Raw genomic sequence first — 288,358 nt, forward strand, 5'->3', positions numbered from 1 at the left:
AGGCAGGAGTTGCTAGTTCCATGAGAAAATGGAAACACCTGGAGGGTGACGTAAGGCACTGAAATGATCTTTGCTCTGACTGGAACAGTGAACTATAATTGTAACACTATACTATCATCGAGGTAACTGAGGTCAGAATAAGCAAAGGATAGGGAGTGAAGAGAAGAAGGAAAGTGATGTTACAGTCTATTTGGTTTGACTCCACTCCGATTGAAGCAGATTCTCCAATAGTACATGTAATGCAAGACACTGAAGAGATCTACCAATGTCCTCTACAGTACAAAGAGAACAAGAGCCTTTCTTCATGTTCCAGATTTGTTCTGAGCCAAGAGACCCTGCTCTTTTTTAGAGACAATGGCTGTAATAGCAAGTAATTTCACAGACTGTTCTTGAAAAAATTATTTTGCTGTTGGTCCCATTTTAGGTTATTTAAGGGGGCTGGGGGGATTATAGTTTGTAGTTTGAACTAGTTAGAGTTTTAGGTTTGAAGCCTCAGGTAAAGAGTTCCTTCTTTCCAGATTTTCTCCAGTCTCCTGGAGACTGTACGCCATGGGGCTTCCTTTTATTTAAAAAGTTTTTTCATGTGGTTTGTTAAGTTTCCTTTTTCACAGTGGGTTAGTTGATAACTACTCTGTCTATCAGACGGTCAAGAGGGCGTGGGTCAGTCTATTATTATTTATAAAGGTTGTTTTATTCTGCTCCTTTTCAATTCATTATTCAGTAATATGTTTGCTTTGCATATGTTTGGTGTTTTAATATGTTTGGTGTTGGCATATTGTTTTTGCAATATTTTTACCCGTTGGTCATCTCAGCTGTTATGGTTGCTTATTCATTAGATTAACCAAATTTTATCTAAAGGTAGTTATTTTACTGTCTTCCGTCTACTACTTATTCCTAATACAAAGGGTAAATGTATCAATTCTGACCATTGACAGAATTAGGAAATATTCTATTTTAACAAACAATTTAATTTTTTCCTTCTTGGTTTTATTTAATTCACTACTAACCAGATATGAGTTCATTAATATACTTTTACTTATTGTCAATCCTATTTGTAAATTAATTTCTTGAAACAGTGTTCTTGCTATCAGTATCCCCGAAGGAATTCACAACCTCCTTCAATGAATGTAGCTGGAGTGGTGCATTCAAATGGTCCTCCCTTACAAATTATGAGTAATTTTAGTGATTTTCCCAAAGATTCCAACAGCCAATTGATTTATCAATATGGATCATTACTAACAAGGTTAAAATTTTTGATTCCTCTTCTCATTAATGAATTTGCCAATGGCTAATAAAGTTAAACTTTTATCTATGAATTGTAGAGGCCTAAACAATAAAATTAAACTTAAAAGAATTCAAAGCAATATCACTAAATTAAGACCAGACATTGTATTCCTCCAAAAATCACATCTTAAGCCTGGTTCTAGCCAGATTTTTAAGATTTCATGGTTTGCCCAGCAATTTTATGCAGCGGGGTCCACTAAATTGCATGGGGTGGCAATCCTTCTTTCCAAAAATTGTAGATTCTCTCTTAAAGAAACTGAATTAAACCCACATGGTCATTATGTCTTTCTTATGGGTTCTTTGGAGGAAAGACAAATTACTCTTGCATTTATTTATGCCCCAAACTGTAATCAAATTTCCTTTTTGAATGAGACCTTCTCTAAATTGATCTCTTTTGGTACAGCTAATTTCTTAATAGGTGGTGACTTTAATCTCACAGCTGATAACACAATAGCTAGGTCCAGGCCAAGAACATACTTAACAAATACTGCTAAAGGCCCTTCTGAAATAAAATCTTTGTTTGACAACATTGGATTGGAAGACATATGGCAAATTCAACATCCTAAGGAACAGGACCACACCTACTATTCTGCACGCTATGATATTCATACCAGAATAGATTACATCTTAATTTCAAGAAATCTGGTTGTTCTGGTTCATTCTACATCCATCAGCCAAAGAATATGGTCTGACCATTCCTGGTTAACTTGTGTACTAAAAATGGGCGAGGATGATATTAATACTTCAGGATCTTATGTAACAACACTATAAGTTCAGAAATTGCCTCCTATGCAAACATATTTTAAAGATGTTTGTGGAGTCAGTTCTACAATAATATGAGAGGCAATGAAGGCTCTTGACTATGGGGGAAATCATAGCTTTGGTCTCTTCCTATAAAAGGGAGAAGGAAAGGGCGACAGAAATCATCTCCAAAATAACCTATTTGGAACAAAAGCATAAATTGATGGGAAATAAAAAAAATCTATACAAAGCTGCAAGCTGAGAGGAAAATTTTGGAAACATTGAAAACTTCTAACATCCAAAAAGACCTTTTATTCCTAAAACAGTATTGGCATTTTCATCCCAAGTTTTTGTGTCTTTTAGCCTGGAAAAACAAGCAAAAAAAATCCTCAAGTTTCATCAACCACATTATTGGCTCTAATAAAAAAAACCTGTAATAAAATCTTCTCAAATTTTGAACGTATTTATTTATTACTATAAAGATCTATATGTATCTTTCAATCCAAACTCACATCAGATTGAGGCATATTTGATCACCAAATCCAGAAGGGCCTTTAGCAGCCATTCCAAAACTTATGAAAGAACACAGAGGCCTAATGGGAGCTGCCATCAAGAACTACGCAACTACTCAACTACTATCAAATCCTTGAAAAACAATAAATCCCTGGGCAGAGATGGACTCCCAAGTGAGTTTTACAAGAAATATGCAGATATAGATCCCCTAGCCAAGGTTTGCAATTATGTCTTATTCTCTGGCAGGGTTCCTCAATCTTGACTGCTTTCCAGAATAGTAGTATACCAAAACCATATAAGAACCTAACTAGCCCAAGTTTTTACAGACCAATTTCATTAATAAATCAAGAAGCAAAAATATTTACAGCCACCATTGCTAATAGGTTAAACTCATCCATCACACATTATGCTCAACAAGACCAAACAGGGTTCATGCCAAAACGAAATAGAGCAGATTATATCCATAAATCACTTGACATCATAAATTATATCAGAAAAAAGAAAATTGAATCCCTTATACTATCAATTGATACAGAAAAGGCATTTGACAAACTAGAGCCTAAATACCTAATCTCACTCCTGAATCACATGGAATTTGGAGAATGTTTTTAGCACACCATCCAAGCCCTCTGTTTGTCTCCAGTAGCCCAAATCCGAATAAACAACCTATCTTCAAAAGACTTCAGTGCTGTCATGGGGTACCAGACAAAGCTGTCCACTCTTGCAATTGCTTTTTGCCCTTTCTATTGAACCTCTAGACATAGTTATCCACAAGAACTCCTAAATCCTTGGTATCAAAGTAAAAGATGAGATGAAACTCAGCCTGTTTGCAGACAATGTACTATTATACTTGTCTAACCTATTACAAACCATTTTGGCTGTTAACACAGAACTTTCCCAGTTCTCAGCAATTTTGGGTCTTCAAGTTAACCAAACTAAAATAGAAATATTTCCTAAACGTCTTTCCCAAGCAACTACCTTCCAAATCAGGAAGGCCTACGATTACAAATGGGTCTCTATATTCTGGCGTCAAGATCCCCCTTGATTTAAATGATTTGTTTAAACATAATTTCCTGGACTTGTACCATTTGACATTGTCCCTTTTTAAGCACTGGAACAATCTACAATTTTCCTGGCTAGAGGAAATAAATTTAGTTAAATCATTTATTCTACCTAAATTTATTTTTTTCTTAAAACATTACCAATTCCTCTCCCAAACTCTTTTCTTAAGAAAGTTCAACAATCTTTTAATGGCTTTGTATGGAACAACAAAAAAACCTAGAATTAGTTTTAACATGCTGAGTAAGTCTAAGGGAGGACTAGGTTACCCAGATATAAAATTGTATCGGGATGCATCACTCCTAGCAGGTCTATTAAAAACCTGACTTTAGATTGGATACACAAAGCGCAGAGTTTTGTTTATCCAAAAACCTAGACTGTAATATTTTGGAATAATCCAAAGGAAACACCAAACTCTGTTGTTGATAACACTTTCCTTTTAAATTCACTTCAGATATGGGATAGTTGGTGTACCAAGCTCGCACCCCCAATTTCACCACTTTCTACTTTTGTGGGATTAGCAAATTTGTATTAGTAAAGACTATGGATTAATCATATAGCCATAATATTAAGCTAGCAAGAAGCATAAAATGGATTCTTTATGTTTTAAAGTAACTGGTCTCTGCTCTTTGGCCACCCCCCCCCTTATCTCCCTAGCTGTACATGGAAAGAGAGAATGTCTAGCCTTGGATAGATAACTGGACATTCCTGAGGGCATCTAAAAAGGCAAAGCCAGAGACAAAGGGAGAATTATAAGTTCCAACCCCCTCCCCCTTTGGAGAAGAGAGTTTGTGTAGAATGAAGGAAGAGGCTACTATGGAGACTAGGATAGGATGGCAAATGATGTTGTCGCGGGACTGAAAGGTGGGCAATAGTCCAATCTAAAGGTGTAAAAGAGATCAGGTGCCTTATTTTGAATGTGACTTTCGTTTCTCCAAAATGATGTCACAAGCCCTTAAAAGTAACATGTGCTCCTTTGTTCTGGGGGTACATTCTGAGCTCATCTTGAAGCCTGTGCCCTATATTTGCAAATATACTTTTTTTTACATCAGCCCTTGTCTGTCTCGTCTCTTTTGCTCAGCGAATTGGAGGGGCAAAGGGGAGGCGCTTTTGTGCAACACTTTCATAGGTTAGTCATGGTATGAACCAGGGTTGCAGCAGGCACAAACTTACAGGTTTTGGAGGAAAACTCACTGTACAAGGTTAATAGATTTAAGCAAGAACACTAAGGTTTTAGATAAGTCTGTTTTAGAGGCAAAATTAGATTCCCAGATCCATTGGTATCAATACTTTCAAATAAGAAACTTAGTTAACATGTTTAAAGATTGTTTGTTAAAACCCTTGACTGACTTTGAAAAATTGTTAAAAGTACCTCCAGCAAGTGACAAAGGAATTATCTCAAGCATCTACATCTTATTAACAGCCTCCAATAATAAACCACCATCATATGTGCAGCTTGGCACAGAGTCCATGGTTTTACACTCTCTAAAGCTCAATGGCAAGAGATCTGGAAATCTACATTGGCTACTTCCAGATCAATCAATATTAAAACCCAGATGTTTAAATTATTAATAAGATGGTATCTTATGCCTGTTAAAATTCATCATATGAACTGCAACTAGGAATCAACCTACTGGAAAAAATGTGGAGAGTGAGGTTCCTATTTTCATACTTGGTGGTCTTGTAAACATGTCCAATCATTCTGGTGTCTAATTCGAACTCAAATATTTACTATTACAACATGTCTAATTCCTTTTAAGCTGGAAGTAATGTTGTTGAATTTCTTTCAGAATACAGGTATAACTTGGTTAAGACTTAACATAGTATCATTTTTATGTGCCACAGCCCGCTTAGTCATTGTGGCAGCTTGGGAGTATAGTGGGGTTCAAATCCTGTACTGACTCAGGCCTTTCCTGACATTTCCTCAGCAGGGCAAAGGCCTTGGGCTGCCAAGCATGCACTCATAAAATCATAGGGTTGTTAGGAACTTCTACGGTTATCTAGTCCAACTCCCTGCACAGTGCAGGAAATTCTCAACTATCTCCCCTCCCCACACCACCACTGACCCTGCTCCATGCCCAGAAGATGGCAAAACACCACAGGATCCCTAGCCAAACTGGCGTGGGGGAAATTACTATCTGACCCCAAGGTGGCGATTGGCCTTATCCTGGGCATGTAAGAAGGAGCCACAAGAACTAAGCACTGATGTAACCTTTCCTGCCCTCCCTCTCATGACCTGCCTAGGTTCACAGAATCAGCATTGCTGTCAGATGGCCATCTAGCCTCTGCTTAAAAACCTCCAAAGAAGGAGAGCCCACCATCTCCTGAGGAAGCCTGTTCCACTGAGAGACCATTCTGTCAAGAAGATTTTTCCTAATGTTTAACCAAAAATGCTTTTAATTTCAACCCATAGGTTCCGGTCCGACTTTCTGGTGCAACGGAAAACAACTCCATGCCATCCTCTATATGACAGCCCTTCAAGTACTTGAAGATGGTTGTCATATCACCTCTCAACTGTCTCCTCTCCAGGCTAAACATACCGAGCTCCTTCAAGCTTTCCTCACCATCTTCGTTGCCCTCCTCTGGACGTGTTCCAGCTTGTCTATATCCTTCTGAAATTGTGATGCCCCAAACTGAACAAAATACTCTAGGTGGGGTGTAACTAGATCAGAGTGCTATCATCACTTTGTGTGATCTGGACACTGTTTCAGTTGACACAGCCCAAAATTGCATTTGCCTTTTTAGCTACCACATCACACTGCTGACTCACGTTCAGTGTATGGTCTACTAAGACCCCTAGATCCTTTTTGCACATACTACTGCCAAGACAAGTCTCCCCCATCCTATAATTATGCCTTTGGTTTTTCTTACCTAAATGCAGAACTTTGCATTTATCTCTGTTGAAATTAATTTTATTTCAGTCCAATTTTCCAGCCTGTCAAGATCATCCTGTATCCTGATTCTGTCTTCTGCCACATTTCCTACCCCTCCCAATTTAGTATAATCTGCAAATTTAATAAGCAGTCCCTTTATTCCTTCATCTAAATCCATGCTTGGTCGAGGCCTCTGCCCTTACCCTCAGTGTTCTCTGGGAGACAGTGGCAGCTTTGGCAGCAGACAGGTCCATGCTAAGGCCTCCTGGCATGATGACACTACTGTGGTTGCCAACTCTCCTGGAGATCTCCACAAATTACAACTGATCTCCAAATGACAGATTTTAACATTCTCAGAGACATGGAGGCTTCTTAGGCTGGCTTATGTGGAATTATACCCCACTTAGGTACCACCTAACAATTGATTCCAACCCACCTAGAGATTTCCCAGAAAGCGGGTTACTATGCCAATGGGTGCCCTGCAAAAAGGGGAACTCCAGCCAACCATGTTTATGGGCAAACATGGTTTCCATTATTCCCTATGGGCAAATGTGGCCTCCATTATTCCCTATAGGCAAGCGTGGACTCCATAATTTCATATGGGCAAGCATGGTCTCCATTATTCCTTATGAGCAATTATGCATTGTCTTTGAGCAATTGGTGTCCTTAGTTTTATTACGTCCCTTGAACTCCTGTCTGTAATGCTTCCCATTGTTTTTTGTGGTATGAACATTTCTTTAGTGCCCGTACCAGCCTGTTCCATAGTGTTCTGGGAGCATTTTGCCAGGGGAAGGGTTAATAAAAGCATATTTCCATGTTTTCATTTCTAAAATATTATTCTCCAAATGTCTTAAACACATCCCACTGTTCTTCTGGTACCCCTATTTGTTTCATGCCCATTCCGGTTTTTACCCTACCCCGCCAAAAAAGAAAACCACGTATACACTCAGAAATCCATGAGAGCCCATACTTTGGTTTTTTAAAAAAGAGATATGCAGGCATGGATGGGGTGGGGAGGGGTGGTAAGGTTAACTCTGTACGGCAATGGAAGGGGATGACTAAGCCCTACCTGAAGAACTGTTGCACCTCCAGATGTGTTCCCATCTATTAGAGGGAAAACAGTTTCCAACAGATAAGAAAACTGCTGGAGGGAGACTGGTTGACCAAACAGAGAGAATAGCATCACACCTGAAATAATTTTTGCAGCCCTCTTGCCCAAGAGTTCATTCACCAGATCTCCCAGCATTATGAGTAGGAGCCTTATTCTTGAATAAAAGGGAGACTACGAAGTCCTAGATATTGGACTAAACTAGTTTCTCTGTTTTCATACCTTCCCTGTTTCAATACAGTAGTTGGACTAAGAGTAGACTATGCTGCAAGGCTGCTCCATTCTCCCCAATCTGCAATGTAGGGTTCATTTATTTATTCTATTTTTATCCACTCTTCCTCTCCTCTGTATTTTGTCCTCCGAACCACCTTGTGTAGCAGGTGAATAAAAGTGACTGACCAAAAGTCAACCCAGAGGGTTTTATGGGTCGCGAGACAATTTGAACTCAGCTCTCTCTAGTTCCAGTCAAGATACGAACCACTGCACTACATTAAAGAGCTGTTGTAAACTATGCGTCCGCTTTGGTCCTTGCACTTCAAAGAGAAGGAATAACAATACTGGACTACATTATAGGATGGTTGTAATTATTGTCAGGCGCGTTCTCAGGCTCATTTGCAACCTGCTCTATCAAAAGTAATTACAATTACCGCAGGCCACAGTCGGCCCGATCCTGCAGTGCGGGAGAGCAGATGTGACATTTCCGACCGGCGCTGTCCGCACACCGCGTCCACCTGCCCTGGCCCTCTTTCCCTACCGAGAATAACCACAGGCCAGACTTGTATTTGCACCGGGAGCGTCCAGCTTCCGGGGAAGGGCCACGCTCCTACCCCTTTCTAGCTACGCTAAAGTCCAGGATCGGTGCGAGCTTTCTCCCGAGCAGCCGACTTTTCTGCCCCGCCACAATGGCCCTGCCCTTCCGCCTCCTCCCGTGGAAGTCTATGGCGGAGACAGCTGGGCTGCCCAGAACGCGCGCGCCTCGCGCCAGCCGGCTCTCCACTTAGCCGCGCGCTCCCCGAGACAGGCGCAGGCATCAGGGCACCAGGCGCGTCCCCGTTGCTTCGCCGCCACCGCCGCCGAGGGAGCGTTCGGAACTGGGGCCTTATTCGTGCGGGGCAACATGGCGCTGGTGCCCTGCCAGGTGCTGCGGGCGGCGATCCTCCTCTCCTATTTCTCCATCCTGTGCAATTACAAGGCAATTGATATGCCCGCGCATCAGACCTATGGAGGCAGCTGGAAATTTCTGACGTTCATTAATCTGGTAAGTGCGCCACTTCCCCGCCGCGCCGCCCGCCCCTTCTGTGCTTGTGCCCCATCCTTCACGCTGCCGCTTCCTGTGGCGGGTGCACCTGGGAAACTGGCCGAGCGCCGCCGCCCGCTGCTTGCTGCTGAGGGGCGGCTGTTTCCGCAGCGCTAAGCCCCGCTGGTCTCCCGCGCGCTGCTCTGCGCTGCTCCTTTCTCCGGCAGCATCACAATGAGACGACCTTGGGAAGCGCGGGGGGGGGGCGGGGGCGTCCTTTTTGCTTTAAGGGACTGCTCGGCAAGGGAGCGTAAAGAAGCAGCGGAGGAGGCGGGACGGAGAAGGAAGACGCTTTTAGGAACCGAAGCGGGGCGCAACGAACAGAGACGTTCCCTTGCCTTTGGCAAGATTGTCCTATACATGTTTACTCAGAAGTAAGCAGTGCTGTGTTCAGCGAGGTTCGATGCCCAGTATTGCAGCCACGGTTATTTAACCGAATCTGCAGTATAAACCATTATAAGGCGTGAAAAGCTGCCTAGGTCACTTGCAATGTTTTTTCAAGATTTTGTAGTATGTAAACATCAGTCCAAGCACATTTACAAAAAAAGAAAGGTAGATAGTAGACACTGAGAATGTTTCAAGTAGTCCCACATGTAATTTAAAATCCAGTGATTGGGTGATTTCTTGTGACAGCATTATTGGTTTTTACAGGTAAATGTGCATCTTACTGGAAACTGGTTAATAAATTTATAACATGTATATATTTACAATTTATAACATATCTGAAACGTTTGGATTTTGTTTTTTTATACAGAGTGCTACAAAAGCAGCATTGTTTGGAATGGTCTTATTTTATTTAGATTTGTTTCCCATACGATTGCAGTAGTTCAGAGTGTGTTACCATAATCACATACACAAGTATACATGTTTGCTCTCATTGCTCAGAAATAATTTGGCCAATCGCTTCCACTAACAAGACATCATTTAAAGCCCCTTGTATCTAGGCAATATTTAATGGTGTCTGCAGGAGGAGAGTTTTACAGATACCATGGACGACCAAAAAAACAAGTGGGTTCTACATCAAATCAAGCCTAAATCAAATCAAACTCTAGAAGATAAAATGAGGAAACAGAGGCTCTTGTACTTTGGTCACATCATGAGAAGTCAAGACTCATTTGAAAAGACAATAATGCTAGGAAAAGTTGAAGACAGTAGGAAAAGAGCAAGACCCAACATGAGATGGATTGATTCAATAAAGGAAGCCACAGCCTTCAGTTTGCAAGATCTGAGCAAAGTTCTTAATGATAGGACATTCTGGAGGTCATTAATTCATAGGGTTGCCATAAGTTGGACATAACACACACAGTTAAACAGAAAAGGGTGGTTTACAGGGGACGAATCCTCTGCTGCCAGGCACAAGTTAATGCATGGAGCTGTATTTGGAAGGTTGGCTGCTTTGATCTGGAAGTAGGATGGGATTCCACCCACTTCCCTTCTTTTGCAAGCTGAGGCTGTGTATTTAAAAGGGCGGCTTGTGCAAGAGGTGCTAAGGGGCAAGAGAACAAAGAGTCTTGGCCTGTGGTGCTTAGCCTGGGGCACTCAGCCAAGGTGCAGAATGTACCCCACTATAGGGGTGGGAGAGTTACACCAGTGGAGAACACAAGCAGCTGCTGTAGAAACTAAACATGTTGGACAAAGAAAATATCAATACAACCATGCATGTAGCCATAGACTGCTGTATGACTTCTCTATAGCTATTGAATGTGGCTAGCCTATTGAATGTGGGGCATTTGTGGGTTGTCTTAGTGGTTCTGGGGGCAATCTTTACCTGGAGCAGGATGTACAATGAATCTTTCAGTTCAAATGGGAGTAGGATTTATCAAAGATGGCCAGTATCTAGCTGGGACATTTACTGCCTGTCTAATCTCCATAGCATCCTGAGAGTTGACAGTGCATGGCGTCCTATTCCTCCCATCCCCCTTTCCCTAATACTATGCAGTACCAGATCAGTGCAGCCCAAAATTGCAACCAGGATGTTACAGAAAGAGACTTACAGTGAACATCCTAAGCAGAGTTACTCCAGTCTATTCAAATCAATGGGCTTAGACTGGAGTAACTCTGCATAGGATTTCACTGTTAATCTGTCTTGCATAACAGAGACATGGTCAGAAGAAAATGATATGGAGTGTCTTTCACAACTAACTCCACCTGGTTATGCAGTCTCCCACCACCTCCACATAAATGGCCACAGAGGAGGAGTTGCTTTCTACTATCCTCTTCAAATCCTTCCATTTCTGCAGACTCCCAGTACAAACTATCACTGGAATTGACTGTCTGCTCCTTACGTTGGGAACTAAGGATAGATTAGGTATTCTGCTTGTTTACCATCTGTCTAGTTCTGCAGTAAGCACCCTTTTTGAGGTGGCACCAGTGCTGGAGACATCTTAACTGATTGTAATGGGTGACTTCAGCATCCATGCTGAGTACTCCTCATCAGGGCCAGCACAGAACTTTATAGCTTCATTGGCTGCCCTGAGTCTCTCTCAAATTGTGATGCTCAACACATAGAAGAGGCCACCGCTTGGACTAAATCTTTTGCACTGAGGCTTTGAAGGATGGTCTTCTTTCAGGACTGGAGATTCAGCCTGAACCATGGTCTGATCATTGTCTCCTGAAGGCAAGGGTGAATATAGCTGTACACCCTGCGAAAAGGAGGGGGCCATTAAAATGGTCCACCCTCAGAGGTTCATGGATCCTTTTTGGATTCCAAAATGCTCTGGAGGATTTTAGAATTCCAAACTATGCTCTGTTGAAATTGCGGTGACTGCTTGAAGCCATTGACAAAATTGCTTCTCGTCAACCTCTCCCACCCTCGAAGGCAGCCCCATGGTTTACCATGGAGCTAGGTGACCTATAGGGGCCTGGAGGACATTGAGAAAGATGCTGGTGGAAAACTCATGCTGAATCTGATAGAGCGCGCTAGAAAGCCCATTGGAAGACCTATAAAGCAGCGGAGATAGTGGCAAAGAAACATTATTTATCTGTAACCATTGCATCAGCTAGCTGACAGCCATCCCAATTATTTAAGTTATCTTGACATCTTTTGACTCCTATATTTGAACCTTTACTGTCTCTGGTACAGTCAATTAGCTATTACACATTTTACAAAGGGTTTTTTTTGCTGATAAAATAGCACAAATACGCTCTGATGTGGATGCCAGCTGTAATATAGGCGAGGCGGAAGAATTGCTTAATATACTGTCTGGTCCCCTTATGGGCCCAGTGTAACCCAGTTACACTGATGAACGTTGACAGGATCCTGGCATTTGTGAAGGCCACAACTTGTACACTGGATCCTTGCCCATCTTGGCTGCTAAAATTATATAAAGACCACATAAATGAACTCTTGATGTTTATCATAAACCAGTCACTAACTCAAGGTTTCCTCAACCACTCTAACTAAAAAACAACCTAGACAAAATGATGTGGCCAATTATTACCCAGCCTCTAATCTGCATTTTCAAGGCAAAGTGATTGAGAGAGCAGTAGCAGACCACCTCCCAATGTTCTTGGATAACTTTGGTGTTCTGAATTGTTTTTAGTCAGGTTTCAGGCCAGGCTATGAAACAGAAAGGGCTCTGGTAGCTTTAGTTGATTACCTCTGTCTGAATGTAGTAAAAGGCCATGCATCTTTGTTACTTCTTTTGGGTCTATCTGCAGCTTTGTTACAGTAGACCCTGTTGAGGCTTTTGGAGGCAGAAGTAGGTATCAGGGATGTGCCTTGGACTGGTTTAAATCATTCTTCATGGAAAGAACTCAGAAGGTTGCTGTTGGAGACCAGCTATCTTCATTATGGAAATTATTGTGCAGGGTTCCACAGAGCAGTCATTTTCCCCATGTTATTAAACCTCAATGCAAAACCCTTAGAAGAAATCATCTGTAGCTATGGAATTGGATCCCATCAATTTGCAGATGACACCCAGCACTATATTTCACTATCCAGATCCCCTAGTGAGAGGTCTTGAATTGCTGCCTGACGGCTGTGGTCAAATGGCTGGAAGCAAACAAATTACAACTGAACCTAGATAAGATGGAACAGATGCTGGTTAGGAAGGCAGAGATCCTAAATGGTATTGTGTTCCCCGCTTATGATGGGGTTCAGTTGACCCTTGCAGACTTGGGTATAAGCCTAGGGAGTAATATTAGATCCAGCATTGCTGCTAGAGAAGCCAGTTAATACAAGCCTACAAAAAATGCCCATAAGATGTCCCCCTACCTTGACATGGCCATATTGATCCACTCCATGGTAACACTGAGACTAGACTACTAGTCTAATGTGTTCTACATAGATCTCCCCTTGACATCAACTCAAGATGATGCAGAATGCCGCAGCTTGTTTTTTATTAGGAGCTAAGCAGAGCATGTACATTATTCCCATTCTCTAGTCTCTCCATTGGCTACCTATTAATCATTGGCCTCAATTTAAGGTTTTGGCTATCACATTCCAAGCCCTTCATGGCCTCGATCCCTCATATCTACAGGACAGCTTTTCTCCCCATGCTCCACCATGGTAGTTTTGCTCATCTGAACATAGCCTTCTTCAGGTGCAACCCTACAGATGGGCAAAATCAACAATGGCCCGTGCATGAGCATTCTCTGTGGTGGCCCCCACCTTACAAAATGGCCACCAGATGAGATTAGGGTCCTTTCCATTTGCACATTTACACTGATTTTTCTGGGTATTCAGCCTGCAAGGATCAGATCCACTTTGGGCCTCCACATTTGAGGGAGTCGAACTAAAGTGGTGTCTATTTAGTTTTTTCTGCACTAGAAAAATGCCCAGTTTCTGAGGAAAGAGGACATGTCAGTTTTATTAGTTGATCAGCTGAGGACAGCTGAGGACACATCAGTTTCCTTGACTGGCTGAGGAAACTTTTGTTTGTTTGTTTTTAAAGTACCAAGGTTACAGCCTTGTTGTTTAACAAAAATAATTAAAAAGGCAAAAAAGAATGGATTAAAAAGTACAGGCCACAAAGAGACTCCTGTACAAAATGTCATCCTACATACCTTATGTTGATCAGAAGATGATTTACATCTTACTGCCGTGGTTAGGGTGCATATACAACAAATAACAGATAATGACAGTATTTTTGTGTGTCAGCTAGCTGAGGTGTTCTGAAGGGAAAATGTAAACTATTAGAGATTCAGGGCTCTCTGCAGAGTTTTTTTATTAGCCATATTGCAGCATTTCCCCCCCATCCGTTGCAAGGGGATTTTCCCCCTCCATCAATTGCAAGGATTTTTTTTTAACAACATTATCAAAGCTGTGGTTTGACTTTACTGAAAAAAAAAATCAGGGCATGTGAGCAGGGAGAAAAACTTCAGAAAACTCAGGAGGGAATCAGTTTTGCAGCTGATACAGCCTTTCACCATGCAGAACACAACGAAGTCTGGGAAGTAGTTCTGAAACTGAATTGGGGTATTTTGACAGTACATGCAGAGCTCTGGAGAGTAATTGATGCAGTGTGGGACCAGAACCAACAAAAAAGTCAGTGTGGAAAAGACCTAAGGGGGGTCCCACTTTCCTAGCTTTCCACTAAGCAAAACTGAATTATCCAGAAGGGCTTTTTTACACAGATAGGAAGGCTATACTGTAAGGAAATGGTTCAGAGAGATGCATTGGTAAAGGGACAGGGACTGTGGACTATACTATTCTGGACTGTCTGTTGCTGTAAGTATGATCCTACTGGGTAGTTTCTGCATTGTTTAATATGTCAGGTTTAATTGCTTATGCTCTGTTTTGGCATTCTTTCAGTTCTGTATTGGATTTTTGCTCTTTTTCAAATCTCGGCAAATTTGAACTTGCGTACACTATTGCTTTGTTTATTGAATGTCCCAACTATTGATCATATTGACTTACACTATATAAACTACCTTAAGTCTCAGTGAGAAAGGCAGATTATAAATAATGTAAATAAATAAATAATAAATAACAAAACAGGAGTCTTGTGGTACTTTAAAGACTAACTGGGTTTTATTCTAGTTACGATTTGTGGATTACAGCCCACTTTGTCAGAAGCTTGTTGAGTTATCCTCTCTAGGCAGACATGCTCACACATATATCCCTGTCGTGCAGCCTGGGAAACCAACTGGCAGTTTTGGATGGCTGCTCTTTACAGTCTAATGTAAAAACATTCTTAACTCTTGGATTTAGTGACATCTTTTTATTGGATACGGCAGGGCTCATTTCGAGGGGGAACGCACAGGAACGCAGTCCCAGCAGTTCCCCAAAGAGGTCACATGTCAGGTGGCCCCGCCCACCTGACTCTCGGCCATTTTGGGCCCGTTTCATCCTGGATTAGGGCCAAAACGGCCCGGATTGGGCCTTTGACGGGTGGTAGATCACTCTCCCACTCAGCAGTGGCCTGATACTGACCATTTTGGGTCCCTTTTTGGCCATTTTCAGCCCCTTTTTGCCATTTTGGGCCCAATTTCGGCCCTGAATGGCCAGGATTGGGCCCAAAACAGCCAGGATAGGTGATGTCAGGGGGTGTGGCATATGCAAATCAGTTATGCAAATGCCACAGTTCCAGTGATGTCAAGGGGCATGGCATATGCTAATGAGTTATGCTAAAAAGTTATGCTAATGAGTTCTTCCATCTCTTTTTCTACAAAATGACCCCTGGATACAGGGAATTGCCAGGCTTTTGGCATCCAGAACCTTAAGCACAGATTGGGTAATCTACTTTGGGACTTTCGAAAGGTACTGTTCCTTAGTTTGTATGTGTGTGCATACATGCACGTGTCTGTTGACTGATCGGTGGTTATGATGCACTCACTCATCAGTGTACACATTTAAACAGATATGAAGAAGCTGTAAGTTCCTCCTAGCTAGTAACTATTATTTGTTCTTTATTTTATTTTGCCTGTGTCCTTAGTCTTGTAACTGTATTTCCAAAGAGTTGTGCTTTTCTAATAATAAAGTTTAGTTAAGGATCATTGCCTCTGTTTCTCTTGTACGTTCTAACTGCTGGCCAGTGCTACTGCATCCCTTTGGGGAACTGCTCAGACAAAAGAAGAAATCTCTAGGTATGGAGGACAAATATCCAGGGGTGCTGGAAAGGGACAAAGAGAGACTTCAGCACCCTACCTTGCAAGGGTGTTTGAAGGAACAGAGCAGCTGCATAGATATCCAGAGAGAAGTGAAGAAACCTCTCTGGAGAGCAGTACAGAGCAGAGTCCTGGGATGACCACCGAGTGTCTTGTCCTCTCAGAGGACCCAAAGCAGAACGGTGCTCTTGGGACAGTTCCATTGCAATGATAAGAACCTTTCCTGTTGGCTTCTCCAATTACGATGTCAGATTTTTTTAGATGTTTATTACATACTTTTCTCATAGCTGAAGTTGTGTTGTAATGATATTGTTTGCTGATTAGTTTGAGCAGGACAATAAAAGAATTTTATTCTGTGCATTGTGGTCATCAAGAGGGTTGATGTTCTTTTTTCTGTAGCATTGGGAGGATGGAGGTTGATTGGTGTACTGTTCACTGGTATGGTGAGAAGATGGTAACTGCCCATCAGTGAACTGTTCAGTAGTTTGTTTGGTGAAGTATTCTTTCAGTCATAGATGGCAGATAGTCCTCCAGGCCACTGGAGAGTGGAATAATTTGTGTGTATTTGATGGGACAGAATGACTGTCCCTGTAAATGAGCAGATTCTTCTACCTGGCTTAATGTGTAACAAGAGAGATTCATAATGTTGCTGGATTACTTTTGTCCTATACCGCAAGGATACTTACTTAGTCCAGGCACACATTTGTTGCAGAAACTCAAAAGTTAGTGGCCAACTTACTTTGCCCTAATTAGGAAATTATTACAAGTGGATGATATTCCCAAAGGAAAAATAATTATCATTTTCTTCAAGAAAAAGCCTACCACAGAGACAGCTGGATTTTCCCATTGGGGTAACTTTGCACCCTGACCCATGTTATCCTAGCTACATTTTGTTATTTTAGTCCTGCTTATTTCTATTTTTTTACCACAGCTTTTTTTGTGTTCAAAGAACACAATTCCTCTCTGGATTTCTGCCCCTAGTCCCAGAATCACAAGTTTGCCGGATACTGCCACTCAGAAGTAAGCACTGCTGTGTTCAGTGGGGTTCCATCACTGAAGTGTGGCTTTCTTGCTTCTTCCCTCCCATTGCAACTTAAAATATCCACCACATGCTGCTCTTGGAGGGGCATAGTATCCCCAGGAACAGCATAGAGGGGGTTCAGAGATCTGCAGCAGGTAGGGCTGCCATTTGCCTAGTGACAATGGTCAAACCCTTGCCCCAATTCCTCACTCTCGATGATTTGAGGAGCAGGAAAAAAAATAAGGAGGATAGTGTAGATGGTGACATTAGCAATTTTCCCCAAACTTTAGGTAAATACCTTAGAGACATGTAGGGATTTCTAGCGCTTAAAACAAGTGATGTCACATCCCCCCATAACACTCTAAGAATTTCCTCAGTCTCTAAGGTCATTACCATCGAGTTTGAGTATATTTCTAGAGCGTCACCGAGGATGTAATAAATCCCCTAAAACTCCACCATCTCCAAGCACTGCCCCCCCCCCCAAATCTTCAAGGAATTGCTAGTTCAGATTTGCTACCCTAGCAGCGGATTTGCAGATGAGTAGAAGTCCTTCATGAAATCCAACCCAATGTCTTAAAAGGGAAAAGTTATAGAGCTACTTCTGGCATTTTGGCATTCTGCCAAAATTACAACAAGGAGAAATGTCATCCCAGAAAATTGGTAAGTGCGTTTAAAAAAAAATTACATTTTTGAACTTAGACATTTCTTAGTTCTTAAGTACAAAAAATGTTTAAATTTCATAGATACAAAAGGTGTCAAATAATCCTGTCATCAATAATTTTTTGTGAGTTACTTTACAAGAAGACATTTATTCTGAAAGCCAGAAAAAGAACTCTAGGTTCAGTGTATACTTCTTGTAATCTTTGAATTATTCTAGCAACATACTTGAACAGGATTTTCCCCACACTTGCAATTAACATAATACAAAATTAAACATAGTACAAAGCAGCATACGATATTTGTCTATTAGATACACCTGGGTACATTGTCAAAAGTAAATCCTATAGCAAATAAATTCCTCCACCTCATATGAGTTTGCTATTACAATTTTGCTAACTCTCAGTTCTCATGATCAGTGAACTTGTCAGGCAGCTTGAAATTTCATCTAATGCTGATCATTCTTTCTGATGACTTTATTATTGCATTGCTGAGAATGCTTTTGCTTCATCTGCGTAGAACCAGATGTGTTCTTTTCTGTTAGTCATCATTTGTTGAACATTTGTTAAAAATATTGCTCACTTCTCTGTAAATTGTAAACTCAGTCAATGCCTCCTAAATTGAACTATGTTTTCCCTCTTATAAGTCATTATGGCACTTGTTTTGTCAAAATCAAATTCAGGTTCAGGCCTGACTCTTCTGAAGGACAAAAATGCCTTAATTGTAACCATGACCTTCCAGTATACTTTATTCACTCAGGGTCAACATCAAAATTTGGGATGGCACCTTCTGAAACTCATGGCTTGGAGAGTGTTCATTGGCCACACCTGCCCTTTGTTCAAACGGTAAAGAAATAGATCAGCGTTCTTTTGCCTTCTCCAGGTAGTTCCTCCATGTGGAAATGGCAACTAGCTCCAGAGATCTCTCTGATACCTCCCATTTCCTATTGAGAGAAGTGCTGCTAGGAGCCGCCTGTAGTCCTCTTATTTTTTTTTAACACCCTTGAAGTACAAAAGAACTCTCAAGCTTTGTTCCCTCCAGAGTTCCTCTCACTAGGAAATGGGAGATTACCCTCAGAAGCCCCTGTGATGTTACAAGTCCCTTAACTCACACTTCTCTTAGCTCTGCCATATTGAAATATATCCATGCCATACAGCCCTTAAAGACACAACAGCCACAACAGAAAAAGAACTGGCAACTCTACTAAATATAGTCTCTAATCTGGAAATAGGTATGTTTTGAGTTGTTGGTTATTATACAAGAAACAGTTTCTTTAAAAAAAATGGTATTCAGTAATATACAGATGGTAATTACAGTCTTATTGCCATCCTGTTATTACTTCCTGAAGGTAAAGCATTAGATAAGCAAAAATTATTTTAATTTGTATAAAGAAGCTGGAAGATGTAATTGGCATGCTTCAGGTAGACTTATAACCCATGGGGCAGAGGCAGACGTGGCAGGTCAAAGTCCTGGCCTTTTCCACCCCTTTAAATCCTACTTGGATTTAAACTCACTGGGTCAGTGAGTTAGTAACAGCCAGTCAGGACCCTTGAAACCTTGATAGCACAGATGAGTGGGGGAAGTTGGAGCAAAAAGTAGTTAGCTGCCTTCCCTTCAGACGGGAATTAGCCACCAGAAACACAGGTTGTTGGTTTCAGGAGACAGTGTTGTCTCTCAGTCGGTCTTCCATGAAACAAGGTGATAATGTGGTATCCAGGAGCAGTTCCCGCTAAACGATTAGTAGTCTCTTTCTTTAGTCTTCCAAGGAAGCTTTCAATGTTTTCTGGTAGCTCTTATTTGGGATTCAGTAACTCTGAGTCCAGTGACTAATTATTTTCTCTATTTTCTCACTGTCCTCAGAATACAGAGTTTTATTCATAAACGTTTCTATGTTCTTACCCTCCCTGTGAGCCCAGAAGTGACAATAGCATGTCACTGGGGCCGTTCTGGCATTTCTCGGAAACTTGACACCAACATGGCAACTTGGAGGGAGAACTCTATAGTATCACATCCCTCCTGAGCTCCTTCCCCTCCTTGAACCCTGCCTTCCCCAGGCTCTGCCCTCCATATCTCCACGAATTTCCCAACCCACAGCTGGCAAACTTTGCAGTGGCTGTTAGTAAAATCTATAACACACTACCTGGGCCGATTCCAGATGGGCACTAATAAAGCGAGTGCTTTCGCTTTTTCTCCGATCCAACCCAAAAACACCCGTCATTTCCCATCCCATCTTACCTGCGCTTCATGGCGCTCTGTTGCGCGCTGTAGGCTGCCGGTGTGAACATCCGAGTACGGGTTTGCACTGTTCTCGATGCCCCATCGCCGCTCAGAGGCCTGCCCCTTTCCTCTCCGCCGGTCGACGATGGGGCGCCTTTTTAAAAAAAAAAAAGCGGGCACAATTTGCGCAAGAACGGAAATGCGTAGGTCAAAGTGCGGAAATGCGCAGAGATGGCATGAAAACTCTCAAGGGAACAGGTCAGGAATCGCCATTCTAGCGTTTCTGCGTGGGGGTGGGAGTTGATTTTTTTTTCTTTCCCCGAAAACATTTTTTGAAGTTGCGAAATTTCTTCGGGTGCGAGTTCTTGAAAGGCGCACTTGCGCTTCTTTGCCTCTGCTCGCACGGCCCATACGCCTTTTTCGTTCTGCCGCCATTTTGTCCCTCTCAAAGAATCCCGCCACGCCAGGTATCGATGACCTTTGACCTGAATACCTGTGCGCTGATTTGAGAAACTTTGAGTGGGGTCATCCTAGGGACGAGAGAAATCCCAACTCGCAGGCACAGCCGCACACGCGAGTGTTTGTTGCATACGCGGGTATTCGGAGTAGCATGGCCAGCGGGGGGGCAGTTGCTGGGAAGCGGGGGGTATCCTGGCGACATAGAGAGATAATGGATCTCCTACACTTCTGGGGTGAGGAGAAGATCCAGGAAGCTCTGCGAAACACCCACAGGAACTTGGACTACTTTGAGAAAATCTCGAGGCAGATGGCTGAGCGGGGCCACAGGTGGTCGGCTACAGAGTGCCGCTCGAAGACCAAAAGCATGTGCCTGGAATACAAGAAGGTGATGGCACACAACGGCCAATCTGGGAACGCGCCAACAACCTGCCCCTACTTCAGGGAGCTGTACAGCATTCTGAGGGGGGATGCGAGCGTTAACCCAAAGCGGCTTGCAAGAAGTATTGTGCTGGAGGTGGAGGGCAGGACGAGGCCAGACCTGCTGGACCTTCTGGAGGGCTCGGAGGAGCTTTTCAGCCATGACCTGGTCACCATCAACGCGGACCATCTGAGGACATCCACCCCTTTCCCAAGCGGTAGGTGGGGGGTGGGGTGGAGGCACGGTTGGTGTTGGGGGGGGATTCGGCCTAGGGGACATAAGATCCATTCTGACAAATGCTGGCCTCTTTCCATTAACAGGGCACATTGGCTTCGAGGAAGAAGACCTCCTGGAGCACGGGGGAGATCCTGACGCGACCTTAAGTGGACTGGCCGGAACAGGTAAGGGGCAGGGTGGGGCTTGGGCCAAGGGACTAACCAATTCCTCACATCTTGCATGCCACGGCTGACCATGATACTCTGGTGCTGCATGGGTCTCTTCCTGGTAGCCATGAATGCAACACCCCCCTGCCCTGGGCACAGCCCAGCCTCCCCCCCCTGGGCAACCCGTGATTCTCAGGCTCACTGCTGCTGGGAGAATCCCCTGCAAGCACTAGCCAGGCGGGCCTGGGCAGAGGGTTGTGGGGGCTACTGGACACAGGCACTCTGAGGGGAAGTCCAGACTCCCCCCCCCACCGGGCACACTGTGATTCTCTGGTGCTGCGTGGGTCTCTTCCTGGCAGCCATGAATGCAACACACACACCCCGCCCTGGGCACAGCCCAGGCTCCCCCCCCCCCGGGCACACCATGATTCTCTGGCCCACTGCTGCTGGGAGAATCCCCTGCAAGCACTAGCCAGGCAGGCCTGGGCAGAGGGTGGTGGGGGCTACTGGACACAGGCACTCTAAGGGGCAGCCCAGCTTCCAACCCCCAAGGCCCATCGGGCACTCTGTGGGGCAGCCCTTTTAGTGTTTCTCTAGACCTCTGAGAATGTCGCCTTCTGTGCAGATGAGACCGAGGCGGGCTCTGCAAGCGGCGCAGAGGACACTTCTGGAAAAGAGAACAGCCCACCCTCCCCGAGCAGCGGCTCACCAGGTACCCCACTGACCCCCATTGTGTGGCTGGGCCTTGGAGGCCACAGCCCCTACGGCTGGCCCAACAACGTCCGTATCTCCCCCAGGCTGGGAAATGGGGAGGCCTTGACTTGAGTGATGCCTTGATCTTGCTGCTGTTCTCTCCCCTTCAGGAAGCCCTCCCACAGCTGCTGCCCAGCTGTCCCCTGGCACACGTCTTTCAGCAATCAGGCACCGTAAGCGGAGGACCCAGGGAAGCGCCGAGGTGGCTGAGAAAATGATGAGCCAGGCAGCCGATCAGCATCGCGAGGAGATTGCTGAGCGGAGGAGGGAGCAGTCCGAGGCTCAGATGTGGCGGGCTGAGTTCATGGAGGCCACCCGACAGGAGCAGGCAGTGTTTCAGAGCGCTTGGAACCAGAACCTGGAAGTGATGCGTGCCGCCGTCAGCACGCTGCAAACACTTGGAGACGCCATGCTCCGGCGACAGCAACCGGTGGCACCTGCTCCAGAAAGGCCACCCCTTGCGCCAGTAGTGACCAACACCCAGCCTCCGACGCCAGATCAGGGAGAATCGGACGAGGGAACAATCAGCCAGCCTCCCGCCCCTCCTCCTCAGCCAAGGCAAGGTGTGCCAAGACGCTCCTGTGTTGGCAGGTCCAGGGATCGCCTCACCTTGTAGGCGCCCTTCTCAAATGCATGCACTCCCACTCCCAGCTCCCACTGAAGCACCAAAACAGGGACAATGAGGCGTTCACTCGAACCATAAACTTTACTTAGTAACGAAGAACTTGTGAAACAAACATTGAAAGGACCCCCCCCACCCCCCGTCATCTCAGTGCTCCCTTGCAGTGGACTGCTGTGCTGACGACTGCTGCTCCAGTGCCCGAACACGCCTCTCAAGCGCCCTGTGCTTCCTCCCCTGGTAGAGCAGCAGGCGCTCCACGGTGTCCAGTCTGCTCTGCACTCTGTTCACTGGAAAAAACCAAGCAGATGATGAACACCTCAGTGTCACCACACTCCCGCCCAAACCCGAAGCACGACTCACTCACAGGTGATCATAATCCGCCCCTCGAGTGCCTCAATGGTGTGCAGGACGTTGTCCATCCCCTGTTGGCTGCTTGCCGGTGGGCCTGACATCCCGCTGGTGGAGGGGGCTTCATGGGGCATGCTGGTGGGTGGGCCCTCGCCTACGCTAGACACTGGACAAAGAGGGGCTGATCATAACTGTGCACTCAAAGCATGGGATAACCTGTCAGTTGAGAATTCATGCTATTTTGTTCTGTTTAGAGTTATGCTGTTTTGTTTAAAGTTATGTTTGGTTTAAAGTTATGCTATTTGACTGTTCAGTGGTGCTCGGGTGGCCCCTGCCCGTGGGCTGCAACTCTGGAAGTAGTCTTTCAAATGTTGGGTGTTCAACCAATACAGTTTTAGAAATAGGTGAGCCAAATCATGCCTGTTCATTGAGTGGTGGATGTGCTGCGGTCCCCAGGGGTATCCTGGAGCTGCCACAAGTGGACAGTGGTGTGTCCACGCCCACACATACCTTGGGGCTGCTCGGCCGGTTGCTCTGGTGGTGCCTCCACCACGGGTCGGCGTTGCCGGCTCTGTTGGGGCCCACGCCTGGCGCCAGGGTCCTCCCCCAGAGCTGCCTCCTGAATGCCCCGGTCTCTCCTCATCCCAGCATCTGCAATCCAGTTGGGCACACCACAGGACTTAATCTTTCATATGTTGGCAGTTCAACCAACACCGCTTACTTAACAGGTGTGCCAAATCATGCCTGTTCATGGAGTGGCGGATGTGCTGCGGTCCCCAGGGGTTTCCTGGAGCTGCCACAAGTGGATGGTGGTGTGCCCACGCCCGCACATACCTTGGGGCTGCTCAGCCGGTTGCTCTGGTGGTGCCTCCACCACGGGTCGGCGTTGCCAGCTCTGTTGGGGCCCACGCCTGGTGCCAGGGTCCTCCCCCAAAGCTGCCTCCTGAATGGCCAGGTCTCTCCCCATCCCAGCATCTGCAATCCAGTTGGGCACACTGCAGGAGTTAATCTTTCATATGTTGGCAGTTCAACCAACACCGCTTACTTAACAGGTGCGCCAAATCATGCCTGTTCATGGAGTGGCGGATGTGCTGCGGTCCCCAGGGGTTTTCTGGAGCTGCCACAAGTGGATGGTGGTGTGCCCATGCCCGCACATAACTTGGGGCTGCTCGGCCGGTTGCTCTGGTGGTGCCTCCACCACGGGTCGGCGTTGCTGGCTCTGTTGGGGCCCATGCCTGGTGCCAGGGTCCTCCCCCAGAGCTGCCTCCTGAATGCCCCGGTCTCTCCTCATCCCAGCATCTGCAATCCAGTTGGGCACACCACAGGAGTTAATCTTTCATATGTTGGCAGTTCAACCAACACCGCTTACTTAACAGGTGCGCCAAATCATGCCTGTTCATGGAGTGGCGGATGTGCTGCGGTCCCCAGAGGTTTCCTGGAGCTGCCACAAGTGGATGGTGGTGTGCCCACGCCTGCACATACCTTAGGGCTGCTCGGCCAGTTGCTCTGGTGGTGCCTCCACCACGGGTCGGCGTTGCTGGTTCTGTTGGGGCCCACGCCTGGCGCCAGGGTCCTCCCCCAGAGCTGCCTCCTGAATGCCCCAGTCTCTCCTCATCCCAGCATCTGCAATCCAGTTGGGAACACCGCAGGTGTGAAGTGGAGACGTCTTTTCCCCCCTAAGAATCACCACCCCACCCCTGCCGCTTCAGACTCCCGTGCCCGTCCCAACACGTGATTGCTGCCCACCACCCCAACTTGTTCTTTTCCCCCCCCCACCCCCACAGGCCTTCCGAATGTCCCCACACTGTCTCTCACGCCTGCGGCCGTGAGCTCCTTGCCATGGACATCCCCGGTGCTCGTTAGGCTCACCTTCCAGTCCCTCTGGCACACCCTCCTGTTGCTCCTCCGTGTCATGGGGTGGATGTTCCTCCCTCTCAGGCCTTGCTGCCTCTTCATCCTCCTCCTCCTCCTCGGACACCTCTGGCCTTGCGCGCGCTCTCCCCCTCAGGACTGCTGCAAGTGTTATGGGCGGTGAGGTGGTTACTCTTGCCAGCCATCTCAGTGGGCGGGGGAGATCGGGGGGGTGTGCCCACCAATGTGTCGCCCATGGACTGTGCACAATTGCCCTTGGAATGAGAGATCCATCACTTGGAACAAAGCGGGATCAGCTTTGGCCTTGGTGGAGGGTGGGAGGACAGGTTGGAGATGGGCCTCCGAAGGTTGGGGGCAGTTCTCATGCAAAATGCCACCCCTGGCCAGACAGCCCTGTCTTATTTGACTCCCCGGGAATAGTGGAGAGATGATAGGGTGAGAGCAGCATCTTGAGGAGGCCATAAAATGGCCCCTCAAACAGGGAACAGTTTGGGCCGTGGCATGGGGTGGGAGGACAGGTGTGACATTATCCCCTGAAGTTTGGGGGCAGTTTGCATCCAAAGTGCTACTCCCAGCCACACAAGCCTGTCTTTTTTCACCCATAGGAAACTATGCTAAAATGGCCCCCCGAAGTGAAATCTGCTTGAGCCTTGGTGGAGGGCGGGAGGACAGCTCGGAGGCAGTCCTCTGATGGTTGGGGACATCTTGCAAGTGAAATGAAACCCCCGGCCACACAAGCCTCTCTTGTTCCCAGGCCTTGCACACCCCCACACCTCGCTTACCGGCATGTCTCCGTTCCTCCCAACTCGGCCGGCCCGCCTGCTCCCAAAGGCGCCGCATCTGCGCAAAGTAGGGTGGCCGCACATTCATACGCAGGATCCCATGCCACTGCTCCAGGGCCCCGAAAAAGTCACCCTTGATCCGCTTGAATTTGGACCGGCATTGGTCCGCTGATCGAGGGTAACCCCTCACGCCCAGCTGCCTGGTGACCCTGGAGAAGAGGCTTTTTGTTGGCAGGTGGCTGCTGCACATTACGCGAGCCACCTTGCCGCTCTGGAGAAGGAGGTCAAGGAGCACCTCGACCTCCCGGTCTTTCCAGAAGCGCCCCTTGCTCGCCGCCATTTTCGCTCTCGCCTTTGCAGGGCTGTGAAAATGCGCGGGAATGATACTGAGCATGCCCGAAATTCAAACTTTTTTTGCTCGGAGCCCTGTGATTGGACAATGTTGAGCGCGGCCATGTTAGGGATTGAAAACGAGCCGCCGACATTTTGCACCTTTTCGCACCGGCGAAAATATGGTAGCACACCCATATCTGCACAATTGAGACACATTATTTTTATCTTAACGGCTTGTTGTCCGATAACGCCATACAGCAAATAAAGATATCGTGCATGCATTGGATTACCTTCCACGCCACAGGGGGAGGGGGCGATTTTTCTAATGCGGCGATTGTGCGCGGCCATTTTACGGGGGTGCAAAGGATCCATCGCCATTTTGTCCCTTTTCGCAGTTGCGAAAATATGGTGGCGCACTGCCATCTGTGCACAATCTATACACACTCTTTTAATATTAACGGTTGGTTGTCTCATACTGCCGTTCAGCCAACAAAGATATCGTGCTTGCATTGGATCGCCCTCCACGCCAGTGGGCACAGGGGGCAATTGACACCCTCCGTCTGGAGATCAGGGGGAAGAACTACTTTCGCTAATGCGGAGATTGTGCACTGACATGTTCGGGGGTGAAAACGAGCCACTGGCATTTACTACATTTTCGCATCTGCGCAAATATGGCAGCACAGCACCGGAAAGATATACGACCGCCCACCGTGTTTTTGAACTTACACATTGCAGGAGGCGCAAATATTCTCCCACCCGCTTAAGCACACCATCCTGAGGATGCCCCCCCCGCACCGCAAACGAATCCACCTCCCCCCTAGTCTGGGCGAATAATGTAATTGCGTGAAATGGATAAAACATTCCCCCGGTTCCCGCATGAGAATCGAGCCCCGCACAGGGCCCCCCGGCCACACACACCCCAGAAAGCTGCTGCCTACACACGCTCAGTTGGTCACTGGAAAGAACTGCGAGGCCACCTTCATCTCATAAATAAACTCTTTATTGTCACCAAAGAATCTGCATCGCAAAAGAAACCGTGGCTGGTCATGCATTCCCGGGCCCCCCAAGGAAAACCAGAGCATCACTGCCTGTCCCTTGCATACATGAAGGACGCCATCGCATCACGAACCTCCTTCCCCTCCTCCAACATTCCCCGGTCGTTCTCCCCGTACTCCAGACCATCGCCAGGCATTGTCAAAGGCGTGGGATCCCGCAGTGAACCCAGCACGCCATGGCCTTTGGCCTCACACAAATTGTGCAGGATCACACAAGCAGTCACAATGGTCACTATGTTCTCCTCTCTGGCCTTCAGTCAATGCAGGAGACACTGCCAGCGTCCCTTCAGACGACCGAAACTACATTCCACCTTATTTCTCGCCCGTGCCAGGCAGCGGTCAAAGAACTTCTGCTGTTGCGTGATAGCAAATTTTCCATAAGGCTTCATAAGCCATCGCCGCATCGGATAAGCACCATCAGTGATCATCAGTTTTGGCACAGATACACCGTTTACAGTCAGGGTAGGATTTCCCGGGACAAAAACCCCAGTGTCCATTGCCGCACAGATGGCCGAGTTGCGGAAGACAAAGGCGTCGTGGTTCTTGCCACTCCAGCCCACCTCCACGTCCACAAAACGCCCGGTGTGGTCGACTGTCCCCTGCAGCAAGATGGAAGAGAAGTTCTTGCGATTTACATATTGGTCCGGCCTCCCCCGGGGCTGACCGATGCGGATGTGAGTTCCATCTATTGCCCCGACACAATGGGGGAACCCCAGTGCGGAAAACCCATCCATGATCTGAAATGCAGAGAAAAGAGGATCAGTCTTGACCCCGAGTCAGCCACACGCGACATTGCCAACCCCCCCCCCAAATTACCACTGTGGGCGTCGACCGGCCTAGCATAGTTGCGTTTGCTCAAAATTCTAAATCTCGCTACTGCACAAATACAGAAACCCACAAAAATGTTTTTATCGGCAACAGCCTAATTGGCAATGGCACCCAGTCTGCACCCAGCACTCACCTTTCCGACCTGCTCCCCGAGGCACACCATCTTGGAAAGCAGTTCCTTCTCAATGGCGAAGCAGACAGCATCGGATACTGTTGATAACCCCATGCCGAAGTTGTCCGCCGCAATGCGGTAACATGCACCAGTGGCAAGGTACCACACTGCCACAGCCACCCTCTTCTCAATGGAGACGGGCTCACGCATGTTGGTAGTCTGCTGTTCCAAGGTCGGGCAAAGCACACCCACCAGCTCCATGAAGGTCCCCCTGCTCATTCTGAAGCACTGGATCCAATGTTGGTCGTCCCAAACACGTAACACTATGCGCTCCCACCAGTCCCAGCTGTGGGGATAGACCCAGCAGTCCCGCTGTTCTCTAATGTCCGCAGTGCGTACCATCGCTGCCGAAGCCGATATCTTCGCAAAGCGGCCCTTCAAGTGGTTCTGACCGGATTGTCACAGTGGAAAAGTAGTGTGGCAGCCTTTCTTCTCCGCATAATGTGCCACAGATGCGCTTGGCACAGCGCCATCGAGCTCTGCAGCAGGAGAATCACCAGCTGAGCCATCATGAGAAAAAGTTCTCTCTTGGGCGCCATGTCAGCTTCCACTGCTCACGACGCACTAAGATAACAATAGAGAATCCAGAAGAGAATCGGCAACCAATACTCTTTCGGAGAACTTTGCAGGTCGACTTTGCCGACCAATTGCCAGCCGCCTAGTCGGAGTTGTGTAGTGGCAAAGCTGCGCAATTGCGCAGCTGCGCAAAATACGTAAAAAAAAATTTTTTTAAATCCAGACACGGGCCAACGAGGGCCCCCGACGTCAACTGTGATGGAAAAAAACCAACCAATGCCCAGCGATTACAGTTGCCCGTGCAAACAGCCGGGAGCCGGACGGCACGGGACACTACGGGACACTACGGGACCACACACTGAAACGCGAAACAAAACGCATGGCCGGTAAGCGAATATAATCGCGAAAAAAACGCGATTTCTGCCCATCTGGAATCGGCCCTGAAATGTTATTAGCTTTTATATAGATCCCACCCATTTCCTCACAGGATGAAATTATGAATTTTCCTTTCTAGCCATTTTCAGTCTGGTAGATGTCTACTCAATAGCAGTTTACTCCCAGGTGCTCATCAGCAAGGATAAATTCAGTCTTTGGCACCTCACAGGGACACAGTTTTGCATTGCAAGGCTACTAGCAATTTGTTATCAGTGTGGCATTTAGGAATATAGACTAACATAGTTGTCAAGATTTCACCACTGGTCTACAGTAGAACAATTTAGAAAACTGTTTGTAGCTAACCAGAGGGCCTTGTAGTCACTTCACATCAGTTGTTTGTATTTGAACTTAATATGTTTTCTCCTCAGGTGATAAAGATGAGTTTGATATTTTAGAAAAAATGAGTGGGAGGCAGAGAACTTTTGATTATTTATATACAGGTTAAATGTTTGGGACAGAAGACAGACGCTCCTAACTGGGATTCCTCTAGCTAGTTTGACATCTAGTAAATTGTGTTTTTATGATAAAAGAATAGATTCCCAACAAGACAGAGCACTATTATATTTTTAGTAGTGGTCATACAAACTGTGTCTTGCAGACTGCAGTTAATCAAGACAAAGCTATGTCCTTGCTGAAAAATCCTTACCTTGTTCTGTCACAACCTAATCCTAATTATTATTTTCAATTACGTTTCAATCCTACCTTAATCTATGTCCAAGGTAAAGTGCAAAGTGAATTCAACCTCAGTTACTAAAAACAGTAAGCTATAAACAGTAAAACCATTATAAACAGTAAATAAAGTTGACCCACATTTGGCTTGAGCTGGTTGATCTCAAAGGCCCACAGGATGACATGCAAAAACACTGGTGGACTAGGGTTGCCAAGCTCCAGGTGGGACCTGGAGATTGCCTGGAATTACAACTGATCTCTAGAATACAGAGCTCAGTTCCTCTGGAGAAAAAGGCTAGTTTGGAGGATGGACTTTATGAAATTATACCTTGCTGAAGTCCCTCCCCTCCCTGAACCCCACCATCCCCAGGCTCCACCCCCAAACCTCCATGAATTTCCCAACTGGCATCCCTATGGTGGACACTCACTCTGTCCCACTTTAATAAGGTTGCATAAGTGTCATGAGTTCAGGGAACAACTATCAATGCAAAGTCACTAGTTGTGCTTCAGTCTGGCATCCAGGATGCAAAAGCCAGTCCTGTTTTGGCAGCATGGAACCATGGCAGACCCCTAGCACATACAGTTTGTAGTGCTGTGGGTCACATTAATGCAGCTATTTTGGTTCAAAATTCTTGGCTTTGCATTTCTTATCATGAAACAGCCCTAGATTATTTGGCCCCCAAAGCAATACAATTTTAAACATTTAAGCATGGTATTTTGGTTTCATCTGCAAAAGGGATTTGCTAATTTTAACAACTCTTTTGGAAATTGTCTTTGAAAAGGACTTGGTTGGTTTTGGCCAGCTTCCTCATCCAGCGTGGCAGTGGCATGCTGTGAGTCTGCCTGACTTTAGCAAACCTGGAACCGCTTTGTTCCACAACATTATTTCCCTCAAATTACCAGTGGTATCTGCTTCCTAAGAAAAACTAGACTGCCCAGATTCTGCTTGAAAATATGTTACTGTTGAAGAGGCTGGAAATTGGCATACTCTGAGTTTTCTAAGACCCAATTTAAATAAATCACCAGAATGCAGAATTTACTTCAAGAGTTCTCAAATAATGGTGTTAAATGGAAGGAATTCTAGGGAAGTTATATTGTAGAACTGGAAGAAGAGCTATCTTTCCAAACAAACTGTTTATTACCTTCTGAAATTCTAGCAAAATCAAACGGAAATATATTTAGTCTCCCATAACCATTGATGAGCTGCTGTGTTATAAATATTCTGCTCAAGGTTGATGTTGTCAACAATAGAAACCCAATAAACTGCGGTTTCTGTAAGCAAAGCAGAGTTGCCAGGTGTGACTCGGGAAAATATCTGGAGATTTGGGGGAGAATGCTTAGCAAAGATGTAAAGTGACTTCCAGGCCAAAGTTCAAATGACAGCACATGATGATGTTACTCCCAGGGCAGTCCCTACAACCCAACCCTTCCTGTGATGTCACAACCCTGTGATGTCATTTTTTGGCCATTCCTCCAAACCACCTTCTTCCCGTGACAGCACTTCCGTAGTATTCCAAATAATCTGGCCCTCCCTGCAATGTCACATCCATGTTAGGTTCCCAGACCGTGCCCCTCTTCGTGAGGTCATTTCCTTCTTTCAAAATTATCTGCCTTACACAGTAATCTATTCAGGCTCACAGAATTGGGGGAAGATCATCTCAGGGTGCCAAGACTCCTAAAGTCATATATCATACCCCACACATCAGAGTTTTGCAGGAACTCAAGAAGAGAATGAAGTAGACCAAAGATCATAAACACCAGAGTCAAATAGCAGCAAGAAAAGTGCATGCTTGAGTAGAAGTGCCAAGGGTGGAAAGAGCAGGAAACGTCACCAAAAAAAGTTCTCATGGCAGAAAGAGCCCAATAACATTGGAAAGCAGGGAAAACAGCAAGGACACAAAAGGAGGAGAGTGGATGAATTCTACTTATTGACTTGAACTACCAAACTAGGCTTGCCAACTCCAGCCTGGGAAATTCCTGGAGAATTGGGGGGTGGAGCCTGTGGAAAGGAGAATTTGGGGAGGGATTACATGTAGAATTCGTGGTATACCGTAGAGTTTGCCCTCTGATGCTGCTATTTTCTCCTGTGGAACTAATCTCTCTAGTCTGGAAACAATCACAGGCCCCACCTCAAAACTGGCAACCCTACTCTGAAGCTTCAGAAAGATTCAGGGTTTTGGTTTGGTTTGGGGGATTTTTTAGGTAAATGCCTGCACTTTGGGAAATTTTGTTTCTTTGACTTATTTTCAAACTTGTATAAATGAATGAGCAAATTATTTTTTATCAGTGTCATTTAAATATTTTGTAAAAATGTATTTAAATAAATACAAGGTCTTTTTTTAGTATGTCTTACTGATAAAGTTGTGTAGTGTGCCATTCACATCAGAATGTAGAAAATTAGATTCAGTTTCGTTTTCCCGGCCATGTCGGGCGCTCCTCTCCGCAGGTCCGGGAGGAACCGTCTGAGCAGCCTGACCGGGCGGTTGACCTGCGAGGGTTAACTCCCAGGACTCCCAGTGAGGGAGCCAGGGTCCGGGGCGCCACGGGAAGAACCCCCTGGAAGCAATGCAGGGGGTAAATTGCCCGTTTGCTCCAACGGAGGCCAGCAGACTTGCGCAGCACTCCGTGTGCTGCCGGGCCATGGAGAACGGCAATAAGCAGATTTAAGGTGAAAACCTGTGAGTAAGCGAATCCCTTCTGATTTTCAAGCGTATGCGAAGGATTGGTGGGAGTTGAAGCTAAAAAGGCGCGGATTTCTTCCCCTGCACCGAGTTTCGGAATTTAGTTGGCGCCCCCCCCCCCCTAAGATGATGACGAGAATGCAGAGCCCAGCAATGAGTAAATCGGTGATGGCGACGTTACAGGGGAAGGGGGAAACTTTGGAAGAGATGGTGAGACAAGCAGTTTTTGATGCTGTGCAGCCCTTTGTTGCGAAACTGAATGAAATGGGGCAAAAGGTTGATTCAGTGGAGAGCGAAGTGAAAGCCATTAAAGAAACAGCGACCGGAGCAGAGCAGTCTGCACACGAGAACGCAGTACTCATGAAAGCAACAAGTAAGGAAGTGAAGCTTTTGGAGAATCAAATAATAGGATTACAAGTGGACCGTGCCCAAACGGTACTGCGTCTTCAAAATGTAAAAGAAGAGCAAAGTGAAAATTTAAAAGATTTGGTGTCTGGACTTTTGGCGCCATTCGCAAAGCCAACTAAAGAAGAGCTAAAAAGCGATATTTTGGAAGTCCGGCGGACATCTTCAAAGTATGTAATGAAGCGTCAGCTGCCTCGCGAGATTATAATTGACTTTTCATCTAAGAAGATTCGGGACACCATTTTATATAATTCATACAATGTGGACTTGGATTATTTGGGCAATAAGGTTAAAATATTAAAGGATGTTCCATTTTTGGCTCGTAAAAGAAGATTCAAGTATAAAGGACTTGCGGCTTTCTTGAGGAAATGTGATGTAAAATATAAATGGCTGTTTCCAGAAGGTGTCTGGTTCAGGTATAAGGATCAAACTTACAAGATTACATCGGACGTGCAGCTGATAGACTTTTTGTTCAACCATCAGGGCCGATTCCAGATGGCCAGAAATTGCGGTTTTTCTGCGGAAATAATCGCTTACCGGCCACACGTTCACTTTCGTCTCCATCCGCTTTGTCTCGCAGCGTGCCGTGCCATCCCGCTTCCGGATGTTCGCACGGCCAACTGAGGTACCCGGGATTGGTTGTTTCCTCCCCGTCACAGTTGACGTCGGGGGCCTTCATTGGTTCGCATTTCAGTTTTTTTAAAAAAAATTTTTACGTGTTTTGCGCAAATGCGCAAATGCGCAAATGTGCAGGTATGCGAATACACAGCGTCAACTTTTGTGCATTTGTGCATTTGTGCAAACGTGTGACTGCGCAAATGGCGCCCGGTTTTAAAAAAAAAATTAAGGGAATATTGTTGCCGGCCGGCCGACAAAGGAAGGAGGAAAAGGGGAGGGCCTCTCCACGGCGACAAAGTGTCCAGAAGTGTGCAAACCCGCAATACGGCGTTCACACCATCCACTTCTGGAGCGCAACACAGCGCCATGAACCGGAGGTAAGCAGGCATGGGACATTACGGGTTTTTACGAGTGAGGTCGCTGGAAAAGCGAAAGCACTCGCTTTACTTGTGCCCGTCTGGAATCGGCCCTGGAGTTTCAGCAAGAAGAAAGTTCGAAGTCTGAAGGGGAAAGTGGGGGGGAGGAAAGAACGGGCGCAGCTGCTGCAGCTGCGCAGAGAGAACTGAGACCGAGACGCAAGGGGGGGGGGAAGAAGTCCTGACCCTGAATATAGTCTGTATTGTACAAGATCTACCAACCTGATAGCATATTAGAAAGTTAACTTTTAAGAAAAAATGCAGCATGAAGGGAATACAAGACTTGTAGTGTAGCGTTTGTTGTTTGTATGTTGCTTTTCCCTTTTCCCAGTCCTCCCCTCCCTTTTTTCCCCCTCCCCCTTATATTTCTGTAGTTTTTTGTAGTTTTTTATGTTAGACATTAAAAATAATTTAAAAAATTTCAAAAAAAAAGAATGTAGAAAATTAAATTTAAAAGGTAACAAAGTGAGGTTTTGTAACAATGTTTAAATTTTTCAGTGATGTTCAATGCATCTGAGGGAAAGATAATGCATACATACTTTTGCTTTTAAATACATCAAAATGTCTAATTCTTAACGTGGCCTCGTTTATGGAGCCATAAACAGAGGAGACAGATTTTTCTACACATCTCAGAAAAGCCTGAGGTGCAGAAAAATCTGAAATCTTAAAAAAATACATTGGGGTTTAAAACACCCAAAGTAATAGAAGCAGAGCCTGTGCTTTCAAGAAATGGATGCACTCTGAGATTTTACTGGCCATTGTTGTGGTTGCAAGGGAACCACAACAATATTGTCAGCTTTCAGACCTTGGTTAGTAAAAAGCAGTGGGGAAGGGGCAGGACCTTTTCCCGGGTTATTTTGGACTACCAATGCACCCTTGCTCCCCCTGCCCTGGAGAGAGGACTCATCCAGGCCAGGCCCAACAGCAACCACTAGACAACTTGTTACTGTGCAATTTGTGCAACTGTCATGAATCAGCTAGAGCTCAGCAACAGTGAAGGCTTGTCGGGAGAAGAGGAACCCCTGACCTTGGACTGAATGACACTGCCTTGCTTGATGCTCGGAGTCTACAAGCCGGTACAGTTTACATTCACCCAACAGGTAGCAGCGGTATGGATGATGTCATTTCAACCCTGGGCAAGTTGGCTGCCCAGAACCACGCACTCCAAGTTCAGGTACAGCAGCTGACCAGTGCTTTGGCTATGCTCCAACAACAGCAAGCAGCTGCTGCTGTGATTCCAACTGCCCCCCCAGGAAAATGCCCGCTGAGCCCTCCCGAGACGTTTGGGGGGAGGAACAAAGAATTCCCTGACTTTTTGACACAATGCCAGCTATACATCAAGCAAGGGATTTCCCCAATGATAATACCAAAGTCAGCTTCCTCCTGAGCCTCTTAAAGGGGAAAGCTGCCAAGTGGGCAACTCCCTGCTTCTAACAAATTTCTCGGACTTTGTTACTCACATGAGTACTGTGTTCACTGATCCCCAGAAAGCCAAGTGAGCCAACTACCATATTTGACACTTACATCAAGAAAGGGGTTCAATGGCAGACTACACCACAGAGTTCCAGCTGATGGCCCAAGACCTGGGTTGGAATGAGGCTGCTGGAAGAATTATTGGAAGAAGTGCTGGCCAAAGTAGCTTGGGTGGGGCCACCCTGGTCCAACTCTGTATGTGCATTGATGGACGTCTGGAGGACCGAATGCAGGCCTGCAGTGGGACTTGCCATAGAGTTTTGGGCCCATAACCTTCCTCAGCCTCCCTGGAGGTCCCTGCTCCGAGGACATCCACATAAGGAGCAGGGGAGCCCATGTAACAGGGCTGCCCATCCGCAGCTATCAAAAGATGAAAAAGAAAGACACAGCTCCCTGGACCTAAGTTCGCATTGTAAGAGATCAGGTCATTATGCAAGTCCCTTTCCAGAGGAAAAGAAGCGCCAAGCGCAAGTTTTAAACTTCACACCCCAAGTCAGTGCAGGCCTGACTACTTGGGGAGAGCTGCAGAGTTCAGATGCCCCTCCAGCTCAAGATCCCAATAACTCCTGGTCCCACTGAAGCTCCAACTCCCCAGTGGGCATTGGATGTTGTCTCACACCCTGGTTGACTCTCGGGCATCCCGTTCGTATATGGACACCAGCTTTGCTAGCCAGCACCAGATCCCATTGTGCTGCAAGGAAACCCCCATGCAAATGGAAGCCACTGACAGATGCCCCTTGCAATCAGGTCCTGTCACACAAGAAACCCTGCGTTTGGTGATGGTTGTACAGCACCACTGGGAATGAATTTGCTTCGACGTTGTCTGCATGCCTCGATTCCCTTTAGTTGATAATGCTGCAGGCTTGTCAGGATTTACAACCACAGCTGGTGCAGAGCCACCAAGACCTTCCAGTCCTGATTCAGTAGGTGAAACTCAGTTGGCCATTCCTAGCCCTCCAATATCATATACACCATTAGAGCACAGCAGGCAGAGGCTGAGAAAAGAGCTACAGGCGAGACAGCAGAGTGCACGCCTCCTGTCCAGACTCCAGCTGCTTGCTGATGATGGAGATAAATAGTTGCCGGATTCCTCCTGAGCAGCTGGCTGCAAGCATGTCCCGTAGACATGCGGCGATAAAACCAGCTAGGAGAGGCTGTTAGGCGTGGATGTAACATGTATGATAGCCGCTTGTACTCTTGTTATCCGCATTAGCGTCTCAATTTCCATAATCCCTCCCCCTTCCCTCTTATAATTGAAAGCCACAAATCATCAATTCATTTTTTTCAGTTTCACACACAAAGTTCAGGAGGGGTTTCCAATTTGCTATAAATGTAGAGTGTCTTCTCTCTAATCAAAGCTGTAAGTTTAGCTATCTAACATAAAGTCTAATACAATCATCTTCACAATCCGCTCCTGTATTGAAGGCAATATTGGTCTCTTCCACTTTTGAGCATATAGTAACCTTACCACCATTGTCATATATAAAAATAAAAGTAAGATGTTTATTTTCTAACTGTCTGTCCGTTAGTCCCAACAAAAAAGCTTCTGGTTTAAATTGTATATTAATCTTCAAGAAGTGATGTTGCACCATTGTCACCCCCTATGTGCCCCATCTCCCACAAGGTGCCAGCCATTGGCTGGCAACCCTACATAAGGAAGTCATTTTGAGAGATAGTGACTGACCCAACAGCACAGTAAATGCATTTAGGCTGAGGGTTGATAATGCTGCGTTGCTGGATCAACTTATCTCCTAGGTGCAAGCCCTGTGCTCCAGCTCCTTGCCTTCAGCTCCAAGCTCCTTGTCTCTAGCTCCTTGTCTTCAGCTCCAGTCAATGCCCTCAAGCCTAGCCAGCCAACCTGAGCTCTGTTCCTGGGGAGACATGGCCAGGCCTGCCTGCAGAGTGCAGGACAGCAAGCGTGTTCAGCATAAAGCTCGATGACAATTTCAGATGGGTAGCCATGTTAGTCTGTTGCAACAAAATAAACCAGGAATCCAATGGCATCGCAAAGTCTAAACTGTGTTAGGCTTGAAGGTACCACTGGATTCCTATTTTATAAAGATCAGTAGAACAGATTTTCTTAACATCCAGGAGGGATCCTGATAAAAGAGAAGTGAGTTTACAGAAGACTTACACTTGTCTCCCTCTATGAATAACAGCTGGGAGCTGAAGGACAGCCATGTACGGGAAAGAAGGAAGAAGGCTCCATGCCAGTCTCGTGCACAGTTAGGGTGGAGTGCAACTCTTAAGTTTTTGTTTTCTAGTCTTACTTTAAAATAAAGGTTAGCCAAATGTTTCAGAACATTTCTTAAACATTGTAAACTGCATCTTTAAAAATCTCTTAAAATGCTATGCTATTTATCTCAAAACAATGTTTTGATATATTTAAAAAGAGCCAAATACAAGCTGACAGTGATATTTAGCACAACACTAAGGAAGATGGGCAGCAATGGCTGTGTGTGTAGGAAAAGAGGACGAGAAGATAGCTGTATAACTGCTCACCAGCAACAGTAAATCAGTCAACTGGTTCCAACCATCAAAGCAACCCTTGCAATATTTAGCAACCCTTGCAATATTTAGCATCCTTTGCTACAGTGAAGGAGATCTGTATAAATTTTCCCTTAGATAAATGAGAAAGCATATGTAGTGTCAGATGTACAGGGCATTATTTGATGTTCATTTGAGTAATAAAAACAAATGAAAACGCAGTGTGTGAAAATATTCTTGACCTTAATTTACTGCTTTAACTATGATCACTACTGCTGGAAATTTGTGTATTCGAAGTACACAATAATTTATATATGTCTCTGGAAGTAAGCTTAAAGGTGCAAATAAAGGCGGAAACTTATGCAGAAGTCTGGTGTCAAGGCTCAGCTGCAGCCAGTAATAGTAAACAGGCAGAAGGCATTCAAACACAGTCCTTGGGACCCAATCCTTTCTCACAGACTCACAGCTCAGAAATTCCAGGGTCCTAAGAAGCAGTTTGAAAAAGTGGAATCTGGCACTCTATCTATCTAAAGTCTCTATCTTTGAATCTGTTTTTTTTTTTCAAATACTGTGGGGGGGTTATGGGGGGAGGGTTACCTGGAAACTATGAGCAGAACCACAAGTGACAAAAGGCACAGATTGGACACTTGTCAGCTTCCCTCAAGTTTTGATGGGAAATGTAGGCATTCTGGTCTCGCAGCTTCGCTCTCTGACTGCTGTCCAATGGACTTTTCAACTGTCATTTGTCCAACATTCCGCCAAGCTGCCTACATTTCCCATCAAAACTTGAGGGAAGCAGACAAGTGTCCAATCTGTGCCTTTTGTCACTTGTGGTTCTGCTCTATGTGTTTATCCTCATCATTGTTCAAGCAGCAATTTCAAGCAACATTTCAGAAGTGCCCAGGAGGGCTCACACTCTTATGTCTCTTGTGAGTCCCACTCTCGTGGTTTTCCACAAACTATGCAAAACTGAATTATTCTGGAGGGCTTTTTACACAGATAATAGGGCTGTACTGTAAGGAAATGACTCGGAGAGATGCTTTGATACAGGCATGAGGCTGTAGATTGTACAAGTCTTATTGTAAGAATGTTCCTAGTGAGTAGTGTCCATGTCATTTAATATATCAGGTCAAGTTGTTTATGTTTTGTTTCAACATTGTTTCAGATCTGTATTTATATTTATGTTTGTTTTAAAATTTCTGGAATCCATAGCCTATTGTATTGTTTATCAAATCTTCCAGATGTTAATCATATTGATTTACACTGTGTAATCTGAGTTGAGAAAGGCAAGCTATTATGCATGCTGTAAATGGCTTGGGGTCATGGTACCTGAAGGACCATCTCTTCCTGTACCATCCAGACTGCCTGTTAAGATCTGCCTCTCAAGCCCTGCTTTTTGCCCCCAGCTTCAGAGGTGAGGCTAGGAGACAGACATTTGTTCTGGTGTCACGTCACCTTTGGGACACTCTCTCCCCTGAGGCCTGCATGGTGCCTACTTTATTTTCTTTTAGGCACCAAGCCAAAACACAAGCTTTTAATTAGAAGTTTATTTTACCAGCTTTTAAATGGTCTGCTTTTTTATGGATAGTTTTATGCTAATTATGACCAATGGCTTGTATTTAATTGTTTGTTTTTATATTGTTATGTTGTAGTCATTGTCAGCTGCCTTGAACAGGCCTCTGAAAAGGGGGTGTAATGGAATGGACTTCTAAATGAAAAGTATACTAAGTGTAGCACCCAGAGAGTAGAGTGAATGGAGAATGATTGACAGGCTGGTTCCCCCTCTGTGATTGGCTAGTGAGAAGGTAACAATTGGTGCTGACAGAATTGTTAGAGGAGTTAAAGTTTGGAGTCTGACAAGGAGGGTCAGAATAGTAACTCTTTGTGTGAGGAAAAAGGAAAATTTTGACCTAACTGGGACAGCTTTAGGTTTAAATAAGACTTTAGTCAAAATACTTTAGTGTAAAAGCCAGCACTGATTTACACGGACAAGTTAGAACTGGAGCTGTGTTGTTGGCAGAGGAAGGGGGCAGTAAAAGGAGACTCCTGTTCAGCCAAGTGATCAGGGATATGTCTTTTGGAGAAGAATAATTCTTACCTAGTGTCTAAAAAGGGGGTTTTGGCTCTGAGGAGGACCCTAGGTCTGATGTAAAGGGGAAAGAGTGCTGTATTTAAGTCAGATCACCTAATCTGTAAAGTGAAATCTATGAAGAAACTTTGTAACCTGAGTCTGAAACTACCAACCTCTTACTTTTAAGATTCTTTAACTACTGAAACTAAGCTTTAAGAAGATTATTGTGCCTAATGCTTGTGAAGTATTTTGCTCTACAATCAAAAGTTACTTCAGCTTTTCTTTTCCTGCCTACCTTTATACCAACCCCTACGAAATATTTGGGCTGGGATATAAGCTTTTAAGTGTGGAACAAAAATACTTCAAATTATACCCAGAGACATGCTACCAAAGGCTGCCCATCCCCAGCAAGCAATCTTGTCTGTTTTGGCGGGAAAATCTTCTTTACGGTGGAGTGAATGGGGCATATGTCATAGGTGGCATACAAATATTCTAAATAAACATATAAATAAAACAAATGCAGAAATGATCCCACTGATATCAGTGAGGCTACTTACAAATTAGTGAATGTAGGACTGTAGTGTTGCCAGGTCCCCCAAAGCTAAACCCGGAGGATGGAGAGGGTTGCTGAGGGGGGGGATGTTACCGGGAGAACTTACCTCTTTTCCCCCATGCAATGCACATGCACTCTGGATCATTTCCATGTCTCACTGGGAATGCCATAATTCCCGGTGCAACGAAGAAGCGATCCAGAGTGCATGGAAGTGTCTCTGGGGTGTGTGTGTATGGTTTTCAACCCATTCCCATACCTTTCTCCCTGCTAACCAGATGAATTGTGGCGGAGGCAGAGGCTGGGAATGGGGGTACCCCACCCCCGCTAGGGGAATGGCATCCCCATAGGACTGCCATCAGTGATTGAAAGTGGTTATCTCTGCATATGTGACAGGGTTGCATTTATTCCCACACAGTGGGATTGATGCAGACATGCTCAAATGAGGAAGACAAAGGTGATTTTCCTTGATTCCTCATCATTGCTGCAACCCTTCCATCCTGTGATGAATTTTGTATGTGAGGCTCTTGCAATCCTCAGAGGACAATTTCAGGACAACCAACAGGATGCTGGGGGAAGGTAGGGGAAAAATCTGTTCCACCAACTCCTTCCATGAACTTCTTCAGCAGGATCCAACCCCATACATGAACTTACCTGTCCACTCCAGTCATCTTCAAAAACCTTGCTTCAGGTATCCCCACCATCTGATACTATACAGATGGCAAGCAAACAAAGAAAAGGCCTTCTTGTTCACAGCACTTCATCCTCAGGGAGATCCATCTGTCTCCCACAACTGTTGTCTTCTGCAAGCAGGTGAAAATGTTTTTGTTTCATTTGGCAACCCCCTAGTGGCTGTCACTTGCTCTCCTCCCTGATTTTGGGGTTGTGTGTTTGTGTTTATATGTTTTTACTGAATTATTTTATATATTTTAAATGTTGCTTTAATTGTTCAGATGTTTTAATGTTTTCATGTTCACCACCCTAGGGAAACTATTTGGGTAGAAAAGCAGCATTAAAATATTTTTAAAATAAATAAATATGGTAGATAATGACAAAGTCATTTATACAGGATGATTCACTCTGTGTAATATTAATTAGTTCTATTGAAGCTTGGGATGGATAATGATGACATTAATGGCAGTTGCTTTTTTGGCAGTTGCTTTTTTTTACTTGCTATTTTAAAAATGGTTGCTTTTTTGGCAGTTGCTTTTTTTTACTTACTATTTTAAAAACGGGTGGGAAAGTGGTTGTTTGCAAGAAGTCAGAGTAAAATCATTGAAGAAGAATATGATAATATCTGTCGGTAAGCATGACAGAATAGACTTGATTTGTTCGTAGGATGATACTAATGGGATTCTATTTAGAAAACAGACATTCTGCAATGCCTTTTCACAGCATAGTTCCCCCAGGATCTAAATACATTGTTACCATTATATAATTAAGGCTTCCTGTGTCATTTTCTAGGCAAATTTGGTTTAAATCATTCCTCTGTCCGCTGGCTGAAATTTATTAGTAACAGAATCTCCACTTATAATCATTTTATATTTACTGTGTTCCCACAGTCTTCCAAGTAAGTAAGCAACCAAGTAAAGAAATCTGGACAATCTATGAATATGGTTAGTGTTCCACCATTGTCCTGTTAAGTAAAGAGGATGGATCACAGACATCTTCCACTATACCATGGGTTGTAAAACCAAAGTGGGGATGTAGCGATTTTTTTAAAAAAATCTGATGCAAGTGCAAACCAAGATCACCATTGCTTTGTAAAGAATAAATAATCCACAACAAAACCCTACATAGATCAATTGTTAGGATTCAGTATGATACAGTAGCAGTTCAGGAGTAATATAATACTTGCTTAATTCTTGCTTATCCTTTCATTCCTCAAAGAAGCTTTGGGCCACATCCATAGTTCTTTCCCCCCCGCATATACTCACAACCCTGTGAGGTATGTTAGCTGACGAACCTATGATTACTCAGTTCTATGGCTGAGCAGAGATTTTAATCCAGATCTCACTGGTCTTGGTTCATCTGGGGCTCTGATGAGATTTGTATTTTATTATTAATATTATTTATTATTTAATTTGATTTCTGTTTCATTCTGCCCGCAAGCGGGCTCAGAGCGGATCACAACATTTTAAAATATACAATAAATAGAATAAAATTCGCTGCAATATAAACATTAAAAACCATTTGTAGCAAATGGTTGAAATGTTTATGGAAATGAGACCATCAAATGAAACTGTACATGTTCTTCTGCTGGGTAAGTGCCAGCCCCAACTCTCTACCTCTCCTGTTTTCTCATCCCCCTGCCCCGCCCATTTCCTCTCTTTCTTGGTCCTGTCATGCTCAGCATCCTTTACTGTCTCTGTTTCTTCCCCAGTTCTTTTCAGTTCTGTTAATGATGTATTAGCCACAAGTCCACAACTCTGCGAGTTCCTGTACAATATACGTGCCCAATTTTTTGCTTGTCCCAAACATTGAAAAATAAGGTTTTAAGGTAAAAAGTAATCACTGTATCAGTTTCACCTTTTCTCCTAAGGAAAATGGGTGTCAAAGGGCAGCCAGATGCTCAGCTAGATCTGACTGTGTCTATGAGCAGAACCACAAGTGACAAAAGGCACAGATTGGACACTTGTCAGCTTCCCTCAAGTTTTGATGGGAAATGTAGGCATCCTGGTCTTGCAGCTTCGCTCTCTAACTGCTGTCCAATCGCCTTTTCAACTGTCACTTGTCCAACATTCCGCCAAGCTGCCTACATTTCCCATCAAAACTTGAGGGAAGCTGACAAGTGTCCAGTCTGTGCCTTTTGTCACTTGTGGTTCTGCTCTATGTTTTTAAATCCAGCCTAGGATATAATCGCCCCCCTAAAACACAGATACTGCAAGCTCCAGAGTGGAGTTGTACACAGTGCTTTTGAGTAATAATCACCACCAAGACCTCTAATGGATGATGTCTAGATCTGGAAAAAAATCACCCCTGCCTTCAGGTTCAGGAAACTGTAAGCTGGCCACTGGGGCGGGGGCAGGGGTTAGTTAAGATTAGAGGGCAAGTACTTTCTCCTTTGCTAATTAATCACAAAGTCAGATACACTTTTTAATCTGTGGAAGTGGCAGATCTCATAGCAGTTTTGACAGAGGGGGAAATTCAGGAATGGGGAATGCATGCCTTGAGGAATCCTGTTTGCCTCCTGCCATCAGTCCAGGATACTGTGAGGCTTTAAAGGATAATAGCAATTTGAAGTTAAAGAGGCTGGGGGAGGAGAATTCAATAGGATATAATCCTAATGGATTTCCCTTTTAAGGACTCTTTAAGGTGTGAAGGGGTGCTTTGTTGACCCCTAAGTATGGTGCATCACTCACAGTGCACATCCTCAATTCAAGTCCCACATCCAGATCTCTCCCATATAGTTCAGGGAGGGAGGAGAAGTAAATATTGCCCCAAAGAGTTGATCACTGAGGTCTGGATCTAAGTGAGCAGGAAATTCTTCATCTAACTGAATAAATGATAAAACACAGGACTGTATCACTTGTTCAGTGAAAAGCTACAGGACAACTTCTAGTGCTCAGAGCTGGATTAAAAGGAAGCTGCTTACCATATTCTGCTGTCACTTATCAAACCTGAAGCTAAGCCATCTCATGGTATTGTACCATTGGGAGGGATAGATTTCCCAATCACTCCCCCATCCTCTAATAGCTTGTATGCCTACAACGTGTAATTTTAATGCACGTACTATTTTTGTTGGTTTATTTGTTGATTTATTGTTGGTATTGTTGAGAGAAACGAGAGACACCCTCCTTTGTGAAACTGTATGAAGCCACAGTGTCCAGGCATGTTTGAGTAGGATGTGTCTTTCAGTCGACTGGAAGGAAGTCAGGTAGCTGACGTGCCCAGATGGAATCTTTGAAATATGCATGATAGTAGCAGCTGTGTGTGGGAAGAATGGCCTGAAGTGTGCTGAAATGCAGGAGGAAGAGTACAGGCTCTTTCTTTGACTTGCAGCCCATTCCCTCATGATAGCAGAAAGCTAAGAAAAGTGGTACAAAAGCGCTTTCCCAAAAATTGTACATGATTTTAAAATAGTTGCTACATGACACGAATGGGAGTCCATAATGTGATGTACAGAAAGCCACATGCAAGCAATATTCCCACAGTATAATGGAGCAGATATTATTATCTTATGGGTTTGAAGTACTGTCATTTGTTAACTTAATTCTTTAGGGACACAAATAAGAGCATAGTGGTGCTGGTAGTTACCCTGCTTTGCTTAAATGAATGTTTAAATCATTTTTATAGCATCTTATCCTTAGTGCACAAATGAGTAATGTCAAGGGAATCCAAGTGAATTGTTACCTTGTGTTTCTTTAAGACAGGGTAATTAAATAAATATATCAATAGTTTACTTCCTGGAGCTATATAAAGAATGAATCAAAGACTTAGAGTTATCAAAAGCAGTATTTAAAAGTGCATGTTTCTCTGTTTGACATAGTAGTTCAAAGAGTATATGTTGCTGGAATTGGTGTTAAAAATTACTGGCTTAATTAGTGGTAAACATTCACAGTAGATTATTGTTTTCTAAGTTTAATTGTGTTGATTCATCATAGCTCCAAGTGCTTTGGGGAATTTCAGATATTTTATTGTCCTCCAAGCCCTTCATAACAATAAGAGTTAGAAAATTTTGCTTCCTCCATATTTTTCCCAGCTTCTAAAATTGCTTTGATCCTGAATTTCAGACATCAAAGTGCTCTCCAACTACGTGTCTGGTTTCTTTGTTTTTCACTTGGTAGAGTTTCCGTAATTTTTTTTGTTTGTTTACTCTGGTAGTGCCTATATGGTCACATGATTACATTTTTATGCAGATTTTATATTCACTTTAGATGAGCCAGTGTGTGAAAATCTAGTAGGCAAGAAGCACAGAAAGTAATTGAATCAGAAATTGCAGGGTGAATGAGGACATTTTTAAATGGGACATTTGGGGACAGACACCCAAATATGATTGTTCTTTTGAAGCCAATAAATGGCTACCATCCCTGAAATCCAAAGTGGAATGGTGGGAGTGCCAGTAGTACTTTGTATGAGCTCATGACATTACTGATGTATTCATGCAAGATGCTAATGACCATTCATCAGCACCTCATCGACATGGTAATAAATACCCTTATGATAAAATATCATACTGCAACAAAGATGTTTGCAACAGCTATTCTTCAACAAAATAGGGAGATAGAAACAAATGATAGACTACTATATTTTACAAATCAAAGGAAATTGAAAGTGGGGGCTATGTCTGATTCTTAAAATAACAATTCCTGTATTTTCGGTGCCTCAAAAATCTAAAATCATTTGGAAGTCCAAGCAGCTGGCATGCTGCTTCATCTCAAGGGTCTGGGATCTCTGGAAATGCTTATTTATACTGAATGTAGCAGAGTATGGAATCCCCATGCCTTGGAGGAGTAGAAGTGTTCAAGGAAATGCTGGGTATTAAAACACACAAAAGGGCAAGTGCAAGAGAGGACAGTGCTGTGGGAGAGAAGGCCACACCTTCAAAAATGAGGATGGGGAGCTGCAAAGTCCTGGAAAGCAACAATCTTTTCCCTACCTCCAGGTAGCCAGATTAATCATGTCAAAATGGATAAAAGCTGCGGTTGTTTTTTTTAAAAAAAATCACTTCAATGACATATCTCTCTGCTGTTTTTTAAAGCAAGTATGACAGCCATTCCAGATGGACTGAGTCACCATTTAGTATTCAAAATTGTTGCCGCATCTTTCTCTCTCTCTCTTCTATACGTAAGCTTAACTATATGTATATTACCCCTAAATATGTATATTATCCGTAATCTCTACAACTAAAGCCCCTATGCAGATAGGCAAATCATACAACAGGGTTGACTACAGTTATGATATAAGATTCTACAAACCCTAAGGACGCCCCCCCAAGCCCAAGTTTTCAGAAAAACATGTCGTTTCTTGGAACTAGAGTTGCCAGTCCCCTGCCTCTTGTTTCCTGTTGCCATTTCATATTGCAGTAATCATGAGGAATCAAGATTTTTCCATAGAATTTCCCTTTGATTTCTAGAGATGCTGATGGATCACACACACACACACCCCATTGTTAGCAGTCAGACCCCTTCTCATACTGAGAGGGCAGTTTATAAATGGAATATCATAAACCCTCTTCCTCATATTCTGTAAGCACAGGATGCTGCTTTACTGAAGGCAGAACAGATGCCAACCAGACAGGAGCCTGGAAAATTACCAAGAGGTGAGTCAGAGGCAATTGACTGACTGACAGCCACTCCGTGCCCTGGAGAGATACAGAGATAACAAGATTTCCTTAAAAACCCTTGTCTAATCCCATCAATACCCTGCTATACTTCCCTCACATCTACCTATCCTAATCAACATTATTCAGCAAACCTGTTAGCTTTTCCATCCGGTGCTTACCAGGTCATCAAGCAATATTTTCACCTATAGTCTATCCCAAATAGGAACCATCAAATCTCTCCCAACATCGAGACTGGGGGAAAAAAAGATATATCAGGATATTAAAATTCTGCAGGAACAATTGACAGCAATGGACAATAAAGAATTAGAGTGGAATTTAAAGAGAATGAATCAGAGGTCCTTTGAAGGTGCAAATAAACCTGGGAAATATTTGACGTGGCAACTAAAAAAAAGGAAGGAGAAGAAAGTCATAAGTAAAATCCTAGAAGACAATAAGGTGCTTATGGACCAAGCGGCTATTAGTAGAGCCTTTTTCAAGTTTTATGCAAAACTGTACCAAAAAAAAGAAGTGAGTAAAGATTTAATAGCGGAATACCTGGATAAGATGAAAATCCCGACAATTCCTGAAAAATGGAAAGAGAAACTAAATAGGGAAGTGACGGAAGAAGAAATAAAGGAAGCTATACAATCAACGAAGATAGGAAAGGCGCCAGGACCAGATGGACTAACGGCAAAGTTCTATAAAGTGATGGCTAACGAACTGGCGCCATTCCTGAAAGAGGCAATGAATGGAGCGATGCAAGACCAAAGGATTCCAAGGTCTTGGCAGAGAGACTGAAAGGATGGATGTCGGAATTCATTGCTGAAGAACAGGCGGGATTTTTACCTAACAGACAAATTAAAGACAATTTGAGGACAGTAATAAACGCTATTGAATACTATGACAAGCACTGTGACAAAGAGGTTGGTTTTTTCTTCGTAGACGCGGAAAAAGCATTTGACAATCTGAACTGGGATTTTATGTTTGCCACTATGGAAAAGCTGCAGATGGGAGAAAAGTTCTTCCAAGCGGTTAAGGAAATTTATAGAGACCAGAGCGCAGCAATCATTGTGAATGAGGACTTGACAAAAAAATTGAAAATTTGTAAAAGAACTAGACAGGGATGCCCGTTGTCTCCATTGTTGTTTATCTTGATTTTGGAAATATTGATGACTCAAATACGTGAAGACGATACAATCCGAGGTATGAAAATAAAAGAGTTTTCCTACAAGGTCAGAGCTTTTGCGGATGACATAATGCTAATAGTAGAGGATCCAATTGAAAATATGCCAAAGGTAATAGAGAAAATAAAAGAGTTTGGAGATTTGGCTGGATTCTACGTGAATAAAAAGAAGTCAAAGATCCTATGTAAGAACATGACCAAACAGAAGCAGCAAGAGCTAATGGAGATAATAGACTGTGAGGTGACTAATAAAGTAAAATATCTTGGCATTGAACTGACTGTGAAAAACATAGATTTGTTCAAAAATAACTACGAGAAATTGTGGATACAAATAGAGAGAGATTTAATAAAATGGAACAAATTGAATCTATCATGGCTGGGAAGAATTGCAGCAGTAAAAATGAACGTTCTACCACGTGTGATGTTCTTGTTGCAAACCATACCAATTATTCGAGACTCCAAACAATTTGACAAATGGCAAAGGAAAATCTCAGACTTTGTGTGGGCAGGCAAGAAACCACGAGTGAAAATGAAGGTCTTACAAGATGCGAAGGAAAGAGGTGGCTTGCAACTGCCCAACATAAGACTGTACCATGAGGCAGTATGTCTTGTATGGCTGAAAGACTGGATAACTTTAAAAAACCGTAAGTTACTGGCCCTGGAGGGACACAAAAAAATATTTGGATGGCATGCATACATGTGGTATGATAAAGTAAAAGCGGACTCTTTGTTTTTGCACCATTCTATTCGGAGAAGCCTCTTCACGGTCTGGAAAAAATACAAGCTGTATATGGAAGAGGGAATTCCTTCATGGGTGGTTCCGTATGAAGTAATAGATCCGAGAACTGTCGACAATGAACAGCAATGTCTAACTTACAAGGAGATTACGCAAATACAACATTCAAAATTGAGAATAAAGACAGAAGAAGAATTGTCTCCTTGTTATGGATGGTTCCAGTATAGACAGATCAGAGACCTTTATAATGCGGACTGCCAGAGAGGAGGAATAAGATTGGAAAATTTGGAGTTAGAGGAAGTGTTACTACAGGAAGGCAAGAAAGAAATATCCAAGATTTACAAATTACTTTTAAAATGGTTTACAGTGGATGAAACAGTAAAAGTTCAGATGGTGAAGTGGGCAATAAATTTTCATAAAGAAATAACAATGGAAGCATGGGAATACCTATGGAAAAATATAGTGAAGATCTCAACCTGTACGAACATTAAATGATATACAGATGGTATTTAATGCCAAAGAAAATTGCGCTAGGAAATACCAATATGTCAGACAAGTGCTGGAAATGTAAAAAACATGAAGGATCATTATATCACATGTGGTGGACATGTGAAGTAGCTAAACAGTACTGGGGAGAAATAATTGAAGTAATAAATGAGATTTTACAAATACAAATAAATAAGAACCCAGAACTGTTGCTACTGAACTTGGGAATGGAGACAGTTCCAATGCAGCACAGAACATTGTTATTTTACATGACAGCAGCGGCAAGACTTTTATATGCGCAGAAATGGAAGACACAAGAAATACCAACTGTAGAAGACTGGATTTACAAATTGTTGTACATGGCAGAAATGGACAAAATGACAAGGAAACTTAAAGATCTTGACCTAGGGCAATATATTGTTGATTGGGGGAAACTGAAACAATTTCTGGAAAAAAAATGGTATGTAAAAGGAGAACTGTGGCAGTTTGAAAATTTTTAAAGAATAGTGTTGTAATGACAAGAGAGAAGAGATTTTACCATTTAGGGGGAATGTAATTATAATCTAAGTTTATATAATGTTTAAGGGGATTTTACATTGAATATATGGGATAATGAGAAGGGGTAAACAGATATCTCGATGAGGTATACTATACATGATATATGACATAAAACAACGGGTTAGTAGATCAGACTCTATATATAATATGATCTGTGGCTGTGCTGTGTGGTGATGTGTGCTGTGCTACATTGGTGGCATAGCATACAACATACATATAATATATTACTGTGATATATACTATATTGATAGTGTATTTGATGGAGTATATGTTGAAAAGAAAAGAAATAGAATAAGTTTAAAGTAAGAGATAGGGTGATCTTTGTTATATATTATATTATATTAGTATGTTATATTGAGTTGAGATATACTATATTGATAGTAGGTTTGATAGAGGTTATGTAAAAATAAGAATGTGCTTAGAATAAGAAATATTGAATTAGAGTTGGTAGGGAAATATAAATGAAATAGATCTAAGTAATAAGAAGGGTTAGGGGTTGGAAAGCTGTTGGAAGTCAATAGGGAGGGGGGAGGGAAAGGGTGGGGGTTAGAGCAGGGGGCAAAATGGGATTGTGTCAAATTTGCAAAATTTTCTTTGTTTTACCACTCACTAATAAAAATTTTATTAAAAAAAAATTCTCCCAACATCTTTGTCCACCTCTGGAGTCAGCCATTAGGCCATTATTTTGGGGCAAAAGCATAAGTTTTGCCTGAAGGTATGTTTTGCCTTATAATTGGGCTCCCCAGCCGTGTGCTCTGTGTGTGTGTGTGTCTTGGGACCCACTATATACCAACAGATCCATTTGTACTTCTTCTCCTTGTGAAATACTGGTCATTTTGTTGCTACCTCTGTCTTCAAGACTGGTAACTATTGACCTCCCAAAACTGCTTTCCCCACTTTCCTCTCTTATTTTCTTAGTTAGCCTTGTATGTGTGCTGAGTGTGGTTCTCTGTACATTTGCCTTTTTATTTCTCTTTAATTTAAAAAAAAAACCTTTCCAGTTGAACATCTGCCTGACTTATTTGAGAGTTCTCTAAGGGAATAATCGCCATAAATATTGGTGGTGATTCCTAGTTACCCCCTCTCGCTTGTCTCCATGCTAATTACCCCAGCCAATTAAGGAGACCTCCTATTTGGGTAACAAATTAATGGTGGATCATGTAGGCAACACCCTGTATGTCTGAGCCATGACACGAGCCTTAGAGTGCAGACATAGGGAGATGTCTCCAGAGAAACTCGTGTAGGAGTGTTTGAGTACATATTTGTAGCTCTGTGTGCGTGACGCTATAAGAGCGACTATCGAGGTGAGAATCTTTCCCTCTTTTCATCTCTTTGGCCCGAGTCATTCAGCTGCACCTATTGGACCATGCATCTGTGTGGAAGCGGTGAACCAAAGTGAGGAGAGGGCAGAGAGAAGAAAGCCCAGGTTGATGAGTGGGAGGGGAGGCAAACCAGAATCAGAGTGGCAAGAGGGTGGTGGGGTGGGCAAGGCAGAGGCAGAGGCAGAGAAGCTAGAAACAGAGATTGGTAGGGGAAGCCAAAGGCAGTGATGAGGAGGGGAGAAATGGGTATCCTCTCCTGTGAGTTACCATGCACCCCCCCTTTTGTAGTCTATTCTTCACTTTAAAAAAAGTTTGAATTGGGTTTTTTTGCCTAAGTGTATGATGTGTTCTGAATGAAATACACAATTCGCACATATAATTTCTTGATTACTTATTAGGGAAGGATTCCATCAGATCATTCACTTAAATCAAACTATTTTTTCTGTTGGATAAGTAATTTATTTAGAGAATGTTAGGGGCTTCCCACCTGCTGGAAACTTTATCCTTAAGCCCAGTTTAGTACAGACAGCTGCTATGCATGGCTTTCCCCCTACTTAACTAACTGTCCCAACTGTTATCTAGTCTGTTGCCTGGCCTTTTGCACTCTTTGCTGTTTTCTGGAATGCTGCCCAGGATATGTCAGTAATCACATTTATAATATTGTGTGTAATATAAATATAAGGACAAAATAATGGTTTAGCCTGCAATAAGGAACATGATCCAAACAAAATTAAACCCCAGAAAAGAAAACATAAAAGATGTAATCTGGTTAAAACCTGTTCCATAGAAGCACACATTTACTGAATGGGTGGTATAAATTTAATGAAATTATTCTGCTCAGATATGGATATGGAAAGCAATAAAGACAGATTTTGCATGTTCTGCTCAACAGAAGGATGACAGGGAGTAAGTTCCTATGAAAGTGTACTCTGGAGATCTGTTTCAGGAGCAGGAAGGATTTCCAAAACTACCAGCTTATCAAATGACTAGAAATTGAATTCTGGTGACTTGCAATGAAAACCTCCACTATACTACAGCACAAGAATAAAGAACAAAATGCTGTGGCCTGGTAGTAGAGCACTGGCTAGACATGCAGAAGGTCCCAGATTCTATCCATGACAGGATCCACCCCAACATTTCTAAGAATTTGGGGGCCTCTAAAAATCCAAAATCTATCTCACAAATCTAAATTCTAATAGATTCCCTCTGTCAGCGTAGAAAAAAAATCAAAATTCTTTCTCAAAATTCCACAGAGTCGGAAATTCCTAATCTAATGAATATTGAATTTTCAAATTTTCAGGGAGGGTTTTGGTTTACTGGAGCAAATCAAAATTAGATACTCAACTTTAGCTGCATTAGATCTATACTTAATTTAAAATGGCTTTTTTTGTTGTTGCTTGCCAACTCTGCCTTACCAGTGGCTAAGCTGTTGTGACATTGTGAAATGCTCATAAATATTCCAATGTCCCAGATAAACAATATTCATAAAACTTCCTTAACACCCATATGTCCACTGCAATTTCAGTGATGTTAATCATCTGAGGGTGGGGGGAACCATTTGAGTTACAGCTATTAAGACATATAAACACTTATATGCTGATGAATATATCGAGGAAAGCCTTCTGTGACTTGGACACAGCTATCCATTCCTAGCATAAAACCGGAATAACCATAACTGATATTTTAACTAATACAAATAACCATAACTAATATATTTAACTAACACAGAACCAATTTGCATTCAAAAGCTGTGGGAACCATGACAATATCAACTTCAGTCAACAAAAGAATGAAAACAACACGCACACACACATAAATCCACAGCCACACCAACCCCCTGAAAAGAAAGCAGAATGAACTCAAAGCAACACACACACAGCCCCCACACCCCCATGAAAAGAAAGCAGAATGAACTCAAAGCAGCATACATACACAGCCCCACCCACCCCCAAATAAAAATAAAACATAATGAACTCAAAGTAGCACACACATACACAGAAACCCCTGAATGAAATGAAAGCAGAATGAACTCAAAGCAACTTGGCCTCCTCTGGAGAGCCGGACCCAGCAGCTCTATTTGCACTCACTTTCTCTGTCTCTCTGTCTCTCTCTCTCTCTTATAGAGGAGTGAAAAGAAAGCAGAATGAACTCAAAGCAGCACACATACACACACAGCCCCACCCACTCCCCCAATGAAAATAAAACAGAATGAACTCAAAGCAGCACACACATACACAGAAACCCCTGAATGAAAGCAGAATGAACTCAAAGCAGCTTAACCCTCCTCTGCAGAGCCTGCACCGGGCCCCATCTCTCTCTCTCTCACACTCACTCACTTATTACCCTTGGATTCGATAGAAAATTTTAAATAGAGCCATAAATGTCTTTGAAGGCAAGTTTTTTGTCCTTCATCAAACAAATTTGTAGTTCTCCCCCCTCCCTCATTTCTGTAAGTGATTGAACAGCCAGAACAGAATCTTCTATATGTTTTCTGGCAGATTGATATAGCTCTTAATTCTTCATCAAATCATGTGGACTTTGCATCAATGACAATTTACATGAAACAACAAAAATTTGTTAAATTTTAAAAATTAATGTTTAGAATAATTTTAAGCTAGAGAATGGAAATCTAAAATGTGAGGAAACTCAGAATATAGATGTACAGCTGGATCATGAACTCATATATACTCCACTATCAAGTTGAATAACAAGCCAAAGCCATTTTTAAACATTATTTATTTATAAAATTTATACCCTGCTTTCTGCACGATCAGAGCTACCAAGGCAGCTAACAAATATAATAAAAGCACAAATATAATAAAAACATCTTAAATACCATTAAAAATCAAACAAATCACATCTGAGATTATCTAAGAAAATCACATTATGGTTGCTTTGAAAATTGAAAACAAGCTTGTAGATCTGGCAGGCTTGAAAGGTGAAGGTTATGTGATCTGGCAGGTTTTCAGGCAATTTATGTTCAACACTGATAGAGCTAAATACTTTTTGCTATCATTTCCAGCTGCTGCCTGTTATAGAATAACCACTCCATTCAAGTCTGCCATAATGAACTAATGGATACCATTGCTGGATACTTGTGATATCTAGGATGACTGAGGAGCTGGGGTAGGTCACTAGGTATTATTGCAATTAATTGTAGTCACATATTCATATTCATGAAAGTAAAAGTGTACACTTCTATTGTAACTTTTCACCTCAGAGCCTAGAATATCACTGATATATTGTTTAATTACCTCTTTGTTTATTTCAAGAAGATTTCAGGAGACATAAGCACAATTATACAAATAGGTTACTTATTTAGCTATCCATGGCAGCACCTCCTCACAGATATGTGCAGTCATGTCTAGCAAAGATTCCTATCAATTAAGAGGCAGAGATGTGAGTCTGAGACGTTATCTCATTGTTAAAGTGCTATAAAGTTATACATCTGCCATTTTCCACTCAATTTCCTTCATGCATTAAAAATATAATAAAAGAATAGTAAACCCTAGTATTCGACATGTAGGGTGGGTGGCTACAATTATTATCCCTGTCCTCTTTTTAACCTTACCATATCAGAATGGATGCTTGTTCAGTTTATGATTGACTAGCTTGATACCCATGCTTCGCTATGGTATTTAACTACTTTAAACTACTTTATAATACTTATGGGTATGTAACATTTTTTGCTTTGCATTTTTTTGTTTTGTTTTTTGAGTTGACTTTGTAGTATAATAGCATAGTACCAGTGGTCTCTGGGGAGGGGATGAGGTGTGGAATGTTGCAAGCCCCAATCAGCCCATATATGCAAATGATTTTGAAAAGCTGGCCCAATCAGGGTATAGTGGCCAAGCTGGCAGTGGGTGGGGGTGCCAGCCACACAGAGAAATGATATTCCTTTGTGAAAACACATTTTACTCTTTTTTACCCCCTTAGGGGGTGAATTTCTTAAAATCTCTTCTTAATGGATGTTTACATCATGAAAGGAAAGTTCTCCCCAAATCTCATGTTTCTAGGTCAAGGGGTTTGGGCTAGGCATTGATCAGTCAGTCAGGACACTTGTCTTTATATATATACACTAGCTTGATGCCCGTGCTTTGCTACGGTATTTAACTATTTTAAATCCAATTATAATATTTATGGGTATGTAACATTTTTGGTTGGGGGGGTGGGGTGAGTTGGTTTTGTAGTATAATAGCATAGTACTCGAGCTTCACAAAAGTGTTTGAATAAAGCAAAGTGTGTTGATACTGTAAACTGATGAAGTGAATTTCAAAATGTAACATTTATTGAAGAGATTTTTAAAAGGAAAAGATTGTAGTGCAAGTAATAAAGTGAAAAATACGTACAACCATTTTTTTTCTACTGAAGGACCTCTTTGTAGACCACATTGGTGGTTTCCCTCTCAGGTGCTAGAACCACCAGGCTGCTGGGTGAGCTCACTCTGAAGCAAGCCAAGTAGAACTGCCTAAAAGAGAAGCAGTCCTCCATTAAGTCAATTCCTGCCACCTTCAGTGTCTGCCCCTGGGACTTGATCATCATAGCAAAACTAACAATGTGAGGGCTCCTTTGGTGCAAAACCAGTAACAATTAAGGGAAAACTTTGAGGACACCTTTTTCACCTATTGGACTTGTGGACTATATATTTCATTGTAGTGTTAACTTATTGTAATATTGTAACATTGATTGTATGTGATGACAGGAAGGATTGTTACATAGTCTTCTTATATAAGGTTACATTATATTTGTAAGTATTCCTGTTCATTGATTACATTGCACATTTCAGCACTTTGCACTTTTCATAACAAGAAATATTTTAAAAATATATACAAAAATACTTAATAATGAACTATTGAAGAATCTCTATATATTTTTCCCACTTCAGAGGAGGGTCTTTTCCCTTAATCGTTACTGATTGTCATAGCAAAGCAGACCTTGAGAGGGAACTGCAGTCTCTTGAATTCAAAGGGGTTCTCTGATGGTATGAGTGGTATGTGTGGTATGAACACTGACCCCCCCCCCGAGCATTGCCAGTGAACAGCGTGGCCTCAACAACGTTCCTGTGGAGGGCTTTCACTCGCAGTCTGGTGCCATTGCAGAGTTTGGGTGGGTTCAGGTTCTGGAGCAGCATCACTGGAGCCCCCACTTTGAGGAGAAGCTTGTGGGCTGGGAAGCCAGGAGGGTTCAGCGTGTTGAGGAACTCAATGGGGTAGTAGACCGTGTCATCCATTTGCGCCACTGAGTCCACAGATCTGTACTCCATTTCTGCCCATTCAAGGGAGTTGTGTTTCATTAATGATGGCAGCCTTGTTATTCTTGGGGGTCAGAATGGCATGCTTGCACAGCCAGTCCATGGACTTCTCTCTGATAGTGGCAATATCAGGGTATATCTTGGCTGTTAGGTCTGCTAGGGTCGTCACTACTGTGCCCAAGCCTGCAGGGATGTTCACCTTTCCCTTGGACTCGGGACTTGCTGGTACTTGGCCACTGCTGCTCAGTGCACCACAGGAGTATGATGTACATAATTCTTTGCCGCATCTCTAAGTTGCTTCCTCCTTTTAGCATCAGTATATCTTGCACAATGTCTGCCAGGAGGCTTCTTGGGGGCAGTAAGAGGTGATGGCTGCAAGAGGTGTGAGGTGGAGTTGGACTGAAGGAGGGGTGGTATTGTGGGCAGGTTCATGTGAGAGGTTCGTGTTGAAATGGCCCCTAGAAAGGTCCTGCACCATCTTCCTACGAACATTTAAAAACTCAGTTGCCATACTGACTTGTATATAAAATCCCTATTCAGGAGTCTTGTACTCTCTTTCTTCAACTGTCTGCTGTTTCCTTAACCTGATTTTTACCTCAGAACACAGTTCCACAGCTGACCCATCAGGGAGGGGGTGGGTGCGAGCAAACAGGAGCCTGCCAGCCACAAAAGGAACGCCAGGCCCCACAGAGAGATTGGCAACTCTAGAGGAGAAGTCTGAGAGGACACATTCAGGACACATTCAATGACTCCCAACAGCAACTGTATACTGTTTAGAATGTTGGGGTGATGACCAATCAGGTCTCATATGCAAATGACCTCAGGGAAGAGTGGCTGAGTTGGCAGTTGGCGGGGGCGAGGGGAGAAGAAGCCTGGCAGCTATACAGGAAAACTGTATCCCTATGGAAAAACACATTTTACCCCTTTTTACCCACTTAGGGGGGCATTTCTTAAAATCCCTTCTTAGTGAGCCTCTACATCATGAAAGGAACATTCTCCCCAAATTTCACATTTCTAGGTCCAGGGGTTTGGGCTGGGCGTTGATGAGTCAGTCAGGACACGTGTCTTTATATATATAGATTAGGAAATGTACATCTTTATTCCCTTAGATTGGATGTGTAGTATTTTTTTGAGCTTGTATCAATAGGGATAATTTGGGTGGGGGGGATTGACAAAAGTCTTGGTGCTCAATTTATAAAAGCCTCTGAGATTATATGTCAAAATATTGCCAATGCAGCATTGTCCCTGGGCACACATCTTAGAGTATTTTGTCTAGTTTCTTCCACGGGATGTCATGGTGTTTTTTATCACAGCTTTTGGGATACTATTCCCTGTTGTCATAGATTTCACAGTTAAGATATATTTTTTGTTATATGCCTAAATGTTCTTATTATGAAATTCATAAGATTGTTTCTAGTATGACCTCTTTATATAAAAATGTCTGGCTTAAGTGTCTGGCCTGTGAGGCTTATGGAATTTAAATCACACCAATTTTCTATAGCTCTCTCTCTATAAAAAAAAAGTGATAAGGTATTAGAAGTATACTGAGGATTTCATTTCACAATCCCATTAGATTTAATCCCATCCACAGCTGGGGGGAGTTAGGAGTCCGTTTTGTGTAGGCTTAAGTATTTCCTCAATCTTTGAATTATTCTTTAAACTTACTTTCCTCTTGTATGTTCACATCTGATATCCTCAGTATTTGTACTTGGAGCAAGGTTTTATTTGTGTTCCACACAGCAATAACATAACTTTGGAAGCCCAGTTGGTTGGGCTCTCCTGGACAAGAATTTGAATTTAAACAGATAATACTGGAGAGAATTTTAATTTGATTGAATTAAATTTACTTTCAATTTTAATCTGGCAATCACAGTGCACTTTGTTTTATTATCACAGATGAGGTGCGAATAACTTAGGAGGGCAATTCTCAAGTAGCTGCATTTGTTCTTAACATTGAAGCTCCAGAGACTAGCAGCTGGAGACCAGCTGCCACTCCATCCTTTTTCATTCAAGATTCACTCTCCTTTGTTTTCTATAGAAGCCATTCCCTGCAGCTGTTGTGTAGCTGCAAAGAGCATGAGTTGGATCCTGGGTTTTCTAGAGCAAACATCCTTGTCGCATCATGTTCCTCTCTTGTGGTTTCCTTCTTGCACAGCATCCCACAAGGTTAAAAATATGAATGTGTGGTTTGGCCCTTACTCTCTGTACTAAAGTGGTAGTTTGCTGAAGACATGAGTTGCCCATCTGGTAGTAACTTCACTACTCCATTCATTTAGCCAGAGAATGAACTGCAGCTTCCAGTCTTGCCAGGATAAGGTGAGACCATCCAGCCCTATGAAGCTGTTGATTCTGGCCTGGCTCCTCATTCAGTCTCAGTGCAAGCTGCTTGTGAACTATCCGCCTGTTTTGCCACCTTCTTGCTTCTAGTCCTGTCACTATTAGGTTCCTTTTACAATACAGATTTTGAAATGGGCAAAGTAGTTGTCCTGATTCTATTCCAGTCCCTGTTTACTTCTTTCCCAAAACTCCACCTGCACCAAACTCCAAAATGTCTGTTGCAGTTTCTTTCCGCTGTTTTAGTTCTACTCTAGAGGGTTTTCTAGAGCAAACATCTTTGTAACATGTTCTTCCCTTATGGCTTCCTTCTTGCACAACATCCCACATGGTGCAATTCTCCACTCCACACAAAGATAACCTTTGCCATTTCTGTGCCTGTTTTAGAAAGTGGCTTAATATAAAAAATGTCTAATCATTGAAACAAGCATATTTGGTATTTTTACATGAAAGATAGCATGCATAGATACAACTTGTGGGCTGCTGTTTTGGTGGTGGTGTTTTTAATTTACAGTCCAAATGGAAACTTCGGAAGTCTGACGTTCTCCAAAATGCAGCTGTTTGGATTTGAATTACATACTATAGTGCTCAAGATATATATTTATATATATTTCAATGCAGGTTATTCAAGCCGTCTTTTTTGGGATCTGCGTATTGACTGACCTTTCCAGCCTTCTAACCAAAGGAAATGACAGCCAAGAACAAGAAAGACAACTAAAAAAACTCATTTCCCTCCGTGACTGGATGATGGCTGTCTTAGCTTTTCCTATTGGAGTTGTAAGTAACATACAAAGTAATTAATGTCCTTCCAGTTTGGCTTGGATAACCACTGTATTGTTCTCAGTCTCTAAAAATATTTATTGCACTTAACAAAATGCTCTGAATGATCATTTTATAAAGGAACACTCCTACTCATTTCACACGTCCTGGAAGGATGTGTCATTTACTTATTATATTTGTAAGCAATTTATATCTGCAAAGATCTCACAACAAAAAGTTATTTTAAAAAAATTGTTTCTGCTACGTTTCTTCTCCTGTGGTAGGACAATCTCAACTCAATGGAAATTTCCAAACAGCAAACTGACTCTTTGATTGACAAATAATCCTTAGGCTGAGTGTGACTAAAGAAGATGCTTCTTTAAGGCAGAAAATACTTCAAAAATTTCCGAGCTTGTGTTCAGCCCATGAATCTTTTAAAAGTAGAGTCAGTTCCTTGCCTGCCCACTGGAGCCTGGGACATACATTTACACTTTTGAAGCAGGGCAGGTTCAGGAGAATCTCTCAGCTGTATTCAGTTCAAAGAGAGTTGTCAAGAAGCTAGGGAGGTTATTTTTTATTTATTTTTTTAATTTTTGTATTATAAGCTTCCATCAGGCTTTCCGCCTAGTTTGGGCGAAGTGCAGGGGATCTTAAGTAGGTGCTTGTGCTATTCCTTCATCCTGCTAGGGCTCCATGACAACAGGAGGGAATCCTGCATGCTCTCTTCCTCATCCTCCCATACTTTCACGCTGTGCTCTGTTTCTGATTTTCCTTCTCTTTGCCCATCCCTATACTTAGCGCTAAACCGCATGAGATGAATTACATGAGGATGCTCAAGTGAAGGGAGAGGCAATGTTAGCTGGGAAGAGTAGTTTGAATTTCACCTCTGTCTACAAAGTCGGCTAGATCACTCCTCAGAGAGTTTGTTAATGCCACCTCTCTACAGAGCCAGCAAAGATCCCTCTTCAGAAGGTTTTTTAATTTCCTCTTGGCCTCCTGGAAGGCTCTGTCAATTATAAACCCTCTGAAGAGTGACCTTGACTCTGTGCCCTCTCTTTAATTCTGCATTTCCTTTTTGGAATTCCAACTGCTAGTCACTGCCTGCCCACTCTGTTGTACTGCTCTTTGTCTTGCCTTCTTGGGTTACCAAAGGTAAGCCACTGGGTCATTATGTGTGATATTGCCTGCCAGGCACCCCAATTTATATGCTCTGCAACTCTACTAGGCTGTCTGACTATGCAACATGCAAATTGCTTCCTGCTGCATAACTCCGCCTGCTTTTTTGGGATGCCAGCCGGGCTTTGCCCTGCCTCTGTAATTCTTATTGCCTTATGAGGATGCCAGAGAATGATCTCAGCTTGCTGTGCTACATGAGAATCCACTTGGGTGCAAATGTTTTAAGTTCACAAGCCAAAGCAGTTTCAGGACCAAGACTGAAGCCATACAGATATGGGTCAATATAATCAGAAAAATCCCTAGAATACATCATACTGAGAGCCTTTGCCCAGCTTGCTGTTAATTTAGTAGTGTTGCCAACCTCCAGGCGGCCTTGAGATATTCCAGAATTGCAGCTAATCTCCATATTACAGAGACAAGCTCTCTTGGAGAAAATGGCTGTTTTGGAGGGTGGACTTTATTGCATTATGCCCTGCTAAGGGTCCCACCCCTTCCCAAATCCTGCCCTCCCTCAGATTCTGTCACCAAATATACTGTAATTTCCTAACACAGAGCTGGCAACCTTAGGGGTCTAAAGATATACTTTTTCTAACGGCAGCTTTATAACTACCTTTTTTCAAACTGACAGAAAATACTATCTGTAATGAAGGGAAACATTTATCATTTATCAATATCTGGACTAAACTGGCCAGCTTCTCCTGGTTTACAAGAACCAGTCAAAGGTCAGATTCACATGTGGGCAGTTGTACTTTTCCGAGAACATCCTCTAGTGCCTTCAGTTGAAACTCATTCAAGTAAATGCAACAAGCAGACTTCCGGTTTGGCTAATGGAGACCTGACGTGGATCCAGGGAGCTGGTCCATCAAGAGTGACTGTTTTGGGCAGGCCAGGTGCTTAGATCACCTTCTGCCACTCCTCTACAGGTAGAAGGGGAGCAAGAACGCTACAAGTCCTGGAGAGAGAGTGATCTCGGCAGTGGGGAAGGTCCTGGACTTAGGATTTCCCTTATCGTCTTGAGGTCCCCTCGGAGAAGGGCAAGCTAAAATCTCTGCAGTACTCTTTGAGTCATTTGTTTGGCATAAGGTCTCCAGAAACCAAGCTTCAGAACCAGTTTTGGCCAATTGGAAATGAAGGAAGCAGCATGAAAAACCCAAAAGGAACAAATTGAGGTAAAAGATCTTTATCTTGCTTTCGGACTTAAAATGAGAAGAGGAAGTTAATCCAAAGTTTAAACTGTGGACTGAGCTGATAGAACAAGAAAGGAGCAAGGCATCTTGAAGGAAAAATTGAAATTTGATAGACTATAAAGCGTAAAAGAAGTGAAAATAATTTTTGTTTATGCATACCTGCGGTTTGGAGAGAGATAGTCGGCAATGAGAAAAAGGGAGGAGGTGGAGAAGCTGCGGAGTAAGCATCGTGAGAGGATAGAATGCAAGGAGAACAGCGAGTGACACTGCCTAGAGAGGCTTAATCTGGAAAGCAAGAAGAAGGAAGTGGAAACAGCAAAGAAAACCTCGGAAGGTAAACAAAAGAAACAACACAAGATATAGCAACAAGAGAACAAGAGGAAGTGGATACCCACCATTCCGGAAGAGAAAAAGACAAAGCAAGCTACTATAGAGACTCTCCGTCCAATATCTGGTGAGATTAAAATAGTTTGAACTTTCAAAATAAAAAATAAAAAAGATATCCGGGACGGGAAGAAATCTAGTGTAGAAGTATGAAAAAAGTGGAGAAGGAATGGCAGGCTGCCATAGGATCGGCTATAGAATCGCTGGGGGAAAAATTACAGAGGGCTATGAAGGATTGAGCCCATCTTTGCAGAAAATGCAAGAGAGCTTAATTAAAAATATAAAGGATTTACTAAAGTCAGAAAAGGAGCTGAAGAATGAGCTACAAGTAACAAAGCAGATAACTCAAGAAAGGGAGCAAAAAACCACCGATTTGACATCGAGTTTTAAAGTGGAAGAACAAGTGTTTCAAGATTGTGTGGCAGAAATTGAGTATAGAGCTACAGATATCAAGCAGGGAAAATGCAATATGCTGGGAGAAACGAAGCAGGATGTACAGGAACAAATGATTAAAGTTTTGTCAGGACTTTCAAAGAAGCAATTACAAGAGTTAACAACAAACATGAAATTCAGAACCAACTCCAGTTATGTCCAACAGAAGAAATTGCCAAGTGATAAGATTGTACAAGTGAAAGAGAAAGCTTGGAAAAGAGATATAAACATAAGAGTCAAGCTACAAGAAGGAATTACTTAAAGGACTAAGCTTTTAGCTTTAAGCTACAAGAGTTTCTTAGGGGATGGAATTTATGGTTAAAATGTAAAGTTAAAGGAAATTAATAACCCAAGATAAATGAACAAATTGGAAAATATAAAATGTAGAGTAAAATAAGTGAAGTGACAAGAAAATAAGGAGAATAAAATTTTATTTATTTCTTTTATTTTTTTATGCGAGGGTGTCAAAGTTAAATTTATGTGTAGAAGATATGGAAATTACAGAAAGGATTATTTGAAGGAATAAGTTGCTAATTTTAAGTTAAAGTGTTATTTTAGGGATCAAAACTAAAGTAAAGTGTTTGGATTGGGAAAATGTTAAAGTTAAATTTATTTGTAAAAGAGATCGAAACTATAGACGGAATGATTTGAAGAAATAAGCTTTTAGTTTCAAGTTAAAGTGCTGATTAAGGGACTGAAGTTAAGTATATGTAACTGGTTAAAGAAACAAATTGTAATAGGTGGAAGATTGTATTTAAACTGTTGTATTAGGGGGAAATGAAAAGACTGATAAAGAAGAATCAATTTATGTGCAAGTAGGGGGGTTCTGACAGAATAAGCGTAGTCTATTGATAATTATAGAAATGTATTAAGAAATAATAAGTTAGGATTTTACCTTTAGTTATAGGGACAAATGAAAGTAACATAGTGTTAACGATAAGAAATAAAGGAGTCTTAGTGCTGTTGGGAGTCTACATAGAAAAGGGGGGGAGGGGTGGGCTGCATATATGAATGTATGGGGAAATATGTTGTAAAAATATTGGTAAAATGTATGTCAACCCATCCAATAAAATTTATTAATAATAATAAAAAAGTAAATGCAACAAGCAGGCTGTGGGCAGCTTCTCCATAGGAGCTGTAGAATAGTCTCTAAGTCAGAATAGACGTAAACCGTTGGGAGCTGAACTGTATCACAATCATGGCCCAGTCACAACAGGCCTTTTATCCTCAGTCATCTGTATACCACTTCATAGTCACAGAGATAACAGAGAAGTAGGATTTCTTTATCACCATATCAGACACAGAGAAGGCTTTCAAATGAACCATATTGGATGGGATTGTATTTGCTCTCTGTTTTCCAATGTATGTGTGGGAAGAAATTTTGGAATGAACAAGATTTTTTAGGACCCTTAATAATGGAGGTGAGGGGAAACCTCACAGCATTAAAAAAAGTTAGGAAAGGAAAAGCAAAGTGTGTATGTGTGTGTGTGAGAGAGAGAGTGAGTGAGAGCAAGTTATATAGATCCTACAAAGCAAATCAAAGATCCTAGATATATACTCCGTCTGTAGAAATCTACTAAGAGATTTTGGCACATAGTCTACCTGACGCTTCTGGGTTTTCTTCTTTTGCTAAGGAAATACATTTCATTCATCTCAGGGCTTGTAGAAAATGTGTTATCCATGAGTGTGTCTGCACACAAAGTAAACAACTCTCTCCTTTCCTTTGGTTTAAACAACATCCTCCTTGTAGAAACAAGTATTCATATTTTAATTTAGAATAGCTAGAGTGCTCACAGTGGACCTTTTCAGAGGGATTTCTTTGCTGCCTACAATGAAATCAAGAGGGAATCCCAAAATAGAAAAATAAACAGATATAAATAAAGTGTTTATTATATTTCTGTTTAAAATTAAAGTAGTAATGCTTCAAAAAAAGCCAGTTGCCCAAAGCATACAAATTAATGTTATCCAAGCCTATGAATTTTTCCAAGTCATTTAACCAAAGAAAAACCCAAAACATTCACAATAATAACCATGTGAGTTCTAAGAATTATTCTTAATTTTCTGCTCTCTAGGTTAAGCATACAAACTTTTCTTTTTAAAAAAATGCTTTTATTCCAAACAGCAGGGAGAAAAAAAATCAATGCTTCCTTAAGTCACATTTGTACATGCAACTGTGTCTATCATATTAATTTTAAGATGAAACACAGAAACTCTCAGTAATCAACATCTCTTATAGCTGTCTAGTTGAGTAACCGGTGAAGTATTTCTTGGAAGGGGGAGTCTCCTTTCCTCATTCTTTCTCTCTGTCTTGCCTTTCTTCTTTGCCTCCCTCTGGTAGTGCCTGAAACCTCTCCCTTTTCTTTCTGTCCTTCTCAGCCACCCACCCACCTACTTAAGTTTTTTATGTTTTTTCCTTCTTGCAGCCTCTGCTCACCCGTCATCCACTCAGTAACCTTGTTTTCTCTTCACGTTGCTTCAGCTAGAGTTGCCAGGTCCCATTACTGTCCTGACAGAAGGGGGGAAGACCTGACTCTTACCCCCTTCTTCCCCTCTTCATGTTTCACTTGCGTGCACACAGCACACACAGTCCCACAGCTGCATGATGATGTTATTTCCACCACGCAGGTGCAGGAGTGTGGGTGTGCTTCACAGTAGGCCGATTTGGGCCTCAAATGGGCCCAAATCAGCCTGTGGCAAAGTACAGGAGTGCTCTTGAGGCAGTGCGGCAACATCAGTGACATCGACATGCTGGCTTGGGAGGCCCATTCCCATGCCTTCGTCCTCCACTGGCCAGGTAAGTGGAGGCAGGGGGTGGAGGGTGAAAGCGGGGGAACCTCAACCGCCACTGGGGGAATGGGATCCCTAGCCTCAGCATGCCTTTTTCTTATTTTCCCATTTTTTGCTCCTCCCCCTCCAGCTATATTTTCCCTCCACTCCCATTTACCATTTTAATCTCTCTTGGAACTCTCAGCAATGCTATTTGGGTGTTGCCTCCAAGCTGACTCCAAACTCTCACAACATAGTCTCAGGAGATCTTGGTGGCACTCTTTTCCTAAAGAAGCAAAGATTGCTTCTATAATTTAAGATTTTTTTAACACTGCAATGTATTTTTAATGTTACATATTTTTATGCAAACCTGACACTTCCTAAAGGCCTGAAATACCCCCTATCTATAGATGGCTCCATTTCATGGATTTTTTGATCTATGCTATGAGGTCATTATTGAGAATTATATATAAGATTTTTTTAATTAAAAATTCTTTAACACCTGGTTTTCATTGTTACACCAGATGAGTAGTTGTGTTAGACAGTAGCAGCAAAATAAAAAAGAAGTCCAGTGGCACCTTAGAAGTTAATAAAATGTATTCCTGTGTAAACTTTCATGAGTCATATCTTACTTCAGCTGTTTCCATATGGGGATGTGAAAAGACACCTGCATCAGTAGTGCTGAGTGAAAAGCAGCCAAATCGACATAACTTCTACTGGGAAAGACAACAATATCTTTCCTGAAAACCTGAGGCAGTATTGAGAAAGGCCGGAGAGTGGAAGAAAGAAAAAGGGGACCTGCTGTTAGACTTGAAAGTGACAGAACTCTGAGCTTCTCTGCAAACGCACTTCGCTCTTTTCCTCTTTCCTCTAACATTTTGTTCAATAAACCAAAGTTTTTGCTCTGAAAATGGAGATCAATATGTTATTCCAGTAGTAAAAGCAAGCGCCAGACACATCACTACTCCCAGTTCTGATAGAATATGTCATGACCACCCTGCAAGACACATAACAAAATAAGGAAGAGAATTTTGGCCACTGTTGCAAAACATATTTTGTTGTTCATTCAAAGAATTTATGTTAATGTTTAGGTTCATGCAAAAGAGAATGGGAAAGTTAATAATAAAGTAAATATACAGGCTTGATAACAGCCTTAATTATATTAATTGGACATTTGCTCATAAGGTTGTGGTTAGGAGCATGCAAATGGCAGATTATGGTTGTTCTTTTCACTGGTTTGTCACACTCATTCATCTTTCTTCAGTTTGTGGTATTGTTACCAAAACTCTTTCTTCTTTCTCCTCTTGAATCACTAGTCATTTCCTGATGTTAAACTCTTAAAGAGATGACAGTTTATCATACTGCTTTGTGGACCATTACAGTAGAAAGGGGAAATGGAAAGACTTCTTTATCATAGCAGGGGGAAAAATTGTATTGTCAGTCTTATTCATAATGTTGACCATGCTGCTATGAAGCTGGGCTACACATGACAAGACAGCTGGTTCTGCCCATACAAATAACTCCACAGGAACCATTTGTGGAACGCAGGGTACAAGTAATCAAGGAAGGCTCAGTTGTGGAACTGAGTATACCAATTTTCTTTCTTCTCATTATTTGGGCATATTCACAGGAGAGGCTGAAATTCATATTTTAATTTTTAACGATCATTGGGCAAATCCACATTACTCATTCTAAGTCGCATGTTCCCCACATTCCCCAAGCAATCCCGAGTGCCGGGCACATTACCTCATTAAACAGACGCATTTCATTCGCATTTCTCCCGAATATGTGGTCACAGGTTTTCAACGGGAGTTTCACGGTGGCCATGAACGGCCCAATCCGCAGTTTACGCGGTTTTTTTAAAAACCACCCCCCTTCCTGTCTCTCCGGCTGTTCCGAGAGTTCCTATTGGCTGATTCAACTTGCAAGTGCTTCGTAGTCTGCAAAAGACTGTTTTTGACTTCATAGCATTGGATTTATAGATTATGCTGTTTCTGAATCAAATCTGGTAGTTTGAAAAATCATTTTGGGGCGAATCCATCCTCAGAACGGACTCGCGAAACTTCCTTTCTAACTGTTTTTTATTTTTTTTTATTTTATATTACTGTAATATCGAAATTACAAAATATCGAAATAATGACACTCCAAGGAAGTGAAACTTCAGTAAAATTCAGGCACTGAATTGTCCTGCATAGGAAATGCCCACGAAAGCTTCTCACATGCTTCCAAATTTCCAAAAAAGAAACGGGAGAGAGCCATCAGTGCTGTCAGTGGGGGAAAGAGAGGCATCATTATCTTCAATGATGTTTCTTTATAAGGCAAGATCGAAATAACGGAAAAGTGTGCTCAAAAAAATTTTAAAAAATGGGTGGGAAAAAAGGTCCCACCCAAAAAAGCGGTTTTCGAGTGGCCGTGTGACCGGAGGGATGCGCGAGAAAGACGGATTGGAAGCAGGAATGTGAACGAAGAGGAAAAATCGCGGATTGGAGGCAAATGGAAGATATCCAATAAACATGCGGGTAATGGGTGAATGTGGATTTGACCACTGTAATCTCACAACCATATATATTATGCCTACTCACAAGGCAACTTTTTCATACATTTCCATAAGCAGTTAAGTATGATTTTGCATTTCTTTATCACATGAAGAAGCCTTTTGTTGCATGAAGAGTCCCTTCCCAAAGCCAAAAATTCTCATTGATACCTCCGGTAAAACAGTTTCATAAAACACATATTCTGGTTTTTCCTGGTTTTTTTTCCCTCTGGGTTCAGAAACTGAGTGATTAGCAGTACAATCCTAAACAAAATTACATTTTCTTAAGGCTACTGACTTCAGTGGACTTAGAAGATATAACTCTATTTAGGATTGCACTGTTGCACTGTCAAGGAGTGTTTTATGACTTCCTAATTTGTCACGGTATCTTCCTCAGTTAGAGGTTACAGGATTATGTATAAATGTTTTGGGACACAGGTCAATAGGGCATTTTTTAGATGGACAGCTTTTTTTCTCCGTTAAGGTCGCCTTTTTACTAACGTGCTAACGTCTTGCAAAATTAGAAACTGTAGAATCTAATCTGATTTCTCTGAAGTAAGAAAGATAGAACCAAGTAAGCATAAATACGAGTTTCATTGTACTTGAAAAGAAACGTCATTGTAAATCTCATCATGATTTGTGTGGCAGCAATCACAAGTATGATGCCTGGACTTTCTGGAGTGGTTGGCTAAAATTAGAATAGCCTTTTTGTATCCTATTTTCACCTGTGTTTGGACTTTTGTTAAACAGCTTTCACCACCTGGAGTACCAGATGGTTGCAGCCAATTTTGCTGAACCAGTTCCATCCATTGGATGACTTTGGTTAGGAAACAGATGGGATGTCCTCTCTCTTTTTTTTTACCTCATTGGCAAAGTTTACAAGTTTTCTTTGCTTCACAAGATACATCATGTACTTGCCAACTCTGTTATAGTCACTCTGTTATGGTCCAGCTCAGTTGTTAATACCATGCATTAATATAGGCCCTGCTTTTTGCAAACTACCAGTGCAACTAACTTTCCCATTGCATATGTTTCAGGTACAATCCATGTTCAACAGGTTCACATTGACCTCTTTCACTAAAGCACATATTTCTAAGAAGCAAGGAAAACAGAAGATTGTTAACAAACTCACTATGGTCCAGTTGCAGCATGTCATCAGCATTCAAAAAGGGAGGAAAAAATAAGGAAAATGGTGCCATGAATTCTGGCATGATGGGGGTTGTTCCTGAAGAATATTTTATACTTAAAATGTTTTGCTCTGGTCTTTCATTACCTATATTTCCTGTCACAAATGTAGACTTGTCATTTGCAGGCACTAGTAGGTGGACAAATATATTGGAAGTGAAGGAGATATGGACAGAATATTCATTAAGAGAATTTTCTATCAGTACAGAGCATCCAAATTTTTCTCTGTGGCTGAAGAAGGTCAAGATTTTGTATTTCTTATGAGGTATGAATGAAAAAATAACTGTGTGCAGAATTCTTAGGAATCAGTTCCATGCAATGCAGTGGCACTTGTGTCCCAGTAAACCTGAATAGGTTTTTGAATCCTGCTCTATTTATGATTCTTTGTGACCTAACTTTTAACTTGCCATATTCTGAAAGTAGATATTTGCTCCTCCCGGTTAGTCACTGATGACCGTCAGGATTCCCTGGCTGTCCCTTTCTTCTGCTCATGTAGCCAGCCTCCCTCTTCTTAGTTTCCAGCTAGCTCTTTCCTCTTCTTGATATTACTTCTGTCCTCTTCAGTTCATTTTTTTGCTCAACAAAATCAGTTGGCAAGCAGCTGACTTTAGCATAATGGAACATATTCCCAATTACTTCCTTGGTAGCAGATCCCGCTGTGTCTATAATTATGAGCAGAGTATTAGGAATGTGCTTGTTTGGGATCAGTGCAATAACATTAAAACCCTTAAAGTGTGAAACATTTTCCTTTGCAAGGTGGTGAATTCCACCATTAAACATTATGCACATAAACAACGGATGTAGCTTCTAGCGCCAATATTCAGTACAGATATGCCAGTTTTCATTTAAAAGTTTACACTTTTACCTTCCTTAACTTCTGCAACAGGTATCTAGCCATATTTTCATATTTCTGTACTTCAGTTTGCCATTCTTCAGTTCTGACAGTATCAGGTTCCCTCCAGTGTTTGTCTCAGAGAATTCTAAATGAAATTGTTATGTAGTAAAACCCTTCTCGGCATGTATTATTTATTGTTTTTGTATATTTCAGTAAAAATATTAAGGAGGCAAGGAGATTTCTTTTCCAGAAATCTTTTGACTGGACACCCAAGAATTCCAATTATTAGAGGTGGGAACATTTTGGAAATCCTACATACACTCCCCCAGGATTCTGTCTAATATTAAGGGCCTGAGCAGGCTAAATTCCCCTTCCTGGTTTTTTTTCTTTTAACTAACACTGCAACCCCAAGGGGAGGACCAGAAGTGCTCAGGGAACTGACTGGCTGCCATGCTGGTGTATCTTTGAGGGACACTGACATAACCCAGAGATATGCAAGTGCAATGGCCCAGTGTAGCTGTGCTGTGCTAAGCACTGGTATGGCTCTGCCTTGCTGGACTGTTGCCCATGGTTTGGCATGAGTTACTTGGCTCACTAATCTGTTGCAGCCCAGGAACACCCCCTGAAACTGGAAGAAATATATGCTAGCAAAACTTGTGGCATAGCCTATAGACATCCATAGGGTCCTCAGGGCCCTTGCTGCCCTGAGAACACCAGGAGGCCAATGATCACTATGCCCAGCACCCATTGACCCCTGGCTAAAACTCCACCCCCTTGCACAGCATCTGTGCATGGGCAGGTCAGATTCAAAGTTGTGCAGCACTATGCTACATAAATTGGCTCCACCAACATAGGACCTAGCATATCACACCACTGGTGGTCTGAGCCAAAGATGAGCGTATGAGAATGGCGGACTCCACCCTTGGTGCATGCCCACTGGGCTTCATTAGTTTGGGTGATCCATGTCTCTCATTAACCCCTTGGAGTCCAGAACAACTTTGGCTCCTTTCTGTCTGAGTACAGCTCTTTCCTATGGGGAGGCCTGAGCAGCAGGCCATGCACCAGCTAAGATGGATGATTCGCCTTCGTGATCCATTGTTGCTGTGGGGCATGGATGTTGGTGAGAGGGGTTATGAAGGGCAGGGGGAAGGAGCCCGGGGGCATGTTGTGATGCTTACACCCTATGCAAGAGGACACCCCTATCTACTTGCCCCCTAAATGCAGCACAGGCCACCCCTATCTACTTGCCCCCTTGGGCCAGCAGCACAGGCCATGGATTCCACTGTCAAAGACCTGTCCTGTGCCACTAGCTGCATTTCCCAGGACCCTCTTCTACTTGGCAAAGCCCTGGATGTTCTGGGCCACTGTTGTCGATTTTGGTGGTAGCCCCCACCCCCCCACCCCTGAGCTGGGACACTAGCAGCTGCTGCAAGATGGCCATGTTGTAAAGGATGGCGCAGATGGCAGAGATGGGAATGGCCAGGGGTTGTACTGCCCTGCAGCAACCAGTATAGTACACGCAACAGAATTGCATCTTCAGGTAGCCAAATTCTTACTTGATGACCACATGGGTCCAGTGGTGGGCCTTGGTTGTAGGTGACACAGTCTGCTGGCTCATTCCTGGCATATGGTATGAGCAAGTATGGGAACAGGAGCCCCAGTGACCTGTAGGGGAAAGAAGGACAGTTGTCAGAGCCCCATCCTGCCCAGCAGCATCCCCAGCACAACAACTGATTCAGCAGCCCACAGCTCCGCTACTGTTTGCCACTGCTTACCACTTGGCACATGGCAGCAGAGTAGGTCTTTGCCACCACACTATCCAGATGGACATGTCAGCTTGGAGATGGACATGTCAGCTTGGAGACTGCAGACCCAGGTGAAGATGACATTGGTACCATTGCAGGCCCATTGACCACCCCAGATGACCCCTCTTTCACACAGACATACCCACAACCCATACCTCAGCTATGAGCAAGGAAATGGAGTTCAGTGGTGGGCTTGGCCACCTTCACTGCAGCAGTTGTGAGGTGGATGGAGATGAAGGAGTGACTGTGGGTGCAGAGCATGTGTGATAGAGGTGAGCCCCACCAACTGCAGTGTTAGAGCCAAGCTACAAGTGACGCCTTACACAGGTTGGACACTTGTCAGCTTACCTCAAGTTTTGATGGGAAATGTAGGCGTCCTGGTTTTACATCTTGGCTCTCCATTACAGCTGCAAGACCAGGATGCCTACATTTCCCATCAAAACTTGAGGGAAACTGACAAGTATCCAACCGGTGTCACTTGTAGCTTGGCTCTTAGTCTCCTTCCCCACCCCCCAGGCTCCTTCACCTTGATCTTAGAATCATAGAGTTGGAAGGGGCCATATAGACCATCTAGTCCAACCCCCTGCCCAGTGCAGGATCAATCTAAAGCATCTTTGACAAATATTCATCCAGCCTCTTCTTGAAAACTGTCAGTGAAGGGGAGCTCACCACCAGCTGATTCCACTTTTGAACTACTCTGACCGTGAAAAAGTTCTTCCTAATATCCAGCCGGTACCTTTGTGCATGTAATTTAAGCCCATTGTTTCGGGTCCTACCCTCTGCTGCTAACTGGAACAGCTCCTTGCCCTCCTCCAAATGACAGCCTTTCAAATATTTAAAGAGAGCAATCATGTCCCCCCTCAATCTCCTCTTCTCCAAACTAAACATTCCCAAGGCCCTCAGCCTTTCCTCGTAGGTCTCAGACTCCAGACCCCTGATCATCCTCATCGCTCTCCTCTGCACCCTCTCGATTTTGTCCACATCCTTTTTGAAGTGAGGCCTCCAGAACTGCACACAATACTCCAGGTGCGGCCTGACCAAGGCAGTATAGAGAGGGGCTATGACCTCCTGCGATCTCGACACTATGGCCCCTTTGATACAACCCAAGATTGAATTAGCCTTTTTTGCCACCGCATCACACTGACTGCTCATAGTCAGTTTACAGTCCACTCTTACCCCAAGATCCCTTTCACATTATAATACTGCCCAGAAATGTATCCCCCATCCAGTATTTGTGCTTCCCATTTTTGTGGCCCAGATGTAATACTGTGCACTTGTCTTTGTTGAATTGCATCCTATTCACAGCTGCCCACTTCTCCAGAGTATTCAGGTCTTGTTGAATTTTAATTCTATCTTCTTGGGTGTTTGCTACTCCTCCCAATTTGGTATCATCAGCAAATTTAATGAGCAGCCCTTCCACTCCTTCATCCAGATCATTGATAAAAATATTGAAAAGTACCGGGCCCAAAACCGAGCTCTGCGGCACCCCACTGGACACCTCCCTCCAATCTGATGAAACGCCGTTGACCACCACTCTTTGGGTGCGGTCCTCTAACCAGTTCCCTATCCACCGAACTGTCCTATAGTCCAGTCCACAGTCTTCCAGTTTGCCCATCAGAATGTCATGGGGGACCTTATCAAAAGCTTTACTGAAATCCAGATAAATCATATCAACAGAGTTCCCCTGATCCAGTAAGCTGGTCACTCGATCAAAGAAGGAAACCAGGTTGGTCTGGCAAGATCTGTTAGGGACAAAACCGTGCTGACTTCCCCGGATCACTGAGCGGTCCTTCAGATGTTTACAGGTTGATCCCTTTAAAATCTGCTCGAATATCTTCCCAGCAACAGAAGTCAGACTGACCGGCCTGTAGTTTCCCGGGTCATCCTTCTTCCCTTTCTTAAAGAACATTCTCTCTTCTCCAATCTTTTGGCACATCCCCAGTCCTCCAGGAGGCCTTGAAGATGATGGACAGAGACTCTACAAGTTCTCTAGAAAGTTCTTTCAGCACTCTTGGGTGCATCCCATCTGGCCCAAGGGATTTATATTCATCCAGTGCAGCCAGATGCCTCTCCACAACCTCTCTGTCAATGTCAGTTAGCCACTCAGGTGTCAATTAGCCACCTTCTCCATCATTGTCATGGAGCATCTTCATGCTTTCCCTCTTTCAAGATGGGCCACGGAGGCCTGGTCTGTCATCTTCCAGACCTTGGGCATTAGGGACTCTTTGAGGCAAAAGGTTGTGGATGAGATGGACCCCACATCCTTGGACGGGGGTTAGGTGGGGGCTGCAGAGGATGGGGGAAGCTGCCAGTGTCGCCATGTAGTCTAGCTGGTGCTGCTTCCAGTTGGGATGGGAGGGAGGAGCTAGAGATGCAGCACAAGTGAAGGGCTGCCATGGCCCAGGTCAGCAGTGCTTGGACCGCCTCTAAGCAGCTCAGGGGGTAGAAACTGTGAATCTTGAGCTACCAGTGGCTGTCGCTACAGATATGGATGGGTGGATGGTTGTGCATTGAGGGGCAGCTCACAGACCCATTAGTGGTGATATGTGGCCTTGCATCCACATCCCACTGTGGTCCCTCTCCTGCTCCACTAGTATGGTCACCCTAGGCATAAAACAGCGGCAGCATTCAGAGAATCACAGAGTTGGAAGGGGCCATACAGACCTTCTAGTCCATCCTGCCCAATGCAGGATGAACATTCGATTTATATACCTTGGGTCCAAGCTTGGCACTGTGGCTGTTGTGCCAGGAGGTGCTCCTGCCAGTGACTGCCAGGCATCTATAGGCAGCCCCATGTTCCTTTTGCTCTCTATCATTTTCCTAGGAATTGCCCCTATTAGTTCACATGGGGCTTATCCCTGTTTGGGGTGGTGGGGTCTGTTATGCTGCCTCTGGTCTGTTTGGTTGGGAGCTGTGCCTCTTAGGGGTGGTGTGTGTGTTATGTGCAAGGCCTGGTGGTGCGTGACTACTGTTCCCTCTGCACTTGTGCTGGCAGAGCCAGGTCCCCGTAGCTACCCCCCAGTGACAGGTTGTTTCCTGTTGTTCTTGGCTGCACTGTCATGACCTCATGATATGTAGCCATGATGATATGGGGCACTCTGGGGCATTTGCCTAGTCCCTGGCCTATGCAGATTTCTTTTAGGGAATGGACAAGTGGTGCCACTGTTGCTCCAGCAGCCAGCTGCCTACACATCAGCAGTCTTCAGGATTGCACTGCCCTTCTCAATTGCAATCAGTCTGTGCTCCTGGAACATAATCAATCTTCATTGAGCTACCCCTACCCCCAGGTATCTACAAAGACATATTTTATGTGTAGAGCTTTGGAAATGTAGGCTGTTGGGTGGAGCAAAGGAACTATTTAATTTGCAGGCTGGTAGGAATGTATGTAGCTGCTTTGTTCACTGTAACCTTGGGAGGTTATGAAATATGAGGGCTGTTTGTTTTGAAGTGGGAAAAGAGAGTGGAAGGACACCTTTTGGAAGCTCTTGTGCTTGCTCCAAGCAACTGTTATATTGCTGGAAAGGCCTCAGTTGAAGAAACAGCAGGCAGGAGCTATGATAAGAGCAAGTTCTACTGAACTTTCCTTCAGGACTTTGCTGCTGAGCTCATATATTCTGGTTCAGCCTTTCCTGCAGGCCGCTTTTCACAGGATTCTCCTTCAGGACTTTGCTGCAGAGCTCATTTACTCTGTTGCAGGCTTTTCTTTTAGGCTTGTGTTTGCTGAACTCACTTCCTAGATAGGAGCTTAGCCCCAAAAATTGTCTTTTTGGATTGGAGCTAATTTAGGGTTGCCAGGTCCCCTGACTCCCTCAGCAGGAGATCAGGGGCCCCTGCACTTACCTTTGCTGCATTTCTGCATCCCTGTTCGCATGCACGTGCTCCTGGCTTGTGTGATGACATCACTTCTGGGAAGTGATGTCATCATGCGGGTCAAGGAGCAGCCTGGGTGCACTCCCATGCTCACCAGGGTGATGAATCGGCCCGCTACAGGCTGCGATTTGGCCTGAATTGGTCCTGCTGCAGGGTGCAAATAGACATGAATCAGGCCTCTGTGGGTGCGGGAGCTTGCTGCGCCGCCCATGTACTTTTTTGTCTATGGTGACCTGTTGCTTTCCGTGGCCACCCACTTTATCACTAGATATAGTGATAGTTAACAGCCATTGGATGACATTTGCAAATATTAGCTGTGGATGCTAAATCACCATTTCATTTCTCATTCTGTAGTACAACTGCAATTCTTTGCATTTTCTTACTCCACGTAAATTGACAGATTTTTAAATGAAACGATTTTATTTGTATTGGCAAAGTCTTTAACCCTCCCAAAGAAACGGGGGTTATTTTGACCCTGGAAGTCATTGAAAAAAATTGGCTTGGCCGTTTAAAAGTTTTTACAGACACCCAGTTCCTGTTATGCTTTCTCTCCAATGAACTGTAGTGCCCTGAAGTCCCTCTTTTCCTTCCCCGTTGCCTTTCTTTTTTTAAATTTGAGGTTCATCTAACTTGTGAAAAGGGTCATTCTGGCCCCCAGTAGACTTGGCTTGAAAGTGAAAGTACTTTGCATGATTGTATTTACGGGTTCTAGTGACCCCAACAAATATTGAAAAATTATTTTAGTACTGCTTCCATGTATAAATAGATGGACCAACACATATTATCTCCATTTTATAGGAGGGTGGAGCAAAGAGTTAATTATGGAGATAAATTTTAAACAATAAATATTTATTGTTCAAAAATATCACACTTTTGGATCTGGTATCTTACACAAGTTTTGGAACTGGGGGTTCAAATGACCCCCAAGGAAACAACTGTTTGCAACTGGAATTGTTGTGTATATAGAAAAAGCAAGTAAAAGCTCTGGGTTTGTGCTCTCTCAAAGCTTCCCTTATGGCCATAGCCACATGGAAAAACTCAAATCGACCTGTATTGCAGTTTTGGAAAATGTGGTCATTCTGGTCTGCTGCAAGACAGGCCTGGGCATGTTTGCAGGCACTCTGAACCTCTTCACATTTGCCAGACTTGAAGGAGCCATTGAGCCTGGAACTTTAGATGACCCTCTAGCCATCTGTCCACTGAGCTGATTGTTTCCCTTTATTGTGCTCTATTAAAGCTTCCCTTCTGCCCCATGTCCAAATAGAAAAGCCCAAATTGAATTGTTTCACAGTGTTGGAAAATGGGGTCAATCTAGCCCCCTACAAGACAAGGCTGGACACTGAGCTGATTGTTTCCCTTTGTTATTCAGGAAGAGCTCTTAATCATAAGACTCCAACAGGTGCAGCCTGAGGGCAGGTTACAAGAAGGCTAGTAGAAAGAATGCAGATATTTTCTTTTTGCTAACCCTTTAACTAGCAGGAATGGAATGCCATTTTGTCATTTTACAAGCTGCTAGGCAGCCATGAAGATAAACAATTTATTCCAGTCTTCCACTTACAGCACAATACTAAGCAGAGTTAGTCCAGTCTAAGTCCATTGAAATCATTGGGTTTAGACTGGAGTAACTCTGCTTAGGATTGCTCTGTTAGAAATGTGTTGTCTTTAATAACTTCCCACAAGATTACTTTAAAAAAATTTGCTCACATTTTGTCTAGATATTGGACTAATTTGTAATTTGATAGCCCAGAGTTTGTTTTTTATATTGTTTTATGTTGCTCAGCAAATGTATAGCTACTATTTCATTAATTTTATGAGCTGAAAGGAGATAGTGAAGGGGTGGATCTTCTCCATTTTCGATGGAAATATAGGCTCTATCATAATTCATAATATATAGCTTGTTTGTTTTTGCGTGCTTTTGATTTCTGCATATTAAAATATAAATTCCAGTGGTGTTTTATATTATTGTTTCAAACATGGTGACTGGTGGCAATATATTTCCTTTATTTAAATACAGATCTTTAAATCATTCGCTATCCATTTGGAGTACTATAAATAATTTTAATTCCAATTTTTTTCCAAAACATGCTGTGAAAACCTTTTTCAGCATCTGAAAACATTGACAGTGATTGAATAACCAGGAATGCTGTTGGACTCTGGTCTTTTGCTGGATAAACAGGTGGCAGCAGTGGCAAGGCCAGCAGCAGACCTTCTAGGGCAGGAAAGATCTTACCACTGTAATGCATGTCCTGGTATCCAGATTCGACTACCACAATATCATCTGCATGTGGTTCCTCTTGAAGACTGTTGGAAGCTTCAGTTGGTACAGAATGCTGTGGCCAGAATGTTAACTGGAGTGGTCACAGGGACCATATATCACTCTAGTCTTATTCCATCAACACTGGTTTCTAATTTGCTTCTAAAATCCAATCCAAGGTGCTGGTATGTAAAGCCCTGTAGGCTTGGAGGCAGCATAACCCAAGGACCAACTTCTCCTATATGAATCTACCTGTCCGCTTCAGTCATTCTAAGAGGCTCTGTTTCAAGTATCCCTGCCATCTGAGGTTAGATGAGTAGCAAGAAAGGGCCTTCTCAGCTAGGGCACCAAAACTTTGGAACTCCCTTCCCAGGGAGATTCATCTGTCACCCACTATTGTTGTCTTCTGCCAGTTGATGAAGACTTTGGGGGGTTGTTTGACACACTCCCAGTAACTGTTTTTAGCCCTCCTTTTTGGTTGTGCTGTTATGTATGTTTGTGTTTATAACTTTTATTTAATTGTTTAAATATTTTATAGGGACTTTATTTTAAATGCTGTTGTCTCAGATATTTTAATATTGAAATGTTTTAATGCTTTGATGTTTGCTGCCTTGGGGGACCCTGTTTGGGTGGAAAGGCGACATAGAAATGTTTTTCTTTCAAATATTTACCAACAAAATTCTATAATTGCAGTTTATTCATTTTACATTAACAAACATTTTTTATAATATACATCTTTTTATTTCAACAATAAAATAACTGAATGTAGGAGGAAAAGATATTCTAATAAATGATACCAATTAAGTTTGACATTCCAGTAATACCACTAATTTGAAAAAAATTAAACTATTTTAATTTTTTCATAACATTGTTCCAATTTAGGTCAACAAAATATAATTAGATCCCTTCATTCATTCGTCACAGTTTGGAGTGTTACAATGTAACAAGACAAGTAGAATTTCAGCAGGTCAATCAAATGTAGCGCCTACTAGCTAAAATATGTGTTTTTATATCAATATGAAAGCTCTGTTTGTGTGTGTGTATGCGTGTGTGTGTGTCTGTCTGTCTTTGAATCTTTCAGGGCATGTACCCTGAAATCTGAGTCAACAAATAATTTAAAAAAGAATCAACTTTTACATATAATTATTTATTGAAGAGAAATTGTGTGGAGTTCCAATTTATGCAATCATGTTGTTAGCTATTCATTTTTCATATTATTTCATACCACTCAGGTATAGATTTCCTTTTTCTAAATGTAGCAGTGTGAATTTTTGCAGCTAAAGCAGAAAGTTTGTTTATTCGTTGTGAATCTCTAGGATATAGAGGTTTTCTATATGCTGCAAGATAATTGCAGTTCAGGAATTAGATATTTTGTAAGTTGTCATTTTTTCACTGTACCAAATTAATCCTACCCCAGAACGTCTGCACTTTTAAAAATAAATCAACAGTGTAGTGACAGATTGCACTTTTTAAAAGCTTAGAAATGCTGTACAAAAGCTGAAGAACTGTGAAGGATTAACACTTCACCGAAACAGAAAGCTTTGAGTGACAGGCTACTCTAAGGAATCTGATTTGGTAGTATGAGCTGAACAGAGAAAGACTTCTGAACTGGATGTTGGGAAGAGGAAAGTCTGATTTCAGCCCTAGCTGAGAGGAGTTGAGTACTAACAGTTTGGAGATTCAGCCCTCACTGAGAGCAGTTTAACATAGACAGGAGAACTGGGGGAAAGTTGGCAAGCAATTTTAGGAAATAGGCACAGACTCCCAAACGAGCCAAAGAAAGGGGATAGATCTTCTAGTGAGAGGAGAATTTCCCAACCCAGTCAAATAGGGAGCTAGCTCTGAAGAGTGAAGTGATCCCCAGCCTGGTGTAGTTAGAAAGTGCCGTTGGAGACCTTAAGGGTCAGTTAAAAACTCAATACGAGTACTGGTGTTTCAAGAGAAGGGGTTTGGGTAGTAGAAAGAGGGTACAAGCCTTCTAGAAACCAGAAAGAGTAAGAGAATACTCAAAGAAAGTGTACTAGAGTGTTTGGGGGAAAACTGAAATAAAAACCTTTCAACATAAAGATTTAAGTAACTGTGAAGAGCTTAAGAAACTCTCATCAGTCTGATACATTAGACCTTAAGTCTGTGCATGTACTGATTTTACCTCAGTTATCTACATTGAATTACATCAGAAATTTTCAATCCCCATTTCACCTGACCTTTCCCATCTATGTTAAATAAATATTTTGTTATTTTTGAATTTAAAAATTCCTCTAGCTCAATTTAAATTGTTTAAGAAAAATGGGGAGGGGGTCCATAAATGTAGATAAGTATTGGTTTTCCTACATTTTCTCCGACAGATTTTAGTATATTATGGGTGCGTATCTGATGTTAAATACTTGCTAGTATATATTTTATATATTGCTTCCCTTATGTTTATGGATGCAATTTTGAACGTTGGTGTGACAATAACTTAGCCAATAATTCAGTCTTTAATTCCTTTCCTAGATCTTGTGCCATGATTTTATATAGAATGAATTTTTTGGACCAGGATTTCCCTCCAAGGATTTTATACAGTCCAGAGATCATTCCTTTTGTTTGTACCTGTCTTTGAGATTATTCCAAGTTTTTAAAAGTAGGAAGTTTACTTATGTATAAGAAATAGGAGAAGGTTGGAAAGGATGGGTTTCAAATAAGTAAAAAATTAGTTGAAAGAACTATCAAGTTCAAATTAAATCAAACAGAAATAAAAAGAAACACATTTGACTGGAATCTGTTAGTCATTCTGTTTGTATTCCATCTTTTATTCTAAAATATATGTTTGGTGACGGGCATGGGGGCAGCCCTGACTAGTCCTTTACTTCTACCCAGAGCTCTCATGAGCAGAACAAACCTGGTTTTCCTCCTTTACAGGATTTTGGGGAGTTAGGGCTCAGTTATTTCATTGGTTTAATTCCATCAGGAAAACTGGGTTTAATCAGATGGGGGTTTATATCCCAAACTCCAGGTATGGAGAGAAATTTTTACATGTGGCACTGCTGGTGATTGGAATAACCAGTCTGTGAGGTATCTTTGTAGGAAGTGATCTCCCCCCTTCCCCCACCACTCCAAAGAATGAGAAATCTTCCTATCAGTGGGGCTCCTGGCCTGGTTACTCAGAGAAACCTTCCTATTTTAATTTTAATAGAAAAGGAGGATTGAAGGACGGAGGTCAGCATAGTCTTGTTCTATGCATGGCTATTTGTTTTCGTTATTCTTCATTATGTGTAAAAGAGTGGCTGCATCACAGTATAAAGAAAAGTCTGGTAGCCCTGATCCTCTTTTAGTTAATAGATACATTACATTAAAGAGGAAAAGCACTTTCTCTTTCCAGCCAATGTAAATGTATGTTTGGTCCTGCCATTTGTGTCAGTCCTAGGGTGGCAGTCCCTGGCAGTTAGATCCCCAAGCCCCTCACAGCAAGCACACAGGTGCATTGGTTGAAGAAACTTTATTCAGAGATCTATTCAGTTCAGGTGTACACTCGTAGGTAGAAGTTGGAAGAAGTGATTATTCAAACAATAGGACTACTGACTATAGGGGATGTTCTCCTGCCCTTTGCATTCAGGTGCGAAAACCCAAAAGTTACATGGGAACAAATTAGTTTAGTCTAGACAAAGTACAAAGTGGAATCATTCCCTCCTGTGGAAAAGATACATTTCAGTACACAGCTGCAGCTCTGTCCCAAGGACACTCTGAAGTGAAAGTGCATATTTCTTAGAGATAATAAAGGGGCTACTGGCTCCTTTGGAAATTAGTATTAGCAGTCTACACCCTCAGGTGATATATATAAAATACATACAATACAGTATTTAACTTTGGCATCATATCAGTATAAGAATAAGATGTAATGTAAGATGCAAAACACAATAATGGCACTGATATAAGCACTGATGCTTACATCACTCTCAGTATAAACTGCATAACATAACAATGGCATGGATGCTTGCATACATGACAATTTATGACGTATTGCTTTGAAAGGGATGGAGTCAGCATTATATTTTTGAGAATCTTCTACGATGTGCCCATTGTTTATTTTTATACCATTAGAATGCAAGGTGAATTTTGTTTTAATTCTTTGTCTTTTTATTAATATTTTCTTCTTCTCTTTTCACTCCAGTTTGTTGTGACAATGTTTTGGAGCATCTATATCTATGACAGAGAACTAGTTTACCCCAAACTCCTTGATAATTTTATACCACCTTGGCTGAATCATGGAATGGTGAGTAGTGACTTTCCTTGTTCTCCTTGTTTTTTTTAAGCAACTTTGTGACTATTCAGATTCCACTTCTGTGAGTAGAAGGATTCTTCTGTGTGAAAAGCATCTCTGGATCCAACATATAATCATCTGGCATTTATTTATTTATTTAACCAATTTCCCCCATGAGAAAGTGCAGAACAGATTATATGGGTCTTATACTGCATTGCTTTCAGGCTCTAATCTGTTCGCATTAGTGCTTAGTGTCAAGCATGATGTGCACTGAGATCACTCACTGAGCCCCAAGCCTTTTTCCTCCAGAACCAGTAGCCTATCTCTTGTTCCCAAGGACTTTAAGAACCTACCGGAACAAGCATTCTGTGAGGTGCAAGAGGGATATCCTTGGAAGGAGAAACTAGAACACACACAGATGCCATATACACACCTCTTTGATTTGGCCATAATTAATATGGAGCCATCGGTATACGATCATGGTAAGCTACAGAGTAAATTTTCACAATAAAAAAATTTAAAGCTTCTGGAGCTTTATGTAAACATATTAATAGTTTTTATCCCAAAACTTTAACTATGTAGAAGGTCTCAGGTCTTGTCAGTTTGTGTTTATTTGTTGGGTGTTTTCACCACTTCATTATCTAAGGCCTTCTAACACTTACGTCATCACACAGTCTTCATTGCAGATCTTCATTCTAATTCATTCTGCTGCTTTTTCAATCATACTATGACATCTGTGACTTTTTTTTTCTTTGCTGGAAAGAAATCCTCCCTTTCTTTTTATACCAGCAGTGTATTAACAGTTTACTGTGGAAAAGGACATAACACACATTATGGCACAGCATAGTTCCAGAGCTAACAGAGAATTTTGACATGAAAAAGATAGATGGGTTTGGATCCTAAAGGCTGTTTGTGCAAGTAAAATGTTCTGAGTAAACAGAATGTTCTAAATAAATACACTTCTGCTCAGGGAAGGTGAGTCAGCAGTAGAGGTGGGCACAAACAGCAATACGAACACACACAAAAAGCCACGAACAGCCCAATCCACTGTTCACGAGCAAGCTGTTCATGAGGCCCTGTTTCCTGGCAAACATGTTCCAAGCCCTCTTTGTGGCGTTTGTCAGTTGTTCATAAAGCCAGACAGTCTGGCGCCTTTCAATCAATTCCCCTGGCAACATAGGCATGGACTGTCTGAACTCTGTCTGAACTCCTTCTGGCTGTCCTTCTGGCTTGTAACCCTCAAAGTAGCTTCCAGCAGACAGTCCAGTTTTTGCCACCGTGAAAAGAAAATGACAGGAAAGGGAGGGACCCATGGATCATGGCTTTCCCAGGGTCCAATCTCTCTGAAACTTGGGGGGGGGGTGTTCAGAGGACAGTGAAGACTATGTCCCCTGCAAATTTGGTGGGTATTGGACATTGGGAAGGTCAGTTTGTAACCCCTCAAAGTAGCTTCCAGCAGACAGTCCGGTTTTTGCCACTGAGAAGAGAAAATGACATGAAAGGGGGAGACCCATAGATCATGCCTTTCCTGTAGTGCAATCTCTCTGAAACTTGGGGGACTTCAGAGGACAGTGAGGACTATGTCCCCTGTGAATTTGGTGGGTATTGGACATTGGGAAGGTCAGTAGCTTCCAGCAGACAGTCAAGTTTTTGCTACTGTGAAGAGAAAATGACATGAAAGGGGGAGACCCATGGACTCTCCTTTCCCTGGCTCAAGTTCAGCTAAGTCCCAAGGGGGCCATTCTGGCTCCCACGAACCTCCAACTATGAACATGTTCGTGAACATGTCATGTCTGTGAATCCCTGTTCATGGATGGCAACAAACAACGAACTTTGTGTTTGGGTTTTTTCCCCCTGTTTGTATCCATCTCTAGTCAGCAGTATCTGTTGATTTTCTGCTGCAGCTGAAGCCCACCACACACTTACTGTCTCTCTTACACGTATACACACTCCACATTTTACACAGTTCCTAAGGGTTCCTCAACTTGCTTTGAAGGAGCAGATAAGATTGCAGTGGGAGATAGAAAGTGAAAAAAAAAACTCCATTCTGCAAGCAGAATTCTTCTCATTCTCCTCACTGACTTCCCTAACAGCATTATTTACATGCATTCAAATTACCAGGTTTGCATTTTACAATAACAGCCAGGGAAAGTTTTGAACTCAATAGGTACTAGCTTTAATAAATCCAATTATTACAGGAACTTCCTTATTCTAGAGTTAAGCCATTCAGAACCTTTACTACAGAGAAAGTAGCATGAGGATGTTATTATCATTGCTGACAGATGTCACAACAACAACAATGTATGTTTAGCATTTGTGTAGAATTTTCTGAGTGTTCAAGGCTTTCCACAGACATTATCTCATAATTAGAAACCTTTGTTAAGAAGGTCAGCATTATTATCCCTCGATCGCAGAGAGAGACTTTCCTATGGCCACTTAGTGATTTTCTGACTGAGAGAAACCCAAAATTTCCTGGTCCACAGCCTAGTCCCATTGCCCTTATGTTGGATGAGGTCTGCTGATTAAATATCATTTATGTTGTGGTTGCCACTGGGGATCTTATTCTCTCTGCCTCCAAGGAAACCTGTGGGCCTAAGGCCATGAACCCAGCAGTTGCCCTTCACTGTTAATGCACATGTGACTAAACTGTCAACAGATTGCCCACTCAACTATTAACTTTGAAAAAAACCCTAGCTGGCAATTTAAATAATATTTTCAAACATTAGGCATAATGTGATCTTTCCATCTCCAGGGTTATTTGCTGTCAGGTTTTTTTTTTGCTATCAAAGCTTTAATCACAGATCAGAAAGTAAAGAAAGTAAGGCAAAAGTCAAGTGGGGGTGATACTACTAAATATTTGCTTATTTGAAATATGTGAATGTTTTTAGAAGTGACCTTGCTTTCATGGACATCCAGAGTCCTGCATTGTGGGCCAAAATGAGACACATGTTAACACAAGCAAAGCTACTGCAATAATATCATATTTCACACAGAGAGTCTGCACTGTTGGTTTGTTTCACATTGTAAACATCAGAGTTCCTTATATGTATTTAATTTATAATCTGTTTTTGCCAGTACTATATTGAAGGTACTTCTTACTGAAGTGGTTAAAAAGGGAAGAACTGGCTTTATGTTGAGAGAAAATAAAATTTTCTATGGAAGAGTTGGGTTGCTTTTGTGGAACTGAAAACTTGATAATTATAGGGATGATGTGCCAACATGTTATAGCTTGATACTCCTTTGTAATTTATATGACTGTTCCTTTCGTGGTTTTTTTATTGTATTTTTTTAAGTAGAACAATAACTTAGAAGGAATCTGAACTCTTTGATTGACATTAAACAAATGTGAATAAAGGCATTTAGTCAGAGAGTGGATAGGCATCCTTTCTCACATATTGTTTTTCTGTATACCTTTGTGGCTGTTTGTCTTTAAGACTAAGATTGCAGAGAGTAGGATGTGTCCAGCTAGCACATGCAGTTAGGATCTGTTGCAATTTTCTTTTTAATTGATAGAAAATTTTACATATTTAATACATCAGTATAAATCTTGATGTAATGTCAAATAAACTGCTAAGCAACCAGTTTGATTTGCATTTAATGGGGTAGAGCAGAACAAAACTATGTGAATGATGTTCTTGATAAACACTTCTAAAATAAAATCTGTTCCCCAGTGAAGCCAAAGTTACACTAGGATGCAGCCCTAAGAGTAAAACCGTTGAATAAAATGGAGCCTGTAGACCTGCAAGTAGACCTGCTAGGATTGCTCCCTTAGACTTCTGCAGCCCAAGTGACTCAACCATATATTGTGGCACTTTATATCCTTACAGACATTGTGAGAAAAGCTTTCATGCTCCAGATCTTACACCAGGCTTTTTATTGATTTCAGTGTACTCAGAACCTAGCCCTTAGCAATAATTCATTGGCCTATTTATTTTAGGTCTTGTGCCTGGATTGCTAATAGTTATTAGCAAGATAGCAGCATTGTAAAGAGGAAATGGAAATCAAATAATTTACATTGTAGCAGTCAGCATTTTCCAACTGGGCCGATTCTAGACGATTAACCTGAAGGCGCTGCATGCCGCCATGTTCCGGATCGCGACAGGGAAAACGTGAAATATCGTGTTTTCTCGCGCGAGTTTGGCGCGACATCACGCCAAACTCGCACGAGAAAACGCGATATTTTGCGTTTTCCCTGTCGCGATCCGGAACATGGCGGCATGCAGCGCCTTCAGGTTAGTCGTCTGGAATCGGCCCTGATCTTCCTGGTACACCTATACACATAAGAAGGTCCCAGGTGCAACCCTGGCATCTCAAGTTAAAAAGGACCAGGTAACAGATCATGTGAAAGGCCGCTACCTGATACCCTGGAGACCCGCTGGCAGTTTGAGTAGACAATACTAACCTCGATGGACCAAGGGTCTGATTCATTGTAATGCAGCTTCATGTGTGCCATGTACTGCAGATAGGATTTCCTAGTCATGATTCTTAGGACAGTAAAAGTGGTAGTTGCCCATAGGAGACAGTAGGAAAATCCAAAACTTTATAATTGCAGTGATTTGACAGCATTGTGCTCCATGCATGCACACATGTACATAGAGTATAAACAAAGTTAAAAGTCTGTGATCTTTCAGATTCAGGATGTCCTGCTTTGCAAATGCTTCCTTTACTTAAAGGAGGAAAATTAACTGACTAATATTATTGTTCCTATATTCAGAGAAGAGTGGGGGTGGAGGCTGAGAGAGCTGGGGCCGACGCACCCATTGTGGCCAGGTAGGTGGTGGCCTCAGGGCGCGGGGTGCCGGAGGGGGCGCCGGAGGAGGCACGGGGGGCAGGAGCGTGCACCACGGAGCTGCAGCCCCCTAGCCCTCCCACCCCGCGCTGCCACCGCCGCTGCCAGCACACGCCCCCGGCTGGGTGCAGCAGCCACAGGCAGGCGTCTGCAGCAGCGCAGGGCAACCAAGCAGGAAAGCTCAGAGGCCACCCGCATGTTGTCCCAGCCGCCTGCCGCAGCGATCCAGCCAGCGGTGCGTGCGTGCCCATGATGACATCACACATGACATCATCACGCAGGCTGGTGCGTGTGCATGCACAGGCGTCTCGCCCACCAACCAGCCGCAGGTGCTGAAAACCCTGGCGCCGCTGCCGGAGAGAGCAGCTGGGTTACAGTATTATATTTTAGTTTGGTGTTATTATTCACACATTTCAAGTAGTGGGGATGGAACTGAGGATTTCTTAGGACTACAGTATAATTATGATAATCCCCAGTGAGGTGCCCATAGGTGCCATGGTGCCCATGCATGGGTTTCCTGCTTTACTCCTTTGGTAAAATCCAACAAGTCTTGAATGAAACAGGAAAAAAACAGGGAATGTCGGGTGAATACCTACCAGTTGACTGACTAGCAAAAAACTAAGTTTACCCCAGGCGAGCACTTAACAGCTGTAGGTCTTTGGCTTGGTTATACATCCAGAATTTCTTGTATCTCTTGGTAATGCAACCACTTGCTGTAACTCTGCAAGAAGCAACCGCTCTCAGTTAAACTAAAAACTGAAACCAAGCTGTGACACTTTTCCAGTGTGTTTTCGCCAAAGCGGATAGCTGATTCTGTCTACAGGGCAACTATTTCATGATTCCTCCTCCCAGCAGATGTACTGTTCGTTGGTCTTGATCCACTGGTCATCCATGTTGTGGTGGTGCCTGCTACCCTTTATTAGAAGTCTTTATTGCAATACAATGCAAACATGTTACCAAGATGCAGACAAAATAATTATATGAGGTCGAATCCACATTAGCTTTTGTTTGAGGTGGAAACTAGACAAGATGAGCATTAGATAGGGTTGCCAGCTATCCCTAGGAGCTAGCAGGGGTCAGAGATTGGAGTGCTGGTGTCACATCAGTTTTGGTAAAAACTGGAAATGACATCACAAGAATGCAAGGAAACCTCCCACTATAGCAGGTTGCTGGCATGCTGGCATCTCTAGCATTGGGGAATATTATTTGCCCACATGCTCCCATGTGCCATTTTGAGTTGGAAAAACAGAGCAGGAAAGCTTTCCCTCTGCTGTGGTACTCCCATCCCAACCAGAATTGGACCCCTGCAATGCCGTTCCCATGTGGAAACTCATTCTCTAAAATGGTGATGAATCCTCAAGGTGAACTCAGGACCACTTCATCTAGTTTGGCCCTGAATAAAAGACACTTGGACTTAGATAAGGGGGGACTAAAATTTTGCAGATTTCCTTCTTGAACTACAGCGCAGAGTTCTTATTATCAAAATGACAGGAAATATTGGTGATCCAAGCAAACTCATTTTGCTGAATGATTGGTTGGATTTTACTCTCTTCAGCTAAATTTTAGATAATTGCATTTAGATAAGTAGACTGTGGGATCCAACCCCACTCTCACTAGTCTAAATTATTACACATTTATGATGAAAACTGTAGTACAGGGGGGGAAGACCACCCAGAAAGAATATCATGGGTTGTAATAAAGAAAAATCAAGGGCCCATGATGGCTGGTCATAAAGACTGGTTATTTATTATGTACCAAGCCATAAGTCCTGCCAAACAACATTTTCCGTTCATTTCAGTAGCATTAACGAACAATGCTTGTAGATGTAGCAGTTTGTATAGCAGCAGGGATTAAAGAGTTATAGTTTTTTCTACTAGTCAGAAATGTTACACAGTTAAGCGGTATTATGGAAAGTGGTACCTTTTGAAGAGCTGCTTAATCCTTTCCAAGGTGAAAAAAAGGCATAATAGTTTTATTTTTGTACTTGTAGCCAGCATCATTGTTATCTTCAGATTCCTTCATGGACACACAAATAAATTTGCAAAGGTTTTTTTTAAAAAAACAAAACAAAACAGAGAAGTAGTGTTCTCCTTTACACTCATTAAAGCTTGCTTAGTAAGCCAAACCTTGCAAATTTAATATTCATACAAGTGGCAAATATGACTTAATCAGACCACAGCTATTTTTCAAAAGTCCATGGTATCTCATTTATTTGTTTGATTTGCTACTATAGCAACTGGATTCTACCACTTTCTGAGTTTGGGAGGTAGGTTATTCCTCCCCCACCAAAAAAACCCTGATCTATTTGGTTTAAGCTTGGACGACAACTTTTCTTGGCCCTAATGCTGATCTACTAGTTTGTGCAGCTTGAGAAAGAAAATGTTTTTTTTCTCCAGAACTCAATCAAGATGAATTGATGGCGCTGACTCTTCTCCCTCAAGAGGCTCTACCTTAATGTTTCCATGTCTCCATGAGCAGCATGTTAAGTCACCACTTGATAAATGGTTGCCTATGTGTTTGGACCGGGCCAGAAGATACCTAGAACATATAGCCTTTGCTGATTATCCTTGTAGGGTAGCTTGCTGCTTTTTCACAAGCATTTCTTTTCCACCAGTTTCTCAAGCTTTTTTAGTTTCACAACTTCTTTTTCCATTAAAGGATGCTTCCATTAAAGGATGCATGCTTTCATTAAAGCATGATGCATCTTGCTTCCTCTTTCTTTGATCTGCTTGCTTGCCTGTGGGCCGAGGGTTACAGTGAGTTCTGCTAGGTAAAATATCTTTATTTCATTTACATCTTGGGAGCGATGCTGCCATAATACTGAAAAACTCCTGCCTTTGTAGGTTGCTGAGAGATGGAATATCACAATAAAAGAACACGAGCTGTGGAGATCTGTATTTGTCATTAAATAATCAAAATACTGCTTCAAAAAGGCTAATCTTTACAATTATACATTACAGTTTGGGGTGAATCCTAGAGCATCCCTCAATGTGGCGACATCTCTTCTGATTATGCAGCCAGAAGTGATATTGCAGCATCAAAATACTGGGATTTGAGAAACCTGCGTTTCCCAAAGGGAGGGACTGGGATTCTGTCTCACATGCAAAAAAACTTGGCTTTTTCCTGCCTCCTGTTACGTTGCCCCCCATCCTGAGCTTCTGAAGAATTTTTGAAAAAGAGAGAGATAGAGAGCATCCCTCCAGTTGCAATTCTGCCCAGCTGAGAATTGCATCGAGCAGCTGGGTGTTTTTTTTAAAAAACTACTTCCCACAAAACCTTGCAATATCCGACACGTGCTCCCGCGTCTCATGTAGTTCCACTTTTAGTCTCTCAGTCTAATTAACTCATAAGGCTGTTGTGAGTGGAGGACTGGAGATGCATGTATGTTGGCCTGAGCTCCTCAGAGGAAGAACAGGATAAAAATGTGGCAGACAGACAGACGGACAGACAGATAGATAGACATGTAACAGAAATATTAATTCAGTTACCTTTCTGAGGTTATACTAGGTGTTGCCCATACACTTTCAAGCCTTTCATCCCTAAGAAACAGGAGGAGTCATTGTTATGACCTCTCCAGTGTCAAAGCCAAAACCATGGGCAGCAATCCAAGAGACCTAGGTATAGGGGGGAAAGCCAAACATTAAGAGGTATTCCTTGTGAGGAGCAAGTCAAGGGTTAGACTCATGGCGAACTCCTCCTTAACAATGAGTGGTCTCACTTCACTGTCCTGCTGTTCCTGTGCAAAAATAGGATCAGTGTATATATACACTAGCAGCAGTTTCCTCCAAAAAGCAACATAACATGCATAGTTTTATAAGAGCTCATGACTGAACAAGGTAGGGCATCACCACCCATTGGAAAGTTCCCAACTCATCAGTCAGGACTAGTCAGAAGAAGTTGTGTATCATATTGGCTGGTTCTTGAAATAGCGATACCAGTTCCTCTTAGTGCAAATATGAGATATTGCATCTTACATTATTCTGATGGAATGGTAAATATAAAGAAATGACAACAACCTAAAGTTTTAGGCCTCCCTTATCTCATGAAGGCAAAAAGGTCAATTATGTAATCCCCTCACTGTCTTCCAAGAAGTAATGTAATTTGTTGGTCTGGATCTTCTCAATTTTATGCCTTCTTGAACCTATATGTTTACCATAACTCCAGGTCTAGGAAATCATACCCAAACATATTTGTGTTGCTACTTCTAAAACACACTATATTGAATAGGGAAATGTTATAAGCTATTTAGCCCTGACCTGGATAGTCCAGGCAAGCTAGATCTTGTCAGATCTTGGAAGCTAAGCAGCATCAGTCTTGATTAGTAATTAGATGGGAGACCTCCAAAGAAAACCAGGGTTGCTATGCAGAGGCAGGCAATGGCAAACAATCTCAGTCAGTCTCGTGCTTTGAAAGCCCCAGCAGGGGTCACCATAAGTCATCCTCGACAGGGTGGCAGTCTCGTCTGTCACCATAAGATATTTATGAGACAGATGATATATGTATAGTCATAATACTTTTGAGAAAAATACAGAATATAGGGTTTACTGTTTTAGTCATATTGTATGTTATCCCTGGAAGATGAGTTTTCTAAATCACCATATTGCTGTGTTCTATGGGGATATTCAGAAATATAAACCAAGTAAGGTCATTTCTTTTGCCAGAGGAGAGGGAAAAGCTGGAAGAACCACAAGTATGTGGACTTAGGCTTTCTTAAAAGTAAGTCCAAGAGTACCTCTTTTACTCCTGTAAAGATTAACAAGCTATACAATGTCGTCATAACCTATTTACTTGCAGAAAGGCCTTACAGCTTTTGCATCTAAATGAAACAGGAATCAAGGTGTAAAGACTTGCAGTGCATTCTTAAACAGAGTTACTCCAGTCTAAGCCAATTGAAATCAATGGGACCGGAGTAACTCTGTTTAGGATTGCACTATAAATCTATCCCAGCATAGCATTTGTGTCTTCTCTTCTTCAGATGCATATGAAATGGATAATTATTTTATAAAGATTTTAATAATCAAAATCACAAAAAGAAGGAGGAAGGAGTTGGAGCAGAGAGAGAGAGAGACCTATTATAAATCCTGCTGTAAATCATTGAGGGGTGAGTCCATGCAAAAGAATCTGGATGTGGTCAAAGGTTCCAGACCCCCAGGGGGAACAGTTACAGAGAGATAAAGTCTAATCTAGAAAGGTGCACTATGAAGAATAATAAAAGGATTGCAGTGTAATATAGTATGATAATATAAGAACCATCTGGCATCTGCAAAGGTGTGCTCTGCTAAGCTATTAGCTACTATAGTGAGTGAGGAAATCCAAGTCTCTGTTTTAGCCAGGGGGAGATATGGTAGTTAATGTCTTGATGAATTCTAATCCAGCACTTCCACGTTGAATTTTTCCATTGAAGGGCTTTGGGAGGGGGGGCGGGGCGGGGAGAAGAGTGACTCTTAGTTCTCTAACAATATGTCCAAGAAGATTAAAAAAACCCATCGGAATGCTGTGATTTTTGATGTTCGTAGGGACTGATCTGTTTGTCCAGTATAGATAGCATTGTTGGCACATGATAGCATATATTAAATTGAAGGATTAGCCCAAGATGGTATAGCTGATGTTATTAGGCCCCATGATAGCATGGTATGACAAAATTGCCATGTAGGAGGGTGGACTAGCAGGAAGCAGCTTCTGAGCTTGTTAGCCAGAGTGAAGTCACCTGCTGCTCGTCGACTATCACTGCTGAGCCATTGTGCCTCTTTCCTGTAAGTTTGCTGTTTAGACCACGGCTGGTGCCTGGGGCATGAGCTGAAGGGCTCGGCTTGTGGATCAGCTGTCTGGAAACCCAGTACCCTTTATGTAAAGCAAAGAATTGATAAGTGGCATTGCCTGCCCACCATATGCTGTACTGAGCCAGGGAGAGCTATCCAGAGAGAAGAGTGGGATTCTTGGCTTGTTGTTCTGGGAGGAAGGATGGTGAGGGCGCACCACTTCGCTTTTTACCAGGCAAGAGCAGGTTGAGTCCGAGTGTGTGTGTTTTAATTTAGATCCAGGTGAGAGGTCAGTCTGGACTTTTTAAATAGTGAGTGTTAACTGTGGTGTATGTCTTTATTTTGCTGTCTATTGGTTCCTTTATCTGCTGGTGGGGTGAGAGATGGATCCCAGAGGGTGTGTGGGGTAGATATGGCAGATATAGTGGTGAGAGAAGAGCAGGCCAGGAAAGGGAAAGGTGCAGCACACATTTAAATTCTATTGCTCTTTCTGGATCTTCATGCAGCCAAAATGATGTTGGCAACGATATCAACAACCTGCCAGGCTACAAAAGTCCTGCTGTTAAATGTGAGGTCAGTCACAGGAAAAACAACAGCCACCCTGGATTTAATCCCGGGTGAGAGGGCTGACCTGACATGTACCACTAAGATATGGCTGGGTAGGGGTCAACCTCACCCAACTGTGTCCTAGGGATACTCAGTGATACATCAGCATAGGTCTGGCAGGCAAGGAGGTGGTGATGCTGTAGCCTGTAAAGACTCTGTCCCCCTATTGCAGTGCCCCATCCAGGACACTACCAGTTCTGAGGATGTGTACCTAATATTCGGATTGAAAGACAGAATTAGACTGCCTGACAGTCTCCCTTCCTGAGGCAACAGAGGATATCTGGTGATGCTCAAGCTGTAGTAACTAACTAATCAGCATATTGGAAGGAAGGCTGGCTGGCTGTTACCTACTTTGAGAAGTATCTTCTGTCAGATATGAAATCAGGTCAGTTTCAGGAAAAGAACAAACAAGGGCAAACCACATATTGAAATGAAATGAAGAGGTGATAATAGCAGTCAGCTGGAGAAAGTCAAAGAATACTAAGGTGCTAATTATATGTGCTGTACATTGCTGGGAAGAAAGCTTAGAAGAGAGGAGACAAATATTTTGAAGTACACAATGTGAATATTGAAAATCTAACCTTGTATTTAGTCTAGCCAGGCATATCAGCTGCCAGTTTATTTTGATTTCCCATTAAAGTTGTTGCAAAGGGCAATCAGTGTACAAATACAATTCTCTCCTTCTTCTGAATATAAAGAGATCATAACATTTTACCTGTTTATAAAATGAGATTCATATTATTTATTATTCTGGTTTTAGTATATTTCTGTTCTCTGAGTGAATTTAATTTGTCCCGTTAGCTGATTGCTGGAGAGCTATGTTAGCCGGTGCCAGAGATATTTGTTCATGCTACCTAAGTTGTTTAATGTCTGCACTCCCCTGAACTATGTGACTAATTCCATGAGTCCAAGGGAATTTTGGACTTATGAGGACAACTGACAAACACATGTCATGTAGAATGCAGATTTGAAAACTGAAGGGATTTCATTAACATGGAGCAGGGAGAGGGAGCTCTGATGTTCCAAGAACAAAAGTCTAAAATCACAGAGGGTACGTCCAAGCCTTTAGGCATGCCTAAAGTAGTTCTCTGGATGCCAACGACAGGCTAGATAGACATTGTGTTTAACAGTGTTTCTTTATATAGCATGATAATGTGGATATGTCCTGATACTTAGCACAAACAAAAATAGGTTAAAAAGAGAGAAAAGAGACACCATTCCCATGAAATAGATGAGGCAACTGAGGCCTGGAGACTTTGGGTTTGATCCAATGGGCCTCTTCCACTGTGATGAATCTTCTGTTCTCATTTAGAGGAAGACAACCATTGTATCTCATCTGTTGTATAATTTTTCTGAAGTCACATTTTATATGTCATAGTTCATAATGGATCTACAGAGTATCACTTCTTGTCTTCTAAACTAAAACTCGTTATTGACCTTAATCGTCCCACTATGATCTCATGCAGACAAAATCCTTGTTTTCTACAAACTATGATTTACAAAATAGAGTCACCTTCAAGAATATGCGCTCCTTCTCTAGAATTAATTCTCTTACTAGGTTTAGCATTGCTAGGCTTTGAAAGCAGAGTTAAAGCTACAAAATGTTTGATAGGTCAAAAATATTGAAAGGCAGCTAAAAATGAAAAAATATGTATTAAGAAATGTGAATCTTGAAGAAAGATAAATGAAATTGTTTTTCTTAACTGTGCAAATTATCATTACTAGATATGTCTAATTGTCATCTGTTTGTAAGCAATGCCTAGGAATGCAAACTTGCAATTGCTTCACAATATTCATCTGATTTTGGAGAAAAATAAAATGATTTTTTAAAGGTTTCAAACGTTTTCATTTTCAGTCATAGAATCTTGCATCTGCTTTGGAAAATACCCCCTTTCAGATAAGGCACTACTACTTACTAGTCATTTCCCTAATGACATGACTATGGCTTAATTGGCAATATTACAAATATTTGCAGCTGTACAAATGATGTTATTGAGATCACAACAGTAGCCATGGATACCTGCATACTTTCATTACCATTGCAATGTGTAATTCATTTTTTCCCCTGGAAATAACATTACTCTATAAGAAAATGCAGTACAGCTCCACTAGAGAGTATTGTGGCAGGACATCCTTCATTGAACCTGAGAGCTGTTTGTATAAAATTGGCTTTCATGGAATCCTTGAACTATTTGCCAGTATTTAGGAAGAGCCCTGAACCCAGTAAAATGGAAGGGGAAGATCTTGAAAGTCTGAATTTCTTTGTTTGATAAAATTTTACTAATACAAAAATAGATTGCATTTTTGGCACTAAAGCAACTTATGATTGACATGTTTGGTTCTCTGTATCCTTTAATGCCCTTGGGGGCAGGGGGACTAGGTTATCCTTTCCCTCTGTTTCTTTCCTAGTTGGTCCATCACTTTGAAACACGGTTTTGAAGAAATGCCCTAGCAAGAAAGCTAATTAAAAACACTAGCCTCATCCAGTTGTACAATTTCAAGTTCTTGCACAAAAATGATGGAATAGTAGCTGAGAAGCTCTACAATGTAGAAAAATTATGACCCCTTTGACCCCAGTATAGGAGAAAAAATATTAATACTTTGCCTGAGCAGATAATGATGACTATCATCATCATTATCTGCCAATCAGACTTGTCAACGGGTAGCTAAAATGAACAGAGCAATCCTAAACTGGGTTACACCCTTCTAAGACCATTGACTTCAAAGGACTTAGAAGGGTGTACCTCTGCTTAGGAATGATTTGTAAAAATACCCAGGGATGTTTTAATTTGTGCTGAAAGATAAATCACCCAGGCAAGATGCAAAGCCAGTACAATGTACCTATATTGAAACTGTTCCATATTATGTACACCTAAACAGAGATCCAGATTTTTCATCAAACTTTCACAAAAGAGATTATTTCATTTTTAGCCTAGTTTCATATATTACCTTACTAATAATTTCAATAGTGAGCATTTTAACATAGCTAACTTTCACTGTGAAATAAATTCCATGTGGAGAAATGCCCTCCACCCAATAATTCACCCCAGAATTCCAATTATTGTGACTACACTCTGTGTGTGCTCATAAACTCAGCTGCAAACTCATAGCTGGCAGAAAGGAAGGGGTTGAAAGGAAGAACTATCAAGCTCCAAGCACAGAGAGCTCGAGCTCTTGGTTATGGTAATGACTTTGGCTGGACAATCATTTACCAGCCCACATCCTGCTGGAAAGTGCCATCCTGGAACAGAGAAAGAAACAGAATGTATTCTGCCACTCATTGGACAGGAAGACCATAATGAATCCAGGAGAGGATGGACTCTCCCCAGAGCAGATTATAAATTCTTTGGAGACAAAGAAGACGTTCTCTTACTTTTGCATCTTGCTGTTGAATTGGGAGCACAGGCCATGAAGGAATAATTCTTTATCCAGGGATTCTATCTTGTCCACATGGTCAGGGACAACGGGGAGAAGACCCAACCCAATGAACTAAGGTAATGCTTAAACTATTACAATTTCAAGTAAAGCTAGCCTGTCCTGATTACATGTTATTTAGGATAAGTTCAAGCTGTAGGAAAAGGAGGCTGTGTGTTTTCACCTTTTCTTTGTTTCTTTGCTCAACTCAGTGCTTGAACAGAGCATGTGTATTCCTTTTATTCATTTATTAAGACGTCTTATAATTTGAATATTGTAAGCCTGATCTCTGGAAACAAACCACGCCTACTTGATTTTGCTATCTGAAGTGTGGTAAAGAGGAGGGGCAATAGGTAAGCTCACTGTCCCTGTAGCATGACTGTTTGAAATTGCAAAGTTGCAATAGCTTGCCCCACACTAGCTTGGAGGAGCAAAATGGGAGGCACAGCAACTAGGTGGAGCCTCAAACAGCAATGTAGGTACAGAGTGCTAGACATGCAACTCCGTTTAGCAGGAGATACTCTCACAGTTGCTAGTTGTTGCAGAAGTTACTCAGTTTGTTTTTGGCACTTCTGGGGAGTGAGATGAAGGGGTGGGTGGCACCAAGCCAAGACTTGGGACAGCCATAGATTTATTCCAACCTCCCAAGGATCAACCAGAAGGAACAGGAGGAGCTTGTGAGTCCATTCCTTCAGACCTCAAATAAATATTTTCAGACTGCAACATTCCAACAATTTGATGTGCCTAATAATATTTAGTATAATACTTACATTCACTGTAGTCTACCTCTTATGATTGATATTTCTGTTTTCCAGCAATACATGTTACATGTTTGCCTTAGAAGGTCAGCATAGAAATGTCTGTCTTTAACTGTCTAGATTTGACCAAAATGGAAGCTAAGACTGGAATCTCATCTTGTCAGTCAGAGAAGTTTCCTACATACATAGAGTTCAGCTGAAGAATATAGCAACGCTGTTTAACATTTGGTTACACACTCCCATCCTGCAGTTACTCCACTGGCTATCTATCAGTTACCATGCTTAGTTCAAGGTATTGGTTATCACATACAAAGCTCTTCATGGCCTTGGTCCAGCATATCTATGGGGCCACCTCTTCTCCTATATTCCTGCATGGCAGCTTCACTCATCTGAACAGGGTCTCCTGCAGGTGCCACCCTGCACATGGGTGAAATCAACAACTGCCTGTACATGTGCTTTCTCTGTGGTGTCCCCTACCCTGTGGGCAACCTTCCTGAGGAGGTCAGGAAAGCCCCCACTCTCCTGGCTTTCTGCAAACAATGCAAAACTAGGGCTTTTTTCTCAGATAGGAGGGCTGTATAGTAGGGAGGGGGGATCTCAGATGCTTCACTAATGAGTTAAGGACCATAGACTTCACCACTATGTTGCCTTATGTCCTATTGGTTGCTTTAAGTATGTGTTGCTATGCGACCTGTGCTTCAAGTGTCACCCTGCTAGGTAGTTATATGTTGTCCAGTGTCAGTTCTAGAATTGCTTGTACTCTGTTTCAACGTTTCTTCAACTTGGTATTGGATTCTTGCTAATGCTATGTCTTTGTAAACTTATACGTATTTACTTTCTGGCATTGTTTATGGAAATGTCCTTGATATTGATTGTACTGATCTCATGCTATGTAATCCGCCTTGAATCTCAGTGAGAAAGGTGGATTCTAAATAAATAAATAAAATACTTTTGCTGATAAACAAAATGGGACAACAAAACAGTATAAGGGTGCTTTGAAAAACTTTAACGTTAATCTTCTGAAGCAACGTCCTGCAATTGACTATGATCATAGCTATGGTAAATTCTTTAGCTACTGTCCATATTTCAAAAAGGAGGGAAGGACAGCACAGCCAATCAAAACAACCAGTCAAACATAGGAAAGCAGCTAACCAATCAAAGTGCAGATACATATGTAAGGAACACTTTGTTGGTGGGGTTTGGGGATGATAACTGCATAAGCCAATGGGGTCGGTAACTGTATATACCATGGGATTATGTTAGCTGGATCTCTTCATTGCTCCAGCACAACAGCATAAGCACAAAGTCCCCCCCTCCCACACACACAGTGCAAACTGAACAGTCTGAAAAGGAAGATAAAATATACACATGCTTAAGTTCCACATAAAAACCAGCAGTGTGGTACAATAGCCCCTAATGTGCTGCAATCAGAGGTGCCCTGAAGGTGAGAAAAACAGATCAAGGCTGCTGTGTGGGAGATGCCAGTGGGAAGGATCCATTCTGCCAAGATACCTCTAGACATGGGCACGAAGGGGAAAAAAAGAACAAGCTGTTCATTGTTCATTGCCATTCACGAACAATGAATAGTAACGAACATGACCCTGTTCACAAACATGTCCGCTGTTCGTGGCCCCTTAGAGATCCTTTTAAACTATCAGCTGGCAGGTGTCAGGGGGAATTTGCCCCTGCCACCTGCCAGCTGATAGCTTAAAGGGCCCTTTCCTGCCACGTGCAAGGGGCAGGGCCCTTTAAACACCCCACAAAGTGGGGTGTTTAAAGTGGTGGAAGCTACTTTGAGGGGTTACAAACTGGTGGAAGCTACTTTGAGGGGTTACAGACTGACCTTCCCAATGTCCAATACCCATCAAATTTGCAGGGGACATAGTCCTCACTGTTCTCCGAAGACCCCCCAAGTTTCAGAGAGATTGCACCCCGGGAAAGGCATGATCCATGGGTCCTTCCCTTTGTTGTCATTTTCTCTTCACAGTGGCAAAAATCAGACTGTCTGCTGGAAGCTACTTTGAGGGGTTACAAACTGACCTTCCGAATGTCCAATACCCACCGAATTTGCAGGGGACATAGTCCTCACTGTCCTCTGAAGACCCCCACATTTTCAGAGAGATTGCACCCCGGGAAAGGCATGATCCATGTGTCCCCCCTTTTGCTGTCATTTACTCTTCACAGTGGCAAAAACGGGACTCTCTGCTGGAAGTACTTTGAAGGGTTAAAGCCAGAAGGAAAGCCAGAAGGCGTTCAGACAAAGTTCAGTCCCTGCTGTTGCCAGGGGAATTGATTGAAAGGCCCCAGACTCTCTGGCTTGACCAACGGCTGACGAAGGCAACGAACGAGGCTTGCTACGACCACTTGTTAGTTTAGAATGGAGCCTCACGAACGGCTTGTTCACGAACAGACGAACGAGCTCTTCGTGGGTTTTTTCCTTTCATATTGCTGTTCTTGCCCATGTCTAGACACCACCACTAATGGATCTTTGGCTCCAAATGGATCTGAATTCCTAAAGCAAATTTTAAGCCCTTCAAACATACTGTTTACTACAGTACAAGCTGAGTCATGGGGGCCACCATGTCATGAGAGTTGTCATGTTTCACTGGCAAGAGTGGCTGATGATTAAAATATCAAAGCAAAACAAGTGCTCTAAATGGGGAACATAACTTGCTTGGAGAGGAAACTGATTTTTGGAAAAAACAAGAAAAATCACCTGGGTCAAGTGTTCTTGGAATTAATCCTGTTTCAATGAGGAGGAACACTGCTGAGTTTGATGATTCTATGAAACATTTTTCATACTGCTGCTTTTCAGCCCCAATGACAATTTAAAGCTACTGTTTGAAGCCTTGCAGAAAAGCTGGTCTTTGTTTGCCTTTCACATGCAAGCAAAAAGTCACATGTGAGTCAGTAATTGTGGTGATTGTCTGCTTTTAAGAGTGGAATGCCATCAAAACTAATAGTAATAAATAATGTGATGTAATATTTATCAGAACAATCTACCCCCCCAGTCAAAGAAAGCAGATATATCAGCATTTGCATTCACACTTCAAAATTAGAGCTTCACAGTACAATATGAAATATGTGACCACCTGTCCATACTTCCCAGACATCTTGTGCAGCTGCTGGCAGTCAGAAGAGTAGGGGGAGGAAGGGAATTTCCTCTGAGATAGTTGCCACTGAGGTGGGTGGGTGGCGGTGTCATTTTTTTTCAGTCTGTCTCTTGAGGCTTGTTTCATAATTCTGATACAGTACTGCTGAATCTTGGTTTATAACCCATATCTTCACCTTTTCTCATATTTATACATTAACCTTCAATTTTTTGTAGCAGAACATTCCTACCTATGAAAAGAAAGGGGTTTTATACCTGCTTGCCTGTTACACAGTTTTTATTTTTGTCTCTGTAGGGGTCCTTATTGAGTGAAGTACCTTTTTGCTGAAAAGACTGAGCTTCACTAGAGATAACTGTATGAAATTATCATGTACTGCTGTAGTTTGCATTAGATGATTTTTGACATAGGATCATAACGATCACACAGTAAAGCCATTTGAAGTGATTAGAGAATTCTGATTTATAGAAGTATATTGGAAAATACAGCAAGAATTGAGTAAAAAAGGAGAACAGTAGTGGACAAGGTCAGGAATAACAATCTGCAGCTTAATCCAGTCACTATGGACATGTTAGTTGTTGATGGTCAATTTGATTCTTGAATAGGTGTTTTGCTTCATTCTTTCATACATTCACTACATTGATAACCAACCCTTTTTTTCAAAGAGCTCAGCATGGTTTACACCACTGAAATGCCCATTATTTTCTTCTTGATTTCAGTGTAGTCCCTGTTGGAAGAGGAGGACTCAGTGCTGTCCCTTGCCTCAGGTTTTAGAGGGGGACAAGCCAAAGAGATAGAAAGATAGAGAGGTCAGGACACTCTGTTTACTGCTCTTACTATCCTTTGCTATGTAGATTGCTGTTCTCAGGACTTCCTCCTCCTCACTTCCTCCTTCTCACTCTTCTCTTCCTGACTTTGTTCCAGACATCTTGTCTCTCCTTCTCCTCCCTCCATCTTGCAACCGTGGATGTAGGACTTGTCCTAGCATCCATGTGCATCCTTAGACTAGATAGGTAGATAGGATCTATCTCGAGTTCCTACAATAAAGAACTGTCATCTCCTTTCTAAATATAAGCAAGTGTATGCTTTGTTATTTTCTTTCCTGCACACACACCAGCCATCAGAACAAGCTCACAACCAACTATAATCACACTTCCACTGCTAAACTATAAACTCTGGTAATGGCCCAAACATGGAATCCTTTAATTAGGTTTCTGGGGCCAAAATACAATTTATTTATCAGTTATTTTAGGATCAGATTTGCTGCTTGGTCCTAGAAATTCCGAAGTTATCTGTGGAGAATTGTCTTTCCTCAACTTGAGCTGGTACGCTATCTGTACCCCATGTTTCGAGGGCAGACTGGCTATTTAACTTACAGGGAATTTTCTCAGTGGGCCACTGGTGGTCAGGAGGAAGTAGAACCAAGCCCCAACAATTCTGCCAACATCTCAGGAACCACTAGGCTCAGACCCTTAATCAGCTCACTCATTGTTTCCTCCTGCACATCTTCCGGTTTGGGGAGAATGTAGTGAGTGTGTGTTGTTTGCTGTTTTATATTCTGAGTTTTTACATTATACTTGTGTGATTTTATACGTTTGTATTGTTTGAAACTGGTCTTTTTTTCTCCTTTGATACTAGGATACAAATATTTTAATAAATAATAAATATATTTGATGACACTCAGTCCTGATCCAGCAAAAGAAGTTGTGCATATAGCCCTTGACCCTATTTACCCAATACTGCCCCCTTTGATACATATAATATCTGATCTGAAAGGAAATCTACACATGGAAATCTGTTTCATGTCCTGGTCACCCTTGTTGGATCAAGTTGCTTATGTGTGTCACTGTCAGGGTAACCAACTGTAAATAGTAAATCTGTTTAATTGAGCTACTGGTTAACCAAACATTTTGGGTATCTTTCAAGCCATTTAAATAACTGGCTGTATAATATATAAATATAGAAGCTACCAGATGATGTCCAGTTTCTGCAACACTTAGGTTTCTGCTTGAATAGATGTATCCAATTTGGTACATCCATGGTATGAATTTCAGCTGTCAAAGCTTAGAGATGGACTCTTTTCTGTTATTCTCAGTCCTTTTGTACAGTTCTGTTCATCAGATGCAATCTACGTGCAGCATGTAATAAACCATATTTTGAGAATATGCTGATGATTGAACAATTACTATATCTTTCCCCCCTCAATCCCCCTTTTTCAAAAGGGAAGAAACACCTCTGTGTTGATTAAAAATATAGGAAGGGCGGGAGGAAAAATCACTGATGTAAAAAGGTTCACTCATCTTTTCCTGAATTGCTTGAATGACTGGTATTTCTGCTGGTCTGTGAAGTATTTTACCAATCATGCTTTGGAACAAAGTTCCAAAGCAGTTCCAAGTCTTCCTGCTGCATTTGGATCTATTGCTGGGTCTTGCTCCCTAGCTCATCCTTAACAACTGACAAAATATTTACTCTGCTCGGTACAGAAAAGGGTAACTTTTTCCAAAATATTATACAAGGTTGGAGTCAAAAAACAGACAATGAGGTTTTAAAAAAAGTTTAGATTTCAACACTAAGCAGTTTTGTTGAATCATTTTCCAGAGACCCATAGGAGCAGAGCATCAGGAAATCAGTGAGCTGGCGTGACAGGGGAGGGAAAGGGAATCTCAAAGCAGGTAAAGAAAGGATGCCAGATCTCAGTTATTATAAGCAAGAGAGTTTAAGGCATCGTTATTACATGAAGTGGAGGGGAGCAAAGAGCCTTCTTCAAAAGTATGAAAATGGGCATAGAGGAAGCAGCATTGCAGTGGCAGCCCCACCCACAGGCACACAGACGGAAGTGTGTGTAGGTGTCCGTGCAGTCAGGATGGAACCCTGCTTTTTCAGCATTCCCAATTAAATGGAAAGAAACATATGTGTGCTTATATGTTCATGAGCATAATACATACACGTAGGGTAGAGAAAAAGATTTCTACCACAGTCAATGTACATTAGTCCAGTCACTTAAAATGTCTAAAGTATTGTAGAGAGTAGGGTTGCCAATTCTGGGTTGGAACATCCCTGGAGATTTGGGGATGGAACCTGGGGAGGGCAGGGTTTGGGGAGGGAAGGGACTCATCAGGGTATAATGGATAACTAACAAAATGCACAGGGTTTTTTCAGTTCCTTGTTTCATTTATTTAATTATGAAGGTAGAACTCTAATTCTTTCCTCCTGAAGGTCGGACTGGCGCCTTTCCTCCCTCCTATTCAAAGGACAGTAAAGACAATCTATATGTTGATCTTTCCTGTCTGAATTTGACAATTCTGAGCTTTGATTCAGTGCAGACTTTTGTCTGCTATTTCTTTCTTTAGTTATGCAATTGGTGATTTATATTTTTAATTATTTTCAATTAATATGATTTGTAATTGTTGCTTTGTTAGTATTGGGAATCACTTTGAGAACCACCATGGCTTAGAAGTGATATACATGTATTTCAAATGAATAAATATGATAAGTGTGTATATGTGGCACCAAAATTCTTTACTGTTTGATTGCTTTATATAGATTTCAGTGAGATTCTCCCCAGCTCTATAAAAGTGCAGAAATAGCATGTTGTTACTCAAGTTATGTAACTCACAGCCAAATTATTTTTTTTTCACTGAACAGTTTTCTGGCAAAATGTAGTCACCATGATCATTGAATTTGTATGCACTGATGTCATGTAACTATTGTTTTTCTCCATTTTTTCCAAAAAATAAACATCTTCCTAGTTATCCTGCTAAGAAACTAAATAGATGTCAGATGAGGTTTGCAGAGAGAATTAGGAGTGGGTTTTTTTTAAAGTTCTAATAATGCAAGTGTGTATTTTTAAACGATTGCAGAACAACTGCAATGCAAAGCAGTGTATCTTTATCATTGGGCTATATCCATTAAGATGCTGAGGTTCCAGATCAAAGCTAATCATAAGGAAGGGCATCAGTGATCATGTGTGTAGTAATAGGTCATCTCTGTGAGATTTGCTGGATTCTTAAAGCACCACCATGACACAGTGATGTCACTTCTGATTTTTTTACTTAAAGTGAGATCACACTAGTCAATTTTTCCTTCCACGTTTTCTCCCACTGCTCACTCAAGCAGCGTGGGGGACCAGAAAGGATCAGTGGGAGGTCTCCTGCTGGAAGCAAGTAAGTGACATCCTAGCCAATCTCTCAACAGGTTTTAAAAGGAAAACATGGGATCTTTTTGTTGCAACAACAACTGGAATCTTTTCCTACTCTGATGTGGCTGGAGAGTGCAGTTGCCAGCTCCAGCTTGGGTGTCTAGAAAGTGCAGTTTGGGGAGAGAAGGAAACTCAGTGGGGAAGTGATATACAGTCCACTCTCCAAAGGCGTCATTTTCTGCAGCGGAATTGATCTCTGTAGTGTTGTCATGCAGTATGTCTTGCAGGGGGAGCATTCCTTTTAAAATGAACACACGTAAACAAAAGGCTTTGTCTATTTCAAAGCAACACTCTAACCATTAAACCACAGAGCTATATTAAAATGTTCTCTTCTTCAGTCTGTTTTTTACAGGCTGACAGCCTTCTGGTTGAAGAGAAGTCAGAAGTTTGTTTATTTTCCAGGTATCAAGTGAAAACCATGGGTCCCAGTCAATAATCACTCAGTGTTGTTTTTTAATACTCTTATTTAAAATCAATCTAATCAACCTTAAAATTGTCAAAGATACAAAGATACAAAAAAAGTTCCATATATAAAAGATATCAGAAGCGGATATGTATACATGGCATCATCCCTTATCTATCTTAGATCTAAAAGATAAAATACAATTTTAAGAATCTCAGCAAAGCACTTTCAGAAAGATTAGATAGTTTCATACAACCCAAGTCTGGGAGATTCACAGTGCAATCCTAAACAGAGTTAATTCACAGTTACTACAGTCTAAGCCCATTGACCCCAATCTAAGCCCAGTGATTTCAATGGGTTTAGACTGGAATAACTCTGCCTAGGATTGCACTGTTATGGGTCTTTTGGGTATGGTTATCTGATATAGGCTCAATGACGTAAAACCCACAAGACAATACTGAAGGCTTCCAAATTTTCACTTTTATATGATATATCATGAGATCCTTTCTTAGTGGAAGACTTATCTCGTGTACAAATAATAAGCTGTTAAAATTAGTATGGGCATCCCAACACAAGTCATCCACATGATGCCCACAGAACACATAGAAGCTCTGGGGGAGTGGAGGTCAAAGTCAAGAAAACACTGCAGTGGGAAATCAATATGACTGTGTTGTCACGTGTGAAGAAATCAGAAATAAAAACTTACCCTTCATGATGAAGCCACCACTCTTCTAGAGATCTCTGTGTTTTCTGTAGAATTCTGAAAGCTAAATGAGAGTCTTCAAACTAAAACCAATATGTAGCTGGCCTCTCCTTACAAAAGTTGCATCTAAATGGATCTTATTTGTGGTCATCAGCAGCAACGTTAGCTCTCAAGACACAATAAAAGTTTTTCCTATACTTTAGCCCTGAAATATTATCAGGTCATCAGGTCAGGCAATTATGATAAACATTAGCTCTCAAAAGGCACCTTAAAATGAATTTCCTGGAGCAGTGTGTTATGAAAAATCTCATGAGGTGCTTTTTTACCCCAACAGATTACATGGGCTGGGATGAGAAAACAACCCCCAACTGCAAAATGCATAGATTATGGAGGATGTTTTCCCCCAGGGTGTTGTTTTGTTTACAAAAAACAAACTGTGAAGTGGTAACTGGCTGTTCTTGGGAGACATTGTTTACTACATTACTGGTGACATTGTCCTAAAAGAAAAAAGTTGTAGAGCCACTTTTCTCTGTATTCTGCAAAAAAAAAAAAAAAAAAAAAGACTACTGCAGTGTGAAAATGCCTCAAAACATTCTTTAACTGAAGCAGGAAATTCAGGTAGCCATTTTGTTGACAGGAAACCACTTTTCCCCATAGTCCACAGTACATCTGGTACTCCTAGGATGCTTGTCAAAATAAGAGCATGTAAACTGGTTCCAGAAATCCTAGTCTCTGGACGTTAATTCACCTTCTCCCTTCTGTTGCCTACTCAGAAAAGAAAGATTGATTCCAGATTTTAAAACAACTTGAAACTTTTTGAAATGGCTGTGTTATGATAGCTCACAGAGTGAATGCTGTTATAAATAATGAATCCTGAATCTGCAGCTTAATACCACTGAGAAGACCACAGTGCAGCCAAATGTTCCACTCACTGTACATACAGAGCAAAGCAAGTCTATATTTGGATTTTTATAAATATTCATTCAGATTAAAATCTGACCATGTCCACCCTGCTTTCAGTTGTAAACAGTACAACCTGAACAATTCCTTGCTAGGTATTATTTTCAGGGCAGAGGCACTCTAAGGATCACAGATATTTTCCATAGCTATTTTCCTCTCTCCTGGAGGGCCATCCATAGGAAGCAGGCATTGTGGAGAGTACTAGAGATTAATTTCTGAGGGAAGTACGGTGTATATAGTAGTACAGTATTCAGAAGGAAAATTTCAGGTGCTCATCTTAGTAGGCCTTACAATAACCCTGTAACATAGGCTAGCCTTATTATCTCAGTAGTGCAGATGAGGGGCAGAGGCAATAGTTGCTTGCCTGACTCCACTGGGTATGTTTCAGTTAGAAACAGCAAGGGTTATATCTCTCACTGTGCCCACTTAGGACAAAAAAATAATGCATGGTGTGCTCTATCTAGTGCTACCATGGGCTGACTTAAAATCAGTCACGCCTCTGAGAAGTTACAGTGGGGTAGTAATATGCTAAGAGGCAAAACAGAAGCAGGATTGGGAAACATTTCCAACACAGGAATTACATTACATGTTAAATACATTTGCAAGAAAAGCAATTCACGAAATTGTAAAGTCTATACAGTCATTGCGCCAGCCATGGGCATGCTGCCATGCTTTGCTGGGCCCAATTTTGGCCCCAAACAGGCTGAATTTTCCCCGCGCAAAGCGCAGGAGCATACCTATGGCCGGTGTGATAATGTCACTTTCCGGAAGTGATGTCATTGTAAAAGCACTGGGAGCATGCGCCCGTGAAATGTAACATCCATGGAGCACCCCCTCCTGCTGGAAGAGTATAGGGACCTGGCAACCCTAGTAGTATGGACAGAGTGACAGATTAGGATGTGGGCAACCCAGGTTCAATTCCCCACTCTGCCATGTAAGATTGCTGATGACCTTGTGCCAGTCACATGCACTCAGACTAACCTTGCCAGGGGAAAATAGGGGGAATAAATGAGAGAAGCTGCTTTGGGTCCTCATTGGGGAGGAAGTCAGAGTATAAATGAAGTAAAAAAAAATTAAAATAAAATCTTTTTAGCTTTTCCTAACAGTGCTTCTTTAGTGCTTCACAGTACTTAATGCATTTGTCCTTTCTGTAAGCCTATAGGGTAACAACAACAGATCAGTTTCCCTGCAAAAGAATAAATGGAATCCAAACTGACATTAAAAATACTCAGGAACTAGAGAGAATATCTCTACTTCGTAGGACACGGTACTTTTAACAGGCACCATTTTCCAACAAAAGAACTTCAAAGTGAGATGGCAGCATAAAACTGCCAGACTAGAATTCATCAAGAGATTTGAAACCATCGCTCCATCCTCCCTTAAGGGGTTGAATAAGGATTTGGAATTCTTTTGTCATTGTAGGCATTAATTTATCTCAGTAAAACATGTTACCTGCCTTAGCAAAACTAGGGAAATGATTGTTACTGCTACTGTGCACAGTGTCTCTACTCTCATGATTTACTTTCTTGTACTTCCTGCATCTCTCTGCCCCTTGACAGTGCTGTCTACTTTTTCATATCTATTAAAAAAAAAAGTGTCGTGACTGACTCATTAACACCCAGCCCAAACTCCTGGACCTAGAAACATGAAATTTGGGTCGAACTTTCATGACGTAAACACACTAAGAAGGAATTTTAAGAAATTCGCCTCTAAGGGGGTAAAAAAGGGCAAAATGTGTTTCCCCAAAGGGATACAGCTTTCCTGTGTGGCTGGCAGGCTGCTGCTTGCTTGCACCCCTGCCCACTGCCAGTTCGGCCTGATTGGGTCAGTCTTTCAAGGTCATTTGCTTATGTTGGCATATGCTCACAACATTCCACACCTCATCCACCCCCTAGAGACAGTTGGAACACAGAGGTCATTTGCATATGTGGCCTGATTGATCCTCACTCCCCACATTCTACAGAGTTTGCATTTGCTATTGGGAGTCAGTGAATGTGTCCTGAGGTAAAATGCACCTCCCAGTCTTCCCCTAAAAGTTCACTAGGGTTGCCAACTCAAAAAAAAAACCCCACAAACTAAAAAATGTTACATACCTAAAAGTATTATAATTGGACGTAAAATAGTTAAATACCGTAGAGAAGCACAGGTATCAAGCTAGTCTAGTATATAACTATCGGCCTAGTGAGGACCCACTGCATTGTATTTGTATTTTACAAAGTAGATTCTAGTCCATGCAAATTTATGCGGGAATAAGATTTTATTAGCCTTTAATGTGCCAATAGACTCCTGTTTGCTTTTCCTCTAAGGTAAGTTACATTATCTGATTTTTCAAATGAGGCTAAGTTACATTGATTTGCCCAAGACTTCTCAATGAATTTATTACTGAACATGGTTTGGAGCCCAGATGTGAGGGTGCTTTCACAAATGGGACTTAAATTGATGTGTAATGTGAAGATAAAGCTTTCTTTAGTGGAAATTACATCTGCATAGCAACCCAACAAAGAATCACATCTCCTTCCAAACATGGTATATTTTTCCTATGATTTTTTAAAAATTTTGAACGAACTATTTTGTTTGATAACAATCCCTGCCCCTTCTAAGCAATAACAAAAATCACCATCCAATTTCCTACAAGTATGTAGGCAATTGACAGCACCTTTAAGTCCAGGTGATGCATCTTCAGTCTTTTCGCTTCTCTTTGTACCACCAAGTGGCATTTAAAAAAGTGGCATTAAAAAAGAAGAAGGTAAGATACAGATGAGAGAGAGAGAGATGGTGAACCAGGAAGAGTAGCAGAATTCCAATGAGTGGGTAATTATATCAATAGCCTTTTTTTTCAAATAAATGCTGTTCCTTTCAAAAGAAGAAAAGCCCACTTAATTCACTTCTGCCAGGCAAGTTTGATGGTAATCTGGTATATTTTGAATGCCTTCCTCACTTTCTGCCCTCTTTGGCCATCCATTTCAGGATTCATTATTTCATACACAAACAAGCACTTCAGAATTCAGTGAATTTTAATGTTATACCAGGGTAATCTATTTTGCCCTCTTCACAGTGAGAAATACTGTCCCACACCTTCTGTTGTCAGTTCTGCAAACACATTGCAATCCCTCTTCACTTTACCCTTTGTTACTCTTAATAATGATTTTTAAAACTTCCATAAAGATCTTTGATGAAGGATCCCATTGTCCTTACCCATGGCATGTCCATTTGTGTAAGAACTCAACACAAAAGCTCTCAGATATTTTTTACCAACTTGTCAGTGATTTATGCATTTCTTAACTATCCTGCCCTTCCTGAGTTGGTTGTACTGTTTGTAGGACATAACTCAAACTAAGCCAAATTGGCAGCCATAAATTTCCATTTCTGCTGTCTCTAGCAGCAGTAGGTATCCGCTTGTTCTGGCATCCTTGTGCCATCTGCTCCAGGTTGCATCCCTTCCACATGCCTCTTCTAACACTTCATGTTTCAAACAAAATTGGTGAGATCAATTTGTTATTTAATATGCCAAATAAAATATGCAATGAATTAAGTGTCTCAGCCTTTGGCATGATACCTTTGATAGGAATAGCAGGAAAGGAAGCAACATCTATTATTAAGGTTACATAATAGCTTCCATTCTAAGCTATCTGAAATAATTCTCTGCCTGTGGGGTTGGTGTTATGTTACTCTTCATTTGTGTGTTTTCCTGGCTTGAACTGTAAATATAAATAGCAATTACTCTGCCAATTTATTTTTGGTAAATGAGGGGGAAAGTGGCCAGCTCATTTTATATGTTCCTGATTAGTTCTGTGGTCAAAATCCTCAAACTGGATTTTTGTTTGTTCTATCAAGTTGGTCATTTGTACTAGAAATTGATGTTATTTGGGGAGGTGTGGTGAAATATATATAGCGTTTATTTTACTCTATTTATTCTACAAATATTCAATAACTGTTATTTGCAAAACAAAAAGAGAAGCATTTACTATAATTTCAGCCAGGGTTAAACACTTCAGAATCAATTAATCTTACATGATTAAGCAGGGAAACGTTCAGGCAACCTTGCCCTGCCGTTTTGCCACGGCTGAAGACTGTTATCAGTTGTTTCATTCTCTAGCAAATATGAACTAGTGCCTGTCTGGCTCAGACCTACCCTCGTCTTCATTGGCATTCACTCCCTGGAGCCAGACACAAGCCAGGCAGAGATGGGGCACACACACATGAAGTTGCTAATTAACAGGGCCAACTCAGGAGAATCCAGCCCATTAAAAGCAGGCATGGCTGCCAGTGCTGGTTCCAGGTTTCTGAGGGTCCTGGGGACACAGTACCCAGGGGGCCTTTCTGCCTGCCATCAGCCTTCCTCCATCTCTTCCTTTCTACCCACCCATGTGCCTGTCCCCAACCTGACTACATCCTTCCCCCTCTCAAAATCCCACTCACCACCTGTGCTTATAGCTACCTATTTTGAATTAATGCCCTTTCCCTGACAGCAGTGGCTGGTGTGTGCAGCTGGTAGTGTCACTGCTGTGGCTGCCACGAGTGCTGCTGCTGTGGACCATCCATGTGCACTTCCTCATCAACTCTGGGCAGCTGGGGGCATGGGTAGCAGAATGTTTACAAGTGAATGGGTGGGGAAAGACATGTGGACACTTACAGAGGATGCACACAGGTAGAGGGAGAGTCAGCAACAGTGGACTCAGTCAGAAGTCCTGGGCCCCAGCAGTTGCTCCACATCAGGGTATGCTGACACCAGTCATGGCGGCTGCAGTGAAGAACATCTGCAGGGAGGGGAGGGAACTGAATGACAACCATGCACCTAGGATCTCATTGCCTTCTTGTCTGGCTAGAACTCCTCATGAGGAGGCAGCATAGCCTTGTGGGGAGATATAAAAGGGGCTGTTCCAGCAGGCCAAGGTGTACAGAAGCAGGTATTCCTCAGGCTGCCAGGAAGATGTTCTAGGAAAGGAAGAAGAACAAGGTGGTCATGGTGGTGGATGAGAGCAGGGAAAACCATTTCAAATTAGGAAAAGTGGACACTTATGGAGATGAACCTGGTGGGATGGAGACAGCTGGGCTGGGAATATCTCATAGGCTCCAGATTGGTGTTTTTAGCATCCTGAAGTGAAAATATTTATTTACTAATTCATTTATTTATTTAGAATATTTCTATACCACCCCTGGAGTTCTGCTTGAGGTGGCTTACAATTAAAAGCCATAGTATTTTTAACAATCATTAAAGATTAAAAAGCTATTAAAAACAGGCCATTATACATAAAGCGGCATAAAACTATCCATAAATAACAACAATAGCATTTGGTTTCTATACTACCGTTCAGGACAACTTAACACCCACGCAGAACGGTTTACAAAGTGTGTTATTATCCTCACAACAATCACCCTGTGAGGTGAGTGGAGTTGAGAGAGCTCTAAATGATCTGTGACTGACCCAAGATCACTCAGCTGGCTTCAAGCGAAGGAGTGGGGAATCAAACCTGGCTCTCCAGATTAGAGTCCTGCCACTTTTAACCACTACACCAAACAGACCATTAAACAGCTGATAATTTAAAACCCTAAATTAAAATCTTGAGTAAAAAATTTTTTTGAAAAAATCTGGCACCTAAAGAAAGTAAAGTAGGCACCAGGTGAGCCTCAAGGGGGAGGGTGTGCCTAAGGAGACAGAAAATACACTGTCTCTAGTTACTACCTATGAGGGTGGGAGCACAGAGAGAAGGGCTTGAGAAGCAGATAAAATAATGAATCACTTTGATATGTCAATATACAGGTGAGAGCTGGAGAGCTCCTGGAATTATACCTGGTCTCTAAACTACATAGATCAGTTCCCCTAGAGAAAATGGCTGCTTTGGAAGGTGGATTCTAAGGTAATATTCCCTACTAAAATCCCTGCCCTCCCCAAACCCAGTCTCTCCACCACCAAACTTCAGGAATTTTCCAACCCAGAGTTGGCAACCCCAGATGTGACCAACATTAGCCCATTGGCTGCTACATTCCGGCAGGCTCCTAGAACCCCCCCTCTGACACACTTGGGGGATGGGAAAGTGAAGAGGGGCTGTTCTGCCTTTGTGTGTGACAGCTGGGGAGCTTCCTCTTCACAGACAGCCATTTGCTCCAGCCTACAATGGGCAACGAGAGAGAAAGCAAATGCCAGGTAATTTTTCATGTTTGGCTGGTATGACATTCTCTCCTCTTTCCCTCTTCTTTGTTTTTAAACAGCAGAAATGACACCAGAGGAATTTTTAAAAATTCAAAAATAACTATTTTATTTATTTTAGAGGGGAATGGTCAGGTGAATTTAGGGGATTGAAAATTGCTGAGGTAATTCAACATAGATAGCTCTGAGGTAAAATGAGTTCATGGACAGACTTTAATTCTTATGATCTTAACAGATACTTAAATTCTTATGTTTAGAGGCTGGTACACTTTCTTTTAGTATTCTGTCTCTTTTGGGTTTAAGAATGCTGGTACTTACTTTCTAGTACCTCAAACCTCTTCTCTTCAGCACCAGTGCTTCAGTTTTTTTAAACTGAATCTTAAGGTCTCCAAAGGAAGTTTTGAACCACAACGGACTAAGTATCTCTTCACTCTCTAGAGCTACCTCCCTGTTTGACTGGGCAGAGAAAGACTCTTCAGCTTAGAAGATCTATCCCATTTCCTTAGGCCAAATGGGAACCTACTTCCCAAACTTCCTTGCCAACTTTCCCCCAGTTCTCCTATCAGTGTTAAACAGTTTTCAGTTAGGACTCTGTCTCCCCACTGTCCACACTCCATTCCTCTCAGCTAGGGCTGAAAACAGATCCTCCTCTTTCCAGCTCATAGTACCCAATCAGATTTCTTGGAGTAGTCTGCCACTCAAAGGTCTCTGTGTCAGTGAGGGATTAACCCTTAACAGTCCTCTGCTGTTTGTACAGCACTTCCAGGCTTTTAAAAAGTGCAGTCCATACAGCTGAATATCTTTCTCTGTTTTATTCTATTTCTTAGAGCCGGCATCCTTATTCCTGTATACCTTCGATAGATGTTGATAGTGGGATAAAGCATTGTGCTATTTAAGGAATAAAAAGACTGTATTGATTCCTACTGATGAGCCTTGCTGTGCTCAATTACCAGCCAGTCTTGTTTGATGTTACGCCTGGAATCAAACCAGAGAGAGGGGTATGACTCAGGAGATGGTGGCAGTTACTGGAGAAAGCTCCACAAAGCTCAAGATAATTGGGGAGCAGTGAGGGAAGGTTGGGTTTCCCTCATACAAAATAAATTCTTTGGCAGGGTGTCTCCCTCAACTGCTCACTAGCTAGTTGCAGTTGCAAAGAAAAAGAGAGGCTCCTGGGAGAGGCTGGAATGAGATTGTTACAGTTTCAACCCCTTCCCCCTCTCCATTCTGAGGTCTAGCTGAGGCCCCTCCTATTCACAATGAACTTATAGGCCAGAGCAGCTATCAGGGAAATCCTTCATCCTTCAAGGGTAGTGGACATAGAGCAGCACCTCACAGTACTGTGCGGCAACATAGTAATTTTTTTTACTTTGACCCGGATAGCACAGGATAGCTTAATCTTGTCACATCTTGGAAGCTAAGCAGGTTCAGAAGTGGTTAGTATTTGGATGGGAGACCACAGAAGAAGTCGAGAGCTGCTATGCAAAGGCAGGCACTTCTGAACATCTTTTGCCTTGAAAACCCCATAGGGTCGCCAAAACTTGGGTGTGACTTGATGGCAAAAAAGAAGAAAAAAGAGTTGTTCATTTTAATGCTGGCAAATCAGAAAATATCTAAATCTAAAAACATTTTCATTTTTCCCCAGACATTTGGTTCATGAGATCTCAACAAATCCTCAAAGAAGACGTCTTCTTCTTTGATAAAAGAACCTCTATAGTTAGTAGGCCTAAATGAAAAATCTTTCAACGTATAGCTTGTGCCTCATCTGTTCTATCAAAGAGATACGGGGTTAAGTGGAAATTAACCCACACATATGAAGATTTATTTAGTTTAAATATTTATGTCACCTTTCTGTGGCAGCAAACTAGGACCTGAAGAAGGTAATAATATAAGTCAAACAATAATACAACAATAAAATCAAAACACAATACTTATAAAGTATAAGAAGAGGATGACAGTGCTCAGTGCCCTCATAGATATTAAGACGTTCTTCAGGCTTGATCAGAAGTTGACCTTACTGGTGGTGAACAGTGATGGTTCGGTCCAGATGCCTTCCCCTTCTCCTTTCTCCCTTGCCAATGATCTAGTGGTCAGGGTAGCCAAGGGTCTCAGCAACAATGCCCCAATTAAAATATGCCTCAGTTATTGCTGGCATGACACTCTGGTTCCTGATAATACGACTGAAACTGGGCCGCTGGTGACAAGTCATAGGCAAAGGCTTCTCCCTTCCTGTGGCAATATCTGAGGTTTTCCACATTCCTGAATGAGGAGAGGCAGGTGCTTAGCACATCTTTCCTGACTTGGTCAGGTTCTGAAATTCCTTTCCACCTTGATTATGTATAGATGGGATATAAAGGGTCAGAGATCTCTGGTCCTAATTGTGTCTGAAGAAGGGAGCTTTGATTCTATTTCTTTGCCAAGTAAAAATAAGCCAGTAAGGAGGGGGGGGGGTCTTTGGGGACTTCATGACTCTCATGGTTCCTTCAAGCATGGTGGACAAATGCAGAGTTCCACTGGACCAATAATTTATCTTTGTAGTTTATACCTTAGGTGAGCAAAGTCAACACTGGGTTGGTTCCAAAGGTGCTCTTCTGCTGGCATAGTAGCATTTGCGGCATATTGGTGTAGCCAATGTGATGTACTGGCTAGAGTAATGGACTGGGATCTGGCTGATCCAGGATCAGTTCCCTGCTCTACCATGGAAGTTTGCTGGGGACCTTGGATCAATCACACAAACCCATCTTAACCTACCTCATAGGGTTTGTCATGAAGAAAAAAATGGAGGAGAGGGGAGTGATATAAGCTGCTTTGGGTCCCCCTTGGGGAGAAAGGCAGGGTATAAATAAAGTTTATAAATTTATGCCAGTGGAAAGGCATTTCCAATTGCCTCTACTACTGTAGAACCCCACGTTGCCCTCCATGCTATTGTTGGTGTCCCTTGACTCCCTGGAGCAGGAGACTCAAGGGGCTGCAGGACGAAGCAGGGAAATTCCAGACCACAAGATTTTTCTACATATAGTGCTTCATATTTACCTTTATGCCATCCTTGCCTTCGGTGCATTCCTAGCAGCTACTATGATTCACAGTCTAGGCCTGTGTGGGCAACATAGGATTCAAGACTGGTTGCTGATTCTGAGCTATACTATTTAAAGGTGAAGTGAATTATGTAGTAGCTTGGCCCTTGCTATTGTTTGAAGCAATAAAGCCTACCTTAATAGAACACATGATAATCGTTGTATTGAATTCTAGATGTATCTGAAGAAACTATATGTGAAATATTAACCACTGAGAAATTTTCCATTGTACGCATGTACTCTATCTCTTTACTAAGTAAAATATTCTTATGATGGTTGTTGTGGGTTTTCCGGGCTGTATTGCCGTGGTCTTGGCATTGTAGTTCCTGACGTTTTGCCAGCAGCTGTGGCTGGCATCTTCAGAGGTGTAGCACCAAAAGACAGAGATCTCTCAGTGTCGCAATACATCAAAATATTCTTATATTTATTTTGTTCTTAGCATCTATCATCAATATAATAGCTGCAGTCTTGCATTCATACCAGCCAGGGCAGACACAGCTCTGAAAGCATGTCATTCTTTCCCTAGTTGGTCATGGGGAAGCTCTGCTGGATTTCAGCCAGTCTCTTTTCAGTGTACCACCATTTGGCTGTCTGTTTGTACAGCCATTCAGCCATGAAACCTTGTGTGAAACACTGTCAGATTCTTTTCTACCTTAGTGACTTGTGCACACCAGAAATTGTTTGCCATATTTCCTATTTGGGGACTTCTAAAAGATCATGAACAAGTGAGATTGACCTGCCAAATTGTTTCTCGATTCTCAGGAGCCTATTTGGGGATCTCGTCCAGGAATCTATGTAAGAGAGTAAAAAGCAGCCTTATCTGCTCCTGGGCATGTAAGAGGAGCAACTGCTTGGCCTAATGGACTCTGTGTATCATAAGAGCATGAAAGATGATGTCATGAGGGAAACTGGTGTGGTTGAGCTCAAAGGAATGTGAGATTAACAAGCAGCCAAACCAGGATTATGACTATATACAGTCATCTCCACCTCTGAAGATGGAGATAGGGATTCATGAAGCCATTGAATAGACTCAGTAGTTCAAACACGAAACATTACATGAATTTTCTGTTGTTTTGTTTAACTTCCCCCCCCACCTATGCCAGCATCCAGTTATCCTTGCCTGTATAAATTTAATCTGTGAGAAACCAGAAAAGTTGTACAGTGAAGTTTCAGGTGGGTAGCCAAGTGGATCTGCAGTAGAGTCCATAGCACCTTAAATACCAAGAAGATTTCCAGGGTATAAGCATTTGAGAGTCAAAGCTCCCTTCATTAGATGCAATCTGTATGTATCTGATACATGCTGATGAAGGGAGCATTAACTCTCAAAAGCTTATACCCTGGAAATCTTGTTGGTCTTGAAGGTGCTACTGGACTTGAATCTTGCTCTTGTACAAGAAAGTAATTTGAGGTTCACATCTGATGACCAGCTCCTGAAGAATACTGAGCATGATCAAAAACATGCAGTGATTGAATTCTCAGTTTAGCGACATTCCCTTATAATTTACAGTTAAGGAACTGACAGTTTTTGGACTTGCCTTAAGAGCACATGACCTTTGGTTGTTCAAGAACAAGGCTTTGAGACTACTATATAATATATTTCAATTATTTTAGATACTAAAGTTGTTCTAAGCCATTTCTCATTCTATTAATCTGTCTGTGGACTCAAACACATTAATTTCAAAGGGCCTAAGAAGGTGAGCATAAATTCTGTTATCTCTGTGTATTTTAGGGTTACCAACTCTGGGTTGAGAAATTCTTGGAGATTTGGGGGTGGGGGTTAGGTGGGTGGGGTTTACAGAGGGGAAGAAGCTCAGCAGGGTATAATGCCATAGAGTCCACCCTCAAAAGCAACTATTTTATCCCAGGGAACTGATTTCAGTCATTTGAGAATCAATTGTAATTCCAGATCTTGAGGCATCACCTGTTGGTTAGAAATGTCATGTCTGTGCCCCATCCATGCCATTATTTTCATGCTGAACCAGTGATGCTGTTCTGAACCAATGTTTCATGCTGTAACTTGATGTCATATTACCAATACCATAACTGTTTTGCATTCACAGGCTTATAGAAGCTTTAGGTGTCTTATTTAATGGACTGTAGAAACTCTCAGTGCTTCTGACCTTGTACCCTGCTCACTCCTATGCACTTGTACCCTGCTATGTTACAACTTTGATCTCCTGCTTTTTCAGTGTCTAGACTCGATAGTACAAATATGTGAGACGTTCTCAGGATGCGTTCATGCCAAAAGTCCTGTTTGGCTGATGGGAGGGGGAAGAAATAAATGTGTGAGTTAAGAGGAAGGGATTTCCCATGTTGCCATTTTTGTCAAATTGATCCTTACTGCTTAGTAGCTTACCTTGCTTCTGAGTAACCATATGGACATATCTGTGGAAATGATTTGATTTCTGAATAAAACCATTTAACCAAGAGCCTGCAATGGTACAGGGATCTATCTGCCATAACCTGTCATCCATAGCCTGACAGGAACCCTAGTGCATTTCTCTCTAGTATGTCCTCACTGTTGATTACTGCAAGTTGCAGATTCCTTTCCTGGATGCTTTCTTTCACATTCTTTGAATGTGTTATTGACAGTTTATCACCCCTCAGTTTGGCATATGGTGATCTTTGATTACTATGCTTAACTTTGCTTAAAGTCAACTCCATGTAGCTGTTTTTGACTAAAAAGTACAGGAAATCTAGTATGTCATATAGGGTAGATGGAAGTGTCAAGCACTGGTCAATCCACTAGCACTTCCTCTATGTATAACAGCAGCTGGTGGGGGAAGGGTGCAGCACATACCTGAGTGAAGCCAAATGCTTCACCTAGAGATGAAGAGGTGAAATCAGGAAGTCAAGTGATCTGCACAGAGTCTGATGACATATCTCTCTTTCCTATGATGGTGAACATAAAGCACCAGTAATGAATATAGCACTGATTATAGCACCCAACCACACGGGGCGTCTTCAGAGGCCCTGCTTCAGGTGTCCCTATAATCTGAGGCAAGCAGGGTGGTCTGTCTCCTTCTATTATTGTCTTCTGCCAGTAGGTGAAGACTTCTTTGTTTTGTTGGCACTCCCTCATAACAGTGCAATCTTAAGCAAAGTTACTCTGGTTTAATCCCATTGAAGGCAATGGCAAACCACTTGTACTTATCACCTGCCTTGAAAGCCCTTTGCTGGGGTCTCCCCAGGTCAGTTGATGGCACATGTGCACGCACACACGCATGTACACACATACACACCACTGAATGAGAGAAAGAGAGAGATGACCACTGAATGAGATTTGTGTGTGCACGTGCGCATGCACACGTGCATATGTGCTGTCAACTGACTTACGCCGACCCCAGCAAGGGGCTTTCAAGGGAAGTGAGAAGCCGAGGTGGTTTGTTATCTAAGCCTCTTGGTTCTGAACTGGTGCTTTGAGGCTGTAATCAGGTGGCTAAGTAAGAACAAGGTGAAGCTGAATCCAGACAAAACAGAGGTGATAGTTGTTGGAAAGGCTGATATTCTAGAGGGACTGAATCCACTCGTCCTGCATGGAGTGAAGTTGGATTTCTCAGAACTTGGGGCTACTCATGTATCTTTTAAGGGGGGGGGATCTGGGAAGCTTTATTTCGTTTTGGGTTTAATTGTACATGCTTTTAATATACAGTTCTAAGCCACCTTGAACTACAAGGAAAGGTGGGGTAAAAAAATTGAATGATTATCCTGTGTGCTATCTTTTGCACAGGCCAAAAGTCAGGATAGAAATGAATTAAATGAAATAATATGTGCGTGAACTCTGTGACTTCTTTGTAGCCTGGGTAGCAGTGAAAATGAATATTATGATCAGTTTCTCAAACCAGGCCCTCAGTATTTGACACCCATCAAAATCTTCCCTGGTGCCCAACAAATGTTTTTAGAAAGCAGGTTGGGCCAGGTCAGGCACTTGCTCAGCAGGGCTTCTGATTGTCCACTGAAGAGCTGATTGGCTGGGCAGATTAAAATAATGTTTCAGTGGCAGCTGCCATCACAGTGTTGATCTTACTCTCTTTCATTTCTCTTTTCCATAGTATTTTTTAAATTATTCCCTTTTCTTTCCACACCCTGGCTTCCTCGGTGTGTGTTGCTCGGCCTCCTACATGCTCGGCCATTTTGTCTTTGCCACCACCCTGTGTCAAAATTCCAAAGGTGCTCAAAGATTCAAACAGATTGGGAACCCCTGGTCTATATACTTTTCATAATGGACACTAGTTTACCACTTTAAACACCTCTGATGCAAGAGAGTCTTCTAGGTCTAAAAATGCATTTTTACCCCAATTCTTATATGTTTTACCATGTCTGCATTATTCTAATGTAATGATACTAGGGTTGCCAGGTCCCCTTACCCTCCCAGTGGGAAGGGGTGACCCAGCACTTACCTTCTTTCTTTCCTCATGTGTGTGCAAAGTATGTACACTCTTCCAGTGTGACGTGATGATGTTACTTCTGGGTACTGGTGCAAAGCACAGGAGCGCTTCTGGAGCTTGCATAATGATGTCACTCCTGAAAGTGACATCGCCATGCCAGGAGCACCCCAAGAGTCCTGTTCCCTTGCGTTTCCCCCCTGCTTTGCTCCCATTTTGCCATCAGGTGAGTGGCAGCAGGGGACAGAGGCTGGGAGCAGAGGAATCTGGCAGACCTAGTTGATACTTATATTAATTGAAAATAATGATATCTTTCACTAAGAATGTACAGCTTTGTGATGCTACAATGCCCAAGAACAGAACTGCTGTCTGTACTTACTTCTGGGGCTGAGACTTAGTTTGCATATTATGAGACTCATATAATAATAACAACAACAACAACATTCTATTATATACCGCCGTTCAGAACAACTTAACTCCCACTCAGAGCAGTTTACAAAGTACGTTATTATTATACCCACAACAAACACCCTGTGAGGTAGGTGGGGCTGAGAGAGCTCCAGAGAACTGTGACTAGCCCAAGGTCACCCAGCTGGCTTCAAGTGGAGGAGTGGGGAATCAAACTCTGCTCTCCAGATTAGAATCCTCTTAACCACTGCACCAAACTGCTAATTATTATTTTGTTACTGCTAATTATTACTTTATTACTGCTAATTATGCCAGTAATAAAGCACATTACTTGCTGAAATGCCAACCAGTTGCTTTGTGTCTGCTCTTACGAAGTATAACAAAAAAGCTGAGGGAGGAAATATCTTTGTATTTGACCATTTGCTTAGAATTCGTTCATGCTTTTTTCACAGGTAAGTTTTCAGGAACAGGTACTGCAAGCAAGCCAGTCTCAGCTGTGACTTTCCTTATCAGATAAAAGAATGGAAAGAGGACTGGGCATATCTTTCCCTAAACACTTGAACAGAACACTGCTTGTAAATTTTACTAATGTCTCTGGATCTACCATGACAATTTACCATTATTAATCTGAAAGCTGGGTATCTGGGTCAGCGTTCATGAAAAGTTGGTACAAACAGCCCAGTATGTGGGCAAAATGCAGCCAGTCAGCCACTGTATTGCAGTTCTGCATATTCTGAAGGGTTCTTCTATACTGAGGTCTTGCTGCAGCTTGGCTTCTTAACTGCATCAGATTTTCACTTCCATCACACACAGTATCATTGCCCCCCATTCCTTCTTAGAGGCTTTACAGTGCTGATCTGGAAAAAAATGGGAAAAACTCAGAGAAAAAACAGGAGAGCAAGAACTAGCAAACAATACTGTGCGTAACACATGGGAAAAATGGATGCAGTTAGCAAAAACTCACTGTGCAGAAGCCTGAAATAGCTTGTCAATGTTAAGTCATATTTGCCTTCTTATTGCTGACCTTTCTTGATGACATATTTCCCCTTTTCAATCAATTCAAAATGCTTCCACTAAAACGTTATTGCCTTCTCAGTACGTTAACTCACTTCACAACTCTTTGCACTTGCTCCCTTTCACTCAAGCTTCTTGTCATGCATTTAAGCTCCCCCATCTCCTTTTATGCACTATCTCTTTGACTCTAAAAGACTGTCGCTCATAAGCTAAATATTCTTTTGAGAATTCCAATCTCATCTTAAGTAACTTGATTACCTGGACATAAACTCCACTTATTCGAAGAAAGTCTGTTTAGCAATGAAAGAGAACCATTTGCCCACAGCCTGTTAATGACAATTATTATCAACCAGAAATATGATGCTGGATCTAAACTGAAAATACTGGAGCATACTGGTTCATAATGGTGATATATTATTTATTTAAAACATTTCTATGCTGCCTTTCCATGGCAGATCTTGGAAGCTAAGCAGGGTCAGTAGTTAGAGGAAGACTCTGCGCTCCACTAGACAAGTCCCACCCAGTTGATTGCACACATCTAGTGGAACCTCTTTGTGTCCAGTCAGACAGAAAAGAGCAAAACCACCAAAGGGCTATGCCCTTAACTCCAACTCTGTATTCAAGCCAGTGGGTGAGAATAGAGTGGTCAGCTGAGTCAAAGCCTGCTGGAAGATCTAGCAGTATCAACAGGGAAGATTGTCCCCTCGCCACCAGTTCTACTAAAGCCATCTCATTACCAATCCCCAGCCTGAAGCATTACAATACCCTATAAACAATGTTTAAATCAGCATTAAAGCCACAGCAAAATTAATATTAAAATCAGAGCCTCATCATAGAACTAAACCTGCCAAAACCTACTGCTGAACCACTGTCCTTCTAACACAACAAAGCTTTAAAGCAAACATCAGACGGCCACAGCTTCTGTGAGGTTGACTTATTGCCCTATCATGTATACAGGCGCACGTTCACAAGTGTTATTAATGATAACATGACTACAGCAAAAATAGTAATACCACGGGATTTTGGTGGTACTGTTACATATATTTCTACAGCATGTTGCTGTCAGTAATGCATGCATATTTACACCTTTCTGCATAACAGAGCTAGAATTTGAGCTGTGTATGAAACAAAAAATGCAGATAGTGATTAGGAGATTGAATATTTTAATCAAACCTAACATACAAAGGCTGATCTAACCTATTCATCTACTTCAGTGATTGAGAATGTAAACCATATTCTTTACAACTTGCAGAGACCATGCCAGGGTGGTTGTCATTGTTCATGGTGTCTTAGGAAGGCATTTAACTTAAGCCTTTGCAAATGTCTCCCAGACATCTCATACTAAGAGGAATGTTAAACCTCTGGCAACATCCTTTGCTTTATAAACATTGAAGGGGCTGAGTGATAGAAATAGATTGAATTGTCCTTTGCATGCTTTAAATGCTAGTGGAAATCCAGTAAAATACAGAATGGGAGTGTATTAAGAATACTAGCGAGCAGGGCCAGCAGCTCCTACTATCCGATTAAACAAAATGAATGCCTATAGAATGTTCAGAAGGCCATGATATGACTCAGCTGCTAAAGCTGGAAACTGTCTGGCTAGAGATCTTGATGCATAACAGATAAAGTGCTCTGATCCGTCAGGTGCTTCATGGGCTAGCACCAATCCCAGTCTATATGGGGTGGCATCACAAGATAAAATACATCTTTATCATAGTGAATCAGGTGGGTGCCTTTAATTCTTTTTTTTTTTAAATCTTGTTCTTAACCCCAGTGGGATTTTTTTCCCTTTTGCAAAAGTTTGCAACTTTTGTTTGCAACTTGTGACCAGTACAAATGCCAGATTTGGTAAGGAATTATTATTTGTAAACCCAGAAAGGATTTCAGTTCTCACACTGATTTTGGTGGTGATGCCTTAGTAATGGTGTGTACTTTGTTCTGTAGTGGATGTAAACCTGCTTGTGTCCTAGGTATACAACTTCAGAGGCACGGAAGATATGCTTCTCCTTCTTAAGGTGTATGCCTGCAGATGACAGTTTTGTCAGTATTTTATGTATTTGTGCCTCAGTTTCTCCTGTGATTAGAATGTCATCAAGATACGCACACAGACATGTGGCATCTCTTGGAATAGATTGTCCATAGCTGTTTGAAAAATCCCAGGACCCACTGAAACCCTTAAAAGAAACCAGTTTTAACAGTTACTCCCTTAGAAGTATTTAGTGTCACAAAGAGATTCTCCAGGAGAATTTGGAAGTATGCATCATTTAAATCAATGTTTATGAATATCTTTCCTCCAGCTAGGGTAGCATATAGATCCTCAGTTCTGGGGACTGGATATATATCCATTCACTGTGATTTTATAGCCTTCACAGATCCTAATGCTACTGACTTCATTACTGGTAATATTCAGGCAGCCCAGTCAGAGAACTGGACAGGTTTGATAATTCCTTAAGCCTGTAATCCGCCTGGTTCTTGATCTAAATTGTAATGCATAGCATAAGATACTAACCTGGGCTTAAAAAATGGGTATGACGTCTAGCTGTACACAAATCCTGGCAGCTGTTTCGTGTAGGATGCCAAGTGTTTCTTTGAATAACTCTTGAGTGTTTTTCAACAACTTCCTCTGCCTCAAGTGATTCAGCTGCCCCCGCCATCTGAGGCTAGACAGGTGGTATGGGGCCTTCTTGGTCGTGGCGCCAAAACTTTGGAACTCCCTCCCAGGGAAATTAATTTGTCTCCCTCTATTATTGTCTTCTACTAGAGGGTGAAGACTTTTTTGTTTTCTTTAGAATACTCCCCAATAACTGTTGTTGGTCCTCCTCCCTAATTGTGTGTTTATATGTACGTAAACTGCCAAAAAGACAAATAAATGGGTTCTAGATCAAATCAAGCCTGACTTATCCTAGAAGCTAAAATGACAAAAGTGAGGCTATTGTACTTTGGTCATATCATAAGAAGACAAGACTCACTGGAAAAGACAATAATGCTAGGAAAAGTATAGGAAAAGAGGAAGACTCAACATAAGATGAATTGACTCAATAAAAGAAGCCACAGCCTTCAGGTTGCTAGACCTGAGCAAGGCTTCAATGATAGGATGTTTTAGAGGGCATTCATTCATAAAGCCACCATAAGTCAAAAGTGACTTGACCAGTAGAAAAAGAGAGACCCACGGAATAAAGTTACCAAAAAAAGAAAAGAAAAACGTGACTGGCTTACCGCTACAATCTTAGTTAGACACAGTAAATCAGATTCTGATAGAAGGCAACCCCTTTATAAGCAATCAGTTAATAACAGAAGGCAAAAACGTCCACGTCAGCCAGTTAATAGCATCATACATTTCATAGTTATTAAAAGTGACTTGATGGCATATAACACACAAACATGTTTTCATTGAATTGTTTATTTTATATCTATTTTAAATGCTGTTTTGTGTATTTTATATCAACTAGAAACAAGGAAATATACTAGAGGGAAATAACCGGCACTACCAACTGTGCATATAACTGTACCCCCAGTGGCTTCTGTAAACTGTTCAGAGGTTGCAAACTAGTAATCTCAAGGGCTATGTCCCATTCTTCTTGTGCTGAAAGCATCCAGTGATCCAATGACGATTTCAGATGAGTTGTAAATAGTTATAAATAACTTCAGAATTGCAGCTGGGCTGTCCCATCATCAAAGCATGCTTCTGGAGCAAAATGTAGAAAGCATTCCACTGAAGAGAATGGTACTTGTGCCAGCTGTGCTGTTAGCAATAGTACGAGCCACCCATCTGTTGTTGTCTGGAATCTTCATCTGTCAAATAGAGAGATATTGCTTGCTTACTTCATAGAAGAATTATGAGGAAGCTTTGAGTGGACAGCAAATTAACAATACTTGTGCATCTGGGGGCTTGAAAGAATTTTTTATGTCCATATTTGGGGGATGGGGTTCAGCTGTCATAGTACAATGGATATAGGTATCTACATATAAGAACATAACAATATGGTTATACAGATTAATGAGGAGAAGATGACAGCCAGACTCAGGGGGGTGGGGTGGAAATTGCTTTCAGAAAATGTATTTACCATGATGTAGCAATGTTGTGACATATAGTCTGGAGAATTTTATTAGTATAATATGCTGAGTATTATTAATTATGGACATTTCTTTTTTATATAATATTCTACTTAATGCTTCTATACTTCTTTAGTAATTTTTTGATATCTGTTGATTTTTTCAATAAAAATAATAAAATATTCAACATAATGCTGTCATCTTTATCACTGCAAATGTGTCTATGTGTAGGTGTGAGTGGACATGATGACATTTTTAAAAGTTACGACACTCTTGTGACATATGTCCTTGTAGGTACCTGCTTTTAATTATACTCAAAGTATTTGGGAAGACTCCTATACTAATTTTGTCCAACTTCAAAGCCACATAACTCATGCATGAGGCTGTTAGACATGAGTGGTTGCAGATGTCAGTCTCCCAATGGCAGGAAGCCGAGAAGATGGATTAAGGCTTAGTCATTAAAAAATATAGGCCAGTACATCTGAGGTATAAGAGATACAGCACCTCATAAGGAAAATGTGTAGTGACAAGAAATCAATAGCTTCTGGAATGTCATTGGTTTCTGAAATATTTTTGATTAATTATGCTGGAGCATGTTGGGCAATGTAGCTTGATCCAGAATTAGCCTAATGCTTTTTGCATGAGGCAGTATTATAATTACTCTCATAAGTCAAACATGATGATTCAACTAAGTTTTAAAGGTTCAGGGTATAGATTTTAGAGTCACTATGGCAGGCTTAATTGCGTATACTGGGGTTTGTAGATTCAATCAAAATAACATTCATTTGAACATAAACAATGGAAAATGAAAATAGTACAAGCTTGTCATTAATTCATGTATTTCTATTATTACATTCTCTTTAAAAGAAATGAATGCTATTTAAAATCATCCATTATTTTATATATGTTTGAAAATAAAGTTACATATTAGGATTGTTGATTGCACTGATAATTTCAAAATCATAGATTTTACTTTATTTTTTCTAGTTTTGGAAACAACCCATGATTAGAGCTATATGACAGGTCAGAAGATTTTTTACTGAAAAATGTATGTAGTTATGCAATGCATATTGTGGCCCAATCCAGATATACTTGTGTGCCTGACAACCAATGGGATCTTCAGGGGTGGGGACATAAGGGGGCTGCAGCAGCATCTGCACCATGATGTCACTTTCAGGAAACCCCAGAAGTGTTATCAGGTGGCTCAAGGAATTGTTATAGCAACTCTTAAGGGTTTCCCCAGAAGTGATGTCACAGTGCAGACAATACCAATTTTTTCAAAAAACAATCATCCATTGCCAACTGAAATGGCAGCAGGCAATGAAGAGTGCCAGCAAGCAGCCCTATGTGCAGAATCAGGTGCCATGTGCTGCTGAACAGAAAAAGAGCTACCAGCAAACAGATGGCATTAAGTGCCGCAAAGACAAGAACAGTATCTCCGCAACATTTCATCCCTAGGATTAGCACTCCACACCAACTCTTCTCGTCAACAAGCACTTCCCTTAGAAATGTCTGGGATATGTGCCCATGACTGTACTTGAACAATGCAAAATTAATTTAATTTAATTTATTATATTTATATTCCGCCCTCCCCGCTTTCGCAGGCTCAGGGCGGATATTCTGTGCCATGCCATAACTGCTTGCATTTCTTTTTCCCCTTCCCTGCCATGTTTCATCTCTGAGGCAATGATCTTTACACTGTGCCCCTCAGATCTTGCAGATCAGGAAGCTGTCATTGAATAAGAGAGTTGCTCACAAGTGTCTAGAACAGGAAGGGGGTCTTTCAAAATCTTAAAAGGGTCTCCCTAGTTCCACTTCCACCCTACCAGTCTACCTCAGAAGTCATGGTGGACCAAATAATTAAGGTTAATTAAGTTAATTTAGGTTAGGATGAGGAGGCCCAAAGAACTGGTATTGTCATGGAGGTATCAGTGACTACTCTGTCTTGGGGGGGGGGGGGAATCTGATTTCTGTGAACATCCTGGTTTTATGAAGTAAATGTGACTTCCTAACAGCTCTTTAGGAAGGTGAGGTCATTTGGATAGGAAAGAGTGGTCTTGCAAGGGGGAAGTCTTTATTTTTTTAAATAATGATTCCATTCCATTGACATTTTGTTTGGATATAGAAATGTACATAAACTTAAACAAACATTGACTGCCCCCCTCATATTTTTTAAACTGAAGGAAATATCTTTTTAGCCTATCACGTTACCATTGTTTACATCTGTGTGGAGTTGAAGGTGTAGTTTATCAAGCACAAAACTCATTTTTATTTGACTGATGACCCCAGCTGGAATGCACCTTTGAACAGATGTAGTCTTGAATAAGCACTATTAATCCTTTTGCTGCAAATTAAGCTTTCACGTTTTAATTTCTGGTGTATGGCCTCTCCTAGCCTTTTTAAAAAAGTGTTATTATGTTATTATATCCCCATACATGGGGATATTTTTTATTTTATCATGGAGATGTACTAAATTTAAAAGCAACTTGTGTTCTATTGTAATGTGTTATAGCTGTCTGAATCCCACAAGCCTTTTGTACACAACACTTTATCTTATACAGGTACTCTGGTTTAAGTGAATTTATTTATTTAGAGAATATACTCCTTTACATCTAAATGCCAGATCTTAACTATATGGGTTTATTTTTTTATCTATTTTGTAAAGTATTATTACTTATAAGTCACCTTTTACTCTGTAGATCTCATATTTTAATGTATTGTTATTTGGTGATTATATATCTGTATTTGATTTTAATCATGTTTAAGTATGCTTAAGGCCTATGGTCATATAAGCAGAATAAATTGATGGTGATGTTTAGGTTTCCTCTCCAGTTACCTGCTGGAGGTGGCTACATGGGATCTCTTTCCCAAAGCAAAGCTTTGCTCTACTTCACTGTAGTAGGAGGTACTTCAGAAGAGCTCAGGAGATGTGATCTTTGAATCTATCTTGTATTTAGTTATATTAATTCTGAGTTTTCTTCTTGCATTGTAACCATCTCCCAATGTAACATAAATCGATTGCTTGCCATTTCTCCAATATCTGCAGCATTTGCTGCTCCAGTAATGTATTTCTTCAGCACATTTTTATGCTGTCTGTTTTTCAAGGAGCTCAAAGTGGCATACATGTTCCCCCTTCTTCCATTTTTATCCCCACAATAACAATAACCCTATGACGAAGGATAGGCCAAAGGAGAGTAACTGACCCAAGGTTACCCAACAAGATTCCTGAGGTGGAGGATTCTCCAGGTGGTGCTAGGGGTTAGGTGGTCAGTTGCTTGGCTCTTAGCTTGCAAGTTCTTTGTTATTTACCATACTATTTCACATCTATATAAAAACTTTAGGGAGAGCTCATTTGGCAGGTTAGAATGAAGTGTCAGTACACAGATTCTGCTTCTGAACTCTTCCAGATGAGGCAATGGATATTATATATAGGTCTTCAGAGATAGTAATGGGCTGTATGAAGATCAATAAACTGAAGTTCAGTTCAGATAAGATACAAGAACTGTTGTTCAGTAATGTAATTAACCAGGGATTGATGTATCAATATGCCATAGATGGGGTTGTAGGTTGGTTTCAGGGGGATGCTATTAGATCCATGACTATAGATGGAAGCTCACGTCTCATCTCTGTTGTGTGACACTTCTAAGCAACTACAGTTAGCCTGCTACCTACTCCTAACATGGATAAGTAAGCTCTGGCCATAGAGGCATTTTATATGGAGCCACCTTTGAAGCTGTGTCAGCTGGGCTGTGAGAAGGAGCAGAGGAGTGGGCTGCTGGAGAGGTGAGTGTTTTTCCTTGCCTTTCCTAATCTGCCATGGTGATAATTGACTGAGACTTGCTATGTGTGTGAACAGGGGTTGAGAGGAAGCTCGTGCTTTTGTCCTGAGAGTGAGTGGTGAGATTAGTGTGCAAGGGAGAGCATTTCTCCTCATCTCTCCCTGTGTGTAGAGTGGCTAATTGAGGAGGGCCTGTCTGTTTGGGAGTGATTGCTACCACACCCTCCACTATTGTCAGTCAGGGGCTGTAGGCTATTGAAATTTAAAGGCTTCCTCCTTGCCAGAAGCATGAGCCTTTGGCACAAGCCGAAGAGTGAGTGCTAAAGGGCTCTTGGCTGGTGGCTCTTAGCCTGGGGACCAGGGCCGGGGCGCCCATGGAGGCCAGGTAGGCGGTGGCCTCAGGGCGTGGGGTGGTGGAGGGGGCGCTGGAGGAGGCGCGGGGGGTGGGTGGGAGCGCACACCACGGAGCTGCAGCCTCCCAGCTCTCCTGCCCCATGTTGCTGCCGCCGCCAGCACACGCCCCCAGCCGGGCTCAGCAGCCACGGGCAGGCGTCTGCGGCAGTGCAGGGCAACCGAGCAGGAGAGCTCGGAGGCCACCTGCGAGCCGTCCCAGCCGCCCGCTGCTGTGATCGGGCCGGTGCGCATGTGCACCCATCATGACGTCACACGCGACGTCATCACGCAGGCCGGTGCGAGTGTGTGCGCGTGCATGCAGGGGCGCCCAGCTTGCCGGGCGCTGCAGGCGCCGAAAACCCTGGCGCCGCTGCTGCTGGGGACCCTGTAAGTTCCCCGCCCCGGCTCTCAAAAGACATATCATTTTGGGGGGGCAGTGAGAAAATTCTATTTTGTACAGCAGTTATAAACAGACCTTGTTTGGAAGAAGATGATGGCTACTGAAGGGCCATGTCCAGCTACCTGTCAGGGGTGTGCTATGTTTGCCTTCCTCTCAGAGGACAAGAAGGACTTCATTTGCAAGCTGATAGTGTTACTGGAAGAAAAAGTGAAGAGCCTGGAGGAACGGATCCGTACCCTTCAAGAGATCAAAGAAGGAATCTTCAAAAGTCTTCAGCCCTGCAAAGGGATAGGGAGAGTGGTGGAAGGGACAATAATAAAGCAGAATATTTTCCTAATGAACCTCCTCAGAGATCAACAGCATGAGCCAGAAGGTGCAAAGCAAGGCAATACTAAATGCCACTGGAGCTGAGAAATCAATTCCAGGCCTTTGCTGATGTGACAGAATCACTGGCAGATGTATAACAACAAGATCGGAAAGAACAAGTAGGGGTGCCATGAAGCAACAAGCTAATAACATTAGAAGAAAAGGGAAAGTCTTGGTGACTGATGACTCTCTGCTGAGGGGTATGGAATGTCATGTGTCCAGGCCTGACCACATGGTCTGAGAGGTTTGTTGCTTGCCAGAGATGAAGATCAAGGATATCACAAACCAAATGGCCAAGCTAGTCAAACCAACAGACCATTATCCATTTGCAATGGTCTACATAGGAACAAATGACACAGTGAACACCACTGAACACATTAGGGCTGACTACGAAGTCCTCATGAGGCAATTGAAAGGAATGGGTGCACAGGTGGTATTCTTTTCACTCCTGCTACTTAGAAGAAAAGGAATGCAACAGGAATGAAAGATTATGGAAGTGAACCAGTGGCTGCATTCATGGTGCTGGGAGGAGCAATTTGGATTCTGGGACCATGACCTATGTTTTCTTGAAGATGGCCTGGTTGCATGCGAGGGATTCCACCTGTCAAGGACAGTGAAGAATATGTTTGGGAAAGACCTGGAGAGATTCCTTAGGAGGGCTTTAAACTGAAATTGCTGGGGAATGGAGACAACCGGCATAGTAATTTCAGGGAAGAAGGAGAGCAAATAGCAGAGGCCTACCTGGGAAGGCCAAGTCAAAGAGAGAGAATGTTGCAGGGCTTCCAGTGCCTATATACCAATGCCCAAAGCTTGGGCAATAAGAAGGAGGAACCTAATCTACTAATGCAAACGTAAAGATACAACTTAGTAGGCATTACAGAGACTTGGTGGGATGATTCCCACAACTGGAATACGGTAGTGGATGGGTATGAGTTATTCAAGAAGAACTGAAAGTGTTATAGAAGAGGTAGAGTGGCACTGCATGTGCAGAAAGGGCTTGATTGTCAGGAAATACTGGAAGAGGAGAGTGACAACCCAGTGGAAAGTGTCTGGGTGAAGATAAGGGAGGGAAGGATGAGCAGTATTGTGGTTTGGTTCTGTTACAGCCTAACCAAGGAGATGAGGTGGCTTCTGCCCTCCATGAGTAGCTTAATAGGGTATCGAAGAAACATGACCTTGTAGTTATAAGAGACTTCAACTTCCCTGATTTGTGCTGGGAGACCAACTCTGCTACATGTCCAGAGTTACAGAACTTCCTGCCTGACCAATAATCTCCTTTCTAAAATGGTGGCAGAAGCGACAATGAGTTAGTCATACTGGACTTGATAATAACCAACAAGAAAGAGTTGATTGATGGGGTAGAGGTGGTGGGAACCTTAGGGAAAAGTGATCATATCCTAGATTTCCTCTTGTTGTGGGATACCAAGAGAGTTTGTAGCCAAACTCGCAGGTTAGATTTTAGTGGGGCAAACTTTAATAAACTTAGAGATATGATGAGAGTTAATCCATGGACAAGAATGCTGGAAGGGAAAAGAACGAGTGAAAAGAGGGGTCTCAAAAAAGACAGGCTTAAACTATCACCATTCTAGCAAGATGGAAATGTTGTAGAGGATTTAAGAAGCCAACATAGATGGGATTCGGTTTCGTTTTCGCGGCCATGTCGGACGCTCCTCTTCGCAGGTCCAAGAGGAAACGTCCGAGCAGCCTGACCGGGCAGCTGATCTGCAAAGATTAGCCCCCAGGACTCCCAGGGAGGGAGTCAGGGTCCGGGACGCTGCGGGAAGAGCCCTCTGGCAAATCGAGGCAGGGGGTAAATTGCCCGTTTGTCCCCATGGAGGCCGGCAGACGTGCGCGGCACCTTGCGTGCTGCCGGGCCACGGAAAACGGCAAAGAACAGGACTAGGCGGAAGCCTGTAAGTAAGCGAATCCCTTCTGTTATTACAAGCATATGCGAAGGAGTGGTGGGATCTGAAGTTAAGAAGACTCGGATTTCTTCCCCCTCGCTGAGTTTCAGAAGGTTGGCGGTCCCCCCCCCTAAAATGGCAGCGAAAAAGCAGAGTCCCGCTTTGGGCAAGTCAATTTCGGCTGCCCTGCAGGGAAAAGCGGAGTCGCTCGAGGAATTGGTGAAAAGGTCGGTCATCGAAGCCATAAAACCCTTTGTTGACAAGCTGAATGAAACAGATCAAAGGGTGGGCTTAATTGAGAGCGATGTGAAAGCCATTAAGGAAGCAGTGGGGGGGCAGAGAAGTCTGCTCGGGAAAATGCGTCACTCCAGAGAGCAACGAACAAGGAGCTAAAGCTGGTGGAAAACCAGCTGATCGGGCTGCAAGTGGAAAGAACACAGACTGTTTTGCGTCTCCAGAATGTTAGAGGAGGAAAACGAGGATCTAAGGGAGCTTGCCTCGGAATTATTGGCGTCACCCGCGAGGGCAACTAAGGAAGAGGTAAAAAGCGCCATTTTGGAAGTCCGTCGGGCTTCCTCAAAATATGCAATGAAGCGGCAGCTGCCTCGCGAGATTTTTATTGAGTTTTCATCTAGGAAGGTCCAAGACACTCATATAATGCGGACTTGGACTTTCTGGGAAATAAGATACTGAAGGACGTTCCATTTCTAGTTCGAAAAAGAAGATTTAAGTACAAAAAGCTCGTACCTCTCCTGAGGGAACGAGGGATAAAGTATAAATGGCTATTTCCGGAAGGAATTTGGTTTAATTATAAAGATCAAGCCTACAAGATAAACTCAGAGGATCAGCTAAGGGATTTTGTGGACAAAAATCAAGAATTCGGGCAAGATACCATGCAAAATGAAGAAGACTCAAAGCCTGAAGGGAGGGGGGAGGCAGTGAGCGCAGTGGCTGTAGCTGCTCAGAGAGAACTGCGTCCGAGGCCCAGGGGGGGGGGAGAAGAAAATTTAATATGGGTTGTATTTTGTATTTTGCAAGGTCTACCACTCCATCATTACTTTATGAAGGTTTAAATTTTTAACTATGGCAGTATGAAGGGAAAACATTGTAGTGTAGTGTTTATTGTTTGTATGTAACCTCCCCTTCTTTTCCAGCCCTCCTTCCCCTTTTCTTTCTTCTTTCCCTTTTCCCCTTTCCTAGTACTTCTGTAGTTTTTTTTGTAGGTTTTTGTTTTAGATATTAAAAATAAAAAAATTTTCAAAAAAAAAGAAGAAGCCAATGTAGATGAACAGAGTTCTGAGACAAGCTAAGCAGGAAAAGGGAGATGTTCAAGAAATGAAGGGAAGGAAATACATCCAAAGAGTATCTAGGGATTATGGTTGTTGTGGGTTTTCCGGGCTGTATTGCCGTGGTCTTGGCATCTAGGGATTGCTAAGCTAGTATCTAGGGATTGCTAGTATCTAGGGATTGCTAAACACTTGTAGGGCAGCTGTCAAGAGAAGCCAAAGCTCAGAATGAGCTGAGTCTGGCCAAGGGGCTCACTATAACAAGAAGATGTTCTTCAGATAGGTGATGAGAAAAGAAAGGTGAAAGGGGCAATACCACAATTACTGGGTAAAAATGGAGAAACAGAGAACAGATAGAAGGCAGAAAGGCTCAATGCTGTCTTTCCTCAGTTTTCTCCAAGAAGGAGAGAACAGGCCCACCTATAGGTTGTAGTAGACAAAACATGAGTTTGAGACTGCTGGTTGACATGAGCAGAGAAGTTGCTGCACTGGATGTGTACAAGCCCCTGGGCCAGATGGGTACACCTGAGAGTGCTTAAAGAACTTTTGAAAGAGCTTGCAGACCTTTTGTCAGTTATCTGTCAGGCCCCATGGAGGATAGGTGATGTGCCGGAAGACTGGAGGATGGCAAATGTCATCCCAATCTTTAAGGAAGGGAAAAAAGACAATCCTGGGAGCTTCAGGTCAGTTAGCCTGACCTCTGTCCCAGGGAAGATGCTGGAATAGGTACTAAAGGTGTCAATCTGCAAGCATCTGGAGGACAACATGTGCTATGAGGAAGTCACCGTGGATTTGTCCCTAACACATCCTGCTAGACCAACCTCATCTCCTTCTATGATCAAATGGAAGGCTTACTAGATCATGGAAATGCTGTCGAGGTAGTTTTTATGGATTTCAGTAAAGCTTTTAACAAGGTTCCTCATGATGTTCTTATGGGAAAATTGGAGGACTGTGGACTGGATTCTAGGATGGTTAGATGCATAAGGAATTGGCTGGATAACCGCACCCAGCGTGGCATCACGTTGGATTGGAGGGAGGTGTCAAGTGAAGAGCCACATGGCTCAGTTCTGGGCCCAGTGCTTTTTAATATTTTTGTAAATGATCTGGATGAGGGTGTGAAGGGGTTACTCATTAAATTTGCAGATAACACCAAACTGGGAGGAGTAGCAAACACCCTTGAAGATAGGGATAGAATTCAACAAGATCTGAACACACTAGAAAAATAGGCATATTTGAATACGATGCTATTTAACATAGATAAGTGCCAGATTCTCCACCTGAGTAAGAAAAATGCAAAGCATGCATACTAGATGCATTTCTGGGTAGCAGTGAAAAAATTTGGTTGATTTGGTTCAGTAGTATTGATCTGGGAAAAAAAAAATGGAATCTAGGGAAAACCAAATTCATTCTCCAGTTTGGTTTGGTAATACAGCACAAATTCAGTAAAATTCAGCCATTGTTTCCTATGGGAAGTTCAATTAGGAAAGTTCCGGTGGCCTGGGGCGTCATTTTTTGACCAAAATTCACCAAAGTTGTAGGAAATTGCCCTCTAATGGCCCCCCATGTTTCATGAAGATTGGACCCGGGGGGGCTAGTGTATGGCCTCCCAAATAAAGTGCCCCCAGCCACCTCCAATCTCCATTTCCTTTGGGGAAAAGCTACAACTAGCCTATCTTAAAAACACTTTTTATAAATTCACACTTCACAGCTCTCTCAGGATACCCCAAAATTGCACCCAAACACACTAAGGTTAATTAACCAACTGAACCAAGCACCCCAACAAACACCCCCACCCCCAGAAGAACAACAACTAATAACAATTAATCACATGACAAAGCCAAACTTCTATGCCAACAGAAAACAGAACCCAGCAAAAAAAAAAAACCAACCAAACTTCTGTAAAGAAAGCCCAGCAACAGGGGAAAACAGCCACCCCAGAAGAACAAGTGAATTTAATAAAACTAACAGAACTATAACACTCCAAACAAATTACCCACAACAGGATAAAACTCCTCCCCCAGAAAAACAAACAGGAAAATGTACAGTAAATATAACCAACTTCAACAGTCAGAAATCAAAGCCCCCTTACATAAAAACCTCCCCCCCACACACATACACACAGCAAAAAAGCAGTCTTTACAATGCCAACTAAAAAAAACCCTTTCCCCTCCCCCCATCCCTTCCAAACAGCGGGCCAATGCCCTCTCTTGAAAGTGAGGGGAAAAAACCAGTGAATCTATGACTCTCAAACCAGGAAGCAGCCAGGAATCCACTCCACTCACTGAGCAGCAGGATCCAGTCACAATCCAAAGCAGGCCAGGAGAGAAAGCAAACAACCAACAGCAGCAAGCAGACAATGTCTCTCAGACTCTAGGTCTCAGCAAAATGAAGGCCTCCTATTTTAACTCCTTGCAGCAATTTTAAAAACACCCTCTCCTTGAGAATCCCATAGCTGGAGAAAGTGAGCTAATTCAAGGATTGGCCACTCACACTCCCCTTCCCTTCTCCCTCCCCCTTCCCTTTTCTGCCTCTGACACACTCATCCGCCTTTCCCCTCCCATCTGGTAAAAAAGGCAGGAAGCAGTGTTTATTTGCTGTTCCTTAAGAAAGGAACAGCGCTGCTGCGCTTCCCAAATTTTACTGAATAAATTCAGTAAACTTAAATTCGATATTATCAAATTTATTCATTAATGCACATATAAGTTCGGCAACACTAAATTTTACTGAATCAGACAAAATTCGATCATTTTTACCAAATATCGACCCTGAATTGCACATCCCTACTTTAAACTACAGAAGGGAAGGTACTGGCTGGACATTAGGAAAAACTTCACATTAGGAGTAATTCAGCAGTGGAATCAGCTGCCTAGAGATGTGGTGGGTCCCATTAATTGACAGTCTTCAAGGAGTAGCTGGACAAATACTTGTTGGGCGTTCTTTAGGCTGTTCCTGAATTGAGCGGGGGGTGGGTGGAATGGATAAGACGGTCTGTAAGGCCCCTTCCAACTCTATAATTCTACTTTGTGCGTGGACATCTTTGCATAGCCTTATGCGAAGAACAGTTTCCTCCACGCATCATTTGATTACCTCGTTTGACCAGTTATGAGCTTAGAATCATCTCACCTACTCACAAGTCAAAGAAACAAAACTCCATCACCACTGTCTTGCAAAGCTGTCTACAGAAGTTGAGGTGGATGGTAGACAAACAAGCATATTAGAGGTTGGGCTCATGGGTGATTGTGGCTATTCAACACAGTATTTCACCTACCAAATATATTTGCTGAAATGTTCACATCAGGCGGTTGCCAGGTCACGGCGGTTGCCAAGTCTGCATTTTTCCATCTTCGTCAGATCGAGCAACTTGCCCCCTACCTGACGCCCCAGGACCTGGCTACAGTGATCCATGCAACGGTCACCTCCAGGCTAGATTACTGTAACTCACTCTACGCTGGGCTACCCCTGGGCCTGATCCGGAAACTACAACTGGTCCAGAATGCGGCGGCACGGGTCCTGACTGGTATACCTTACCAGTCACACATCACACCTGTCCTGCGCCAGCTGCACTGGCTTCCAGTTGAATTCCGAATCAGGTTCAAAGTGTTGGTTCTTACCTTTAAAGCCCTGAGTGGGTTGGGACCGGCATATCTTCGGGACCGCCTCTCCCTGTACATTCCCCGGAGATCGCTCCGATCAGCGAATAAATATTTACTTGTGGTCCCCGGCCCTAAGGAAGCCCGCCTCACTTCAACCAGGGCCAGGGCCTTTTCAGTCCTGGCCCCAGCCTGGTGGAACGCTCTGTCAATGGAAACCTGGGCCCAGCGGGACATATTATCGTTCCGCCGGGCCTGTAAGACAGAGCTGTTCCGCCAGGCGTTTGGTGATTGAAGGGGGCGGTGCTATGTCGGCCTCCCACCTTTGGGGTGGGGAAGGTTCTCCCCACCACTGCACCTTGTTAATTTGTTTTATTATTTGTATATTGATTTTAGTTTTTGTTTTTATCAATTTTAACTGTTCACCGCCCAGAGCCCCTGGGGATGGGCGGTATATAAATTGAATAAATAAATAAATAAATAAAATCATCCCTAATCTGCATTGGGCCAGTCCTTGGCTAATTATGCAGTCTGATTTCTATTCATATTCTACATTTGCCCCCAGTTCACCTTCGTCTCCAGAATGCATACATGATTCTCCTCTCCTCGTTTTCTCCTCATAATGCCATGAAGTAGATTAGGAGTGCTTGTCGGATGTGCTTTAGGCTGTTCCTACTTTGGGCAGTTGAACTAGATGGTCTGTAAGGCCCCTTTCAACCGTATTATTCTATGACTGCTCTGTCAGGGTCTGCCATGCTGAGGGAATGTAACCTGTGTAACGCCATATTAATTCTTGTAGTTGTTTAGTCTTTCTCCCTTTCCAGGTCCCTTCAAGTGCCTTCCATGGGAGAGGATGCTGCATCTTATCTGTTTTCTTCTTAGCTGACCTTGATGAACCAGCGTTCCCACAGAGAGGCTTCCTGCTATGTGAACTCTGGGGGGAGGCTGGGATTTGGGAGTCTGAAGTGTAGTAACTTTCATTTTGTAACTCATTCCTAACAAAGCTTTGTTCAGCCAGGATCTGCTTGGTCCTGGAATATGGACACCTGGGCCTGAACGCTGCCTTTCAAATAAAACCTTTTGAAATCAAAAGAGCTTGTCTTCTTGCAGAAGGGAGGAAGGCAGACTCTAGCCAACTGGAATGCCATAGCCTGACATGCTCCACTGGCTTCTACTTCATTTTCAAGCAAAATTCAAGGCACTGGTCCTTCCCTTAAAAGCCCAAAATGATCTGAGACCACAGTTTCTGAGACCTACCTGCTCCCATAGGAACTAAACTAATTTTTGATAAGAGGTCCTGCTGTGAGCATCTTCCTCCTTCTGAAGTAAGCCGGAAAAGGAGATTCGTGACTTAGCACTGTAGATGCCCTGGTTCACATTCATACAAATAGGGCATTGTTGGTGAGACAAAAAGGGGTACCCACCAATCAGGGTGTAGCAACAGGGTGTGATTTGCTTACCTGTGCATGTACCTTGGCTGCATTTTTGCCATAGAGACAGACCCACCCTCCTGCCCAGGATGCAGTACAGCACTAACTGGTCACCATTGCTGGGCTGATCAAGAATTTGAGGGGGCTTCAACTGATTGACTGTGGTGTAGCTTTTGTTTGCCTGCTCTGCACTGACTGTGCATGTGGGAGTCTAAAAAAAATAGAGATTGAGCCTACTTTGGGCAGGAATAGGGCAGGTTGCTCAGGGTAGGTGGGGCTAGGTAAATTGGCAAACACCCAGAGGCATCACAGTGATGGTGCATGTCTTTGGAACAGGCCATCACATGCTGAGCAGCTGGGTGAGGCTGTGAAGGAATACCCAGAGTGCAGAGTAGCTTCTCTCAAATCTGGTAGGTGCCTTGTAGCCCATCAGGGAAGGCAGATGAAGCTGGGCACCCCTTGGCTTAGGAGGGCTGTGCAAGATGAACTAAAGAAGCTCACAGCTTCTAGGAGCTCCCTCAGCCCCACTTACCTCACACGGTGTTTTGTTGTGGGGATAATAATAATATACTTTGTAAACCGCTCTGAGTGGGTGTTAAGTCATCCTGAAGGGTGGTATATAAATCGAATGTTGTTATTAAACAAGGCTGGAAATAACTACCAGCCAAATTTGGATCCAGGGTGGACTTGCCACATGGACGTTCAGAGCAGTTGCCTAGCACAACCCTCAGAAGTGGCAGCTTAATTACATAAGCACTGATGTAGATCAGCCATTTGAATAAACTGAAATAAATAAACAAACTAGTTGAACATACGAACAATTGTCTGTGCTCTTACTGTCTTATGTCATATTTGGGAGTGCCAGGTTATGAAAGTCTTTTCTGTCATGAGACTCCATTTGTAGAACTTCCTCCTTCCATTTGTGTACTGCTTTGAGTTTTAGTTGCTAGGTGAAGATGTTCTTATTTTCCCTGGCCTTTGCTAAGTGTGGTGTATAGGGCCTTCCCCTCTCACCCTCCTGATTTGTTTTAATGGTGTTGTATTGATTGGGGTTTTCAGCAAGAGAGGACCATGTTTGAAAAGTAAATGTGTACAAATGACGATCATTTAATTAAGAAAATGTGTAAACTGTTTTGAAATTTGATATGGAGGAAGAATCTGTCAAAGACTGTATAACAAAATGGGCAAAGAATTTTGGGTATAATAATAATTGGTCAATGGGAAAATATGTGGGTTAACTTTGTGGTCTCAAGGAGAATTTTTACAAAATGATGTACTGGTGGTCTATGTCTCCAGACAAAATTGCAAAAATGGCCAAAGGTGTCTCAAATAAATGTTGGAAATGTGAACAGCAAGAAGGAACATTTTATCTTCTTTGGTGGACTTGCAACAAAGCAAAAAAATTTGGCTACATACAAGTACATATGTTAATGCAGAGAATCTTAAAGGATAATTTACAGTTTAAACCAGAGTTCTATTTGTTGGGAATTATGGACAATAAATTGAAAAAAGAACATGGTATTTTAATTCTATATATGGTAACAGCAGCACAGCTTATATGCTCAAAAATGGAAGTGCAAGGAGCTACCTGTATTGGAAGATTGAACTGGAAAGATGATGGACTTAGCTGAGATGGCCAAACTTACAGCATTAATTAGAGATAAAATATTCTCTACATTCATAGCAAATTGGAAACCCTTTATGGACTATCTACGAGAGACAAAGAAAAATTAATTAATGATTTATGGATTTTGATTTTTAAGAATAAGGTTCTGAGATATCAAGAGTCATAGAAAAAAGATATTAATGAGACCACAAGTTGATTGATAATAAAAAGGGAAGTGTTGTAGGCGAAAAACTGTAATGGAGTAATAATATGCCTATTGTGTTTCTTACTGTTTTTATTTTGTAGATTGATTTGTAGGCCATTCTTGGCCCTTTGTAGTTATCTTTTTATTTTGTTCCACTTTCTTTCGTTTGTTCTGTCTTTTAACTTTTCTACAATAAAATAAAAAATAAATCAAAAATGGTGTATTGGTTTAAAGCTGCTGAGTTGCTGTTTTTATTTTATGATATTGTATTGTTTTTAATTAACTGAAATTGTGATTTAAAAAAAATTGTTCTAAACCATCTTCGGAATGTTTTCACTGAGCAGTGGCATGGAAATTTCTTCAATAAAATAAATAAATGTCATATTTGGCAATATTACAATGAACAGGTGGTGTATTTCAGAGAAGATGGCTTTTGGACAACCGACTCCCATTGATAGCAATTGTCTCTATGGCGGAACTGCTATTGACCAATATAGTGTGCTTTACGTGCTGCTGGAGGAGAATAGAGGTGCAGAGCAAAGGAATGAGCTCTTGTAGAACTTACATTTAGTGTATCCTCTACAGCCATAAAACTACGGAAGAGAGGAGATTGCATTTGAAAAGGAAGCGTCAGTATATAGCCACAAAGCATTATGCTCTCATATTGATTTAAATTGTTATTTCCGACTCCCCTGTTTTCCAAGGCTCTGTCACAGTACTGTGTTTTGCTTGGATAATATACTGCTAACACCCATGAACCATGCAATAATAATTAATGAAGTGCCTGTGGCTGCTTGAGAGTGCATCCTGTGCCTCATTTAACAGTAATAATCCCTCCTTCTTAAAAGGGTGAGTGCTCCTACCAGTTCTTTCTGGCCTCAGAGGGGTTCAGGCTCACTCAGGTATTCTGGACAACTAAAACCTGTATAGCCTGGTATTCGATTATGGATATGTTGCCTGCAAGCAAGATAGCATCCCATTCATGAAACATTACTGCTCTCTAGATAACAGTTTCATAGCTTGTCATTTTTACCAATGATAACTTTTATAATAGAAAGATCTCTTTTTTTCAAATTACATTCATTTTCTATCAGTGGGATAACATGGAGGGAGCTTGAAGTGATAGTATTATGTATAAAATATTCTGATAACTAATATACAAGCTTCTATTGGTTTCAAATTTTATTATATTTAGCTACAACTGGACATTACACTGCACTATGACAGCTCTATGTTTCATTTCTTCCTGCTAAAGTCTAGAATTTTTTTTTAAACTTCCTGCAATAGGCCTGGCTATCTCAAACTAAGCAGGGTCTGCCCTGGTTAGTGCTTGGATGGGAGACCATCAAGTAAGTCCAGGGTTGTTGTGCAGAGGAAGGCAATGGAAAGCCTTGAAAATCTCATGAGAGATCTATGTAAGTTAGTTATGATGTGATACCACTTTTATGAATTATTTATTGAAAATATATATATTTTCAAAAGACATAAGAAGTCATAAAATCAGCATTACCACTATGTAATATTGCACCATGTGTGCCATCATTGCTGTGTGCATCACTGCCCCTGCCTTCACTGTCAACCGTCAAGCCTGACCTCACGTAATTAAGCCTTATGCATATGGAATAACATAGATCCCTCTCCTCATGTGCTCCTCATCCCTCCCCAAGCAGGCTGCCTGGCTAAGGTGGAAAACTACTGGAATGTGACTATGAGGTCAGACTAGCTTCAGCCCTCACCCCGGAGATGTGCAGAACTAAATAACAAAAGAGTCTCCAGAAGCTCTTGAGTTAATCTCATGATCCACCCTCCTGATCTTTCCTGATCCCATTTCCCCACCTGAGTCACTCATGGACTGATAAGCCTCACCCATCCAGCCACCAGGCGTCATCATTCATCTTTTTATGCCTTTAGTTCCTCTCAGGAAGGCACAATCAAGCCCTCCCAGGCCTATTGTCCCTCGTCCAAAGACAACCATCAAGCCATTGTTTTAGGGCAGAGACTCTCAGTCCTGCCTCAGGGCTTGTTTCACAGTATATCTGACTATCCTGCCATGTGCTCAGTGTGTGTTCTGGAATCTCCCTCCATGCACTCTCAGACTATGTCTGAGTCCTCTCTCTCCCCTTTCATGAGATGCTGGCCATCCATGCTGCTCCTCCACGGAATCTTCTTCACTCTCCAAACTCTCCTGAAACTGATAAATATAACCCAACCCTTGAACTTCTGTTCCCACTTTCCTTGCTGTTTCTGTGTGTGTGCTGTGTGTATATTTGCTGTGTGTATTTTATGCCATTGATCTTTATTATTTTATAAATAAAAAACCCTTTTAGTTGAACATCCACCTGTTTATTGAAAGAGTTCTCTAGAGGAAGGGATCCTTGTATCCATAGGCATAAAAGATCCTTACGTTACCCCTCCTCTCGCAGCCTCCCCTTTCACACTAATTCCCCCAATTTGCAAGGAGACCTCATAGGGTAACATTACTGCAGGTGAAGCAGTAATGGTAAAATCTTATCCTACATTATGCTGCTCTACAGATTGCAGGAAGAAAGAAACATGGAGCAGCTGAAATTCCATCTAACTTTTAAGTGGAAATATTGAAATGTGCACTGATTTTTGTCCCAGTGCTCTCAGTGGAACAAAATTTATTTAATTTCTAGTACTTCTGTTTCTAGCAGGCTGTGGATCACACTGCAAACCTTGTTAAAAATACCAAACTTGGGGATGGGGGCACCCAGGGGGGAACGGCATTCCCCACGTTGCACAACGTGGAAGTAATGGGTTGCTCCAGGGGCTGATTGATTGAATTTAGAGCCGATTTTCACTCAGTGTGGTGGCGCTCTGGAGCATGTGGGAGTATTCTTTACCCTCAGCACCACTTTCCTGCACCTTTCTTACCCTGCTGGCCAGGTGAGAAGTAGCAGGGGTGGAGTCAAGCCTATTTGCTAGTGGATCCAATCCCATTAGGCCAAATTGCCCAGAGTGAAGCACATCAATAACAGAGCTGATTAAAGTTTTACGTCAATGATGATGTAGTTGGCTGGTAAAAAGACAATCTCATATAAAAGGAGTGACACTATGAACTAATCATGATGCAAAAATAATAATGAATGCTTGTGAAAAGACGATCATATGGTATGCAGGATCATACCGTGAACTTATGGTCACAAAACATGGCTTGGCAGGAAGCATGTTGCTGTCCCATGTGGTAAAGGATGGACTGACTATTGCTTTTTCTTTTTCTATGTAAGTCTGCCTAGGGTTGGATTCTATGAAGAATTACTCACAAATACAGATCTTTCCTGCTCTCCCCTTCCTTAAGCAACTTCCTGAGACTTGTAAAAAGTGTTTACTGGAAGTTCCAGGGCCCATATCAACAAAAAGAAACATGACTGGAGGGTGGCTGTAACAGTAAGGAGGAGAAACTGGGCAAAATTGCTCCCACCTTCCTCTAACTCTGCTTCCATTGATACAAGAGGCTCATTTGGCAGAAAAGTGAGGCTGGAGACAGGCCTTGTGACCTATGGCATCAGCTTTCTGAATGTCTCTGACAGTTGCTGGAGTTGAATTTGGAACGTTCTGCAGGCCAAGCAGATGCTCTATCACTGAGCCATGGCCTCTCTCCTTTGGGCTATTGCTACTGAACTGCAGTTGCATTTCCTATTAACATTTTTTCAGAATAAAGTTATGGCATATGTTTGTACTACTGTACTATGAACCATTTTCTATTCTTGTTGTTTCCCTTTTAGCATACAACTGTTTTGCCTTTTTTATTAATTGAGATGAGAACAACACATCATGAATACCCCAGCAGGACCTGTGGACTGGTTGCCATGTGCATTTTCTCTGTTGGCTACATATTATGGTAAGGCATGCATTTTCACATTATGGAAAACTACACTGTGGGCATAATCATTAATCTGCTTTTTACTGTGCTTCAGACTTATATTTTTAGAAATAGTATGCCAAATATCACACAATGAGATTTTGTTAGAAAATTGCCTGCAGCAGTCTTTCTAACTCTTTTTTTAAAAACACATTGTGGATTTTTTTGTCTTGGATATTGGTACATTACTTTGGCATGTGCTTTTGAATATCTTACTTTTCTCTAGCCACCAGCCCTAATAGTAAGCAATTTTTCCAGAACATGGATCTAGTCTTAATACACAAATTTAACTGATGCTAGCACTATATTATTTATCTGAGGTTATTTTGGGCCATTCAGACTCACAGGGTTTTGCTACAAACTGAAATGTAAGCGTGGATTGGATCCCAAATGCCCCTCCTGCTATAGCCTACTGAACCTTTTGAAACATTGCTCCAGGGGTCAGGAAACCCTTGAAAGCAGTAGGGGAGGAAATAGTGGGGACCTGGAGTGGGGTAACCTGCTAAAATCCCCCCCCCCCACTTGCACCGGCAGTGACCAATGAAGCCGAACCACTTTTCCTGAGCATATATATTTATGAGTACTGCAATCTGCTAGTAAGAGCACAGTATGAAAAGTCTTACTGTTAATTTTACTGAAGTCACTGAAGTTTCACATGTGCAGCCATATTTCCAAAATTTCCAAGTTGCCTTAACAATTCGAGATGTTTGTTTTGACCTGTACAGGCTGAGACCTTCCTTACATAAAGGATTTCGTTCTCCTTCTGTGAACTCTAATATTGACTAGAACACCATCCAGTTCTGCAGAAAGCTGGATTCCTTGTATACTCGAGGATGGGCCGCAATACTTGTATGTTAAGATTTTGTGTTTGAGCCTGTAAATGCAAGAAGCCATTTCAGTTTTTTACCATCATGATAAATGTTAAACTTTTCTTTAAATTCAAGGGTTTTTGTGTTTACTTACAGGTTCTGTTTTAGTATGAATTCCCAATAGTTCTAGTTTCATACTTCTTTCCTCTTAGATATACTATCAGTAAACTATCTGTTTAAGTCTGCCTCAAAATGGCTCTGGCTTTGCACTCTAAAGTGTGCCTTAATGCATGTTCCCTTCTGTTTATCTAATAATGAGGTTGGACAGGAATTGCATTGAAGGCATTCATTAGAGTTAATAACAAGTAATCTTGTATGGAAGCTTTATGCCTAAGGTTGATCAGACCATTATTGTATAGTATTGAGTTAGCACGTATTCAAGTAGGAATGAACTCCTTAACAAAGGCCATCAGGTAACGTTTCCATGGTAGCAGTACTTCTTTTCCTATTCATCTTTGTAATACAGACAATGTGGGCATACTCATAATGCCACTACTCTAAAAACAAGGTGGATATCATTAGTAATTGCCGTGTAGTAAGCTGGGCTGACTTCTGGGATTCAGTGAGGTCAGCCTGGCTAGTCAGTAGTAGATGTGAACTCTTTTCTTAAAGTTCATTTAAACTCTATTGATAACTTTCTACTTGCTTATACTGTTGCTCCAGCATCAGGCATGCAAAACCTAAATGAAGAACAATTCACTGTGCTTTAAGTGCTACTAAACAAAATATAAGTGAAGTAATTGTCAGGCTATGGATGACAGGATATGGTAGACAGATCCCTGGACCATTGCAGCAAGACACGGGTTCTTGGTTAAATGGTTTTTATTCAGAAATCCAGTTATTTCCATATATATGTCCATAGATTTACTCAGAGGCAAGAAAGCATCCAAGCAGTACGCGCTTCCTTGATAGGAATATTGACTTGAGGAAAAATACAGTTCTAAATACTCAAACATCTCCCCCTCCCCTCCCATCTAGACCACAGAATCACATGGGAAGGAGTCTGGGAACTTCTTCTGGAGCTTAGCTAGACAGGACAAAAAGGCATAAAAAGAAACGGCAACATTTCAGACAGTGCAAGGTCATTTAAGTGAACTTCAAAGAAAGAGATACCACAGCTGTGTTCTCAGGCTGGTAGAGGGAGAGAAACGTAAGTGATGATTAGAGCATTTGCAACCTGAAATCATGAGAGCAACCTGGAATCAAGGCACAGTATTAGCAATAGTTCAACACTTAAAACAATGACATGGATGCAGGGATGCAGACATGACAGTAATTTAGAAATCAACAATGAGAGGTCCAGGTGCCTCCCAGGAAGGCCACCCCGCTTCTTAATCTAGAGGGAAGGGTAGACTATAAATAAAAAGCTTGTGTGTTTGTGTCAGACATCTCTCCAGTACCAAAACTGCAAAAATTATTGTTAGGAAAAGTAATTTATTCTCCCCAATTAGTATTTTCCTTACTCTGGATCTTATGAAATGCAATTCTACAAATATCACAGATATTTATCAAATGGTGCTTGTGACTGCAGTATAACCCATTCTCCCATGTTCGGACTATTTATATGCATTTAGAATTCTCCAATATCTGCCCTCCCCTTTTTATGGATCTATATTTCCTTGCTATGTAGCATCAGTCTGTAAAAGGAAAATTGCATGTGTGCATCGATGCAATGGTGGATCTTTGTCAGTTACAAGAGGGGAAATGGATCAAAAAGTACAATGGATCATTTAAAAACTAACCTTGTCTCCTAAGGCAAGACTATTGTCTCTTTTATTCTTATTTTACCATTCCACATTCCAAAGTAAGAGGGCTGAGTCTCCACTGAGTGTTGCTGTCATTATCAGATGCTTGGTAATGGCAGTAAACACTGAGGCTGAGCATTAGTTCGACACTAATGCTCACTGGTCCTTTGTTTAGCCTGTTGTTGAAAACATTGTACTTCCTACCATGAGTTTTTGAAGGATTTGGGCAGGGGGCAGTCTGTGCCATCCAGTTACTTCTGACTTATTGTGGCCCTGTGAATTAACATCCTCCAAAACATCCTATCATTGACAGCCTTATTCAGATCTTACACACTTGAGGCCATTATTTCCTTTATTGAATCAAGCTATCTCTGCAGAAGGTGCTTGTAGAAATTTTACTTCACATTAAAACTATGCTAACAAAGTTCTTCCTATATCAACAGATCAACGTATTTGTTATGTATCCAAGGAACTGGGCTTTGGCTCATAACAAAGTCTTCATGGAACCACAAGTGTCTGGGTTGGATTTTATACAATACCAAAAGTTGCAGGAGATTACTGTTTCATAAGCAACTGCTTATGAGTGGCAAAAAGGCAATGAGGAGGATTGGGGGAACTTTATGGCCCTGCAAAAATGGATGGCCGCGAAGAGGAGAAGGAACTAATCAGAATCTCCCCTCCTGCCACTTGCATCGATAGAACCTCTCGGGACCACAAGTGACGCCTGACACAGGTTGGACACTAGTCAGCTTCCCTCAAGTTTTGATGGGAAATGTAGCCAACCTGGTCTTGCAGCTTGACTCTCCAACTGCTGTCCAATGGACTTTTCAACTGTCACTTGTCCAACATTCCGCCAAGCTGCCTACATTTCCCATCAAAACTTGAGGGAAGCTGGCAAGTGTCCAACCTGTGTCAGGCGTCACTTGTGGTCCCGCCGAAGACCTCTTGCACTGACAGGAGGAAGGCACAGAATACAGCTCATTGTGCCATTCTGACTGCACAAGACTAGCACAGCTACCCTTCTGAGATGAAAACATATCAGTTGTGATAATGTTTCTATTACCCTGCTTGTGATAGACTCTCTCATTCTTACACAGACCAAGGCATCAATGGTGTGAAAGGGAGAGTGGCAAAAATCTGGACATAGGAAATAACAGACTGTTTTCCTTGTCTTCATATGTGTGTATGAATGTTGCACTTTATACTGTGAAATACACAAGGATTTTCAGGATATATGTGTATATAAATATATAGCAAAGGTGATCATGTTAAAAAGAGCCATCTTATTTTGTAGGATCTTTCCCATCTGCCTAGGTTATCTGGTGAAACACTGATTTTTTTCCTTGCAGCTAGGCTCAGGGATACGATGAATAGACCCTTTCAAAGTTGGTGGAGCTACTGTTCTTGTTGTACTCTGAAATCACAACCATGTTTTAATAGAATGTGTTGGATCTAAACTTTATGCAAATGGCAGGAGTTTGTAGAAGCAGGTCTTCCCCACTTTCCCTTTCCCATAGCAGCCCTCTGTTTTCCCTCAAAGCTGCTGCTGGTGGTACTGCTGGTGGTGAACTAAGGCTGCCAACTGGACAGGGAAAAAGAAGACCACATCCCTTTAATGGAGTTTTAATGCATAGAACTGGGCAGTTGGGCAGACGATGCTTTTCAGGGCATAAAATTAAATAACATCACTTGATAATTACTTGCAGATCAAACTGGTATTAAAGGAATTACTGCTAGAGGTACCATATTAAATGTTGGCAACAATACCTCAAAGATGCTATTTGCCCCGCAGTAGAAAAATGGAAGTTATTAGTAACTTTAATTTGGATTAGGAGAGCTATGTGGAAAAAAGTAAACACATACCCTTTCCCAATCCCACTACTTCAATCAAATTTGAAGGTCCCCAGATCTAATATAATATATACATAAAAACACTGAGGGATTTGATGAAAGACATCTAGTATTACAAGTGATTTTGACCTGTATGTTTTAAGTGAGTCACCACAAGGACACATCTGGGCCATCTGTTGTATACATTTTTAAAAGAAAGAAATACTTAACAATTTCAGCTATCCATGTTTATTGCTGCCTCAGTTTAACCATTAGTCCTAAATAAATCTGTTAGGAATCATAGGCCATTTCCACATGTCTTTTCCCCCTCCCAAAAAATAGCGCAAAACGTACGGAATGACGCACCTTCATGGCGTAATTTCCCGACATGACTTTGCTTTGTGGTGCGATGACATCAGAAAACGTGGCACAAAGCAAAGTCATGATGGAAAATCGCGCTATGAAGGTGCGTTGTACCGTAAGCTTTGTGCTCTTTTTCTGGAGGGGGAGACGTGTGGAAACAGTCATATTATTACAATAGTTCCATTTATTATTGGTGTTATTTAGAAAATAAATGAATGTTAAGTTTACTCAATAAAGCTGACAATTCCAACATTTTCTGTTTCTGTTTTCTATGTATATTAGGGTCTGTTGGATATATCATGTAACTGGGGTTTGGGTGTATCCTCTCCTGGATTACCTTGGCTCAGGAGCTAAAATTATCTTCTTTGCAACTGTAACTGCAATAATTAACATGTTCTACTTGCTGGGTGAAGTACTAAACAACTGCATCTGGGATACACAAAAATGTAAGTATTGTTTTGAGAAACATTTATGTGAATAATCAAACAAGGGGTTGCTATTGGCATTATAAAGAACTAAGAGATTGACTCTAACATGTTCTTTTCATGTGGTGAGGTGTTTAAATCCTTTCACAGAGCGGTTCTTTCACATAATGTTACTATATTAAAGAAAATACTTTCAACCATTTTAATTTACTATTACAACATTCAGTTAATATACCTAGGTGCTTGTTCACACAAACACAATGTCACACAAAAGTGCTGCAGCAAAAGCAGTGTATAAAGTTCCACTGCTTTCCCTCACTTTTTGCCCTGTTAAGGGGCAAACCAGTCATTTCATCCCTATTTTGGACTTTAATTAAGATTAATTAAGATCATATAATGGGGGGAAAGGTTCAAAGATATCTCTTTAGCTACTGCTGAAAGGTAGCAAAATTAGGATCACAGAAGAATTTTTCTGGCCTCTAGTGGCTTACCAAATTTATGTCATGGGGTGGTACATTTTTTTGCTTCATCTCACTTGCAAGGAAAATTAGCAGTTTTGCACTTGAGAGGGCTGTTGCCACTTCGCCTACATTCATTCTGCACTCATTACCTTTCCTGCCTCCTCCCATCAAGGGCCAGTGACCAAATACATATTTTTCTGGGTTTTGGCATACTTACTGCTAGGTGATGGACCCTCTGTTGGGAGGGGAGTTCAGAGAACAAAGGGCCCCCATCTCAAATTCAGAAATCAGCCATCCCTGCTCTATGGAACAAGTGCTGTCTTTTCTATTCCATGAGTAGGTAGGTAGTTGCTACAGACTCATCCATCCATGACTGTTTTCTGCTGTTTGTTTTTAAAGCATTTAGAAAATATTGATTGAAATACTTTTGGTCAAGGATTATGAGCCTACCAGTGCTACAGTACTGTAAATGATATAAACCAGAAGTTCTTATGAAGGTTTGACAGGTACAACAAATATGACAAAATTATGCAAGAAGCACATGCCATCATCTACAGGATGAGATGGGGGGAAAGAGACATTTACAAGGCACTTTTAGTTTGATGGGGTGGGGGGTTCTTCTTCAAGATGTGCATTAAATAAAACTCCAACACTGACAAAATAATTAGCAGTTTGTTTTTCCAAGTTAAACCACAAACATGGTAGGCAAAGAAAAATCTTCCCATTGTAGATGCCATAGCCAAAGATGCTGGGATTTCAGCCACAGTATTTGATCCGTCGGCAGTAAAATACTTCGCAAGAAAGGTCAGAGACACTTTCATATAAGATAGCCCAGTTTCAAAACCACTGGAAAAGTTTCCTGCAGCAGGAGAGGACACAGGAGACCAGCACTTGGCACCAGCACAGGATATGAAGCCAATATGCTTTTCTGGAACCAAGCTATTGTTTTGTTTTCTTAAACCTTTGATTGGCTATCCAATTATTTTTGGTTTGTCAGCAACACCTAGCCCATTGTATTTAGACTATTGGCAATGTTCAGACACAACTGTTTCCTTATTATGTCTTTCAATAAAATTGCCACTGCTAGATGCCTTTGCCCCTCTGCCCCAATCCACACACTAATTGACACATTTTTTCCCAAAGGAGCGCACAGTAAGAACTTCTAGCCAATCAGATTTTCCGTTAAAGTGTTGTTAGATTTATGGTCAGATTCCTTTCAGAACTGCTTTCAAAAGTTTCCCTCCCATCCATGCCCACCCCCATTGAAATGAAAGATCAGGAATTTTTCATTGAAATATACAGCAGCTCTGGAAACCTCCAAAAGAATCACTTAATAATAACATTTGATTTATATACCGCCCTTCAGGACAACTTAACACTCAGAGCAGTTTACAAAAGGTGTTATTATTATCCTCTCAACAATCACTCTGGCCGATTCCACACACACTCACCTTCTGCTTTTCTCATGCATTCATGGCAGTCGGGTTGATCCTGCTATAATGAATTGGACATTCACATTCACGCTGTTAGAGCGTCTTCGTGGCGCTATCAGTTCTCCACGTGCCCGTGAGGAAAGCGTGTTATTGGGTGGAGCCTTTTACTTTCACCGTTCTTATTCCCTCCAGCCAGGCATGAGTGGCGTGAGCGTACGCCAGCCACTCCTCCAGGGTAAGTTCCCTCCAGCCAGGCATAAGCAGGGCTCTGCGTGCAAGAGGACGAAGGAGCAGCAGTGGCGTGAGCGAGTGCACGCCAGCCACTCCTCCAAGGAAAGTTCCCTCCAGCCAGGCATGAGCAGGGCTCTGAGCCCACAAGGGTGAAGGGGTAGCAGCGGCACGAACGAGTGCACACCAGCCGCTCCTCCCAGAAAAGTTCCCTCTGGCCAGGCAGGAGCAGGGCTTCATGCCCATGAGGGGCTGCAGGCCGGAGGAAAGGAGGTGACGGCGCTGGCTGCAACAGGTGGGAAAGGAAGACCTGCAACCATGGCTGCCACAGGCTAAGGGCTTCTTAAGCGGGACAGCATGGAAGCGCAATTATGGTGCATTGATGGTGGAAGTTTTGCGAAATGTGTGAGCAGCGTATGAGCAGCGGTGAGTTTAGTGCCACAGTGGAAAAAACCCGCACAAAACAATGGACGTGTGGATTCGGCCCCTGTGAGGCGGGTAGGGCTGAGAGAACTCTAAGAAGCTGTGACAACCCAAGGTCACCCAGCTAGCTTCAAGCAGAGATGTGGGGAATCAAAGCCGGTTTTCCAAATTAGAGTCCGCCTCTCTTAACCACTACATCAAGCTGGCTCTCTGAGGTGATTGGCTGGGAGATTTAGTCAGAATAAGCTAAACAGACAAAAGACAGAACTTTTTGCCAGACTCCAGTAATAGGATTTTGCCCAGGAACAAGCATGAAAGATCTGAATGTTTCCATAGCCAGGAAAACACAATGGTCATGGTCTACTCACGCTGTAAGCATAGCACATGCACATGGACAATCCTAATAATAGAGCCGTATTTTTGCCCAACACTACACTTGTGCATGGACATCCATGCAAGTAGCATGACAAGATACATGGGAAATGGGAGACCTGGGCATACCTCTTATACCCTCATCCAACCCTCCATCTTCATGCCTTACTCATGAAATGCTCTCTCTACCTAGATTGCTCAAAATGAATAAGGCAGAAAATGAAAGAGCCTGTTGGCAATAACTGGTGTTTTTATGCATGAGATAAAAATGTCTGCCTGTAAATATTAGCAGGAGTTTTAGACCCACCCCCATTACCAGCTGCTATCTGTACGTCTACATGGTTCTTAAGGTGACTTTTCATGCCACCTTAGACATGTGTTCTGCCTGCAAAACAACCCCCGGCCTTTTGGCATGGTTCCCTCGATCGCATCTGCTATTTTGAATATGCCCTTCATAGCAATTCTTTAAAACTGGAGACAGGTAATAGTTCTCAAATAAGTGAGAAGTGGCTTGAGCAGCATTTTGAGTGGGGAGCACACTACATCTTTCATTCCACTGTTTCCTCTAGTCCAATAGGGTTTGCAGAGAGTTTTATGCAGGAGTAGGATACCACAAAGAGCAGTGTAGGGTTCTTAGTGCCTTCAGCGCTCTATAAAAGCTGTTCTCTGTCTCCAGACTTTTTTCTTCCTTGACATCCCTATGCTACAATTAATCCTCCTTATGGGAATGTTGGCTGTTCTTTGGTTCTGGTTATTATTTTATTAATAGACTGAATGCACACAGAGTACACGTTGTCCTACACATTATAATGCTCTTTTGGGGAGAGTTTTCACATAAGTGTGTAGACAGATTTAACATTGAGATGTCTAAGTGGGACTCTGGGTTCTGTGTAAGATGAGAAGCAACCCTTCTACCCATATAATTGAAGTACTATAGAGGTATTGCTATATTTGTAAAAGAAAAAAAACCAGCAGTGAAAAAGGAGCAAAGAGGTGCACTGCACACTCTCTGTAATGAAGGCGATAGGACAAGGACCATTGAAATAAGCTATTCATCCAACAGCTGGGATGATTGCAGTCAAGCTAGTACATCAGAATGAGATACTAACTTTCACATCCTGACTACATTTCTGTGCTCATTTATTAGAAAGTCAGTCTCATGGAAATCAGTGGAATTTACATTTGAATATTGTTATGATCAGGCTAAGCAATGATGATCACTTACACTTAGGTTTTGATCAAGCCCCGGAACATTCTGTTATGCAGAACAGAACATGCAACAATTTTCTGAAAAATCACAGACCAGTTGAACCACATACATGAAGCTGCCTTATACTGAATCAGGCCATTGGTCCATCAAGGTCAGTATTATCTTCAGCTTTCCATGCAGAGGTCTTTCACTTCACCTGCTGCCTGGTCCTTTATAACTGGAGATGCCAGGGATTGAACCTGGTGCCTTCTACATGCCAAGCAGATGCTCTTATCACCGAGCCACAGCCCCTCCTCTAAATCCATGTTCAAAATGAAATAAGTCTACTTTCCCAGAAATAGGCACTGTAGCCCTTAATACATCCAGCTGGTTCATAAATTGTTGAGATGTCACAGAGAATCATGCAGTCCCTCTCAAAGCAGTTTCAGAAGTGAGTCAGAGAGTCTTCAAACTGATTTCTGAAGGAAATAAAATAAGAAAAAGAAGCACAATTTCTTCCAAATATATGTCAAAATGCAGTACCATTTTATGCAAGTGTTTGAAAAATATTTTCTGTTTACACTCAGGTATGGAAGAAGGAAAAGAAAAACCTAAATTGGACTGAACACAGGATGAAAGAAAGCAAAAGATAACTTGAGACTGTATGGAAGGCTTCTCCGTGTCAAGAGGTGTTGCTGGAGGAGGCAAATTACATGAACCGTGCATTCAGGATACTTTTATTTTTCTAAGAGGGGATATCGATTTGGCAACATGTTTCTCCTTCCCGATAACTGTATCTGCCCACAAGAATACATATGATGGATATCTCCACAGAGCCCTCAACATATGCCATTATATATATCACTGTTAAGTTATCTTTCTATCAGAAAGAAGACTGAAGGAGTCTGTTCTGTCTCTGATTTAGAAATAAGATTAGGCAGGCCAAGACTGAATCAGTGGGGAAATCATCTACGTTTCTAGTTGTCTTAAACAGTGGATCAGTCCCCATGAGCTAATAAAGGATTCTGTGGTATTTCAGCCATGATGTTGCTGGCAGCTTTGGGAAAATAATAGAAGGGTGAAGTTGCTTGTAGGAGACTGAGTATACCTGAGGGACCCGGAACAACAATGCAAACTGTTGTATTCTTCCTCCATTCTTAAGCCGTCTATTAATACATAAAAAATAATATAAATTTGTTCAAGGAGCAGATATAATGTAAGAAGCTTCTTTAAATAAGTGGTGCTAAACATCAGAGCAAACTATAATTACAGCTAAAAAGTATATGCATATTGTTCCTTAAAATTCAAAACCACATCAATAAAGAACAAAATATCCCTACATTTCTGCTGCTTAGGTTTTTATATGGATCAATGGATACCTCTTAGAAGCTATCCCCGATTTTCATCACATTCAGCTGTTTTCTTATCCTACCAATTCCTAGACCAATGAAGAGTAAATTTTCCATTAGGTTACAGTCGTTGCTAAATGAACAAGACAGATGGGGTGGGGGGTGGGGAGAGATTAACAAATGAGTCAAAGGGGTTGGCTAAGGGAACATCAAGGATCAACTTAATGAGCAGGTGCATCACAGTCTGCTCAAAACTGGATGACTGTTATCAGGTAGTCATTTAGGACAGCAATACATGTGCAATGGGTGTCAATGAAGTGACATGCAATCAGAGAATTGTTCTGTAAGACACTAAACACATCACGGATGGCCGGCTTTGTTGTCTTTGAGACTGTTCTCCAATCAGTGATGCAAAGACTGAGAGTAGGGCGTATTCATCTAGCAGAAAGGCTTTTGCAGTTATGGAGAATGGCCGTCGTCACACGGGCATCTCTTCCGTTAAATTTACAGCATATAGCGTCCTACCTGTTATCGGCACAGTAACGTTTCTTTGGGTCACCTAACGGCTCTTCGCGCCACCAGCTGTCCACACCGAAGCACTCTGTTCTGTTCTCTCTAACCGCGCAGAAGCAGCTCCCCCCCCCCTTTTTTTATTATTCTGGCATTTAATTCTGCTATAACGGAATAACAGCATATAAACATTTCGTTAGAGCAAAACATTACGACCCTTTTGTTTTTCCAACTTTGAAATTATATAAATAGCCCTTTGCCCGCAGAAAACTCCCTGTCTGACGTGTTCCCCATCGCTGAAGACTCTGCCATGGCGATTGAATCATTTTTACTTCAGCAGAGTTTGCATTGTGTTATGTCGTTATGGCGTTATAAGGACATAATAAAATAAAAAAGGGGAGTTGCAGGAAGAAATGGATTCTGGGATTGAAGGGAGGGCATAGGACGTTGTGAGGTGAAATACATCGATGTGAGGCATTCACACTGAGGCACAAAATAGCGCGACTATCAAGCACAAAGCAGAAGAGAAAATCGCTACAGTGTTTGAATAAGGTGGGTGTTTGCCGGGGAATAGCGCCATTTTAGCGCTAAATAAAAGCCCATGTGACGACGGCCAATGTATGCTCAGTCTTAGCATTACATATTAACATATCTTTACATACTTAAGTCAATATGCAAAATAGGAATGCTGTGGGACAGCATTTCTTACAACTTGAAAACATTTTGGTAAGGCACCATTACAGTCAGGCATACCTGACCAAGAGAGAGGGATGGAGGACAGGCACGGTCCTCCTCACCTGATTAGGTTCTGTAATAAAGTTGATGCAGCCTAGCAGTAAAGATGATGAAGTATGTGGAGTATGGGCACAGTCTTGGCATACATTTATTTAACTCCTGAAGAGATTTATCTAACTTTGAGCATGGAGTTAATGAAAAAATATTTCTTTTCCTTAGAAATGAAGCAGTGGAGTATATTCAACAGTTTGTTTCCTTGGACACAAGGACTTCTGCCTGCAGAGCACAAGTTTCATGGCACCCTTCCCATGGCAGCCCAAAATGCTCCTCAAAAGAGAGGGCACACCCCAGGAGCAGAATTTTAGGTTGCTGAAAGAGGAGGGAAGCTGCAAAAGTCACACACCGCAGGCAGAAGTCCTTATGCCCACAGAAATATGCAGTTGGATCCACCTCAATATATACAATTTTTATGGCTTCGTTAAAATGTTGTAGGAAATCCACAGGATCTAATAAAACTGCTTCATGAACACCATCTGACCTTAGAACCTCTCTCTTCGATCACAGCCATGAATAATCTGAGAGCTGTGCCACAACGACCTCTGCAACTTTCTTGGGACACATCTCCAAGACTGCGCAGTCTCTGGGGGCAGAAAAAATGTTTTGGATTTGTTCAAAGATCGTTCAGAGAAGACTATGCTAAAGAACTGAGTTGAAGTTTCAAGGAGAAAAGTTACTAGAAAGAGAACTTCTTCCAGGTGCGGAGAGCAAAATACTGGAGACCATAATGGGAGAGGTTGCTTACAGTAGATCTTGTGCAAGAAAGGGTACAAAGGGTGTGACATTGCCAAGGGAAGAAAGGCATTTAAAACAAACCATGTCTCAAATGGTTGTGCAATGCCTTAGTAAGATGTTTCAAGAACTAAATTCTAGAACAAATGTTTTAAAATAAAAATTTAGAATTTTTTCTGTGTCTAGTGGAGAGGGAGCGGGATTAGCTGTTGATAGCTCCCCTGAGCTGCAGCAAATGAATAACTACCATCTATGCAGCTGGAAGGCTCCTTTTCTAAACAACTGCCAGTACAAAATACACCAAAGAGGGCTAAAGGCTTCCATTGAGGCGCATACCTTTTATCAGAAAATATTTATAGACAATGCTCCATGTATAATGCAAGATTTTTTAAACATTTCAGTTGTGTAATGTAAATGAAGGCTTCTTCATCAACAATGTGAAGTTCAGGTTGGTAAAAATAGGAGCCCAGAGTTTTGTTAGTAGTATGAGTGCTTTCATTTGTCAAGGCTTGCATAACTCACTTCTTCAGTGTTGGGATTTGTGTGTCTGCCATCTAAGCCTGTGTTTCTCATTGACCTCTTTTTATTCATTAAACACTGGATCCTGCTGGCCTTTGTCTGTACCTTGCTCTACTGACTTCACAAATGGCAATTTTAAAAAAAAAGAATACTGAAGTATTTGCAGAAGTTCAAGATATTCCTGTCAGAACAACTGTGATGAGAATAATTACAGCAACATACACAGCCCAGTCTCATAGTCCCCCCTTCTCCAGTTTGCTGCTTGGAAGGTGCTGTGATGTGGTTCCTTCCTGTGCTGCCAGGGTAGGGTCAGAAACCTCATATCATATGACATAAATAAATGACATAAATTATTATGGGAAGAGCCCAAATTGTAGTTCCTCTTTACACTGGTGTTACCTATTTTCCAGGAACAACTGCATTGGCATGTACAGAAGCAGAGGTGTGGATGTCTCCTTTAATTCTGGTGATACACCATGAAGGTAATGTGAAAAGTGAACTTAAATGGCCACCATGTCTTGAGCCCTTAACAGGCAGTGAGGTATAATTGTTAAAAAATGTTGGACCAGAGCTAGTTTCAAATCCCCACTCAGAATGAAACTCACTGGGTGATATTGGGCCATTCACTCTCTGCCGGCCTAATCTACCTTAACATGGAGAGGAGACTCATGTATACCATTCTGGGGGTGAAGATGAAGTGTGGGCAAATGTAATATATGGATAGAAATCAAACTGCATAATTAGCCAAGGGCTGGCCCCCGTGCATATTAGGAATTGTGTGAACTTTTCAGCAAATATATTTGGTAGCCACAATCACCCATGAGCCCAACCTCTAATCTTCTTGCTTGTCTATTATCCTCCTCAACTTCAGTCAAACAGCTTTGCAAGGTAGTTGCAGTGGTGATGGAGTTTTGTTTCTTTGAGGCGAGTAGGTGAGATGATTCAATCTAAGATCATAACTGGCCAAATTAGGCAATTAAATGATGTGAGGAGGAAATTATTCCTCACATAAGGCTATGCAAAGATGTCCATGCACAAAATAGAATTACAGAGCTGGAAGAGGTCTTACAGATCATCTAGTCCACCCCCCAGCTCAATTCAAGAACAGCCTAAAGCACCACCAAGTATTCATCCAGCCGTTCCTTGAAGACTCCCAATGCAAGGGAACCCACCACATCTCTAGGCAGCTGATTCCACAGCTGAAGTACTCTTAATGTGAAGTTTTTCCTAATGTCCAGCCAGTACCTGAATGGGTAAGCATTTGAGCATCCCTTATGCAGCTAAGAAAATTTGCCCAATCCTCCAATTAACAATTCTGTAGGCATCAGCCCAGAAAAGGCCATTCTGTTTAGGTGACATTTGAGATTGCTGTAGCAACCCAAAATACCACCAAGTATTGTTGCATTGGCCATTACTAACATGAGAAAGAGGAGGAGGTGGCAGCAATGGTTAAGGAAAGTGGTGGCAAAATGGGGGAAGGAATGGAGCTGAAGCAAGTGTAGGAGGGGGAAGGAGATCCAAAGCCAGAAGGAGGGAGGCAAAGCAAAGCCAGGGCAGAAGGAGCAGTGTTTGGAAGGGGAAACAATTTTCCTCCCCCATGAATCTTTAAGGCCCCGCCCAGATGATTTTTCTTGCCAAACATGCATTTGCAACATGTTAAAATGGCAGTCAGCTGGGAGAATGGTCTGTCTACATCCATGACTCAACACATCTGATGGTCTCCGCTCTTATCCTAGGCCAGAGTTGCCATGAGACAATATCTTTTCTCATTGCCACTAAGGGGAAATTGTTTCAGCCTTTCATCTATTCAAAGCAACTGACTGTAATAAGCAAAGGCAGGATAAATGGGATACACTTTTTTATTGATACAAGGAGTTCTTTATGGAATCCTTGAACTATGAGCTGCAGAGCAGAAAGAGACACAAAGACCGCCCACTTCAAACTCCCTGCACTATGATCAAAGGTATTATATCTAAAGATCTGCGTCTAAAGCTAAATCAACCCACAACATACAGATTTTCCATCCACTTATAGGCAGAAAGCACAGACAGGGAGTTCCAAGATACAAGTGGAACATGTTAAATGGGAAGGAAGAGAAACCAGTGAAAGAATAGAAGAATGAAAGGAAGAAAAACAAACAGTACAACTAAGCAACTCAGCCACAGAATAACTTCTTTATATGATGCGGCAGGCTCCTTTTTCTCTTGTGGTTTATAGATTTCTAACTAATCAGAAAACCACCAAGATGTATCCTCTACACATCAATGGCTATCTTGCCGTCGAGTAATTCATTGTTCACCTTTATCAAGAAAATACTGATGTTACTGTTTGGCTTTGTTATACTGATTTTTTTTGTTGCTTTACTGGGATACAATATTATATCCCTGGAACAAATAACAGTTCTGAAGGGGATAGTTAAGATTAAAACCCTTTCGCACTACACAGCAATCTGTCCTCATGTCCCCCTGCCCGCCCAACCCCCACTGTTACCAGAAGTGGTCTCCTTGTAATAAAATAATTTGTGGGGGAATTAGTTAGCAAGGAGAATGGCTATGCAAGAGGCCAGTAACTGGGATCTTATGTGCCAATGTCTACGAGGATCCATTCCTCTAGAGAACCTTTTCAATAAGCAGGCAGATATTCAATCAAAAAGGATTTTTTATTTAAAATATTAAGATCAATTGCATGCAAAACACACAGGACACAGAACGTTAACTAGAAAAAGAACAGGGAGGAAAGTTGGAGAGAGTTGCAGAGTTGGCTTTATAGTTACCAGGTCCATTAGATTGGGGGTGTCCGAGAGAGAGCAGCTTCAGTTAGCAATCCTTCATGGCAAGAGGGATTAGGGCTCAGACATGCCATCTGAGGATGTGTGGAGGGTCCAGGACACACACACTAAGCACATGGCAGGACAGTCAGATATACTGTGCAACATACCCTGAGGCAGGACTGAGGGTCTCTGCCCTAAAACAATGCCTTAATGGTTCTTCCTAGGGTGGGACAAAGGACTGGGAAACTGTCTCCAGGGTGAGACAATATGGCTTGTGAACTGTCTCCAAAGTGGGACAATGAACTAGGAAGGTGTGATTAGGTCTTCCTGGGAGGAAATATAGGTGTAAAAAGATTATTTGATGACCCATGATGGCTGGATGGGTGAGGCTACAATAGGAGAGGGTAGAATTGGCAGGGTGTGTGAATGGATTCATTCAAGTACTTCTGGAGACCTCCATTGTTCCATGGTTATGCACAACCTCTGGGGTGTGGGGCTAAGTTAGCCTTACTTCACTTCTCACGTTCCAGTACTCTTCCGTCTCCTGCCTAGCCAGGCAGCTTGTCTGTGTTTTAAACACATGAGCAGAGGGGCTTATGATATTGCCATATTCATAAGCCTTAATATGGTGAGGGCAAGTATGACCACTTACACCACTGCCAGTTCAGTGTGAGAGCCAGTTCAGTGTAGTGGTTATGAGCGCGGGACTCTAATTTGGAGAGACGGGTTTGATTCTCCGCTCCTCCACTTGTAGCCAGCTGGATGACCTTGGGCTAATCACAGTTCTCTGGAGCTCTCTCAGCCCCACCCACCTCACAGGGTGTTTTGTTGTGAGGATAATGACAACATACTTTGTAAACCACTCTGAGTGGGCATTAAGTTGTCCTGAAGGGCAGTATATAAATCGAATGTTGTTGTTATTAAAAAATGAGACACCCATTCACAATTCTTCCACATCTTATATAGGAACTTTGCCTATCTTCTGTCCTAGCAAAAGTAAAACAGGGTAGCACCTACCTGTAACTGTTGTTCATTAAGTGTTCTTCTGTGCAGTCCCACATGGGAACTGCGCATGCACAGGCCAACTTGTGCATGCACAGTTCCCATGTGGGACTGCACAGAAGACATGACGATGAACTATGATGACACTGTTTGAAGTAGACACCAAAGCTAAAGAGCACTAGCAACATAAGGTTGTGAAGCGTTAGCGGAGATCACAGTTGTTAAAGATCAACACATCTGTGCAAGGATGGCTGCTTCCTCACACGTTGGATAATCCACTTTCAGTACTCTAGTGAACATTTGGAACTGCTTTTCCATGTGTGGAACAAAAAATCCACTTCCAAAAGATTGGTAAAGTGCATTGAAAGTGCATTATTCAACCTGTGTGGAAATGGCCTATGTCTTTTTTGTAATTTTCCACTAAGATTTATTAAGTGTGTATTACCACAGTAATAGCAAGATGGATCATAGGTCTTAAATTATGAGCACTCTACAGCCTCAGCAAGGGATGGTGGGGACGGGCCTTGGAACTTTCTGTGGCACTACTTAAATGTCCGTGATCTGGGAGACACTTTTCCACAGGTTCATCTTATGGCATCTGCAACCACCTAGCCAGTCCTTATCACCTGTTGGCTCTGCAGATGTGGTTGCAGGTTTTAAAGAAGCCCTATGGGAGAAATCTAGGGAGAAGCACACCCCGTAGCATTAGTGTGATACTTAAAGGGCATTAGGCATTATTGTGACCAAGGGCTGAAATTTCTTATTTTTATTATAAAATTATTGTTTGATGTCCCTCATACAGGTATGATGGAAAAATTATGGACAGAATAATTTATAACAGTAAAGTCCATCTACTCTTGTATCTTCTGATTGATTGATAGACTTTACTCGTGCTATTAGAATGTATACAAACATCTTGTATCTAATTCTGAATCACACTTTAGAAGATATAATAATATTTGATTTATATACTGCCCTTCAGGACAACTTAACACCCGCTTGGAGCGGTTTACAAAGTGTGTTATTATCATCCTCACGACAATCACTGTGAGGTCGGTGGGGCTTTGTAGCAGCAGCCACCATGCAACTGAGCTCAACAGTAGTGGCCACCTCACAATTGGATTGGATTGGTGTAAGCACAGCCACCATACAATTCAGACAGACTTTTCCAGGAAGAGGCTTCTAGGGGAAGGGAAGTAGGGAAACCTGAAGTTGGAGGTGGGGGAGAAAATGGTAGGTTGGGTGGGAAGAGGAGAAAGAAGCAGGAGAAGGAGAAAAGCTATGGCCACTTTCAGGGAAGGGAAACTCTGTGTGTGTGTGTGTGTGTGTGTGTGTGTGTGTGTGTGTGTGTGTGTGAGAGAGAGAGAGAGAGAGAGAGAGAGAGAGAGAGAGAGCAGGGGCAGCGCAAGGGTTTACCACGCTCCCGGCCTGCGTGATGATGTCACGTGTGACATCATCACAGGAGTGCACACGCCGCCACTGGCCTGATTGCTGCGGTGGGCAGCCTCTGAGCTCTCCTGCTCGGTTGCCTGCGCCGCCGCAGATGCCTGCCCGCGGTGGCTGTGCCTGGCCGGGGGCTTGTGCTGGCGGCGGCAGCGGCACGGGGTGGGAGGGATAGGAGGCTGGTGCTTTGGGGCGCGCACTCCCGCCCGCTGTGCCTGCTCCGGTGCTCCCTCCGGCACCCCATGCCTGCGGCCACCGCCTACCTGGCCTCAATAGGCCCACCAGCCCTGTGTGTGTGTGTGTGTGTGTGTGTGAGAGAGAGAGAGAGAGAGAGAGAGAGAGGAGGATACAGGGGAAATTAGATGCTCCATTGTTGTTATTGCATAATATTGATCTGGCAAAGTGAATAGTCCCAACTGAAATTGTGTGACAGCAACCTTAATGAGCTTAATGAGGAGGTACACCAGATGTAATATTACAAGTCCTGAATGTGAAACTTAAATGTGACTACTACTTGATGAAATATTTTTCCATGCTGCATATTTTTATTTTCTGCCATTAATATTACTGATACATTTGTTAGGAAAAGCATGGAAAGGTATTGCCCATAGTAGCAGGCAATACATTTCCTGTGGGATCAGTTGTCACATCATATTCAAATACATGCTGTGTTGGTAATTCTGAGAAAAATCAGCCCTTAGCATTGTAAACAAAACTCTTTAATCTCTAGTCAGCGTCATGTATTTTCCTCATGCCTCTTGGCCAATGTCATGTGAAGAACTTCCAGTTTTCCTAATTATAAGATGATTCAGGAAATTATCCTGTACCCAGCAACAGCTTAAGCACACTCATCATTTTACTAGAGTCATTTAACTGTTTCCAAGAGTAGAACACAGTATTATTTTCTTAAACCAGAACTGTCTTTGAAAATCTCATAATTTAATCACTAATAATTCAAGAGAGGATACCCCTGACTTCTTGAAGTGCTGCATGAGGGTCAAACCACACATCATACTCTTCTATTCTACAAAGAATGATCCTTGGACAGGTAATAATATGGAGAATTGCTTACTACATTGATTACAGTCACTTATATGTTCTGCTTGGACATTTATTTACTTCATGTATACCCTACCTTTTTCTGCAATGGAGATCCAAAGCAGCTTACACTATTCTCATCTCCATTTTATCTTCACAAAAACATTGTGAGGTAGGTTAGACTGAGAATGCAACTGGCCCAAGGTTATCCAGCAAGCTTCCATGGCGGAGCAGGGATTCAAACCTGAGACTCACAGATCCTAATCTAATGCTCTAACCATTACACCACACTAGATCGCCGATTAACCACAGAATTTCACAACAGTTCATAACACTGAAGTGCCACTGCCTTTTGCTTAATATCACATTTTTAGAAACTTACCAGCTTATAAATAATATTCAACATATGTCATGGTATTATTTAATAGCCTTCTACTTGAATACATACAGTTGCCAACATTGGCCCTCTTCCCTGGTTTCATGTTGTGTGTGCGTTTATACATTTTTATTTAGTTGTTTTATATATTGTTTTAAATGCTGTTGTAATGTTCAAATGTTTAGATGTTTTCTGCCTTGGGGACCCTATTTGGATGGAAAGGTGGCATAGAAATGATTAAATAAATAAATAAAATATTGGCCTATCTCTTCCAGCAAGCTGCTACCTCAGTATGGAACTGGTGCCTTGAAGCTAAATTCAGGTGGGTAAGATACCCTAATCCAGACAAGATGGTGGCTCAGTTTTTGGGAGGGAAATGATCTGCTTACTCTAGATGGAGAAAATACTATCACTTGCAGATCAAGCAAAGAGTATTGAGTGTTTTTACCCAACTTTATTATTTGAAAAGCAGGTTGCTACAGTGACTGAGAATGCCTCTAGATGATACTTTTCTGCATGTGCATGCACTCATTTTAATTTGCTGTGCTGTGACACAGAATCCATGCACAGATGCACTATATGGAGCAGCAAAATCGGTGAGGTAACTCCTCGCCCATGCTATTTTCACATGAGAAACTGCATTGGGTGGAGCCAGGAATCTTTCTTCCACCTACAACACAGTTCTGAGTCGATTTGGGCACTCTTATTTTTAAGAAGCAGGTCCCTGAAGCTGCTGTATGACTGCCTGGAGCGTGTTAAAATAAGTGCATGCCTGTGCAGAAAAATATTGTCTAGAGGCACTCTGAATGTAACTTGTATCAGTTATGACCTACTTGTCAATTTGCCTCCCTATTAGATTTACTTGACCTAGCAATGCTGATTCATGCTACTGTAGCCTCACAGTTGGACTTCTGTAACATAAGCTACAGGGTTACCCTTAAAGATGACCCCAAAACTTCAGCTTGTGTAAAATATGGTTGCCTCATTGTCTGCAGTTTGCTAGCAAGCATATATTACACCAATGATGAAGGAAATTCATTGGTCATCTGTTCGTACTCAGTATAATGGGTTGGTTCTTACCTTTAAAGCCCTTTAAAGCCCATCCATCTGAAAGACACTCTCTCTATACAAACCCATTACATTCCTCTAATCTTGCTTGGAGTCCCCTTCTCTAGAAAGAGAAGATAAGATCTTCTTCTGCCAACCTGTCCCTTCTCAGATGCAGTGCCACTTGTGTGGAATGGTCTGTTGGAAGAGGTGAGATGGGTTTCTTCATTACTGACTCTTGGAAATGGATGTGAGGCATTTGGTCGGTGATGTTTTGGGGTAGGTGGCTGAAGAACTAGATTGTATGGTATAGGGTGAGGTCATTTCTAGAATGGATATGGATACCATCTGGCTTTTTTTTAAGTTGCCTTGAGACTTTTCAGGGAAAAGGTAATAAATGGCTTAATTACAAGGACTGATCTAGTTGCCAAGGCTCGGAAAGTTAATTGCAGTTCTATGCAGAGTTATTCCTTTCTAAGTTCATTGATTTCAGTGGACTTAGCACAATCAGTTTACATCTACAGAGTTCCTAACCCAAAAGTACTACTATTGTTCTGTTTTAACTGCAAATTGTCAGAACCTCCCAGCTAGATTGAGTGCTAAAAGATGTAAGGCTTCATGCAACAAAATTATAACTATGCAAAGTGTGGAAGATTTGCATTTCCTTTCCAACAATTTTACTAGGGTGTTCAGTTCCACAGGTTGTACTTAAAATAATATGGATTTTGCAATTTATATATTTTCATAGTGTGGGATTACTGTCAGGATTTTATAGGTGAAGACCTGGAGGTAGGATGAGCACTTCCAAATATTTCAGTGGGCTGGAGATGAACCAATGTGAAGAAAGCAGTGAAAAGGAGAAAAGACAGTGCCTTTATTTTTGAAATAATATAGCAACACAATACAAAATGATGAGAATGTGTGCTTAAATTATATTACCTTATTTGTGCCAATACAGATATTTGCAACATGCAAATATGTGATTTTGTATCTGTGTGTGCATTTTCAGTTGCATGCTCTGCATTATGGGTGTCAGAAGGAAAATGTTGCTATGGCAATTGTTCTTTTTGCTGAATATTAATGAAAAAGCTAAGCCTGACACACACACACACCTATTCCTGCTAATGTCTAAATCAGTGATTCTACATTATTTTTTCCCATTCCACATGGTTTCTTCCCCCTCTCCAAATTCCAAACATATGCCTGCCCCAGTAAATTCATGACTGGAAATCTGCAAAAAAAGGTATCACCTGGGGGAGGAATGGCTTCATGGAAAAAGTCCTCCCACCCACTTCTTTGCTCTAAGTTTCATTTTCTCATATAATTATTAAAACACAACAAGGGGGCTTTGTTGTATACATTTGCACATAATGTGTAACTTGCCCCTCTGTGGGCCTATTTCCAAGTAAGCAAGCATAGAATGAGGTTGCACATCCTATTGGAATCAAAGCCTTCTTTGTGATCACCATTTTAATGGCTGGTTGTTATCCTTTCCTTTTATATTACACTCCTCTGACCAAAGATCTTGAGCAAAAACGATTCAGTTACAAATATAAACTACAAGGCAATAACCATTAAAACAAAACATTACAATTAAAACTCAATCACTATAACTGCTTAAAGAAACCACATGTGCTAATAATTTAGTAACAGACTTCATTATTTCTGTATAAGTATCTGCCAGGAGAATAGAAATCATGCAGGGTTCAACAGGCAGCTGATAATTACTCAGGATAGGTGCAGTACAGAGGTCTCTGAGTGCTGCCTATCAGTCTCAGAATAAGGCTGATTGTTACCAACAGACAAGGGAAGAAAAAGTGAAAGACGTGAGCCAAGCTACAAGTGACGCCTGACACAGGTCGGACACTTGTTAGCTTACCTCAGGTTTTGATGGGAAATGTAGGCATCCTGGTCTTACAAGCTTGGCTCTCCATTTAATTGACATTTACAGGAAACCTCTCCACACACACCCAGCAGAGAGGAAGGGGGGAACCCGGCAAGAGCCCAACACCTGCACTCCCCTCCCGACTGCATGTTCTCCCTCCCATAGACTGCCGCTCTGTACATTTCAATTAAATGGAGAGCCAAGCTGCAAGACCAGGATGCCTACATTTCCCATCAAAATTTCAGGTAAGCTTACAAGTGTCCGAACTGTGCCAGGCGTCACTTGTAGCTTGGCTCACAGTTGGAATGAGAGCTAGTGTGGCGTAGTGTGGTTAGACTGGGATCTGGGAGTGCCAAGTTTGAAAACCCACTCTGCCATGGAAGTTCGCTGGATGATCTTGGGCCATTAGCACATTCAGCCTAACATATCTCACAGGGTTGTTATAGGGTGATGAGAACAATGTGAGTCAGTTTCAGAGAAAAGTGGTTATAAATGAAGTAAATAACTAAATGAAGTAAATAAATACTATAAATGGCCATTATGACCAATGGTACTTTTACATTTATATTACAGAAGTGAGGACCATTTCCAGCTTCTGAAAAAATATTTAAGCAATCCTATGCATATGAATAGCTCAGTGAGAGTAGCCTAGCCTCTGGGCAATCCTATGCTCAGTGAGAGTAGCCTAGCCTCTGGACAAGTATGCATAGGATTGTGCTAGAGATCAGATTTGCCCAGACAGGGACCATTTAAGTTGAGCCTTATTCTGACAAAACAGAGGGGAAGAAACATTGACAGCCTGTTGGCCACTGTTAGACTTCCCAGGAACTCAAAACACAAGAAGAGAATGGGATGGGATGATATCCATCTTTAGGATTATGACATGGCACGTGCAGTTATTGGTGGTGGTGAAGAGAGCCCTCAAGTCAGAGTTGACTTATGGTGATGACCCTCTAGTGGGGTTTTCCTGGAAAGAGACTAACAGAGGTGATTTGCCATTGCTGCCTCTGCAACCCTAGTCTTCCTTGGAGGTCTCCCATCAAATTACTAACCAAGGCCAACCCTGCTTAGTTTATGAGACCTCACCTGGGCTATCCAGGCCAGGGCATACAAATATCATTCCATCTGAAGTAGAAATTTTGTATCTACCCTGCAATGAGCTATGCAAGATCTTACTGAAGGAACACCTTATGCATTCCCCTTTTCTGGCGAGAGATCCATGTATTTGTGATTGTTATCTTCTTTGTACAGCACCACTCATACATTTTTAGTTGGTCCTATCAGAGTTACTTCTGTTTTGTAGCTCTGTTACCATGCCCCCCTATAAGTTATATTATACTAAGGACCAACTCTTTCCATCCTAAGAACATCATCTCACCAATAGATAAGGCCACTGCCATTTTCATCATGAACTGAACTTTTGTTCACCCCTCTTATGTACAGAAAGAGTTATTATGATCTAGTAGGCCATGCGTTTTGTTCACAGCCATTGCAAAAGTTTCTCCATCTAAAGTTTCTCCATCTAAAACAAAATATGTTCTGTGAGGGAGAAAAATACTAGTCCCATGTGCATTTGAAAAAAAGGCTTTCATCGAAAAAAAATCTTGGCATTCTCACAAGGCAGCACTGACATCATGTGGCTTGATATTAGAAACCAAGCTGAGGAAAATTTGTAGACTATCTAAAACCCATCTCCTCCTTTTGTTTTCTCTTTAATAGACCCCTTCAATCAGCTTCATGCATACCTTCTCTCCTTTCCTTCCTGTTGTCAGACCCTTCCCCCATTTACCTTGGCATGAGGCCAAGGCAATCCATCAGCAGTGTAGTGTTCTTGTTGCTCAAACCAACCTGCAAATCTGAACAAGAAGCCTTCTTAAAAATCAGGGAGTACCACCTGACCCACTGGAGCTGCTAATCCCCAGTGGGGGCAGAGGATCCCCCACCCCCAGCCTCTGCCCCCACCCCCACTTTTTACCTGGCTGGTTGGGGGAAAGGGCACAGGGAATAGGCCTAGGAGGCAAGGAACCCCCCGGGCAAGCATACAGTGGGCACAGCGTGCGCAACATCATCACTTCTTCAAGTGACATCATCATGCCCAGTGGTGGACATGCTCCTGCACTTGCAGGGACCAATTTTTGCCTCCAATGAGCTGAATTGGCTCAGCACAAAGCGTGGGAGCATGTGCACAGCTGGTGCAATGATGTTCAGTTCCTGAAAGTGACATCATTTCATTGGGGCAGGAAGCAAGCACACACAACACGTACGTGGGAAAACAACTCTCATTAAGTGCCAGGTACCCCCTTCCTGCCAGGACAGTACAGGGACCTGGCAACCCTATCACCCACTTGGGTCATTTGGCGGTAAAGAGAGTTTGTTGCTGTTGTGGTTGGTCTCCCAGGGATTGCTTGTGCTCAGGCAGATCTCTGCCTAACATTCCTCATACTGGAAGTTTAAGATCCAATGTGGATTCAAATCTTGCCAGTTGTCTTCTTCTATCTGCATCTCTACAGGCTGGGAAGGCAAAGGGGGGAAAGCAAAAAACTAAACATCTATTGGGCCTTGTAGTCTCTGTAAATGAATGATCTTGTCCTTTGTGCTTTCTGTTTCCGTTTACATTCCAAGATAAAACTTTACACTCCATATTCATAGCCTTGTTGTTGGTAACTCCTTTTCATTGTCCCTAATGAACTTTTCCATTTCTAGTTTAGATCTAATGCGCTTTTTCACTCCGCCAAATTCAAAGGACATTCCTTCAGGCGTTTCCCATCTATACCTTATTTTCATGTCCTTCAGGATCTGGACTAAAGTTTTGTATTTTTTCCGGTCTAGCACCACCGATCTGGGTAACTCCTTCATAATAATAACCGTCTTGCCATCAACCTCCAATGGGTCTTGAAATTGCTTGCTCACAATCATTTCTCTTATATTTCTAGTCGTGAACTGCACAATCACGTCTCTTGGTAATTTCCTCTGGGTCGCAAATCTTGAATTTATTCTGTACACCACATCTAGGGTAGCCACAGTTTCCTCCTCCTCCTTCCCCAGGTACTCAGCCAACACCTCAGTGATCTGTTCTTGGGCCGTCTTTCCTTCCACTTCCGGCAAGCCACGAAACCTCAGCTGCTTCTCCATGTGTTTACTCTCCGCAACTGCCATTCTACCCCTCATCACCCTCATCTCAGTTCGTTGCGTGTCTGCTAAAGTCTCCACCGCATTTTCTACTACATTGACTCTTTGTTGTGTCGCTTGCAAATCATTTTGTATCGTTTCCATACCTTTTTTCACTTCTGCCAGTTCATTCTTAAGTGTCTCTTTAAACTCTTTCGCCAGCTCGGGTATCATGTCCTTAAGCTCCTTAATCCCTTCTGAGAGTTTTTTGTCCAAGTTCTCTATCGCCGCTTGCCACTCTTTTTTCGACATCGTGGGGCTTGCTTTGCCTCGCTCCCACGAGTCCGCTCGCTTCCTTAGCTCCGTGGCGTTTAACTTAATATTCTCTTAGTTTAAAGGTCCCGGTCTTATTCCAAAAAAGTCAATTAAAGAGTCCAAAATGTCGGGCGTCTTTTCTCTATGGTTCCTCTATGGTTATTCCCCTTTATTTGTAATCCAATATGGCCTACTTCCTGTTCCGCCGAAGCCGCGACTCTTCCCCTTTCAAAAATGGTGATTCCCTTCTTCCTGTAGTCCAGAAAGGGCCGCTCCTCTCCAGCAACTCTATCACTGTTACGTACTTCCTGTTTCCCGGCCTCTCACAGCAATTCTCGCGATGGTAAAACTTTCTCACAGCCTGCTATCTCTTTGTTACCACAGGTATGTAAAACAATTGTCCAATTTCCTTAATAACTTCGTTTTACTTAGTTCTTTTTTTAATACAGTTCTTGCCGGAACTTCCCCTCCTTCTAATCAATCTGTTGCAGTTTTCCAATCTACTTTAATGTTTCTTTACTTTGAATAATCTGTCCCATTTCAAGAGATAGTGATCTTTACCTTCTTAAACACTTTCGCGGGTTGTAATCACTGTTTCAATCTCCAAATCCCTTCAATTCTTCTTATCCCTGTTGAAGCTTGGGCATGTAGGTCTTATGCCAACCGCATTGGCTCCGGAGCTACTGCAGAGATCTTGGCAAAACCTGTCTTTGGGTGGGACCTCACGGGTCGGGAGAGAGTCCGTTGCATAGGACCCCCCCTCGCCCGAGAGCAATGCGCCCTGAGGTTCTTGAGCGTACTAAGCCTGCTCTCCGCCTGAGAGCAGTTGGCTGCGGGCAGTTTCGGCCCCTCCAGCCCTCAAACCAGCAGTCCGGACAGCTCAGCTTTAAGAGCTGCGTTAGACCTCCATGGATCCCAAACCGGAAGTCCAACATCATCACTTCTTCAAGTGACATCATCATGCCCAGTGGTGGACATGCTCCTGCACTTGCAGGGACCAATTTTTGCCCCCAATGAGCTGAATTGGCTCAGCACAAAGCATGGGAGCATGTGCACAGCTGGTGCAATGATGTTCAGTTCCTGAAAGTGACATCATTTCATTGGGGCAGGAAGCAAGCACACACAACACGTACGTGGGAAAACAACTCTCATTAAGTGCCAGGTCCCCCCTTCCTGCCAGGACAGTACAGGGACCTGGCAACCCTATCACCCACTTGGGTCATTTGGCGGTAAAGAGAGTTTGTTGCTGTTGTGGTTGGTCTCCCAGGGATTGCTTGTGCTCAGGCAGATCTATGCCTAACATTCCTCATACTGGAAGTTTAAGATCCAATGTGGATTCAAATCTTGCCAGTTGTCTTCTTCTATCTGCATCTCTACAGGCTGGGAAGGCAAAGGGGGAAAAGCAAAAAACTAAACATCTATTGGGCCTTGTAGTCTCTGTAAATGAATGATCTTGTCCTTTGTGCTTTCTGTTTTTAGTATGTGTCTTCCTTTTCACCTTTGCTCCAGTGGGAGCAAGACAGTAGGACCAGGAAGCAGAGAAGGCATTTGCGAAATGAGAGGCTGATCCTTCACATTTTCAGTTTATGGTCTGTCCAAATTTGCTCTCTTCCCCAAAGGGAGGAGAACTCCAAACATGAGAATTCCAGGGAGATGAGGATCTCTTCTCTCCTTAGTCTACTCCTCTTCTTCATTGTCATGTTCATAAGTTACAATGAACCCTCATACAAGCTGTGTACAGTGTACACTTGATTTTTATTTATAAGTGCTTTGAGTAACTCTCACGTTACATTCAATGTCTGTACAGCCAAATGTGTAATTCAAACTCCACGTTTATCCAGGTATTGGTCCCCCATTTCATTTGTAAAATAAATGTGCACACACTGTTTCTTACAAACACGTATGCATGTGTACGCAAGCAGTATACTCATACACTATAACACGTGACAGGGCAAGGGAGTGCCTTCCAATATACCATGTTGGCCTTCTATCTCTTTCCCACCTTTTCACCATGTTCTGGGTCTTTTGTGGTTTGCCTGCCTCCTTTAGTCCTGGAGCACAGATCTCCTCTGATTTTTTTTCCCAGCAGAGGACACAAATGTAGCTATCCCTCTGCTGCAAAGTTAAATACCCCCAGCTGGTACACAGTGGGTTATTGCACCACTGGTGTTGGACAAGAACTTGTGCAAGTTTAGCAGTATAGCAAAAATCTAAGGTATTTGTCATTGGAAGGGCTTTAATAGGAATATAATATATTAAACATTTTATTTGTCATTATGTTTCTGACCGAAAACTTAAATATTCACATGCTACCCTGTTAGAATAATATGAATAACTGAAAAGCATGAGAAGTTGTCATGGCAACTGTGGAAAAATTATTTTAAGAGAAAGAACTTGAGGGTGGTAGAAGCCAGCAGTTGACTGCAAAGTGAGACCTGAGAAGACAGCACTGCATTGTAAAGGAAGCTAAGACCATTTCTGTTCAGGTTCTGAATTGTTAAAAGAGAAAAAAATATTTGTTGTTTAATCTCAGCTTTACAGGTGTTAAATTGAGGGGGGTAGGGCTAGGAAAAATAAAAGGATTCCAGGTGGCTAAAGAAATAACTGAGAAAATGCCGTGCAGGTTGTTGCAGTGTAAAATGTAAAAAAGTATCCAGCACCACTCACTGTTCACATAATTTTTACCTTCTCTGAGGTAATAACAGCAGTCTGAAACTCTTAAAGCATCACTCCATCTGCTGAATAACAGCCATTAGCTTTAAACTGGAAGACATTTTTATGAGATATTAGTTCCAGGGCATGTGGTTTGGCATGAAGAGCACATTATTCACGCACAAAACAGCAGTATTAACGTAAGCTCGAGAATCTGGCTTAAACTGAACTGAATAAAAATCCTAGGAAACTCAAAGTTTAGGCTGAAAATGTGTCCTCAGTTCACCTTCAGCATGCCTTGCTATTGCAGATTGTATAGTTCGGTAAAATCACTAGCCGTGCTTGAGTGTGGCTGAATCTGTCCACAGGACTTTCAAAGAAGTGAAGAAAAAAGAGGGCTACTTTCACATCAACTAAATGGCTTTGGTCCAACTCTTGAGGAGACCTTAGACATTTTAAAATTAGACATGCCAAAACTTTTTAAAGTATAGAAGTCAGAAATAATTATTTCAGAAACACAGGAGAATGTTTCTGGAGCAAAAAGTAGCATCTCTTCTGTTATTGATAGTCATACTGTAAAGTTAGGGCCAAATGAAATGAGACGCCATCCCTGGGTTCGCATGGGTACATGTCACCATTTTGTAATCTTGGAACACCTTTTAAGAGCATTGCAAGAGCTCAATTCTAGTTGAGAGTGAGACCACTACAGCACAGGGAAGGAGTTCCTGCCTTTTCTTGCACTATTTTCCAGACCCAAAACTGCATAGGACGGCATGAGGGCAAACAGCATCCCTGTGCCACCATTTTGGGTTGGAAAAATGGCATTGAGAGCAAGAAAAGAATCTCCAAGTCTCGTTGGGTGGTCTTAAAAGACTGTACAAAATAGAGGTGCAAACCCAGGGATGGCATCTCATCTAGCTTGACCCTTACTGGAACCGATCTATGGCATCAACCCTTTAAACTGTTTTAACAGTCATTTGCTCTTCATAGGGAATGCTCTGGGAATTATTGGTTATGGTAAAGGGAGGCTTAAGAAATATCCAAAAATAAACAGTTGCCAGCATATCACCAAACTACAACTCCCAGCATTCTTTGAGAGAAATGGCCATGATTATCCATGCAATCTTAATTATAATCTCCTAAACCTATTTAAATAAATTGTTTTAGAAGGGTGCAGATCTGTTTCGGTTAAAAATGCTACAACAAGATTTACCAACAGATGGTACTGTCTACTCTGATGCTTATCACATAATGTTTGTAGGATGTGGAGAATGAGTCAAGTAGGGCTGAAAGTTATATTCAGGAAGTATTTTGAATTTGATAACATTTCTAGCATTACCATATAAATGTTGAGGTATATAGAATTTTGCATTTTTATGTGAATTATTTTTACCTACAAAAACAAATGCAACTATTGTATTGTTTTTATTATAGCCTGGGATTTCATATTTCAAGCCTGCTAGAATGAAAATCCACCCACTCGCTCTCAGTATAAACCAAGGCTCCCCGCCGCTTTTCTTTCTTTCTCTTTTTTTCACAAAGAAAGAAAGCCATCTTTCTGAGCCATCTTACAGGGTTGATGTGATTATGTGATGATAAAGTGTACATAGCTATGTACATAGCTATGCCTATTTATGGAAAAGCAACCATAGATTCCTTGCTGTAAGTGAAAATTAAATGTGCCAGAATGCTAACCTTTGTTATGAGATAAATCTGTGAGTAAGCTATTATATATTGTCAGCTATATAGCTCATATTAAAAATACTTTTGCTTGCCTCATTGAACAGCTGTTATGAGGTAAACTATGACTAGGTTTCAGCTTTCTAGGTAATATGAGCAAGTCAATCCATCAGCTATGCCCAGATGTCTGTATATATTTTAGTATTAATGGAATAAAACTTTTTACTATATGCATTTCAAAAGAAACTTTCAGTATTAAGCAATTAAAATCCATTATCAAGCTCTGCTTCACTTTTCAGTTGCTGAAATTAGATTGATAAGTTAAATTGAAACCATTAAACATAGATTGTAGATATATTAGTATATTAAAATCAGATGTTAAAGCTCACATTCCAGCTGTGAGGAAAGACCATACATGAAATAGTAGAACAGTGTTGGTTGTTCCAGAAAAACTACACGTTCTGGTATTTGAAACCTCAGTGGACTTTCCTGTTCAGGGGGAAATACAGAGAACTCCTTAGGCAAGGAGACTTTTCCCAATTGTCTACACTCATTATTCATACAACAAGGGAAATGGAAAGAGGAATGATCAAGATAGCTCTCTGATAGATAGGCAAAGATGAAAACGGAAGACCTGAGGCAAGAGGAGCAGCTGCATGCGCTGGGTTGTCCTTGAGATGAGGAAGAGGGATAGGCTTTTGTCAAAAACAGCCCACAGGACCTTTAAAAGATGGTGTTTATGATTTATTTTTCAATACATGTTGTCTAGTACACAACTGCAGGCATAACTAAGACAGAGAGTCCTCAAGTCATCTCCCAGATGGGCTTCCTCTGTTCCCTATTAGCACAGAAGCAATTGAGGATGTGTCCAAAGCTCCCTTTTTGCTATCTGCCCTGATAGATCATTGCCACTCTTTTTTGGTTTTTGGAGATATACTGGGAATGCCTTTAAAATACAGAGTGTTCATGAGTTGCCACCCTCAGATTTCAGTTCCCTTGTCCCCCCAGTCCCCTCTTCCTCCCTCTTCCTTTCAGTGGTGGTCAAGGATATGCATCTTGACTTTAGAGCACATCCATCTACATACATGAAGATGAATACATCAGTACCCTGCTTCCTCGCCATCCACATGTAAATTGCACAATGCAGCATGGAAAAACAGGAGAGATCATCACTTATGAAACATCCACAGACAGAAAGCTGGCTTGCTCTCTGTTGTAGCAACTCCCTAACAAATATCTCAGAACAAATTATGCTCTTTGGAATGCAACTCTGCCTTTGGGCAGCTACTTATCACTGTGGTTGGGGAACTCAAGCTAATGAAATGATGGGATTACACAGAAACCAGTTCTGAACATTAGTATTCTTGCTTTGATCCTACAGGCAAACTTTTTGCAATGCATTTGCTAAGCATATTGTGGTCTGAGTAACATACATTATTCTATATGGGGGATTGATGGGTAAATACTTTGAAAGGGGGCATGATGGTACTAGTGGAGCAGACCATAGTATATCTAATCCAGTATTTCCTTTCCAATCAAGTCAGGTTAAGCAAATCAGATGGCCTTTTTTGTTCCTTTCAACCTTTATCTTCTATTTTGGGAGAAACCTTAAATGTATACGGAGTGGAATGTAATTTCATCAAGTAATTTTTTTAGTGATTTGATGCTATTGAATCTCACCACATTAAATGTGCATTTATTTAAACTAGGTCATATATGCAAATGATTTTTTTCTTCTTCTGGAAGAAATGACAGCTGTAGTTCCATCTGCTGAGGATGGAGGGATGGAGCAGCTGGATCTATCAAGGATATTTTCTCAAAGTTTTTAAGAAACCAAAAATTAATCTAATTTCACCTTTCCTCTTTCTCACTCTAAATCTTGAGTAACACTGACAGAGTTTGGCCAGAGGATGTGATGGGTCATCCTTTCCTTATTTTCTTATGCAAGGAGAGTTTGGGCTGCGTACATGGGCCAGAATATCAAGATTAGACAGTTACCTTCTTCATTCTCTTTATACCATAAACAATACAAATACAAGCTGTTCCTGGAAGGAATTAATTGTCAGTTTGGTTAGGCAGCGATGCGATCCTAGAAACAGAAAAAGAGAGTCATTTCTCCAACAAACATAGTCTACTCCAATCCCTAAAATCGAATCAGATTTAATCAGATTGAGGATGACTTGGGTAGGGGGCTCATTAGTCCCTGAACATGGTTCTTATCATTACCATTGCCATCACTGTTATATGCAATAATGAGGTTTTCTCATTATTGAGCCTTCATTATGCATATAGGTGCTAAAGGCAGAAAAGCCTTTATCCATAAAAAGCTCACATGTGCAGCACAGCTTTGTTCAACCTATTGCAGTTGGTTGCAGACTGCTTCCACACAGAGCCTGAGCTCTGCCTTGACTCCCAAACAGTAGATTTAGGGTACGGCTCCTTCTTCACATCATCATCTGGCAACCATCCATCTTTCAGATGTCCTCCTGCCTCATTGTATGTTTTTCTTAAAGCTGTTCTGTTTTAATCTTTCAGGAAAGGTCACACTCAAAATCAAAAAGAGTCCAGTAGCACCTTTAAGACTAACCAATTTTATTTTATTGTAGCATAAGCTTTTGAGAATCAAGTTCTCTTCATCAGATGCCTGATCCGAACTGGTCAAACACACTCAAAGCATGTGGAAATTCCTTGGACAGCCCATACAACTAATTTAAATGGGGCTTACTTCTGTGTCAGTGGATTACTGTTAAGGCCTTGAATACACATAGCTGGAGAAATCCAAACCAGATCCAAGACCTGGTTCAGCAGAAAACTATGCACAAATCAAGTAACAGAAGCACAACCATGTTGTTACAAGAAGAGCAGGAGTGCACTACCAGTTATACTTTCTACACAACCTTCTCCTTGCAGTGCCTTATCTCAGGACTGTTCATTTGACAATATGCTGATCACACCTAGTCCTTCAGAATGGTTTATACACATGTGTATTCAGGAAGGCTTGTGAAAGGGGGTTATTTCAAAGGGTGTGGTAGTTAGTAGAGATGGGCACAAACAGCCCAATCTGTTGTTCGCGAACAAGCTGTTCAGAGGCCCCATTCTAAACGAACAGGTGGTCGTTGCAAGCCTCGTTTGTTGCTGTTCGTCAAGCCAGACAGTCTGGCACCTGCAATCAATTCATTTGGCAACTTAGGCAGAGATTGTCTGAACTCTGTCTGAACTCCTGCTGTTGCCCAGGAAACCCCAATCTAAGCCCAATTTAGCTTGATAGGCAGGTCTGCAAAGACCAGGGAGGGAGGGGGGTTCCCAGCTCTGGCTTAGTTTGCAGACAGTGGAGGAGAGACAGTTGCTGTTGGCATTTTGATAGAGTGCATTGGAGCTTGAATTTTCTTTGTGTGTGGTGGGCTAGGGATCTACCCCTTCCAGGACTGCTGCCAGGCTCTGGGCCAAGCTATGGTTTATTATTGGTACTTTTCCTGCTGCCTGCTCAGGTAAGGTATCTGGGGTAGTGCGGTAGGGATCTACCCCTTCAAGTTCCAGGGCTGCTGCCAGGCTCTGGGGCCAAGCTATTATTATTGGTACCTTTCCTGGTGCCTGCTCAGGTCAGGTTTCTTGGAGTGATGCAGTAGGGATCTTGACCAAACTTGGATGATGGCTGGAGAAGAGCCTGCTGGCCCCCATGAACAACCAACCACGAACATGTTCATGAACAGGACCATGTTCATGGTTGTTCATGAGTCCCTCTTCGTGGATGGCAATGAACGAACATCACGTTCGGGTTTTTTTTCTGTTCATGCCCATCTCTAGTAGTTAGTATGATTGATGGGTCTAAGAGATCGATACAACAGGACAGAAATATGGTTTAACAATAAATAATATACAACAGGAAGGTGCCTGGCAGGCAAATACCTCTTTTTAACTCAAATAAGGGAGTCAAACTAAGCGCCATATAATTGTATTAATTTTTAAAAACCCAGCACAGTACTACAGCACAGGTGCAACCACATTATCAGTGCAACCCTAAGCAGAGTTATTTCTGTCTAGACCAATTAAAAACAATAGCCTTGGACTGGAGTAACTCTGCTTAGGATTGCTCTGCATATGTCACATAATATGTTTTGTTCTGAATGGAGATAAGGCTGAAACAAGCTTCACTTTACAAAATAGAATTTGCTATCCAGTCCTTCATATGACAAGAGTCATTGGTTTATCATAGACTAGCCTGAAACCTGTGCTTCATTACGGTATTTAACTACTTTAAATCCAGTTATAATATTTATGGGTATGTAACATATTTTGGTTTGGGGTGGGTTTTTTAAAGTTGGTTTTGCAGTATAATAGCATAGTACCCGAGCTTCACAAAAGTGTTTGAATAAAGCAAAGCATGTTGATGCCGAAAACCAATGAAGTGAATTTCAAAATGTAACATTTATTTAAGAGATTTTAAAAAGGCAAAGATTGTAGTGCAATAAATAAAGTGAAAAATACGTACGTGGAGTGTTGAGGAACTCCATGGGGCAGTAGACCGCGTCATCCATTTGCACCAATGATTCCACAGATCTGTACTCCATTTCTGCCCCTTGGAGGGAGTTGAGTTGTGTTTCATTAATGATGGCAGCCTTGTCATTCTTGGGGGTCAGAATGGCATGCTTGCACGGCCAGTCCATGGACTTCTCCGTGATAGTGGCGATATCAGGGTATATTGTGGCTGTTAGGTCTGCTAGGGCCATCACTACTGTGCCCAGCCCTGCAGAGATAGTCACTTTTCCCTTGGACTCTGCATACTCTCTGTCTCCTATTTTTAGTAGGAGTTCAGAGAATTCCCCAGCAGACACCTCGCCTCTCAAGTGGACCCTCAGGTTCTTTCTTAGTGAGATTTTCCTGATGAGGGGCCACAGATACGACACCTTGACACACACGGTAACCTCGTCAGCTCAAATTCCCCTTGGGATTACTGGCAGAGTCTGCTGGAAGTCTCCAGCCAGCAGCACGGTGACTCCTCCCATCACTCTCACATTGCTCCTGACATCTTTGAGGGTTGTGCTCAGTGCCTCAAAACACCCCTTGTGCACCATGGTGCTCTCATCCCAAACAATGAGCGAACAGTTCCACAGCACTTGGACCATGTTGCTTTGTTTTGAGATGCTGAACAGGGGTGTTTCTGCATGGATGAGGTTAAGAGGCAGCTTGAAGGTAGCGAAGGATCATATGCCATGCCTGAGTAAGCCTTGACCTTCCACGGAAGTGAGCACCTCTCTACTTGTCTTCCAGGATTGCTTTGTTCATAGAGAGACTGTGCCGCTCTGTGCACCTCGGGGTGATCTTGCTGCTCGGTGCACTGCAGGAGTACGACGTAGAGATTTCTTTGTCACATCTCTAAGTTGCTTTTAGCATTGGTGTATCTTGCACGATGTCTGCTAGGAGGCTTCTTGGGGACAGTAAGAGGTGATGGCTGCGAGAGGTGTGAGGTTGAATTGGACTGAGGGAAGGGTGGTGTGGTGAGCACTTCGGCAGGTTCATGTGAGAGGTTCGAAATGGCCCCTAGAAAGTTCATGCACCATCTCCCCATGAACATTTAAAAACTCAGTTGCCATACTAACTTTTATATAAAATCCCTATTCAGGAGTCTTCTACCATCTTTCTTCAACTGTCTGCAGTTTCCTTTATCTGATTTTTACTTCAGAACACAGAGTTCCACAGCTGACCAATCAGAGGGGGGGGGAGGGTGCAAGCATGCAGGAGCTTGCCAGCCACACAGGAAAGTCAGGCCCCACAGAGAGATTGACAACCCTAGTGAAATATTAGGGGAAGACTGGGAGGTGCGTTTTACCTCAGGACACATTCAATGACTCCCAATAGCAACTGCATAGTGGTTAGAATGTGAGGGGTGAGGATCAATCAGGCCACATATGCAAATGACCGACACTAGTCTTTATGGATGTAGTGCAGACACATATATACAAATGTTGATATTGGATCACTTAATTGGTTATCCATACTAGAAATAGCTCCAATAGCTCCATGGATGGCAGAGATTTGTTCCAGAGGGAGAACCTTGGTACCAGCAGAAAGCTCTTATAATGGAAGGAAGTTCTAACATCAACAGAACAGTATTTTTAGCTGATATGAAATATCTACTGTGTTAGTTGATTTGTGATGGCTCTTTCAGAAATCCAAGCCATCTTTATTTATTTATTTACATTACTTATAGTCTGCCTTTCTCAATGGGACTCAAGGTGGATTACACAGTGTGAATCATAGATGCAGAGGACTCTCCCCGTGGACATACAAGAATGCATCCATACGGACACACCCCAGGAACCACGACCAGGAAATTTCTACCTACTACCCAAAATCCATAAACCGGGCAACCCAGGACGCCCCATTGTCTCAGGAATAGACACTATCACAGTAGGAGTCTCGGGATACATGGACTCTATCCTCAGGCCCTATGCCACCAGCACACCCAGCTATTTATGGGACACCACTGACTTCCTCAGGAAAATACAGTCCATTGACAACCTACCAGATGACACCATCCTAGCAACCATGGATGTGGAGGCTCTATACACCAATATCCCACATGCAGACGGACTGCAAGCCATAAGGAATATTATCCCGGACAAAACCACAGCACACCTCGCCACTGAAGTTTGTCACTTCGTACTCACTCACAATTACTTCGAATTTGGTGACAGCTTATATCTACAGGTTAATGGCACAGCCATGGGCACACGCATGGCACCACAATATGCTAACATATTCATGGAGGACTTGGAGTAACACTTCCTCAGCTCCCATCCACTGGAACCACTACTATACTTAAGATTTCTGGATGACATCTTCATCATTTGGACCCATGGGAAGGAAGCCCTTGAGAGATTTCATCAGGACTTCAACAACTTTCACCCTACTATCAACCTAAGCCTGGACCACTCTACACAACAGGTACACTTCCTGGACACCACTGTACAACTACATAATGGACGGATAAATACCACCTTATACAGGAAACCAACAGACCGATACTCATATCTACATGCCTCCAGCTACCACCCTAAACATACCACTCGGTCTATTGTCTACAGCCAAGCCTTACATTACAACCGTATCTGCCCCAATGCTCTCGACCGAGACTCACACTTAAGAGATTTACAACAAGCATTTTTGAGACTACAGTACCCACCAAATGAAGTGAAGAAACAAATCAACAGGGCCAGACTAGTACCCAGAAACAGTCTGTTCCAGGACAAACCTAAAGGAACTAACAACAGAACACCACTGGTTGTCACCTATAGCTCCCAGCTCAAACCCATCCAACATATCATCAGTGAGCTACAACCCATCCTGGAAAATGATACCTCTCTCTCAGAAGCCCTGGGTGGAAGACCTTTCCTTGCCTACAGACAGCCCCCCCAACCTTAAACGACTTCTCACTTACAATCATGAATCGGCCAGCAGAGTCACCAGCACAGGTACCAGGCCCTGCAACAGACCCATATGCCAGCTCTGCCCCTATATCTACCCAGGGAATACAATTACAGGACCCAATGGCATCAACTGCACTGTCTCTGGCTCTTACAGCTGCTTATCCTCCAATCTGATATATGCCCTCATGTGCCAACAATGTCCTTCTGCTCTGTATATTGGACAAACCAGCCAACCTCTACGCAAAAGAATAAATGGACACAAATCTGACATTAGAAATGGAAACATCCAGAAACCAGTGGGAGAACACTTCAAACTACCAGGACATTCCATCAAAGACTTAAAGGTCACTGTAGTTCAACAGAAACCTTTCAAAAACAAAATCCAACGGGAGGCTGCTGAACTGGAATTCATATGCAAATTTGACTCTGTCAAGCTGGGACTGAATAGGGACTATGAATGGTTATCACATTATCACAGGTAACAGATTTCCTTTACAGAGGCGGGGTCTGGGGGAGCTCAGTGGCACCTGGCATGGGCTTTCGGGGACCACAGATCTCTTTGTCAGATGCATCTGGCAAGGAGAGCTGTGGTTATCGAAGGCTCATACTGCATTGGAATTGGATGGTCTAGCTGTTTGGCTGCTACAAACTAACAGGGCAAACTCCTTTGAAGCCAACTGATCCACACACCAAAAGGAGATGTTTACATATACTAGCAAAGGAATGTTTTGGTTGCACCCTCCCCTTTCCCCCCCTAATTGCCTCTTCTCTCTCCTCCCCTTCTCTCCCTCCTCTTCTATATTTGACCAGTTTCTATATTTGACCAGTCTCTGTATCATGCATCTGACGAAGAGAACTTGATTCTTGAAAGCTTATGCTACAATAAAATTGGTTAGTCTTAAAGGTGCTACTGGACTCAGTGTGAATCAGTACAGCTAGTTTCAACGGGTCTATAAATGCAAATTTACAAATATTTAAAACAGCAGAAATCAAATACAAAGTTGAAGAAATGCTGAAATAGAGCATAAGCAATTCTAAGACTGCTACTTTAAACAATATTAAACAACAAAGAACTATCCAGTAGTTTCTCCTCATTTCCTGCACAATGCATTCAACTGTGCAATCTGCAGGGGAGTGCAATGACTATACTTGTTTTGTTTGGTAATGATGATTCAGAAAGTGAGGCTGGGGTAGCTTGACAAAATTAAGAGAATGGTGATTGGCTCAGTTTTGTCAACGTCTGTCTTTATCTTGTTCTTTAGACTAATGGGTTCTGTTAGATACAAAACAACTTGGACAGGAAATTATCATAACACTGATTACTTTTTTTATCCAATACAACATGTTCCTTCTGCTGTTCAATGCAGATGCTAGGCCATTTTTGGCTCTTCTGTAGAATGAGGCAGCCACTGTCCAAATATTGTTTTCCAAAAACTCTATAGCAAGGGAGTTATTTTTAAAAGGCCAGCCAGATCCCCCTACACACATGCATACACACACAGCTCTCTCTTTGACAATTTTATATAGGAGGGACAGAAGGGCGGATGGTTCTGCCTTGAGAAAGGGAGATGGATGTGTTGGTCTTTGATATTTCATTGGAGTGCTGCCAGTCAGTCTACTAGAACACAAGGTCCAGCACGTGTGGATCCTGAGGATTCTCCCATCAGTGTCATGGGGCTTCCTTTTCTCTGCAAAGTTTTGCAAGGAAAATTTTCTTCGCAATAAGAATCTCAGACAGCCCCAGATTCATCAAGAACTAACCCAAATACTACAGAAGAAGGAAGGTGACTTAATAGTATTTAAGAACGTAACTGTGACTTAACGTTTTTTTAGTTTACTATAGCATTGGTATTTTATTTGTAACCTGCCTAGAGAATTTTACAGTGAAAAGGTGAGGTTGATAAAATCTTTAAAAAGCAAATAGAATAAACTTCCCCTCATTCAAGTTACTAGCCAATCTGACCTTGGAGGAATTCCTTCTTAACCCCAAGTCCTGTGCATAAGCCATTGAGTATGAGCAGAACATACCCAGGAATTATGTTGTAGTGCAAAGTTCACAATTATCCCTCTAGAAGCAACTTCCACTCCCCCACCCTTGCTAAGGCACTAACCCTTATCCAGCATCAGTATCTCTCTCGATGTAGAAATGTGTGTGTGTGGGGGGGGGATCTTTGCTGGCGAAGGAGAAATAAGTTGCTTATTCTATTGGGAAAGGCTTGGCTCACTGATAGGCATGTACTATGCAGGCCAAAGGTCCCATATTCATATCCAGATTCATATAGGGGCTGAGGCAGGTGGTTTCTCCAACTGGCCTCCTGCTAGTGGGGAGGGGACATGCACCCTGCCAATTTAGGCTGTCATCAGATGAATAGCCACCCTGCCACACGGGCCCTGATATTTAGAGAATGGGGATGCACTTTGTGCGCTATATTAAGTTTTAGCATAATGTAATGGATACTATTGTCTTTATTTTTATGCATATTATTGTGATTTGCTCTGCTTTGAGCCTGCCTGTGGGGAGTGAGTTAACAATCTAATAAAATAAATAAAAATGTTTAAACTCTCTCCCTTTCCAGCTAAACTATCACTAATAGCAGATATTAAGAAAAACTTTTCTCTGGCTGAGAATCTGGACAGTTCCTGCCTGTCAGAACAGACAATAGAGCAGGAGAGGGACCAACAACATGGCTCAGTTCAAGGCAGCTTCACTGGAAAGAGAGATTACAACTTTTTTTTCTTTGCAAAGGGTCTTGTAGAGCTATATTCCCATTTCTCATGTAGTTGCAGATTTTTTTTAAAAAAATAATTTTCTGATTTCCGTTTGTAGCTGCTCCCCCAATCATTCATCCCATCCCATCCCATCCATACTTCATCTTTCTCACTGAGCCTCAAAGAAGTGTAGTTCAATACAAACATTCAAAAAACACGGCAATAGGGTATGGATTGCAGAAATTTGAATAGAAACAAAAGCCAATATTGAGCTGAAAACCATTTCCTTACAGTACATTCCTCTTACCTGTGTTAAAAATGTCCTCCTGAATGATTCAGTTTTGCATAGTTTGTGGAAGACCAGGAGGGCGGGAGCCTTCCTGACCTCATCAGGCAGGCCATTTCATAAGGTGGGGGCCACAACAGAAAAGGCATACGTACCAGTAGTTGTTGATTTTGCCCATTTGCAGGGTGGCACATGCAGAAGGCCCTGTTCAGATGAGTGAAAGCAGCTTTGGGGGCTGCTTTATCTCATACATGCATATGTATTCATCTTTTCATATATTAAGAACTTTTTAAAAAGCACATTTGAAACATTTCTAAAATGTTCTGGTCAGGAAGTAATGTGTTTCTTATTTGTTTCTAGTAGGCACTCATCACATTAATACCAAAATGTCTCCATTTATTGCCGTGGTGCGGGCCATCCTCCTTGGATTGTGGTTTGGCTCTTCCATAGTATTGTTTGAAGCCCAAGAAAAACCTGTAAACCTAATTTGACCAGAGAGAATAGCAGGAGTTACTCAAAAAGTATACAAAACACACACTGACCATGGCTGCTGGACAATTCCATCTCAAACATAGCAGAATGACTCTAGTCTTAGCCCAGAGTAAATCTGCATAGGATTGCACTGTCTGTCACTGAAAAGCTACTGTTTGTTGACAACCTGAGCTCCTCCTCCCCATTTATAAAACAGGAATAATTTGACCTCTTTTTTAGTATTCCTTGAGTCTCTTTTGAGTCCTTTTTTAGTACCATCGAGAGATAAGATCATATAAAATGTATCCACATTATTAATACTTATGTGATTATTAATTAAATCAATATATCTAAATCTGAACATGGCCCTAAAATGCTAGTCAAAAAAATCTACATAATGGAAATTTCCCCCAAATCCAAGGAGTTTTCTCCTCAAGGTTTTCAGGTAAAATCTGAAGATTTTTTAAAACACTTTTTAACCCCTCCCCCTAAAAGAAGCAATTTCAATGAAAAGATGCAGACTGAAATATTGCAAGATCATGGTTGGCATTCTGAGGAAACTTTGCCAAAAAGAGGGATGGGGGAGAAAATAGTGGCATGAGGAGAAGGAAAAGAATGGCTGGAGGTTGTCATAAATGGACAAAACAGATCTTCCTACACACCTGAAAAATGCTCCAGGTTTGCAGAAAAACCTGAAATCTTTTTTAAAAATGGGGGAGTTTAAAAAGCCAAAATGATAAAAGGAGCACCTGTAGCTTTAACCAGATGCCCTCTGAGGCTATTGCTAGGCAACCATAACAGTTTAGCCAATATTCAAAGCTTGATTTCTGTCAGTAAAAGGAGGAGGAGGGCCCTTTCCAGGGTCATTTTGCCCTTTGAGGGAGGACTCATTGAGGCCAGGCCCATGACTTGCATGACTGACTCAGGCCTGGCTGCTTGTTACTGTTCAACAGCAGACACTCCATGAAAGCTAGTGTGATGAATTTCAGAGTAGGATCTGGGAGATGCTGGTTTGAATTATCACTTTGCTGTGGAAGCTCACTGGTTGACTTTTATCCATTTGAATACTCTTAGCCTACCATCCCTCTCAGGGTTGTTGTGAGATAATACGGAGGCAAGGAGAATGATGTAAGCTGCTTTGGGTCCACACTGGAGAGAAAGGCAGTATATAAATGAAATAAATCTGTATATATAAAGACAAGTGTCCTCACTGACGCATCAATGCCCAGCCCAAACCCTTGGATCTAGAAACATGAAATATGAGAACATTCCTTTCATGATGTAAACACCCACTAAGAAGGGATTTGAAGAAATTTGTTTCCTAAGGGGGTAAAAAGAGGTAAAATGTATTTTCCCAAAGGGATACAGTTTCCCTGTGTGGCTGGCAGGCTGCTGCCTCCCTGCACCAGCGCCCATTGCCAGCTCAGCCACTCTTCCCTGATTGGGCAGCATTTCAAGGTCATTTGCATATGCAGCCTGATTGGGGCTCACAACATTCCACACCTCATCTCCCCACACCCCAAGACAGTTGGAACTTTTCCTTTTAAAATTTCTTCAATGTTACATTTTGAAATTCACTTCATTGGTTTTCGGCATCAACATGCTTTGCTTTATTCAAACACTTTTGTGAAGCTCAGGTACTATGCTATTATACTACAAAACCAACTTTAAAAAAACCCACCCCAAACCAAAATATGTTACATACCCCCATAAGTATTATAACTGGATTTAAAGTAGTTAAATACCATAGCGAAGCACGGGTATCAAGTTAGTTAATATAGATGAAGATGGAGGCAGATATGTTGTTTAGTGGGTTTAAGGGAGAGGACATAGGAAATGTGAACATATGGGGGCTACCAGGAGGAGGAAAAGAGGAAATAATATGGGGGAGGAGATCTAGGGAAAAGTGAAGCACCCCCACAAGTTCTTACAGGTTTCCCACCATGCAACTGGGCCATAGAGGAGAACCGGTGGGGGCGGGCTGAAGTCAGGGATAGACAAAAGGTGGATGGAAAAGAGAGGAGGAATCATGAAAAGGAGGAGAGACTATGGGATACAGGGAAGGGGAAGAAGATGTGGTGAAAGAAAGAAAAATGAGATGCCCCCTACAAGTCCTTACAGATCTGCCAATTGTGTATCTCATAACTGTTAAAGTAGAACTACGACATCACCCTATAGTCAAATACTTCTGGCAAATCTTTATTCTTTTTCTGGACAGGTTTTCTTATTAACAGAAGCAATCCAACTTCTGTGCAGTAGCTTACCAAAATGTTGGTTGACAGTTCTTATCACAGAAAAAATCAACACTTTCCATCAGAAACGTTGGCCCTTTGATGAGATCTTTAATTATTCTGAACAATATGAACCATGATCACTGCCACGACCCCTCTGACCAAACCCTCTGATGAAGCCAGTGATTCAGAATTGCAGGGCTCAGAGGAAAAGCCTGAGACCACCCCACCAGAGCCTGCAAGCAACCTCTGCCACCTGCAAGCAGGCTCAAGCCACCTACTTCAGAGACTACCACTGAGGACCGGACAGGCAGGATATGAACCAGGGCCTGCAGTCCCTCCAGATCACCTCCCATGCCAAGATAGTCACAGTGGCAAAGGATCCAGGCAGAAGTAGCACAGGGAAGGCAAAGTGCATGGCGGGTAGCACACCACCTCTCTGCAGACTCACTATCAGGACTCTGATAGTGATGCTTCCTTGCAGGATTCTGGCCAGAGCAAAGCAGAGCCTCTTGAGCCCTAACACCTGCAACAGATGCAGCTGAACCAGATCACCCCAATGCAGCCTGTTTAGGCTGAGGCCTGGCAGGGCTTCAGTGCTGGATCAACCTGTTCACTTTATGTAAGCCCTGTGCTCAGCTCCAAGCCCCCTAAGAGGCCAGCTGGCTAAGCAACTGACTCCTGAGGAGACCACTCAGCTCAGGCTCAGGACAATCACAATTTATGTTATTTGGCTTTTGCCCTGTGAGGAACTAAAATGAAATCATCAGCTCATTTGATTTATACCACAGTCATGCAAGGTGACAAGTTTTTCATGGGACTGGTTGTGTTTTCAGCCTGTAGTGATTCTAGCAATTCTGAATGTATAAAAAACTTGCCCAAGTTGTCTATTCTCTAATTTGGTATAAGGTTTAAGATCTAAATCTTTCCTCTGTCAAGCAGGGATATATGCCCAGGTCTGCCTGGGATGAGTTATGAGCATGCCAAAGGGAGCGGGGTTGAGACAAGTGCTGCTGGCAGATGATTCAAGGTGGGAACCACCTGTCAACCACAAGCCTCATGGGGCAATGGCCTTGCCTATTTTCCTGAAACATGGGATAGATGAAACATTGGAGAATTGTGCTGAGAACACGCACCAATGGCAAGTCAAAGCCACTTGAGTATCGCAGCTATAGGCGTATTGCCACAGAGGGCTAAAACATGTAGCTTACTTTTTCACATTAAATTTAAAAACTGTTCTCTTAAAGGGTAAATAATGCCATTTTCTAAGGAAACTATATCAGCAAATTGCATAATAAGCATGTGTGTGCTTTAAATGTATTTTGCTTACATATTTTGATACCAGTACCCTTGAATACCAGATGCTGGGCCAAGCAGCAAGGAGGGGCCATTATTCTGAAGACTTGTTGGGAGCTTCTGAATAACATCTGGCTTAGTGTTGTTGGAAACAGAACCAGAGAGACTAGAGAGATCTTAGTCTGATCCGGTGAGGTAGTTCTTAGGAAGAAGAGGTGAGGAGAGGGAGAGCTATGAGAACAAGCAAAGGAGACAGAGTATAGTATAGTGTTCGAATTACAGTGGGGAGACCAGCTTTCCCCACCCTTCCAAAGGCAGCACCTGAAAAGTTTCCAATTAAGGGATACGTTGAATATAAGAAAATTATGTGTGTCAGCCTGGCCAAAGGGGAAATGACTTTTTGGTGGGATCATAAGGTATTTTTAGACTGGTTTTTAAAGTTTTTTTGTTTGTTGTTTCAACATTCATTTTATCACATTATTTTTATATTGTAATTACCCATCTTAGGTCCTGAGATACTCAAAACATATACATTTTTAAAAAGTCCGTCTAATGCTGAAACATATTGAGTCCTTCATAATAACTTTTAAGTCTTTAAATCCATATACAAGTTAAAGTCTTTTATCTTACATACAAAACCTCTGCAAATCATTATGAGTAGCCAATCTTCCAAACACCAGCTTTAAACTTCTTGTTAAATTATCAATGAATTCTGTGAGATAGCTGGGATATTTAAAAGATGTTTAACAACAAACATTACCTATTATCTATTATCCCATATAACTATAGTCACACCTACAATTTCAATGAATATGTACATTATATATTTCTAGTTTTCCATTAGAAAATACTGTATTAAATGAAAGTTCCTTCTTGCAGTTATGGTGCATCTCTTCATTTCCACATTTTTTAAATAAATAAATAAGTATCACATGGCAAGCTTAAGTTATTCTCTTTCTCTTAGCCTAACGGTTGATAAAATTGGATGAAGAACAATGTGTTCTGTTCTGAGCTCCTTGGAAGAAGTGAGTGATAAAATAAGTAAGAGTGGAAATGGCCAGACAGGACCAAGAAAATGCAGTGAAGGGGTGGAGAGTTATGAGAGAAAAACAGAAGGGTAGGACCTGCATACATATATGGCAAGTTGAGATAGCCCACCTGAAATGGCATATTTTATAGCATCATCAAAATATCATCTATTTACAGAGCAAAGTTATGCAAGTTTACTCAGAAGTATGTACCACTGTATGCAATGGGGCTTGCTCCAGAGAAAGTGTGCATGGGATTGCACTGTAATCTTATTATTGGGACACAAACATAGATGTCAGTGAGATCAGGACGGGAGGAGTCAGGGAAAAACAAATTACAGAGAATTAGAAAAATTATAAATGCGGAGGGGGGGGGCTTGTAGGGTGGGGAGGATTCCCATCCAGTCCTTTTTATCTTGATTGTCCTTCAGTCCCAGCAACCTTTCCCTCCCTTACTCTCTCCTTTGCTTACTTCTCCTGCCCCTCAACCCCTGATGTTCCTTTCCATCCCATTTTTGTCCTCATTCTCCTGCTGGGCACACCCAGGTCTCTCTCCCACCCTCCTGCTCAGTCTGTCTGGCTCATACTTTACACTCCCTTCCCCCAGATCCTGCTTCCTCCTCCTCCTGCTTTCTGCTGATCTGTTGCCCCCCCCACTCCTCCACTGCAGCTTCTTATTCCTCCTCCACCTTTCCTTCCCTGATGTCTTCTCTCTTCGCTGCTGCCTCCAACAGAACCATTGGTTGCTCCCTCCCTCCCATCCTACCACTCACCCCTCCTTTCCATGATACCTCTATGGCCATCATGGTCTCCTTCACAGACTTCTCTTGTCGTTGCTGCATAAGTTGTTCCCCTCTTCCTGCTTTCAAGCTCATGTTTCTGCCTCAGCCACAAGCAGCTAATTCAGTGACAATCACTGTGTTGTATCTGCATAAGGGCAAACATTGCTTTGCTAGTTAGTGCTTTAAAAAAAAGCCTTCACTTTTTAAAAAAAATTTAGATATTTCTGCAGGCTGGGAGATTTTCCCAACTTTGTAGAAATATCTCATTTTTCTCTACATGGCCCCAATCTGCACATTTAAGCATCTGAAGAGGGGGGTCCATGTCACGAATTAAACAAATTAACTGGGGGGCATGACAACATGTTGGGGGCATGTTCTTTTCCCATCCCCCACTATTTCCTCTGACCATTTCCTAGAATCACCCATAGCCTCTCCCTTTTTCCTGTTTCCTTCTCTCCTTCCCACCCACCACCATCCCACCTTTGTATGCCCCCTTGTCTTAAGCTTTCCCTCCTTCCATCTCCTTGGTAGTCTCTCCCCAGGAAAACTCTTTGAGTTGCGCAATGCCCGCCACTGGGCCAGGCCCAGTTGCCTGGTGCTGAGCATGGTTGCATAGTGGAGAACCCAAGGGCTTGTGCAGGGAATTTCACTTTCCCCTGTATCCCTCCCATCACAACTTCCTCTTTTCCTCCTCCTAGCAGCCCCCATATCCTCAGGTTTCCCCCCCCTTCTTTCTTCCTGCATAGATAAACATCACAATAATGCAGAAAAGAATAAAGTACTGATTAAAACAAACAAGGAAACACATACATTTTCTCATTCTGATCAACCAAGAGCCTACGTAAACAAAAAAACTCCTTTTCTTGGTGCCTAAAAATATCCAAGACTAGACTGTATGTGAGTGCTATGAGGGTGGTGATCCAGCGCTGAGGGGCCACCACATTAAAGACCCTGTCTGATGACCACCCAGCTTAATTCTGAAGATGGGGGCACTTTGTGCAGGACCTCTCCAGAAGATCTTAACTGATGGGCATATTCATATGAAAACATGCAATCCTTTAAATGCTATGGTTTAGACTACTTAAGGCTTTAAAAGTAATAACCAGAACATCAAATGCCATCCAGAATTAACCAGGAACACATTGTAATTCTTTAAACTGTGCAGTAACTGACACGTAGCAACTTTGTCACTACATTTTGTGCCAACCGAAGCTTCTGAACAGTCTTCAGAGGCAGCCCCTCATTGTAGTAGTCTGCTCTAGAAATGATCAGAGCATGGATAATTGGACAAATTATGTTTCTCATGGAAAGGCCACGGCTGTCAAACTAACTAAATCTGGTTAAAGGCATTTTGCACCAGAGACCTTCATTTGCAAACATGAACTGAATTATATCTCCAACATTGAACCTGATCTTTAAGAGGAGAAAGGCAAGTCTTAAACTGTGGCTGGCAATGGCATAGATCTGATTTAGGCTGCAATGAAGTTCCTGTAACTTAAGTGGCTCTTCTGCTAGAACCTCCTTAGGTTGGAAGAAAGCTTCAGACTCTAGTCAGTAAAGTGACAGGATAGTGGTAGGATCCACATCATTATTATTAAACAGCAGTACCCTCAACCTGACTGGACTGAACTTCAGTCAATTGGTTCTAATCTAAGCGGTTCAGGGATGGTTTTTTGCACCGTAGGTGACTCCCCATGCTGCAGGGAAGCCATCCCTATCAGGTTACCCTCTTCTCTGCTAGGCAGTAGTGACACCTGGCACTGCTGCGCAAACCTGCAGACAAGCACTGTTCAGGGAAAGACAAGCAGTTTGGCTGCATAGGTAGCAGCAATGCAGCCTCACAGACTGGGAGGTAAAAAGCCTTGAAAAGGGCCATGTTCACTGCTCCACCCCAGCCTTACCTCTCCAAAGGAGGGAGGGAACCAACTAGCCCAGCCAGCCTGCCACATGTGAGTGGGCCAGGCACAAGCCCTGCTTCCCCAGGGAGGAAGAACCAACCAGCCGAGCCCACTTGCCATGCATGATTTGCCTGGGAACTTTCCCACCTGCACAGTGTGTAACTTGGCTGGGCACTCCATGTGACAGGCAGCTTGACCAACCAAGCAGGTTGGCTACAGCAGCAGCAGTATGACGCCAAGCCTCCACTAAGTACCCTACTTACTCTGCTAGGCAGTGGCACCTCCCAGGGCTACTGCTTGTCACAGCAGGCCACAGTCAAGTCTGCCACTGCTACAGGGAGCGCTGGCTTGGCACCCCTCCAGCTGTGGGAAAATCTGGTGCCTTAGGTGATGTCCTAGATCCACCTAGTGGGAAGTCCAGCCCTGAGGTAGTTATCAATACCAAAGTTCAGTTCAGAGCACCTACTGTCTTACCTGACTCTGTAGAAATGAAGTGATAGAACTGTCTCACATCAGCATACTGATGACACGCTACTCCAAACCGCTGGACAACTTTCCCCCATGATTTCATACTGCAGTTGAAAAGCATGAGGCATTGCAGAACTCTGTGTGACTCCACAGCACAAGCTTCAAGGGTATCCCAACACCACAAACTTATGTTTTTGCTTTCTGGTTGATTCCAGATTTCTACAATACATATACTGTTGCATTGTTCATTAGATGTCCCATCCTGTTGATTGTATTGACTTACTGTGTAATCTGCTTTGAGTCCTAGTGAGAAAGGACGACTATAAATAATGTAAATAAACAACAAAGCGGACCAAAAATGGAGGGAGAATGACATAGCAATCCTTGCTGGGGAGAAAGCAAGGCATTAACATCTAAATAAAAATAAATAATACAAAAATCACCAAAGTGTAATGCTCCCAATATCCATCTTGAACATCTCAGTCAGGATATAAAAGCCATCAAAAAGTCCTTGAGTATCAACAGATGCACACTCCTGCTGTCTCTTTTCCAGCAAACTATGTCAGTCATTTACCATGTTCCAGTTCCAACACAGAAATCATTTCCAAAAAAGAAAAAAAATACATTTTTTCACTAACTTCAACTTCCCACTTCTGTTTAGTTAATAATATTTGGATTGACCTTCATATGTACAAAGTTGATACATTATTTCCTGATAAAGAAAAAACATGATGAGCACCAAGAACTGGTTAGGAAGTTTCTGGTGGCCCAGTTCTCAAGAGTTTTTTAAAAGTCATATATCCCCTTACACAGTCATCTAGAACCTGATTTTCCTTCAGTCCTCCTCAAAGATGTATCTCTGAATTAAAAAAACGAACTTCTGCAATTAATCTCATACTAGATTCTAGTCCTTTAAAACAAATTGAAAATGTCTGTAATTCCTTAGAAAATTAGATCCCATAGCAAAGGAAGATATAAAAGACCTATAAAAATCCATGCGTTCTAGGTGAAGATGACTCTCTGATAGGATTTTATGAACCTTTTTTATTCCCCTCCAGTTTCTATCTTGCTGATATACTTCTAAAGAACTGGAGAAATGTTCTATTACTAGCTGGGTTACATAATGCCAGAAAGAGCATGTATAGAGTTTTTGTATTTTCTTTTGTTTTGTAATAAACAAATAATCATTTCCTCAACTGACAGTGCCCAAAAATATCAGCAAGTAATTCCCTTTTGTAGTTATTTTTACAAACATTGAGCATATTTCTTTCAAGATCACACCAATGAAATGTGACTCTACATTATATTAAAATTTGTCAACAGTGACAAATTTACATTACATTAAAATTTACATTAAAATTTGTTAGCATCTTCCTCTTCTTTGTCTTACACAAACCACATTGGGCTGTCCACTAAATTTAGCACAGGTCTGTATTTTTCACCAACTTTACGTTTACTTAGACTCCCACTGACCTTCACAAGATTTACTCTCAAATGCACGTATACAGCAATGTAGCGTTACCTTTCGTCTTCCTCCAGCGCAAATAAGGAGGAAGCTAAGTAATAGTGCCGCATTTTTATGGAAGAGCTCCTGTTATTGCTTTCTTGCAGTCACGATGCATGACTCTGCCAAGAGCAGAAGACAGACAAACTTAGAATCTTATCTGCTGATTCTGAACAAATTGGCAAAGGTGATCAGGATTTTGTAATCCAAAAATTCAACCCTTTGCAAAGTTGAGCAGATCAACTGATTTCATCTATAGCCTAAACCAGAAACAACAAACTTTTATATTCTTGTGGATCACCCTGTTCTGTGTACAGTGACCCAAGAAGGCCAGAATCAGTCATTTCTGTGTGTGTGTGTTATGTGCTGTCAAGTCACCTCTGACCTATGGCGACCGTATGAATGAAAGACCTCCAGCACATCCTATCCTTAACAGACTTGTTCAGATCTTGCAAACTGGAGGATGTAGCTTCCTTTATTGAGTCAAGCAATCTCATTTTAGGTCTTCCTCTTTTCCTACTGCCTTCCACTTTTCCTGTCATTATTGACTTTTCCAGAGAACCTTGTCTTCTCATGATGTGACTAAAGTACGATAGCCTCAGTTTTGTCATTTCAGCTTCTAGGGAGAATTCAGGCTTGATTTGATCTAGTACCCATTTATTTGTCTTTTTGGCCATCCAAGGTATCCGCAAAACTCTCCTCCAGTACCATATTTCAAATGAATCCATTTTCTTCTTGTCAGCTTTCTTCACTGTCCAACTTTCACATCCATACATTGTAGTAGAGAATACCATTGTTTGGATTATCTTGATCTTGGTCCCCAGAAAGACATCTAATCCTTTAAAAATCTTATCTAGCTCCTTCACAGCTGCTCTTCCAAATCTCAATCTCCTTCTGATTTCCTCGTTGCAGTCTCCCTGTTGGTTGATGATTGAGCCAAGGAATAGAATATCTTGGATAATTTCAATTTCCTCATTGTCAACTTTGAAATTGTGTAACTCCTCAGTAGTCATTATTTTTGTCTTCTTGGTGTTCAGATGTAATCCTGCTTTCTCCTTTAACCTTCATCAGTAGTTGTTTCAAGTCTTCACTATTATCTGCCAGTAATGTGGTATCATCTGCATATCTCAAATTGTTAATGTTCCTTCCACCAATTTTTACTCCAGCTTCTAGATCTAATCCAGCTTTCCTTATGAGGTTGAACAGGTAGGGAGATAATATGCATTCTTGTCTGACACCCTTGCCAATTGGAAACCATTGTTTCTCTATATTCTGTCCTAACCATAGTCGAATTCATAATAAAGTCAGATTCATAGTAAAGTTGATACAATCCATGGAGGACATGGATTCAAATATGCATATATTCCATGCAGGGCTGCCATATTTTTTATGGATCCCTGCTCCTGTGATTTTAAAAGTAGCTTCATATGCAGACATTGACAGCTGATAATGCTTACCTCTGTGCTATGAAAAGCTTCCTCTGCTGTTAAAATGCACAGTTCCACACTAAAACTAGTAGATGGTAATACAGTGCAGAAGGAAAATTATCCCATGAATATGTCTTAAATATTTTTTCCTTTTAACCACTTTGACTCCTATATATTCTTCCTGAAACTATTTCCATTGCATCACTGATACGTGAGAGTAAGAACAAAGACATTCACAAAAATCTCACACAATTCTAAAGGTCATGTGAAAATGGAATGTCAGCCAGCTAGATTTCCCAAAGGCAAATTTCAGCCTGCAAAACTGTATTGCAAGGGAGCAGTGGTTCACAAGCCACATGTGTCTCCTGGAGTTTCAGTCCTAAAATGAGAACCTCTATTGTGAAATCCCTTCTCACAAATCGTACAAGAGCAATGTCTGGAAAGGTACTTGACACATATTCAGAATAAGCCTAATAAAAACATTTTACTCTCCAGAAAAAGCACTACTTTTTCTGAGGTCACACAGGGGATTAAGCAACATTAAACTAGCCCGAAGTTTCCTTGTTTAATTGTATCTTAGACATGACAGGAAAAACATTTATAGTGTCTGAAGACTTTGCATAAAAGGACAGGACAATTGGATATGTAGACTGTTTTCCAGATAAAATTCAGGAGGAGAATCTTCCTCATTTTCTTAGGACAGATGCCAGTTTGACTTTCTGTTCTGAATGTGGGCTATATATTCCTGTGCCCTCACCACGGAATTGTAGCCTATGCTGCAATCACAATGCTGTTAGAACATTATTCCAAATGCCAAATATTATGAAGCATTATTTAACAATATTTTTTTCTTTGAAAGTTCCCTCCCTTCTGTCATTTCATAGAATGTGCAAAACAGAAATGTTCTGGAGGGTATTCTTATAAAAGGATTAAAATTGTTGCATATTGATACCGATCAGGAGGATGCTTTTATAAGGGAATAGGACTGTAGGTTATTGCAGTGATCTCTCTCTCTCTCTCTCTCTCTCAATCACCCAGCTTTAACTGTGTTTCTACCTTTGTAACCCACTTTCTGCATTATGGTATGTCGTGCCTTGGGTAGTTTTTTGTTTGCTTTGTATTCTAATTTTGTAATCCTAGTCATACTGCATTGTCTCTTGGATGTCTTATGCTGTCTGTCAGAACTGCTTCTATATTTTGCAATCTCCCTAAGAATGGCAGGCTGTAAATAAAAATATTACATCCTCTTCTGATTTCTCTATATATAAATATTTCACTTGTAAGATTAGTATTTGTGCTTTTCTGGACTACAGAGGAACACTCTCATCTAACCACGGCTTGATCTAAGCTAGTGATCAGGATCAGGAGTAAGATGGAAAGCTTGGAGCATCCATTAAAAATTCCTTATCGTAAGCCAAAATCCTTCTAGAAAACCCTAATTACCTGGGTTTAACAGGGTGGTAGCTGTTAAGTAAATGAAGGTTTGGAATTGGCAATGAGGCTCATTTGCCATGTTCAGTTCTGGTTAGTCACACCTAGTAGATGTCAGGGTACAAGTGGAAGAGTTATTTTATTGAAACACCTCATCTCTATGACACAGATCTAAGAGAAAAGGCAGCTGAATTCTTCTGCCTCCGCTAATTTCATTAAGCTGCTATTGTGCCAGAAGGCAATGAAGCAAGAATGTCTTTCCAGGCAAACATACGGTGTCTCTTTGGCCCAAAAAGGAAAGGTTAAGCTCTAGGGCTTCCAGAAGTCAAGTTTGTAAAGTTGCAAGCCAACATTTGCTCTCATATATAGTTTAATCACATTCTAAAGAGCAAGAGGGAAAGCAGAAAAGCACTGAAAAACATTCAGTGTCTCTACGGAAACATAAGATACATATTTTCTCTCAAGTGAGTTTCCTATTTTCTTGGATTAAAAAAAACCTCTCTAGACAATCTCATATCTTCAAAAATAATTTCTGTAGCACCTCTCATAGTATAAATTGTTTCACAATGTTTACCTCATTTATACGCTTAAACATCCTTGTGAGGTAGATTACTCTGATGCTGCCAAGAATCTAGCCAATAAACTCCAAAACTGGTACTTGAACCCAGGCCTTCCATATTCAAATTTATCGTTCTGTCCACTATACCCCACTGTTTTCCCACTTACTGTTTGTTTTTGCTATAGCAGGCCACCAAAGTTTGCTGTCAAGAAAATCTTACCAAGACAACATATGAGCAAGGGAGGCTTTGGTGCTTCTTGAGAAGTTAAAGAATAACCTCCCCAGCCCAGCTACACATGCAGAACCAAGCTTCCATGAGCATCTCTGGTGAGATTAGGGTGTTGTGCAGATCATTTCCCCATCTCGTTAATCTAGCTGCCACAGTTGCTTTGTTAGTTTATCATTTAAAAAACCAGAAATAGTATTATCTATCAGTTGTTTGGGAGGGGTGTCTGGACACAGTTTCCCTATTCCTCTTCCCTCCAAACAGCTGATTGGCACAACTGCTTTTCTAATGGGGCTCTCTATATACACCCACAAAAAATGTGCAAGCACACAGTTGGATCAAGGGTTTTGTTCTCTGCCCAAGGACTTGCATCCTAGAATTTTGTTTACTTTTATTAAACATATTTTTTTAAATTTTCCTTCAAACAGCAGAATTCTCACAATGCCCACTATATCATAAAATACTTATGTTTGATGCATATGTCTAAATCAATAGTTTGCAATTTCCCCCACTTTCAAAAGCTGTTCGTCATATGGAATGGAGAGAGATGGTTCTGAAATATGCAAGTCTTATTTAAGGCTGACCCCAGGTTTTGGGATGCCTTGGGCAAAATTAAATTTCATAGTTTCTCCCTCTCCCACTTCCTAGCCCCATAACAGTAGACTTGAAAGCAGCCAAGAGAGGTCTCAGTACATTCCCCAAGAAACCATCTTAGCTGGAAATGGAAGATTGCCCCAGATACTTAATACTTGTTGTCCCAGAGGCCTCTAAGGAAGAAGCTTGAGTGCAGGTCTCTATGCTATTTCCTGTATATACAAAGCATCACTCATATGAAGTAAAACAGCAGCCCCAAAGCATTAAATCAAGACATCACTTAAGATTAAAAACACTCTGGATCCATAGGAAAACTATGGTGAACTCAAAGACCATATCTAATCAAGCTCCCCTCCCCAATGTTTCCCCTCCTTTACCTTTATTTAGACTATGAGGAGGAGGAAAAACAAATTCCTTGCACAAGCCTATTAACTGTATTTATATATTCTGGAAAGAACATAAGTAACACTGAAGCTTCTGGGAGGATTCTTTCTTTTTTGTCTACTTAGCAAAAGCATTTAAGTTTGGTTAGATAGCTCTCAGACTACACAACTTCTCTTCCCAGAAGCTCTAGAACAACTGATGTTCTGTGGACTCTTAAAAATTAATCCTTTGGGGAATGTTTGTTTAGTTCTTGTAGAGTTATGCTTTGTGTGTATGGGGAAAAATGTGATGCTCCTTCTCTATGGATACACCTCTCCAGTTGGAAGTGGGAGATCATTGCAGCAAAGTTCTCCCATTTCCAACTGGGAATGTGAAAAAAGATTGCTGTGATTCTTTGGAACCTAGCCATTATTATTTGATAGTTATCTTGGTTTGTGCATGTGTGTTTTAACGAATAACTTCGCTTAGGGAACAGTTGAAAACAAGTCATGTTAGTAAATGCATTTTGGTGGGAAATGTCCCATTTCTAGATTACTTTATTGACAAAATTGGACAACGGCAACCAAAAAGCAATACAACTTAATAAAACAGCTGCTCTGGGGACCCAAAGCATTGATTGTTCTCTGTGTTCTGTTCTCATTTGTGTGCAAAGCATTTTCTTTCAAAACCCGTTACACTCTACATTGGAGCTCTTGGCTGCGAGATCTCCTGCTAGTCTTGCTCCAAATACAACTCAAGAATGGATTGCCTGCCAAGTACTGGAAAAATTCTGAAGATTTTATGTTTTAAAATATAATCTTTTATCAATGTTCTGAACCTGCCAAGGTAATTAAAGGCCACATTGTATATGCATTACTGAAAAGAAAGCCCTGCAGACTTACAAATGTTTAAATTATATGGAACTCCTTGTGTGTGCGTGTGTGTGTGTATGTTTTTAAATAACTGCCTTGTAAAAGTATTACTTAATTGCAAGTAAAGGAAGGAACTCCTAATGAGTCTGTAATGGCTCAATAAACCTTTCATTCCCTTAAGTTGTAATTTAAATTCATGCCTGTTTTGTTGTGCCAGTCACAAGTTATATTCAGTATATCTTTGAATTGTCAATTACAACAAACTACTTAGCCCAGAGATGTTTTAAGTTTTGCTCTATTACCCTACCAGCTAGTTAATAGATTTGGTTGTCAGCAGGATAACTGACAGATAAGCCAGCCAGTGAGATATATGGCTTCATATTTCTGCGATTTAAGTAACTGGTAATAGGCAGGTAGCTTATTTAATTGTACTGACCAAAAGGGCATGGCATTACATGATTTGAACATGTCAACTTGACAGTGCTAGCACTTAAATGAACCCCAGTCAATATCTCAAATTCACATACCAACCCTCCCCCACTCCCGCCGCTTTCGCCAAATAACTTCCAGGCACTGAAAGAAAGAGAAATATAGCAATCAAATCTTCAGAAGCACAAGAAAGTTACTCAAAAATTATCTGCGTTTGCTTGCTGCTAAAGTGGCTAAAACTGCTTTACAAATGGGCAGTTTTGAAGATATTGTAAACTAAAGCACTGGTCTAAAATTGATACCCAGAATAATGGGGACAGGCTATACAATGGAGATAGTCTTCAACTTTACGTATCTTATATCAAATGTGTAGAAGCACCGTTCCATGTTTGAACAGGGGCTCCCTTCCAGAATCCTCTAAGGTATAATCCAAAAAATCGGAGAAGGCTACCATTCGAAGGCTATAATGTGAACTACTAAATTCTCAATTTTATGGCCCCTTTCAAACAGCTTGTACCATAGTGGGAAACTATTACTATGCCTGCTTATTTTGTAATATCCACCAGTTTGGCCATGCCATTTGCACCTATTATATATGCTCTAAGCATGTCTTATTGCTACTGACAGAAGTTTGCTTTTAGAAGAGCCACTGCGGTGTTAGTAATAGTAAAAATGTTTTCAGAGGCTCAGACTGTAAGGTCTGATTAATGGGGCAGATCAACTGACAAGTTTTTATCAATGTAAAATAAAAAAGCAATCCCAATTAATCAAACAGCAATGGGGGGATGCCTGTGTTTTAGAATAGTTACCAAAACTGTACATGACAGGCACTGGTTTAGGAGAGGTATTCTCTCACTCAGGAATACTTATTCTAAATATGCATCCTTTCAGAACAATGTTAGCTTATTCTTCAGATGTATTAATTCTGTGCATTATGCATAATTTAACCACACAATATCAATTAACAATAAGTGTGCTTATATACCACTCTTCTAGACAGATCAGTGCCTACTCAGAGCAGTGAACACAGTCATTATTATTCCCACAATACAGCTGGGGAGCTAGAGCTGAGAGGAGTGTCTTACCCAAGGCCACTTGCTGAGCTCATGGCAGTAGAGAGATTCAAACCAGCAGAGTGCTGATTTGCATCCCAACCACTTAAACCACTATGCTACAGCAGCTCCCAATCACTATGATTCCTTTAAGTGGGTGACCAACGTACTGAGAACTTATCTGAAAGTTATTTTATGTTCAGATTTCTTCACACCCTACAAATCACCTCTGTATACTACCTGTGTGAGGATATGAGCCCAGAATATTTGTAGAGACAGAATCAACATATTCCTTCCTTAAAGTGGTGAATCACAGAATGGCTTGCAAAAATCACTGACCTTTGAATTTAATCACCTCCAGATGCTCATTTCAGGAAACATTGCACAAACGAACATTCCCAGGTACCGGACATTTTAAACATGTTGTGTAGTTACCAGTGTTTGATAGTAAATTCCAATGAACTCAGTGGGATTTAAAGAACATAAGGAGAACCTGCTGGATCAGGCCAGTGGTCCATCTAGTCCAGCATCCTGTGTTACAAAGAGGCCAATCAGTTCCACTGGAGGACCAACAAACAGGACAGAGGCCAAGCCCCTCTGACACTGTCTCCTAGTAATGAGTTCTAGGTATACTACCTCTGAATACAGAGGATCCCTCACTCACCATGGCTAGTAGCCACTGACAGACATATCCTCCACAAATCTGTCTTCCAATTTACTTCCAAGTAAAAAGAGTAAATAAGCTGCAAGACTCTCTCAAACTGGAATATCCCTGTGATCCATCTCTCCTTACAACGGTCCATTATTAAAAGGTCGCTGCTTATACAGTCTATGGAATAGATTGTCTAAGACTAATTTAAAAAATCAAGCTTAGGCCAGTTCTCAAGTGAAAAGAACAAGCAGGTATAGGTCTAAGATGGTATCAGTGGGGCTGGGTAGAAGTAGGACATTGCCATCAGTGCAGTCTTTTAAATCTATATTCTATGAAAACTTTTCTGTCTTCTACTGCAAAAAAACAGCCAGTGTAGTATAGTGGTTAGAGTGCTGTACTAGGATCTGGGAGACCCGGGTTCAAATTCCCATTCTGCCATGGAAGCTCACTGAGTGACCTTGGGCCAGTCACACTCTCTCAGCCTAACATACTTCACAGGGTTGTTGTGAGGATAAAATGAAGGAGGGAAGAATGATGTAAGCTGCTTTGGGTCCCCTAGGGAAGAAAGGAAGAGTATAGATGAAGTAAATTAATAAATGAAATATTCAGGTTTTACATTTCCCTATTTCAATCTTACCTTTCACAAACAGAAAGGGATTTCTTTCTACCACCAAATACACTGGATTCCAATATGCATTTAAGGACTTCTTACCATACAACAGTGACAGAACATAGCATACAAAAAGCATGTTCTTTAAATCACAAAAATCAAAACACAACTTTTTTGAATTACATAAGAAACCAATCCTATACTACTATTATTAATCAAGTTTTCATCAAACAAATCATACCTTTGGTGCTCTACAAGATGTACAAGGGACATGTAAGTTGCCAGAAGCCTTATAGTCTGAAGCAGAATAATCATATTCATTCAACTGCCCTCTTTGAAATCAGTAGGACAATTCTAAGTAGAGAATTCAAGGACTGAAATGTCGAGATAGTTACCTTCAAGACAGAAAAAGCAGTTTTCCTACTGCATGCACAAAGTAAAATTATTATATATTTAAAAATCACATGATCATGAAACAACTGGTAGAAATATTAATCTTTATTAAATAACATTCTGGTATACTTCTTTTGCTGTTCTGCATGGTAGAAGACTGAAATATTGAAGCAACATTCTTATTCTGAATTTTCTAACCAAACTGTTAGAATAACTTGCCTTTATTATTAAAAGCCTATATGGCTTTGAGCAACTTGTTTTTCTAGCCTGTTTTCTTGCTTGGCATGCACGTTCTTAAAGAATAAGAGTTCACTTCAGAACTCCCCAAATCACTCATTACTGGAACAGCAAGGCCCTCTTCTGGACTACATCATATTACATTTTAGGAACAACAAAATGAAACTGCAAGCATGGAGTCTTCTTAACTTGGTCCTGGATTTTTCTTATTACTGTTGCCCTGCCCTCTTAAAGTTATCAATTTTGGTAGTTTAGACTATGAAACGTGGAAGTTAGCATTAAGAACTTTCTGTCTGCCCAGTGACCACATCAAAGAAAGGGTAAAATAACAAGCTACATTGCAATACAACTTCACAAATTTAATTTGCAAATATTTTTGAGAAAACTGATCTTTGATTGGGTAAGATGAGTTTTTCAACAGAGGTTAGCTTGGATTCTGCAGAAAAGCTCTATCAACAAAAGGGAATCCTATACCAGATCAGGAATTCCTTGCTTCCCCTGCAAACCTGAAATGATTCCTGAAATGCTGCTCCTGAGGGAAAAGGGTCTCCCAGGAACAACACGAGGGGGAAACTGTTGATCTGCAGTGGGGTGGGGAAACTGGCAAAAATCATCCCCCCTTCACTGACATTTTCTGCTGCATCTAACCCACTATAAATGTTATATAGTTATATCTCTGGTTAGAGTCAAAGCATTTGTGCAGAACTGGCCCATTTGTAACCTCTTGTAGATGTACTATTCTTCATCCACTAAAATATTGGGGATGCCAGGCGTTAGTGTCATAGATAGCTTTTCTGGGATGTCAGAATATTTTTGTTCCCTAAACACAACTATTACATCAGCAACACTTAACCAGAAGGAAATGGGTATGGTAAAAATATGCTAAGCGAGACCTAACAGGTTAAGTACTTGTGAAAGCATCATTGAGGCATTCACCTCTGGGGACAGTGCTGAATAAAGAAGCAATCCTGAAGTTCAGGCTGACCGAGCGCACAGATCACAGTGCAATGAATTTTAGCGTGCTACTGAGAACAGGGGAGGCCAAGGGCTCCCAGTGGCCTGCCAGAAATCAAAGTATGCAGATGATAGTGTACTCTACTGGTCCAAACATGACTGTCTCAGTGCTCTGTCTCAAGGCAAGTTACAGCTCTCAAACCAAAGGTTGCCCTTAATACAGCTAAAACTGGTATGGAATAGAACTGTTCATTCTGATTAAAGGTAGAAAGATGCTCTCCCACTTTCTGGGTTTTTTATCACCAAGAAAAGGAAAGCCCAACATTTTTACATTTTCTTTTGTGATTATTTGACTATCATTGAAACTTGTAAATGAAACATCATGATATCCTGTACAGTAACAGATATGACCTAATCTACATCTTAAAAACCTAAGAAGAGCCCTGCTGGATCAGACCAGTGGCCCATCTAGTGTTCCATCTTAGTGCTAAGGAACCACAGTCAAGGGAAGGAGAGCTTCACATAAGCCTTGGGATGACTATTCTTCCGATCAGTTAAAGCATTCCTTTTTTCGAACTTTTGATTTTGGTGCTGCAAAGAAATAAATAACAAGCATCTATTAATACTCAAAGATATATATAAACCAAGGTTAATACAAATAATAATGGAACTTACCGTTTGGATTTTCTTGTCGGTAGAATGTTTTCAACATTTCCACAGCTTCTTCCGATTGATAACCAGCTATGCACTATAGATCAGAAGATTTTGAGTCTTATTTTAAAAAGGGCATCCCAAACAAAAACACTATGGTATTAGAATTTACCAGTTCATAGCCTAAAGTGAATTTGTGTACCTATTCTACCTGGATGCCATAAAGATGTGGCTTTTGCTACCTCTATGCTGCACTGTCAGGAAAAATTCTCATCTGCTGAACATCGCTCTCTCATGTAGCTATGAGGCTTGGGGGTGCCCTTCAACATTAGTTAACATAAAGGGGCACCAAATTACATACAGGGCATAGATATTTGCATGGCATTTCTAGCTTCAGATGCAATTTATTCTTGGCCTTTGCAACCCAACAGCTGCTGTAATATGGCTCTTTCCCATACTACCCAGTTAACATAAAATCTACGCCACATTGTAGGAGTCCATACTTCATCTCCTTCCAAATCAGCATGCCTCTGAAAACTGGGGCCTTACAGGCAGGGGTTAATCACACACTTCTCCCATACGACCTAATGCTGCTCATATTATCTGCACAACAAGGAAGGAGCTATGCTATAGTGGTTTCTATCTTATCTGAATAAAATAGAAACCACTATAATAAGTGGCTTCTATCTTATCTGAAACCCTGATTTTCACAAATGAAGGCTTTCAAACTCACTGTACTTAACTGTAAAGTATGAGCAATTGCTAGGACATCTTTCCACCAGCAGTCTAAAGTGATACAGTCCATCCACAGTATTGTTTTCACAAATGTTATATAAGAGTTTCTGCCAAGGAACTCATCTTCCTGATCATGTATCTCCTGTGGCTGCCAAATCTTCCTTGGCTCATCAAAATAATTGAGTTATGTTACAACTTATTCCACCCACAAATCATTCCATGGTATTATTTATTCTTTGAAATGTGTGAATGTGAGTGATAGGGAAAAATGTGCGTGAACAAATCTAAAATCATATGCCTCCATAAGAGGATACTTTCTACCCTATCATCCGCTGCAATTGCTTGCAATCCAGTTTCTTAAATAATATCCTGTTTCCTCTTCTACACTTGCTGCAATGTGCATCTAAATTGTTATTCCTAGACTGAATATCAAGATAAATTTTATTTTAAAAAACTCAATATATTTTAAATAGGACTATCTCCTTTTCTTGTCACTGTGACCCCATTGCCTCACTCTAGGACATAGTAACCCATGCTCAAAATATTGCTTTCAGCTACTTTGCTTTACCTTGATTAATGGTGGTGGTGGTGGAGAGTACTCTCAAGTCAGAGTTGACTTATGGCGACCCCTGGTGGGGTTTTCATGGCAAAAGACTATCCGAGGTAGTTTGCCATTGCCTGCCCCTGCAACCCTGGTCTTTGTTGGAGGTCTCCGATCCATGTACTAAAGAAGGCTGATTCTGCTTAGCTTCTGAGATGTGACGAGATCAGGCTCACCTGGGCTATCCAGGTCAGGGCGACTTCCATCAATATCCTATATTAAATATGCTTAGATCCCATCTTTCCATACTAAAACTTTAAGGAAAGCTTAGTGGTCTCCAATGCAGTATTTCATATTTACTTTGTTTCACTATTGGACTAGGTATTCCCAGGACATTCACAGGACCCATTGTGATTCCCTATTTATATTCCTTCACATCTCATGACAGTCACTGAACAACAGTGAAATTGTTGCCAAGTAGGCCCCCTCTCCTGCTTTAAGGCCTGCCATGGACTGTGTTAAAGTTTCCTGCATCACTGTTTTACTGCCACACACAGATTGCCCTGCACGTGTGTGTTCTGGTACACGTGTCAGTTTCCTGCCTGCTTGTTAATTACCTTGCTGCTGCAATAGACTGTGTTAGTTTCCTGACACCATGCCTGGATAACTGCACAAAGGACTCTCTTCCTGGGCAGCCCTGCCTAGACCTGTATCTGGACCTCCAAGTGTGTGTTTGGACTTTATTACAAGTGTGCCCCGTGCCTGCATCGCCATCTGCCACGGACCGTGCCTGTCCCCTGCTTTGGACTGTGTTTTACGTGCTGTTCCCCCTGCCTCCATGGAAGCCTGCCTCATCTGGGCCCAAGCCGCTGCTAGCAGCTGGGCGCCTGCCGGGGAAACCTCCAGCGAGCCTGGCTAGGCACTCCCTGGTCAGTTCCCACCTGAAGCCGCCCGCGGGCCGGTCCCCGAGCTTGCCCTCGCTACCGGGCAACCTGCAAACCAGCCTCCGCCATGCCCAGCCGGCAACCATGTTCTTAGGCAGCCAGAACGACCAAGAGGAAAAGACTGCTTTGAGAAGCCATTTCGGCGAAGCGGGCACACCATGTCCGCAGCGCCGCTCTGCATATCTTAGGAGCCGCCCCGAAGAAGAAGCTAAGTGCCGACCATCCCAAGCACTTAGAGAATGCATCTCAAAGAAACCTCCGCATTCCAGAGCTGATGACATCAGGACAAGCCCTGTCTGCTGGAACATCCATTCAGCCCACTCGGATTTCCCCCTTCCTCTTTTGTCCCCTCTTCCTGAGGTGTCACTTAACACAATCAGATTCCTAAAGCAGCCCATCCAAGCCATTCAGTGACCCATTAGAGCCTTTGTTTTAATCTGTGAGAACCACCAAGTACAGCACCAGCCCCAGGGTACGTTTTGGGGTATTTAAGTCGGTCTCTCAGACCGCATGGTGCTCAGGCCATTCCTATCCAGAACCCCTTGCTGTCTGTCCGTGGATCCATTGCTGGCGTTGGACCACCTCGCTGTTGTGTCTCTGCTCCGCTTCAGGATAAGTGAGTATTTCCCTTACCATCGTTGGAAACCTGCTAATGCAAACGTCTCTATATTTCTTACTCTGTATTTCTTAGTCCTTGTATGCTTTCTTGTGTGTATGTGCAAATTCAGGCTTACACCACACTATTAGTAAATACACGTGTTTATTGAACCTATTTGTAGTCTGCCTCTTTGTCACTAGAGTGTCTGGAATCGGGACCTCCGTAAACGTTGGTTAGATCCGTGCTAATTTTAGTTCCAGACTGCAAAGGTAATTCCCCCATTATAAAAAGCAGTTCTGGTAACAATTTAACATGGAAGATTCTGTATTAGGCAAAATACTCTCATCAACTATTTCTGTGTGGGCAGACTAGATACTCCAAATACTAAACATAATACCAGAGTATTTCACCTGAAATGGTTCTCCTGTGTCTGTTAAGGTAGCAGAAGAGATGTTCAAAACTGAGCCACAACCTCCAAATCGTTCATTTTGACAGCCATATATAACAAGTGGGATTTCTGTAGATAGATTAAGGAAATTCTAGACTAGAAAAAGGAAGTGTTATAATATTATCCCAATTTAATAATAACAAACCTTCTCTTACACACTCCTGACTCAAAGTCTTCCTTGAGGAAAACTCTAACTCTTCCAAATCTCCTAGCCCAAAGCTATTTGGTATCTGAGACAGGCAACCCAAACAACAGTAGTGAAAATAGAAGAAGGAACTATATAACTGACCATTCCCTACCCTTTAATGTTAACTATTGCTTTAGGAAGACCACCTCATCCATTCCAGACAGTGGCCCTGAGCAGAATCCATTCCTCACTTAGCCAGGCCCACAACAAGTCTTTTTAAATAAAACGTTGTACCCATAGTTCGTGCACAAACTTTGTCAACAAGAAACTGACTTCCACTAGCTTGCCAACAAGCAATTTATAAGTTGAAAGTAATGTGCTGGTGCATCATGTTGCAAAGGATACTCATCATGCGCAGGGCAGCTGCACACATTATACAGGGTTCTACAGTGACATATAATACTGTGTGCCCAAATACTTCTTCAGGGTCCTTCTTGTGCTGACAACACCAGTCTATCACCTGATCAATTGCTACCATTTCTGCATGGCGAGTAGCCTGTGAAGATAAAGAAAAACAATGCTGGTATTTATATTAAATGATAATGCATTGGTATGAATGAAAGAAAAACTCCAATCAAAAATCAAGTCTCCTTTCAGACCTGCTATGCAGCTTCCATGATTCCAAATCTGTGGTCTGCCCTCTGATCTAACAGTAAGCTGTGCTGAAATACTTGACTTGAAGCACTTGAGATAGCAGTTAGATTAAGACAAACAGCTAAAGTGGCAATGCCACTGTGGAACGAAATTTCCCCCATTACCATTCATATGAAGCAACAAGATGTATAGTGCATCGCTCCCTGGCAGTCTGTTAAAAAATGAAATGAATCAGCTGTGATCATGCTACATGTCTGCAACTTGTTAGCATTCACTCAAATGTGGACCATACCACTGAACCCACTCCTAGCGTTAGAGGAAAACAAAAGACACAACAGTTCCAGTGTACAATGTTTAGCAAAGCTGACTCTGATAATTTTTTTTTTACCCTATGCCATAGCTTTTGCAGGAATCAAAAAGGGCTCCTGAAGCAAGGGAAGGGTGAGGAACAGTCCTCTTCCTGCAGTGGAAATCTGGTAGGAACCAACATATTAGGTTTATTATTGATGTTTAAAAATGACAATATATACGAGGGAGAAGGCTTACAACTGATAACGATGGATTTTATCCTATTATTTTGTTCTGCTAACTGTATTCTGTAAGTGCAAGGCACATTCTATTGTTGGGACATACCACGGTTTGTGAGTGGTTCGATACAATCCACTATGAAATTAACTTTTGGCATCAGTGCAGTGAAATATAAAAAACAAATCCATACCAAAAAACACTTCAATATTTACAGAAATTTTCTTAGAAAATCAGTACAACAGAAAAATCATAATATTTTGCTGATGTTTTATTAAAAGGTTCTTCATTAACATCTAACACACCCTCAAGATACGCACATATTAACCTGTGTTAAAGGAATTGATTTTTACATTATTAAAGCCACCCCAGGGCATAGAAACTACAGGCATTGCATATATTCTCTTTTGGAGCAAGGACAAAGAGGTTACAGCAGCAGTGGCTATTTTGGGAAGTAATGTTCAGCTACAGGGAAAAGGGTTTTTCTGCCCTGTCAGGTATCAACTTTCTTGTGTTTTTTTAAAAATCAGCTTATGAATATACATGAGGGAAGAAATGAGACCTACTAGTCAGAACAACTCAAAGGACAACACAGAAGATGGTCTTATTTTCAAGAGCTTTAGGCAAGTTTGTTGATTCAATTTCCAGTCACTTCCAATTAGGATGTTCTGAAATATTCCCAGGCTGAACTGAACAGTATTATACCAGCTAATAACTTCTGTTTAATATGTCATTTAGTTATAAAATGGCTAATGTGTTTTGATAAGTTCAGTTTATTTGTATGTATTTTAAAGCCATTTTACTTAAGAAAAACAAACCCTCAATATTTCAAGGAACATCACTTATTATTCTGTGGCTATTAGACACAAATTGAAGACCAAATGCTAATTATTCTAATTAACTGACATGATCTACTGTGTCAAAGGCTGCAGATAGATACAAGAGGAGCAACAATGAAGCATGCCTTTTGTCTATATTCAGTTGGAGGTCATCAGCTAGAGCCACCTGAGCTGTCTCTATCCCATAACAAGGCCTAAAACCAAACTGAAAAGGGTCTAAAGCACTAGAGTGGTCCAGGGAGGCCTGGAGTTGGTCAACTATTGGCCTCTCTCCCACGATACCCAAAAAGGGTAGATTAGACTATGGCTGATAGTTGGCTACATCATTTTTGTCTAAGGATGGTTTTTTAAGCAGTGGGCAGATGACTGCCTCTTTGAAAGTCTGAGAGAAGGTACTTTGAGTTAGTGATTGATTTATGATAGGCATCAAGTTCTTTCTTGTCAAAAGTGAATGTAATGGTTCCTTCATTCAAATTAATATCAAAATCAAATTAATATAATTTGATATAATTCTTTATGCAAATTAATACAATGCTTTATGCTGATACACTGAATATGACGAGTCAACAGTGTGATGTGGTAGCTAAAAAGGCCAATGTGATTTTGGGCTCAACATAACTATAGCGTCCAGATCATGCAAAGTGATGGTGTCGCTTTACTCCACTCTGGTTAGATCTCACCTAAAATATTGTGTTCAATTTTGGGCACCATATGTGTCCAGAGGAGGGCAGCAAAGATGGTGAGGGGTCTGGAGGCCAAGTTCTATGAGGAAAGGCTGAAGGAGCTCGGTATGTTTAGCCGGGAGAGGAGACGACTGAAAAGTGATATGATAACCATCTTCAAGTATTTGAAGGGCTGTCATACAGAGGATGGTGTAGAGTTGTTTTCTGTTGCCCCAGAAGGTCAGATCAGAACCAATGGGTTGAAATTAAATCAAAAGAGGTTTTTTTTCAAACATTAGGAAGAACTTCCTGAGAGTGGAACAGGCTTTCTCAGGAAGTAGTGGGCTCTCCTTTGGAGGTTTTTAAGCAGAAGCTAGATATTTCTTCTTGGACACTTGCATAGAAGTTTTCGATTTCTTCCTCCTCAGCAACCATAGTTGGAGAATAAACTTGAATGATGGTTACTTTAACAGGTTTTCCCTGAGGTGTGATTGATATTACTCGGTCAGACTTTGCGTTGTAGCTCTTAACTGCTTGTGCTATGTCTCGCCTCACTATTAGAGCAACACCGTTTCTTTTGAGTTCATTTCCACAGTAAAAAATCAGCCTGTGTTTTATAGATTACAGCAAAGCTTTTGACTGCGTGGGTCATGAAGAAATGGGGGTGTCACAACATCTGATTGTTTTGATGCGCAACCTGTATTCTGGACAAGAAGCTACTGTTAGGACAAAATATGGGGAAACAGAATGGCTTCCAATTGGCAAGGGTGTCAGACAAGGATGCATATTATCTCTCTACTTGTTCAACTTCTATGCAGAGTATATCATAAGGAAAGCTGGATTAGATATAGAAGAAGGTGGCGTGAAAAATGGTGGAAGGAAAATTAACAATTTGAGATATGCAGATGATACATTACTGGCAGAAAACAGTGAAGATTTGAAACAACTACTGATGAAGGTTAACGGAGAAAGCACTAAAGCAGGATTAAAGCTGAACATCAAGAAGACAAAAATAATGACTACTGAGGAATTACACAATTTTAAAGTTGACAATGAGGAAATTGAAATTGTTCAAGATTTTCTATTCACTGGCTCAATCATCAACCAAAAGGGAGAATGCAATGAAGAAATCAGAGGAAGATAGAGACTTGGAAGAACAGCTGTGAGGGAGCTAGATAAGCTCCTTAAAGATAAAGATGTCTCTCTGGGGACCAAGATCAAGATAATCAAACTATGGTATTCCCCATTGCCATGTATGGATGTGAAAGTTGGACAGTGAAGAAAGCTGACAGGAAATAAACTGATTCATTTGAAATGTGGTACTGGAGGAGTTTTGTAGATACCTTGGATGGCCAAAAAAAGACAAATAAGTGGGTACTAGATCAAATCAAGCCTGAATTCTCCCTAGAAGCTAAAATGACAAGACTAAGTACAAGACAAGACAAGTACTTTAGTCACATCATGGGAAGACAAGATTCTCTGGAAAAGTCAATAATGCTAGGAAAAGTGGAAGGCCGTAGGAAAAGAGCAAGAGCTAAAATGAGACGGTTTGACTCAATAAAGGAAGCTACATCCTCCTGTTTGCAAGATCTGAGCAAAACTGTTAAGGATAGGACGTTTTGGAGGTCTTTCATTCATAGGGTCGCCATAGGTCAGAGGAGACTTGACAGCACATAACACACACACAGATGGCCATCTGACAGCAATCATAGCAATGCTGTTTCTGCGAACCTAAGCAGATCATGAGAAGGAAGGCAGGAAGGGTTACACCAGCGCTTATTTCTTGCGGCCAATTCATACACGCAAAGGGTAATGCCAATTGCCACTTTGGCATCTGTAAGCAATTTTCTTCAGGCCAGTTTGGCCAGGGATCCTGGAGGTTTTTTGCCATCTTCTGGGCATGGAGCAAGGGGTCACTGGGGGCGTAGGGGGAAGTAACTGTGAATTTCTTGCATTGTGCAGGGGATTGGACTAGATGATCCCAGAGATCCCTCAACTCTATGATTCTATGGTCTTATTACTATAATTGACTAGACAGGGTTTAAGAAACCAAATCAATCAATTTATAAATTATTGTGAAATGGAGCAACTTAGTATAAGTCAGAGTAAATTGAATAAATTTAAAATACTGCTGTTTGGAGACCCTTTGCTGTTTGGACAGGGTATCTTTGCAGGTTGCAAGGAATGGAGTTTGAACAAGTTCATTCTTCCAAATATTTGAGCATCTATTTTGACACTCTAATGACATGGAAAAGACATTTAAAAGATATCATAAGTAGCTTTCAGCTTTTGTATATATCACTGAAGGACTTTTATTTTACAAAAGGTGGACAGGCTTTTCCAGCATTGCTCAAACTATACAATTCTAAGAGCCTACTTGCAGCTGTATATGGCGGACCATTATGGCCACATGCAATTGCTATAGATCTTGAGAGGCTGCAAGCCAGATTCTTCTGAACCATCTTGGGAATTCTCAATTCTGTTTCCAGCTCAGTAATTAGATTAGACATTTGACTGTGCTCCTTACAATCAATCACATGCTATTAAGATGTGGTTAAAAATATTCTTATTAACCCCCCTCCCCCAAGTGAACTAATTCATCTAATTAGGCAAGACTTATTTTGACCATCAAGTGCAAATGCCATTTTTTACAAATTGTGTGAACTGGGACTTTCATTAGACAATAATCTATTTAATTATTATTCAGATCATCTGTTGAAAACTATAGCAGAAGTAATTTTGTCACATGATTGGTCTGGGCTAATCACTGATTCATATAGGAAGTAAAATCAAAAAGAGTCCAGTAGCACCTTTAGGAAGTGTTCTCCTTTGTATGATGACTATATCCTTACAACTTCCTTTACAGTTGCTAATTATCTGGTTACTATGAAAAAACCCAAACACAGATGTTTAATTTTTTTGGCAAGATGTAATTCACTTCCAACAACCAATTACCTTTAAGGAAGGCTTAAAGGTATTCCCTGGATCGAAAGAAATTGTTCTTGTGCATCTGTAGCAACAGGGACCATCTCACATGTGCTGTTACACTGTCCTTTGTTTATAGGAGGGAGGAGAAAAGATGGCGACCGAGGCAGACGCCTAACACTGAGCTCTATGGTTTGTTTTATTCATTTGCTGTTATTTAGTCCTAATAAGCCTGTTTTATCAGTTCATTTATCAATTTCAGCTTGCAATTCATCTGCCTGCTGCCTGCTTCAGTTTGGGCAGGTTTTTTAGATCACAAAAATGCGTTTAACACATGGACACTGATCTCAGAGCTCCTTATTGTATTACTGCTATTACAATGGTGGAATTGACAGCAATCCCTAAACTTGGGCTGCTTAGAGCTTCCTCTGAAGACCTGCAGAATAAGGGAGTGGAAGGAAAACAAAGATAAAGTTCCTCCCTTGGAAGGCCCACATGGAAAGGAGTGACCAGCAGCTGGGTTTATTGCCTGGAACTTGCAGATAATGAAAAGAAATAAAAGAAGAGGACTAGAAAAAATTCCAAAGCAGATTCTTCACTGACTACTCACCACAAATCTTCCAAACAATTTCGTATAGATGACCTGTTGAACATCCAAGCTGTGAGTGATTTTTTTCCTCTTGCTGAAAACAGATTCAGTTCTCTGGAGCATTTGATGGAGTTAAACTCCCCCAACTCCTTGGCTGTGCAGCCATCGGATGAGCAGGAGAAGCCCACTGAAGGCATTGAGGGGGAGGAGATTGGCATTAGCCAGGAGCCAAATTTGAACTCCAACTCCCCTAATACTCCCCTGGGAGAGAACAATGGAACTATCTCAAAGGCAAAGTTATATAAAATGATAGGAGATCAATGCCTCCTCACAGCAGAGACGGTCATAGCAATATATCAGGACCTTAGCAAAATAAATAGCAAACTGGATTTATTGTCGAAGGCTTTCACGGTCGGAGAATGATGGTTGTTGTGGATTTTCCAGGCTGTATCACCATGGTCTTGGCACTGTAGTTCCTGACATTTCGCCAGCAGCTGTGACTGGCATCTTCAGAGGTGTAGCACCAAAAGACAGAGATCTCTCAGTGTCAAACTGAGAAGAAGAAGACAGTTTGACACTAAGAGATCTCTGTCTCTCGGTGTTACACCTCTGAAGATGCCAGTCACAGCTGCTATCAGAGAATTCACTGAAAGTGGCTGATAGGATTGCCAGGAAAAATTCTTGGGAGGAACATAACTAATGCACAGATGAATTTTATATTTTATTGTGATCTGTTCAGAGACATTTGCTATGAACAAAAACATACATAAATATATATTCCAATTTCTCCTAAAGTGTATTTTATTAATAAAACACATTCCTGGGCAAAATGGTTGATTGGCAGGTACTTTTGCAAGCAGAGTTTAAAAGGCTAGAAAACTGTTCCAGTTGAAAAGAACTGTGTTTATTATCTGAACTGATATATCTAGAGGAAAAACAAGAAAACAAAAGCTGTTCACCCCAGGCAATTCAGAAGGAACGGCTCAGAGACATCTGTTGCACTGTCCTGTAATGTCCGCACCGAAAGAACATAAAACAGATTAAGGTAACTCCACTAATCCTGTAGAACTACACGTTAACTCATACTCCCAAACAGGTTCACTTCTTGACATTTCATACTCAGGAATGGATGCCCAAGTTTTATAAAATATATACCTCCTCATGATACTTGTGAATGAGGAATGAATATCTAAAAGATCATATTTCCAAGTATAATTTATTCTAACATGTGCTTTATATATCACACAAACAATCTTTCAATAAGGGAATCCTTTAGACAGTTACCAAGTTTTTAAAAAATCATCAGTGAAAACACAAACACAAGATATAAAATAATCAAAACACAAAATTATTCAGATTAAATATGCTAAATATTCCCTATGCCAAATGCCTTATGAAAAAGAAAATCTGTCATAACCCTCATAAAACCATGCAAGGATGGTCTCAAGCAGATCTCTCTTGTAAGCATGTTACAGAAGCATGGTGCAGCACAGCAGAGAAGGAACAAGAAGTATTGCAAAAAAATTCATGGAAATTGCAATTTGAATGTGCACGCTCCGTTCACAACTAACACAAGATGCATGCTTGGTTTTTTTGAAAGCAGAACTAAAGACTAGTTTACTAAAATGAAAGAACCATTTACTTCCTTTTTTTAAAGCATGGGGGCTTGTATTTGTTTAGCTGAGGGACTTACATTTTTAGTTTCATTCACTTCATTCTTCCCCTTCCCTATGATCTCATTATTGTAGACCATGAGACAGCCAACGGGTACTTCACCATTCTCTAGTGCTTTCTTAGCCTATCAGACAGAGAAAGAATTGGAAAGAACAATACCAAAAGAGTTTTACTGTGTCTATTTTGCCACAGCTTGTGAACACAGTTGCAAAGTACATTCAGTAATAGCTACCTACCCCTTCCTGCTCTAAATGCCAGCATTGAGCAAGGATTTCAAAAACAAAATATCTTTTGTCCAATACAGTAACTGACTATATACAACTGTTTTCCACAATAAATCAGAACCCCTGGCCTAAGGAAAGATGGGTAACAAAACCTAACAAGGATGCATTTTCTATTATTTCAACTCCCTAAAGCTTGACAAACCCACTGGGCAGGGCAGATGTATGCCCCTCCCCCGCTCTAATATAAGTGCTGGATTTTCTTCACTTTTGTGGAAAATATGATATGTGGTTTCAGAGGAATCTATTTATCACTGAAAGATCAATTGGCTGCACTCAAGAGTAAGTGGGGGGGATTATGATGTTCCATTATATTTCATGTGGCTCAACCACAACAAGCTTTCAAAATAATTTAGATTTGAATTTAGGGCTGCAATGTCAGATGTCAGAGTAATCTATGCAGCCAAGATGTATTCTCTATTTGCTTATAGTCCTATATCTGAAAAAGCATCTCAGACTTAACAGAACAATCGATTTATCTGGTCACATTAGTATATACTGTACTTTGTCTTCACTTTGACTAGATAAACAGGTTTGCTTGTACGAATATTTCTATGATTAACTTGCTATTAGCCATTCCTATGTATATGAGAAAGCCAGGGTAATTATTACATTATTTTAGTACTATCGATGAAGAATTAAGCTCCTTGCCAGTATAAGAGATACACAGTCCATCATCTGGGAAAACCACAAAAGGGCTTACAAGTTGAACTAGTGTCCACTACTCTCTCTCACTTGTTTCAAATCCCTCACAATCCCCCTTTTCTCTGAGACCTTAAACACAAATCTTTAGTCCCCTTCCTCTATTGAAACTAAGCCTAAGCATATGTAAATAAATTAATTCATATTATTGTTTTAATTATCCCTGATGCTTTCCATATGTTAAATCTTAACTTGCAAGTTCCTCGGGACAGGACCTGTCTTTTTGTACTCTGTAAACCACTATACAGATTGATCGTGCTACATAAATAACAGCAGCAATGTGAAACATCCATAGTCTTCCAGATGGATTTAATAACTGGATACAGGAAAACACAGTAGATTGAGGAGAAAACGGGAGACAGCAGAGTCAAAACCAAATCCTACTATATAAAAGGCTAACCGTGTTTCTGACAACTCACTTCCTACCCTGGTACGCTACCAGAGGGCACTGCCACAGACGGAAGCCCAGATGAGGCAGTCCATCCCTCCAGAGAGCACACCACAGCAGGAAGTCCAAGCTGGAATCATGCACAGAGCAGGTGGCAATGCCTGCCCCCTGCCTTCACCCAGCTGGGATCAGGATCAGAGCAGGTGGCAATGCTCACCTCCCCTTCACCCAGCTTGGATCAGGAGTGAAGCAGGTAGCAATGCCCGCCCCCTGCCTTCACCGAGCTGGGATCAGGTGCGGAGCAGGGGGCAATGCCCCCCCTGCCTTCACCGAGCTGGGATCAGTGCCTGCCCCCCTTCACCCATGCTAGATGAAGGCGTGGAGCAGGTGGCAATGCCCACTTCCTCTTCAACCCACCGGAATCAGGCACAGAACATGCGCCAATGCCTGCCTTCCCATCACCCGCCCAGGATCAGGAGCGAAGCAGGTGGAAATGCCCACCCCCCTTCACCCTGCCAGAATCAGGCATGGAACAGGTTACAATGCCTGCCTCCTCTTCACCTGGTCGGGATCTGGTGCGGAGCAGGCAACAATGCCCCCCCCCTCACCCGGCTGGGATCAGTAGCGGAGCAGGTGGCAACGTTCCCACCACCACCACGGAGGAGGAGGCAATGCCCACCCACCCTCCCTCCCCTTTCTACAGCCCACTGTATTTTATCCCACAACAGGCTTTGTTACTAGTAAAAGATAAAGCAAAGATAATAATAATAATAACATTCAATTTATATACCACCTTTCAGGACAACTTAATGCCCACTCAGAGCGGTTTACAAAGTTTGCCATTATTATCCCCACAACAAACACCCTGTGAGGTGGGTGGCACTGAGAGAGCTCCAGAGAGCCATGACTAGCCCAAGGTCACCCAGCTGGCTTCAAGTGGAGGAGTGGGGAATTAAACCCGGCTCTCCAGATTAGAGTCCCACACTCTTAACCACTACACAAAACTGGCTCTCAGCTAAAGTTAACCAGCTTGATGTGTAGCAAACAGAGTTTTTGGTTCAGTGCAGAAAATCCATATTCAAATCCTTTCTTAGCTGCGTAGCTCACTGCATGGCCCTGGAGGTTGTCATCTTTCAGCCAAGTGCACCTGACAGATTAGAATGAAATGAAATGAGGATATAATGTATCTAAGACTTTAGATACAGAAGGAAAACTGTTTAAATGAAAGGATGCGTCTTCAATAAATAAGAGAAAATGAAAAAGGAGACAACCAACCTAATCCATTCTTCCAGCAACGACACAATGAAAAAACAATACCAAACCTAAGAGTCAGTCAGTAAATGCAATCTTCCTCCTCTTTTGAGTGAATACTATCCTCTGGAGGAAAAGGCAAGATAAAAATGTAATGCAAAAGTGATTGAAATAGTACCCTCACAACTATGTGGCAGCCAAAAACTAAAATTAATAAAACACAGGGGGAAATCCACAACGTGCATCTCCTGATGAGAAAAAGCAGTTAAATGGTGTCCATATTTGTTGCATGGTTTCTAGTGGGTGCAGCAAAGCACATGCGAGTGTACTCATGCAGAGGAATAAATATCAACACGAAACTCAGTTTTGCCTTTAGCAAAGAAATATCAGTCCTGATGGTGTTTTGCCATCTTCTGGGCATGTAGCAGGGGTCACTGGGTGTGTGTGTGGGGGGGGGGGTAGTTGTAAATTTCCTGCACTGTGTGTGTGTGTGTGGGGGGGGAATATATGACCCTGGAGGTCCCTTCCAACCCTATGATTCTATGATTTAAGGAACTTCATTCAGGATAGGAAAGGAGTAGAGATGGCATTCTATTCTAACTATCTAGGCTAGGATGCTGAGAGATGCAGGAAACATGTCTTGCCTTCATGACCTTTAAGATGGAGAAGAGTGTGAAGAGGAAAGTGAAGATGGAAGAAAGGAAGCCCCTAAAAGTAGCAATCTGCATTTCAAAGAGATTGCACAATACCAGAGAGAGAAAGCACAGAAGGGTCCTGACCCACTTTTCTCTATATAGGCCTCTTCTGAAACCTGAGACTGAGGACAGGGTAAACTCCTTCACTTCTAACAATATTGACCTTGTATTCCATTTATATTGCTATTTACAATACTACGGTTGTGCCGCGCAAAGCAACTGGCATAGCATCTTAACCAATATTACCATCATAACAGACAGTAAATGTAAAATAAAATATTCATTTAAATATTTATAGGACACTCTCCAATGAGTGGGTTTAAAGCAGTTTACATTTTTAAAAACCCACCAAAAATATTATCCCATCATCAGTAAAACAACAGCTTTAGTCAAGGTCTGCAGACTACGTATAACTCCCCCCGCCCCCAGAAGACAAGAGGCAAATGATCTCCACCCCCCGGCTATTTATGGCGAGGCGCAAGAATCTAGTGTTGACTCCGGCTCCCATCCTAAACTATTAGATAATTAAGGGGTGCAGTCAAGCGCCTTCCTCAGTTACGGGGGTGCGGGGTGCTGACAGACCCGGCTTATCACGCCACGACAAGAAAAGGTGGCTCTGTGGAAATTCCTTCTTCTCCGCAGTCAGTGACCCAAGGTAATAAAAGCTCTCAGCAGGACTTGGCGTCCGACTATCCCTTATGCACTCGCCATGTCAATGGCTCGGTCCATCCAGGCCTCCGTCTCTGCCGCTTCCATTTCCAGGGCGAACAGGGCGAAAACTAACAACTGGAACAAAAGATGCAGAGCCGAAGTTTCCGGGGGATCCAGTAGGAGGGAGAACCATGATAAGCTGAGGAACTGAGAAACGAGCGCACTGCCGTTTCCACTCTGCCCAGCTTGTGTAAGTAACATCTGAGGTGAGGAGGCGGGGCTTGGTCTTGCGGCTGCTGTACTTCGGCCGGCGACGGGCGAGGGAGGCCGGGGCTCGCCTGGGTCGACGCTGTCGGGATGTTTCTGGCAGTCTGGGGCTTCCTGAAGCGCCACAGAAAGAAATGCTTCTTCTTGGGCGCCTTCTTGGGCGGTGAGTGAACGTGAGCGCCGATAAAGCTTCCCTTCCCTTACATTTGATGGTCCTTGGTTGCGCTTAGTACAATGTATTCGTCTTCCTCGGGCACCCCTTTCTGCTGACTTTCTTCCATAGGCTCCTCGTTTCCCCCCCTTGGTTCTCCACCGCCACTCCGAGTATGCAGTCTTCCTTCCCGCATGGCTCCCATTCTAGTCTTTTGCAGCCTGATCCTTCTGCATGCTTCCTAGGTAGTGAGTCTCAAGGTTCAGCGAGGATTACTTCCAAGTACGTGTGAATTGGATTGTGTAACCTTATTTTATGAGTGCCAGTCCAAACAATGGTAATATTTATGCTGCTGCTTTTTTAGTATTCAAAGCATGCTCCTGTTCATATACATAACATTAGTTACAGCAACCCTATAAAATAGGGCAGCATTATTATACCCATATTGCAATTAAGGGACAGAAGGATAGGGGCTTGTTGGCACACCCACTCGTCCTTCTGTACAGTGACTGCTCTCTACCTGTTTCTTGATACATGCTAATTACCGGTTCCCTTTATTTACTACGTTGCACACAATTGTGTCCCTTGTTTCTTCACCTTAGAAAATAAGATTTTACATGCTTTAGAATTGCAGTGAGAGGAGGGATTGGACAACCAAGCCCAATTTTCATTATTCCACCTAATCTATGTTATTTTTCTGCCTTTCTCCACAACTGCATGCATAGACTCATCCCTTCCTCTTTCATCTTCAAGTCTCAGCTTTTGTTATAGGCTATTCTTGATAAAAAATGCTTATTTCTCAGTGCAAAAGCTTCAGCCTGTGGTCTGTGGAAATGCAGCTCTTTTTGGAATGTATATCTTTCTTTTGGTGTTATATTCAAATATACTAGATATTGATTACAGATAAAATACATGAAAAATCACTACATTTGCATACATAGTGCATAAAAAGAAGCCCATGTCACTACATGCTGAGCTAAACTGTTCTTAACCCTGTTGCAACATGCATGCAGCTGCTCTGCAAAAATGGTGCAGTTACCAGTTATGCCAAAAGCACCTCAGGCATCTTGATACTGTGTCTTATTAGATGGAGCTTTCACTACCAGCCTAGTTCTAAAAAAGAAAATGGTATGTTATACCAGGTGTTGACAAATTTTCTTTGGCTTCAGGCATTAACCCTAAGATTTAAGAGCCAGGCGTATTTTTCAGCATTCACAGCTTTTTCATAACCAAATGTTCAGACTCTCACTAACCTCTTCGCAGTTTCACATTTTATTATAAAAACTATGATAAAAGAGATTAATATAGGGATAACCCCTGGTTGTCATAACAACAACAAAAAGCAAACCTCTAGCCTAATCTTCCCAATTTCTCATAATTACATTGTTGCTTGAATATGGGGGCCAGTAAAGAAAACAACTAATTAGTAGTGAGTAGTGTAAAGCTTTACACTGAATAATGTAAAGCTAAAGTTACATATAATTAAGCAATGATAAGAAATGTGCATAAAGTGCCATCAAATCACAGCTGACTTATATATATATATATATATATATATATAATTAAGCAATGATAAGAAATGTGCATAAAGTGCCATCAAATCACAGCTGACTTATATATATATATATATATATATATATATATATATATATATATATATATATATATATATATATATATATATATATATTGTCATACAACAAAAAATTAATGCAAAAATGATGTGGAATTTGGGTTGGATCTATACAACTTTCTTGCTCAACCTTGGTCAATTCTCAACATTATTATAGCCTTCATTCCATGTGGCTTTTGTCTATGCAGCTCCCATAATCCCAAACATATCCTTTTTGATGATCAAAGGGGAGTATGTTTCTCATTTTTCACTGGGGAAAAAGTGACCCAACCCTTTGTAATTCTGAGAAGTGCCAAGACACAATATATTAAAATCACTGCTGAAAATGGCCAGTGTCCAGTTACCGCCCAGTCTCGAACCTCCTGTTTCTGGGTAAGGTGATTGAGCGAGTGGTGGTGGAGCAGCTGCAGGGTTTCCTGGATGAGGCATCGGTCCTGGACCCATTCCAGTCTGGTTTCTGCCTGGGTCATGGGACTGAGACAGTGTTGGTCACCCTCACAGACGATCTCTGCAAGCATCTGGATCAGGGCGGGTCAGCACTGCTGGTGTTGCTAGACCTCTCAGCAGCGTTCGACATAGTTGACCATGAACTGTTAACCCACCACCTTGCCGATGTGGGGATTCAAAGGACTGCCTTGCAGTGGCTTGTCTCTTCTCCACGGTCGGGGACAGAGAGTGGCGCTGGGGGAGAGGTTATCAGCACGTCAATCTTTGGTGTGTGGCGTCCCCCAGGGGGCGTTACTCTCCCCATTGTTGTTTAATCTCTACATGCGCCCTCTCGCCGAGCTGACACAGAGTTTCAGACTGGGTTACCATCAATATGCAGATGACACCCAGTTGTATCTGTTGATGGACGGCCGGCCTGGCTCTGCTCCCGAAGTCCTAAGTAGAGCATTGGGGGTTGTGTCTGGATGGGTGAAGCAGAGCAGACTGAAGTTGAACCCCACGAAGACGGAGGTCCTGTACCTGGGCCATGGGGGGATAGATATGGGGATTCAGCTCCTGGCCTTTGAGGGGGCACTACTTGTGCCTGTTTCATCGGTTAGGAGCCTTGGTGTGACGCTGGACTCCTCTTTGTCAATGAAGGCCCAGGTCAAGGCAGCTGCCAGAACTGCCTTTTTCCATCTTCGACAGACCAGGCAGCTTGCCCCTTATCTCTCTACCCATGACCTAATGACAGTGATCCATGCAATGGTCACCTCCAGATTAGATTACTGTAACTCGCTCTATGCAGGGCTTCCCTTGGGCCTGACCCGGAAACTGCAGCGGGTCCAAAATGCTGCTGCTCGTGTCCTGACAGGAATTTCTTTCAGGGAACATGTGACTCCAACTTTGCAGCAGCTGCATTGGCTCCCTGTGGAATTCCAGATCAGGTTCAAGGTTCTGACCTTTAAAGCCCTAAATGGACTGGGACCAGCATACCTGACTGCCTTTCCCATATGTGCCTTGGAGAGTTAGATCTGCAAGTAAACACCTACTGGTGGTCCCTGGCCCCAGAGAGGCTCGGCTGGCCTTGACCAGGGCCAGGGCATTTTTTGTCCTGGCTCCAACCTGGTGGAACTCTATCGGAAGACACTCGGGCCCGCCAAGATCTTGTATCTTTTCGGCGGGCCTGTAAGACAGAGATGTTCCGCCAGGCATATGGTTGAGGCCAGCACTGGAACCATCTAATTAGCCTCCCTGCCGGTCTCCTGTCAGTGGGGGGGGGGGACATATGGTCCATCTGCCTCCCCATGCTTGAGAAGTTAGAGGTTCACCAACCCACACCTCTACCCTTTTCTTCCCTTGTGTATGGTGGGCAGGGAAAGGGTGCACCATCTGGAATGTGGATATCCATGTTTGCACTGAGATGCTATTTTATTGGTTTTACCTATTGTACCTTTTTTATGATTGTAACCCGCCCTGAGCCTGCTTGCGGGGAGGGCGGGCTAAAAATCCAATAAATAAATAAATAAAATACTAGGAGTCACAATGAATTTTCTAGATGCTGTGGTGAAATGGCACCTAGGATTTGTCAAGCCCTGTGCTACACCAGCAATGCAAGGGAAAAGCTGTTGAGACAGCATTTACCAATTTGTGTATGGCATTTCTCTAATGTAGGGAGTTGACAGCACTTGAAATCTTGTATTCATTCTGTCCTGTTAAAACTTGGGCATGTACACTTAAGTAACAAGTGTAATTTAAACAGCTGTTGTACTTCTTTAGTCTGTTTCCTGTCAGGAAATACCAAATTAAACTAATATACTACTTAGAATTAAAGTAACATACCACTTTTCAAAAGTGGTATGTCTTGAACAGAGATTTTAATTAAGTCCAATATTTGAAAATAAGAGCAAATTCTCTGTTGTTTTCATGGATTAGATTTTCTTGACTCAGTAGTCACCACCACTAATCAAGTCAGTTCACATGATGTTTCTTAATTTTAATTGCCTAATTCTAAACCGGTTGTTTGCTGTCACAATCATATTCTGGTTATCTTGTTAACAAGAGAAAACAATGTGGGAACAGAGGGAGGGAGAGAGAAGTTTAAGCTTGGATACTGTTAGTGTGAACCTGTTCTTGCGGGGGAGGGATCCAACCTTCCTGAAGCTAACTCTGTGAACTCCCTCTAAGTTAACGTTTTTGACATTTCAGCTGTTGTTCTGTGGCTATATAAAGAGAAATATCTTCTGAGCATAACAAAGGTAAAACAAGAGAAAACTTAACTGTAATTTTAAACATTGTAGTCCTCTTCTTAAATATCTTTTGCAGGAGTTTATGTACTTGGAAAATATGGACAAAAAAAATTGAAAGAAATTCAGGAAAGGGAAGCAGCAGAATACATAGCACAAGCACGAAGGCAATATCATTTCGAAAGTAATCAGAGGACTTGCAACATGACAGGTAAGGCAACAGAAATAGAAGGCATGGTTCAGAGAGCATCATAGGATGTAGCCAGCAGGGATGAAGGGTCTTGTTTGCCCTCTCTTCTCCCTTTCTGATTGCTGCTTCAAGGAGAGAGAGAGAGAGAGAGAGAGAGCGCGCGCATGCAGAACTGCTGAGGAAGTACTGCCCCCTTGGCTTCCAAAACTTATATTCACTTCTTTGTTTAGACATAGCCACTTTCAAGGAGGTGGGTGTTTCCTGTGGTACCTGCCTTTGGCCTCAGACCACATGCCCAGAAGGTGCAGCACCTAAGCTATTTGGAAACTTCCAAATTAAACTTAAATAGGACTTACAATGAAGGCCATTGATGATGGCCTTCATTGCAGTATCAAATTCTCAACATGGCCTTGTCTATGGATACTTAAACCTGGAGATTGGGCAGTGGACAGACATGACTTATCTAACCCGAAGAAAGTTCCAGGTTTACAGAAAAATCTGAATTCTAAAAAAAAAGTGGTAGTAAATTTTCCCAAAATAATAGAGGAATTGCTTGTGGTTTTAAGAAATGATTGCCTTCAGTGGTCATTTCAAGGCAACCACAACAGTATTGCCAGTCTTTGTTTCTGTGTCAGTAAAATGCAGGGGGAGAGACAAGACCCTTTCCAGGGGTGCTTTGGCCTTTAAGTGGGGGTCGTCGAAACCTAGTCTAGTAGCAGCTGTTAGGTGACTTGCTGCCACTCAGTTTGCCTGACTCACCTAGGTCCAGCTGCCTACTGCTGTTCAGCAGCAGCCACCCCATGAAAACCAGTGTGGTGTCGTGTCTAGAGATCTAGGTTTGAATCAGCGCTCTGCTGTGGAAGCTCACTGGGTGACCTTGAGCCAGTTACATATTCTTAGTCTAACTTGCCTCACAGGGTTATTGTTAGGATAAAAATGGAGGAGAGGAGAATGATGTAAGCTGCTTTGGGTTACCACTGTGGAGAAAGATGGGGTATAAATGAAACAAGTAAATAATAAACATAGCTGAAGATGAGGGGTCAGATAAAAGGTAGGTAGTTGAGTGGGTGGGTGGAAGTGAGAGAAGAAATATAAGAAAGGTGAGGATATGGGGGTTGCCAGGAGGATGGACAAGGGAATAGTGTGGGGGGAAAGGATACAGGAGAAAATGAGCAACTCCCTGCAAGTCCTTGTGGGTTCCTCACTGTGTAAGTGGGCCTAATTTGGCAGCTGGCACCTTGCAACTAGGCCACAGTTTTTGTGGGTAGTGACTGCTAGGGAAAGGGAAGGAGGGAAAGGTGAAGGCAGGGGGGCAGACAAAGGTAGGTTGGCTAGTGGATGGGAGGGGAAGGAGAGAAGGAAGCAACAAAGGGGAGAGGCTGTGGGGGTTTTCAGGGAAGGGAAAGAGAAAACAGTGGAGGAGGGGAAGTGAGACTCCCCTCCCCCACCTCCACCTCGGAAGGTCCTTGGCTTGTTTTCTTTTTTCTAACTGCACAGGCTTCCAGTTTGTTTCTGACCCCAATTCAAGGGGATCATCCTTCATAGCCCTAGATGGATTTGGTCCCAAGGGCTTGAAAGATCGGTTCCATCCATGTCAGCCTGTCTGAGCCTTCAGGCAATAGATGAGTTTTTCCTGTGTGAACTGGCTGCATTGAAGTTGGCAGGCACTTGCAGGAGGACTTTTTCAGTAGCCCTCCCGCAGGCATGCACCGGAGCAGACTAAAGACATTTTTATTCCAGAACATCTTTGAATGATGATTGTTGTTTTACTTCCCCTTTTATAAATTGGTAGAGGTTTATTACTTTTACTAGAAGGGATTTATTACAATTGCATGGATCCATTTCTTTTGGTATTTTAACTATATATGTAAATTTGTTAATGTTTGTAAACTATCTTGAGTAGAAAGCTGATCATATAAATGAACTAAATAGATAATTATTCAGACGTAAACCGATTATGGTTTGTCACAATATGAATGAAGCTTGAAAGAACTTCTGGTTTGCTCACGCAAATTCTGCTCCCACTCCCATGCAATTAGATAGTTCTGCTTTTGTTAATTTCTATTTCATCTGAACTAGCAAATTACGGTTTTACACTTTCCCTGCAAACAAGCCTGAAGTGCTTTCAAAGCATAAAGAGCTTTGTCCATGTAACAGCACACCATGCCAGTGGTTCAGTGGCTTCATAATAAACCATGGTTTCCATGAACAATACTTGTGCAAATTATGGTTTTAGACCTGCTTGTCCGCTTTTGTTTTCTGTTACTTCAGCAATCAACTTTATAAGTTCATTTCCATCTTCATAGTGAGGCAGTTTCAGGAGGTTAAGCAGTGGCTGTAACTATGGTCTGTCAGCTCAGGCACAAATTACGGCTTCTCTCTGATCAAGCAAAAGCCATGGTTTGCCATGTCAGAGACCTCACCAAACCATTGTTAATCTTCAAGTAACCAAGAACTGGTGTAATATCTGAGTTGGCTGTGTTTCCTAGATTAAGCTTCTCATAGGCAGGTGCACATGATCACTGAGATTCGAAGAATTGCACATCTTGTTCTTCATCTCCAAGGGGAGCCTAGGCTTGCATTTCTTGAATAGCAGCCCAATAGCTACATGAAGCTAAAAGGCCTGAAGTGTGCAGCAGTTCTAAGCTGATTTGTCTGTCTTGGTTATTTATTCTAAGTTGAAGGGGGCAGGGGGAGGTGCACTATACTTTTTATGGACCATTGTTGTACCTGTATTAATGCCTCATATATATAAAAACCAAGTACTTCCAGGCTGAAGTTTCCTTATTCTAAGTGAAGCCTGCTCAGATCTTTTAGTTAACAAAATAAGCTGAATTTTGCAGTTCTTATTTATTTATTCAATTTATAGACTGCCTCCACTATGACTGGTGTTTGTTATGCATTGAGTACATCCTTTTTAGAAAGTGGGATGACCAAAGCTAAATAATAACTGCACTTATATACCATTCCTGTAGACAGTGCCCCACTCTGAGCAGTGAACAAAGTCAGTGTTATTATTATCTCCACAATGTAGCTGGGGTTGAGAGGCATGGCTTAACCAAGGCCATCTACTGAGCTAATAGTGGTAGTGGGATTAGAACCAGCAGAGTTCTGATTTGCAGCCCAGCCACTTAACCACTGTGCTACAGAAATAGCTAGAAAAAGGGGCTGAAAAAGTCTTATCACTAATTCTTTCAGGTGTATTCTGAGTTCTTATTTTTTTTAAAAAAGTAAAACAAGTTATCTTTACATTTATTATTTCTCCAAAACACAATGATAATGTCATACTGAAATTTTATTTTCGTAGAGGTTTTCACCTCTTGCTTTTTAAACTCTTGTGATCCTTCATTGTCACATAGGTTAAAGGGCTTTTTTTAATTTGCTGAAGAGATTTCCAGAATGCTAGCTATTTTGCTGATCATTTGTTTTCCTTCAATAGTACTGTCAATGCTTCCAACACTGAGAGATGCCTTGATGTATCAGTTAAATTCTGAGAGCCTCACTTCTCTGCTGAAAAACAAGTGAGTATAACCTGTCAGTTTGTTTAATGTCAGAAGACCTGCTTTGGATGCAGTTCTTTAGATTTGGGCTCTGTGATGTCCATTTACATTATAGTCATGTAAGAAAATTATTCTCTACAGCCTGTAAAACTTTTTAAACCCTTTTATCCTGACAAATTGACATAAGAATTAAAATTGCACATTATGTGTAAAAACCTCATATGCATTAAAATATGTATTAAGAAAATATATGCAAATCAAGCTCATTGACCTTCCTGCAGCCCTCTGTGCTATGTAAGACTTTATTTGGGATGATCCTCCAGCACTTTTTGGAAGGGAGCAGCAAAGCAATCTCTTTTCCCAAACTCCTGCTTATGAAAGTTTGGATTCATTATAAATAAAAAGTGGCTTGCTTTATTTATAGGACTCTAGAGAACAGAAATTAAGAAAAAACGGTTATCTCTTCTAGAAATACAATATTAATAATGTGTTCTTATATACCAATCTTCTATGCAAATTAGGGCCCACTCAGAGCACTGAAGAAAGTCAGTGTTATCTCCACAATACAGATGGGGAGTTGGGTCTGAGAGGAGCGGCTTAACCTAGGCTACCTGCTGAGCTCATGGCACAGTAGTGGGATTAGAACCAGCAGAGTGCTGATTCGCAACCCAACCACTTAATCACTATGCTATACCAGTATAATACAACAATTTCACATAGCAGTTTTTCAACTGTATAACAATTTACTTCAGGTGTATAAAGTGTAACATCTGTTTCCCTGCAACAGTCATACAGATCTAGTGACTCCAAAATTTATGATTCCTAGATTCTTATCAAGTAGCAGGTTTTCCTTGACTTGAAATGAGCTGCAGTTTGTGTTGAACAAAGATCATGCTTAGACAGATGATAGTGTAATAGGGCAGACTGGTTTTCAATGTAACTCTCTGTATGACACATGCTGCTTCCTCAGTCACTGCTCTGATCTTTGTCACCACTAATGTTTGAACTCAGTTTTAAATGTATGTTACTTTCCCCCCTCTTGTAGACCATCCAACAAGTTAGAAATATGGGAAGACTTGAAGATTATAAGTAAGTCGGAATGGCTCGTTATGATTAAGTGATGAGGCTATGCATATGCAAGGGTTGGGTTGTACAAGTACAGCAAAACTTTTGATTGTTTTCCGAGATGTGGTTCTCCCCCCTTCCTACCCCTTGCCCAACCCACTACACATAGAAGACTGATGGTTAAATACTTCCCTAACCTAAAGAACAGTTTTATAGCAAGTAGAAGTAAGAATTAGTATTAAGCCATTCATAGAAGTCTGTTTGGAAATATACTGTTTTCCTGTTATGATATTGTGCTATCTATTTTAAGCTCATATGTAAGGGGAGGGGGGATTGGGCCAACACCAAACCAAAATTATTTTCTTTCTTTCCATATTCTGAACAGCTCAATGCTGTTTTTTATTATCAATATTACAAGCTGTTTAGAATATGGAAAGAAAGAAAATAATTTTCTTTTGGTGTTGGTCCCCCACCAAAAAAGAAAACCTTGTTAAATATGAGCTTAAGATAGATAGCTTGTACAGATTTCAGATTGATAAAATGCAACTTTTCTCTAGTGCTTTTAGTACAGAAAAAATGTTTTACTGTACAGTCTAAATGTTCTGGATTGATTGATGAATTTTTATTTTAAAAGTTTTGCTTTTAGATAAAAAAAATCATAAAATGTAATTTGATCCCCCCCCAAATATTACTTATTGCCTTTCATTTATATGCTCATAAATTGCTTCAGTCTTTCATCACTACAGCAAAGGCTGAATCTATTTTAAAAAGTGTGGGTGATAGTGAATGTAAATTAAAGTAACTAAAGCAATTCATATACGCAACACGACGTTTTACAGAACTATAGAGGATGCTAAAGTTGAGCATTACTCACATTGAGTTAACATCAAATCAACTGTTACTGGGCCTTTTTCAGATATCAACATTATTTCTCGTACCACCTTCTCTCTGTATTTTTGTTGCAGCTAGTTCAAAATCTACTTTCCTTTGTTAAGCATGGGCTGTTTATGATACAAAAGATATCCCAGTTCTAGAAGCTTTTCAAAAAAGCAGACTTCACTTCCAAATTAGCACCAGAAGCTTAACTCTCATTTCAGATTTTAAAGGGACACATTAATAGTAGTTATTTTGTCTGTACAGATACAATCACAACATGTAGCAAACTGTAAGGTAGTACCCTATTATTAGTTCGATGCCATATTTGATAGGGCATTAAATGCCCATTCCTTTGATACAGCATGCAGGCAAGGCAATCTTTGTTTTATTAAAGGTTTTACAAGAAGTATCGTCGCTGTGTATAGTACATGTATGCTGGTCGTTCTTCTGCGAGTCCAATTAAACATCATTGGTGGATACATCTACTTGGATAATGCAGCAGTTTGCAAAAATGGCACAGTAAGTATATCTTTTAATGAATGCAAATGGAAAGAAAGGAAAAAGCAACAAAGGTGATGAAAATTACAGTTATGCATGCTTAAATCACACTGCAATGATCTGCCTAATGGGCTGAATCCTTCTGCTGCCTGAGCAGAAGATCTTCCTCACTTTCCCCTTCCTGCAGCAGCCCTCTACAACTTTTGAAAAGGCATTGACAGGTAATCACCATGGATGTAAAACTGACAGGCATGGGCAGGGGGCGGGGTGGGCAGGGAGCAGCTGCAGTGAGAGAGAGGGTGTCAGGTAAAATCATTGCTACCTTGCTTCTGTACCAGTGGATAAAGTACAGCATAGCAGGCTCCTTGAGACCCTGAGCAATACCATTTTGTCATCTCAGAGAGTTGTTGGACAAAGGGGAAGGTGGAGGCAACATCCACTGCAAATGTCTTATGCAACCCTAGGATCTACCCACTGAATGTACTTAAGGATACAAAAAGAAAATTATACAAGAGAAAGATTAAGCAGAATGATTCTAAGGAAGAAGGAACATGTTTCTTGATTTTTTAAAGGTAAATGTGACCGTTTCCATTGCCTTTGTGCTGATAGTATTGACCACTTAGCTATAAATAATACAAAAATAATATTGGAAAAGTGAGATATTTAGAGAGAGAGAGGCTCTATAAGGTTTATTTTGATGTGATTTTAATTGTCACAATTCATTTGCCCTCCCAGTAGTCTATGATGAAACTAAGGCTGTTAAGAGCAGTGATACCTTGAAAATGGTCCCAGCAGTGGGTGAGAAACAAGACGGCAAGGGGAGGGAAATTCGGTAGGTACAGACACATGGGAGACTAACATCCTGCTCCACAGAATGACAGAAATGTTACAGAATATTTTTCTCCTTATAGACACTTCTAGCTCCCCCTGAAGTCCAACAACAATATTTATCGAGTATTCAACACCTTCTAGGAGATGGTATGACATCTGTAAACCTTTCCCCCACCCATATCATGCCAATTTCTGCAAAACTTGAACAAATTGTAGTTTTCATAACTTTTGTCTTCTGTCCTAGGTCTGGTTGAATTAATTACTGTAGTTAAAAAAGCTGTGCAGAACATATTTGGAAGGTAAAAGTGGCTGTATGTTTGTTTTTAAATCATATTTTAAATTTACATACATACTCAAAACAACTAGTTGAGATAATATTCCACTAATACAGCAATTTGGTTTCTCTTCCTTGTGCAGTATATCTCTCAAACACACTCTTTCTCTCTTGGATTTGGACCAGAAGCTAAGAGATATTAGAACAGTAATAGAACAGTCCAGAGAGACTGCCACCTGTGAAGAAAGTAGATCACAGTCTCTATTATGTCATTACATGATGCCAGATGAGGAAAATCCTTTAGCTACTCAGGTATTTATGTACTTTCTCAGGAGAGATAAAATTGAATTAGGACATGAACACCTGTTTAAAGTTGTTTGTCACTGTCTAAAGAAAAAAAGAATCAGAATGTAATCTTAAACCAATAGTTTCTCAGTTGTTGAACCAGAATAAAATCTCTAAAACAAAACCAGTAATTGGTTCAAATCAAGTAATTCACTAATCTAGAGCTTGAGTGGTGTTTTTAGTGGTGGCAAAAAGCCTTCTTTCTGCTTGAAACTTTCCCTGGGAAGTTACTGGTAAAAAGAAACTGAAGAACAGAAGAGAGATTAGTAGATCATTCAAAGATAGGGGACTAAAGTTAATAGAGCAAGCACAACTCCTCCGTTTGAGAATTCAAAGGCGCTTGTTCAACGCAAAGGCCCTCATGCACACACTGTTCTATTATTTTATTTATGAAACTGGTCTCAAGAAAAGGGTTTTTTTTAAAGTTACAGGGATATACAAACAAAAATAATGAAAATTTATATCAACTGAAACGATATTTGCTTCTGCTATGCAAGTAGATAATGTGAAAATGTTCTGTAATTCAGATGCAGAATGTCCACTCGTTAATCTGATGTGGCTGAGACTGATGAAGTTCTGAAGCAATTCTTGTATCAGCGTGTGCAAATAATGACTGTATTTCAAAGATACTTGTGCAAGGAACTTGACATGCATGATTGTTCTAAAGAGCCCTTGAATCCCCATTCATTGGGATGTACTAGGAAGGCAGCTTGAAAAGCACTGATACTTACTTGGAAGTTACCTGCATGGCTGTTTGGACACCAGCCAACTTAAATATAGAGGGGAGGGCTTATTTTAAACTGATTGCAATAGAAGTGTTTATATAAAAAATCACAAACATAGAGTTGTTTACATTGATGTGGTGTTTTAGTTTGTATATTTAGTTTCTGTATTGTACAGTTACTGAAGGGCACTTTAGAAACTTTTACAAAGAAATCTACAAGAAATATGGTAGCAGCTCTGATAGTCCAGAGTAGCCTGATTATGTCAGAGTTCAGATGCTAAGCAGGGTCAGTACTTGGATGGGAGATCACCAAGGAAGACTGGGTCCTGCTTTGCAGAGGAGGGCAATGGAAGAGCACTTCTGCTCATCTCTTGCCTCAAAAACCCCCATGAGGTGGAACTTTATGGGGTTGCCATGAGCCAGTTGTCACTCAATGGAACACTTCACCTCACAAAAAATAAGGTGTTTTTTTTACTTTTTATTTGAATGTTTAACTTTTTATAACAAAACGAAATGTAAATACAAAATTTAAACATATAATTATATACAAGGGCAAGAATAAATTGTAAATTGTTAGACATGTTCTATCATACATTGGACTATGTTCAGAAGAAGAAATAGTATAATACTGTTGACTAGCAGCTTAACATATAAAAGACAAAAAAATGTTTTAACCAGTTGCTGAATCCTCCATTGTGGCACTTTTTATACTTTCTTGTTTCTAGGCCTATGGACTTTCAGAAAAAGATGTTGCTACTATTAAACTACTTAATGAAACAAGAGACATGTTGGAAAGGTATGCAGAAAAATATGCTAATAATTGATGTTAATATTGAAATCGTATCCACTGGATTAAGGAAGAAATGCTGGATGCACTCTTTGACTTAATTTTGGTGGATAATGTAATTTAAAGGTCAGTGTTTGAATTCTTATTCTGGAGTGCTTTATACAGCATTTTGTAATAACTATGCACATTTGGCTGTTTAAAAGATGGCTGTCACAAGTTGTACAGGCTTGTTCTAGTAAATTATGTTTATCTAAAGAAATGACATTGCATTATAAAGCACTATGTAAAAACATTGTGAGTTCTCTGCTATAGTAACAAGTCAGCTCCATTGTGATAGTGTCTGTTTTTAAGTTCATAGAGTGGGTTTATGTCAGAAATAGAATACATTTTGATACTTCTGATTTTATATTGTTTCTGTTAATTCAGATTGTTAAAATGGGGTGGTCACAGACAGATTTATTGCTATATGCTGAAAATAATACATTAATCCTTAAGCACAGTGAAAGTACAACTGGTGCGATCGTTTCTCCTCAGCTTTTTAAAAGAATGTCAGTGAGTAATGACAAAACAGGTTTTATGACTCAATGTAAGAACTGAGGAGCAGGCAAGTCCTTCTGACTGATGTGGTTCCTGTGCCCCATCCCCCTATTAGAAGAATTTGCAGCTCAATTGTAAAAAATAATGCTACCCAAGACTGGTTGACAAATTTTTGTGGGGCACTTTTGTGTGTTTCAGTCCAGATTTTAACAGAGTTTTGAGCTCGTGCTTAAATAGAGGATTCAGTCGATTATTGGACAATATGGCAGAATTCTTCAGACCCACAGAACAAGACATAGGCGATAATGGCTCCATGAGTAGGTAAAAATCTTTGATGTGTTTTAAAAAAGTAAACCCATTTTTCTTTCTTTCATTGAAAGAAAGAAGTAATGTAGCTATTATTTTGGTGAAGAAATTAAGGTATATGTTGAGGTTTCACTGAGGGCATGCAGCCCATTAATTCCAAAAATAAAGCTAAACCTTGATAGCAAATATTCCAAGTTTTGCTGCTCTTAGGTCAAATTGTATTTCATAATAATTTTGATGTATTTCATGTTTACAACATAATTAGTAATGGTTGAATAAACACAGCCATTGAAAACATGGCTGACGTTTATTCAGACCATGTGACATACTCTGTATGAGGTATCTTGCATGCTGTTTGAATTCCGTACCACTGTTCCCATTCTACTCCAGTAGTATTTGAAGGATACAGAGCATGTGGATGGAACTGTCAGTGTGGTTTACTTTATTCATTTGTGTCCCTTAGGTGGGGATGATGCTGGTATGATCTCATGCATGTGTTTAACTGGTCTCATGCATGGGTTTAGTTTCCTTCAAATGCTACTGGAACATGAATTGAGCCATAGGAGACTGTGCTGATCACACATTTGTAAAACTTAGATCAATTATTATGTATCTGACTATGAAAAGGACTTTGCTGTAACACTGTCAGGTCACATAATGGTTATTGATATACATAGTGAGATGCTGTATATATAGATATTTTATTTGACTTCTCATTAGTGACCACAAAATAGCCTTTCCAGAGTTTGAGGCTTGCAAGGAGCATAAAAAAACTTTATTGACCCTCTTCTCTGGTTGTATGTGTTTGTATATCCATTTTACTGTATTGTTAAACATATATACATTTGAAATGCTGTTTTAATGTTAACTATTTTAATGCCTTGATGTTTGCTGCCTTGATAAGCCTATCTGGATGGAAAGGCAGCATATAAATGTTTTAAATAAATAAAAATACTCTTGAGAAGATTCCTTGGCAGGCACGTGGTACAGGTATCCTACATTTTTTACAGCTATTTTTGTGAAGAAGGGCAGCCTACATGTTGCAGAAGTAACTTACAAGACTGATTTTTGTGCTGAAACTACCTCACTGGTTCTTTTCCCCAGTCTTTCTAGTGTCAGTCTTCCTTTAGCCAAGATAATTCCAATAATAAATGGACAGATCCATTCAGTCTGCAGTGAAACACCTAGTCACTTTGTTCAGGTAAGGAAGAGTTGCATACTTGCTGTTTTAAGTTTATTAAAACCATCAGAGTTTGTGGGTTCTCTGTCAGCCTGTACAGTACTATTGTCAAGACTAGACAGGTATTAAAAACTTGAAATACTAGTTCTCAGTCTTGAAAGAATAATAACAAAGAGACAGTAGTCCCCCCTTCTTGTCTGGAAATCAACCACTTAATATCCATTGTTAATATGCGCTAAGTATTATTTATACATGTACTACAGTTATAGAGCTTTAGCAAGTAGATAATACTAAGGTTTTTCTTATATAACAGCTCATCTTTTTAAGGTGTTATTTAGTGCTGTACTAGTAGTCTTCCTAGCATATCCAGATGGCCTTTAGGAGGTTGGAATTCTAGAGTCTAGACACCAGAGGTGAAATCCTTTAAAAAAGAATTGCAAATTATATTGCTCCAGGAAATATGGTCAACTAATGAAATCTGTTTAACAGGGTATATAGCTTTTTTCAGTTAAAGCTCGATCAGGTAACAACAGTGGGTGCCCTAAAGCAAGTCTGGCCTGTTTAATTTTTAACAGACAATACAATGTATCTCAGTAGAACAGAAGGCATCTTCTTCATTGGCCCTGTGTGTATAAAATTTAGCAATGATTCCCTTATATTAAAATCAGTTTATTTGCCGCCTGTCAGAGATAAAAACACCCTTTTGAGTAATTGAAGGACACCAAGGGACTTAATTGAAAAATTAGTAACATCTTATCCTGATGCTAAGCTGCTAATTGCTGGTGATTTTAATGCTAGAGTTGGACCTAATGATGAGCAATTACTGAAGACTAGAGAGATAAGTGGTTCTGAATTGGAAGAGATGGGATAGTTTTACAATTTTGATAGGGAGTCCTTGGATATGAAGATAAATGCAGTGGGGCTGAGTTTGTTGGATTTTGTTATAAAAGAAAGATTGGTGATATTGAATGGGCACAGGAACATAGACAATAGGGGAGAATTTACATGTATATCTTTAAGAGGAACCAGTCTGGTTGGCTATTTTCTTGTTTCATCAGGGTTAGCAGTTTGTAAGTAGAGGCCTTTATGTTAGGAACCATTTGCCTTTGGCCCTTACTATAAAGGGGAATCGTGTTGAATCCTTGGTTTTAGAGCAGGGGAGGCCAAACTGTGGCTTGGGAGCCACATGTGGCTCTTCTAGACATGTCAGAGACTAGAGGTCTCTGAGTATTGCTGTAGGCATACATTTTATTTTATTTCCCTCCCTTCCCTCCCTTTCCTTCTTTCCATGTCTTTCCCTCCCTTTTCCTTTTTTCCTTCCTTCCTTCTTTCTTTCCATGACTTTCATATTTTCAATAAAATGTTGAGGTTGCCAGGTCTGACTCAGAAAATGCCTGGAGACTTTAGGAGTGAAGCCTAGCAAGGATGTGACATTACTTTTGTGATGTCACTTCCAAGTCAAAGGTCAGGTGATGGCCCTTCCCAAGCTCCACCTTCCGATGATGTCACTTCCAGCATACTGCACCAAAACCCCACCCCTTCCTGTGATGTCACTTTCAGGACACTCCCCCAAACCCGCCTCTTCATCTGAAGTTGCTTCAATGCATCATGTCTTGTGGCTCTCAAACATCTGACGTTTATTCTATGTGGCTCTTACATTAAGCAAGTTTGGCCACCCCTGTTTTAGACAATGAGACCAGTTCGCTAGTCTCTCTCAATGGAGATAAAAGTTAATGCCTTTATGTCCTCTCTTAATTGTAGAAGTCTTATACAAGAGCTATATATAGCTCAGGGTATGAAAACTTCTAAAAAAAATAATTGGCTAAACTACTGAATTCTTTAAAATCTGTCTTTTCTAGAACATCTAACTCAGCTAAGAGTTTAGATTTTTGTAACAACTGGTTTGATAATGAATGTAGGCACTTGAAAAAGTTTATTCAGTATCCACGTCAGAGATCCCTTGATGCATTACTTTGTTTAAAGCATGATTTTAGGACTTTGATTAGAATTTTTTAAAAAAACATAAGGCAGTGTTAGAAGGGCGGAACTTGTTGATCACTGCCCCTAGGAGTAATGACCCTAAGGAATTCATTGGTAACACCTGCGTTTAGCACTAAAATAACAGCTCCTATTTATATTCCTGCCAAAGACTGGGAACTTCATTTTCTAAACTTTATTCTTCATCAGCACCTATTAATCATATGAAAGAAAATCTTGAGTGATTACCCCCATGGCCTAAGGTTTTGTCTGCAAAAATTGAAGAACTCCTTAGCAAAATGAAAACTGGAAAGTGCCTGGTCCAGATTTGATCCCTATTGAGCTGTACCAACATAACATTGCTAGGTGGAGCTCTATTTTGGCTCCAGTTTTCTCAGTGATAAATGAAACTGATATGATTCCAAGTGGTTGGAGACAAGCTATTATCATACCTATCCTTAAAAAAGATGATAGGGCAAATCCCACCAATTATCATTGAATTACCCTTGTCTTCATTAGGAAAACATTAAGCTTCCTTATTACAAAGTTGTTATCTGAAAAGATTCTAGGCCCTGAGCAAGCAGGCTTTGTTACTGTAAGGTCTACAATAGGCTATTGTTTAGTTTTATATCATTTAGCCAGGAAATAGACATCAGCACCAAGAAGTAAACTATACATGGCTTTTATGGACCTCCAGGAGGCCTTTGATTCAATTCTAAGAGATTGTCTATAGGACAAACTAGGATATTTGATTGATCAAAGACTGCTATAGTTAATAAAGAAGTTATACAACTCTCCCTTCAGCTTGGGTTCATTGTAGTTTGGAAGGCCATTTGTCCAACTCTTTCCCTTTACAGAAAGATGTTTGACAAGGATGCTTTTCAGCCGCATTATTGTTTAATTTGTGTATAAATGATATGACACATTTTTGAGAAGCCCTAAATTTTACCCATCAGTGTTAACTAATACCCCAATATCAATGTGGACAACACTGCTGGCTAGGTCTCCTTTGGGCTTCGGTGTTTGTCAAAGGCTTTTTCAGAACATTGCAATGCAGAAGGATTGACAATAAACCATGAAAGGTCTAAGGTTATGGTATTCTCTAAATCTAATCATAAATACAACTGACAAGTTAATTGGAAATCTGTAGGGCAAGTAACAAGGTGTTCTTATTTAGGAATCTATTTTCAAGCTAATTTGGCTTGGAGAGCCTACCTTAAGAATTCTCATAACCAGGCCTTGGTTGCGATAAAAGCCATAATATGTTTTTTTTATAATAAAAGTGGCCAGTTTGTCCCTGCTGGTGTTTCAGTTTTCAATGCAAAAGTAAGTGGTCAACTTCATTATGGAGCTCAATAGGGATCGAGGCCTGCAGAGAAACATTAGATTCCCCTTTGTTATTATTTTTGCGGAAGATCACAGATGTGCTAAATTGTGTGGCTAATGTTTCTCTAAGGGTGGAACTGGGCATGCGATCTCTTGGAAGCATGGGCTTGGGCAACAGCCTTTCGGCCCTGGTTGAAAATTCCATTTGCCACAGAAGCTGTCACGTGTCTTTATTTATTAAAATCTGATTTATATGTCACTCCATGGAGGAAATTACTGGAGACTAAACTTCAGTTGTTAGGGCTCAACAGTAGTGAGTTAGTGAACATGGGAAGGTTAGCAATATGCTCTTTGGTGAACGCGCACTTGTATACTTCGGATCTTTTTGAGTACTGTGCGGTGAGCCCGTAAGGTACGCTCTCTTTTGTATCTTGGATTATTCTATCCAAAGGTGCCTATACCGTTCTTAGATTTTTTTAACCTTTCCATGACACAGGAGAGCATTTATGCTTTCAAGATTAAATTCTATTCCCTCAAGTTATTCAAGGTTGAATACAAAGCGTTCCATATTATGAGACTCTGTGGCTGTACTACTGGATAGATAGAAACTTTGGAGCATTGTTTATTGGAATGTATTATTTTTCGTGGTATAAGGGATGTGTGGATTATAGGGGTGTGCGTTTCGGATATCTGATTCGGGTAAAATACCCGAATCGGGCCCAATTCGGAAATACCGAATCTAAGCTTCCCAAAGCATTCGTAATGCTTCGGGAAACTTTGGGGCCCCAGGGGTTAAGATTAAAGGACCCTTTCGCAAGCGGCAGGGCCCTTTAAACTTACCCATTCCCTACTTTTACCCCCACCCCCACTTACCTGGCACCGTGCTGGACGAAGCGGCCCTCCTGCCTCCCCACTGGCCTCTGGCAGCAGTGGCCCTCTCTACTGGCCAGCTGGTCAAGCCGGCCATGGCTGTGCAGCACCAGTGGCAGGGAAGCCCTCTCTCCCGGCCAGCTGACTGCGCCGGCCGCGGCTGTGCAGTGCCGGCAGCAGGGAAGGCCCTCTCTGCCGGCCAGCCGCACAGCAGCGGCAGGGAAGGCCTCCAACGGCCAGCGTGGCATTATCTCCAGCCTTCCGCCTGACCAGGTAAGTGGGGTGGGGGGGGTGGGGTTAAAGGGTGGGGGTGGGAGTTTAGGGGTGGGAGTTTAAGGGTGGGGGTGGGCCTCCCCCCTCCCCCGTCATTTCAGTATGCTCCAAATCTTTATGGAGCATACCAAAGCGACTTAGAAACCCAAAGCTTTTTCCTGCTTTTTCCCCAAAGAGGGAAAGCAAAATCTTTTTCGGGTGCACACTCCTAGTGGATTATTAAAAATACTTGAAATTGCACTAGCGCTCTACCAAAAATAAAGAAGTTGCTGACAGAATAGATTGATTTAAAATATGCTACTCAAAAAAGTAGAAAGAGGTGGTGTGCTGTATTCAGGAACCCTTGTTTTGAACATGGATAACAACAGCAATATAGCTGAGAAGTGCTGAGCATTTTATTCTGAGGATCTGGTGTTAGAATTCCTAATGAAGACTCCATTCTCGCCCTCTTGCTGCTGGGCTGGTTATCGGATTTAGTAGCCCTGGTGGATGACCTGTGTCTTCCTTTTGTATACTCTGTTCTGCATTTACTTTTGATATGGTAGAAGCTGTAACTGTTAGCCTAGCTTAAATAGCTAGCAGAGATGTCAGGCCTCACTCTTGAATGGCTCCATTGTTTTCTGTTGGAACTTGCTTCTTCTTGATGATGCTAGCTGGGTCCCTATGGGACTGAATCTTATGATTCCATTCTACTAACAGTCTTCCTTTTGTGGTGGCTGTGCCATTTGGGATATGGGACCATAGCATACAATCCATAGGGTTGGATCCAACAATCTGTCAGCAGACGGCATTAATGGTCACACATTCTGCCCACCCACCACCCCAGCAGCCATTTCAAACCTCAGGAAAGTAAATGCACAGGGTCGTGGGACCTGCATGGTGCAAGCGCCACATTGGGCAGAGGGGGGGGTGAAACTGCCCTTCTTGCCTCTCCCAGCAGAAGAGGTCTGCTGTTTAACATCTCTAGGAGAGATTACTCAGAGCTTAGTTCAAGTGTGGCTGTCTCATCTGGGCATGCTCATTCATGTTTTTGTAATATCTGGGAATGACTATTTGTAATGCACATCATAAAAGGGTTACCCTTGAAGATGACCAATTAGTACAGACTTCTGTTGCTTGTATTCAGAGGCGAGTGCAGGAACACATCCAACCTGTTTTGCAGGTGGTGTGTACTAGCTACCAATTAACTCTTCTTGTTCATCTACGCTTTTCAGTGAACTGTATCTTCTTGCCCTTTCTTTTTTCTCCATCTATTATACTGGTTGCTTTTATATCCCTAATAATTTCATACCATTGATTTTACTAGCCACCCGTTGCTGAAGAGGAAGCTCATGTGAGTAAAAGAGAAGGGAGTTGTTGTTGAGGAGAAACCTCAAACTAACTTGATGCATGTGACAGTGAGATTGGTCACTCTCCACATCACCCCTTTCCCCCCTAAACAGCTATATTTCCTGCCTAGAGGAGATCTGGAACTAAGGGAAAGATAATTTAGGAGCGCTTGCCCTGTTCTAGTGTGCTTTGGGACATATGTTCTGTGATGTTGTCAGTCTTAAGGACTTCTTATTTGCTGTAGTTCCAAATTCATTTTTACTCTCTTTTCAGGACCTGTTAACAATGGAACAAGTAAAAGATTTTGCTGCTAATGTGTATGAAGCTTTCAGTACTCCTCAACAACTAGAGAAATGAACTGTGTAACAAGAGGAACACATGATGTATTTATCAGTGTCTGCTCCATGTGAATGTTTTACTTAAATAAGGAATCCCATGAACATAAGAATGGTGCAGGATCACAGACCACAAGACAATGTACAGAAATACAACTTGTAGTTTTTATATTGGAACAGATTTCAAAACCTGATTTAAAGTAGTGGAGAGAAAAAAATCATTGTGCTGTAATAGCCTAAGAGGCATAATTAAGAGGCAATCTTAGTTATGAACAACTTGTTTACAAAAAAACCTCAGTGCAGTCATATATCCTGAAAGATGTACCTTTGTACTTAAAATTGTGCAGACTGCAACAAAAATAGAAGCCAGACCTTGCTGTCTTACTTAGTAGAACGGGATTGGGAGAAGAATTTTTTCAGACCTATCATCACTCAGTGAGATCATTCAGGTTGGAGAAACAGTTTTCATGGATTTGCTGAGGCAGAGGACACAGCTGGATATTTCGGAAGTGGGAGAGAATAAGTAACTGTATCCAGCAAACTCCTTGCATACTTTCTCTCTTAGTGGCTTTTAGGTGAAACATCTCTTAACATCAAACAGATGTTAAACAAGGCCACACTTTCCTGTGTCTCTTTCCCTCCTCCTGCAATGATCTCTGCTAGAGGGGCTACAAGGAGACTACTTTATCTCCAGTGTAATCGATCTAAGAATGCAAACACAGCAGTGGGGCTACAGTTTCGACACATGAAGGTTTTCTAGCTTGGAGATTAGATATGACAGCATATGTTCAACTACTATGCTCTAAGGAACACCATGCTGAGTTCTTGCTCTAATGTTTCAGACTTGGAATAGTTGGGTTTTAGAAAATACTGTTTACACTGCTGGTAAATAGCTACTGCTGTATACATTCATTTGTAAATATTTTTAATTTGTATTAGTAGAAACCCTACAAAATGCCTGTATCACAGTAAAGTATTTTAATAAAGATTGTGTGCAGTAATTGTCTAAATACAAGAGAATGTCCATATATCTATCAGTGTTGCTCATACAACTTTGATAGTGGGAAATAACCAGTTTTGCATTCAATTTTAAACTCATTTCAATGAAAAGAAAATTAAATACGTTCAATTTGTAACAGGAAACAGTCAGTGCATTTTAGTCTTCTTGCTGCTGCTAAATAGTATTCCATAACAAGAAAGTATAACCTAATTCCAAGCCTATTCCTGAATTAGATTTTATTCTGTTGTGTCATCAGCACTCAGCTGTAACTATTTGGATAGAGAGCAAAGGCAACTCTAGCTGGATGCCAGCACTGATTTATCACAAAACTTCCCTGGAACTGTATAGATACAACAGCTGTAGAGAAGTGTTCCAGGCAGTTTTAAGTGTATCACCAACATTTAGATACATTTATCAAGTTAATTAAAAATCAATAAACATCCCTCTAAAAGTGCAGACTTACATGAACCACAGAGAGAAGTACAATCCTAATAGTCTATTGCTTTTGTAATAGGCAGTTATGTATAGCTGCAGACCGTTTCCAGTCAATCAAGACTAAGATCCAAGTTGTGCTATTCGGCTGCCCTTCTAGGATTCTTCATGACTCAGGGCCAACTATACATGATAGTGTCTAGAGGTCTGATGTGTAGATGCCACTGCCACCTTTTAAAAGACACAGTTCCCCTCCCACCATGGTTATTTTGGCAATTGGAAATGGAGGCGGGGTGGGTGGGGAAAAGAGCACCTCAGCCTGTTACACTGCAGGCCTGATCAGGATTGATCCCTTGCAGCATTTTTAAATCTCTTTAAAATGATGGGTTGACCACAGATCCCACCTATGAAAACTATCATGTCTAGTTTGGCCCCCATTGACAATGAAACTAATCAGAATTAATGTCTTTACTTTTAAATTTACAGTTAGCAAAATGAAGGCTTGCTTTTAAAAAAGCTGTTGCTTAAAGTCAGTATGGTAAGTACCAGGCTTAAGAAGCCAGAGGGAGAAAGTTGTACTTCAGACTGTCTCTGTCTAGGGTTTTCAATAGTTCAAACTTAACAGCTTTTCAAAGCCAAAACCTTGACTTTTTAAATGTCAAACCTTTTATGAACTTCTAAGATAACCCAGATTTCTTTCTGCTGCATTTAGTGTGCTACCTGTATAGACCTTCCCTTTTTCTAACACAGACACTTACAGATAGGGCCCAATTTTTCTGGAAAAACTTAAGTAACAGGATCAGTGTGCAGAAACCCACCTACACACACACACACCCAATAACACCATGTTGACGGAGATCTGATTATCAATACAAGCGTTATGATGGCAACTGAAAAGTAAGGGATGCTTGTGATTAATTTACATTGGTCAGCTGCAGTGTCCAGCCCCATTCACAGGGCAATTTACTAAATGGTAATGGAGGTATAGCTACTACCATTCCTTTTTCTCCTAAAGGAATCCATTTCAGTGGTTCTCCATATCCAATCATTTGTACCTGAAATAGAAAGGTTGATATTAAAAGATCAGATAAAATCTTAACTGAAATAATCATTTAATAAAATAAGTTGTAACTGGATAGTATTCTTCCACTTTTAACTAGAATACTATGAAACATGCTTTGCTTTATTTACCAAACCTAGTAAATTATATCCCCCTAGACAAAGCTTAGAATGAGAGAAGATATTTAAGTCAACCCCCAGATTCAGCTCAGTCATGCTTTGTTGACTATAGGTACACCAGGTAAATCCTTAATTTCAGTGGAGTCTACATAAAATCTACATTGTCTCCATGGAGGCATATCTGCCTCAACTATGCAGGTGACTGGATTAAAGCAGAAGGAGACTAAGGTTCTGGAGATGAGAGGAATTACAAATTAACAGTATGAGTCATAGTCACTTAGAAACTCACCTGTTTCAGTTTCACTTTGTTCTTGCTCCTGCCTATTTTCTTCAGCTACAGGCACTACTTATGATGGTTTACAGTTCTATTTTTTAGGGGACTAGATAATGGCAAAATCAGCTGGTCCCTGATGGGGGCTGAATACTTATCAATGAAAGGTTTGATTAAGCCAAGTGAGCTTAGTCTACACTAAGTAGGAAAGCCAGAAGTGAGCCTGACATTTCTCATACTAGCTGCATTTTAGTTAAATGTCTAAAATGCTGAAAGTTTTGCTAATGCCACATACATTCAGAAAATGCCTGGAAATCGGACCTTTGGACACTTACCGTGAAGGGTCCTTCTCCTCTGAGGAAAGGAGGACATCTTGGGTGATTCCCACCATCCAATCAGGGAGGCAGGAACTAACTTTCTTCCTCTTCCTGTCTAGCTTGTGGGACCACCCTCTCTTAAGTTCAGGTGACTCCACAAAGCAGTAACATTGAATTTATCATTCAGCAACTGTCAATACTGAGAGAAAAAACACCTGTTGCATTAACATGTACTGTAAATAAAGCATAACCCGGAGGAGGTAGAAGAATGAGGCAGCAGGGTAGAGAAGGATGGAGACCCGGGGAGGGCAAGATGTCCTCCTTTCCTCAGAGGAGAAGGACCCTTCACGGTAAGTGTCCAAAGGTCCGTTCTCCCTCTGAGGCAGAGGACATCTTGGGTGCTCCCAAAGCAGTTTCCAGTTTCTGGGTGGGATGTGGTCTTCGTCCACGATCATGCACCGCAGTACTTTTCTATTACAGTCAGTGTCCACCAAATCATATAGTTTTGATTTGTAGCATCTTAATAAGGTCAAGACTGACAACCTTGTTGCTGCCTTGCAGACTTCTTCTACAGAAGCGTTCCTGTGTAATGCTGCACTGGTAGTAGCACTCCTCTAAGAGTGAGCTGGTATTCCACAAGGAACCTCTACGAAGACAGTTTTTAGGAGTTTCGATAGTGTACGTTTTGCTATTGGCACCTACCGCTGCCAAAGACATTTTCTCCCCCAAACTGAGGGGAGATATATTCAAGAACAGTAAGACTGACTTTCTAATTTGCACTGTTTGGAGCAGATAGGCCTTGAGCCTCCTTCTGACATCTAGGTTATGTCAGAGCCTCTCCTTAGTCTATTTAGGGTACAGGTAGAAGTACGGTAGCCTTATCTCTTGCAAACTATGCAGTTTGGAATACGCTTTTGGAAGACAGTACAAGGCATCACCTTACCATTGGGAAAGAGAGAGAGTTCAGGTCTGACAATCTTCTGGCAGACGCGAACATAATAAGGAATATAGTCTTCATTCTCAGCCTTCTCAGGGGAACATCCTTGACCGGTTCAAATGGATGTTTGGTCAGGGCTGTGTAAAATGTCTACTGAGTGAGGGCTTCCCAATAAGAGTTCTAAATTCTGAGCATAAACTGTTTTCTGAATGCTAAGAGAGCCTTGGCCACCTCTCAGGAATATCCCCATCTTAGGAAGGTGTTCCTTTCTATTTCCACACGGTTAAGCAGAGCAAGTCTAAAAGAGAGAGCCCAATCGGTCCCTGCTGTAATTTGACCGGAGAGGTCAGTAGGATGAGAGGTGGAAATATCACCATCTGTTGGAGAGTGGAAAGGCATGGTCTGTTACCGGTAAGGGTAGTAACACATAGAGGAGGCCTAATGACCACTGCAATGTCAGGGCATCTGCTTGTGGGTAGAACAAATCTTGTCACGTACCCCGGTAGTTGATGGCTGTGTTGGGACGCACACAGGTCCATGAGGTGTTGCGAAGTGCAATGTTATCCATTGGATGAGATGTTTCTTAAGGGACTATTCCCCTGTTGTCCCCTCAGCCAGTCTGCCTGGGCATTGGATATGCCTTTGATGTGTACAGTTCTGATCGAAGCTATGTGACCATCTAAGTATCCTTGCTGCCACCTTGTGTCGCCTCAATGTCTTGAATCCCCCTTGCTTGTTTATATATGTTTTGTCTGCAACCTTGTCCATACAGATCTCTGAACTGGAACAGGGCCAGACAAATTGTTCCCCTTTTTAAGTCATTGATAGGAAGACATGCCTAACCTGATTCTTACACCTGTAAATATTTGCTGTTCTTAAGGGGTCATGAATCTTTTGCTTTGCATTGGGTTGGTGACCTTGGCTCAGATGGGTTTTGATCTGAAGTGGTATCTGAGTGGGAAGATCTGTCTTCTCCATGATCTGTTGTTAATGAGATCTAAGAAAGGTCTGAAGTGATCTTGCCTATAGACGACCCCAAAGGTATTGCATTGTAGGTGGCCACTAGCAAACCCATCAGTTTCAATAGTGTCGTGAAAAGTGATTTTGCACTCCGATGACAGTCTCAGTCAGCTGTTTGGTCTTCCTGACCTTTTCTTTGGTGAGGGATAGAAAAAACCCTTTTGGTGACTGATCTAACCCAGGTGTTCAAGCTTGTAGGAACTGAATGGTGAACTGAGTGTTGTGGTGAGATTTTCTCTTGAACTTGAACCGATAAGGAGATTGTCTGGGTACAAGTGAACATGAATACCCCTGTCTCTGAAACGTATGATGAGGTTGATCATGAATTTTGTGAATACTCTTGGTGTGGTGGACAGGCCAAAACAGGATGGCTCAGAACTGCTGGGTTTTTTTTGTTTTTTAAACATAAAATCTTAGGTATTGTTGATGGGCTGTCAGAATTGGTACATGGAGGTATGTTTCTCTGGGATCTGTAGATGTCATGTGTTCTTCTGATTGATTTGTCACTGTGACTGAGCGTAGAGTCTCCATTCAGAAGTGATACAATTTGATAAACTTGTTCAAAAAACTTGAGGTCTGATAACACCCTCCAGTCCCTATTCTTTTTAGGGACTGAGAAGAAGATTGAGTAGACCCCTTTCTGGTGGGCAGCTTTCAAATTGTATGGAATAGCCTTATGAGACTATTTGTAAGGTCTGCCTGTCAACCCAGGCTTGATGGTAAAGAGTAGTTGGCCTCTCACAGGGACAGCTAGCCAGTCCTGTCTTAGAGAGCTGGGTATTAAGGTTGGATCTTTTTCCACGTGTGGAGAACTGTCTGTTTGATCTTGGGACAAGGTAAGCATTATCCCCACAATACAGCTGGAGAGCTGGGACTGAGAGGACTGGTTTATCCAAGGCCATGTGGCAAGTTCATGGCAGCAGTGAGATTTGAACCTGCAGAGTACTGCATCACTGTTCAGTTACTTAACCACTACACTACAAGTGGGGTCTTGAAAGGACCCCCCTTATTAAAGGGCTGCCTAGATTAACCCCAGGGTGGCCATTTGGAATCTTGTCTGGACCTTAGTAGTGTGTGTTGTGAATAAATGGCTGAGGGCCAATGGATCACCTCTCAGATTGTTTGAGTGTTTTTGACAACACATTCTTCTGTCCTAGGTTTCAATCTAGATCTTTCCCAGGGCATCCCCAAATAGCTTGTCTCTCTGAAAGAGGTAAGCCAGGACGATATTTTTAGAGTGTGAATCTGCTGGCCGTGTTCTTAGTCAAGCATGCCGGCTTGTTACTGCTGCCAAGACCATAATCCTGGAAGAAAAAGGTAAATATATCCATGATGACGTCTGTCTTGAAGGTATTGGCCCTTACATTTCTGTTTGCCCCTTCAATGGGGGCAGCTATTGTTGTACGGGAGGAGTTGGATCAGTTTCCAGATCCATACTCCTGACACTCTTGAGGCAATTGGGGCAATAGCTGTAGCCTTAATAGCCATGGCCACGGCCTCGTGAGCTCGTTAGCATGGCCTTTCTCCTCTTGTCTAAGTGGTCTCTGACTGATCCTTACCCATCTTCTGACCAGAGCCCAGATGACTGAAGTGTAGCCACTGGAGTTTCGATCACAGGTACCTGCAACAACTCATAGCAAAGAAAGGTAGTGAGTACAGTTTGTTTTGTTTTGGGACCAAGTTTGGGGATTATTAATTAGCTTATGGTCTAGACCACTCAGCCTTGAACCTTCTCCCCAAATATTCTGGAAATGGGAGGATCTTTTCTGAGGAACCTTCACTAGGAAGAGACTCTTTGTTTCCCTGGGTTGGATTTGGTATTCCCAGTCTAAGGGTCCTACTCCCCCAAGGGTAATTTCTACAGCTCTAAGGCTGAGAATCTCTTAGGTAGTAAATACTGGTAGACCTCAGATTCAGACAGCTGGGCTGACTGTTCTGGTAGGGATTATTTCCTCCTCTTCCACATCTGAAGGAATTCATCCTTCTCCCTGTCATTACAGACTCTATCTGAGGGCGATCCCCCTGCTCCATGGGGGATCCCTGACTGATAAACATTACAAACTGCCTTATTCTGACTCAGACCATCAGTCAGTGTTATCTCCTCAGACTGGCAGCAGGTCACCAGGGTCTCAGGAAGAGGTTTTTCCCCCTCATCTACCTAATCTTTTAAACTGGAGTTAATGGGGAACAAACCTGGATCCTTTGCGTACAAAGCAGAAGCTCTTCCACAGAGCTACAGCCTTACTCATGGAGGGAGGAGGAGGTAGACACCACACCACTATTTCCTCCCTCCTGGTTAGTCTTAAGAGTTAAAAGGTTCAAAGACACCGGCAAGTTTGTGCCCTTTATCCATTACCCATCTGACAGGAAAAGGCAGGGCTAGATCCTGTTGTAAAAGCAGGGCTAAATCCAAAGAGGAAAGGCCTGCTGTAAAATCTCCAGCCAGGAGATTGGCATGGGCACATTCACATGGTGCCAGGGCTGAGGAGATTCCTGGAATCTTTACTGGGCCAAGGTGCTTCTGACTGGCAAAGTAACAGGATTTCTTCCCTCATAGTCTAATTGCTGACAGGAATTCTGGAGGTAACACGCTCGGGGGAACACTTACATGGCCCTCCTGGGCTTGTCAGCTGAAGCTCTGGATGTCTGGATTATGTTTCAGCCATGTCTCTCCTGCCAGGAGATTGGCGAGCACGTCTTTGAGATTAGGCGGGAAGTCACTCATCATGTTGTTTCCCACCAAAATTTAGCTCTGCCAGGTGGCGCTGTTCTCAGCTGGCTGATTGAGGTACGCTATTTTAACAAGCTCCCTCTGTGGAAGATGGGGCTGTTTAGAGGCCTGCGTCTCTTCTGAGGCCATTTCCTCGCCGGGGAACCACACAGCCTAAGAGGCATGCTGATGCCGGCTGGGCCTGTTCCCGCCGCCGGTAGGACGTCTCCATGGGAACAGCCCATATTCTCCTTGCCAGGGAACCCATACAGCCTAAGAGGCATGCTGGTGCTGGCTGGGCCTGTTCCCGCCGCCGGTAGGACAGCTCCATGGGAACAGCCCATATTCTCCTCCATGAAGCTTTCCTCAGAGTCTGATGACTCTCCAGAGACCATATTGTCCTTTTCTTTCTTTGGCAAGAGGAGTAAAAGAAGAGGAAATGGGAGGAGAAGGACTAAGGAGTAAGGTAAAGAATGGTTTGAGGAAGAAGAAAGATAAATAAGAGATAGAGAGAAAAAAGGCAGCAGAGCTAGTCTGCTGAAGAGCTGCTCTCCCTGGAGGCAGGAACAGAACTGAAGAGAGGGTGGTCCCACAAGCTAGACAGGAAGAGGAAGAAAGTTAGTTCCTGCCTCCCTGATTGGATGGTGGGAATCACCCAAGATGTCCTCCGCCTCAGAGGAAAAACAACTAGGAGAGTCACTTAATATCCATTGTACTACAGTCATAGAGCTATAGCAAGTAGATAATACTGAATTATTTCTTATATCATAGCCTGTCTTTTAAGGTGTTATTTGGTGCTTTACTAGCATATCCAGGTGTACTTTAGTAATCTCAGTCCTTGTCAACTGGCTTTCTTCTTGGGTCAAATAAAATTTAGGTACTACCGACCATTCACTTAAAGGTGTTGAAAAAAGGGGGCTGAAATTGATTTCAGATTGTGGCCAACTCTAACAGGAATTGCACAAAAAGTAGTAAAATAGGCAAACTACCTCTTACCTCTGTCATTTCAGCAATACCTTTTGGCTCCCCAAGCATAAGAATTCCAGAAGATGGCCAGTTAAGGAAAATGGCAAAAACAACATTTTCTTTTGGTTTGAATGTGTACCTTGAAGAAGTTTAAAAATTACTGGGTTACAATTCATTCAAATGAAGGAAGAACAGCTGAATAGATATAGTTTAAGACACGGGTGAAGTTACAAACCAGAAACTTCAGATGGTCAGAAGCGTGGTGGACAATCTCTTACAGTCTGCCTCTGAATATTTTGAAAAAACAAAGCAAATATTCTGGAAAAAGGCTGTCCCCAGATACTTTTCCATCAGAGTTCCAGACTAGAACAGCAACATTTTATTGTAGGATGATAATGAATCTGTGCTTCATACAGGCATTAAACTTCTGAATGGAATTTGCTAATTCTAAATTCGATGGCTAGACAAAGTTTACTTCTATAACTTTTAAGAAGCAAAACTTGAAAAATACATGTTGAAGAGCAAAAACACAGCTAGCTAGAGCAGCTGAAGAACCCCCGGTAAGCTCTTTGCAGACATGTCTCTTTTCACCCTCTCTGGCGGACTTACCATACTCCTGGTGTAACACTGTCATTCTGGGCTCTCCAAGGTTTAGTACTGAAAATGGCTTCCCCATTCACTGATAGCCATTTCCCCATTTGCATCAGGCGCTCTTCAAAAATAACAGGAATACGACCGTCATGGGTGGGCCCAATGTTCATCAAGAAATTTCCTCCACAGGACACCGTTTCTACAAGTTGCTGAAATTATTTGGGAGGAAAAAAGAGTCAATTTGTGGTATAAATGAACACACCTTAGGTCTGAAACATCCGTTCCATGGTTTCTTGGGCTTAATTTCACATTTCCATTATAACAGTACCTTACTGACTGTTCAAAGAAGGTCTAACTATCCAACTGGAGCTGTAGTTTCTATGAATCACCACAGACTTTTCTGCTATGGATTTACCAATACTTTCTCAGTACTACTGTTTTGTGGCCGCTAGCTCTTTAAATCACAGCAAGGGTAATGTACCCATTGCACTGTCAAACTCATACTGATATAATCATTTTCTGCTTAAGGCAAAGTTCAATGGACTGAGCTATACACCTGCAGCAAAATGAGGTGGTAGAATCCCAAGGCGATAAAGTGATCTGTGCCAATTTAACCTGAAGATGAGAGATGCCATTTTGAATGTCAAAAAACCCCAAATCATAGCATTGGGGGAGAGAAGTTGTACCATACTCCCTACTGTATTCATTCTGTACTTAATAGTTCTTTGGGTTTTTTTTTAATATAGGGGAACATTTTAAAATGTGACATGTTTCATATAATTTTTTTTATTTTTAATTACTAACCACAAAAACTACAAAGAAGGGAAAAAGGGAACAGGGGGAAAGGGAAGAAACAACATATAAAAAACACAGACTACATCTACAAGTATTGCATTCCCTTCATAATACAATTATTTAAAGTTAAACTTTCTAATATAGTATTAGATTGGTAGATCTTATAAAGTACGAACTACAGTCAGGATCAGTTCTTCTCCCCCCCCCCCCCACCGCGTCTCGGTTGCAGCTCTCTCTGAACAGCTACAGTAGCTGCGCTCACTCCCTCCTCCCCATTTCCCCCTTCAGATCCTAAATCATCTCCTTGCTGAAACTCTTGATGATTAAACACAAAGTCCCTCAGCTGTGCTTCCGATATTATCTTGTAGGCTTGGTCTTTATAACTGAACCAGATGCCTTCCGGAAATAACCATTTGTATTTTATTTCACGCTTCCTCAGAAGAGCTGCAAAACTTTTATATTTGAATCTTCTTTTCAGAGCTAAAAATGGAACGTCCTTCAATGTCTTGACCTTGTTACCCAGAAAGTCCAAGTCCACATTGTACGAATTATATAAGATGGTGTCCCAAGTCTTCTTAGATGAAAAATCAATAATAATCTCGCGAGGCAGCTGACGCTTCATTGCATATTTTGAAGATGTCCGGTGGACTTCAAGAATATCGCTTTTTTAAAAAAAATATTTTTATTAGTATTAAGCAAATTAACATTTAACAATAGTATTATAGCCATAACGAGAGAAAATGTTCCACATTACATCTGAAGATAGATTTAACAAACAGATAAATGGAATATTAAAAGAAAATATTCCTTATTATACAGATCATTGTATATTTTTCCAAAAGCAAATTTCTATGATTTCTTTTGACTGTTAACATGCTATAAACATACATAATGCCAACAATGATTTATATTTAGCCAGTCTTTTAACCTTTTTACTCTGTTAAATCTACTTTAACCATTTAACTTATAAATATTTTATTCAGATGTTTATTGATTGAGTTATAATACTAATTATATACTTCCTAAACCAATTACCCACCTCCTCCCTAACCCTCCCCTCCCCTCCCTAACCCATCCAACCCCTTTGCATAAAAGTAAACTTTGCATCTTGGTTGATAATTGAATTATATGATCTTAATATATATTGATATCTATTAGCTTTAAGTATAGCGCTACTGAATTAGTGTGACATTACACACACCAATTCTGGGTACCCTACTTAACCCCCCCCCCAAACAGGTAGAGCTATAAAACAAGGGGAGCTATGCTGAGAGGACTGTAACCTCCCTTCCCCCAAACCTTCATTTGTTTTAAGGCATTCAATGGGTAATACAACGAACTGCATATGTATATAAAAGTATGCTTAAGTTCCTTCCTAAAGTTCTTGCAAACATAGAGAGAAACATCATATAAGTCTGATAGGAATCTTGCTTCCTTTCTGTGGTGAAAGCAGGTCTACTGGTTTCCTTTTCTGATTGGATTTATTCATTTCTCTTTCCATAGGAATTTCCAGCTTAATAGAATTCAAAAGGTTCATTCCAGTGTCTATGTCTGTAGCAACATAATGTTTTCCATGATATATCACCAGAAGCTTAGTGTAATTTAGCCATCGGTAACGAATATTGGACTTTCGTAGCGCTTCAGTTATAGGCTTTAGTTCTTTTCTTTTAATAAGAGCTTCTTTTGGGAGATCCACGTATACATAGATTGGCACGCCTTCATATGGAATTGATCCTTTTAATCTTGCTTCTTTCAATATCTTCAATAATGACGTCTTTTGGAGTCATTTTATTTTTAGCTTGTGATACTCTGCCGACTTGGTAAGCGTTAGTTATGAACGGGGCTGTTTCATTTTCCAACTTAAAATATTTTACAAGCCACTTTGAAAGAAGTATTATGAGATCCTCATTATGGGTACTTGATATATTAAGTCCCTTTAGCTTGAGGCAGTTTTTCTTGGCTGCAACCTCGAGCCGAAGAATCCTGTCCTTTTGAATTTCAATTACTTTTTGCATAACAATTACCTCCTTCTGAGACTGCAAACTAGAGTCTAAAGCTTTCTCAGCTTTTTGGTTGACAGTTTGCAAGTTAAGCTTTATTTCGGCAAGCTGTTTTGACAGTGGATTGATTAAATTAGTCATATGCAAAATAATGTCCTGACTCAATTTTGCTAGCTGCAGGTTTAAAGCTATTCTGTCTTGATTTACCTTTTCTGTGGCGTCGTTAAAAAGATCGTCCGCCATTTTGGGTGTTCCCCCCCTCCCCGCTGCCGTCTGCTAGCACCAGCTCTTTAACTGTCGAAAAGAACGTCTGTAGGTTCCTTGCCACTTTGAACTTACTTTTCCTCTTCTTTTGTGATGGCTTATGCATAGTTTTTGTAGATTTTGTTTCGCTGTATGCTGTTAATGAAGGTTTAGGAGTCGGGAGGAACGGAGCTCTCCCAGCACGCGTCTGGCCCCGAAGGTGCCCTCGCCATGCCCCCCCAGAATATCGCTTTTTAACTCTTCTTTAGTTGCCTTTGCGAATGACGCCAAGAGTTCCGACACCAAATCCTTTAAGTTTTCACTTTCCTCCTCCTTCACATTCTGAAGAAGCAATACCGTCTGAGCACGATCCACTTGTAACCCTATCAATTGATTCTCCAAAAGCTTTACTTCTTTGTTTGTTACTTTCATGAGTAATACGTTTTCCCAAGCAGACTGCTCTGCTCCAGACGCTACGTCTTTAATGGTTTTCACTTCGTTCTCAACTGAGCCAACCCTTTGATCGATTTCATTTAGCTTATCAACAAAGGGCTTCATAGCTTCAACGACCACCCGTTTAACCACCTCTTCAAGAGATTCTCCTTTCCCCTGCAAAGCAGCCGAAACAGATTTGCCCACAGCAGGGCTCTGCTTTTTCGTCGCCATCTTGGGGGGGGGGGGAGTTGTCCGCCAACTAAGTTCCAAAACTCAATGAAGGGGAAGATATCCGAACCTTCTTAGCTTCAACTCCCACCAATCCTTCGCATACGCTTAGAATAACGGAAGGGATTCGCTTACTTTCAGGTTTTCACCTTAAATCTGCTTGTTGCCGTTCTCCATGGCCCGGCAGCACGCGATGTGCTGCGCAAGTCTGCCGGCCTCCATAGGAGCAAACGGGCAATTTACCCCCTGGTGTAGCACCAAAAGACAGAGATCTCTCAGGGTCACTGTGACACTGAGAGATCTCTGTCTTTTGGTGCTACACCTCTGAAGATGCCAGCCACAGCTGCCGGCAAAACGTCAGGAACTACAATGCCAAGACCACGGCAATACAGCCCGGAAAACCCACAACAACCATCAAAACTTCTGAACTTTAAACACAGATGGGAGTGGGGAGCAGATACATATTTTAAAAGGGGAGAATACAAACTGTTGTCTGTCTCTCATATTTTACCTAATATTATTTTTTATTGGATTGTATGGAAAAATCAAAAGGCAGGGACAGAGAAGGGGAAACTGGATGAATCTATCCGGGTGGGAAAGTGATAAGCAAGAGATCACAAAGAAGCAATGGGATGAATGGGGAGAAGGTGGTGGGAAAGGCATTTCTCAGTTCATTTTTAAAAACATAATGTTGGGTCGTATTTTGGGAGGGATGCAAGAATTAATAGCCATTATTCAATTCTCAAATTCTATCTTTGACTTATTGTACCTTTACAAGCTCTTCAATTGTGAGATAATCACTCAGCCGTGCATTCCTCCTGTACCCCCATGACTTTTTGTCAATTGTCATGCAGTTTTCCCACTTATGAGGCAAAAGATGTCCTGGATTGTAGCGATCTGAACAAGTGTAATAGCCTCCATGTTTACAGATACTGCCAGCTCCCCAGCGATCATTTGTTACGACTGTATCCCGAACTGGGCTGAAAATTCCAAGAACATTATTAGTATGTGATACCATGCTAGGATCTTCCCTCACTGGCCATGACAAATACAGACCTGTAAGCACATAGATCTTGGCAGAGCCCTGCTGCATTTGTGCACAAGGGGCACATTGATTTTAATTGTTTTAACTGTGTTTACATCAGCATGGAACTGTGGCTGTTTTCATGGACACAGATTAATATATCTAAACTAAAAACTGATGAAACACTTTTGTTTATTTACAGTGCAATCCTATACAGTGTTACTCCAGTTTAAGTCCATTGATTTCATCGGGTTTAGCTTTAATAACTGCAAAGGACCACACTATATCCATATAGCAATTCTCATCAGCATCTTTCCCATTCCCCGTTAGCCAGAGTACAATCAGCTGTTTCCTGGAAACACTGCCTCCCCTCCTTGCCATAAACTCCTGTTGGTAATGAGAAAGGGGTCCATGTTGCTGGCCAGCTCTCCTAACCAGATTGTTCAGAAGGGCATTGGGGGCTGGTTTAGACTTGATCTTTGGACCATGAAATTGTAAACTACTGTTCATTTCCACTCAAGTCAGAAATTATCTGGCTTATTTTTCTTGGTAACTTCGTTGAATTTTATTGTTTTAATTATTCCATTGTTACTTTAAATTTATGTTGTTAGTTGTGTTAGCCACCTTGGGCCCCGAATATGTTGGGAGAAAAGTGAACTTATAATATTTTTAAGTAGTAAAAATTGTCATCGACCTTTAAGCTAATTGATTAAATCCAAATATATTTACATAGAACCAGAGTTTCATGTCTTGCCGAGTTATTGGTGCTAAGAGGCTAGAATTAACTTTTAATACTTTCTTTTATTATGGTTATTGACCTGAAATACATCATGAATACTACAAACAATAAACAAACATTTAGCTGTTAAGTTTTTGGCCAGCAGTACTCTGGGCCTGATAAAGCCTCCCTGGTTCCATTTGAGATAAAAGCCTCCTCCATGTCAATGAGAGAAGGAAGAATCAGTTGCAGGGCTTTTTTTCAGGGGGAATGTGGGGGAACGGAGTTCCGGCACCTCATGAAAATACTCGGCAACAGTGCTTGAAAATAATATGATTTCAAAGAATCCCATGTGTTTCTTCCTCATTTCCCTCTTGACAGTTCAGCCACCTCTTTTCCCAGAAAAAAACCCCCTGCTCAGTTGTAAACATGTAACTGGGGGGGGGGGGGAATGCAATTGGGTCCTAGTATATCCTATTAGGGTATGTTTATAGAAAATTTTCCAGGATTTATAGGACATTCCCTGAAATGTCATCATGGCTTCAAGTATTCCACTTCTGAAATGTGAACGTTGTTTAACTAGCCCGTGAATCCTAACCCTCGGAATTCAAGGTCACAGAGGATAAGCTCTCTTAAAGAGTAAGCATGGAACAATGATTCTTTATATAATATTGATCACCTACCTTGCATAGATGGAATGACCACATAGTGATAAAAATTAAATATGCTTCTCTTACATACATTTATTTTAGCATGCATTTTAATTAAAACACAGTTGATAATAACAGCTCTACATCTAAAAGGTATTAATTAACTTTTAGGTTCAGAACTATTATTAATGGCTTTTGAGTTAAAACAACTGCACAAAAGATTTTAAAAATGCTACAATGGTTGTTTTCAAAATAAGATTAAAATACACAGTTTAAGTGAGAGAACGGCCGTACCTTTCATTATAAAGCCAAGCTAGAAATCCAGTGCTGTTCCAATAAGTGTCTGGGGCATACCCATCTCCATCTGACCACAGAATTTCTGGCTGGTACCGGTTGACAATCTCATAGAGCTCTGGGAGCGACTTGGCATTTGGAAATTGTTTGGTTCTGAATGCACTGGAGGCGTCACTGAGAAAGAGAGGATTAAACCACTCAAATAGTGAGTGATACAGGCCAAAGCGTAACCCAGTCCTGTTTCTTATGGATGATGCCAATTCAGCCACAATATCCCGTTTTGGTCCAACATCAACAGCATTCCAAGACCAAGAATATTTAGATCCCCACATGGTAAAACCTAAAAAATAAAAGGATATTTTTAAAAGAACAAGTAGCATGCTTGTTGTTCTTTTTGTATGCTATTATTTTGCATCACTGGTGAGATTTTTCTAATATTTACAAAAGAATATACATAAAATCCAGGTCTCACCAAACCACAAACTAGTTCTGCATGCTTAGAGTCTCTTTGGGCTTCATTTGTTGAAATGTAACTCATCTTCTGCACCACGTGGCAAGCTGTTTTAGAAATTAAATAGGCTTCAAAAGCAGTTTGTAATAAGTGAAACACATGTGACCCCCAAATTTCTCCATGGATTATGGTTATGAATAGTGTCTGAATGTTTTCTGGCATGTGAGTATCTTATCACTTATCCAATAAATATTTCATACTCCTATTTAATATACAATGATTTTTTTTTACAAAGTTTGATAGCTGAGATGGAGTACCTGTAATATTTGTATCTGATAGCTATTATCTTACTTGATTTACTTAATGAATCAAAATGAATTCCAGTATTGAATTCCAGTTTCAAATCAAGATTCTTAGATATGGGAATTCACATAAAATTCACATAAAACAACACCTATACATAATGTTCCCATTCACAGGCCTGAAAGGCTTATTTGGACTACAGCCTATATGTTAAGGTGTAAACAAAACTACTGCCTAATTCAATACTATGAGAATCTGAGCTTCCATCTTGTTAATATACTAATCACCATAGTGTTCTATTGTAGGCCGGAGTAGGCATGCCACACAGCCTCCATTAATTGCTCTTTTACATTTCTACGTTCCTGATCTCCTGGTCAGTTGGCATGCCACACGGGAAGACTCAGGGAGTAGTCTAAATGTGTAACAATAAGTCTCTCACCATTCACAGAGCACAATACTCTCATACACTCTAAGTAACATTCTTCTATGCTCAGAAGCTCATGATGTACCTTTCATTCTGTTATGCTTCCTAGATAAGACAAAAGTCTGAACACAGCAATATTGTGCTTCGTTGGCTGAGAATGGAATGTGTAACTTGTAACTGTTGCTATAACCATATTTGGGCATCCGGGAGTTCCTGAATACAAGTTAATAAAACTCTCGCCTCCATTTTGGAGGGGCAGACTTTGCATCCAGACCTTGTCTCGTGTCGTTCCTACATCTGGCGCCCGAACAGCCAGGGACCCTCCCCCATCTACCAGCGCCTGGAATAGGCCCCATATCGAGTGCACTCCCCTTCTTCAACTGGTAAGCATGGGTACATCCTTGATGCATCCTCAGCGAAGGTATGCGGATGAATTATGTTTTTTAGTCAAAAAGTCAGGAGGGTCTACCACATTTGGAGAGATTGCATGTCTCCTGCGCCACCTAGCTAAATATTGTCCAGCTTACCCGGAGGCTGGATCTTTAAAAGTCAAAGACTGGGAAAAGGTGGGCAGAATTCTACATACAGAGCCTAGGGCACCTGTTCAAATGCTACACACTTGGCACCAATGTCGCCATGCTGTGGACCGTCTTGGCCCACTTTCAAAACACCCGGGAGCTTCTCTTTCTTTTACTCCTCAGTACTGTCCTCTTCAAGTCCTGCCTCCGTCTCCCCCTCACCTCCTACCTTCTTCCGCTTCTGTTCCTTCGGCACCTAAAGCCGAAGATTCTAACTCTGAAACATTTGAAGCTGGAATTTCAAGCAGGGAGTTCCCTGAAAAAGTAGCTCGGGTTGTTCAACCTAAGGGAGGATATCTCAGAGAAAGGTTGCAATCAGCTCTGGAGGACGCTTCAGAGGAGCATACTAGGGAACTCACAGAAATGTTGGCTATCTGCCCAGTACACTTTACAGGGAACAGAGACGCTGCTGGAAATGAATTTGTAGAGTACAGACCAGTTCAGTATAAAGTTCTTCTTCAGTTAAAAAATGCCATACGAGATACAGGCTTAAACTCTCCTTTCACTCATGGATTTCTAGAAGCAATGATCAGAAACAGTCGTATGGTTCCAGAGGATTGGAAGCATCTTTTCCGGATGCTTCTAACCCCTGCTCAATATGTAGTCTGGGAGAGTGAGTTCAGGCAGGAATGCGCTCTTCGCGGAGCTAATTCAGGAGGAGCTTACACAGCAGCTCAACTTTATGGATATGAGGCTTTTGCTCAGCCTGATGCGCAAATAGCTTTGCCTGTAGGGACGCTGGAGCAGTCAGCTCAGGCTGCGTTCCATGCTATGAAGCGAGTTCCAACATCAGGGAAATCTCAGCCTTCTTTTTCCACGGTCAGACAGCGACCAAATGAATCTTACTCTGACTTTGTTGATCGCCTCCAAGAGTCAATCAAAAGGCAACTTAAAAATGAAGTGGCACAGACTGAACTATTGCTTAAGTTAGCTAAGGAAAATGCTCTTCCTGAATGTAGACGAGCAATTCAAGGTTTAGGATACAATCCTGAACTGGCTGAGATGATTCGAGCTTGTCAGGATATTGGCTCTGCTTCTCATAATGCGACCTTGCTGGCAGCAGCACTTCGTCAAGCTAATAAACCAGCAGGGAGGTGTTTTAGTTGTGGTAAACCTGGTCATTTTAAGGCAGATTGCAGAGCCAAAGGAGGGGGACCAATTCAGCCCCGTCCTCATGGAAGTCATCCACGATTCAATCAGTCTTTTCCAAAGCCAAAAACTAAATGCAGAAGATGTGGAAAAGGTTTTCACTGGAATAGTGATTGCAGGTCTGTCCCACAGTCGGGAAACTCAAGACCGGGCCTTTGGTCTCTGGCCCCAGTCCAAACGGAGACAGCACTGGATCAGGCAGTGCAAAATCTGACCCTAGGTTAATTCCATCCCATCTTTCTACAACAAAGTCAGCAACCAGGGGAAGTGCAGGTCTGGATCTTTTCTTACAGACTGCTCTAACTTTCAAATTCCCAGGAGAAGTCTTGGTTACTCCTTCTCAACTAAAAGGACCTCTTCCATCAGGGACTGTGGGTCTAGTTCTTCCTAGGTCCTCTAGTTCTAAACGGGGTATTTTTGTAGTCCCAGGGGTCATTGATAGTGATTATCAAGAAGTTATTCAGATTCAGCTCTGGACTAATTTGCCACAGTCTTTAGCAGCTGGTGATTCTGTGGCACAGCTGATTCTCCTTCCCTATTTTCTCCCCGCAGGGGGACAAGATCGTGATCGTGGGGAGGGAGGCTTTGGGTCCACGGACCAGGCTCACGCAACACTGGTGGGTCTTACAGCATCCATTTCCAGAGCTCGCCCACAACAGCGTTTCTTTCTTAACGGCCGCTCCTTCTCAGGTATTCTTGACACTGGGGCTGATGTTACTGTAATTTGTGCACAACAGTGGCCTCCAGAGTGGCCACTAGAAGACTGTCCAACTGTTTGGGGGGTTGGAGGACAGCAGAAAGCACGGCAGAGTGTTAATTTTGTCCAAGTTTCTCTACCTGGTTCAGCACAGACTGTGCCTCTCCGTCCATTTGTTCTTCCAGTCCATGTGAACTTGTGGGGCAGGGATTTGTTATCCCAGCTACAAGCTTTTCTCTCTTTTGCAGAATAAGGTTCTATGGCCATTCCACTTACTTGGTTAACTGATGAACCTGTTTGGATTGATCAATGGTCTCTTCCTCAGGATAAACTTAATGCATTACATGATTTAGTTCAGGAACAGCTACAAGCTCAGCATGTGGAGCCCTCCACTAGCCCATGGAATACTCCTGTTTTTGTTATTAAGAAAAAAAAAATGATTTCAATCACCTCCTGTGTAATTCTGTGCAAGTTTCAGACTGTTCTTGCAAACTTTGTGGGAGATGTCTTTTTTCAGTTACCTAAAGATAATAGTTTCTCTCTCCTACAATCAAGTGCCTGTTTTCCTAAGCCGCTGCACGCCACAGCCGGCACAGTTTTTTTTCCTAACAGTAGCCGCTTCAAAAGAGTTATGTTTTTCAAAATGAAGGTCACTGAATTACTAAATATTCTCTTCAAGTTCATCTCTAACTCACATTATGTTTATAAACTAATCAGCTGTCTTCCTGGTGCTTATTTAGCACCCCCTATCAATTCTAATCTTATGACTCTGTTTCTACACTTCTTTCACTGTTATAAGTGACATTCTGTCTTAAAAATCTTCTGCCTTGTAGGATCAATAGAAATCCTGGTATCAAAGTACACAGAGCCTAAGAAATTTTCTGAAAGCTCAGTCATCTGCCTCAAAAAACTTCTTTGGTTTGATTGGTTGTCTGTTCTTAATTATTCACATTATCTCTAATCTGTCTTTCTCACTAAAACTCCAAGTGAATTACAGCATGGGTCTGTAAGTTCTTCTTAAAATCTTAAATATCTAAAGCAGTTCCACTGCCCTTCTCCTCTTTTAAAGTCTCAAAAGGTTACTGCTTTGAAGCATAAGGGTTATGCATGCATTCTTCCAACCAAATACTAACTAGAGCTAACCCTGCCTAGTTTTAAGAATTAGCAAGTGTTTACTTTCAGTCAAAAGAAATAAAAGTTCAACTGTTTGTGTTACTTATTTGCATGTAACCACTTAAGTTTTCTAGTGAGGATTCCCACCATGGAAAGGGGAGTCTCTATTCTTCATGAAATAGACTTAGAATTCTCTATTAGACCACTCCTCAGAGGAGAAAAACTGCATTTCATGTTCTTTCCCATCTCCTGGGATATAACACTGACAGTTACTCTGGGATATCACAAAATTAAATGTTTATTTTTCAAGAAGCATATTGGTTTCATAAAAGTAGTTCTTAGTTCTTAAAGTTACTTCATCCAAACTCATTCACACACATCACTTATAAGGTTTTACACACAGCTATCCTCTCTGACTCTTATTCACAGATAACATTTCTCTCATCACCACTTCAACATATTCAGGCAGCGCACAGCCAGCCTGCTTTCTTCTCACCCCCCCCTCTCCCCCTCACTTCCACAAACAAAGCTAAGTTAGTGAACATTCCTGAGGTGGGAGATGCTTGACTCTCAGCTTGCCAGCCACTCTTTCCAAGCGGCTCAGACATTGTTCTTACTCAAAAAATCCCTTACAATTCTACAGGTCAGGCGATTGTACAACATGCCAATCGCTCTATTAAAACCCTCCTCTCTAAACAAATAAAATAAGGGGGGGAGGGCCCCCACGATGGGATTAACTATGCAACAGATTCATAAATGTTTATTCACTTACAATCAGCTCAATTTTGCACAGCCACAAGCTGCTGCCTCTTCACCTACTTCTGCCTTTGATAGACATTTCTGGCAGAAACCAGAGTTACCTACTCTGCAGGTATACTATCGAAGCCTGCTAGATAAGACCTGGCAGGGGCCAGTCCCCCTGTTAACGTGGGGAAAAGGGTGTGTTTCTGTTTTATCCACAGGTCCTTGCCCTACCAGCCAGCTCACGCCAACCCGAGATGAAAAAAAGTCAGCCTGGAACAAGTTCAGATGGAAAAAGCTTCAAACTGCAAATTCACTTCTCATCCCTTGTGTGCCGTGCTGTTTTCCTCCTTGCAACTTAATGTCTCACAACTTTTGCCTTGAGGAGTCTGCGGATTACTTGCTTCTCTGTTGAAAAGTGCTATGCTAGATTCCAGCTGTGACTCTACAGTGAATCTCCTAAGTGATGAGAGGCCTTGTCCCTTGCAGCCTCTCTATGTTGGTCTTCCAGTGCTCACCATTGTGAACCATCAAACTCTTAGCAAAATAGCTTGCAGCCTGACTAAGACAATGAATCCAACTTCTATTGTAATTGCTACCCTAAATGCTGAACTCATAGAGCTCAGACATGCTGCTTTGGACAATCATGCTGCCCTCTTTGTGGACATTACTGCAAATTCTACACTCATTCTGTGTGTGCTTCTTTGTTTTCTGCCAACAACTGTACAAGCTGAAGCCCAGCCTTTGCAAGACCGTCTTCAGTACAATCTGTGGGAACGGCTGGCTGCACAAGTGAATAGTTCCAACTTTTGTTTAAAGCAGACAAATGACATGAACTTATTACTAGTTTCTTGCATTATTCCTGTGTGTACCCTTATTGCCTTGCTTTTGAATGATACATCTTTAAGCATGTTTATGAAACGTAGTAACATAAAATATACTCAAATGTATGATTGGGGTCCAACAATGCCCCGACTTCCATTGTTTGCAATGTCTCTTTACACTCCTTATGTAGCTTCCAATTCATCAGCAAATCAAACTGTCTGCGCTCAAATAGTAAACTGCACCAAGCACAAATCCAAACCTCACTGTCTTTCTGTAGGACCAAATGTTCTTAATTGTTCAAAAACAGAAAATGTTTCTTTTGCCTTTGCATATACTCAGTTACCTCCAGGTTGGTTCTTTACCTGTGGCTCAAGAACTTTTAATTACATACCTGCTAATTTGTCTGACTCTCTCTGCTGTTTAAGTCGTTTAACTATTGCTTTACCTTCCAAAGCCATGCTTACTGCTTCTCGTGGATATGCTACATGCTCTGAGGAAACTGCTCTTGTTAATAAAGCTGAAGCTGTTTCTTTAGGGGCCTCACTTATAGGGGTTTCAGCTCTTGCTATACTTAATGCTAACAATTTAAGGCACTTAGCTTGCAATTTAGCAAAAACTATTAATGCCACTTCTATAGCCTTAGCAGCCTTGAATTCTGAGCAACAAGAACTTCGCAATGCTGTTTTAGATAACAGAGCGGCAATAGATTACCTCCTCTTGCTAAATCATCATGGGTGCGAATCTGTAAAAAATATGTGTTGTTTTAATTTGTCTGATAATTCAAAAACTGTAAGCAAGCAACTGCAACAACTATCTCACTTACAAACTTCCATAAAAGAAGATGTTTTACCCTCCTGGTGGAAAGCTGTGTGGGGGGCTGGCTGCCAAATGGCTTATTGGGAATCTTAGTACAATATGGTACATGTGCTCTGATAGTGCTTATTGTAAGTTGTTGTTGTATTCAATGCATTCCTTCCCTTATTGCTTTAATAATTCCAAAACCACATCCTGCTGCATATTCAGTTACCACTTCAATATCTAGTTACCCAGCCTCTTGGTTTACATCCTCTGGTGATGATGAGGATGAGGAAGAATGCTCTTGGGATGATGCAGAGAATGGCCCTTTGTTGCCACTTTAATTAAATAAATAAAACAGAGTGAAAATGTAGGCCGGAGTAGGCATGCCACACAGCCTCCATTAATTGCTCTTTTACATTTCTACGTTCCTGATCTCCTGGTCAGTTGGCATGCCACACGGGAAGACTCAGGGAGTAGTCTAAATGTGTAACAATAAGTCTCTCACCATTCACAGAGCACAATACTCTCATACACTCTAAGTAACATTCTTCTATGCTCAGAAGCTCATGATGTACCTTTCATTCTGTTATGCTTCCTAGATAAGACAAAAGTCTGAACACAGCAATATTGTGCTTCGTTGGCTGAGAATGGAATGTGTAACTTGTAACTGTTGCTATAACCATATTTGGGCATCCGGGAGTTCCTGAATACAAGTTAATAAAACTCTCGCCTCCATTTTGGAGGGGCAGACTTTGCATCCAGACCTTGTCTCGTGTCGTTCCTACATTCTATAAGCAACAAAGGAACTGTCTATTTTGGCTCAAAAGTTTATTTCTGTTTAGTAGACAAGTGCATGTTAAAGGCTGCATTCAAAGAAGCTGTAATATTTATACTTCCTCCTTCTTTGCTCTTTCTTCCCTTCCCTGTGCATACTGGTGCAGAAGAATAGGTAATCTTTATCTGTCATCTATTTCCTTGTAGGAATCAAAACAAGGAAGTTATATTTTTATATTCTATGCTTCTGTATAAGGCCCACCCAAGATTGTCTTCCGCTTAAATAAACAGTCAAAATGACTAAATTCTAAAGGACATATGTTTTGGTTGTTGTGGATTTTCTGGGCTGTATAGCCGTGGTCTTGGCATTGTAGTTCCTGATGTTTCGCCAGCAGCTGTGGCTGGCATCTTCAGAGGTGTAGCACCAAAAGACAGAGATCTCACAGTGTGGAAAAGAAGTTGGCAGGTAATTTATATCACAAACAAACAGGAAAGCCTGCCTCTCAAAGACACACAGAAAACAGGGAGCCACCAGGCTCAAGGAAGAACACCAAGGGGCACCAATATGAAAAATTCCGTTGTTAATACCAAATACCCATGCAATAATACAATTCAATATGAATGCAATACAAAAGGCCACTATAGGCAAGATTAATACATCCGTGACGTGGCTTGAATAAGCCCGTATGCCGGCAGTCCGTAAATAAGTCCAACCGGCTAAACCGGGGAAAGGCAGTCGACACAATGCATCTGCCAAACTGAACTGCAGAAAAAAGGGTGTGGACGACGAGTTGGGTCGACCTGTTCACTACTCGTTTCAGAAGTACATTCTTCTTTCTTCAGGCCAAAATCTATGTGAACAAATCACAAAAGGAAAATTTTCACACCTCCCCAAACACTTCAGCAAACAGTATATTCCCTGTGTGAGACTTACTAACAAGGAACCGCTCTACATCTTCCAGTTCAAGTCCTTAGAGTAAGTAGAACAAATCGTTGGGATAAGGGATCTAAGCCCCTCCCATGATTTATACAAACGCTGGTCCAAATTTCATATAAATTAAAGTGAAAGTCACCGAATTCTATATAAATTAAAGTGAAAGTCACCAGATCTATGTCTGCTGCAATTTTAATCACAGAAAATACAATCAATGCAATAAATCCCTTAAAAAGCAATAAATCCCTTAAGAAGCACTGAGACTGAGACTACATTACCTACTGCTTATGAACGGCAAAACTATGTAGATGCATAGAAAGATTCAATATGTCTCAGTCTCACTGTATTCTGAGGAGGTTCTTTTGCATATGGATTCATGCTTGATATGCTAACCTTCTCTGCAGGGCTATTGTCGGGTATAGAGCCACTGAAATTCATAAGCATAAGCACAATTTCAACAGAAGAGACTTTAAGAATGAATAGAGCATGGTTTCCAGTCCTGAAAAACACCAAGCTAACAAAATACTCTATACCCGACAATAGCCCTGCAGAGAAGATGAGCATATCAAGCACCAATCCATATGCAAAAGAACCTCCTCAGAATACAGTGAAGCCTCCCTCCATTAGCATTCCACACCCTGGGAAACTCTTACAGGATGACTCAGCCCAACCCTACCTTCCTGAGAAGACATAAATTACCTGCCAACTTCTTTTCCACACTGTGACACTGAGAGATCTCTGTCTTTTGATGCTACACCTCTGAAGATGCCAGTCACAGCTTTTGGCAAAACGTCAGGAACTACAATGCCAAGACCACGGCAATACAGCCCGGAAAATCCACAACACCCATCGTTCTCCGGCCGTGAAAGCTTTCGACAAGACATATGTTTTCTTTATTTTAATTTGTTATTTATAGTTCACCTTTCTCACTGAGACTCAAAGTTGATTATATCATATAAGTCAATACAAATATATTCAGATTACCTTCATGGTGTTTTGAAGTCAAGACTACATACTTGGCACCTGAAGATTTCAAAATGTCTGCCCACTGATCAGCATCGAAAAATTCTGCTGTAAACAAGGGCCCAAAATCTCCATAACTGAATCCAGGAGGGTAATTTGTCTCCATAAATTTTATATAAGATTCTCTCTTTTCTTTTTGCCAATACCACCTGCAAAGAAACACATTTCACCGTTTACCTCACCCAGAAAGGGTCAGATTCCAAGATGGTCTGGAGAAATGTTTGCCAACTCCAGCCTAGTGGAGCAGTGCCTCTGGAGGGTGGAATTTGGGAGGTGAGGGAGTTCAACGGGAATGTGATGACGTAGACTCTGCCCTCTGAAGTTGCCATTTTCTCCAGGGGGACTAACGTCTGGAGATCAGCTATAATTCTGGGAGAACTCCAGGCCCCACCTGGAGGGCACTTACCATATAAACAGGATGAATAAGCTGCACATCATGGGTTAATGAGCTCATAATACAAGTGTATCATACAAGTACAGAAACCAGTATCTGATACAGACCTTCAAACATCTCGAGGAACACTTTCCTCTATCTCTTTAAAAGCTTCATTTTAAGGTATTCTTAGGCAGTACTTTGGAAGAGCAAGACAGGCTTCAGTACCCCGAAGACCCTATTTTAGACCCCTCTAAAAGTACTGTTTGAGATAAAAGTCATCCCATGAGTGAAGCCCCTCACTATGCTGATGGAGGATGAAGGATCATTTGTCCCATGCAGGGAGGGGAGGGATGCCAATGTGGACTGGAGTACCCTTCTATAGTGCATTTAAAGAAACTTTCCAACAGCAGCCAATCCCCAAAATATCATTATGGCTTCAAGTATTCAGCTTCAGCTAAACCCAGTCTGTTCACAAAATTAATCACCGTGTAGATCATATTCACAATCATCTTAAAAGTTTGAACATCTCTCATGCTATTTATGTGAAAGGCATTTACAACACATTTTAAATTCACATTACAGATCAATTTAACCACAAAAATATGCATGAAAAATACTTTTGTCGCAGTTCCAGGGCTCAGCTTTATATCATCTGAAATAATAATAAAGTGCACATACAATAATCTTCACAAAGAAACTTTCACATACCTCTGAATAGTCATTGAGCTAAAGGATTAAAATGCAGGACTTTCAGGTAAGTTTTTTAAGAGAATCCTTAATACTTTTATCCACAAAGAAACAAAAGCAAATCAATTGCTTTCTAGAATCCTGTGAAGCATTTAGGACCAAAATAACGTATCTGGAGTTCCATCCACAGAACTACCAAATCCGCTGATGTCAGTGGGATTTTAACTTTACTTACTTGGAAATTAGTCCCACTGAACTCGGTGAGACTTACTGCCGAGTAAACATGCACGGGCACGGGCTGTAAAAGAAAGGGAAATACGAGGCAGAATTTGCGCATAGGGATCTCACCAAAACCATTCGCTGCCGAAGCTTGGTACAGAGAATAAACCCCAGTGGATGAAAATCCCAAACTTGACTTCATCAAACCAGGTGGGAAGAGGCCTGGAATCCAGCGACTCCCAGGTAGGATCATAGGGAGCTGCATTACGCTGCAAGGGAAGAAAGAACAGAAGCAGCAGCCCAAGGACAAGCGATACGCCAACCGGTTGAGCCATGAGGGATCTGCCGACTACTCTCCTCCGGGAGGGTGTTCCGCAGGCGGAGGTCAGCTGACAGAAGAGAGACGGGGAAGGGCTGCTTCCGCCGTGTGGTTTTGCTTTCTGTTCCTGGTAGTTGTGGGGCGGCTTATGAAGAGCGCTCCGTGGAGGCCCTTCAGGGGAAGGGGGCTGGTGACTCGCGAGCGGTACAGATGCTGATGATTGCAATCTCCAGGACAAAACAAGCCCCATTAAAATCAGATTCAAGTAGACGTCTTTAGGATGGGAGACAGTTCAGGCTCTGTCGGACCACATTCATGGAAATATAACTTAAGGGAAAAAACAATTCATGAAAATGCATTTTTCAGCTTTAGAAATGCTTGACAGAATGATAGTCTTTATTAGGACCGTCATCGTTGTTGATATTGGAACCACAGGCCACGCATTCTTCTCCAAACTCTACCTTCACTCACAGATGTGCATAGCTTGCCTCATGACAGTACTCTGTTGTATATTGGACCTACACCCTCTATACCATGTGTTTCCCTGTCTGTCTGAACTGCAGCCAAGCATCATGATTGCATAATTTGTTCTATACTGTTAACTATTCCTGGTCGTACCAGGTGCATTCTGTCTGTTCCAAAATATTTATCTGTTAGCAAGGAGGTCACCCCCCAACCCTGCTTTGGCTACTGTTCCAAGTGTTACCACAGCCCTCAAGCTCTGGCAACTCCTGGAGAAGGTTGAACACCCTTACTTGCTTGGGTTCTCAGTCTGGAGGATTTTGCACATGAATGGTCAGACACTCGAACACAAGACTTGTACAAACAGTATTATGCAGACGGCAGGAACCATTCCCTTTAAGGCACCAACAAGAGGCATTAAAACTACAAACAGCTAGACTACTCTTTACTATAGCTAACTGACTAAAACATAAGCTTGCTAACTTGCATTTCTGAAGAGGCTTGAGGCTCATACTCACAAATCCATAAACCATGCCAGGCAGGTAGTCATCTTGGGCCTGACCTGGAGCAAAGTCTCTCACATGCTAACATAGCATGGAATAGTTCACCAACATCGCAGTGAGTGTGTGTGGTGTAGTTGCACATTTTTTGAACAGCAAGGAGCCATCCTTTTCTAAGATTGCCAGCCAATCAGAGGCACCTTGTAATCAGCGTTGCAAGGCTAAGAAGGCGTAGGTGCAGAGCCAAAACTCCCTTGTCTCTCAAGGACACCCTCCCTAGGCATCAGCTCCAGGTGCAATTAATTACTGAGCTGCACATTCCACTCCTGGGGTGTCAGGCCAAACTGGGCCTGTAAGAACTTAGAAACTTGAACCAATATAGGCAAATGGGCTCACTATGGCTCAGCTAGACAATCTGTTAATCTTATTTATAAATTCTTGTTCGTTAATAGCAGTCTCAGGGAAGAGACTAACGCTTTCCTGGGAATAAGCCCCTTTGAATAAATCTGAGTAGGATTTTGAATGAGGGTTGCCAGCCTCCAGGTGGTAGCTGGAGATCTCCCAGAATTACAGCTGATCTCCAGGCAACAGCTACCGGTTCCCCTGGAGAAAATGGCTGCTCTGAAGCATGAACTCTATGGCATTATACCCTACCGAGGTCCCTCCCTTCCATAAACTCTGCCTTCCCCAGGCTCCACTCCCCAAATCTCCAGAAATTTCCCAACCTAGTCCTGGCAACCCTATTCTGAATAGATCTGCTTAGAATTACTCTCTAAAATTCATGTTTGTTTTAATGTTTGTAGCTCCATATTTCTGACCTAAAATATAGGAAGTAAGCTGGAAGTGGGGTAGCATTTTATTAATATTAATAGTTCTACTGGGGGTAGGAAGGCAGCATGGTATAGTTAGATTGTCAGACCTCAGAAGCTAAACTGGATTGGCCCTTGTCAGTACTTGGATGGGAGACCACCAAGGAAGACTGGAGTTGCTTTGCAGAGAAAGGCAATGGCAAACCACCTCTCTTCCTCACTTGCCTTGAGAATCCCTTAACGAGGTCGCCATAAATCGGTTACAACTTGACAGCAAACATTAATAGTTGTACTAATGGATTCAGTTACCATTGCTAAGTAAGTTATAGAGAGAGTGATGCAAAGATGAAGCTATAAAGTAATTTCCAATTATCTTCCTCCTGCATCCAACTGCTACAGAGAGATTGTGCCAGAGAGAGGTGGTGAGAGATAATTGTTGTCTCAATAAATAGTGGCCACTTGCTGGGCTACCTTTCAAATTTCTACCACAATGAAGAAGTTACATACAGCACCACTCTATTTTACAGGCTTCAGATATAAGGACAGTATAGGCCTTTGTAACATAATGAACACACACACGCACTATTTAAATATAAAAATATTCTCTCTCCAATATATATTCTACAATCAGAAAATTTTAGAGAAGACTTTTAACATTTGCCAGTACTTCCAAAACTCTCTTCAAGAAGTTGGCTTACTTTGTTCACTCACTTGCTCATTCAATTATGTTTGAATTATGAGCTGTTCACATTTAATGCAGCATTAATGTCATCTATCAAAAGTTGAAATGTCTGCATTTAGTGGCTTGAACAGACTTTCCTTGTACAGTACTATAGATGCATTTGGCAGACTCCCACCAACTAAAAGGAAGACAATTTCTTAATGGACTACAGTAACTTTACTATCTTAACCTTATTTGGCATTGACTCCTCTTTGATTATTTAGTATCAAAAGGGCAGCCTGACCCTGTGAGTGATGTACTGTGTTCTCAATGGCAATTGTTCAGATGATGACAGGATGACCTATAGTATATTTTATATACACCAGCATGCACTTATTAAAGCAGACTGTTCTGCTAATAGGTCAGTTAACATGGCTCTGTTCTGAGCCTGTGTTGGCTGGAAGATACATTCTTCATTTACTGGGAAATCTAGAATCTATTTTTCAATTCAATTTAGTTCTTAGAGCAGAGAATAACGATAAAAAGTTAAAAACTATTATTTAGAAAGTATAACACAATGATAAAGTATAGTAACAGCAGGTTGGAAAATACAGTTACCTTTAAAAACCTTTCTTTCTGAACACCAACGATGTTAAATTAGGGGACTGATCCTAAGAAGGTCTATTTGGAAGTAAGTGCCATTTTATTTATTGAGGCTTACTCTTAGGTAAGTGTTCTTACAATTGCAGCATTAATACCGTTATTTTTATGTCCATGCTATCTATTACTCTGAGAGAAATCTTCCATGGTAATCCCTTATTGCCAAGTTGTCAATACAAGATTAGGTATGGAAAAATCTCAAAGAAAGATTAAAACTGACTTTGAACGAACTAGCTCAGTTTGTGGTATATTCTCATTCTAGTCCTTACCTTGTGTTTTTGCAAGCACTTTGCTTCTACAGGTTGAATCAAAATATTTATTTTAGTTGCTCTATTCATCATAATATGGGTCTAATTCATCAGTCTTTTGAATGCTGTCAGCCAACAATCCAGTAAATATGCAGTCTGTACTTCCTAATGTTGGTAACTGCTAGTATGCCTAAAGATATATCTGTACATTGCTTTTGAAAAGGTTTGGAACTGCCTACCCTTGGCAGTTCATCCCAGAGAAAGGAATTTGTCCATTATTAGAACCACCCACTGTTGACTGGGTGGATCAGTGCATGACTTTTCCTGCCCCAAATGCCTGCCTTATGTGATTTGAAAAAAATGTGACCCACACCATACATAGAGTATCATTGAGAATCCTTGGATACACATCTTGAATAGCACACTGCTTCACGGGTATTTCTAAAAATACTGCCATTCTATGCAATCAGAAGGCTCCTAGCGAGAACCAATACAGTGTCAGAGTATCAGAAGAGGGCTGTGAAGACCTGGATTCAAGTCCCTACTCAGTCATGAAGTTCACTGGATGACCTTGGGCTAGTCACTCTCTTCTAACCCTAAATGACTTAACACAGCTACCATGATAAAATGGAAGACAATGTATACTCCTTGACGTTTTTGGACAAAGGGATGCATTAAAAATTGAATAGATTAATCGATTTGGATTAATCTGTTAGATAATTTAATAGATTACCAATGCTGAAAGTAGATTAGTCCCCGTCCTCTTTGTTCATAAGCACTGCACTGCTCTTTGATTCTCTAGAAGTATTTTCTCTCTTCCTCATACTGTGTTTGTGCCCAAAGTCTGCATCACTTCTCCTGGCATGGGGTAAAATTGGTCTCCTGCTTGTTGCAGTAGGTTGGAGAAGATGAAGGAACTCAAGAAGGAACAGGATAAGAGGTGCAGCTGTCAAATCCTCTCCCGTTGCCTCTTAAAGGTCGCTCCATTGGCTACTCATCAATTATTGGGCTCAGTTCAAGGTTTTGGTTATTGCATACAGAATCACAGATTTGGAAGGGGCCATACAGACCTTCTAGTCCAACCCCCTGTCCAATGCAGGATGAGCCTAAAGCATCCCTGACAAATATTCATCCAGCCTCTTCTTGAAAACTGCCAGTGTTTCTTCATGGCCTTGACCCCTCATATCTGAACAGGGCCTTCTGCAGATACCATCCAGCAAATGGGCAAAATTAACAGCTGCCTACACATTCACATCCTCTGTAGTGGCCCCCACCTTAAGGAATGGCCTGCCTGAAAAGGCCAGGAAAGATCTCACTCTCTTAGCTTGCTGCAAACTATGCAAAACTGAATTATTCACGAGGGCTTTTTCACTCAGGCAGTAGGGCTGTGCTGTAAGAAAATAGTTCACAGAGATGCCTTGGTATGGGACAGGGACTGTAGACTATACTACTGGGTACTATCTGTGGATGCAGATAAGTTCTTACTGGGTAGTTTCCACATTATTAAATCGATCATATCAAATTACTTATGTTTTGTTTTAGCAGTATTTCATCTCTGTATGCCTGTATTTGAATGGTATGCTTCTTTTCAAATTTCTGCCATGTAGACACTATCGTATTGTTCATTGAATATCCCAGCTGTTGATCACATGGACTTACACTGTGCAGTCTGCCATGGATCTCAGTGAGAAAGACAGACTATAAACAAACCAAACAAAAAAATAAATGGTACAACCAGAATCTTTGGACTGTATGTAACACTATTGATCAACATTAAAAGTGGAAGGGAGCATGTTACTGCCAAAATTCCACTAATAAAATGAGACCAGCAGGATCTCTCTTCACCCAATCAAGTCAAATTGGGTTGAGGGGAAGGGAAGTTTGATAAGAATATTCATATCTCTTGGTTGACAACTGCTTACATTCACCATCATAGGGAGTCTGACTTCCACTAAGAAAATGACTGGAGTACACCAAATCTTCTTGTAAGGAAGTACTCCTGGACTCACAGTCATGTTTAAAGTTGATAGGTCTCTAACAGTGCAATCTTAAACAGAGTTACTCCAGTCTAAATTCATTAACTTCAATGGATTTAGGCTAAAGTAATTCTTTTAGGATTGCACTATATAGATAAATGTAGTTTTGCTATACCTCACATTTGACTTTCACATACCACCAAACTGAAGGGAACTAAAAGAGAACTACACCAAACCACTCTGCTCCAAAATCAGGCCCTGTCAACTATCCAACCTAGACCACTGGCACAGCACTTGGCAGCAATTTCTCCAACATGAAACTTCACTGACACAAATATTTTGAATCTGTCCAAATGGAACAAGTTCCATTAAGACAATTAGCTTTGTCTGAAATTCATTAATGTTAATACGAAAACTCTTATGGGCTCCAGTGGGATTTGGAGATGGTTTTGTGCGTTGGCACCAAGCCACAAAATGAAGTTCAGTCACACAACAGTGAGCCTATGACAGAGGCAGTGTCTTAATTGGCAAGGAAGTAAATCACGTTTTCCTCATCCAATCAATGTAAAGATGCAGTTTTGTGGGCTGTATTTTGATAATCCTTCTATTTCTTAGCACTTATTTGTTATGTTTGTACCTACACTGTGATCTCAGTGTTAGTGGCTGACAACATTTTCATTAAATTAATGGAATGCACTGCTGGTGGTCATTGTGGTGGATGCAGGTATGGAGGCTTTAAAAGGAGGTTAGACATTCACAGGGCTTTTTTTCTGGGGGGGGGAAGGAGGTGGAACTCACTGAGTACTATATGCATGTGCGTTTTGTATGCGTGCGCTCCAGGGACCGCGCGATGATGTCACTTCCAGGAAGTGATGTCATCACATAGGCCATGGCTGCCCCTGGAATGCTCCCGTGCTCCACAGGGGGCTCAATTCAGGCCCAAATCTGCCTGGAATGCGCTGCTGCCAGGTGGGAGAGCACTCCTCTGCCTGGCAGCTGCCCAAACTTGGCCGTTTCAAGCCCAAATACCCTCCAGTTGGGTGGGTATTTTTAAGAGCTGCTGGAACACTGTCAATCAGGCAGTTTGTTTCCACAGCGTTCCAGCTGGGGGGAAAGCCCTGGACATTGATAAAGAATAGGTCCATCAATGGCTACTAGCCTAAACTAAACTATATATTCCAGTACACATATAATGTTAGGTTTGGCAGCATCCCAAACACTCTCAAGGTAAGGATTGGTAAGAGCTTACTGAATAGTAATATAAATGGTAGTATTTCCGCACATCATTAGAAAGAGTACCATATGGAATCTGTGATTATAGGAGTCACAGGCATGTAGCTTTGACTACAAAAATGGACTACTATTTACTATATACTAAATGTAAAATCTAGCTGAGCTGTTAGTGCCTCCCATCTCCATTTACTTGTAGTTATCATAAGCAGGCATACATAGCAACTTTAAAGGAAGCCATTGTGTGTGTGCAGCTAGCCTAGCCAAGAGACCTGAATTTTCAGTTTAGCACCCTGAGAATCATCCCCCCCCACCCCAAATTGAATCTCAGAGCTTGAGACCTGGCAGCCCTATATCAATAAAACCAGAGAAACTAGAGGAGAGTTTAAAAATCTAGATTCCTAGGCTTTCATAGCATATAGTTTATAGGGATACCTGTTATCTGCCAGTGTGGAGTGGGGTTTGAGGAAAGGGAATAAAATGCTGTGTATGGTAACTGCTGATTCGGGAAATTGATACAGTACTTACCATGCAATTTTAATGCAGCTATTGATTTTATGTTTGCCAGCTACTGTCTATGGTATTGGGCACATTAGTAATACATAAGAGAGACATTATTATGCCATATAAATATACTAGTAAGAACGCTTATATTGTTTTGTTTTTGCCACAGTCAGTCAATGGCAAAGCCAAAACATTGCTAAATATATTGTCTCCAGCTGCACACTAACACTATACAGAGGGTAATGTTTGGATTACAAGTAAGAATTGTTAATAAACGTACCAAGACAATTAAAACATTGGCATATCTGTCATTAGGAAATGTCTAATAGCCATACTCTGTAAAAGGCTGTAATTAAGGGGAAAGTTAAATTTGGGGAACACCAAGTTTGCAATGTGAATAGGAATGTAGTTGGTCAAACACACTTATGGAAACACAGTCTACTGAAACATGTTAAGTTATATTGTGGAGAAAGTACAAAGATTTATTAATAAATTTTAAACATATATTTTGGCAGTGTTCTAAGTATATTTGCTCTGCCACTTTTAGAGTCTGTTCCTCTGACAAAGGGAGCGTTGACTCTCAAAAGCTTATACCCTGTGTTCCTCTGTTCTGTCCTCTGCTTTGGTGCGAAGTCCACTGCATCTAATAGTGGACTTTGCATGTTTGTGGAAGTGCAGGTAGAATAAGGCTCTGAAAGACCCCTGTATACCATCCTAAACATGACGGAGCAAATCTAGAGAGCCAGTGTAGTGTAGTGGCTTGACTGATAGACTAGGATCTGGTCGACTCAGATTTGGTTCCCTGCTCTGCCGTGGAAGCTTGGTTCCATGACCTTGGGGCCAGTCACACACACACAGCCTAACCTACCTCACAGGTCCAGAGGAGTTAGCCGTGTTAGTCTGTAGTTGCAAAATATTAAAAAGACCAGTAGCACCTTTAAGACTAACCAATTTTATTGAGGCATAAGCTTTCGAGAACCTCTCTTTGTCAGATGTATCTGATGAAGACAGCTGTGGTTCTCAAGAAAGTTGGTTAGTCTTAAAGGTGCTACTGGACTTTTTACTATTTTGCTACTTCACAGGGTTGTTGTGAGGGAAAAATGGAGGAGAGGAGAATGATGTAAGCGGCTTTGGGTCCCCACTTGGGGAGAATAGTGAGATTTAAATGAAGTAAAACAAAAATACTGGTGTAATTTTATATTAAATGGTTTTATATAGTAAATGGGCAGTATGCTTTAAGTTTGTGGTGACTGGGTATGTGAAATGAACCTCTTAATTAGTTTAACTCCAAGTATCCATAGAAAGATACCATACACATATAATGCTGGATATAAGTGTATCCAAAAACCAATGAGATCCTTTTTCCTTCTGCACAAATTGCCTGCAAGCCAGAGTGCTAATAAGCTTTGTAGTGAGTTATGGCATGAAATCAATTTCCAGTGTGAAAACTGCATATGGCTCATCAGTGGGAAATCATAGCCAATTTTACTGCAGCTAAATACATAGATATTCAGTATCTCATGAATCAATCTTATAAAAAGTTACATTTTTCATGGAAGAAGTTTTAGTTTAATAATTTTATCACATGTATGTCTTTCATGCAACATCTTATGTACTATTCTGTGGTCGGCTTCCAGATACAAAATATGGCAGCTGCTGCATCTGTTTTGGAAGGTGCAAATAAGTTTCTCTTCTAAACGTATGCAACCACTTACCAAAAAACAACTTATTATGGTGTGTAGGTAACCACTTGGCAGGCTAGCTATCAAACCTATTGTTCTGCCATGTGAAACCCTCTATATTTCCCTGAAATCTCTGACTAGAATATATATATATATATATATATATATATATATATATATATATATATATATATATATATATATATATACTAGATACAAAGGGGGAGAGACTGTGTAGAACCACACTATTCTCTTACTTCTAGAGATTCCTAATATGAAACAAAAAGTATTGCCCTCCTGTATTTGGCAGAGCATCACCAACTTGCCAAGTGGATTCTTGCAGAATAAGGCCTGGTCTGCAGTGCAACAAAATAAGGCAATAGACTACTGAGGTGGAATGATGGTGTATACCACTTCAATCAGTGGTGGAGTGACATTCTTTAATGCTTCTCTATTTTTAAAAAAGTCTGCAAATAAAAAATGAACACACTAAGGAGACTGTTCTAGGAAACACACTGGGGGCGGGGGCGGAGAGTTCTAGCTTACCCCTCTGCATGATGTACTAGTGTACCATTTCCCAGGAATTATTAGTGTGGAAAACTTTGAGGCATGCAGTCCTTCACTAGGAGGAGTCTGAAATGGAACAGCCCCTTCTACCACCTCGTTCTGGCGGCATTTGTAGATCAGACATAGGTTAAGCTAGCACTTGGTGGCAGATCACGAAGCAAGCAAGCCAGGCAGCTAGGAGCAACTGCAGTCAGCCGGCTCAGCTGTGGGCGGATCCTTCCTGTAAAAACTTTTCTGTTGCTGCTCTTCATCGCGGTTCACCTCAGATAGCGCTTTGCAGAGCCGTCTGGCTGGCTGCTCCACTTGCCTTCGCCTTGGGCGCCAAATCCTTTCCCCCCCCCCCGCCCCCAGGAGAGGGCAGAGAGGCTCGAGGTCGACCCTTCGCTGACCGTAAGTGGCCGGCCAGGAGGAAGGGATGGAAGCGAGCAAGGAGAGCCCTCACGCCGAGGCGGCTTCTCTTCCGTCCCGCTGGTGGTTGCTCCCCACAGAACCCGGACACAGAGGCCGCACCCAGAGCGATGCCTCCTCTTTCTGTGCGCTCCGGAAGAGCCACCTGCTTCCCTCGAATCTCACGGGTTCAGGTAAGAGGCGAGCGAGCCAAACACCTGCTCTGCAGTCATACACACCTGCAGCCTGCCCTGCTGTGCCTTAACAGCCATCTGACAAGCAACAGTTCAGTAGGTGAAGCTTTTCCTTGCTGGATTCCTGCTTGTCGGACAGTTCTGAAAGGCACGGGAGATCTGCTTGGGCAAAAGGTTGGCAGTCCCGGCTTGAGGAGGACTAGCCACAGGCCGTCAGATGCCTCAATTAGTCACAATGATGTTTTGTGGCAGGAGCTTTGAGTACGGGAAGACTTTAATAAAACATGGAATATATCTTGTTGGACAAATGCTGGTTTTAGCTCTGGCAGGATTGTGCCTTCAGGCACACACTCTGCATTGACTAGTTGCCCCTTATGTATGTTCAATGCCTTGTCAAAGTAACAACCCCACCCTTCCAATGCATTTTTATTGGTGAACTGAGATTCTAATGCAGTTGTGACTGTGAAACAAGGTATTAATAGTTAATAGGTATTAATACCTTGTGAAACAAGGTATTAATAGTTATTCCAATTGAGCACTGAGAATAAGGATGGCTATTTCCATATGGGTTATTTGCCCCAGGTTGGATGCTGTTGGAAGTGGTTCCCCCACCCCTCCTTCCCCACACATCATGGATCATTCATACACTATCCAGGATTTCCCCAGATTTTCTCTTATCTTTCCCTAAACTGTGTTGCTGTGAAGTGTTGGGAAAGATCTGCATGGCTGCCATGTGGGTAGGAAAATCTGGATAGTAATAACATACTTTGTAAACCACTCTGAGTGAGTGTTAAGTTGTCCTGAAGGGCAGTATATAAATCAGATGTTGTTGTTGTTGTTGTTGTTATTCCAGTCCTAATGCACAACAGCCATTTTCCCTTTGTCCATAGTAGCCATTTGCTCTTCCAGCTTTGAGGGTAGGCTTTTTAAAAATCAGCATTTTAATATTGTTATAAGGAGATGCATTTATCAGATTCTCTGAATTCTCAGCTTTCATTTTAAAAAAATATGTTTCTAGCCCTCGTTTTAGATGTGGAAATAGAAGGGTAAGGCATATTTCTGCAAGAAAAGGGCTGCTGACCTCTTAAAAAATGAAATTGGGAATGCAGAGGACCTGATACATACATTGTTATATTATTTATGATATTCCGTTGCTGATTCTTTACAAAACAAAACTGGAAAGCCTTGGTGGCAGGAGGTGGGTGGGGCAGGGATGGCTGGTTCCAGGGGACTGAGGTAGGAAAACTATGGGGAAACCAGCCATGTTGCTGCTGTGCTGTATTGGCAGGCACAGCAGCAACAGGAAAACTACACAAACTAGTACACCTCTCTGAAGCTGTGTGATTTGTCTTATTTTAAATCCTTTTCTCTATCAAAGAGACAGACTGTCTGGGTGACCTTGGCCACATCGGATTCTTTGAGAGGGTCTGTTTCCTAGTGAATAAAATGGAAATAATTACCTACTTCCCAATACTGCTGCAGGAATGGGCATGCAACATTAATAGTGCAATCAGGATTGCCCTGTTCAGATACGTCTTGTTTTGAACATTAAAAGCACAACATATTATTACTTGTATAGCACTTTGTTGTGCTGAAAGTCGATTGGAACGCAGAACCAGCTTTTTATCCATTAACCATTGTTGTGGTGTTGAAATTCATAAGCATAATCCAAGGATTTATCTGCCCCGATAATCTCTTTTTTAAATTGTTTGATATAAAGACTTGAATTTTATATATAATGCTTCTGGCAATGTTGGAAACAGGAAGGCCATAACACTTCCACTGTGTACCTGTACATAGTACATAGTAAAATTCCGGTGTTTGAAACTTGTGTGCAGTCACATCTTACATGGAACTTCCAGTTTGCTTTAACCCCCAGCAGTATGTTTCACTGATGTAATGTGTGAATTGGTGTTTTTGTAAGTATGTACCATCAAGTAGCAGCCTATTTGTAGTGACCCCAGCAAGGGCTTTCAAGGCAAGTAAGAAGTAGAGATAGTTTGCCATTGTCTTCCTCTGCAGAGTCTTCCTTGTTTATTACCCAAATAGGCAGTCTTCTAATTAGTTGAGGGAAATTTGCTTAGAAAAAGTGAGAGGTGGTAACTGGGATTCTCCACCAATGTTTATGGGGATTTTTCCTTTAGAGAACTCTCAAATAAACCAGCTAGATATAATTTCGGGGAAGGCTCTAATTATCAGTCTTGAAAAAGGAGGTCCATGGAGGCAGTAGCAAAATGACCAGCTTTTCACGGAGAAGAAGAGAAGGCCCAAAGACAGACACACACACAGAGGTGAATAGGGACTCTAGATATAGGGCAAAATGCTCCTTGGGGCGAGTTGACATACTCACCCCCAAAACAATAACTTATTAGGTTTCCCTGAGGTGGATAATGAGGTGGGAGAGGCCTGATGATTTCACTGGAGGTGAACTATAGGTGTAAATGGTGCTTGATGACCCTGTGAGTACCAGATGGGAAAAGCTACCAGGTGTGATGAATAGTGTTAGGTGGTGCATGATTAGGGTAAATGCATGAGGGAAAGTGAGGCAAGGAGTGGAAGAAATTAGTCAGGAGTTTCTTGGGAGACCTCATTGTCTTATATTATGCATCTCTCCAAGGCGTGGAGGGGGCCATTAGTCAGTCAGCCACTCTGACTCCCCTTCTAAAATATTGTTCAGGTTCCTATCTGGCTGGCATCCATTTTATTTCATTTCAGACTTGGCAGTGCCTTGTGCTTCTGACATGTGAGGGACAGTGTTTCATAGCTATAAACTGCCCCTCAGCAGGAAGAGGGGTCTGATTGCTAAGATGGTGGTTCCCCATCCAAGTACTGACCTTGCTTAGCTTCCAAGATATGACAAGATTGGACTATACCATGCTGCCCACTCTTCCGAGTTGTTGTTTAGAGGATCAGCAAACCACTGTGAGAGTTCTGGCAAAACACATCATTCACTTTTATTGCTTATCACAAAGTATTAAGACTCGGTTCTCTTTTGCTTACATACAACCTCCCACAGCACTGAGATGCTTGACAGTTGATATGCCAGCCCTATATGATATGCCAGCCCTATATGAAAGAGTGGTGGTCAATGGCGTTTCATCAGATTGGAGGGAGGTGTCCAGTGGGGTGCTGCAGGGCTCGGTTTTGGGCCCGGTACTTTTCAATATTTTTATCAATGATCTAGATGAAGGAGTGGAAGGGCTGCTCATTAAATTTGCTGATGATACCAAATTGGGAGGAGTAGCAAACACCCAAGAAGATAGAATTAAAATTCAACAAGACCTGAATACTCTGGAGAAGTGGGCAGCTGTGAATAGGATGCAATTCAACAAAGACAAGTGCACAGTATTACATCTGGGCCACAAAAATGAGAAGCACAAATACTGGTGGGGGATACACTTCTGGGCAGTAGTATATGCGAAAGGGATCTTGGGGTAAGAGTGGACTGTAAACTAAATATGAGCAGTCAGTGTGATGCGGTGGCAAAAAAGGCTAATTCAGTCTTGGGTTGTATCAAAGGGGCCATAGCGTCGAAATCGCAGGAGGTCATAGCCCCTCTCTATACTGCCTTGGTCAGGCCACACCTGGAGTATTGTGTGCAGTTCTGGAGGCCTCACTTCAAAAAGGATGTGGACAAAATCGAGAGGGTGCAGAGGAGAGCGACGAGGATGATCAGGGGTCTGGAGACTGAGACCTACGAGGAAATGCTGAGGTCCTTGGGAATGTTTAGTTTGGAGAAGAGGAGATTGAGGGGGGGCATGATTACTCTCTTTAAATATTTGAAAGGCTGTCATTTGGAGGAAGGCAAGGAGCTGTTCCAGTTGGCAGCAAAGGGTAGGACTCGAAGCAATGGGCTTAAATTACATGCACAAAGGTATCGGCTGGATATTAGAAAAAACTTTTTCACGGTCAGAGTAGTTCAAAAGTGGAATCAGCTGCCTAGGGAGGTGGTGAGCTCCCCCTCACTGGCAGTTTTCAAGAAGAGGCTGGATGAATATTTGTCAAAGATGCTTTAGGTTGATCCTGCACTGGGCAGGGGGTTGGACTAGATGGTCTGTATGGCCTCTTCCAACTCTATGATTCTATGATCTTCTTTTTGTTAGGAGTTTCTCAAAGTGTCTCCTAGAAAGCTTGCAAAGTGTAAGAGGAACACAGAGGGTGGCGACTGAGCACTGGGACAGCTTAAGAAAAATTGCAGATGCTTGTATGCCTTATGGACTGCACAGACAGTTGGGAGAAAGTGATGGACAGGGAACATTTGTAGGCTCTGGTGAGAACAAGTAATTCTGTCTCATGATGGGGTGAAACTTAGAATGAAGTTAGATGGAAAACAACTATTTTGGGAACTTTAGGTGTCAGTCTTCTTATTTCTTTTAATTAAACACTCTTAGCAGCGCTGACTCTTGGGCACTTAGGCAAGATATCCTCAGTGAGACATTTCAAAACACAAGAGATGGAATAATCTGTTTCATGCTAGCTGAAGTGTGGCTGTTGCTGCTGTGATGTTCTTCCTTTCCTTGATATCCTGAGGGTGGGCAGCAAAGAGAGATGGCCAGAGGCTGACACAGGGCTCAGAAAGATGGATGTCCCACTAGTCTCAGAAGCTTGAAGAAGAGTATACAGGGAGGGGCTAGGCATGAGGCATGTGGTTCATGCAGTTTAAAAGATGGAACCCTTGGCAACAGGCCTGCATGACTGTGAAGATTACCTTAGTGCTGTGCTTCTAGGCAAGCCACCCATTCTCCATCTCTGCTCTACAGCCAAGTCTGGCTTGCTTTTTCACCATCACAGACTCAGCAACCACTGGCCCCTAGCGTGTTATAAAGAAATCTGAACTGATACGCTTTTGACAGCACTGATCACTGGTGGGTGTTATACTAATTCATGGGCTCCAGCAGTGTTTCTCTTACTTTATGCAACTGAGAAAAGGACTAGGGATCTTATGTAATTTGGGGGAGAGCTGATTTTACTACCTGGAATTGAGAAGTATGGGAATCAGCTTGAGAAAGATCAGACTGTAGCTGGTTACTGCAATTTCTAAAAGCTTTTTGCGGAAGGAGGTGCAATGATTTGTTGTTTTCCAGGTTTGTAGATTTATTTCAAGATTTGACTAAGTAATGTAGCTTGGAAGATTTGCATTATTGCAACCTCAAAAATCTCAATAGTGGGACTGTACTGTGTACTTGATATGCTTCATGACTAGAATGCATCTGCATATGTTTACAACATCTTTAGCTTACTCTAGGAGCATGGGATTAATTCAGAGGTATGGAAGATTCTTATATTTCTCAATAGACTTCATAGATTTTGAATACAAATTATGCCTAACTTTTATGCAGGATGCTGTTTTTATTTAGCCTGTTACACCAGCTAGCCTGGAATTTGTTTTTCTGTATTAGGTTTACATACGATGTGGTTGGGAGTATGGAAACCTCAGTGCTTCCTTTATTTAAAAAATGAGAGCAAAAAGGCTGTGGAGAATAAGATGGCAGGTGTTTTCAACAGACTTGGCTAGTAAAATATAAGAGGACCACCAAATACATCTACTGCTGCAGAAAGATGCTAATGAGAATTTTCTAGTTAGAGACATTACTTTCTAAAAGCAGTTTTGGCAGTGGTTCACAGAATCAATCCTCCTGTTATTCCAGACAATCTCTGCACCTCCTAAACAGATTGCTTGGTGTGCTGGAAGTAACTATTTGCTGCCATTTCCTTCCAGCAACCTCTTATTAACTGAAGACCTCATTAAGAGAGCAGTCCTACTTGGGTCTGTTTAATGGTGCTTATTCCAGGAATGTATTGTTAGGATTGCACTGTAAATACACTAGTTTATTTACTGGCTTACTTTAGAATAGTATGATTTTAGATAGGCTCCAGTGTAAAGTAGGGCTCCCAGGTCCCTATACCCTCCCAGCAGAAGGATAAGGACCCGTTACTTACTGGGAGCCCTGACCCAGCCAGGCACTTTCCCAGCTGGGACAAGTGCTCTAAATAATAATGATACCGTTAATAAGTATAACATATAAAAGTATTCAGTGAATCCCCACAGGCTTAGCCCCTGAGCCTGACTGTGGAACAGAAGCAGCCAGAATCTCAAGCAAAAGCTTCAAATACCTCCCTCTCTGACTGAAAAATCCACCCTGCAGTTTCTCCTGGTCTAGCTGCCTGCTGGAAACTGAAACTACTTGCCTGAGAGGTTGGGGGGAATTTACTCCTTCTGCTCTCATAAAGAAAGGGAGCTCTCTGTTTGACAGCCAAAGTATCCCCCCCACACTGTTTGCCAGCTGATAGTTTAAAGTGACATGCCGCTTGCAAGCGGCAGGGCCCTTTAAACGGTCCAAACCCCAGCCCCCAGCCCCAGCCCCACACTTACCTTGCCCAGGTGCCCTGTTGGCCCACAGTGTCCTCCCCCCCCCCGCAGCAGCCATTTGAGGGGTGGGAAGGCTGTTTTTGCCTCCTCCGCCACCCTGTGGGCCCATGCAGCAGTGGAAGAGGCCAAAAATGGCCTTCCCACCCCTCACGAGAGGAGGGGGAGGATGCCACAGGCCCGCAGGGTGGCTGGGCAAGGTAAGTGTGAGGTTGGGGCTGGGGCTGGATTCCCCCCGCCTTCCAGCTGATAGTTTAAAGGGACCTGCCCCTTGCAAGGCAGGAAAGGGCCCTTTAAACTGTCAAGTGCCCCTTTCCTTCTGCTGCTAAGCAGCCGGAAAGGGGCATTTAAACCCCACGGACCACAAACTGGTTCGTAAACTTGCCCCAGTTCGTGGTTCTTGGTTCGTGAAAACCCACAAACCTCATGGTTTGGGGGGGTTTTTGGTTCAAGCCCATCTCTAGTTAGGACCCAGGGCCAGATCGACGGGGGGGCAGAGGGGGTAGTCTACCCCCAGCGCCACCAGGGAGGGGGCACCAGGAGCAGGGGCCGGCTGCCAGAGGGCGCAGGCAACAACACGGGCATTCTTGCAGCCCCCCGCGCTGCCTTTCACCTGCCCTGCAGGACATGGGGCGGCCGGCTTGCCGCGCACCCCCTGTCCTGCAGGGCAGGCAAAAGGCAGCGTGAGGGGCTGTGGGGCTGCCCGCGCTGCCTTTTACCTGCCCAGCAGGGCAGGGGGTGCGTGGCAAGCTGGCCGCCCCGTCCTGCAGGGCAGATGAATGGTGCGGGCGGCCTCGCAACCCCCCCCCGCGCTGCTTTTGCCTGCACTGCAGGGCAGGGGGTGCGCGGCAAGCCGGCCACCCCGTCCTGCAGGGCCGGTGAATGGCACGGGTGGCTTCGCAGCCCCCTGCGTTGCTTTTGGCTGCCCTGTAGGGCAGGGAGTGCGCGGCAAGCCGGTCGCCCCCTGCCCTGCGCGGCAGGCAAAAGTAGCGTGTTAGTAGGGAGACGAATGGCGCGGCAGCTTCCCAGCCCCACACGCTGCCTCTGCTCCGCCCCACATGATGACGTCACCGAAGTGATGACATCACAAAGCAGCCCGGCAAAGGTTGCCCCGGGCGTGGGCAACCCTAGATCCAGCGCTGTTAGGACCTTCTCTTTTTTGGGAATTCTGTTTTCAGCAGTGTTATCTTGGAATCCTCCACTTAGAATGGCGGTTAACAAAGCAAAACCCTGTGCAAACGCTATAAACAGATTCTTCTATATTAACACACACTCCCTCTCTGACAAATTAGTTCACGTGTTATCTGACGTAGATGCCTCCGTATCCTATAAAGTGGCTCTTTTTGCCTTGGCTGCTAGAAAGATAAGAGCAAGTGCAGTTTCTAAGACAGCATCTCATCAGTCTAAACAGTAAATCCAGGTCTTGCTTGTGTTTGAATAATTTTAATGTTGTCTGGTATTTTAGAATTCTTCTAAATTTTATGGTTGTAATTTGTATGTTTTGTTTTGTAAAGGCCAATGGCCATATACAATAAATTTACCTACCTATATTAAGGAGGGGTGAGTACATTCCTGGAGCTGTGCAGGCTTTTAACTTGAAAGTGGTTCCGTTAATTCTTTATGGTTCAGTTATTTGGATTAAAGGCACATTCAAAAATATTGATCAGCCTTTTGCTCAGTTTCTAAGAAAACTGTTGAATGTACCCTGTTGTGTCTTAAATACTGCGTTGAGAGTGGAGTTTGTTGAAAGTGCCCCACTCAGAGTGGTGAATAAAGACAGTGCTATCATTATCCCCACAATACAGCTGGGGAGCTGGGGCTTAGAGGAGTGACTTACCCAAGGCCACCTGCTATGTTCATGGATGTAGTGAGATTTGAACCAGCAGAGTGCTGATTTGCAGTCCAGCCACTAACCATTATGATCACATCCCCTGCTATCTCATGGTTGGTGTCCAACTGGTGGACTGGGGTGGATGGTGACATTGGACAGCAGTTGAGTTGTTCAGTGCTTGGATCCATGCCCTATGCCATACCAGTGCTCCAATGGCTGTAATCAATAAAGTTGTGGCCAGTTTTACCCCAGCTATGTTGTGGTGCCTCCTTCCTCTCCAACATTCCCCCCTCACATATTCCCCTTTGGCCACAAATGGCAACCAGGAGGATTATGCATTGTGCACATTCCTGTTATAGATACCTTTGTGTGCTCATAATATTGTTGTACTACTCCACAGTGTTAATTCTGTTTATTGAAAAAAATGTATTCAG

General features: G+C 41.9%; 4 protein-coding genes across 9 annotated transcripts; 2 read left to right on the plus strand and 2 right to left on the minus strand.

The window, feature by feature from the left end:
* The first annotated feature begins 341 nt into the window (after positions 1-341).
* AIG1 (androgen induced 1) lies at positions 342-155,023 on the plus strand. Of its 3 annotated transcripts, none has more exons than XM_054996737.1 (6): positions 342-360; positions 58,923-59,078; positions 81,635-81,736; positions 144,208-144,323; positions 149,434-149,597; positions 154,270-155,023. In XM_054996737.1, exons 1-6 carry the CDS (start codon positions 355-357, stop codon positions 154,305-154,307), a joined length of 582 nt encoding a protein of 193 aa, XP_054852712.1. In that variant the 5' UTR covers positions 342-354; the 3' UTR covers positions 154,308-155,023. The 3 variants fall into 3 exon arrangements, with proteins under 3 accessions (XP_054852712.1, XP_054852702.1, XP_054852721.1); XM_054996727.1 differs by lacking the exon at positions 342-360 and adding an exon at positions 8,426-8,836; XM_054996746.1 differs by lacking the exons at positions 342-360; positions 144,208-144,323; positions 149,434-149,597; positions 154,270-155,023 and adding exons at positions 8,426-8,836; positions 88,910-89,320.
* A 48,672-nt stretch (positions 155,024-203,695) lies between these two features.
* On the minus strand, positions 203,696-220,840 carry ADAT2 (adenosine deaminase tRNA specific 2). 2 transcript variants are annotated; one of them, XM_054983308.1, is made up of 6 exons: positions 220,737-220,840; positions 216,731-216,835; positions 209,249-209,399; positions 208,679-208,785; positions 205,475-205,547; positions 203,696-205,390 (listed from the first exon to the last, which is right to left on the minus strand). In XM_054983308.1, exons 1-6 carry the CDS (start codon positions 220,782-220,784, stop codon positions 205,350-205,352), a joined length of 525 nt encoding a protein of 174 aa, XP_054839283.1. In that variant the 5' UTR covers positions 220,785-220,840; the 3' UTR covers positions 203,696-205,349. The 2 variants fall into 2 exon arrangements, with proteins under 2 accessions (XP_054839283.1, XP_054839293.1); XM_054983318.1 differs by lacking the exon at positions 220,737-220,840 and adding an exon at positions 220,611-220,703.
* Positions 220,841-220,946: 106 nt separating this feature from the next.
* On the plus strand, positions 220,947-243,611 carry PEX3 (peroxisomal biogenesis factor 3). Of its 2 annotated transcripts, none has more exons than XR_008598275.1 (12): positions 220,947-221,109; positions 225,482-225,613; positions 229,032-229,113; positions 230,138-230,181; positions 231,428-231,552; positions 232,443-232,509; positions 232,607-232,661; positions 232,780-232,948; positions 234,431-234,501; positions 235,228-235,346; positions 236,440-236,536; positions 242,564-242,672. XR_008598275.1 is itself a non-coding variant. In XM_054999035.1 (12 exons), exons 1-12 carry the CDS (start codon positions 221,037-221,039, stop codon positions 242,645-242,647), a joined length of 1,122 nt encoding a protein of 373 aa, XP_054855010.1. In that variant the 5' UTR covers positions 220,947-221,036; the 3' UTR covers positions 242,648-243,611. The 2 variants fall into 2 exon arrangements, 1 of the variants encoding a protein (XP_054855010.1); XM_054999035.1 differs by having other exon boundaries at positions 235,228-235,350; positions 242,564-243,611.
* On the minus strand, positions 242,764-269,881 carry FUCA2 (alpha-L-fucosidase 2). 2 transcript variants are annotated; one of them, XM_054998864.1, is made up of 7 exons: positions 269,657-269,881; positions 268,207-268,394; positions 258,436-258,775; positions 256,519-256,729; positions 252,067-252,257; positions 251,488-251,596; positions 242,764-245,112 (listed from the first exon to the last, which is right to left on the minus strand). In XM_054998864.1, the coding sequence occupies exons 1-7, from the start codon at positions 269,860-269,862 to the stop codon at positions 244,972-244,974; spliced, it is 1,386 nt and encodes a 461-aa protein (XP_054854839.1). In that variant the 5' UTR covers positions 269,863-269,881; the 3' UTR covers positions 242,764-244,971. The 2 variants fall into 2 exon arrangements, with proteins under 2 accessions (XP_054854839.1, XP_054854904.1); XM_054998929.1 differs by lacking the exon at positions 268,207-268,394.
* Between the last annotated feature and the right edge of the window lie 18,477 nt (positions 269,882-288,358).

The sequence above is a fragment of the Eublepharis macularius genome, chromosome 1 (genome assembly GCF_028583425.1).
Source record: "Eublepharis macularius isolate TG4126 chromosome 1, MPM_Emac_v1.0, whole genome shotgun sequence".
Lineage (NCBI taxonomy): Eukaryota > Metazoa > Chordata > Lepidosauria > Squamata > Eublepharidae > Eublepharis > Eublepharis macularius.

Excerpts from the sequence above, each read along its gene's own strand:
- ADAT2 (XM_054983308.1), bottom strand. The coding sequence starts at position 220,784 with ATGGAAGCGGCAGAGACGGAGGCCTGGATGGACCGAGCCATTGACATG. Across the intron at positions 209,400-216,730 it reads AAGTGAATGAAACTAAAAAT|GCTACTCGCCATGCAGAAAT; the intron begins GTAAGTCCCTCA and ends TTATCTTCACAG. Across the intron at positions 208,786-209,248 it reads AGCTGCCCTGCGCATGATGA|AAATCCCACTTGTTATATAT; the intron begins GTATCCTTTGCA and ends ATCTATCTACAG.
- FUCA2 (XM_054998864.1), bottom strand. The coding sequence starts at position 269,862 with ATGGCTCAACCGGTTGGCGTATCGCTTGTCCTTGGGCTGCTGCTTCTG. Across the intron at positions 268,395-269,656 it reads TTCGGCAGCGAATGGTTTTG|GTGGTATTGGCAAAAAGAAA; the intron begins GTGAGATCCCTA and ends GTTTCTTTGCAG. Across the intron at positions 258,776-268,206 it reads GACTTCAAAACACCATGAAG|GTTTTACCATGTGGGGATCT; the intron begins GTAATCTGAATA and ends TTTATTTTTTAG.
- PEX3 (XM_054999035.1), top strand. The coding sequence starts at position 221,037 with ATGTTTCTGGCAGTCTGGGGCTTCCTGAAGCGCCACAGAAAGAAATGC. Across the intron at positions 221,110-225,481 it reads CTTGGGCGCCTTCTTGGGCG|GAGTTTATGTACTTGGAAAA; the intron begins GTGAGTGAACGT and ends TATCTTTTGCAG. Across the intron at positions 232,662-232,779 it reads GTGCAGAACATATTTGGAAG|TATATCTCTCAAACACACTC; the intron begins GTAAAAGTGGCT and ends TTCCTTGTGCAG.
- AIG1 (XM_054996727.1), top strand. The coding sequence starts at position 8,696 with ATGGCGCTGGTGCCCTGCCAGGTGCTGCGGGCGGCGATCCTCCTCTCC. Across the intron at positions 59,079-81,634 it reads TAGCTTTTCCTATTGGAGTT|TTTGTTGTGACAATGTTTTG; the intron begins GTAAGTAACATA and ends TTTTCACTCCAG. Across the intron at positions 81,737-144,207 it reads CTTGGCTGAATCATGGAATG|CATACAACTGTTTTGCCTTT; the intron begins GTGAGTAGTGAC and ends TTTCCCTTTTAG.